The sequence below is a fragment of the Nelumbo nucifera genome, chromosome 8 (genome assembly GCF_055504915.1).
Source record: "Nelumbo nucifera cultivar China Antique chromosome 8, China Antique-T2T, whole genome shotgun sequence".
NCBI classification, from domain to species: domain Eukaryota; kingdom Viridiplantae; phylum Streptophyta; class Magnoliopsida; order Proteales; family Nelumbonaceae; genus Nelumbo; species Nelumbo nucifera.
In genome coordinates this window covers 6,944,111-7,232,468 of record NC_142656.1, presented here as the reverse complement: position 1 = coordinate 7,232,468, position 288,358 = coordinate 6,944,111, and the positions used below count along the sequence as shown (strand labels likewise).

The 288,358-nt window shown below is 38.8% G+C and overlaps 13 protein-coding genes, 3 long non-coding RNA genes and 3 pseudogenes across 27 annotated transcripts; 10 read left to right on the top strand and 9 right to left on the bottom strand.

The window, feature by feature from the left end:
• LOC104588260 (aminopeptidase M1-like) overlaps nt 1-1,583 on the top strand; it is a 16,882-nt pseudogene extending 15,299 nt beyond the window's left edge.
• Nucleotides 1,584-44,279: 42,696 nt separating this feature from the next.
• LOC104588244 (uncharacterized) lies at nt 44,280-45,291 on the bottom strand. Its single transcript, XR_733758.3, has 2 exons — nt 45,211-45,291; nt 44,280-45,033 (listed from the first exon to the last, which is right to left on the bottom strand). It is a non-coding gene; the product is annotated as an uncharacterized LOC104588244 (long non-coding RNA).
• An 84-nt stretch (nt 45,292-45,375) lies between these two features.
• LOC104588245 (SNARE-like superfamily protein) lies at nt 45,376-66,457 on the top strand. 4 transcript variants are annotated; one of them, XM_010246096.2, is made up of 5 exons: nt 45,376-45,639; nt 46,142-46,228; nt 62,670-62,738; nt 62,890-63,035; nt 63,164-66,457. In XM_010246096.2, exons 1-4 carry the CDS (start codon nt 45,499-45,501, stop codon nt 63,022-63,024), a joined length of 432 nt encoding a protein of 143 aa, XP_010244398.1. In that variant the 5' UTR covers nt 45,376-45,498; the 3' UTR covers nt 63,025-63,035; nt 63,164-66,457. The 4 variants fall into 4 exon arrangements, 3 of the variants coding, with proteins under 3 accessions (XP_010244398.1, XP_010244397.1, XP_088748971.1); XM_010246095.2 differs by having other exon boundaries at nt 45,377-45,639; nt 62,890-63,045; XR_016079378.1 differs by having other exon boundaries at nt 45,379-45,639; nt 62,890-66,195; nt 66,373-66,457.
• LOC104588243 (oleosin Ara h 15.0101) lies at nt 65,757-66,457 on the top strand. Its single transcript, XM_088892848.1, has 2 exons — nt 65,757-66,195; nt 66,373-66,457. Exon 1 carries the CDS (start codon nt 65,757-65,759, stop codon nt 66,186-66,188), a length of 432 nt encoding a protein of 143 aa, XP_088748974.1. The 3' UTR covers nt 66,189-66,195; nt 66,373-66,457.
• Nucleotides 66,458-67,099: 642 nt separating this feature from the next.
• Nucleotides 67,100-71,900, bottom strand: GGT4 (gamma-glutamyl transpeptidase 4). The gene is made up of 7 exons (XM_010246091.3): nt 71,674-71,900; nt 70,104-70,438; nt 68,768-69,286; nt 68,387-68,622; nt 67,980-68,244; nt 67,709-67,846; nt 67,100-67,586 (listed from the first exon to the last, which is right to left on the bottom strand). The coding sequence occupies exons 1-7, from the start codon at nt 71,780-71,782 to the stop codon at nt 67,308-67,310; spliced, it is 1,881 nt and encodes a 626-aa protein (XP_010244393.1). The 5' UTR covers nt 71,783-71,900; the 3' UTR covers nt 67,100-67,307.
• An 18,829-nt stretch (nt 71,901-90,729) lies between these two features.
• Nucleotides 90,730-106,274, top strand: LOC104588240 (Tetratricopeptide repeat (TPR)-like superfamily protein). The gene is made up of 19 exons (XM_010246090.3): nt 90,730-90,991; nt 91,133-91,207; nt 92,416-92,535; nt 92,625-92,665; nt 94,166-94,377; nt 96,747-98,833; nt 99,376-99,591; nt 99,686-100,360; nt 100,487-100,722; nt 100,864-101,074; nt 101,223-101,378; nt 101,526-101,683; nt 101,777-101,969; nt 103,715-104,109; nt 104,253-104,433; nt 104,549-104,781; nt 104,864-105,527; nt 105,672-105,750; nt 105,843-106,274. Exons 1-19 carry the CDS (start codon nt 90,989-90,991, stop codon nt 106,085-106,087), a joined length of 6,180 nt encoding a protein of 2,059 aa, XP_010244392.1. The 5' UTR covers nt 90,730-90,988; the 3' UTR covers nt 106,088-106,274.
• A 1,224-nt stretch (nt 106,275-107,498) lies between these two features.
• Nucleotides 107,499-113,908, top strand: LOC104588239 (glutamyl-tRNA(Gln) amidotransferase subunit C, chloroplastic/mitochondrial-like). 2 transcript variants are annotated; one of them, XM_010246089.3, is made up of 6 exons: nt 107,513-107,731; nt 107,801-107,841; nt 110,855-110,910; nt 111,886-111,937; nt 112,048-112,133; nt 113,586-113,908. In XM_010246089.3, the coding sequence occupies exons 1-5, from the start codon at nt 107,564-107,566 to the stop codon at nt 112,121-112,123; spliced, it is 393 nt and encodes a 130-aa protein (XP_010244391.1). In that variant the 5' UTR covers nt 107,513-107,563; the 3' UTR covers nt 112,124-112,133; nt 113,586-113,908. The 2 variants fall into 2 exon arrangements, with proteins under 2 accessions (XP_088748970.1, XP_010244391.1); XM_088892844.1 differs by lacking the exons at nt 110,855-110,910; nt 113,586-113,908 and having other exon boundaries at nt 107,499-107,731; nt 107,801-107,884; nt 112,048-112,134.
• Nucleotides 113,909-119,596: 5,688 nt separating this feature from the next.
• On the top strand, nt 119,597-123,859 carry LOC104588238 (protein CHUP1, chloroplastic-like). 4 transcript variants are annotated; one of them, XM_010246085.2, is made up of 5 exons: nt 119,857-120,328; nt 120,476-120,704; nt 120,817-120,929; nt 121,501-122,265; nt 122,357-123,859. In XM_010246085.2, exons 2-5 carry the CDS (start codon nt 120,560-120,562, stop codon nt 123,311-123,313), a joined length of 1,980 nt encoding a protein of 659 aa, XP_010244387.1. In that variant the 5' UTR covers nt 119,857-120,328; nt 120,476-120,559; the 3' UTR covers nt 123,314-123,859. The 4 variants fall into 4 exon arrangements, with proteins under 4 accessions (XP_010244389.1, XP_010244390.1, XP_010244387.1 ...); XM_010246086.2 differs by having other exon boundaries at nt 119,888-119,906; XM_010246087.2 differs by lacking the exon at nt 120,476-120,704 and having other exon boundaries at nt 119,597-119,906.
• Nucleotides 123,860-125,844: 1,985 nt separating this feature from the next.
• Nucleotides 125,845-131,813, top strand: LOC104588237 (polyadenylate-binding protein 7-like). 2 transcript variants are annotated; one of them, XM_088892507.1, is made up of 8 exons: nt 125,845-126,011; nt 129,141-129,450; nt 129,641-129,897; nt 130,013-130,309; nt 130,404-130,678; nt 130,791-130,916; nt 131,063-131,242; nt 131,544-131,813. In XM_088892507.1, the coding sequence occupies exons 2-8, from the start codon at nt 129,191-129,193 to the stop codon at nt 131,637-131,639; spliced, it is 1,491 nt and encodes a 496-aa protein (XP_088748633.1). In that variant the 5' UTR covers nt 125,845-126,011; nt 129,141-129,190; the 3' UTR covers nt 131,640-131,813. The 2 variants fall into 2 exon arrangements, with proteins under 2 accessions (XP_088748633.1, XP_010244386.1); XM_010246084.3 differs by lacking the exon at nt 125,845-126,011 and adding an exon at nt 128,459-128,762.
• Nucleotides 131,814-131,944: 131 nt separating this feature from the next.
• LOC104588236 (GDSL esterase/lipase APG-like) lies at nt 131,945-134,645 on the bottom strand. Its single transcript, XM_010246083.3, has 5 exons — nt 134,156-134,645; nt 133,723-133,853; nt 133,371-133,604; nt 132,931-133,186; nt 131,945-132,303 (listed from the first exon to the last, which is right to left on the bottom strand). Exons 1-5 carry the CDS (start codon nt 134,412-134,414, stop codon nt 132,107-132,109), a joined length of 1,077 nt encoding a protein of 358 aa, XP_010244385.1. The 5' UTR covers nt 134,415-134,645; the 3' UTR covers nt 131,945-132,106.
• A 5,985-nt stretch (nt 134,646-140,630) lies between these two features.
• On the bottom strand, nt 140,631-189,363 carry LOC104588235 (uncharacterized). The gene is made up of 22 exons (XM_088892945.1): nt 188,169-189,363; nt 186,024-186,139; nt 183,203-183,411; nt 179,977-180,096; nt 178,440-178,568; nt 178,230-178,355; nt 171,684-171,739; nt 171,495-171,594; nt 171,227-171,344; nt 170,830-171,039; nt 167,192-167,528; nt 160,743-160,836; nt 144,928-145,036; nt 144,467-144,738; nt 144,215-144,342; nt 143,775-144,009; nt 142,501-142,689; nt 142,042-142,331; nt 141,766-141,949; nt 141,403-141,645; nt 141,146-141,237; nt 140,631-141,023 (listed from the first exon to the last, which is right to left on the bottom strand). The coding sequence occupies exons 1-22, from the start codon at nt 189,005-189,007 to the stop codon at nt 140,876-140,878; spliced, it is 4,344 nt and encodes a 1,447-aa protein (XP_088749071.1). The 5' UTR covers nt 189,008-189,363; the 3' UTR covers nt 140,631-140,875.
• LOC148789591 (small ribosomal subunit protein RACK1 pseudogene) lies at nt 189,112-197,665 on the bottom strand (annotated as a pseudogene).
• Nucleotides 197,666-202,501: 4,836 nt separating this feature from the next.
• Nucleotides 202,502-203,295, bottom strand: LOC104588234 (uncharacterized). The gene is made up of 2 exons (XR_733757.2): nt 203,043-203,295; nt 202,502-202,925 (listed from the first exon to the last, which is right to left on the bottom strand). It is a non-coding gene; the product is annotated as an uncharacterized LOC104588234 (long non-coding RNA).
• Nucleotides 203,296-218,360: 15,065 nt separating this feature from the next.
• Nucleotides 218,361-221,040, bottom strand: LOC104588231 (putative inositol oxygenase). The gene is made up of 11 exons (XM_010246078.3): nt 220,869-221,040; nt 220,635-220,746; nt 220,250-220,331; nt 219,951-220,155; nt 219,669-219,728; nt 219,538-219,590; nt 219,309-219,431; nt 219,024-219,093; nt 218,833-218,911; nt 218,665-218,746; nt 218,361-218,571 (listed from the first exon to the last, which is right to left on the bottom strand). The coding sequence occupies exons 1-11, from the start codon at nt 220,900-220,902 to the stop codon at nt 218,545-218,547; spliced, it is 927 nt and encodes a 308-aa protein (XP_010244380.1). The 5' UTR covers nt 220,903-221,040; the 3' UTR covers nt 218,361-218,544.
• Nucleotides 221,041-223,828: 2,788 nt separating this feature from the next.
• Nucleotides 223,829-224,861, bottom strand: LOC148789590 (uncharacterized). Its single transcript, XR_016079136.1, has 3 exons — nt 224,732-224,861; nt 224,570-224,632; nt 223,829-224,404 (listed from the first exon to the last, which is right to left on the bottom strand). It is a non-coding gene; the product is annotated as an uncharacterized LOC148789590 (long non-coding RNA).
• A 6,183-nt stretch (nt 224,862-231,044) lies between these two features.
• On the bottom strand, nt 231,045-237,196 carry SIGC (RNApolymerase sigma-subunit C). Of its 3 annotated transcripts, XM_088893937.1 has the most exons (8): nt 237,090-237,196; nt 236,897-237,021; nt 235,747-235,907; nt 235,032-235,640; nt 234,717-234,947; nt 234,229-234,369; nt 233,919-234,119; nt 231,045-231,671 (listed from the first exon to the last, which is right to left on the bottom strand). In XM_088893937.1, the coding sequence occupies exons 2-8, from the start codon at nt 236,982-236,984 to the stop codon at nt 231,390-231,392; spliced, it is 1,713 nt and encodes a 570-aa protein (XP_088750063.1). In that variant the 5' UTR covers nt 236,985-237,021; nt 237,090-237,196; the 3' UTR covers nt 231,045-231,389. The 3 variants fall into 3 exon arrangements, with proteins under 3 accessions (XP_088750063.1, XP_010244378.1, XP_088750062.1); XM_010246076.3 differs by having other exon boundaries at nt 235,032-235,604; nt 236,897-237,146; XM_088893936.1 differs by having other exon boundaries at nt 236,897-237,127.
• A 111-nt stretch (nt 237,197-237,307) lies between these two features.
• On the top strand, nt 237,308-239,092 carry LOC148789589 (pentatricopeptide repeat-containing protein At4g32430, mitochondrial pseudogene; annotated as a pseudogene).
• Nucleotides 239,093-248,737: 9,645 nt separating this feature from the next.
• On the top strand, nt 248,738-254,826 carry LOC104588229 (putative inositol oxygenase). Of its 2 annotated transcripts, none has more exons than XM_010246075.3 (12): nt 248,738-249,061; nt 249,149-249,248; nt 250,079-250,220; nt 250,311-250,392; nt 252,590-252,794; nt 252,895-252,954; nt 253,064-253,116; nt 253,266-253,388; nt 253,474-253,543; nt 253,632-253,710; nt 254,302-254,383; nt 254,487-254,826. In XM_010246075.3, exons 1-12 carry the CDS (start codon nt 248,858-248,860, stop codon nt 254,511-254,513), a joined length of 1,227 nt encoding a protein of 408 aa, XP_010244377.1. In that variant the 5' UTR covers nt 248,738-248,857; the 3' UTR covers nt 254,514-254,826. The 2 variants fall into 2 exon arrangements, with proteins under 2 accessions (XP_010244377.1, XP_010244376.1); XM_010246074.3 differs by having other exon boundaries at nt 249,143-249,248.
• Nucleotides 254,827-262,215: 7,389 nt separating this feature from the next.
• On the top strand, nt 262,216-263,891 carry LOC104588228 (zinc finger CCCH domain-containing protein 20). Its single transcript, XM_010246073.3, has one exon. It carries the CDS (start codon nt 262,265-262,267, stop codon nt 263,438-263,440), a length of 1,176 nt encoding a protein of 391 aa, XP_010244375.1. The 5' UTR covers nt 262,216-262,264; the 3' UTR covers nt 263,441-263,891.
• Nucleotides 263,892-288,358: the final 24,467 nt, after the last annotated feature.

The following is a 288,358-nucleotide window of genomic DNA, read 5'->3' as shown; positions in this document are numbered from 1 at the left end:
CTCTAATCTTCTCTTGTTTGTTCTTTCTGGTTTTCTTGCACAGTCTCATACTTCTAGGGCTGTTTTTCATCTCGGTATCAGAGCAGGCCTGAGCTTGGCATGACTCTCATGTGGTTATAGTCCAGTCGACTGCATGAGGGTGTTCTAGGGCTGGAAGTTTAGACTCATTTGCCTGATTCTTGGAGGCCATTGGAGAGTGCCCAAGACTCTATTCGCTTGGAGAATAGTTTGGTGACCAGGAAGAATCAGAGAGAAGGATTGTTCGGTCTGATTTGAAGCTCAAATCAGAGATTCATTCAACTACAAGTTGCTTCAGTTATTACTGGGTTATTTTTTCTGATTTGGGGAGTTGTTAAAGTACTCGAAACCCCACTATATCAGCTCTGTTGTTCGGTTGTTGCTGGCCTGATTTAACTCAGAGATTTTTGGGTTAATTTCTTATCTTGTTGGACTGCCAAGTGGCCGAAACTTGTTTAGACTTAGTGGTATGAGTCTCTACTTCAGTTCAGTTACTTTTTGGACCTATATGGAGTGCTGTTGAAGTGATTCCTACTAGTTAACAGTGGGGTGTTGACTGCTGCATACGTAGTGTTTGTAAAAAGGCCTCTTAAGTACTGTGGACTGTATTTTGCTCTCTTTGGGGCAATTATTGTTGGAAACCTAGAATCCCTAACTAGAAAGGAACTCCAATCGGATACATAGTGTTTGGAGGTCTGTTGGTTGTCTCTTGAAGGCTAAATCAATCATTCTTCTTCTTGAAAGAGCTGCCACCGAACTTGGTTCTCACGGCTGTCAGGTCTGAACTGAGTTTGTGAGTTGCTGTATTTGTTGCCGATTCAACTCAATCTGTGTTCATCAATAATCAGTACACTAGTGGAGACTTATCGAAACCTTAATTAAAGCTTTTACATGATGGACTTCTAGATATTGAGAGCAAGAGTACTGCTGAATATGGACATACTTTGGGGACCCCAACTGATTCTTTGTTGGTTGTAACCACAGTTAAACTGGATGGAACCAACTATTTGGCATGGCCACAATCTGTGAAAATTCATATTTGTAGTAGAGGAAAATGGGGGTTTATCTCTAGAAGCAAGAAAGCTCCCCTAGAGGATGATCCCACTTATGAGAAATGGGTGCAAGAGAATTACACTGTGATTGGGTGGCTCGTGAATTCAATGCAGCCACAGATTAGTCAACATTATCTCTGGATGAACTCAGCTAAGGAAATCTGAGATAGTGTTGCAGAAACCTACTCCCAGAAACTGAATGTAGCCAGATCCTATAAACTAAGGAGTGATGTGAAGAATTTAAGACAGGGGAAGAAATCCCTTGCGACATATTTCTCAACCTTGAAATCTCTATGGCAAGAAATTGATCTGATAGAGGCTGTGACATGGGATACTCCTAATGGTGCAGAAACCTATGGGAAATTAGTTGAAAGGAATAGGGTTTTTGAGTTCCTAACTGGGCTAAACCCTGAATATGACATCACAAAACAAAATATTCTGTCCAAGGAAAGTGTCTCATTATCACAAGCATATGCTTTAGTCAGCAGTGAAGAAATCAAAAGACAGGTATAGGTTCAAGGAGTTGCCACTAATGCATTTGCAAATATGGGGTTTAAACCCAAAGGAGTTATAGGGGCTCCCAGTGGCACTGGAAAGAAGGAGGTTGTCTGTGAATATTGCAAGAAGCCGAAGCACACCAAGGACAAGTGCTGGAAATTACATCCCGGGCTTGTTCCTGTTCGATTCCAGAAGAAAAATGATAGTAGGAAGACAGGGAGTGCAAATGCAGCCACAGGTACAGATGTTGAAGTTGAGTCTGCCTGTGCACAGTTGGCAGCCATGAAAGTTGAGTATGAAAAGTTTGGAAAGATGATTAGTCATCTTGAAGGAGTGACTTCATCATCCAACCCTTCAAGAAGTTCAGCCACCACTGCATTTGCTCACTCAGGTATAAGAGCTTCTGCTAACCATGCAACCACCTCAAGTAATCCTAAGACCCCTTGGATCATAGACTCAGGTGCTTCTGATCACATGACCAACATTTCCACTTTGTTTGTTTCATATGATTTGCTTCCTGGTCGTGACAAAATCACCTTAGCAGATGGCTCTCTTGCCTCTATTTATGGCAAGGGAACTGTCAAGGCTATGGACTCCTTACTCCTATCTTCCACCTTTCATGTACCTAGATTAAATACCAATTTGTTATCTGTAAGTAGCTTAACCAAGTCATTGAATTGTTGTGTAACATTTTTCCTTCTCACTATGTTTTTCAAAATCTGGAGTCTCGGAAGGTGATTGGGAGTGGCCATGAAGCGAATGGAATATACTTGCTTGGCACTCCTAGATAATGCCTTGATCATCCTAAGAATACTGCCTTTGGTTCTACCTCTTCAGAGTCTGTCAGTCGAATCATGTTGAGTCATTGTCGTTTAGGTCATTTGCCTTTTTTCTGCTTTAAGTCATCTATTTCCTGAACTGTTTAAGGGAATCAAATTGTCCAGTCTTAATTGTGAGTCGTGTCAGTTATCAAAGCATTGTAGAAACAATTACCCTTTGAGCATTAAAAGATCCTCTTTTCTTTTTAATATTGTGCACTCTGATGTGTGGGGGCCTTACCACTTATCTTCTAGGGGGGGCTACAGATATTTCATCCTATTTATTGATGATTTTTCTAGATTCACTTGGATACCTAATGAAATCTCGTGATGAAGTTCCAAGACTTGTGAGGCAATTTCAGGAATTTATTTTAATTCAGTTTGATATCAGAATTAAGATTTTCATATCTGACAATGCAAAAGAGTATTTTGAGAAGAGTTTATCATTGTATCTCTCTGACATGGGAGTTATTCATCAAAGTTCTTGTGTTAGAACCCCTGAACATAATGGAGTTGTTGAAAGAAAAAATAGGCATATTGTTGAAGTTGCAAGGAGCCTTTTGTTTGCCTCACATGTTCCCACAAGATTTTGGGATGATGCTGTTCTCACTGCTACCTATCTCATAAACCGTATGCCATCCAGGGTTTTAGGGTTTAAATCCCCTTTCAGTCTTCTTCATCCAGATAAGGATCTCTTCCCTATTCCTCTTCGTGTGTTTGGTTGCACCTGTTATGTTCACATTCCAAGTGCCCAAAGACATAAGTTTGAACCAAAACCCCACAAATGCATCTTCCTTGGTTATTCCCCCACACAAAAGGGTTACTGTTGTTTTGATCCAAAGACTGGCACTTGGTATGTCTCAATGGATGTTACCTTTGATGAACTTTCTCCTTTTTATGGGTCCTCTTAGGAAGGACATTGTCAACAAGGGGAAAGTTTGTCACAAGTGTTTGCTCTTCCTCTCCCTGTCCAAGTTGAGTCTCTTGATGAGCCTGTGTCCTCACCAAATGAATCAAGGGAGGATCAGTCACTTCATTCTCCTTGTCCTAGTGCTCCTATCTCTTTACCTCATCATCCTACCCACAATCCCAAGGTGTATCAAAGGAAAAAATCCAGGAATGAGCAGGTTGTTTCCCTTACAACGGATGAGCCTCATACACTTCCAGTCACAGATGAGACAACAGATGCTGTTTCAACCTCTTTGGAACCATCTTTCCCGGACCTTGATGTTCACATTGCTGTTAGGAAAGGAAAACGGAAGTGCACTGCACACAACATTTCCAAACACCTTTCTTATGATCTACTTTATCCTTCATACTTTGCCTATCTCTCTTCAGTTGCTTCTAACCCTATTCCTAGGTCTGTGTCAGAAGCTCTTGAGATTCCAGAATGGAGAGATGCCATGGAATCTGAAATGGTTGCCCTACACAAAAATGATACTTGGGAAGTAGTGGATTTGCCTGAAGGGAAGGATCCGATTGGTTGCAAGTGGGTCTTTACCATTAAATACCGGGCTAATGGGACTACTGAGAGGTACAAGGCCAGACTGGTTGCCAAAGGGTACACATAGACGTATGGGATTGATTACCTGGAGACCTTTGCTCCTGTTGCTAAGATGACATCTGTGAGGGTTCTCTTATCTCTGGTAACTCACTTTGATTGGCCCCTTTATCGGTTGGATGTAAAGAATGCGTTTCTGAATGGTGACTTACATGAGGAGGTCTATATGACTCTCCCTCCAGGAATGTATGGAAGTGATATGCAAGGAAATGTATGCAAATTGAAGAAATATCTTTATGGCCTCAAATAGTCTCCTAGAGCATGGTTTGAGAAATTTAGAACAACACTTGTTAAATTCGGCTATACTCAGACACAGTCAGATCATACTCTTTTTGTGAAGAGAAGTGAATCTCTGGCAGTATATCTCATTGTGTATGTTGATGACATTGTTGTGACTGGTAATGATGCCTTAGGAATTCGTGCTCTTAAGTCTTTCCTTTGTACAAAATTTGAGATTAAGGATCTGGGGGAGTTGAGATACTTCCTTGGCATAGAAGTTGCTAGATCCAAGGATGAGATTCTTATCTCCCAAAGGAAGTATGTCCTTGACTTGCTCTCTGAAACTGGGAAGATGGGTGCTAGACTAGCTGCAACTCCTATTGATATGAGTCACAAACTTTCTGCTTCAGATGGAACATTGTTGGAAGAGGTCTTTCAGAGACTTCTTGGGAAGCTCCTGTACCTGTGCATGACTCGGCCAGATATTGCATATGTTGTCAGTTGTATTAGCCAGTTCATGCATGCTCCTCGAGATACTCATATGGCAACTACAGAACGAATTTTGTGTTATTTGAAAGGCTTTCTAGGAAAAGGGATTATGTTTACCAAGCATGGACATCTGAAACTTGAAGCCTATACTAATGCTGACTGGGCTGGAAATATTGATGACAGAAGATCTACTTTAGGTTATTGTAGTCTGGTGGCTGGTAATGTTGTTTCTTGGAGGAGCAAGAAACAATCAGTTGTGGCCCGATCCTCAACAGAAGCAGAATATAGGGCCATGGCACATGGAGTCTCTGAACTGTTGTGGTTAAGGTCATTGATGGAAGAACTTGGGATTGATTATGACAAGCCAATGATGTTGTACTGTGATAATTAGGCTGCCATCAACATTGCCCACAACCCCGTACAACATGATAGAACTAAACATATTGAGGTTGATAGACACTTTATTCGAGAAAGAGTCTCTTCGGGTGAAGTGTGTCTTCCATTCATTACTTCTGAAGGACAATTGGAAGATTTTCTCACCAAGGGTATTCCCAAGGCATGGCTTCAACATGACACTAGCAAGCTGTGCATGATTAACATCTATGCTCAGCTTGAGGGGGAGTGTAGAGAAGATGGGCCGAATGGCCCATAGGCTGTTATTCTATGTTATATTTATGTTCTTCTCTGTAATGGGCCTTATTCTGGGCCCATACTCTTCTATGCTCTATTTTTGTAATTTCTTGTCCAACCAAGGGCCTCTCTTGTAACTACTCAAAGATTAACTTAATAAACGTGTATTAGAGTGTTAGAGGGAGGTTTAGTTTGAACCTCTCATCCTCTAACCCTCCTTGTTGCAGCTCTCTCTCTCTCTTAGCTTCTCTAATCTTCTCTTGTTTGTTTTTTCTAGTTTTCTTGCACAATCCCATACTTCTATGGTTGTTTTTCATCTGTACTGTTGCTATGATCCAGTTTCTGGGAGCCGGTATGTTACCATGGATGTCACCTTTTTTGAATCCACATATTTCTTCTCAAAGAATCCTTCTCAGGGGGAGTGTTTTGGGGAAGTGAGTTGAAAGCTGAAATGTTGTAGTCGAAGTAGTAAAGGAGAGAAGGAGACCAAGAGGTGCTAAGAATGTCAAACTGAATAACCCAGTCGACAGTACTATTATTTATATTATGTTATAGTACAATATTACAGAAAATGTCTAGAATGCCCTTGATTAGTGATGGGACACCCATACTACTTAAAACAACAAATAAACTTAGGCCCATTAACACAGGCCTAGTACATAACAACTTAAACACAAATATAGACTAATAAGAACACTTATCAGCCGAACCATCAATACATAAAACCCCTCAACCTAACACTCCCCCTCAAGCTAAGTATGGATGTCAATCATGTTTAGCTTGCCAAGAAGGTCCATGAATTTTGCTGCAGCCAACCCTTTAGTCAGTACATCTGCAATTTGCATCTCAGATGAAGTATAAGGAATGCAGAGTTCTCCCGAGACTATTATCTCTCTAACAAAATGTCGATCAATCTCAATATGTTTTGTCCTGTCATGTTGCACAGGGTTATTTGCAATGTTGATGGCCGCCTTGTTGTCACAATACAGTCTGAGAGGACCCTCAGCTTTAATGCCAAGCTCATTTAGAAGAGTCCGGAGCCATTGGAGTTCAGCAACCCCGTGAGCCATAGCTCGATATTCAGCTTCCGCACTTGATCTAGCAACAACATTCTGCTTTTTACTGCGCCATGTAACTAGGTTCCCTCCCACAAATGTACAATAACTTGAAGTTGATTTTCTGTCCCCAACAGAACCGACCCAATCTGCATCAGTATAAGCTTCAATTTCAATTTTATTGTTTTTTTCTGAATAGATATCCCTTTCCTGGGCAAGTCTTCAAGTACCTGAGAATCCTTTCAACTGCTTTCATATGAGGGATCCTTGGAGAGTGCATGAATTGACTGACAACATGCACCGCATAAGCAATATCTGGTCGAGTGAGAGATAAATATATTAGCTTCGCTACCAATTTTTGGTATCTCTCTCTATCACAGTAGTCCTCCCCAACTGATTCCTGTAGGCCATGATTATGTTCTATTGGAGTATCTGTGGGTCTACACCCTATCATGCCTGTCTCCTCTAGGAGGTCAAGAACATACTTCTGCTGACATATGTAGATCCCCTCTCTTGACCTAGCAACTTCAATCCCGAGAAAATATCTCAAATGGCCCAAGTCTTTGATCTCAAATTCAGAGGCTAAAAACTTCTTCAGTCTTTTAACTTCTTCAGTCTTTTGATCTCTTCCAAATCATTCCCAGTAATCACCTTATCATCCACATAAACAATAAGTGCTGTAAATTTGCTATCCTGTCTCCTTTTGAATAAGGTATGGTCTGCACTACTCTGAGTGTACCCAACTTTCTTCATGGCCCCGCAAAGCCTCTCAAACCATGCACGAGGAGACTACTTTAAACCATATAATGCTTTCCTCATTTTATACACCTTTCTATCAAAGATATAGCCTGGTGGAGGTTCCATAAATACCTCTTCATGAAGGTCACCATTAAGGAAGGCATTCTTCACATCCAGTTGATGAAGTTCCCATGAAAAATTTGCTGCTAATGACAATAGAACCCGAATTGTGTTGAGCTTTGCTACTGAGGCAAAGGTTTCTTTGTAATCAATCCCTTCTTTTTGAGTAAACCCCTTTGCCACAAACATGGCCTTGTACCTTCCAATGGACCCGTCCTCCCTATGCTTTACAGTAAACACCCACTTGCACCCAACAATGCTCTTCCCCTCTGGCAGATCCACTAATTCCCAAGTTCTTGCTTTCATTAGGGCTTTCATTTCTTCATTCATAGCTTCTTTCCACCTTGGATCAGACACGACCTCTGAGTACCTAGAAGGAACATGAACAGAGGAAAGAGTAGACACAAAGGAGTGATATGCTGGAGATAAATGTGAGTAAGAAACAAAATCAGCAATGGAATGCAGAGTGGTACAAGAACGGATAGGCTTACGGAGAGCAATAGGAAGATCCAAATCAGAAGTATGAGTGTTGGAATTACCTTGGATTGCAAAGACAGATTGATCCAAGTCCAATTGGTTACTGTCATGAGTTTGAGGGCCCTTTTTCTATCTGTTGTAGGTGATTCATATCTCTTTTTGTTGCCTACTGGAGCCTTCACAGACATCTGCAATATCAGGAGAGGTAACCGGCACAATGAGAGCCTCACTAGGTTGACCTGGGATGCCATAACTAGGAGTAAAAGAAGAGGATGGAAGGCCCGAGGCAGATAGGGGAACAAAAAAACAGGGAGAATGAGAATCCTCTTCTATCCCACTAGTCTCTCCTGAAGAGGATTCTGAGACGACTGAAAATAGGGTTGAGACTCAAAAAAGGCCACATCTCTGGTGACATACTTTCTCTTGGAGACATGATCATAACACTTGTAACCCTTTTTCGTAGGAGAATACCCCAAAAATATTCCTTTCGTAGCCCGATGATCCAACTTGGTCTTCTTTGGATCCTTCACATGTATGAAACATATACAGCCGAAGACCTGTGGAGGAAGAGGAAAGTCTGGAAGAGTAGGACACAGAACAGAGAAAGGGGTTTTCATACCCAACACCTTAGATGGCATCTGATTTATCAGATATGATGCAGTAAGTACAGCTTGAGACCAGTATTGCTTGGGAACCTTGTGCTAGAATAGTAAGGCTTGAGCTGTCTCCAATAGATGTCTATTCTTGCGCTCAGCAACCCCATTCTACTGAGGGGTATAAGCACAGGATGATTGATGTAACATTCCAACATCTTCCATGAATAAGTTCAAGGATTTTTCAAAATATTTAGCAGCATTATCTGACCGGAATTGCTTAATCTTCTTATCTAATTGTGTTTCAATCATTTTGCAAAATGCCATAGTTATCCGTGGCACTTCATCTTGTCCTTTTAACAGGTAGATCCATGTTCATCGAGAGTAGTGGTCAATAAAACTGATAAAGTAACGAAAGCAATCAATAGAAACAATAGGTGAAGGGCCCCAAACATCCGAATGAACCAAATCAAAAGGAGCTCGAATTTCATTTCTGGAAATTGGATAAACAGTTCTACATTGTTTTGACATTTGACATACTTCATAGACTAAACCCTGACTTGAAATGCCCTTAAACAATTCAGGAAACAACATTTTTAGTGAAGAGAAAGGTAAATGACCTAGCCTAGCATGTCACAGATGCAACCTAGCTTTTGACTCCACACTCTCCAGACTACTAGTAGTAAAGGCTTGTAAGGCTGAACGGATGTCTGCATCAAAATAGTAGAGGCCTCCATACTCATGACCACTCCCAATCGTTCTCCTTGTCAATCTGTCCTAAAAGACACAATGAGTAGGAAAAAATGTTATACTACAGTTCAAATTTTTGGTAAGTTTTGAAACAGACAAAAGATTACATGCCTCATAACCATAGAGTTATTGGAACGATCCATCGGGAACAAGATTCATGCCCACTGTACGAATAGCTCGGTGATGGGAAAGCTGGTCTGCTCATCGTCACAGAGACCAAGAAATGAGTGGAAAGAAGCATAACTAGTATAGTTTCTCATCTTGTTTTTTGCTTATTCCGTCGTTTTCAGTTTGCAGGTAACGAAAACCTTAACCGTAGCTTTGGATTTGAATTTTTGTGAACAGAGGACGAGAACCTTCTGCCACGGTGAAATAGGAGAAGAGGTTCAGTTTTGTTGGCGGTCTCGTATTACTGGTTTTGGGGATTGCAGAAATAAGACGTAGTTGAGCCCTAACATCAGAGAGTTTCTTATGACTCTTAGTAGAGAGGACTCCCTCTAAGTACAAGAAAGGTAAGTCTTTATTCGGTTCTTTTTTTTTCCTGAGTCGTGATTTATGTTTTCATGGAGATTCAAAGGGATTTGAAGTAACCCTAGTTGCGCCTCTATTACCTTCTTTTATAGGAAACAGGTTGGCGCTACTTAGTATAAGAAAAATCGTGAGTTCTTGTTGCAGTGTGTTTGGGATTCTGATTGCTTTTGTTATTTGTGAGGTGTTATTTGGCATAAGGGGAAAGCTGAGAATTACAAGCTGTCCGTCGTCTAATTTATTCATCAGTTTCTTTGGACGAATTATTGCAGTTTTGAACATTTCTAGATTCAGTAACCTTTAATGGCGGATAATAGGAATTGAAATGTCAAGGCTCCTGATGGTAAAGCTCTGGTTCTCTCATTCTCTCTATTTTGAAAATTTTTCTCCTCTGCCGATGAAAGCGGGGGTTTTAATCATTGGCAATTTCCTTTCTCCCTCCTTCCTCTTCTTTTTCTTTTTCTTTCTCCCCTATTCCGCCACCGCCGCTGCAACTCGAACTAGCGGTGATAGCAACTTTCTCACTGGATGACAACCGGATTTGAGTATCTACATCAAAATGGTGGATGAGACATACTCAGATCTGGGTTCCTTCTAGGATCCGGGCTTGCCAAACATTATTTCTGCTTTGCTTCTTAGACCCTTTTGGACTCAAGGGAAGTTGAGCTCAAATGAGCTTCTGCCGACAATTTACAGACGACGACGGTGGTGGCGATGGCGGCAGAGAAACAGGGAGTGGAACGGTTGCAGAGTGGTTCACTGTAGCTGTCATCGGGGAGAGGGATGATGAAGAAGAAGGGAGAGGGACAAAGGGCAAAATTGGGTTTTGAAAAAATTCATACATCACATGGTGTCTTCTGTGTCTGAATTTCGACGGAACATTAATGAATACTAACGACAGGGGTAGAGCTAGTCAATTGTCAAAAAACTTAAGGGTACAGCAAGACAATAGCTAAATAGTAGGGGTACCGCGTGTCATTAGGCTAAATAGTAGGGGTAGTTTAAGAGATTTACCCTAACCTTTTTGGGAAGGGGGATAGCCAAGGAAAACACAAACAATGGCTTTGGGATCTAGCTTACCTAGATCATGGACAAAACACTTACACCCAAAGACACACAAAGGGATGGGAAACAATGGAACTGTAGGGAAGATGAGCTGATGAGGGGACTTGTACTCCAAGAAACGAGATGGCATCCGATTGATAAGATAAGCCGCAGTCATAACAACATCCACCCAGAACATTTTTGGAACATTCATGTGTATCAACAACCCTCGAGCAACCTCTAATAGATGATGATTCTCTCTCTACAACCCCATTCTGTTGAGGGGTTCAAGCACAAGGACTACGATGAATAGAGCCACAAGTTTCAAAAAATTATGTGAGGTTACCATGAAAGTACTCTTTGGCATTGTCTGATTGGAAAGTTTGAATCTCCATTTGAAATTGTGAGTATACCATACTTTGGAAGGCTTTCACAAGTTTAGGAACTTCGTCTCAAGAGTGCATAGGGTACATCCACGTATATCAAGAGAAGTAATCAATGAAAGATATGAAGTATCTGTAGCCATTCTCCGTTGGAATATTTACAGGTCCCCAAACATCAGAATACACAATGGAAAAAGAAACATCTGATTTTTTATTACGTAAAGAAATGAAGTTCTATAATGCTTGCTTAGCTGACACACTTGGCATTGAAAATTATTAATAGACACAAACTTAAACAATTCTGGAAACAAATACTTTAAAGACTTAAAAGACAGATGACCCAAACGATTGTGCCACAAAGTAACCTAACTCTTATTTGACTGACTCAAAGACTCTAAGGCCGCAAGACCTACTTTATTCTCCAACACATAGAGGCCATTCACCATGTTCCCTTTACCAATTATCCTCCCGGAGGCCAAATCCTGAAAGACACAAGATTGAGGAAGAAAGGTTACTGAGCAGTTCAAAGAGTGTGTAATGCTGCCAATAGATAGTAAATTAATAGGTAGTTTTGGAATATATAAAACATCTGATAGAGGTAAGCCAAATGGCAAAGATATAAATCCTCGACTAATAATGGAGGAGAAGGATCCATCAATTAACCTCACTTTATCTTTGCTAGAAAGAAGGGTGTATGATTGGAAAAAGGTTGACTTACCTGTCATGTGATTGGAAGCACCAAAATCAATAATCCATGGGAATTCAAAGGTATTGGTAGACACATGGAATGCAGAACCTAAATTACTTGAGGAAGAGGCAAAAGAGGTTGAAGGAGTTGGTCCAGAATCAGTTTGTGTGTGGGCCCTACCATATTGCTCCAGGAGGTCATGAAAGGCAGTGATCATATTTTCCTTAAGATCAGACCTAGGGGGGCAATCCTGAGAGTTCATAGTAGTTCCTCCACTCTACAACTCATGAGAGGCCAAGTTAGCCGAGGTGGACCTTTTCTGATTTGGTTTCTTGTTCTATTCTTGTGCTGATTTCTTATTTAGGTCTTGTGCCCACTTCGGCTTGCCATGCAATTCCCAACATGTCTCCCGTGTGTGTTGGGATTTCTGACAATGAGAGCACCATGGTTTATCCTTATCATCAGCCCTTTTTTGACCATCTCCCTTTCTTGCTGAATTGATATTACCTCTTGCGGCTAAGGCAATGGCCTCCCCCTCGGGAGGATTCATGGCAGATTTCCTACTTTCCTCGAATTGAATTAGTGCATACACCTCTTGGACAGAGGGAAGATCCTTGCTGCCCAAAATTTGAACTCGAATGGGTTCATATATGGGATTAAGTCCTAACTGAAAAGCAAATACCCGCTGCTGTGACACTAACTGTTTGTAGGTTTTGGCATCCTTCACTCTCCCAGTCAATATTCTGATAGTAGTCTAACTCTTTCCAAATAGATGTGAGGGCAGAATAGTAGGTGGATAAGCTTCTTTCCCCTTGTTTACACGTTGCATACTTGGCTTGCAATTAGAAGAAAAACAACCTTTTTAGAAGAAAGGACTGTTTAGAAAGATGCAAAAATCAAAAGAAAGTAGCAAAAATCAGAGTTCAAGAGGAGAGAAGATAAAGAAGAAGGTGGCGACAACTTGGGTTCAGAGAGAGATTTTCGAACATAATCTCTTCTCTTACACCCTTAATTCTATTTTATTAAATCAAACTTTGGTAATTTACAGAGAAACCCTTAGTTGGGCAAAAAATTAAAAAGACATAACATAAGAAAGAATAAGCCCGGATTAAGGCCCATTACAACAAAGAATAAACAACCTATGGGCCATTCAACCCATCTTTTCTACACTCCCCCTCAAGCTGAGCATAGATGTCAATCATGCCAAGCTTGACAGTATCATGCTGAAGTTTAGCCTTGGGAATGCCCTTGGTGAGGAAATCTGCTAACTGTCCTTCAGAGGTGATGAAGGGTAGACGCACTTCTCCAGAAACCACTCTTTCTCGAATGAAGTGTTTGTCAACTTCAATATGCTTAGTTTTGTCATGTTGCACTGGGTTGTGAGCAATGTTAATGGCGGTCTGATTATCATAATATAACATCATTGGCTTATCATGCTCAATACCTAGTTCCTCCATCAAGGATTTAAGCCACAATAGTTCGGAAACTCCATGAGCCATGGCTCTGTATTCTGCTTCGGCTGAAGATCGAGCAACAACTGATTGTTTCTTGCTTCTACAAGAGACAATATTACCTACCACCAAGCTATAATACCCAAAGGTAGATCTTCTATCATCAATGTTTCTAGCCCAGTCAACATCTATGTAGGCTCAAGTTTCATATGGCCATGCTTGGCAAATAGAGTTCCCTTTCCAGGGGAACCCTTCAAATAACATAGAATCTGCTCTGTTGCTGCCATATGAGTATCCCTGGGAGCATGCATGAATTGACTGATGCAACTGACAGCGTATGCAAGGTCTGGCCGATTCATGCATAGATAAAGAAGTTTTCCAAGTAGTCTCTAGAAGACTCCCTTATCTTCTAACAATATTCCATCTGAAGCAGAGAGTTTATGGCTCATATCGTTAGGAGTAGCAACTGGTCTAGCACCCATCTTCCCTGTTTTAGAGAGCAAATCAAGAACATACTTCTTCTGAGAGATAAGGATCCCATCCTTGGATCTAGCAACTTCTATGCCAAGAAAGTATTTCAATTCCCCTAGATCTTTGATCTCAAACTCTGTATGAAGAAAATATTTGAAATCATTGATTCTTGAGACATCATTACCAATCACAACAATATCATCAACATACACAATCAGGTAAACGACCAATGATCCTCTCCTCTTCACAAAGAGGGTATGTTCAGACTGTGTCTATACATAGCCAAAGCTAATAAGGGCAGCCCTAAACCTTTCAAACCATGCTCTAGGGGACTGTTTGAGTCCATAAAGAGATTTTTCAGCCTGTAGACCTTTCCTTTCATATCTGTTTCATACATCCCTAGAGGAAGAGACATATAGACCTCCTCATGTAATTCTCCATTCAGAAATACATTCTTTACATCCAGTTGATAAAGTGGCCAGTCTGAGTGTGCAGCCAAAAATAGCAGAATTCTCACAGAAGTCATCTTGGCAACAGGGGCAAATGTTTCTAGATAATCAATCCCATATGTCTGTGTATAGCCTTTTGCAACCAACCTAGCCTTGTACCTTTCAATGGTGCCATTGGCATGATATTTGATAGTAAAGACCCACTTACAGCCTACTGGATCCTTCCCTTCAGGCAAATCAACCACTTCCCAAGTGTCACTCTTGTGCAGGGCATCAATTTCTGTTCTCATAGCATTCCTCCATTCTGGAATATTAAGAGCTTCTGACATAGACCTAGGAATTGGGTTAAAAGCAACAGAAGAAAGATAGGCAAAATATGAAGGAGAGAGCAAACTATAAGAAAGGTGTTTGGACATGCAATGTGCAGTACACTTCCTTTTTTTTCTTTCCTAATAGCAATGGGGATATCAAGGTTTGGGAAGGATGGCTCCAAAGGGGCTGTAACAGTACCTGTTGTCTCATCTGTAACTGAAAGTGCATGAGGTTCATGTGTTGTAGGGGAAACAACCTGCTCATTTCTGGTTCTTTGTCGTTGATACAACCTGGGATTAAAAAAAGGGCGAGGAGGTAAAGGAGGAGGAATAGGAACACTGGAATGAGAGTGAAGTGACTGATCCTCCCTCGATTCATTTGAAGGAGGAAGAGACTCAGCAAAAGACTCAACTGGGACAGGAAGAGGAAGAGCAAACACCTGTGACAAATCCTCCCCCTTTGGACAATGTCTCTCCAGAGAAGAACCGTAAAAGGAAGAAAGCTCATCAAAGGTGACATCCATTGAAACATACCGAGTGCCAGCCTTCGGGTCAAAACAACAGTAACCCTTTTGTGTGGGGGAATAACCAAGGAAGATACACTTGTGGGCGTTTGGTTCAAATTTATGTCTTTGGACACTTGGGATATGTACATAACAGGTGCAGCCAAAGACACGAAGAGGAATAGGAAAAAGATCCTTGTCCGGATGAAGAAGACTAAAGAGAGACTTAAACCCTAAAACCCTGGATGGCATACGATTTATAAGGTAGGTAGCAGTGAGAACAGCATCACCCCAAAACTTTGTAGGGACATGTGAGGCAAATAGAATACTTCTTGCAACTTCAACAATATGTCTATTTTTTCTTTTAGCAACTCCATTCTGTTTTGGGGTCCTAACACAGAAGCTTTGATGAATAACCTCCAAATCAATGAGATAGCAAGTCAATTTTTTCTCAAAATATTCTTTTGCATTGTCAGATCTAAAAGTTTTAATCCTGGTATCAAACTGGGTTAGGACAAATTCATGGAATTGCCTCACAAGTCAGGGAACTTCATAAAAAATATCCAAGTTGTTGGTTCAATTGGTTTAGTGTTTATGTTAGTCTTATTTATGTTTTAAGTTCTTAGTTATTGGGCCTAAACTTGTTTTATTCTTTTTATGTCTAGGTGTCCCATCACTAATAAGGGGCATTCTAGTCCATTCTCATAACATTACTTTGTAAACATCTATATAAGATTATAGGGCCGGCTGAAGTGACTAAGCTGCCATTCTCAGATCTCCTTCTTTTCTTCTTCTTCTTCTTTGGCTGCTGTTTTCCAGCAAACATGGTATCAGAGCACTAATCGGTCTGACTGGTTACAACCGCCTCTTTTCTCCACTTTTCTATTCTTTTTTTTTCTCACTCCTATCTCGGCCACTGTGAAGAAACCCTAGGGCTGACCGTAGAACACAACAAGGTCTGTATCTAGGGTTTCCCTTGGTTGTAGGGCCCAAGGGGAGTTTGTTCCAGAAGCCGATGCCCTACTAGAAACCCTGCAGTAGGTAGTAGCCATTCGGCTGCTAAGAGAGCTCTATGTGAAATAGATCTAGGTGGAAGGACTGAGTTGGACAGTCCTAGTACAGATCATAAGGGTGGTCATAGTCTAGATTCGACCACCGGAGGTGCCAAAGAGGTATTGCTCTCGGCTACAGCTACGACAACTGAAGTCAAAGCCCAGTGTAGAAGTGTTTAGCACAGTACAGGGGTGGATTGTTCTTGGTTATAGACCTGTTACAGGGGGGGTTCTCAGACTTGTAACAACTTCGGTAAGTCTGAAATCATGTTCTTTGTACTGAGATTTCAATTGTGATCACTATAAGAGGAAGGAGATGTCTTCAATATTGGGAGAAGTGTCTTCTAGGGATAATAGAACTGGTGTGAGGTCTTCTAATATGGAAAACCCAAATCAGCACAACTTGCAGATAGTAGACGATCAAGGCAACAATCAGCCTTGAACCCTAATAGATTTGAGATTAAGAAAAGTAGAAGAAAAGTAAGAGGAAAAAAGAAAAGAGAGGAGAAGAACTGGAGAACACAAAGGTTTGAAAGAAAGGATAGATTATAATGATCTGCCGCCGCCACTCTCTTAGTATTTATAGGTTATGTTCAGTACATAGGGGAAAGGACAGATCTGCCCTCAGTACTTACATGACAAATAAAGCAAATAAAAAACTGAAATAACAAACTGACCACCAACTAACACTACCATGACTGAAACAAATAATTACACATACTGTCCTACGAACACAGTGGGGACCACAGTTATGGGGCCCACATTAGTGTTCTCTACACTCCCCCTCAAGTTGGGAATAGATATTTATCATTCCCAACTTGGATAGGTCTGCCTCTAACTTCTTCCTTGGTACAGCCTTGGTGAGGATATCTGCGAGCTGCATGGTGGATGTGATATACGGGAGAAACACTTCTCGTGAGGAGACCCTCTCTCGCACAAAATGTCGATCAACTTCAATATGCTTAGTTCGGTCATGCTGCACCGAATTGTGGGCTATATTAATAGTCGTCTGGTTATCACAATACAACATCAAGGGATTCTCATAATCAATACCCAACTCTTCAAGTAGTGATCTCAGCCATAGGATTTCAGCCACTCCATTAGTCATTGACCTGTATTCAGCTTCAGTACTAGAGCAGAAAACAACACTTCGCTTCTTACTCCTCCAAGAGACAAGGTTACCTCCCACAAGGGCACAATATTCAGAGGTAGACCTCCTATCATCAGCACTCTCAGCCCAATCGGCATTTGTATAGACCTCCACCCTCATGTGATTATTGTTCTTGAATAGTATACCTCTACCCGGACATCTCTTCAAGTATGCTAATATTCTCTCTGCCGCAAGAAGGTGAGTAGTTCTAGGGGAATGCATGTGCTGGCTGACAACACTAACTGCATAAATGGTATCTGGTCGAGTGAGGCAGAGATATAAGAGCTTTCCAACCAACCATTGGAACATAACTTTGTCTTCAAGAGGCTCCCCGCCCTTTGCACTAATCTTGTGATTCTGTTCAATGGGTGTATCAGCAGGCTTAACACCTAACTTTCCAGTTTCCGCCAACAGATCCAGAACATATTTTCTCTGAGAGATAAAGATCCCTTGTTTAGATCTAGCAACCTCAATACCCAAAAAGTACCATAGTGTACCAAGATCTTTCACCTCAAACTCTTGATGAAGGAGCTATTTGAGGGACTCAATCTCACTACTATTATTTCCTGTCACTACAATATCATCCACATATACAGCAAACAGGGTCAAAGAGGAGTCCACCCTCTTAACGAACAGTGTATGATCTGATTGGGCCTGTACATAACCGAATTTTCCAAGGGCTAGTCTGAATCTATCAAACTAGGCTCTAGGTGACTGCTTCAAAACATACAATGCCTTGTTCAATCGGCAAACCTTCTTACCTATCTCTGTATCATAGAATCTAGGAGGCAATTGCATGTAGACCTCTTCCTCTAAGTCTCCATTCAGAAAAGCATTTTTAACATCCTTTCAATGGAGATAACAGAACTCGGATGGTGGTCATCTTGGCTACTAGGGCAAAGGTCTCCAAGTAGTGTATACCATAAGTCGGGTGAACCCCTTTGCAACCAACCGGGCTTTGTACCTTTCAATGGAACCATCAACATTATGCTTCACGTAAATACTCATCTACATCCAACGGGTTTCTTTCCTTTGGGTAGATCAACTAGCGCCCAAGTATTATTTTTCAACAGGGCATTCATTTCAACTTGCATTGCATCTTTCCACTCTGGAACTGATAAGGCTTCTTGCACTATTCTTGGAATAGGGACATTGGCAATGAAAGTGAGATAGGACCGGTAAGAGGGAGATAGGCGATCATATGATAAAAACTAGGAAATGCAGTGAGTTGTAGATGTGGTGCAATGCCGTTTCCCTTTACGGACGACAATAGGGAGGTCAAGGTCATCCGCAGGAGGGGAAGTGGCAACAGTGGAAGGTGTCTCAGTGGGCTCTGGGACTGTAATACCTGGATCTGGAGTCGCAGAAGGAACTGGAGTGGGCCTGGACTGCCGATGACTGGGATCTACCTACCTGCATCACCTATGATAGACTCTCAACTTCTGATCCCTCTAACCACCCTCACCATTACAACCTTTATCACCCAATGGAATAGGTAAAGGAACGACCCCACTCCTCCTGCGCTCCCCCTGAGGAAAGAGACCCAAATCCTCACTCTCACTGCTCTCCCCCTGAGGAGAAACCCTAGGATAATAGGGTGTCTCCTCAAAGAAGGTGACATCAATGGAGACAAACTGCTTCCCTGAAACAGGACCATAGCAGCAATAACCCTTTTGAGTTTGTGCATAACCAAGGAAAATGCATTTAGAGGCCTTAGGTTCAAACTTGGAATGATGGGGCCCGGGAAGCTGAACAAAATAGGTACAACCAAAGGTTTTAAGGGGAACTGTAAATAACTCCTTGTCTGGGTAGAGAAGGGAGAAAGGGGTTCTCATATCAAGAACTCGGGAAGGAACCCGATTAATGAGATATACGGCCGTGAGGATAGCATCACCCCAGAAGCGAATAGGTACATTGAAGGTAAACATAATGCTTTAGCCACCTCCAAGATGTGCTTATTCTTCCTTTCGGCAACCTCATTCTGTTGTGGTGTATGAGGGCAAGTGCTCTGGTGAATAACTCCATGATTAAGGAGGTAAGAGGTTAATGGCTTAGCAAAGTATTCCTTTGCATTATCAGATCTAAGAACTTTGATTTTGGCCCCAAACTGGGTGAGAATCATCTGATGAAAGTTTTGGGTCAGAGCGGGAACCTCATCTCGAGAACACATAAGATAGACCCAAGAAAAATGGGTATGGTCATCAATAAACAACATAAAATATCTGTACCCACCCATAGAAGGGATGTGATATGGCCCCCAAACATCAGTATGCACAATATCAAAAGAATAATTACTCATTTTATTACTCAAAGAATAAGATGTTCTACAATGTTTGGCAAACTCACAACTCTCACATCTCAACTTGGACAACTCAACAGACTCAAATAAACCAGGAAACAGATTATTCAAGGACCGGAAAGATAAATAACCTAATCGATTATGCTAAAGCATAACCAGACTCAAACTGAGAAACAAAGGACTTCTTATCCACTGGCTCTTCCCAATGAGAACTCTCTCCGAGCAGATAGATCCCATTCGTCTCATGACCAGTTCCAATCACCTTCCTCGTCTCCAAGTCCTGAAAAACACATCGGTCTGGGAAAAAGGTTACTGAACAGTTCATATGTTTGGTAATACTACTGACTGAAAGCAGGTTAGTATCAAGCTTAGGAACATGCAAGATAGAAGATAAAGTGATAGTATTCGATAACTTGATGTCACCCTTGCCAGAAATGGGAACAAGAGAGCCATCAGCAATGGATACTTTATCTCTACCGAAGGACAAGTGACAAATAGTGAACAATGACGGAAAACTAGTCATATGGTCGGGTGCACCTGAATCTATTACCCAACAGTGTTCAGTATTACCTGGAGCTGAAGCATGGTAGGCTGAGGCTCGAGTACCTGAATGTGCAAATGCAGATGTGGCAGGGGCTGATGGTGACTGAGATGGCTGAGCTGAACTCCCAACTTCCTTTTCCAACTGTATTAGGGCAGCCCGAACTGCGACTAAGGTCTCTAGGGGTGTGCCTTTTGTGTTTGACGAGGATGCTGAATTAGTATTCATAGCCACATGAGCATTACTCTTCTTATTTCTCAGTTTTGCTGGGACCAAATGAGGATGTAGCTTTCAACAAGTATCTTTTGTGTGTTTGGGTTTCTTGCAATGTTCACATACCAGGTCCGGTTTATCTTCCTTCTTCCTGTCCCTTTCTGGATCACTCCCTGACTTAGGTTTAACAGCTGCCAGGGCTGGGGAAAGAGGCTGAGGTTGCATCATGACTTTCCTCCTGGTCTCTTCACTATGCACCAGGGAGTATGCTTGAGAGAGGGTCACATTATCTCTAGTCAGTATCTATTGCCTCACAATGTCATACTATGAATTCAGGCCAGCCAGAAATTCAAACACCCTATTTGTCTCGACTTGCTTTCTGTGAGCCTGTGCATCTTTGGGACTCTCCCACTCAAGAGTCTCTAGATGATCAATCTCATGCCACAGGGATTTCAAGGTAGAGAAATAGACAAGAATTGGTTTCTCTCCTTGTTTAAAACTATTCACTTCACACTTCAGTTCATAGGCTCTGGCAACATTAAGGGGTTGGGAATAGGTTTCTTTCATAACATCCCATATCTCTTTGGCTGCCTTTGCCCACAAGTAATTTCGGCTGATATGTGGCTGCATAGAATTACACAGTCATGCCATAACCAAGTAGTTCTCTTAAACCCACTTGGTATACATTGGGTCCTCCTTGTAAGGTTCTTTCACATCTCCCCAGAGGTAGCCTAGTTTTCCCCTTCCCCCAAAAGCCATCATGGCTGATTAGGCCCATTCCAAGTAGTTAGACCTGTCAAATCTCACAGTTGTAATCTAAAACCCAGTTTCAGGTATACTACCATAATTATTGTTCCCAAAACTACATTCTCCCTGATTTTTAAACTCCATCTTTGGTCAAGAATTAGTAGTAATGAATTGTTAGGATCACATCAACAGAAAACAGCACTTGGATAGTTGATCACATTCAGAAATCAGTATGGAATCAATGCAGGTCTGATCTGAAACCAATATGTAATCACGATATATGCATGAAAGTAGTGCAGGCCTGATCTGAAACCAATCGGCAATCACAGTACCAAGCAGTCCGTACAAGTTTTTCACCCCCTAAAAGTGCTCGAAACCAAAAGATAGGTCTAAAACCAGCTTAGAGAGCAATCTGAGATGCTGGAACAGAATTAGGGTTTCAATCGTAGGTCTGAAATAAGTGCTCAGCCGCACTTTCCAAGCAGTTCGTACAGTTAGGTCTTGTCGTAGGGTCAATGTGAAACCCTAAAACTGATTACCTCAGAGAGAAAACCCTAAAACAAGCACTTTCCAAGAAGATAAAAAAGTTCGGCCCAACAGTTAGGTTTGCCGCAAGGTTAATGTCAAACCCTAGAATAGAGAGAAAACCCTAAAACAGTTCGGCCGCTCCTTCTAGATAGGTCCAACCTATCTTGACTGATAGAAATCTCTAAAAACAAATAAGACTTACCCAGAGAATGTTGTTCGCTACCTTCCAAGGTTTCCTGAACCCTAGCCTTCTCTGATTCTTCCTGATTACCAACACTTTGCAAGCCGTGGCAAGTTTTCAACAGCTGCTAAACTCTTCTGGTAACCTCCAAGAATCAGCCAACAAACACTTCTTCATAAACTTCCAGCCCTAGATAGTTCTCATGTGGTCGGCTGAACTAGACTCACATGAAAAACCCTAGATAGGCTCTGATACCAAGTAGACGATCAAGGCAACAATCAACCTTGAACCCTAATAGATTTTAGATTAAGAAAAGTAGAAGAAAAGTATGGGGAAGAAAGAAAAGAGAGGAGAAGAACTGGAGAACACAAAGGTTTGAAAAAAAGGACAGATTCTAATGATCTGCCGCCGCCACTCTTTAGTATTTATAGGTTATGTTCAGTACATAGGGGAAAGGACAGATATGCCCTCAGTACTTACATGACAAATAAAGCAAATAAAAAAACTGAAATAAATAACAACTGAAATAACAAACTGACCACCAACTGACACTACCATGACTAAAACAAATAATTACACATACTGTCCTACGAACACAATGGGGACCACAATTGTGGGGCTCACATCAATGTTCTCTACACAGATCACCAGTGTATTGTTGGATGAATATAACTTCAGAGAATAGTCTATTTCAACCATGCTCTTCATTACTTCCTGGGAACTTACGGGTTATTTAGATGGACAGAAGTAGGAACCTGAAGTGGGTGGTGTGGAGTATGCAATATGGCGTAAGGAAAATGCTACTGTTATGTCCTCGCTGCTTGTTTCGATGACTCCAAGAGTGGCCAGGACTATTCAACACTTTCCCACTGCTGCTAAGATTTGGGAGAAAGTGTCTAAAACTTATGGACAGAGAAAGAACAATGCAAGAATCTATAGGCTAAACCAAGACATTGTTGCATTGAGACAAGGAGATACGACAGTTGCAACTTATTTTGCAACCCTAGAAGGACTATGGGAAGAACTTGATCATCATCTTAATCTTGGTTAGGGGAAATATAAGAGACAAGGAGAGGCATGATAAACAAATTGGAGAAGGTAGAGCCTTTAAGTTCTTGGCTGGCTTAGACCCAATGTATGAGAGCATAAGGTCTCAAATTTCAAGAAGGGATGAAATGCCAGATTTGCACCATGTCTATTATCTAGTAAGGAATGAAGAGGTTAGGAGGAAAGAGATCCAAGTTGACACTCAAATACAACTTGTTGAACATTCAACATTGATTTCTTCAAACCAAAAGGGAGCAAGCACTCGGACAAAAGGCATCTTAAGTGCACTCATTGTAGAGGTGAAAGGCATGTAAAAGAAACTTGTTGGGTTCTTTATCCTCATCTGAAACCAGCTCCGTTAAGGAAAGACAAGAAGCCTCAAAGGAATCAAATAGCAAGTGGGAACCTTGTTACTAGTCACAGTGGTGATAGCTCGAAGAACATATCTACAGTTACACCTCCTCCCATGGGACATTCTGCTAATGGGTCTTAATCTGAGCTTATTCTTTCTTATGTTATGTCTTTTTAATTTTCTGCCCAACTATGGGCTTCTCTGTAAATTACCGAAGTTTTACTTAATAAAATAGAATTAAGGGTGTAAGAGAGGAGATTATGTTCGAAAATCTCTCTCTGAACCCAAGTTGTCACCACCTTCTTCTTCATCTTCACTCCTCTTGAACTCTGATTTCTGCTACTTTTGATTTTTGCATCTTTCTAAATAGTCCTTTCTTCTCAAAAGGCTATTTTTCTTCTTGGTATCAGAGCAGGCTCATTTTTTCCCTTTTTTCACCTTTTTTTCCCATACACAATGTGTATGGAGAACTGAATCGTATGAATAGTTAAAGACACCTTTTTCAGCCCAGTTGTTAGTGGTTTCTGGAGAGAAGAGGACTAGCTTTGTCGCCCCCTTGACAGATTCAAGTGTGTTTTTCGAAACCCTAATTTTCTGGAGAAATCTGATTGCAGGCCCTACAGGGAGTTTGACCTGGGTGCTCAGTGACTGAAGGCTTTCTCATTCTCCTTCTTGAAAATCGAATCAAGTGGATTGGTGTTCTGTAAAGTCTACAAGGAGCGGCTGAATTTTCTCCGTTTCTCCCAACTTCCGGGTGTGACGCAGATTACTGGTTTTGTTCTGTCTTCATTTGGTGTTTTTTGAAGTTGTTTGAAATCATTTTTGAAGTGTTTAAGAAGATGGACTCCTCAAACTTTGAAAACAAGCATGTTGCTGAATCCGGACAGGTTTCGGGAGCCTCTATAGACTCTCTACTGGCTGTGACCACCGTCAAGCTGGATGGAACTAATTATCTGACTCGGTCACAATCAGTAAAGATTCATATTTATAGTAGAGGCAAGTGGGGTTTTATCTCCAGGAGAAAAAAGGCTCCTCCGGAAGATGATCCATCATATGAAAAGTGGATGCAAGAAAATTATATTGTTATTGGGTGGCTTGTGAACTCAATGCAACCACAGATTAGTCAACACTATTTGTGGATGAATTCAGCAAAAGAAATTTGGGATAGTGTTGCTGAAACCTATTCCCAAAAATTAAATGTGGCCAGAGTTTACAAGTTGAGAAGTGATGTGAAGAATTTGAGACAGAGGGAGAAACCATTAGTTGTATACTTCTCAACACTGAAGTATTTATGGCAAAAATAGATTTGATAAAAGATGTAACCTGGGACACCACTAATGATGCTGAGACCTACAAAAAACTGGTTGAGAGAAACAAGGTGTTTGAGTTTTGACAGGACTAAATCCAGAGTATGATATAACAAAACAAAATATTTTATCCAAGGATAGTGTCTCACTGTCTCAGGCATATGCCTTGGTAAGTAGTGAAGAAAGCAGAATACTTGTCCAGGTTCAAGGGGCTGGTCTAAATGATCACTTTGCTAATATGAGAGTGAAACCCAAGGGGGTTGCATGGACTCCATGTAGCTTAGGGAACAAAGAGATTTTCTGTGAGTACTGTAAACAACCAAAACACACTAAAGACAAGTGTTGGAAATTGCATCCTGAGCTCTTACCACTTCGATTTCTGAAAAGCCTGATAATAAAAGGGTAGGGAGTGCTAATGTTGTTGCTGGTCCAGATAGTGACAGATACCAAACTGAAGAGATGACGGCTAGTGTGCAGTTAGCAGATATGAAGGCAAAATATGAGAAGTTTGGGAGGATGATCAGTCACCTAGAGGGTGTGACATCTTCTTCTGCATTTGCTCATTCAGGTATACGGGCTTCTGCCAATCATTCAACCATTTCAGATAAACGTAGGATCCCTTGGATTATTGATTCTAATGCTTCTGATCATATGACCAGCCTTTCTACTTTGTTTGTTTCATATGATTTACTTCCTGGATGTGACAAAATCACCCTAGCTGATGGCTCTCTTGCCCCTATCTCTGGTAAGGGAACCATCAAGGCTACAGACTCCTTGGTTCTTCCTTATTCTCTTCATGTACCTAAACTAAATACAAACTTGTTATCTGTAAGTAGCCTAACTAAATCATTAAACTATTGTGTAACCTTCTTCCCTTCCTACTATATTTTTCAGGATCTGGAGTCTCCGAAGGTGATTGGGAGTCGCCGTGGGGCGAATGGAATATACTGCTAGATACTCCTGGACAATGCCATGAACAACCTGGAAAAGCTGCTTTTGGGTCTACATCTACAGAGTCCATCAGTCAAGTCATGTTATGTCATTTTCGTTTGGGTCATCTTTCTTTTTCTACATTAAGTCATTTATTCCTAGAACTGTTTAAGGGAATTAATTTGTCCAGTCTTCATTGTGAGTCATGTGAACTATAAAAACATTGTAGAAACAATTATCCTTTGAGTAATAAAAGATCTACTTCTCCTTTAAATATTGTGCACATTGATGTGTGGGGGCCTTACCACTTACCCTCTATGGGTGGCTACAAATATTTTATCTTGTTCATTGATAACTTTTCTCGGTTGACTTGTGTTTTCTAGAAAATAGCAGCCAAAGAAAAAGAAGAAGAAGAAGAAGAAGAAGAAGGAGATCTGAGAATGGCGGCTTAGTCACTTCAGCCAACCCTATAATCGTATATTGATGTTTACAAAGTAATGTTACAAGAATGGACTAGAATGCCCCTGATTAGTGATGGGACACCTAGACAAATAAGAAATTAAACAAGTTTAGGCCCAATAACTAAGAACTTAAGACACAAATATGACTAACATAAACACTAAACCAGCCGAACCAACACTCCCCCTCAAGCTAAGCAAGGATGTCGGTCATGTTTAGCTTGCCAAGTAAGTCTAAGAATTTCGTTGAAGCTAGTCCTTTTGTTAGCACATCTGCAATCTGCATCTCGGAAGGAGTATAAGGAATGCAGAGTTCCCCTGAGACTATCCTTTCTCTAACAAAGTGTCGGTCAATCTCAATATGCTTCGTCCTATCATGTTGCACTGGGTTATTTGCAATGTTGATGGCAGCCTTGTTGTCACAGTACAACCTGAAAGGACACTCGACCTTTATCCCGAGCTCACCAAGAACGGTCCTAAGCCACAATAGTTCAGCAACACCATGAGCCATAGCTCGATATTCAGCCTCTGCACTTGATCTAGCAACCACATTCTGCTTTTTACTTCGCCATGTAACCAAATTCCCTCCAACGAACGTGCAATACCCAGAAGTAGACTTCTTGTCTCCAACAGAACCAGCCCAATCTACATCAGTATACGCTTCAATTTCAATTTTATTGTGCTTTTTGAACATAACTCCTTTTCCTAGGCAAGTCTTCAAGTACCTAAGAATCATTTCCGCTACTCTCATATGAGGAATCTTTGGAGAGTGCATGAACTGGCTGACAACATTTACGGCATAAGCAATATCTAGTTGAGTGAGACACAGATATATCAACTTCCCTACCAGTTTTTGGTATCTCTCTTTATCAAGGTAGTCATCTCCTACTGATTCCTGTAGACCATGGTTTTGTTTGATTGGAGCATCTGCTAGTCTACTCCCCATCATACATGTCTCCTCTAGAAGATCAAGGACATACTTCCGTTGACATATATAGATGCCCTCTTGTGACTTAGCAACTTCAATTCCAAGGAAGTATCTCAGATGACCCAAGTCTTTGATCTCAAACTCAGAAGCCAAGAACTCCTTCAATCTTTTTATCTCTTCTAGATCATTCCCTATAATCACCATATCATCCACATAGACGATGAGTGTCGTAAGTCTGCTATTCTGTTTCCTTATGAACAATGTATGATCTGCACCACTTTGAGTGTATCCCACTCTCTTCATGGCCCCACAGAGCTTCTCAAACCAAGCCCAAAGAAACTGCTTAAGACCATATAATGCTTTCCTCAGTTTACACACTTCCCCATCAAAGCCATAACCTGGTGGAGGATCCATGAATATCTCTTCATGTAGATTGCCATTTAGGAAAGCGTTCTTCACATCCAACTGATGTAGCTCCCATGAGAAGTTTGCAGGTAATGACAATAGAACCCGGATTGTGTTGAGATTCGCGACTGGAGCAAAGGTCTCTTTGTAGTCAATCCCTTCATTTTGAGTAAATCCCTTTGCCACAAGGCTTTCATTTCTGGTAGATCCACTAATTCCCAAATCTTTTCTTTCATTAAGGCTTTCATTTCTTCATTCATAGCCTCTCTCCATCTTGGGTCAGACACTGCCTCTGAGTACCTAGTAGGGACATGCACGAAAGAGAGAGCAGACACAAAGGAATAATAACGAGGAGATAAACGTGAGTAAGAAACAAATTCAGCAATGGGGAGTCGGATAGTACAAGAATGGGTAGACTTACGAAGAGCAATAGGGGGATCCAAATCAGAAGTATGAGTGATAAGATTACCTGGACTTGCTTAGACAGATTGATCTGAGTCCGATTGGTTGCTGCCATGAGTTGAAGGGTCATTTTTCCGTCTGTTGTAGGTGATTCTTATATTTTTTTATTGCCTACTAGTGTCCTCAGTTACATCTGCAGCATCAAGAGTGGTAACAGGTTCAATGGGAGCCTCACTAGATTCACCTGGGATGCTACAACTAGGAGGATCAGGAGGAGAAGATGGAAGGCCCGAGGCTAAAAGAGGCACAAAAAATGAAGGGGAAGAAGAATCGTCTTCCATCCCACTAGTCTCCCCATGAAGAAGATTCTAGGAAGAATGAAAATAGGATTGAGACTCAAAAAATACCACATCTTTTGTGATGTATTTCTTGTTGGTAACGGGATCATAACACTTGTAACCCTTCTGTGTAGGAGAGTACCCTAGAAAGATTCCTTTCGTAGCCCTAGGATCCAACTTGGTCTTCTTTGGATCCTTTACATGTATAAAACATACACAACCAAAGACTCTAGGTGGAAGAGGAAAGTCTGGAAGATTAGGACAAAGGACAGAAAGGAGTTTTCATACCCAAAACCTTGGATGGCATCCAATTTATCAGATATGATGCGGAAAGGACTGCTTGAGACCAATAGTGCTTGGGAACCTTGTGCTAAAATAGTAAAGCTCGAATGGACTCCAATAATTGTCTATTTTTGCGCTCAGCAACCCCCCTCTGTTGAGGGGTACTAGCACAAGATGACTGGTGTAGCATGCCTGCATCCTCCATGAACAGGTTCAAAGATCTTTCAAAATATTCAGCAGCATTGTTTAAACAAAATTGCTTAATCTTCTTGTCAAATTGAGTTTCAATCATTTTACAAAATGCCATGGTTATCCGTGGCACTTCATCACGTCCTTTTAACAAGTAGATCCATGTGCATCGTGATTAGTGATCAATAAAACTGATAAAGTAACGAAAGCTATCTAAAGAAACAAGAGGTGAAGGGCCCCAAACATCTGAATGGACCAAATCAAAAGGAGCTTGAATTTCATTACTATAAATTGGATAAAGAGTTCTACATTGTTTTGACAACTGACACACTTCACAAACTAAACTTTGACTTGAAATACCCTTGAATAATTCAAGAAACAACCCTTGCAATGATGAAAAAGGTAAATGACCTACCCTTGCATGCCACAAGTGTAACCTAGCTATTGACTCCTCATTATTCTGACTACTGGCAGTAGATGATTGTAAGGCCAAACTGATGTCTGCATCAAAATAGTAGAGACCTCCACAATCTTGACCGCTCCCAATCGTTCTCTTCGTTAGTTAGTCTTGAAAGACACGATGAGTAGGGAAGAAAGTTTTTCTACAGTTTAACTTCTTGGTAAGCTTCCAAACAGATAAGGGATTGGAAGTAAGATTGGGAACATATAGAATAGATTTAAGAGAGAGGTCCTTGCTTAGGTCAACCCCCCCTTCCCAGAGATGGTGGAGAGAGAACCGTCAGCAACTCTCATCTTATCTTGGCCAGACATCAAATGGTAAGAAGAAAATAAAGAGGACATGTGTGTCATGTGGTCAGTTGCATTGGAATCAATAATCCAAGAAGTAGAGTCTATAGAACTAGTTGCACTATAAGCAAATACAATACCTGATCTTCCAAGAGAGGTGGAAGTAAGGGAATTAGTCCTTAGACGGGTTAAGGCCCAGCTAAGGACCTCTACCTCATCAGCAATGAACCCCAAGGACCCGGATGTGGGGGAATTAGTAGTATGTCCCATGGGAGGAGGTGTAACTGTAGATATGTTCTTCGAGCTATCATCACTGTGACTAGTAACAAGGTTCCCACTTGTTGTTTGATTCCTCTAGGGCTTCTTGTCTTTCCTTAACGTAGCTGGTTTCAGATGAGGATAAAAAACCCAACAAGTCTCTTTTACATGCCTTTCACCTCCACAATGAGTGCACTTAAGATGCCTCTTGTTTGAATGCTTGCTACCTTTTTGGTTTGAAGAAAATCAGGGCTAAATGTTCAACAGGCTGTATTTGAGTGTCAACTTGCATCTCTTTCCTCCTAACCTTTTCATTCCTTACTAGATAATAGACATGGTGTAAATCTGGAATTTCATCCCTTCCCAAAATTTGAGACCTTATGCTCTCATACATTGGGTCTAAACCAGCCAAGAACTTAAAGGCTCTACCCGGTTCAATTTGTTTATCATGCCTCTCCTTGTCTTTTACATTCTCCCAACCAAGAATAAGATGATGATCAAGTTCTTCTCATAGTTCTTTTAGGGTTGCAAAATACGTTGCAACTGTTATATCTCCTTGTCTCAATACAACAATGTCTTGGTTTAGCCTATAAATTCTTGCATTGTTCTTTCTCTGTCCATAAGTTTTAGACACTTTCTCTCAAATCTTAGCAGTAGTGGGAAAGTGTTGAACAGTCCTAGCCACTCTTGGAGTCATCGAAGCAAGCAACTAGGACATAACAGTAGCATTTTCCTTACGCCATATTGCGTACTCCACACTACCCACTTCAGGTTCCTTCTTCTGTCCATCTAAATAACCTGTAAGTTCCCGGGAAGTAATGAAGAGCATGGCTGAAATAGACCATTCTCTGAAGTTATATTCATCCAACAATACACTGGTGATCTGCAAACTGTGCAGATTTGGGTTTTCCATATTAAAAGACCTCCCACCAGTTCTATTATCCCTAGAAGACACTTCTCCCGATATTGAAGACATCTCCTTCCTCTTATAGTGATCACAAATGAAAACTCAGTACAAAGAACACGATTTTAGACTTACCGAAGCTATTACAAGTCTGAGAACCCCTCGTAACCGGTCTGAAACCAAGAACAATCCACCTTTGTACTGTGTTGAACTCTTCTGGACTAGGCTGGGCTTTGACTTCTGCTGTCGTAGACTATGACGACCCTTACGATCTGTACTAGGACTGTCTAATTCAATCCTTCCACTTATATCTATTTCACACAGATCTCTATTAGGAGCCGAATGGCTACTACCTGTTGCAGGGTGTCTAGTAGGGCATCATCTTCTGGAACAAACTCCCCTTAGGCCCTACAACCAAGGGAAACCCTAGATATAGACCTTGTTGTGTTCTACGGTCAGCCCTAGGGTTTCTTCATAGCGGCCAAGATAGGAGAGAGAGAGAAAAAAAAGGAATAGAGAAGAGGCGGCTGTAACCAGACCGATAGATTAGTGCTCTAATACCATGTTTGCTGGAAAACAGCAGCCGAAGAAGAAGAAGAAGAAGAAGAAGAAGAAGAAGAAGAGAAGAAGAAGATTTGAGAATGGTGGCTTACACACTTTAGTCGGCCCTACAATATTATATAGAGGTTTACAAAGTAATGTTACATGAATGAACTAGATTGCCCCTAATTAGTGATGGGACACCTAGACAAATAAGAAATTAAACAAGTTTAGGCCCAATAACTAAGAACTTAAGACACAAATATGACTAACATAAACACTAAACCAGCCGAACCAACAAGAATATGCTGGCCTAGAAGTCTTTCCCCCATCAGCTTGCTTACGAGCTGCATACTCCCCGGTTTGTGATACAAATTGCCTTTTATTTGTTTGCTTTAAACTATTCTCAATTTTGACAGCAACTTGGTAGGCATCCTCCAAATCAAAGACTCGAGCAATTGCCATCTCTTTCTTGATTTCAGCTCATAGTCCATTCTTGAATCGATCCAACTTTTGCCTCTCACTTTCAGTAGTATCACATCTAATAGATAATTCATCAAATTTACGCATGTATTCAACTACAGATAGCATACCTTGCTTGAGGTTAGTCAATTTCTCATATAACTCATCTTGGAAGTCCATTGGGAGGTACTTGTCTCTCAAATGTTTTTTCATTTCTGACTACGTAGAAATAGGACCATCACCTCTATTCTCCAACCATTGCCTCATGCTTCTCCACCATACTTTAGCATGACCACCAAGCTCTTCATACGTGCAAATCTGATCCTCTGATCATCAGTCATGTCATACCAATCAAAATATTCCTCTAAAGCAGCCAACCAATCTAAAAAAGATTGAGGGTCTAAATCTCCATTGAAATCAGAAACATCCACCTTTACCTTCTTGGTTATACCATTTGCATAACCACCATTTTCAGCTTGTTCCATCATTGCATCAAATAGATTTGTGAGTGATGCTTCTTGATCAATCCCTTGATGGGTATTTCGGGTTCGATTAGCTTGTGCAGGTGGTACCCTTGTGTAGTTTGCAGCTCTTTGTCATCCTCTAAGATTAACAAATCCTTCATTTTCACCATTATCATCTTCATGGACAGCTCCCTTGTTTCGTCCTCCATCCCTTTCATTGATTAGAGGTGCTTCTTGTTGGATTTCTTCTTCTTTTACTTGTGCTTCAAGGGTTTCAATTCTCTTGCAAAGGGTAGAAATCAATGAATCTCTTTGTGTATCAGTTAGCCGACCCCTGTACTGCTTGCCACTGTTGTGAGGATTATTTAATTGTTATTTTATAGTTGCTGTTAGTGGGTTGTCAGCTTAAGATGTCAGTCAATTAGTTTCTTTTTTTCTTATTAGTTTGTTTCTAGGGAGTGCCACCAGGGACATACTTGTAATCTCCCATTCCTTTTATATTAAGTTAATATAAATAACTAAATTGGCGGCAGCCAGAAGTAGATGGTTTTTTTGGCTCCCAATCGTATCTTCCTCTTCTTCTCTTTCTCTCTCTCGTCTCTCTCTCTCCATGAATGATTACAGCCTCATTAACTTTTGAGTTAGACCTAACAAATCTTCTAAGATTGGGGTTACAACAAATTGGAATTTGCAAATAGATACAAAAATCAAGAAACCTCCTTGCAATTTTACTTGCATTAGAACCAACAAGGTCCCTTTACATTGCCGAAATCATCTGGACTGTGTTTTTCCTTGCTTCTTCTTTATAATTTCATCAATGTATATTAGGCCCTTTGTTTTGTAAACTTTAGGAGGTTGGCAATATTCAATGTTAGGTTCCTTGTTTTGTAAAATTTTGAATGGCAAAAGAAATTGCCTCATTTAGGATTAGAATTTTGAATCTATATTTATATATTGGATAGAAGATTGTAGATTGTTTGTCCAATAAACAATAAAACAAAAATGAAAATAAAAATAAAAATAAAAAAGAAAATAAAACAATCATGATAAGAAATAATTATTTCTCTCTAACCAGGGGCCTCTAACCACGTGACCAGTAAGCCGAACTTGTTTCAGACTTATAGTCTTTTGTCAAGAAGGGATAAAGTAAGGCTTGCAGATGGATCATTCTCCTCCATTGCAGGCCAAGGATCAATATCTCTTCCCTATGGCCTTAACCTGAATTGTGCATTGCATGTCCCTCAACTTCCTATAAATTTGTTTTCAATTAGTAGTATCACAAGCTCTTTAAACTATAGTGTAACCTTTTTTCCTGGTTCATGTGTTTTTCAGGATCTAACTTCTGGGAGGACAATTGGTAGAGGGAGCCTAGTGGATGGTCTCTACATTCTCGACAACAAAGCTGGTCTCTTGGTGTCATCCTTAGAGTAACATAGTCAGTCAAATAAGAGTCAAATTTTTTTGTGGCATAGTCAGTTAGGTATGTTTCTTTTGAAATAGTAAAGTCTTTGTTTCTGGTTTTATTTAAGTCATGTTCAATGTCAGAGTTCCAGTGTCAAACGTGTCAGTTGAGCAAACAATGTAGAACAACTTTTCATTCAAATAATAAAAGATCATTCTCCTCCTTTTCATGTTGTGTATTATGATGTATGGAGGCCTACTACTATAATCTCCGAGGGCGGATATAAGTACTTTATCACATTGATCGATGACTACTCTCGCTATACATGGGTATTCCCTATGCGTAGTAGAAACGAAGTTCCAAAGATTGTGAAAGACTTCTAGAGGATGGTATTTACGCAATTCCATGTTGAAATACAGATCTTCCAATCCGACAATGCAAAAGAATATTTCCATGGTGAGCTCAATGAGTTCTTTGCCTCCCACGGGTCTATTCATAGGAGCTCATGCACAAGAACACCACAACAAAATGGTGTTGTAGAAAGAAAAAACAGACACCTCTTTGAGGTAGCTCGTGGGATGATGTTACACATGAATGTTCCAAAAAGGTTTTGGATGAATGCTATACTTGCAGCTGCTTATGTCATCAACCGCATGCCCTCCAGAGTGCTGAACTACATGACCCATCATCAGTTGTTGTTCCCTCAATCCCCTTTATTTTCCATTCCCATGAGAGTTTTTGGTTGTCGTGCCTTTGTCCATGATTTGTCTCCATCTCGAGGTAAGTTAGACCCTTGGTCCATTCCTTGTATCTTTTTGGGGTATCCCTCATCTCAAAAAGGGTATTGGTGCTTTGATCCCGTTAGTCATAAGTTTTTTGTGTCTATGGATGTGTCATTCTTTGAGTCTAAACCATTCTTCCCTGCTTCTCCTCAGGGGGAGAGTAGTAGTGTGGAAGAGGAGAAGCAGATTCAGGTCCGCCAAGTCTCTCTTCCTTCTATTCCAGACCTTGCTCCCTTTCGTGTCTTCCAACATACACACCATAGAGATCAACAATGTGATAGAGATGTGGAGCAGCCAAACATTGAGCAACCGACACTGTTAGACTCTCAGGAGGTAAGTCAAATCCCTGTTGCACCTACTGATACCCCTACTCCTATTGTGGATGACCTCGACATTCCTATTGCTCAAAGAAAGGGAGTCAGGTCATGCACTACCAAACACCCCATTTCCCAATATGTCTCCTATGATCACATTTCCCCCCCTCATACCGAGCCTTTCTATCCGCAGTTGATTGCATCCCTGTTCCCAGAAATGTTGCAGAAGCCTTAAAATGCCCCAAATGGACAAATGCCATGAAGGAGGAGATTAGTGCTCTTCATAAAAATCAAACTTGGGAATTGGTGGATCTTCCAAGGGGGAAAGACCTCGTGGGATGTAAGTGGGTGTTTACAGTTAAACACAAGGCAAACGGGACAGTTGAAAGGTACAAAGCAAGATTAGTAGCCAAAGGGTACACTCAAGTGTACGGGGTTGACTATGATGAGACTTTTGCTCCAATAGCTAAAATGAACTCAATTAGGGTTCTCCTGTCATTAGCTGCTAACCTTGATTGGGAATTGCATCAACTGGACATAAAGATTGCTTTTTTAAATGGTGCCCTAGAGGATGAAGTATACATGGTTCAACCCCCTGGATTCTGTGCCAAGGGAAGTGAAAATAAGGTGTGCAAACTGAGAAAGTCTCTTTATGGTTTAAAACAATCTCCCAGAGTTTGGTTCAGTAAGTTTCACATGGCAGTTCAGCAGGTAGACTTCAAACAATGTCAGTCTGATCATACACTCTTTGTATTCAGCAGGTAGGCTTCAAACAATGTCAGTCTGATCATACACTCTTTGTGAAGAGATGTCAGGAACATGTTGTTGTATTGGTAGTGTATGTGGATGATATCATCATTACAAGAAATTGGAGTTCATAAATACAAAAATTGAAACAATTCCTTGCATCTAAATTTGAAGTGAAAGATTTAGGTCCCCTGAAGTATTTCCTTGGAATTGAAGTCGCCCGCTCAGAAAGGGGTATCTTCATTTCTCAAAGGAAATACACCATTGATCTATTACAAGACACAGGCAAATTAGGTGCAAGGCCAGCAGATACTCCCATGGATGTTGATCACAAGTTGGGTGACCGTGATGGTGAACCTCTGAAAGATGTGAAACAGTTCCAAAGGTTAGTGGAAAAGCTGATTTATTTGTCCATAACCCATCCAGACATTGCCTATTCAGTTGGAGTTCTAAGCCAATTCATGCACTCTCCTAAGAAACCACACATGGAGGCAGCAGAGAGAGTTCTTAGATACTTAAAAAAGTATCCCGGAACAGGTTTACTATTCAGTAAACATAATCACCTAAAGGTGGAAGTCTTTACAAATGTTGATTGGGTAGGTATTGTGGATGATAGAAAGTCCACAAGTGGGTATTGCACATTTGTGGGAGGAAACCAGGTGACCTGGAAAAACAAGAAACAAAGTGTGGTAGCAAGGTCAAGTGCTGAAGCTGAATATAGAGCTATGGCACATGGGGTGGCTGAAGTCCTTTGGCTAAAAAAATCTTCTAGGGGAGCTTGGAGTTGTTCATAATCCTATGTCTCTTTACTGTGACAACAAGGCAGACATAAACATCGCCAGCAACCCTGTCCTACATGAGAGGACCAAGCACATTGAGGTGGACAAACACTTCATAAGGGAAAAATTGGAAAAAAGGGAAATTTGCATCCCTTATGTCAACTCCAAGGAACAACTCGCTGATGTCCTCACAAAAGGGCATCCATACTCGCGGCACAATGAGTTATGTGACAAGTTGGGCATGATAGACATATTCAGCCCAACTTGAGGAAGAGTGTTGTGAGGATTATTTAATTGTTATTTTATAGTTGCTGTTAGTGGGTTGTCAGTTTAAGATGCTGTCAGTCAGTTAGTTTCTTTCTTTCTTATTAGTTTGTTTCTAGGGAGTGCCACCAGGGGCATACTTATAATCTCACATTCCTTTTATATTAAGTTAATATAAATAACTAAACTGGCGGCAGCCAGAAGTAGTTGGTTTTTTTTGTCTTTCAATCATATCTTCCTCTTCTTCTCTTTCTCTCTCCTCTCTATCTCTCCATGAATGATTACAACCACTACATGTAGCCATGATGATAACAGCCTATAACCTTGGTGTAGTTACATGTTAATCACCACAACTGTAATAGCATCGAAGGTGCTAAACCAATGCCACAAAGATACCCATGACGAGTTTAGGACTCGGTACATAGCCGCGATGAGTTTGAGCCTGCACAAGCTTGTGGTGAACTCAAAGCCTAAAACAAGCTTGCGATGAGCTCAAGGCCACCACAGGTCTGCAACAAACCCAAAGCCATAATACCAAAGACAGCCCCAAAGCCATTACGAGGCTGTGATGAGCTTGGATCCATTGCATATGCGCGATGAGCACGAGGCCATCGCGAAGCTGCAATGAGATTAGAGCCATCGCAAGTCTGTGATGAGCTTAGAGCCATCGCAAACCTGCAATAAGATGAGCAAAGAAGTGCGTGCTTCACCGACACTGCGCGTGACATAATGCTCAGTAAGATTAGAAAACATACATGAGATTAGTATCGATGTCATCCATGCCATGTCAGTCTAGGAGATTCACAAAAGGAAGTAGCATACGTGTATTATGAGAATCCTCAGACTAAAGGAAACCTCATCCTCGAGATATCTCATAAGACACGTGGCGAAACCCTAGTGTTGCTTCCTAACAACTGACACCGAATAAAAGATTCCCTTTCCTAATGAGAACAAAGCACTTTTAGCTCATTCCTTTCAAGACCTCGAGATGTCTCCCTATAAATAGAGGTCCAACTCATAACGAGAATATCATTCTGTCGTTCTACCATTCTGTCACTCAAAGCCTTTAGCCCCTACCATTTGCCCTCATCCTTCCTTCGTCCTTCAAGGAGACCTTATACGTAACCTTACCACACCACTCACACTTGGCTCTGATACCAACTAATGTAGGACCAGCTCAGTTCAAGGAGACCTTATACGTAACCTTACCACACCACTCACATTTGCCCTCATCCTTCCTTCTTCTTGATTAGAGTTTTATGGCTGTCAATGGTTGTAATGGCTTCTTAAAGGAATAAGAGAAAAAATAGGGAGAGAAAGAAGAGAGAAAATACCTGGAATCACTCACAAGGTGCGTAGAATCACTCTAGGGCATGGGAATCACTCACCATAGCTAGCATAAGCTGAAGTCTGAAGAAAACCCAATAAACTTCATTGCATTTATGTAAAACATCCATACATATTTATAGACTTAATAATTCTAGTATGACTCAAACTAAGCTGCCATATTCTATTTCAATTCAAAGAAGACTCAATAACTCTAGTCCTACTTATGCAATGACTCTTAAATTTTAAGCATAAACAAACTATAACTAGATAAATTAAACCCTATCACTGAACCCCGCAAAAATTGCAAAATGACAAAAATACCTATGGTGTTCAATTCAGTCCAAATCCCAAGTACCATCACTATGCCATATCAAGACCTGTTGTCTAGAATAAGTCTTCAAGGGTGCTGAACGATTCCTATCACTTACTCAAGCTGACATATCCAAAGTACCTCCATCTATGAAAAGGACCCTAGTTTACTTCAGCAGGCTAAAGTTGTTTCTAGCACTGTTGTGTGTTGAGTGTCAATGTTTGTACTTGAAATTCCACATAAGTGTCATGTAGGCATTTGACTAAATGGTACCACATAAGTGTCATGTAGGATAACTGGGACCATATCTCAACAATCTGGGGTTCTGGATTTCTTATAACCCATTTCATAAGTGCCATTGTTTCACCGGTCTGTCATTAAACTCCACTTTATGGTTTATTCTCGTGTCATTTTTAATTGTTGAAGACTTGAAGTGAATATAACAACTATTCAGATTAGATTCTGTTTGGTTGCACATAAAACGAAGGAAAATGGATAATTTCCTCAAAGTAGCTACTTTATGGTGTTTGATTGGAGATCGGCTTTTATCAGGGCAAATCTGTGCCCATACCGTTCTAACAACCTTTTTTAACCTTGCATTTGAGAATATCTCCCCATGAAATAAAACACACAAGTACGAAAATATTCTCAATGCAAGGCAGAAAAAGCTGCCTGACTGGGCCTTGCCCTGACTGAAGCCGAACTCGTTTGGGTTACGAATAAAATAGCTGCAGAAAATGGACAATTTTCAGAAAGTGACTACTAATTATAGGGAAATGACATTCCTTTTGGTTTTCCATGTCATTTTCCTCAGAAAGAGGTTGATCCTCTCAATTTATATCCTAAAGCATTCGTAAAATTCTCAACTATTCATGTTTGTTTTTCAAACCAAGCCAACTGGCTAGGAAAATTAAGAATATGATTTTATTTTCCTATTGAATATCATTTTCCAGGGAAATAATTCATTTTCCTTCATTTTATGTGCAACCAAATACAGCCTTGCTAAAGAATTGTATCAACACAATCAGTAATTTTTCCTGTTTCAGTTTTCTTTATCCGAGAAGGCAGAAGAAGTAGAGAAGTTCTTTGTCAGTCGTATGAAGTCTTCAATTGCAAGGATTTTGAAGCAAAGCCTTGAATGGATTCACATCAATGCGAATTGGGTTCGAAGCATTAGGAATGAGAACTCCCTAGCAGAGATTGTTAAGCAATTGGCATATAAATAGTACTAGAGGCGTTTTTGTTTGCATCCCTTTATCATTGTTCAGTAAACTCTGATTAATCTGAGCTCTTCCATTGGCCATGGGAAAGACCGAAAGAGGACAGCGGAAATGATACCCCTCTTTACTTTTTCAAGTTTCAAGTTTAAAATTGGATGAAATCAGATGGTTTTTAACCATACTCGTTGCGAAATGATTTTAGATTTACCAGTTGATCCACTGCTATGATTCATCCGAGGTGGATCGTCCGTCATCAAGACTGCAATACGCGTTTAGATATTGGAATTAAAGTCAGCCACCAATATAACTACTATCAAAACATGTTCAAAGCCTCAAACTAAACAGCTACTGAAAGTTCCAAGACAATTTATCGGTTTGGCAAGTCTTTCTAGAAAAATCTTCCAACAGTTTATATGGCCAAAAGATATATTGAGATTGTTTGGCAAGTGGCTTGGCTACCAGGTTTTTAAACTTGATTTTAGAGACTGTTTATCAAGTGGAGAGATTGGGAACCTTCATTTGAAGTTTTTAAAAGTTTGGTGTTTTTGGTTTTTTTCGGGTCTTTCTCTATACATGCCTTTTGGTCTTATCAGCTTTTGGTTACTAAGGCTACAAATACAAATATGTAGAGTGTAAAATGTATTTACACTGTACATATTTGTATTTATACTTTTTTCCAAACTGAGCCAAAATAAAAAACAATTGATTTTTGATCTTCTGAGTTAGGCACCACTTTTGCTATTTTAGTTTCAACCTACCCACAAGAATAGGGCTGCAAATGGTATCCGATTATCTAATTTCAAATTCGAATTTGATCCTATTAAGTCTGATTCAAATTTGATCCATTTATAATTGAATCAAATCTGGATTTACCCCTATCCGATCTGATATAATCTGGTTCGATTCAATTTAAATATATATGTTCATATATATCTGTACAAGAACTTTACTCACGTCTCACTACAGCTGTACATTGGGAACATAAACCAACGTGAGTAGGGTTCTTGTACAGGTATATATGAGCATATATATTTAAATTGAATATATATGTACAGCTATAGTGTCATGTGGGTAGGAGATCTGAATTCATACCTTTTATTCCATTTGGTCTGGTTGGAGTTAGCTTCAAGGATTAAAACTTAATAAAAAGAGAAGTTGAATCAGATCTAACGGTCACTTGGGAGTAATGAAACTAATCCGAAGGCTGGAGCTTCATTCCATTCGAGGATCAAACTATTCACAACAAATTTAAGATAGGGTGGGATGATCGGGAAAGATGGATACATTAGGGAAATTTGTATAAATCCTGGAATAAAAATTAAATAAACCAACGATGATACTAATCCAAAGGCTGAAATAATCATGAACAAGATATAAAATACATAAAAACATGTATTTTGATAGTTTATGAGAAGTGTGAATTATTGGCATGTACTTTAAAAAAGCCGGGAAGTGGTGAAGGAATTAATAAATCTGTTTTTTTTAGGTAATTGAAAGTCCATTAGACATTAGATTTTAACATCAAATCAAATCAATAATCAACATTTGGTGGGCTCATTGATTTTAAAATGGCTTAAAACCAAAATAATCTCAACATGCATAGTTGTGAAGGTAATAACCAGAAAAACACTGTTCTTCTTCTCTGACCTCAGTATGCACGAACAGAGCGACGACGGACTTCCAAAGTCCTCCCTCTCTCTCTTCCCCTTCCCCTTTCTCTCCTCCCGTTTCTTCTTATTTATTTCCACTATTTTCCGTTCCTTGAAAATGAAGAGAGAGAGTAAACTAATAATATGTGGAGACAGATGCAAACAATAATGGGGCCATGACATCACTTTCTGTGTTTAATTACTGTGGGCTAATTCTCAATTAAATCTGAGACTTTGGATACAGGGCAGTTAGCCAGTTGGGAGATATGTCGACCTGATTCACAGTCGTCGGAGTATGGGAGATATGTCGTGCTGTAGCTTGGTGTGAGATGCCACAAGGGAGATCTAAGTCGGATTTCGCTTGAAACCGGATGCTGCAACAAGAGGATGTCGACAGAGCATTTTTCTTTAGACTGATTGCTTTCACACAGGAATGGACATCATGGTTGATAATGTAGAGACTAGTAAAGCGAGTTGCGTTTCAGGTATAGTATCTTTAAACAATGGTGGATTTTCCGATCATAGATCTAGTAATCCACCCAGTTCGGACGACAGAACTCACAGGAGGTAGGGGTTGGAGATTAAAACGGTAGAGAAGTAGTAGGGAAGAAATGAGATCGGAAGAAGCTAGGTTTCTGCCAGAATCAAGTGGGGAATGAGAGGGTTTGCTTTGCTACAAACACTTGGGGGAAAACTTAAAACAGCCGCCGCTCTGGTTCTCCGTTGTGCGTCGAAGGGAGGAAGAGAGTGAACAGTTCATTCGTTCGGTGATGATGGAGGAGCCAAAAAAAATAAAGGAGAAGAAGAGAGAGAGAGAGAGAGGTAGAGGAGGGATGTTGCTGAGAGAGGGGCGGAAGCGTGGCTGCTGCTAACTAATTCAAAATCACTGCTGCAGGGCCCTCCCGTCGAATGAAGTTAGCCAGTTTATCCATACCTACCTTGAAGTTTGGCAGTGAGGGAATCCATTGGTCATACCAAACATTGATAAAATTTCCATTAGGCGATCTTTTCGGTGATGTGGGCAGCCATCTTTGACAAATGGGTTTCCTCCGTCCTTTCATTTTTAGAGAGTTGGGAGAGAGAAAGAATGAGAGACGATGGTGAGGGAGGAAAAACAATAGGTTAAATAGGTTTTAAGAAAAAAAGGGCAAAAAAAGAAAATAGAAATAGTGGGGAATTTTGGTAATTTAATGCATTCCGTTACTATTTGTGAGGGGGGGTCTTTGTCTCACGATCATAATACAGGGGTCTTTGTAATTTACCCTTGTTTTAATATAAACATAAACCAGTGTAAACTCCACATCCAATTCGTATTTTCACGTGTTTAAATTGATGTAAATCATTTAATTGACTAACTTTTCCATCGATAATCAATTTATGGCATAAAAAACTCCAACGTTCTATTAAAATTTTGGGTAAATTTCTTAAACTACTCTTATGGTTTGGCTAATTAACTAACTCTACCCTTACTGTTTGAAAATTGACTAAGCTTACCCTTATTGTTTTTAACAATTGACTAAGTATACCCCTAACCGTTAACCATGGACAAAAAAAGCTAAAAATGCCTGTTATACCCCTATACAAAATTACATTTTTATTTGTGTTTTTTAATTAACTCGATCCCTCTCAGATACTCAACCTATTTGTCGAAGGGAAGAGAAGATAGGAGTGTCATCTCGATGGCTTGCCATCACCATCTCCACCGACGACGATCGCTGCAAATAATGAACGATGGAGGTTCGATGGAAATCCGACGGAGGTTGGCGATGGGTTTTTTATCTCTGTTCTTAACACCCCTTTTTGTTTAAACCCTAAACAAAACGGAGATGGGTTTTTTTGTTTTTTACTGAAGGAATCCGTAGTGTCTGACTAGAATACAATGTTATTTTTTTGCTTTTGCAGTGAGTTCTACAGATGAATATTGAGGGGGGAGGGAAGGAGGAAGAATAGGAGGAAGGAGGGCAATCTAGAGCGACATCAGACCTCTTGTGCAAAGAGGTAAATAGAGGGAGGCGGAAGGTTCAGGAGGGAGAAAAGGAGGAAGGAGGGCGATCTGGTTAGATTTCTTGGGTTGGAAAGGAGAAAGGAGGACGATAGAGCTATTTTGGGAAGTAGGAAGAAAGGAGGAAGTGGACTTGCAGATGTTCGACGAAATGCCAGAGCGATCCTAGCGTAGCTACGCCAACGCACACCCACGCATGTGCCCAGCCTGATTCAACTTGCACTCCCCCGCTCACCCGAACACCCCTCTGATACCACAAAGGTTTTTTGCCCATGTGGTGGTGGGGAGTGTGTACTTGTCGTGGCGCAAAATGGGAAGGCTGAGAATGTTGGGCGGGAGTTCTATGGTTGTCACTACTACATAGGTTATACAAAACCTTAGTTTGTGCTATAGTTTGATAACGTTTCATGTAACGCAAATTCTTGGTTATTGTTGTAGTTTGATGGTGATAGAAAATGTAATTTCTTTTGTTGGAAGGATGAGATAAGGTGTTGTCCATGTGGAAATGGGGTTTGCAGGGTCTTCACATCTAAACGGCCTGATACACAAGGGAGACGATTTTGGGTTTGCGCAAAGCCCCAAGTAAGATTATTCAATCTTAGTTATTTGTCTGTGCAAAGCTTGTTAAATATTAAATCACTTAAAGCACACTATTTTTTGTAGGATGCAGGTGGGTGTAAGTTCTTTGCATGGATACCAAGGAGACCACAAGTCCAACAGAGTGTAACCATCAAAGGAGATGTGGAAGGACCTTTTAAAGACCCACTAGATGAGGTTGAAGTAGTTGTCTAGTTAGAGAAGGATAACTTCGATAGAATGTCTGAATTTTGTGATAAATTATTGGGTCGTATAAAAAATTTGAGAATCAAAAATGTATAATCTGATGCACTAGTGTGTTGGTACTCAAGCTACAACTTGATTTGTAACAGGCTACAACATTTTTCCTTCATGTTTTTCATATCTTTTCTTTTTTTTTTTCTTTCTGTTTTTTCTAGGATTTAGGCTTTGTTTTAGACAAATGAAATTTTGTGATAATTTGTGCCTTTTTTTCCTTCTTAATTGATCAAAGAAATATTTCTTTCTCATTTCGAAAAAAGTAACTAGCTCCACAATTCTGTTTGAGATTTTATGCAAATTTAGGGTTTAACAATGATATCGAAAATACATGATCGATACCTTAAAAATTTGTGATGAATCATTTGGCATCCTAAAGGTGGTAACCGATCACATTTATGAAAATTCTGAGGGAGGATTGATCAAAGCTCTTCCATTGATAAAAGTGGTAACCGATCACGGATTCGTCATCTGATATTGCATGGTTTATAAATGTTGGTGTTTTGGGCAATACAATTGTAAGTAAAATAACAACATAAGTCTAGCATTATGTTGTTTTACTTTTACTTTTCCTTTTTAATGGTGCAATGCGGGATTTTGACAAAGACTAGAAGTCTAGTATCTCCATTGTCCAGCATGTTGTCCACTACTTTTAAAACTGATGTTTCCAAACCGCCAGTCCATACTCTTGATTTATCACCTGGAGTAAAAACCATCTGTTCACCTTAGACAGTTAGACCTGCTAAATATATCCGGTTGTAAACATTGCATCTTCTTTTTTACTTGTAATTCCTTGAAAATCTAAAATCCTTAAAAATACAGGATAGAGAGAGAGAGGATCATTTATGATTTGACCAGGCCCAAATCCGCATCAAATCTGTATACAAATAACCCTAAATTCATGATTTTAGTTGTTACTAAAATGGAGCATTAGCTAGCCTTTGTGTGAGAGAGGGCAGCTGAAAATTAGACTGTAAATGAATTCCATGCATTTAACTTTCTGCAGACTAATCTTTATCGTGACACAATAAAGTGAGAAGACATCACCTTCCTTTAGCATAAATGTCGCATTTGAAGAGAAATTAAAAGACAGCATAGAACTTATATTTTCAAAATATGTCCTTTCTTGGAATCAGAAAATCTTAACAAACCCAAGTAATATAAAAAAGGGAGGGACATGATGCAGCACCTAAATAAAATGCCTGATTCCAAGCCAAATATAACATCCTCAACAACTTCCGAATGCATCTATAACGAATAGATAGCATGTTACAAAATGAAAAGTAGAACTGGCGTGTGCTAGCATGAGCGGGCGTGCATTGGCATAGTTATGCTAGGATCGCTCTGACATTTCGTCGAACATCTACAAGTTCACTTCCTCCTTTCTTTCTACTTCCCAAAATAGTTCTATCGTCCTCCTTCCTCTTTCCAACCGAAGAAATTTGATCAGATCGCCCTCCTTCCTCCTTTTCTCCCTCCTGAACCTTTCGCCTCCCTTTGTTTATCTTTTTGCACAAGAGGTCTGATGTTGCTCCAGATCGCCCTCCTTCTTCTTATTTTGCAAAAGCAAAATAACACTGTATTCTAATCATACACTACAGATTCCTTCAGTAAAAAACAAAAAAAAAATCCATCCCCATTTTGTTTAGGGTTTAAACAAAAAGATGTGTTAACAACAGGGATAAAAAAACCCACCGCCGACTTCTGTCGGATTTCTGCCAGACCTCCGCCGTTCGTTATTTGCAGCAATCGCTGTCAGTGAAGATGGCGATGGCGAGCCGTCGGGATGGCGCTCCTGTCTTCTCTTCCCTTCGACAGATAAGGCGAGTATCTGAGAGGGATCAAGTTAATTAAAAAACAAGGATAAACATGTAATTTTATATAAGGGTATAATGAGCATTTTAAGCTTTTGTGTCTTACTCAATTGTCAGAAAAAGGATATACTTAATCAATTTTCAAATAATAAGGATAGAGTTAATTAACTAAACCATAAGGGTAAGAAATTTACCCTAAAATTTTAAACCGATCACTGACTTCATCGGCTGTCGATGATTTTTCCACCGAGATAAAAAAATGGCCTACCAGTTACCAATGACCCCCACTGTAGTTTGATTAATACCGCCGTGTATTTAAGTGTCTGGCTAGAATAAACGAAGCTGTGGTCCGATCATTTAGACCAGACGGCGCCACATGATGAGCCGGCATATATTTACGCGACTCCCGGGCTCGAAGACTCTGTTTTCTGGGTGGGAGAGGAGAGAGGACTGAGGACGGAGAGGAAGGAAAGGAAGGAGAAATGGGGATCCGATTCATATTGTTGGTGAACAAGCAGGGCCAAACCCGCCTTGCCCAGTACTATGAATACCTCACCCTCGAACAGCGAAGAGCTCTCGAAGGTGAAATTGTTCGCAAATGTCTTGCCCGCACCGAGCAACAGGTCTCTCCCTCTTCATTTTCCAATTTTCATGCCTTCATTTGTTTTTGTTTTTTTTTTTTTTTTTTTGCAGTTTTTGTCAGTTTCTTTGGATGATTGCGAACCTGATCTTATTGAATGCATCGAGTTACACATCGCAAATGCTTTTTGATTGTATAATTTACTAAACTTTCGACAAAGAGTTGCATTTTTGGAAAATCGCGCATATTTTTGTCTTTGATCCATACACGATCAGGTTGTTTGAGCATGAATTGATACTTTCTACTAATGGACTCTTCAGTGATTGTCATGTCCTACAGACAATTTTATTTTCTTCCCTTTCTTCGTACCTTATCCTTTTACCCCTTTCTTTCATGTTTAGCATATTCAGATATTTAATTCTAGCAAAATCTTTAATTTTGTTGGAGCTGCAAGCGATATTAGTTATGTGACGAGTCTGTGCTATTTGATACTGTAGCCTTTTCTTTCTTCTGTTACTGATACCGACCGTTTCCTTTGTGGTCAGTGTTCGTTCGTGGAGCATCGGAACTACAAAGTTGTATACAGGCGCTACGCGTCATTGTTTTTCTTGGTTGGGGTCGACAATGATGAGGTCAATCTTTAGCATCGCCTTGTTGTGTCATATTTTCTACATTTTCGAATCATTGGTTTTTTTTCAGAAGATCGACCAAATAGATTATGGTTCAACGTTTTCATCCATGACATGCTAGTCAGGGCGTGAATTTGGTAGCACTGGAACTATCTGTCTGAATTCTGAAGAAAAACCAGAACAAAGAGGTAGCTCCAAGATTATGAACCAACCAACTGGATTATCCTGTTACTTTTTTGTTGATGATTTGATTATCCAGTGGTCGTGGGCTATAAAAAGTGTAGAATTGTAGAGGACATAATTGCAACTCTGCACTCTATGTGAAAGCCAAAGTTCCCAACCAAATTTGCAGCATTAGAAAGACACTATTGTTGTGTTTTTCCTTGCATAATCACATTGTTTTTAAGGCGCCGTGGTGAGGCTCCATGATGGGGTTGGGGGGGGGTGCGCCTTGTCGCCTAGACGACGGGAATTTTTTGAATAAAAAGCATTATTCCTAGGGTAATTTTCTAGGTTCCATGGCAAGCATCAATCATCTTTCATTATTAATTGTATGTAATCTTCATAACAAAATGCATGCACTTCATTTAAAACATAAAAAGTCAATATATTTATGTAAAAAATGGAAGAAAGCAAAGAATTTTCAGAAAATAGAGGGGCTAAGCCTCTTTTTTTTTCTTAGGAAAAGAAGAAAAAAGGATGAAAAAAGAAAATCAGTATGTATCGATTGAATAAAATTTTGAGTTCTTCCATGCTTATTACTTCAGGTTTTAAAGTTTTTGAGAGTTCAAGACAGTAAGCATCTTGATTGAACCCTAACAAATAAGAAAATAATAAAAATAAACTAGTATTTTAACTCAAAGTGAATAATTTAGTTTAATAATGTCCGTTTTATTATTATAATCTCAGAAAGTTAAGAATATAAAAGTATCCATCTTGGGAATTGAAGTTACCTTGGTATTACCTAATTGTCCTAGTTAAATAGCATATCATAGAGGTAGTTTCTATTTTATATGATTGTAAGTTGTTCTTATATCATTTAGTATAGCAATAGCAGACATGCCTTCATTGGGTTATTTGGTTTTCATTTGATTGATGGAAGCGTGTTTGTGTTTTATTGGATGGTCGCAAGAAATTATCATGATTGTGTGAATTGTGAACTCATAAAAACCAAATCAACTAGGCATGTATTCAATGGGTGATTTGGTTTATCCTTTGACTTTTAACATGTTTGGTTTTTTTAAGAGGCCACAAAAAGTGTTATGATTATCATGTGATAGTGGGTAGTTCATATGAACTCATTGCTCCACATGTTAGTCTACCTTTGTATTTCTTGATATTCCTTGTAAGGTAGTAGATTCTAGAGGAGGTCTCCATTTTATCATATGATAGCGGGTAGCTCATGTATCACTTGGGGTAGCAATTACAAGCATTTACTCATGAGGTAATTTCGTCTTTTCATTTGATTGATTCTATGTTTTATTGGAGGATTGCAAAAAAGTATTGTGACCATGTTGACTAATTGAAACCAAATCACCTAGGTATGCAGGCATTTCTGTCCTTTATGAATATTTGTATTTGGGTGCCTATTCAAGGGCACTTTTGTAATTTTGCTTGTGAAGAAAAATGGAGTCTCTTGGTGTGAATAGTAACACACCAAGCATTCTCGACACTTGGTGTGAATAGTAACACACCAAGCATTCTTCTTCCAACTTGCTATCAAAGCGTCACATGGTCAAGGAAACTATCTGTTACTGGTCATGACTCACAGACAGACCTACTGACATCAGCATGTCGTTGGTTGACGTCAACAGTCCGTATAGTCGACAGCATCCTCATGGGTTTTTGATGGTTGCTGATTCGCCTTGATTTTAGGGGAATTTCGGTATAAGTTTCATGGTGGTTTGAAGCTGTTTGGATTTTTCTTGGATTTTTTTGATGAAAATTGGCGAAAAATCCAGATCTGGAGTTTAGGGCTTGCATGCTTGTATGGTGGGTTGGTTGTTGCTGAAACCTCTTGTTTTTGAGTCGTGGTAAACCCCTGGGACTGCAGGAAGTAATCCTGAATATTTTGGAGCCCTAAATTTTTTTGGGAAATTTCTTTCTTCCCACGTTTTGCCACCAGTACCTATTTTTCCTAGTTTTTTAGTTGTAACTCGTGTCTAACCTTGTGGGAAAGGTGTTTGGGAGTTCAGTTGGTGTTGGAATATTGTGGTGCTGGTGAGAAATATTTTTTTTGAGGGTTGTGATTGATGAATTCACACAAGGACGTCCGCATACCCTTATGTTCTCCTGGGAAGCAATGACAATGCCGGAGGGCAAATTATATTGTAAAACTTGATGGAACAAATTTTGTTGAATGGTCTCAATCAGCCAAGCTTACAATCGGTGGAAGAGGTAAGCTCAGATTTATTACCGATAAGGAAGCTAAGTCGAAGCCTGGAGATCTGAACTATTCCAAATGGGAGCAGGATAATCTGCCGGTTATGTCATGGCCTATATACTCTATGTAGGCATGCATTGCTCGTAATTATATATTCCTTCCAACAACTAAAGATATTTGGGATAGACTAACTGCAACTTATTCTCAAGCAAAAAACACTACTAGAATCTATTAGTTGCAAAGAGAAGTATGTAATATGCGATAGGGGGAGGAATCAGTGGCCATGTATTTCTCCTCCTTACCATCAATTTGGGAAGAAATTGATCACCTTGAGGCTTTGGAGTGGAAGGATCCTGTTGATGTTGAACAGTACAGGAAGTACATTGAAAAAACCGAGTTTTTTATTTTCTTGTTGGGTTAAATGCTGATTATGACTTCACTAGGCAACACATCCTTAGTGCTGATATTTTGTCACTCTCCACAGCATACAACATATTCTTTTGTGCAGAATGAAGAAAGTAGGAGGAATGCTATGATGCAGGTGTCTGTAGGTGAGCACATTGCTCTTGTGTCCACAAAGCCTAAGTAGAGTTTTGGTAAACATGAAGAGGTATTTTGTGAATACTATAAGAAGCTAAAGCATACCAAGGAGAGATGCTGGAAACTAAATCCCCACCTAAAACCTGAGAAGTTTAAAGCTGGAAAGAAAGTAAATGCTCATGTTGCTATTGCAAGTCATGATTCTTAGACTCATGCTTGAGGGAAATCCTCCTGCTTCGACATCTGCTCATGACACCTCTAATGTGATGGAAAAATTGAGAGTTATCTTACTCCATCTTGAAAAGAGTGGGTTGCCTACATCTACTAGTTAAAATGCTTCTTCTAGTGCCTTTGCAAAATCAGGTACTGCACTTGTGTGTCATGCCCCTCCATCTAGCTCTTGGATAATTGACATGGGAGCTAGTGATCATATGATTGATATGCCTTCTTACTTTACCACTTATAGACTTTTTTCAAGGAAAGGTAAGATTACCGTTGCCGATGGATCCTAGACCCCAATGTCGGGTTTGGGTGAAGTTAAATATACCAATAACCTTTCTTTGAATTATGTACTCCATGTTCCACAATTGCATAGAAATCTTTTATCTGTTAGTTCTTTTACAAAGTCTTATAATTGCTCTGTAACCTTCTTTCCATCTCATAGTGTCTTTCAGGACCTGAGTACAGGGAAGACAATTGGCAATGGACATGAAGCCGATGGAGTTTATCTTCTTGATTAGTCTCCAATGTTAGGGTTGATGTGTTAGTTTGAGTCTTGTCATGATGACTTGATGAGAAATAAACATGTTCATGGGTTGGGCCAAGCTTTGTATATGTATCAATAGAATACACTCAGGCCCAAGCCCGAGCTCAGCCAGAAATTTGAAAACTGATTTTTTTTCTTTTTTTTATTCAATAAAAAAGTGTTCTATTTATATTAAAAACTTTTAAAACTCAAAAATAATAAACATCTCATTATTACTTAGAAAAAAGAGAAGAAGAACAAAGAAAATATATTGTATATATATTTTTTGTTAAATAAAATATATTTTTATTATTTTATATATAATATCAAGTCAGGCTCGGGCTTGGGCCAGGCTTTTTGAGAAAGCTCGAGCCTAGCTCGAAAAAAGTCAGGACCGGTGCTTTAGGCCCGAGCCCGAGCCTACAGGCCTAAAATTATGACCAAGACTGACTTAATAACGGGTCGAGCCGGGCTAGCCTGTCAAGCTACTCGGCCCATGAGCAGGTCTAATGAGAAACTAAGTCAATTGAAATTGTGGCATCACTGTCTTGGGCATGTGTCTTTTGGTTCCTTGAAGTTTTTGTTTCCTAGTTTGTTTGAGTCCTTGTCTAGTTCTGGTCTACAATGTGAAGTCTGTCAACTATCAAAGCAATGCAACAAAAGTAATGTTGCTTTTCATTTAATGCATACTGATGTTTGGGGACCTTATTGTATTCCATGTATGGGTGGCTATAAATATTTTATTCTCTTTGTTGATGATATTATTCATGGTATATTTGGTTGTATTTGATGAAGAGCCAAGATGAAGTTCCTTCCATTGTGAAAGGCTTCTTCAGTATGGTGGAAACACAGTTTGAGAAGATCAAGATTATTAGATTTGACAACGCCAAGGAGTACTTTGAGAAGCACTTACAATCCTTCTTTGAAGAAAAAAGGAGTGATTCACCAGAGTTCCTGCACTCATACGCCCCAACAAAATAGGGTGTCGGAGAAGAAAAGCAGACATGTGATTGAAGTTGCCAAAGGCTTGTTATTCCAGATGCACGTTCCAACTCGGTTTTGGGGTGATGTTGCTTAAACAGTTATATATCTTATTAATAGACTTCCCTCGCGGACCCTTCACCTCTAGTCTCCTCATCAATTGCTTTTTCTTGATGAGGATACATTCCATCTTCCTCCCAAGGTTTGTGGGTGTGTCTGCTTAGTCCATGACATGAGTCATTCTAGATTGAAATTTAATCCAAAGTCTATCAAGTGTGTCTTCTTGGGGTATTCTTCAGTCCAAAAGGAGTGTCGTTGTTATCACCCTTATTTTGAAAACGGCATGTGTCCAAAGATGTCACATTATTTGAGTCTACTCCCTTCTTCGTCTCTCGTCATTCTCTTTAGGGGGAGAATGTTAGTGAAGATTGGAATCCTTTTTGTATGTCAATTCCTACAACTTATGTTGTCAATCCTTCTTCTCCTCCACCTCCTTGTGGTGGTAGTAGTCCTCCTCTTATAACTCCAGAGATTGAATGTCCATTACAATCTGACCTTTTGGACCCAGGTAATTTGGATTCTGAACCTCTTCCTAATTTCGATGCCTGTGTTGAATTTGTTGTTGAGTCTCCTCTTGTAGATTCTGATCTTAATCTTCCTATTGCAATTCGTAAAGCAAGACATATATGTGCTAAGTATCTTATTTCAAATTATGTCTCTTATGATACTTTATCACCTTCTTATTATGCCTATATCTCTTCTATTGCTTTTGTTTTTATCCCTCAATGTTACTGAGGCAGTGCAATTCCCTCATTGGAAGGATGCTATGAACCAAGAAATAGAGACACTCGAAAAAAAACCAACATGGGAAATTGTTTCTCTTCTAGAAGGCAAAGTTCCTTTTGGATGTAATGGGTTTACACAGTGAAGCATAAAGCTAATGGCTCAATTGAAATGTATAAAGCTCAACTTGTGGCAAAAGGGTACACTCAGTCTTACGGCATTGATTACCAAGAAACGTTTGCTCCAATAGCCAAGATGAATTCAATCCGAGTTATCATGTCTCTTGCTGCCCACTATTCTTGGCCCTTGTATCAAATGGATGTTAAGAACACCTTCCTTAATGGATACCTTCAGGAAGAAGTTTACATGGAACTTCCTCTAGGAGTGAACATCCGTGGGAGTGAAGGAAATGTTTGCCATTTAAAGAAATCCCTTTATGGCCTTAAACAGTCCCCTAGAGCTTGGTTTGACAGATTCAGAAAAGCTGTCTTAAAAATTGGCTTTTCACAATCACAAGTTAACCATACCCTGTTTGTTAGGAGAGCAAATGGAAAAATAACTATGTTGATAGTATATGTCAATGATATTGTTATCATAGGGGATGATATCTCTGTGATTCCTGAAGTGAAGTCTTTCCTTGCTACTGAATTCGAAATTAAGGATCTCAGAAATCTTTGATATTTCCTAGGGATTGAGATCGCAAGGTCAAAGAGGGGCATTTATATTTCTCAGAGGAAATGTGGCCTTGATTTGCTTCAGGAGGTAGGAAAATAAACCGGTTGAAACTCCAATTGATCCCAATCATAAGTTGGGAGTTGATGATGGAGATATCCTTCCTGACAAAGATGTGTATCAATGACTTGTCGGTTGCCTTCTCTACTTGTGTCTGACTAGACCTGATATATCATATGTTGTAAGTGTGGTCAGTCAATACATGCACAAGCCTAGATTATCTCATATGCAAGCAGTGAATAGAATACTTGCATATTTGAAGGGATGTCCAAGAAAGGGGATGTTGTAATCTAATCATGGACATCTGAAGGTAGAGGCCTATTTTGATGTTGACTGGGCAGGTTCTATTGATGATAGGTGGTCTACTTTTGGCTATTGTACCTTGGTGGGTGGCAATGTCATACCTTGGAGAAGCAAGAAGCAATCGGTTGTGACTCCATCTAGTGTAGAGGCAGAGTACAGAGCTATGGCACATGGTGTCTCAGAATTGTTGTGGCTGAAGAACTTGTTGATAGAAATGGGAGTGTAGATTGATACTCCAATCCATATTATATTGTGACAATCAAGCTGCCATAAACATAGCTCACAATCTTGTACAACATGATCTTACAAAACATATAGAGGTTGATCGACATTTCATTAGAGAAAGAGTTGCCAGTTGAGAGATTTGTCTACTTTATGTGAGGTTTGAAAACCTATTGGTTGATTGTCTTACTAAAGGTGTTTCCAAATCAAAGTTCAACAACAATTTGAATAAGCTGGGCATGATAAATATCTATGCTCAGCTTGAGGGGGAGTGTTAAGAGTATGAGGGAATTTCTGTCCTTTATGAATATTTGTAGTTGGGTGCCTATTCAAGGGCACCTTTGTAATTTTGCTTGTGAAGAAAAATGAAAAGTCTCTTGGTGTGAACAGACACACCAAGCATTCTCGACACCACTTCTTCTTCCTTCTCTTTCAACATCACTAAACCTTCCAACTGTTTTATTGGAGGGTCAATAGAAAGTGTGGTGACCATGTGAACTCATTGCTCCACATGCTAAGCTATCTTTGTATTTCTTGATTGTCAAAGTAGGTGAAGCTAGGCAATAGGGGTGTCTTATTGCCTAGTCGCCTAGGCAATGGCTTTTTTTTTCTTCTTCTTCTTCTTTTTGAATAAGAACCATGAATCCTAGGACAATTCAATCTTTAAGAAATATATACTATTTATGCTATCTACATGCAAACATGATTCCACTTTAGATGTTCTTAATTAAACCTTTTAGTTATATTCTCTCCCCAATTATGTTATGGATGCATGAACCGGTGGGTTATAAGTTTGTCTTTCATGTTAACATCCAAGCTAAAATGATCTCATCTTCTTCTCAAAAAGCAAGTAATTTGATAGTAAGGAAAAGAGAAAAAAAGGAATGGTCAAATGCATTTCAAACAAGCTTTAGTTTTGGCTATTGAATTTTCACAGTTTTGAACTGAAAAATGTTTTAGTGATAAAAAAGAGCATAAGAATTTGATTTGGACTAGAATATTAGTTTAATCTTTTTTGATAATTAATATTAGTTTAACTTTTTACTGTTTTTTTTTCATATTCAAAGAAAATGAAATTAAACTAAGGCAAAACCAAATGATACTTGGGATACAAGATCTGTCCAGTATCAGCATATAAATGCTTTGCAAGACCCCTGGGAGGGTGAAAATGAAAAGCAGGTAGCCAGGTATATGACCAAAAGCACAATTTGGCATGTCATCTGCTTTCTAATGGATATAGACTTTCATATTTAGGAAGGATAAGAATAGAGTAGAATGAGGAACATGAAGGACACAAGTTCTCTTTATCCTTGACCCTCTAATTAATTTTGTTTCTCCCTTTAGAAAGTGTTTTTTTTTGGGTTGCTAGTAAGTTCCCTTCAGAAAGCCTGTTGTTTGATTGGATATGATTTTTTACTTCTAGGTCACACATTTAGAACAAGGAAATTCATTCGCTGTATGATGAATATAGATGAGTGCTTAGAGAGTCAGGAACTCCAGATATAATAGATCTTGATAACCTAAAAGAAGTATGCCTTGATCATGGGGGGAGAGATGAAAGAATCTGGACCAGGTTCACTTGTGCATCCTTCTTCAAAACCCTATACCAAGCAAATCTGTCACTCTAGTAGAAGATCAAGACTGTAATCAGTCTTGAATCCTAATAGGTTTTAGGTTTACAAAATAGAAGAAAAGTGAGAGAAAGAAGAGAGAATAGAAGAGGAACAGGAGAACACAAGTGGTTGAAAGGAGGAACAGATTCTGACAGATCTGCCGCCACCACTTTCTTATTATTTATAGGTTATGTTTAGTACACAATGGAAATGACACATCTGTCCTTAGTACTTACATAATAAATAATGTAAATAAAGCTGAAATAAATAACAACTGAATTAACAAACTGACTCAAACTGACACTACTATAACTGAAACAAATAACTACACATGCTGTCCTACGAACACAGTGGGGACCACTGCAGTGGGGCCCACATCAGTGTTCTCTACACTCCCCCTCAAGTTGGGAGTAGATATCTATCATTCCCAACTTGGATAGGTCTGTCTCTAACTTCTTCCTTGGTACAGCCTTGGTGAGGATATCCGCGAGCTGCATATTAGATGTGATGTACGGAAGACACACTTCTTGTGATGTGACCCTTTCTCACACAAAATGTCGATCAACTTCAATGTGTTTAGTTCTGTCATGCTGCACTGGGTTGTGGGCTATATTAATAGCTGCCTGATTATCACAATACAACATTAAGGGCTTTTCATAGTCAATACCCAACTCTTCAAGTAGTGACCTCAGCCATAAGATTTCAGCCACTCCATTAGCCATTGACCTGTATTCCACTTCAACACTGGAGCGGGAAACAACACTCTGCTTCTTACTCCTCCAAGAGACAAGGTTACCTCCCACAAGGGCACAATATCCAGAGGTAGACCTTCTGTCATCAACATTCCCAGCCCAATCGGCATCTGTATAGACTTCCACCCTCATGTGATTATTGTTCTTGAGCAGTATACCTCTACCCGGGCATCTCTTCAAGTATGCTAATATTCTCTCTGCCGCAAGAAGATGAGAAGTTCTAGGGGAGTACATGTACTGGCTAACAACACTAACTGCATAGCTGATATTCGACCGAGTGAGGCAGAGATATAGGAGCTTTCCAACCAACCGTTGGAACATAACTTTGTCTTCAAGAGGCTCCCCGCCCTCTGCACTAATCTTGTGATTTTGTTCGATGGGTGTATCAGCCGGCTTAACCCTCAACTTTCCAGTTTCCGCCAACAGATCTAGAACATATTTTCTCTGAGAGATAAAAATCCCCTGCTTGGATCTAGCAACCTCAATACCCAAAAAGTACCGTAGTGCACCAAGATCTTTCACCTCAAACTCTTGATGAAGGAGCTATTTGAGGGACTCAATCTCATGATTGTCATTTCCTGTCACCACAATATCATCAACATATGCTGCAAGTAGTGTCAGAGAGGACTCCACCCTCTTGATGAATAGTTTATGAGCTGATTGAGCCTGTACATAACCAAACTTTCCAAGGGCTAATCTGAACCTATCAAACCAGGCTCTAGGTGACTGCTTCAAACCATACAATGCCTTGTTTAGTCGGCAAACCTTCTTACCTATCTCAGTATCATAGAATCCAGGAGGCAATTGCATGTAAACCTCTTCCTGTAAGTCTCCATTCAGAAAGGCATTTTTAACATCCATCTGAAACAAGGGCCAAGAATGATTTGCTGCAAGGGATAACAAAACTCGGATGGTGGTCATCTTGGCTACTGGGGCAAAGGTCTCCAAGTAGTCTATACCATAAGTCTGAGTGAACCCCTTTGCAACCAGCCGGGCTTTGTACCTTTCAATAGAGCCATCAGCATTATGCTTCATAGTGAACACCCATCTGCATCCCATCGGTTTCTTTCCTTTTGGTGGGTCAACTAGTGCCCAAGTATTATTCTTCAACAGGGCATCCATTTCAACTTGCATTGCATCTTTCCATTCTGGAACTGATAAGGCTTCTTGCACTGTTCTTGGAATAGGGACATCGGCAATGGAAGTAAGATAGGACCGGTAAGATGGAGACAGATGATCATAGGATAAGAACTGTGAGATGCTGTGAGCTGTAGAAGTGGTGCAATGTCGTTTCCCTTTGCGAATGGCAATAGGGAGATCAAGGTCATCCACAAGAGAGGAGGTGGCAACAGTAAGGGGTATCTCAGTAGGCTCTGGATCTGGAGCCGCAGAAGGAACTGGAGCTGGCCGGAACTGCTGATGACTGGGATCAACCTACCTGCATCGCCTGTGATAGACTCTCAACTCCGGCTCCCTCTGACCACCCTCACCACTACAACCTTCATCATCCAGTGGAATAGGTAAAGGCACAACCCCACTCAAAACAGCCCCACTTCTACTCTCACTGCTCTCCCCCTGAGGAAAGAAACTCAAAACAGCCCCACTTCCACTCTCACTGCTCTCCCCCTGAGGAGAAACCCTAGGATAATAGGGTGTCTCCTCAAAGAATGTGACATCCATGGAGACAAACCGTTTCCCTGAAACCGGATCATAGCAGCAATAACCCTTTTGAGTTTGTGCATAACCAAGGAAAATGCATTTGGAGGCCTTAGGTTCAAACTTGGAATGATGAGGCCCGAGAATCTGAATGAAACAGGTACAACCAAAGGTTTTAAGGGGAACAATGAACAACTCCTCGTCTGGGTATAGAAGGGAAAAGGGGGTTCTCATATCAAGAACCCGGGAAGGAACTCGATTAATGAGATAAACTGTCGTGAGGATAGCATCACCCCAGAAGCGAATAGGTACATTGGGAGTAAACATAATGCTTCTAGCCACCTCCAAGATATGCCTATTCTTCCTTTCAGCAACGCCGTTCTGCTGTGGTGTATAAGGGCAAGTGCTCTGGTGAATAACTCCATGGCTAAGAAGGTAGGAGGTCAATGGCTGAGCAAAGTATTCCTTTGCATTATCAGATCTAAGGACTTTGATTTTGGTCCCAAACTGAGTGAGAACCATCTGATGGAAGTTTTGGGTCAGAGCAGGAACCTCATCCCGAAAGCGCATAAGATAGACCCAAGAAAACCGGGTATGGTCATCAACAAACAGTAGAAAATATCTGTACCCACCCATCGAAGAGATATGATATGGTCCCCAAACATCAGTATGCACAATATCAAAAGAGGAATTACTCCTTTTATTACTTAAAGAATAAGAGGTTCTACAATGTTTGGCAAACTCACAACTCTCACACCTCAACTTTAATAACTCAACAGACTCAAATAAAGCAGGAAACAGACTTTTCAAAGACTTAAAAGACAAATGACCTAATCAGTTATGCCAAAGCATAACCGAACTCACAGACTGGGAAACAAAAGACTTCTTATCCACTGACTCCTCCCGACGAGAACTCTCTCCAAGCAAATAGATCCCGTTCGTCTCACGGCCAGTCCCAATCACCTTTCTCGTCTCCAAATCCTGAAAAACACATCGGTCAGGGAAAAAGGTTACTGAACAGTTCATGTGTTTGGTAATACTACTAACTGAAAGCAGGTTAGTATCAAGTTTAGGAACATGCAAGACAGAAGATAAAGAGATAGTATCCGACAACTTGATGTCCCCCTTGCCCGAAATGGGAACAAGAGAGCCATCAGCAATGGACACTCTATCTCGGCCAGAGGACAAGTGATAAGAAGTGAAGCATGGTAAGCTGAGGCTCGAGTACCTGAATGTGCAAATGCAGATGTGGCAGGAGCTGATGGTGACTGAGATGGCTGAGCTGAACTCCCAACTTCCTTTTCCAACTGTATGAGGGCAGCCCGAACAGTAGCTAAAGTCTCTAGAGATGTGCTTGATGAGGATGCTGAATCAGTGTTCACGGCCAAATGAGCATTACCCTTCTTATTTCTTAGTTTTGCTGGGACCAAGTGAGGATGTAGCTTCCAACAAGTATCTTTTGTGTGCTTGGGTTTCTTGCAATGTTCACATACCAGATCCCGTTTATCTTCCCTTCTTCCGGTCCCTTTCTAAGTCACCCCTGGCTTAGGTTTAATAGCTGTCAAGGCTGGGAAAGAGGGCTGAGGCTGCATCATGACTTTCCTCCTGGTCTCTTCACTATGCACCAGGGAGTATGCTTGAGAAAGGGTCACACTATCTCTTGTCAATATCTGTTGTTGCACAATGTCATAATCTGAATTCAAACCAGCCAGAAACTCAAATACCCTATTCGTCTCGACTTGCTTTCTGTGAGTTTGTGCATCTTTGGGACTCTCCCACTCAAGGGTCTCTAGATGGTCAGTCTCATGCCACAAGGATTTCAAGGTAGAGAAGTAGACAGAAACTGGCTTCTTTCCTTGTTTAAGGCTGTTCACCTCACACTTCAGTTCATAGGCTCTGGCAACATTAAGGGGTTGGGAATAGGTTTCTTTCACAACATCCCATATCTCTTTGGCTGTCTTTGCCCACAAGAAATTTTGGCTGATATGTGGCTGCATAGAATTACACAGCCATGCCATAACCAAATAGTTCTCTTGAACCCACTTGGTGTATGTTGGGTCCTCCTTGTAAGGTTCTTTCACATCTCCCAAGAGGTACCCCAGTTTTCCCCTTCCTCCAATAGCCATCATGGCTGATTGAGCCCACTCCAAGTAATTTGACCCATCAAATCTCATAGTTGTAATCTGAAACCTGGTTTCAGATACACCACCAAAACTGTTGTTTCCAAAACTACTTTCTCCCTGACCCTTAAACTCCATCTTTGATCAAGAATCAGTGGCTACAAACTGTTAGAGCCACTACTGCTGTACCAGGAAACAGAGTAAAACAAGCAGGTCTGAAATCTGATTTGAAACCAACACAAAACTGATCTGAAATCTGATCTGATCTGATCTGAAATCTGATTTGAAAATAATCGCCTATCACAGTATATGCAAGAAATCAACTCAAATCTAATCTGAAATCAATCGGCATGCACAGTACCAAGCAGCCTGTCAATCTGAGATGCTATTTTCTGAAATCACTACTGTGGGGCCCACTGCTGCGAGAGCAAAATTAGGGTTTCAACTGTAGGTCTGAAATAAGTGCACAGCTGCACTCTCCAAACAGTCCGCACAAGTGGGACTTATCGTAGGGCAATATGAAACCCTAAAACTAATCACCTCTGAGAGGGGGGGGGGGGGTCGGCCCAACAGTCAAACCCTAGAAACGAACTTAAACACAGTTCGGCAAATCAAACCCTAGAAACAAACTGGAACACAGTTCGGCCCCTCCTTCTAGACAGGTTTAACCTATCTCGACTGATTGCAGTCTCTGAAACTCAATAAAAAAACTTATGTACTTTCGGTTTACTGTCTTCTAGGGTTACCTGAACCCTAACCTTCGCTGCTTCTTCCTGATTACCAACTCTCTACAAGCCGCGGCAAGTCTTCTACTGCTGCGAACCTCTTCTGGTAATCTCCAAGATTCAGCCACCGAATACTTCTTCAAAGCTTCCAGCCCTAGCTAGTTCTCATGTGGTCGGCTGAACTAGACACACATGAGAAGCCCTAGATAGGCTCTGATACCAAGTAGAAGATCAAGACTGTAATCAGTCTTGAATCCTAATAGGTTTACAAAATAGAAGAAAAGTGAGAGAAAGAAGAGAGAATAGAAGAGGAACAGGAGAACACAAGTGGTTGAAAGGAGGAACAGATTCTGACAGATCTGCCGCCGCCACTTTCTTATTATTTATAGGTTATGTTTAGTACACAATGGAAAGGACACATCTGCCCTTAGTACTTACATAATAAATAAAGTAAATAAAGCTGAAATAAATAACAACTGAATTAACAAACTGACACTACTATAACTGAAACAAATAACTACACATGCTGTCCTACGAACAGTGGGGACCACTGCAGTGGGGCCCACATCAGTGTTCTCTACAACTCTATTTCCCAGCCAAGGCTCTTTCAATTGGTCTGGCCCCTCCAAAGGTAAAATTTTTCCGTCCGGGAGCTACTTTGCAGGCCATCAACACAAAGGAGAAGCTTCAGTGGAAACGAAAGAATTGGTGCCGCTCTCCTCATGCATGCTTTCTTTGTTTTAAGAGTGTAGTCAGCAGTAACCATCTCCTTCTATTCTCTCAGTTTGTTTCCCAGGTATGAAGCCATTTCCTTTCTCTCCTTGGTAGCATGGACAGCACCATCCAATGTTTTAGACCTCTTCCCTACCAACATGCTGTATGTCACAGAGAAAGAAAAAAAAAACTATGGAATTGTACACTAGTGAAAATAGTTTATTACTTTTTTGTTATATTAGTAAGAGGAATAAGAACTACATACATGTCTAGGTGATAATAGGTCCACCTTTTCTAAGAAAAACAAAGTTCCTGGTTTTACAATGATAGTGACATAAATTCAGTTGGCATTGAATGTTCATTAGCTATATAACCTTTTTAAAAGGAGGGTGTTAAGTAAAGTATCAATACTTCTTTTGTGGGGTGGAGGGGCCATAGGTGATTATGGATGAAAAATAAGGATGGATAAATAAGTAGGCATTCTTCTGTCCACCAAAGATTGGACAAAGGATTAGAAAGAGAGAAGAATTCTTTCTATTATAGCAAAAAACAAAAAGATAGATTACTTAGAAGAAGAAATAACTAACGGAGAAATAAAAGGAGAAAAAATTCCTCATGACAACCAAACACACTTATTTCATCAAATCATTCCTTTCTAAATTGCAATTACAATGACTTTATTATAAACTCAGATATTCCTTTACAGACTCCAATTTGAATTAGGAAACTGACCCAAATCAACTTCTAATTGCTTTGGAACTAAGACAAATCTCTATATAGGTAATTCATAAGGATACTTAAACAGGGACTCTAATTTCTAAATAAACTTAATTGACACCTTACTAATCCTACTAAAACTAAATGTAAGGATGCCAGTAATTATGGGATAGTAAGTCCAAAAGTTACCATAAATAGTAATTTCAAAACAACAGTAAATATTCTGAAATTTGTGTAGGCAGTGTGAATTGGAAAACTGATATACTTCCCCATGGTTCATTGCTTCTGTATCTGCATCATGTCTTCCCCATCATCATGAGGAATTCCCCGTTTTCATCGTAAGCCAACAAACTTACCCTGTGTGCTATTAGCTCTTAATGCTCGTCATATTGGTCTCATTGCTGACTTTCAAACATCAACTGTTCCATCCTCTGAATCTTCCCTAACTCTAGGATTGCAGCTTCCAATAATAAATACTCCAACTGCCACATGGGATCAAGCGTAATTACTGTCATTGCTAATCCCAATAGGGAGATCATCAACCAGCTCAACACGGTTGAGCTGGGTGAGAAAGATCTCATTAGAATCCAGATGTCATGTCAAATTTTGCTTTCAGTCATAGATCTGCTTTTGACTTTCATACTGCCCCTTCTCAGGGATCTTCAAAGGCATTTATATGCTGGTGCTGGAGGGTTCTCATATCCCAGATATATTTTTGTTATAAACAAATAGAGCATGTAAATGGTTAAAGTAATACACTCTTTTCCATATTTTTCCTACCATAACAATGTTTTATTATGCATTTAAAAATTGTGACTATTCAATTTCTAAGTGCGTACCTGAAAGTTGAAACTCATTTGACTATTCTCTGTTATCTAAATTAGAATCCTGCTAGTTTTAGGATTTGTTTTGATTGGATTTCTTTTGACAAGTGATTTCATAGGTTGAGTTAAAAAGGTGAAGATCTTATTAGGATTTTAGCATCTATTAAGTCCTTCCCCAGACACTGTATTGGTTGGAGCCTCATACACTAGGCTGCCCTTTTAAGTCTTTACATATACAGGCATTTTGGAGTCTCAATAAAGTTCTAAACTAGAAAAGAAGTTTATAAGTTCCACTATATGACTGTAAAAGCAAAGTGCAAACTTCGATATGAGATTTTTTTCCTTGACATTTCTCTTCTCTTTTATTTGTGCGCGACTTAACATAACCTGGATTTCAGAAGTATTCAAATGAAACCTTTTTTTTTCTTTTTCAGGTAGTAGCATTGCACAAGTCTGTTAGCAAGTAGTTAAGCTAATTATTGCTTGTTTAAGTAGTGATTTATTAATTTCATCTTTTTCATTAGATTTCTTTAATCGGTCTGTCTTAAATAATTTAGTAGCTGTGCCACTGCATTAATATGCCATTGCAAGTAGAATTCATGTTCCTTCCAATTCCATATCTTTTATTTTGCAGAATGAACTGGCTATTCTGGAATTCATACATCTTTTAGTTGAAACCATGGATCGCCATTTTGGGAATGTGGTAAGCCCCAATAACTGGAATCATGTCAGGGTTAACCATCTTGTAATCATGTTGTTACTAAAAGTAGACCTATTTTCTGCTTTCTCTTGTTAAATAATTTACTAGAACACGCAATTAATTTAATTTCTTTTATTCCTGTTAAAATTTTCAGTGTGAACTAGATATCATGTTTCACCTAGAGAAGGCACATTTCATGTTGGAAGAAATGGTCATGAATGGATGTATTGTTGAGACAAGCAAACAGAACATTCTGACACCAATCCAACTCATGGACAAAGCTTCATAGCTGTTTCAATTGTATGTGAGGGTGAGGAGTTTGTTCCTTCTGTCTTCTTCAGAGGTCATTTACTTTGAGATGTTATTTATCATGGTATATGCCATCTCTGATTTGGCATAATCTGAATTATTGATGTCAACACTTTTAGGTGCTAAGCCATGCCGGAGGCATTTGCTTGGGTTGTGTTCCCCGGGGGATCCATACAACATACTTGTATTGAGTAAAAATTGGTCAGTCACTTGCCCAGAAAAAAAAAAAAACATTAGTCAATTGCATTTCAGAACATCCGACCAGCTTCTATTCCTGTTATATTGGAATTACTTAACGATGGTTTGGCAACAGATTAATTTAGGTGCTTCTTATTTAGAAAAATCTCTTCACATTAAATATACGGTTTTTCATGAAAACCAATGTTGATTATACCTACCGAAAAAATAATTTTCTCTAAAACATTTTTTAAGCTTGAAAAGTTTGTCTCGTTAGCAAGTGAGAAGGACCTATTAGGCAGTTTAGTTTAGAAACGAATGTTTTATCTGATATATAAAGTACGTAGACCTCCTTCATTGTTCTGTGGTACGTAGACCTCTTCATTATTCTGTCAACACAATCGAAGGATAGTTACAAGCGAAAGCGAACTGATGCAAATAATTTGTAAACATTACTATAGTCTAGTTAGTACTATGCTGATCACTGGGAGCTTTGATTAATAATCATTGCTTTTGCTTTTGCCTCTTTTTGGGTAAAGATATTGCTTTTGATAATTACTGCTTTTGCTTTTCCTGGTTGAGATTGTTATGGAACACAATAGTTCATTAGGTGGGGTAAGTGCTTCTGAGTTCTGACAGCCCATTGTTTTTCCGCTTCTTGGGTTGCCACCTGCGATTCTTTTAACAGATTTGCATACCTCTTAAGTCTTATTTACGCAGACAGCCAGAGACGGATTTTAGGGTTCGTGTCCTTTTTCATTCAGGCTGAAGTTATAACAGATAAGTTTGTATTATATGGTTATTTCTTATTGAATTACCAAACTAATATACAGCCTCAGCCTCTATTATCTCTTTTAGCAAAGCAAAGTCAAACACCCTGACGATTTGTCTTAAGGTCGGCTGCAATAGATTAGGAGTTTGGAGTGGACCTAGAGCAAATCCAATCAACGCTTGCATTACTAACAAGAAAAGCCTCCAAGAGTCCAAGGTTTAGAAATCTCAACAAATGCTAAATGGTAAAATGATCCTCGCTGCTCTATCGAACTTGTTACCAATATTTCTCTAAGGCTTCTGAATGTCTTATTCTGTATGTTTTATGATTTCATTATTTGATGCTGAATTTGGAAGTAATAAATATCACATGGTTCAGTGCATGATCCTTTACCGTTGTTTGTTATATACTCTTCATTGACATCAACCACAGACACTCAACTTTTTCTCTTCCCTTGTTGCTCAGTTCACGATTTTCCTCTTATTACTGTAAGACCCATGGAAACATATTTTATTTCTACCCAAATATGAAATCTAATCGTCGGGGAAAAAGTTTGGACCATGCTGTCCATTTGACGTCTTGATTGATTAATAAAAGGGAAAATTCTCTATTAATACTTTGTATTTTGTGTTTATTGTTATTTTGGTCTTTGAACTTTAAAATACGACAATTCAATACCTGAACTTTCAAAATATGACAATTTAGTACTTGTCATTAATCATCAGTTAACCTGCCGTTATGTGATATTTGAAAAGGATACAAATGCCCTTCGAGTGTTATTTAATTTTCTTTATCAACTATTTAAATGTTGATAAAAATTTAACAATCCCAAATCCTTGCTTTTTTTATTCAATAAAATCGGGTTTATGTTTGAGTGGGCATTATAGTAATCTTAACTTTCTTGAATAGAAAAGGCAAGAATTTAGGACTATTAATTTTTTTGTCAATGTTTAGATAATTGATAAAAATAACTCTTGAAGAGCATTTGTCTTTTTAAAATGTTACTTAACAGCTAATTAACAGTAATACTGGGTTATCGCATTTTGAAAGTTTAGATACTGAATTATCATATTTTAAAATTTGGAGACTAGAGGTATTAATTGGAATTTTCTCTTAAAACCTCTGTACGGACGGGTTAACTTTGGCTGTTGGGGCCCAGGTGTTGAAACAGTTTCTAGGCTAGGCACGTCCTGAACAGGTCACCCATTTACTTCCATGCTTTTGTTTTTAGTTAAAATAAATTAAAAGGTAATTACTAATTTACCCATTCTCATCGTAACGTGGCATTCTCATAAAATCTCACAACAGCATAGGGCCAACAGTTTAAGTTTTACCCCGTACTGACGGCCACCTAACGGCGGCAAATTAGAAAAAGAAAAAAAAAGTGTCCTTCAACAAGAACCGTTGAGCCTTTACTAACTACAAACCTGAACGGCTGAACCAAGCACCACCGGGCATGCCTTAAGATTTACAACGTTTAAGCCCACTGTTCCAGACCCAGCTGCTCTGCCGCCACGAGTCATTCTCGTAGCCACTCCAGACATGCAGAGCTGCCAATTACATCTACGCGCCACCACTTCGACACAGCCAGAGCCTGAACCTTTACTTATCACGAGGTCATGGCCATCTGAGCTCACAGCCACGTTGCTTAAATCCAAGACGTTTAATCCCTTTTATGTATAACTTCTCCCTATCCTTCCTTTCACTTGCTTCTCGGTGCTCTATTATACTAATCTTACTTTCTCCTTAGTCGTTGATCGATCATGGCTGAGCAAATTAAGTCAGTGACCCAGAGAATATCGGAATCGGCTCCAAATTCACGCCAGACGGTTAAATTCCTAACAGCAGCTACAATTGGGACTACACTGTTGGTTTTGTCGGGGCTGATCCTAACCGGAACAGTTATATCCCTGGTTATTGCAACTCCTTTGCTGGTGCTGTTTAGTCCCATACTAATACCTGCGGCGATAGTTGTATTCCTGGTGGCTACAGGGTTTCTGTTCTCAGGTGGATGCGCTGTAGCAGCGCTATCGGTTATGTCGTGGACCTACAACTACATGTCAGGGAAGCACCCGCTGGGTTCGGACCAACTTGACTATGCACGAACGACGCTTGCAAACAAGGCTAAGGAATATGGGCAGTATGTGCAGCAGAAGGCACAGGAAGTTACCCAGGGACAGGGCCAGGGGTATTGATCATCGAGTGAGTGGCTTAGATTTAGCTCTGCTTAATTAGCTTTCCTTTTAACTCTCTTGTTGCTAGTTGCTACTCTCTGTAATTTCTGCTTAATTTCGTCTCTCTTTTTTAGTTCTCAGATCTATGCGCATGTGTATCATGATGCACTTGGTTTGTGCATGTTGTTCTGAATCTTTCTTGTAGGTGTAGCTGGCGAGCATGTAGCCTATCTATATCTTCATCTTCATGTTGGTCATCTAAAGGGGTTTCGTTCCTTCTTACTAATTAATTACATGCGTACATACCTTTGGTGTAGATAGTGAAATCACTGTAAGCAATGCCTAGCTAGGTCTTTAATTGGATTTTATGGTTCTTTACTTTGAGCCGGGCCACCCAAATTTTGGTAGATGAATCTTACCTAACCCTCCAACTCCATAGAGTAGAGGATTGCTGCCTTTCAGAAGTCAACTAGCCTGACTGACAAGAAAAAAATAACAGAAATGGTTAGCCTGAGAAGGGGCGTTATGGTTAATTGATCATAGAACTTGGAACCCTTCCATTTCTCACCCCGTGTGAGTCTGTGACTGTGAATGCTGAGTTTGTTTGTGTTTTGCATGTATTGAGTTTGAGTCTAGTAGGAACTTCCACTTGGAACGAGGGTATGGGCCCCAGGAGCTCTGGCGCATTGGTCCACAACTCCACATATACTCTCATCCCGTGAGGCCGTGAGGAAGGGAAACAACTTGGCTACTTCGGTCTTGGACAGTTGGGAAGCATGCAATCCAATTGCAATGGCGGGTCCCACTTTTCTTATGGTCCGCCCAACCTTCCCGAAAAGTCAAACGAAGCATATCAGGTCCGCACAGACCACGTTTTGGTGGCCTGAGACTCTGAAGTGCTGATTAATTAACTACTAATAATATTTCTTGCATTTGAAACAAGGAGAAAAAATATATCAAATTAGCTTCCGTAGGATTATTATGTACAAATCGGACCTAAGCGAGTCATGTAGTTCATCAGTATTACACAGGTGATAGAACTGCAGGGATATATCTTCTTTTTTCCACGATTGAGATATGAGAGCCCAATCTAATCGATGAGACAAACGTATTGGGAACGAAAACCTGGCACTATGCAGATCAAACGGCCGCTGGTCTCCCATCTTTCCTGGGGTCACTCACAGCGATGAGGACTCCATGGAAGACCTGCGCATTATCCGGCCTTCCTCCCAGTTTCCTTCCCGAGTTAACCGGTAGCCTGGAGAGATCCTGCACAATAAGCTGGCAGATAGCACCAGTTGCTTGCGCCTTCAGTACATGACCCCTCTCTTCCAAGAAAATCTTATTTTCCTGTGACAGTTCAATGTGGTTGCCGTCGATCACTGTCCAGTTCTCGTATAAGACTACGTTTGGGATTACCTGCAAGGTATGTCAAGAGCAAGGGATGACCCTCTCAATCTCGGTTCTCAAGAACTATACAGAAATAGAGAAAATAAACAGGTAATACTCCTTAGCCATTGAAAAAAAAGCCTGAAGAATACCCTGTGATAGACCCTTGGGTACTGCACCGCCGCAAGAGGCTCCATTCCCAGGATAAAATGGTTGATAAAGACCTGAACCACCGCCGGGATGATCATCATACCGCCACTTCCTCCTATGACACCGGTTAACTGATTGTCCTGCACAAATGGGTCGAGTGGGTTTACTCCATCCTGATCAGGGGTTATCCCTTCATCCGAGTATATTCTGCTTAAGAAAAACTGAACCCAATTGACATTGTCCTAGAACCAAAGAAGAGTAGCATCGCTGTACCTTTAGAATGATAAGAGGAGTCATGGAAGAAAGAGGCCTCTTCTTTGGTTCTATGAAATTAGCAGGGTCTGGAGGAAGTTTGTCGACAGTTGTCTCTGTGGGCGTGGAGAAGTCATCCATCTCGTTGTTGATTACAATGCCAGTAGAAGGTGAAAGAACTCCCGATCCGAAGGGATAGTTAACAGTTGTTGTCAGGGATACTGTATTTCTATCCGCGTCTACGACACAGAAATGGCTAGTTCCATGGTCTCTTAGTTGGCTGTATCTGAAAATTTTCAAGGATACTCGAGCTTTCAGTGAAAATGAAACAACAAGGAACATTGGCGGCAGCAGCAGTTAGGAAAGAAATATTAAATAAAGTATAAAAACCAGAAGCTTCAGGAATTATATGTTCAGTTAATTTATACCTGTACATGTAGTAATCAGCAGGAAATGTGGTATTGTCGAATATTTTCTGCTGGAGCTCCTTAGCATAAGATGGTGAAAGCATGTCAGTTACATATTTAGTTACATCAACAAAATCAGGGTCGCCAAGGTTCATTCGAATGGCAAACATGTGCTTTAGCGATTCGATTAGGCGATGAAGACCCAGAGGACCCCTAGCTGCATCTGACGTGCCATAGCTATCTAAAATGTTTAAGATCTGTTCAACAACATTATCAAGCAGAAAAAATAAGCCCCATGACTGTAATTCATACACGCTAGATACATGCAAAGGGTAGCCTAAGTCCTGTGTATCAACAAGCAAAAATAAGAATTAATAAACCGACCAGTTAAAAGACACCCACCAGGGACAGTCCAAGAGTCCCGCTTGAAGGAAGTGGCATTCCTAGTATTCTGTATCCCATGACATCTACGACCATTGCATCCTCCACTTCCACTCTGTAATTTCTCATGTCCTCCATTGTCAAAATTCCACCATTCTCTCTCACATCCTTTACAAGATTCTGGGCAATGGCTCCATTATAGAATGCATGCGGTCCATGTTCAGCAACTGCCTCTAAGCTATGGCCAAGTTCCACATTGTAGCAGGTATCCCCAGCTTCTAACAATTTCCCATTTGGAGCGAACACTCGACGTAATCCTGGGTCAGCAACGATCAGCTTCTCACGGTTCTTGATGACTGCACTCAAATAAGAAGTGATCACGAACCCATTTTTGGCTAGCCGTATGGCGGGTTGGAACAGAGACTTCCAAGCCAGGCGTCCATGTTTCAGCCATGCTTCATGAAGACCTGCTATCTCGCCTGGAACACCCATTGAGAGTGCTCCCATATACTTGGTTTGAGGATTCTTTTCGTACATGTTCTGTTTGTTGAAATTCAGTTTCAGGACCATCATAATATGAACAGAAATTATCAATATACTTCATATAAAAACATAGTACGCATTGTATCTAATAATCTATTGAATCAACAATCATGATCCAGAATCTGATTGTATCCCAAGGAGACCGTTTTGGATTTCAGACTGAGATACAGGCCCTGCAGATTCAAGATCTATTGATTGGTCTGATTTTCGGGTTATACTCCACCAACTGGTAGTAGTTCACTTGATTAAAGAATCATGTGGTTACAGGCATGGCTGTAGCTAATATTAAGAATTGTATCAGTCAGCAAGCGCTTGTTTAGGAGCATTTTATTTGGGTTCAACCTGACCCAGACCCCCCAGTCTGACGATGTAAGAGTGTTTATATGAAGATGCATTCACACTATTGCACATGGGACAAGTCAGAAAGCTTGCTAGTCCAGTGATAGAAATTCTGTACTGAATTGGAGATTGAGTTGAAAATCCCAAAATCTCTCAATTGAAGCAGAACCTCAACAAATCCCACTGTTTTTTTTTTTGGGTAACACCCACTGGATTGAGAAGCTATTGGGTTAAACTTGGCAAGTCGAAGTTGAACTCTAAGCAACTTGGGTACCGGTCTCAGTAAAACTCCATCCTTAGATTCTAGATATCTTTTTTGAATTCAAAGGAAGTTTAATGCCTTAAAATTTATCCATGGATAACAAGTCATCACTAAATTAAGACATGTCATGTATCTTTAAAAGCCTACTAAAACTGCTAGCTAATTTATCCCAGCAAATGAATTGAATATGAAGAGAGACAATTGGGATGATACCTTTGAAGCAGCTAAGGGAGCAGTCTCTCGAAAGTCAATAGCTAGGGCTTTTGAGGTTGACGCAGACCAAACGACCATGAAACCGCCGCCTCCAATCCCGCTTGACGCTGGGTTGACAACACCAAGACACAATGCCACTGCCACTGCAGCATCAACTGCATGGCCCCCACTTCTGAGGATTGAAGCCCCGATTTCAGAACAACGGCCATCGTCAGCGGCGACAACGCCATGTTCAGACTCAACCACGTCACTAGTCTCTCCCCTCGCTTCCAATTTCTTGGGCTCTTTCCTCACTCTCCAACGACCCAAACTGCTGTCCGCTACAAGGCCTACCACTATAGTTCACCACCAACAAATAATGCTTTACGTTTTCGTAGTCATTTTCGGTTAAAAAAATAAATAAACAGAGCCGCAATAGCTAAAACAAAAAGTGTTGCAAAAGCGGATATGTATGAAAACAATTTTTTCGTTGAAGAGCAATAGAGCATCCAAAAATAATCACATCTCTAAAATATCTTCAAATTCCAATAATTTTATATCTAAAATTTGATGTATTTTTAAGTATTTCTTTGGGATGGGAAAAATTTGAGAATTCCTCTTCCCCATCGGCTATCACCGAAATTGGAATAGTGGATTTTGACAACAGGGACGGGGAGGGTTGCCATTCTTACTCCTCAAGCACATTTCACACCAATCTCACAAAAATCAAAGTACATTACATCCGTGATTTGGGAACGTCTTCCCATAAATGATAATATTAAATACGAGTGTGAGGCGCGCGAGGATTGAGAGGAGCAAATCTGGATTCTCCCTCGTGAGAACGGTGCCATGTGGCCAGAATAGTAGCCTTCTCATCACTCATTCCGGATCTCCAACGAACTCTAACGTGTGACCCGCGTACACATGCACGTTCAGGCGTGATTGGTTTGTCGAATTCAGTCGCGTGAGAATAACTTGAGGAATTTTATTAAACTTTTTAAAATTTTCAGACTTTATACGGGCCACACTGATGAGAGGTGATTGGTGAACAGTACAGGACGAAGAGCACAACAGGGCAGGGACCACTCGCTCCGCGTCATCACCACCCAGTAGTAAAATATACGTTTAGATAAGGGCTATTAACAAGTTGCTCCAGCATTTGGGAGCGCGAGGAGAGGACAGATCTGAGCAACAAGTTTGAGTGATCTACGTTCTGCTATCTGCTTAATCAATACAGGCCCGCGCTCTCAAAATCAATTTTGATTAGGATCGGTTTTCCGAAGTAAAGCTTAAAAAAAATAACTATCTAAAAGTGTCAATTCTGGACAAGAGGGAAATCCGTAAATCTTGGATTAATACAAAGACTGCAAAACTATTAAAATCTTAGGAACAAAGAAATTCGATTATATTACCAAAGGAAAGAAAGAGGTTCAATTGTAAAACCAAACAAGGATTATTCTCATAACAATCGATACTCAGAAGCTCTTACTATATCAAGGAATTCAACAACGATGAAACGTGTATCACAAAATGAAAGATGCAAATCGACAGTACAATTGCGACATCAAGAACATATGACGGTAAAACTGACCTATAATCGTTAAGACCGCAAACGAAACCCTTATCGCTCTGCTCCGACCCTTCTTATTGACCTGCTCGGGATATCCCAACAGCGGAGTTTGAAGCCTCTGCTGAGCCATTGGAGAGAGAGAGACAGAGAGATAGAGAGATTGTGTGTTGGAGTTCTCGAACGGAAATAAAAGAGGCCTTACGTAACCCCACAGGTACGAAATTGTTTCCAGCGAATAGTTGAAAAGACAGATGACATTTGTGTCCGGCGTCCCACAAACGCCCCATTTATTGAGAATATCTCCCGAAGTATCAGTTCGAGATATTTCTAATACACGGTTGAGATGTACTGTAGGGCGCGAGACACCAATAGCTACTAATCGACTCGATTTTTTTTGGCAACAATCGATTCGGATTGAGTGTCACGACGAAAGAGGTACTTGGTGGAAAGCAACGAAAAGATCCTACGGAGAAAACCCTTCGATTGGAATAAATACTGTCCATCGCACGGGTACGAAAGCAATTAAGAGTAATGAAAAAAGATTCTACTCAAACAATTTTCTGGACGGAGGGTGGTTGAGTTGTCAACTATTACTGGTAAGGTTGACAATTTTCATGGTGACGTAAATGATTCATCCAAAAAGGCAAAAATGAATTAATAGGTCACATCACATATTTGTGCTGCTTACAAAACGTCCGTTAACGTGAAGAATGGCGATTGGAATTGGAAGGGATGCACAGTGATTTTCTTCGTTTGGGTTGATTTTAAAAAATAAATTTCAATTGGTAAGGTGAGAGTACAGATAATCATGAACACTTTAAATTGGAAATGATGGAAGTTAAAATTTTTGGAAAAGTACGGACAGGTTAAATGTAAATCTTTGAATTCTAATGCAGAGCTATAAACATTTAAAATGTCAAAAACCCCATTATATACACCAATGTCCACCCCATTCTGACCCTGGGCTTGCAACGAAGGAATTTAAATGTTTTACCAATAAAATACGTTACATCTCACCATGAGATTGATTTACACCATAAAAGTGAAGTCTGTTATGTATGAAATGTGTGGTGTAAAATCATGTGGTAGAGGGTTGAAACTTATTTTATTGGCAGGGGTACAGACTCCAATTGAAAGGAGATGGGCATTGGATCATTGGAGGTACGTACTAAGCCTTGAAATTATTTTTTTCTCCTTTTTTTTCTTTTTTTAGTCTCTTTTTCTCAATTTGTATACAAATGCAGTAAAATGAACAAAATAGTTAATTATCTTTTTTTATTTTTTTGGTTTTTTCAATTCATTAATAAAAGTATTAACTTTTATATTTGAGAAATATAATGCTGAAAAGACATGATATTGGCTAGGTTTGACCAATCAAAATCCCCTTCATAAATTTTTATAAAAACCCCGCTTATCACTTTTTATGATATCGGTTGATTGATTATAATTTTTTAGTTTTTTATTATCATGTCTTTTCACCATCATAGTGGAACTCTTTTAAATATCATAAAATATGAACAAAAAGGAATTTAAGTGGAGCCCTTAATTAAAAAGATTATTTTGCTTATCATTCTTCTTTAAATTTTCAAAATGAAAATTTTGACACCTGCCTCAGATTGTCGAGGTTTATGTCCACCGCCGTCGTAGCGGATGAAATTTCAATTCCATCTATGCCCCCCTCTCTCACTCTCTCTTCTTTCTCCCTCGTCTCTCCCATGAATAGAGGAATCGATGAACCAAGTCCAAAACCCAAAATGTTGATTGTGGGTTTGAACAGAGGTTGACTTCAACATTTTAGGACCAGTAGTAGGTTGCCAACGAAGGAAAAAATGATGCTGATTACATGAAAGACAGTGTTGCCGATAAAGAACCAGTTGCAGGTGACGACAATTGTTGCACGATTAACAGTGCTGGTTCAATGTTTGGGTGAGGTGGAGAACCTCACCACCTCTGGTTCAATATTGTAATGGAGATCATTAACAGCGTATCAGGCAAGAGGTTGGGGACGATGGATGAACAGTGTTCGATGAACTATGCCAAAATCTGATTGCGAGGAGGTAGAAAATCTCATAATGAACTGAGTATCAGATTTACGGGACATTGGGGACGATGGATGAATAGTGTTCGATGATGAACAATGCTGAAATCAAAATTACGAAATAGTACACAGCCATGGTGAGGCTTCGTTGTCACTGCCGCAAGGTTGAACCAGGAAGGAGAGAGAGATGGGAGAGCAGAACAAGGTTCGCCGCCAGCTCTGTTCGGTGTTGCGACCTTGAAGAAGCTAAGTAGGGTCGATGTACAGTACCGTAATACACCACATCTTTACCCTTCTTATAACTTCGGCATCGGCATCTGCATTCTTCCTAAACCCTACCTCCGGTCTCTCTCTTATTTTTCTCTTTCTTCTTCTCTTTTTCTCTTCTTCTCACAGTTTTTATCCCCTGTCACCGACTTCAGCCGGCAAAATAACTCATTTGCTTAAATGCTTTGGTCCTTCAACATCGACAGTTTAGCAATCCAACTATCGAAACCAACCTAATCCAAACCTCGGCAAAAAAGAGACCCGCCTTTCAAATTCAATCCTGAGTTCTTGACCCGAAACTCGAAAGCTGTATAAAAAGCTAGAATTCTCACCAGAAGAAACGGTTGGCCAAGAATGAAAGAGCTGGCTATCATTGGCTCTTCCATGCTTCTCCCTCCAAGTCCAAGCCCAACTCTTCCCCTCCATTCCACCAAGCAAAAGCACTCGTTACTGAGTCCCACCAGACCTTCTCCCGCCAAATTATCATGCTCATCCGTTGACTCCACTACTGCCCCTCGTCCACCTCTGCTCACGAATGTCCGTCAGGATCTGACGCCATGCCATCAGAACCGCTTGAAATACTATACCGACCTCGCCTCGAAGCTCGACGAGGATGGCAAGCTCGAAGATTTCTTGATGATCGCCGAGACCGTTTTGGTTTCCGGAACACCACATTGGTAGTTTATTGCTTCACTGGGTGTGAAACTTGTATTTGCGTGGGTTTCAGGTTTTCTTCGTATGGCAAGAGACAGACTATCATTGATTTTTTCTAGGGTCGGTAAGATGGGGCTTCGCCCATTGGCTCTGATCGACGGTTCGGCAAGGCAGCTTCTTGCACGAGAATGTCGTCGGCTCGTAGATGATGGCGATTCGAATGGTTATAAGAAGGGTAAATTGGGTATTTTTGAAAGTTATAAGAGTCATGTGATGCATATTTAAATGGTTTATGACGGAATGGTAAGGGAAGTATTAGTCAATTGTCAAAAAAAGAATGGGTAAGTTAGTTAATTTTCAAACAATAAGAGTATACATAGTGAATTAGCTAAACCATAAGGATAGTTTAAGAAATTTTTTTACTTGTAATGAAGGAATTGAGATGTTTTCTTAGGCTCTTTTTCTCAATTTGTATAAAAATGCAGTAAAATGAAAAAAGTAGTTAGTTATATTTTTTTATTTTTTTGGTTTTTTCAATTCATTAATAAAAATATTAAATTGACTTTTATATTTGAGAAATATAATGTTGAAAAGACATGATATTGGCGAGGTTTGACCAATCAAAATCCCTTATGAAAACTCTCATTATCACTTTTTATGATAATTTGGTTGATTGGTTATAAGTTTTTATTTTTTCCTTATCATGTCTTTCCAGCATCATAGTGGAACTCTTTTAAATATCACAAAATATGAACAAAAAAGAATTTAAGTGGAAATAAACAAAAAATGGACACAGCACCCAAGAAAATAGACTCGCGAAATAGGATCTTATAGATAAGCTGATCGACTCCATATAATTGAGACAAGGCTTAATGATTGTAAGATAGGCATTTTAGGATGGTATGGGCCTTATTAATATTTGAAATTATAAAAATGCCCTAACTCTTATTATCTATAGTTTCCGTGACCTTAAATATTCATACAATACATATAATACAATACAATATGTATCAATACTTTGAACCTTGATTTTAATCAATGAATATTAACTAAATTCTTATGTAATCTAAACATCATCTAGATGGTAGGTCTTTTATTTATACTAAAAGACCTCTTAAAAAAAATAATGAAAGATCTCATTATTACTTGAAAAAAGAGAAGAAAAATACTATATATATATATGTTTTTTTATTATATAAAATATACTTTTTATTATATAATACATTATCAAGTCAAGCTTGGGCTCGAACTAGGATTTTTTGAGAAAGCCTGAGCTTGACCCAAAGAAAGGTCGGGCCCGATATTTTAGGCTTGACCCGAGCCCGTAGGTTTGAAATCCTATCCAAGCCTAACTTAGATCGAGCCAGGCTGGGCCAGACCTATTGGGCTACCCGACCCATGAACAGGTCTAATAATAATTGACATTTAAGACTTAAGAGTTGATTTTAGCAGGTGGAGGTCAAGGTTCAAAGTATCGACATAGGCCGGTAGGGCATATCGGCCTATATCGGTACTTTTTTTAAGTTTTATTTATTTTTTTCAAAATTGATTCAGAGGGATCGATTTAAGGCCTGGCTACCCTCTAAACCATGGTCTAACCCGATACAACCCTTGGAGGGGCATATCGGAAAGCCATCATCATGATACGTGTTGATACTTTGAACCTTGGTGGGCCAGCCCAATATTGGATTCCACCCAATAATTTTTCTTTTGAGATCCAATTCAACGGTTACAACATCACTGATGATTTCTATTTTATCTATACATATACTAAAAGGGAATGTGCCAATTTGGCACTTTTATGTTTTGTGGTTTATTCTCAAAGTTATTTATCTTTTTTTTATTTTAAAATTGAGTAAAATAATTCAAGTGATCAATCACCTTTAAAAATTTTAATACTCCTCATTAATACATCATTAACTCTCTCCCTCCCTCCCCTCTCTCTCTCTCTCTCTTCTTTTCCATTAACTCTTTTAATAATATCTCCTCATTAATTATGCGGTTAACTCTCTCCTTCAATAACTCATGCCACTAATATTCATTTCAGTTACATACAATACATTAATTATATTTGCATTATATATATATATATATATATATATATATATATATATATATATATATCATTAGTTATATTTACATTAAACTACAATTATTAGTAAAGATTAATTATATTGAAATTGAAATATTCAATGATATATTATTACACTAAATAATCTACTTCCATTCAAAATTATAATCCATTTATATTCCATTTGAAAATAATAAAAATTAATCAATCATAATAAAAATAATCTAGTAAGTTACTTAAATAAAATAAAAATAATTAGTAATTATTGTTATTGATAAAAATATTTTTATTAATATAATAAAAATTAATTAATTAATAAAAGGAATAAGATAAATAAAAAACTAATATCAATTTAAAATTAATATAAAACTAATACAAAATTATCAAGAAATTATTAGTTTTATAATTAAATTTTATTAATTTAAAACCAACTTAAGTTCCACCAAAAATAAAAATTTATATAAATTTCGTAAGGAATTAAAATTTAATAAAAAATTAATATACTTAAAAATTCAATTTACTAATTTTAAAAATTAATAAAAATATTAATTTTAAATATAGTTTAACTATTTTAAAATCAATTTTAATTCCATTTAAAAATAAGAAAAATTATAAAAACCTCTTTGGGTTTTCTAACTTTCCTATGAAGCTCCCCAGTGTTTTGACCTTAACAAAACCTTCCCTATTGTTTTGAAAAAAAAATGCAAATGCCTTCCTTTCGCTAGCATTCAAAATAAAAAATGTTGATGTAATGCACTAATTCTACTTCACTTCAGCCTTTTTTACCTTATTTTGTCCAAGAAGAGTAAGGAGAATTATTCTTTGAAAGTTATCTGGAAAAATAAATTAGTAAAGGGTAAGGTTGAAACTTTAAATTATATATGATAATGCATTAATAATGATAAGACTTCAATGTATTTGCACTTTTCTTCTCAAAACTATAGGAGAGGCCTTTGTTAGGGTCAAAACACAAGGGTGGTTTATAGAATTGTTTTAAGCTGATGTTAGTTTTTTTTTTATAATTTTACCTAGAAATAATAATAAACCAATAAAAATTAATAATTTTTTTTTTCAAATTTATTTAGAGAATAGGAAATTGACCATTCTCACTAAAGTACACATTAAATTGTGAATGGATAAACTAGACATAACCACAAAATATAATACTTGAATTGAATTTAGATAAACACCACATAATTGGAAATGTCATAGAGCTCCATTTTCAATTTTGTTTATAAATAAAGTCCATACATCACACGGGTACTAGTATACATTCCTAAAATTAAATAATTAGGAGAAAACAAAGAAAAGGTATAACTCTCTGATTAGATGAATGAATGGATCAGGCTGCTGTTAATGGTATTATCTTAGCCGAAGGTATTGCTTGGAACCTGAGCCCACCTTGTGAGCCCAATATGACTTCGTCCCAACTCTCAAATGATTTGCATCGACACAATTGATCAAACCGATCTTTTCATTTGTCCCAATAAGATCCTTCAGTGGTACTGAGGCACTTTTTCCTAAATTTGCACCTTCATATCCGTTGGATTTCTTAATATTGTTTGGTTTTCTTCACTAGTTTGTTGTTGAGTTATTTGATTTTCTTTTTCCTTTTCAACATCCAAAATCGCAAATTCAATAGTAAATTCATCGACAAATTTTCTTCCTGGGTTCACTAATTCATAGTTCATCCGTTAGATCAAATGGGTCAATTCATAATACCGTAAATTAAATTGAAAATAAAATAAAAGAAATAGAAAAAAATACAGAAAATTTACAAAATCATAAACGTGTTTAAATATTAATAAATGAGAATTATTATTGTTAATGGTAGTTAGAGATGACTAAAAATTAATAAAAATCAAGGAGAGCTAATGTCAAGTGTATAACTGGGTCAAAAAATTTGGCAACCAGTTTCAACTAACCAGCTAACGGATTGATCGGTTCAATCAACCATTTTCAACTGTACTGCTGGTTAAAACATTGCTTCCAACTACCCAATTTAACCTCTCATGAGGTGACTTCGCTTGAGTCATTGGTTTGCTTAAGACTCTATACACAAATGCAACCGAGATAGATGGTTCGATGCTAATTAAGCAATCTCCAATTACACATTTAGGCTCTATTTGGTTTGTGAAAAGATTTGAGTGGGATGAGATGGAAAAGTGTAAAAGATTATCTTTCTATTGCTTGGTTTTATATATGGGAAAATAATAGGAAAACACTGTTACAAGAAAGAAGAGAGAAGAGAGAAGAGAAAGATGGAGGGAGAGAGAGAACTTCATGACTGAATTGAAGTTCCGATCTGTGTCTGCGAACCCAGATCTAAGTTCTACCATGGCAGAAAACCTCTGATCTGTGTTTGCGTCGATCTAGATTCTACTATGGCGGAAACATCTTCAACGGTGCTTATTAGCAGCGGCGGTGGTTACCAGCAGCAATGGTGGTGCAGCAGTGCGGGGCAGAGGATGAAGATGAAAAAATTCAAATTTTCTCAAGTTTTTCCACTGGGGTCGTACAATTTTGATGCGACTCCGATTTCATAATTTTGGGATCTCGCATCCCACTTTTTTCTCATCCCATCCCCCTATTTTCCTGAAACAAGTGAGAGAAAAAAGACCCATCCCACAAATCAAATGGAGCCTTAGATCTCCTATGCGACTTCACCAAGATTTGGCAGATATATATAGTTAGACAATTTGCTTTCCATTGTTTTCACTTTTCAATAATCGTCACCTCTGATACCGTCAATATATAGCAATGGTTTTACAGAGGTAATGGACATTACTTCTACCTCAGCTGCAGAACACGGGGGATAGAGTTTGGACTTTCAGAGGTAATGGGAGCCCTCGTGGTTTCTCTTTGACAATCTCTGCTCGGAAAAAATTCTCTCTTATTGCACCGTCAATATTTATTTTATAAGCTCCCATTTTTGGGTTGGCCCACCGTCCACCTTCTTTCTGTAGTTGTTTCATTATAGACAACATAATGCCTGGAATCTTCATCACTCTCGATCATCCAATACTTGATGACCTCATTATTTGCGCCTGAACCATGATGTTGGTACTTATTAAGTTAATTCATTTTTGCTCAAACACTTCCATGGGATTCCCTTTGCAAAGAGTGCAAATATTTGCACTTTTGAATATATGTATTTTGGTTTAGTTTTATTAGTGTTTGACAAGAATCCATCTGTGTATTAACAATGATAGTAAAGTTTGTATCCAAAAACAGATGTAAACTTTGCACTAAGGCTGCATTTTTTTTGTGATACAAATGCAAAATTGGGGTATTTATTCACCCTGGTTCAGATTTGTGAGTGTTTGTTTGAAATACAAAAGTGCAACGATTAAGAGAGGAAAAATGTTGATCCGACATTTTATAGCATGAAGAGAGTGCATTATTGTACCTATTTTTTAGGTATAAATTTGTATTTTTGAATCTCGGGTTGATCGAAAGGGAGAGAGACCACTGTACAACCTTTTTTGCGTCGATTTAAAACAAACATGAAGAGAACAAAAGCAAGTTAGAATTGAGAACCCACTTTGCATCCTTTAACCGAAAAAAAGGGTATTTATGCAAAGTAAATATTTATGTTTGCATTGCAAACAAACACAACCCAAAGTTGATCAATATTAAAAGGATGTATTCTAGTATTGGGATTTGTATTGGCACCGATCACAACTAAACATCATTTAGCAATAATGGTTGTGTTTGGTTGCAATGCAAACACAAATATGTACTTTGCATAAATAACTTCTTTTCTCGTTCAATATGCAAAGTGGGTTCACATTGTAACATGTTTTTTTTTGCATTCTTCTTGTTTGTTTGAAATTGATGCAAAGTGTGGGGCCCATCATTAAATGCCTTAAACTGTTGGTCAAATGTACCAATTATTAGAAGAATACAAAAATGTATCCCAAAAATGAGTATAGTAATGCGCTCTCTTCACGACACAAAGCTATTAGAAAACACATTTTTGACATTTTACTCATTGCATTTCTGCATGTCAAACAAACGCTCACAAATCCAAACCGAGATACATAACTATCACAATTCAGCGTTTGTATCACAAATAAACAAAGCCAAAATAAATTTATCAATGCAAAACAAACCAACTTTGCATTTGCATGGACCAAAATGCACTCTATATTTGTATTTTGCATTCTTATTGAATGGAGCAAATATTCCATGTGAGAATGACTCTATATACCAACAAAGATTTTTCTACTATCACCATGATTGTCAACCTCCACTCAACCAGCCATTCTTACAATGACTTGTTTTTGATACTCAAATGGGACCCAACTCACACCAAGTAAATTATTTCACATTCAAACAATGTTTTGCACTCATTCTTCCTCCATGGAACGAACTGGGCATACATTGTTCATTTGAGGAGCTTCCAAATTTCTTCTAATGGTGTTGTCTCTTAAGCTCATAATGACTTTTCAAAACTTTAAGTCTAGGGAGTCATGAGTTTTATTATTCAAAACTCACCTTATGGTACATTTCAATTAAATCACCACTAATGATTGATAATGGTTGTCCATGTAAAAATTTAAGGCCTCGTTCGCTTTTTGGTAAATTATTTACCAAACAAGACAAAGGCCATTTTAGCCATAATAATCCATTATTAAAAGGGGCATTTTTTGTCTCATTCAAGTGTTGATAATTTTTCTCCAAGGTGGAAAAGTTATTTATCCACCTAGGAGATGGGTATTGATGGTGCGCAATCCGATCGGTCCTAGCTGTCAACGACCTTGCCTCTGAGAGGATGAGGAATCTCCGGGGAGGAACCCGGTGAGATTGCTCCGAAGCTCAAGTTAGTATTCTCTCGAAGGCAAGATAAAACCAGATAGCGCAAAGTTCACATATCTTGTTCTTGGGGGGTAGGGAGCCTTTTATAACCACCTCGCGCACTCACTCCTAAGCTTCTGTCAGGTCGGGTATGATTATCTCTGCGCTCCTGCCAGTTCGGGTGTCATCACCTCTACTGGGATAGAACCGCCACTGCTCTCTTTGTCGGAGCCGTCTCTGCAACTGGAGATGGCGGTGGCAGGTGGCCGTTGAAGTGCGGCTGTCAAGCGTCAGATCCCAAGTCAGTCAGGTGCGTCGCCCCTGGGTACGAACTTCCTCGGTGTCAGGCGTGGTACGGTTGTTCAGTTTTGCGTCCTGGAGTTGAAGTGCTGGAGTGGTGAGCGAGGTGAAGTCTTGAGTTCGGATAGAGGTGTGTCCCGAACTGCTATGGGGCAGACCAGTTCGGGTTGCTGCCCTTTGTGCTTGTAAGGCTCGAGGCTCAAGGGAGAGCTCGGGCTCCTTACGGGGAGTTCGGGTTCCTTGTAGGGAGTTCGGACCGCTGGTTCCTTCTTTCGGAGCTCGCGCCTTGGGCGTGCTGTTGTGCCAAGCTGTTGCCTTTGCCACGTGTTGAGTGATTACGAGGTCGGGCCAAATCTTCCTTCATCAATTGCCCCCCACTCCTCGTGTTTAAGGGACTTGCCTTGGCGCGAGGAGTTCGCGAGGTGGTGGGTGGATTTGTCTCGTACTTCGAACTGGTTTTGACTGATAGCGCGAGGTGTTCGTCAGGATTTCTCCGGGTTTCTCGAGCGCCAAAGAGACGGGAAACGCACCAATCTGTCTAAAAATGCTGACAGACGTGGCGGTGCGCGCTTATTTCAAAATTCAAAAAAGTGTGCCGCTGGGAGACGTGACAGCGGGTCTTTTCAAATTTGAAAAAACGCGCCGCTGTCGCCTTTTTAATGCGAGGAGACGTGCGCTGGTGTTCTGTCAGTTTCAGAAAGACGTGCGCCGGCGTTCTATCAGTTTTAGAAAGACGTGCGGCCAATCACGTCTCGGTCTCAAGAGACGTGCGGTCAGCTACGTTTCGGTCTTTGGAGACGTGCGGTCAGCGCGACTACGGGCCGTTGGATTGGCTTTGATATGAGTCGTTGGTTCTCGGTTACTGTGGGTATAAATAGTGGGGGACCCCAGTCGCTGTCATTATCCTGTGTTTTGCTTCTTGAGCTCGCGTTCACATTCCCGTAGTCTGTTTGCTTCTTTCCGGGTGAGTACTTTCCTGCAATCCTTATTCTCCTTCTAATGTCTAGCTCGGATAGCTCAGACAGTTCTTCAAGGGGGTCGGATGTGGGTTCTACAAACCGAGCTGCATCCCCCAACGACCCTAGTGAACCTGAGGTAGAACTCGAGGAAGAGTTCGAACCCGTAGCCTGAGTTGCTTCGGGTAGTTTGCCGTCCTCCTCTCGTCGAGGTCAGATGTTGGACAAGTTTGAGCCTTCGACCATGACGCTTGAGGGGCTTCATTCCCTTATTACCCAGTTCAACTTGCCTAGGAAGTACACCAATTTCATACCTTCGGGCAGTTTCCATTGGGAACACGGTCCTGATGAGATCGTGATATTCCGGGAGCAGCTCGCTGCCGGGTTGTGCCTTCCTTTCCACCCCCTCATTGTCGAGGTAATGAACCACTTCGGTGTTACAGTCAGCCAACTTCACCCAAACTCCATTCATAACTTGGTGGGGACAATCTCCCTATTTTGCAATCAGGTTTTGCCTTTAGACTTGGAGATCTTCTCCTCTATTTTAATGCTTAAGAAGCAAGCGGGTCCCCATCCCGGGCGTAGGCGGGCGTATTACCTGTCTCCTCGCTTGGGTTTTAAGCTTCTACACGAACTTCCCAACAAGGTCCCGGCGTAGAAACGGGACTACTTCGGGGTGCGAAGTGAGTTGGGGTGGCCGTTCCAAACCGGGTGGGGGACGGCTGCCCCTGATGCCAGTGTTACGCTTGATAAGGAGACGGCGAAGGGCCTCCGGCAATGGGCACGGCTTGGGCTAAAATGCCATCATTACTTGACGGAGGCCAAACTCGTTGCGGCCGGTCTGAGTTTGGGTAGGTTCCCTACTCAGAGGTTTTTTTTTTATGTCGAGCTCTTTTCGCAGGTGTGATGGACTCAGAAGGGACTTGTGGCGGGCGCCTGTTTCACGGCATGAAGAGGAGGAAGCGAGTCGCCAAACGATCTCGTGCCGAGCTGTCCCGAGATGCGGAGCCGGATGTACCAGACTACCCGTCAGAGGATCCACTCAGGGAGCCCGAGACGGCTCCTCCAATGCAAGAAGCAGCAGGGGCCCCTTATGCCGAGACTACTTACACGGGGGCTCCCGCTTACTCTAGGTCTGCTTATACGCGAGTTAGGCCTTCAGGCTCGGGAGCCCAAGGGGAATTCAGGAGCGTGTTGTCGTCGAACCACGCTCTTCAGAAGAGTAGGGAGGCCACTTACCCCGAGGAGGTCGCGGCGTGGACCGATCTTCCTTTGAGCCAGGTGGCTTGTCGTGTTGTCACTCATGCCATGGTGGTAAGTCAGATTTCTTGTCGGGCTCTTTGCTTTTATCCCTCTTGCTATCGTTTTTTTGATCATTTGTTCTTTCCTTTTAATAGGTGAATTCTTCTATCCATGCCTTGACGGCCCAGGTGGAAAGGAGCTCGAGGTAGGCGCGAGCTGCCGAAGAGGCTTTCCGTGCTGCAGAGGTGACTTCCCGAGCTACTGAGGCGGCTGCTCGCGCTGCACAGACCAAGCAGGCGAGGTCTCAGAGAGATGCCGAGGCCATGGGAGTCATAGTGAAGCACATGGCGGACTTGAGGCTGGATTTGCAGCATCAGGTCGAGTACCTTCAGGAGGACATTAGGGAGAGGACGCAGATATTTTCTCAAGGCATTGAAGATGCCAAGAAGAAGGCCGTCGATGAGTACATCGCCTCACCGAGCTTTGACGACCTAATGGTGGACTCGTACAGAAGGGGTTTTAAACTAAGCCGGTGGATGATCCAGAATACGTACCCCGAGCTCGATATTAGTGTCATATCCACTTCGCGCATTACTCAGGAGATGGCCAACGCCGCTGATGGTGAGCTGGATTCCGAGGGCGAGGCAGGACCTTCGGGTATCGTTGAAGTGCCTTCTCACCGCACAAGGCCATGTGCCGACTTCCATAGGTACTATTATTTTACCAAGGGGCCTGACTTCTTCTCCGCTGAAGCCCACCAGAGGAGTGTTCGCGGGCTTCAACTCGCTTCTCTGCAACTGAAGCTGGTCAAATGCCGACTTGAAGAGGATGTCTGTCGAGCTACCTGAATCCACAAGTACGCGCTTGACTTCGAAGTCGCCGATCCTTAGTTTTATGACAAGTGCGTCGTCGTGGGGGTAGTGGACACCTCGCGCGTCGTCTTCCGTGAAGAAGATTGGTTCTTCCGTCTTCGGCCTCTTTGGAGGGTTCTGCTCTTCTCGTGTTGCCTCGCGAACTGACGTCTGGGCCGCCGCCGAAGTACAACCTGCTACCACCGAACCTCGCACTATTACGTGGATGCTTCCCTGAACTGGCCTCTCTTCCGGAGGCTGTCTTTGCGATGGTTCAGCTGGTCTGTTGCTGGATTCGGGAGCATCCTTACTGTGCTCCCCTTGCCGGCCTGTCTTATTATTATTATTATTATTATTATTATTATTATTATTATGCTGTACAAAATTTCTCAAGTACCCGCAACGGATGAGTCCCTCTATCTCGTCCTGGAGATTATTACACTATTCGGTACTATGACCGTGATCTCTATGGAAACTACAGTACAAATTTTTGTTTCTCTCGTTTGGGTTCCCCTTTAAGCGAGGTGGCCACTTTATGTATGGGGTGTCTTTGATCGTCATCAAGATCTCAGTCCGCCTTGTGTTTAAGGGTGTGTAGTCCGTCCGAGCTGCTAAGGGAGCTCGGGACGGCTGGCTTGGCTTCGCCTCCTGGGTCGGGTTTTTTCTGTCACCTGGGTTGGAGGGCTCGCCTTATCTTTTCCTTTTATCGACCCCACCTTCGGTCCTTTGGTTGATCTCTTCCTCTGTTCTCATGAACTTGTCTGCGAGCTTGAGGAATTCGGCCACGGTCGCGGGCTGGCTGGCTACCATGTGCCATTTGAACTCCTTGTGTGTTACTCCTCTCTTGGCCGCCGTGAGCTGTACCGCGGAGTCCAGTCGCAGTATCTACAAACACGCGTTATTGAACCGCTTGATGTAGCCCCGGATGGGCTCTCCTTCCCTCTGAACCACTCCGAAGATGCTTTCCTCGGTTCTGGGGCACCACTTGCTGGTAACGAAGTGTGCGGTGAAGACCTGCACGAACTGGGTCCAGCTTCTTATTGACTCGAGGGCCAGGTTCCTGTACCAGGTGCGGGCTACCCCCCTGAAAGTGGTGGTGAAGGCCACGCACATGCATGACTCACTGGCCCTTGCTAGGTGCATTTGGGATTGGAAGGCATCGACGTGGTCGCTGGGGTCGAAGGACCCATCATACTTGTCTAAAGGGGAGAGTTTGAAGTCTCTGGGCATGGGGACTGCAAGGAGTTCTGATGAGAGGGGGGAAGGAACTGAGAGAATAGGGGGCAGCTTTTACCTCGTCCGAGCTTGTCTCTTCTTTACCTCTGAGCTCGGGTAGGACATGGGTGGCAGTTCGGCGACTTCACCAGTGCCTTCGTTGTTGAGTGGGCCTGGTACTGGCACTGTTGGCCTCTGTGTTGCCGAGCTCAATGGGCCCGGAATGTTGGTAGTCCGCTGCTAGGGCGCTAAATCGGTTCTCTGAGAGCGGGAACTCAGGCTTGGAGCGCCGAGGTGCTGACTTTGCGGGCGAGGTTCCCAACCCGCCTGCGAGCTGCGAGGCGGGGGTGATTTTTCTTTCCCTTCGACCCGGGGATGAGGCCTAGCTGTTAGGGGGGTTCTGAAGTTGGGAGGCTTCTCCTCGGTGATGGCGTCCACTCTGGGGGGAAGCCTTGACTGGCTTTGGAAACGGATGCCGCGGTGGAAGTTGCGGCTGGTTGATAGGCAGTTGGGGGAACTGCTGCTGATAGTGATATTGAGAGAGGTGGTGCAGTACTTGGTGCTGCTGGAGCTGATGCTGGTGGAACTGCTGCATTTGGGCTTACATTGCCCGCATGCACTGCATCAAGTCGTCAATCTGGCTCTGGCTAGTCGCTAGGGGGATAGCAGTTGGTTCAGTAAAGGTTGTTTCGATAGAGAGTGGAAAGGGGACATTCATGGCGGCAAGGTTTACGGGCACCACTGTTCGTGGCGCACTCAAGCTGGGGATCCCATCCACCGGAAGGGGGATGGTGAACTGCGCAATGCACACCATGGGGACTTGAAGTTGTTCCCCGGTGGTGTTCATCTCCGTGCCACGTCCGGCATTGCTGGAAGAGGCCATGAGTGTTGGGGTTTTTTGGAGAAAAAAGAGGTTATGAGAGTTTTAGAGAGAGGCTTTTGGAAGCGTTCCCACAGACGGCGCCAATTGATGGTGCGCAATCCGGCCGGTCCAAGCTGTCAACGACCTTGCCTCTGACTGGAGCAACAGGGAGCTTGAAACGGAGAGGATGAGGAATCTCCGGGGAGGAACCCGATGAGATTGCTCCGAAGCTCAAGTTAGTATTCTCTCGAAGGCAAGATAAAACCAGATAGCGCAAAGTTCACATACCTTGTTCTTGGGGGGTAGGGAGCCTTTTATAACCACCTTGCGCACTCACTCCTAAGCTTCTGTCAGGTCGGGTATGATTATCTCTGCGCTCCTACCAGTTTGGGTGTCATCACCTCTGCTGGGACAGAACCGCCACTGAATTGATGGTGCGCAATCCAGTCGGTCCTACCTGTCAACGACCTTGCCTCTGACTGGAGCAACAGGGAGCCTGAAATGGAGAGGATGAGGAATCTCCAGGGAGGAACCCGGTGAGATTGCTCTGAAGCTCAAGTTAGTTTTCTCTCGAAGGCAAGATAAAACCAGATAGAGCAAAGTTCACATATCTTGTTCTTGGGGGGTAGGGAGCCTTTTATAACCACCTCGCGCACTCACTCCTAAGCTTTTGTAAGGTCGGGTATGATTATCTCTGCGCTCCTGCCAGTTCGGGTGTCATCACCTCTACTGGGACAGAACCGCCACTGCTCTCTTTGTCGGAGCCGTCTCTGCAATTGGAGATGGCGGTGGCAGGTGGCCGTTGAAGTGCGGCTGTCAAGTGTCAGATCCCAAGTCAGTCAGGTGCGCCACCCCTGGGTACGGACTTCCTCGGTGTCAGACGTGGTACGGTTGTTCAGTTTGGCATCCTGGAGTCGAAGTGCTGGAGTGGTGAACGAGGTGAAGTCTTGAGTTCGGATAGAGGTGTGTCCCGAACTGCCATGGGGTAGGCCAGTTCGGGTCGCTGCCCTTTGTGCTTGTAAGGCTTGGGGCTCAAAGGAGAGCTCGGGCTCCTTACGGGGAGTTCGGGTTCCTTGTAGGGAGTTCGGACCGCTGGTTCCTCCTTTCGGAGCTCGCGCCTTGGGTGTGCTGTTGTGCCGAGCTGTTGCCTTTGCCACGTGTTGAGTGATTACGAGGTCAGGCCAAATCTTCCTTCATCAGGTACCATTTACCTGGGTAAGTGATACCCAGGAAAATAAACTTTCCCTGGTCCCTACATAAATCTAAAAAAAGAATATGGGATTTTTGGTAAATGGGAATAAAAATCCCATTGACCAACTTTCCCCCTCTCGAAATCTAGAAAAAGAACACCCCCTAAGTATTTTACATAACCAATCATCGTTATTAGATATTTATAATAATGTTAAATATTTTTTATGACATTTAAGTATTTTATAGAATTTAGGTTTGAATCCACACAACCCTGTGATTTATGGATCCATTAGGCATCAATGGAACCTCCATTCCCCATTGACCAAAAGATGTTACAATATTTATTTTATATTATTTAATAATAATAATAATAATATTATTATTATTATTATTAAATAATTAATAATACTTAATGGTAGTATTTTTTATTATTTTTGATATAATCAAATAGTCTATTTTTAAGGGTAAAATAATGAGTTTTGTAATTTCAGATGTTGGAGAATTGTTCTAATTCGAATTATCTTTATCTTTTCAGAGCCTAAAAAAAATTATTGGATAAATTTCTTAAACCACCCGTATGATTTAGCAAATTGACTAAATATACCCTACTGTTTGAAAATTGTCTAAGGGTACTCTACTGTTTTTCACAATTAACTAATACTTTCCTTATTGTTAACATTTCGTCATAAACTATTCACATGTACCATCACGTGACTATTATAACCTTTATATTCAAAATGCCCTTTTCATTTGGGAGAGACGATTCTGCCTAAGTACCCTTTTATGATTCTTTGTGATCAACTCGAGAGGGAGGGAGCGGGCTCAATTTGGTTATCTCCGGCATCGACACTGGCATCTACATACCAGACACAACGAAACTACTATGGCCATGGCGATCTCTACCATGCTCTGTTCTCTCTCCCCGAATCCCTCATCTTCAATCCAAAAAACCCAAATGATCGATTGATACAAAAACCCAGTGGATGATGAATATTGATCCAAGAAACCCAATTGTGTGTGTGCTTTTTGTAGTTCGCAATTTCTTCTCTTCTTCTTCTTCTCCCACTGTTTTCTTTGCCCTCCAACCACTGAAGTAACAACACCACCAAACTCAGACTCTCTCTTCTCTCTCTACTCTTTCTCAAACTCTGTTTGGGCAAGTGAGAAGAACAACGAAACTACCAATTGAACGAGACAGCCATGGTGATCTCCACCACGCTCTGTTGGTTTCCCAAAGCTCAATCACCACCGTTCATCCTATGGTTCTCCTTTCACCACCCTTGCATTGCCGCCACTGCCACCAACGCAACCGTCTCCAGCTTCCCGTTCACATGGCAGGTGAAACATAGTCGAGAGCCTATGGTTTTAGTTTTCTCAGGGCAGAAATGGTGGCAATGGTGGAAATGGTGGGAACTACAACCGTGGTGCATGGAGGAGGTGGTGGTCATGGTGGAGAAGGAGGAGAGTCTGGCGACAAGAACAAGACGGAGGCAATTTTGGCACTAACAGAGATCGGGAGGTCTTTGGATAGTATTCTGTTGGATCTGGCTTCAGCGGTTGAGGTTGGAAGAATTACTGGAGAGATCGTTTTCCATTACTTTGATCCGGAGAAGTCATTGGTATTTCGGCGGTTGCTTCAGTTTTGGTGGTTTTCCATTACTTTGATATGGAGAAGTCACTGTATTTCGACGGTTGCTTCAGTTTTGGTGGCTGGCTTAATGATTTCTTCTTGGTTAAGGTCACCGTGACCTTAAATAAAAGAATGTATAAAAAACTTTTTATCACCAAAACTCCGTTGTTCGGAAATTGCAGTGACGACGATGGTGCTCGGTCTCTACTTTTTGGACGTTCTATTGAACCTGCACATATGCCTTAAAACAAGGGACAAAAAAGATAAATTTAATTTTTGTTCTTAAATTTGAATCAAAGGGTAAAATGGACATTTCAACCATTCTGTTCATATTTAACCATACTAGTAAGATTTAGGGCTTGTTTGTTTGCTCTTAAGTCTGACATCTGAAAGTGCGGTAATTACATTAAAAAGTATATTGGTATTGGTGAATTTTTCTTTTGCAGAGAATGTTGTTCTGAACTATAAATTCTGAAAATTATCAAATATCTATTTTGACCCCATATATGAGAGTTCCTGTTTGTCTTTTTGGGGATATTATTAGAAAACAAAAAGTTGTATGATTGCACTTTAAGAGATAAGAGATAAGAGAAAACAAACAACCATTTTTCTTTTAAAGTTGAATGATTTCTCTTAAGAGATAAGAGTTAAGAGAAAACAAACACACCCTTAAACAATTTTTAAACAATAAGAATATACTTAATCAATTTATTAAATCATAAGAGTAGTTTAAAAAATTTATTCAAAATTATTTTAGTTTCAAAGTAACAAGAGACAGAGAGGGGTCAGCTTGTATAATTTATGTGAAATATGAACTGTGGTTTTTGAGAAGTCAAAGTTCAGGAAAGGTTGCACACCAAAAAAAGGGTTCAAGGGAGCAATTGTCGAAAACTATTATGACAGGTTAATTTTATTAAAAAATAGGGATTTTTGGGGACCGACCGCTCCGGTCTGATCGTTCCAATTTTTCACGTTCCTTACAATACGCGCCTCATACCGATCACCGCACATCGAAAACATTTTTCGTATTTATATTTATTATTCATGGGAAAAGTTTCAGGTGGGGGTGGGATGTGAGATGTTGCTTTGAGGTCGGTGTGAGGCGCGCTCTATAAGAAGCATATCCCGGTGAGGAAAGGAGGGAAAGCTCAGCGATGACTCGATGAGTTGAAAATTCCCTCGCCTAAAATCCGAAGCGAACGAAACATGGGCCTGCAACTCTAACTGAAAGACGCATAGTTACACACATACAATTTGCAATGGTGAACATGATACTCCACTCCTCTCTCTCTCTCTATTTTTCTTCTTTGTAAAATTTTCGCTATTTTTCCTTTTCCGTTTGCATGTTCTCTGATTGTTAATGTTAGATCTTCAATCGATTGGTTTGGTTCTCTCTGTTTCAGTTTTCCATTGCTGCCATCAATGACACTGATTCCAGGGGTCAGTGGGAACCTTTGGCCCCCACCAAGGAAGCTCAGGTGTGTGCTTTTTCCGTTTTCCGTTTTTCTCATACTATTTTGCTTTAGCGTCTCATAGTTAAGCTCGCTATGCTCATAGTTAATACCTAATACTCTAATTGCTTACGTTTTGCGTTTAAATTCCTTCATACCCGTTTTTGTCTAGAATATTGTATTAATCTTTGAATCGTACTGGTTCAATTTATCGGAAGCTAGGTAAAACCCAGAAGACTTGTGGTGAATTATGTAAAATTTTGTACAAAATTCACTCATTGTGACTTTGAACTTGATGTCCGATCAGTACTTCCTGTAAATATGACTCAGAACATTTTGTTCCCACCATTTGCAAGGTTGAATATGGGATTCACTAGTTTTTTCTCTTTTCTTTCCATTTTTTCGGGTAAGAAGTTCAGTGGTATAATAGGTGACTGGTTGAGCACTAATTTGAACGAAGTGGCATTTGGTGCTAAATGGATGTTTAGTGCTACCGTGAAGAATTGTTGGGAGTGTCACACTCGCTGTATGTTATGGATGGAGTTGAGTGACGAAGCCAAAAGCTATTGCACTGTGTTTTATTGTTACAAAAATGTATTAGAGTACCGTATTTTTAATATTTGGTGTTTATTAAAGTTTAGAGAAGCATCATTTGTCCTATATCAGAGAACAAGAGGTCGTGCCTTTATTGGGATTCTTTTTATTATTGCCTCAACTGTTTTATCTTAGGGTTCTATAAGGGAATGGCATGCTAGATACCGATACTCTTTTGATTGAGAAACGTATTATATGAACAAAAGCATGAAAAATTTGAGAATTAATTTAGAAATTCAAGGACAATATGTCATAGCTGGAATTTCCATGCTGCTATAAATGTAGGATGGTTAAGGCTCTTGGCATGGTTATACGTTACTTGGTTTATGTGTTGACAACATATGACATGCTTTGCTTGATGGTAATGATAAAAAGCTGCAATTTGATCCATGGAGTTGACCTGATACTTCAGTGTATTATTTTCTTTTTATTTGATATACTTTAAACATATAAATGTACATGGTTAAAAGAAATTATTTGCATTACTTGGTTGACAGTGCTGAAAAAACTTCTTGTGGTATGCTTTCTTGATTCTTTTTCTTTCTTTCTTTGTTTCTTTTTCTTGCTTCATTTTCATTCCTTATGTTTTCCGTTTTACATTGTATTCCTCAAAGATGTCTTTTGTTTTTTGAATGTTCCAGGAATTTCATCTTTCACAAACTTACCACGAAGGACTCCTTAAGTTACAATCCAAAGAATATGCAAAAGCTCGTGAACTTTTAGAAGCTGTTCTTAAAGATCCTCTGATATCGAGTGCTCAGGTTCTACTAATTTCAATTAAACTTTAGACAAGTGTATGATCATTTTCAAAAATAGTTTCTTACTGACATTTTGTTTTTGTTTCTTTTAGGTGGATGACAGTGCTAGTGATGGTCATATGTTACAGCTGAGGTTTGGAATTTGAAGCATTACTTTGCTATTTTGACCTTTTTTTGCACTATTATCGTAAAAACTACTTTCTTATTCTATTATTTCTTTGAACACTTTTGTAGGTTTTCTTGTTTTGCATTAGAATCAATATCACTAGTATTTTTTCTTCTTTTTGAATATTAATTAAAATATTTTAGCAAGTACATGTATTAGGATAAAAAATGCCAAAAGAATTCAACGGGTTCCAGGATTGGCTAAAAATTGGGCTTATAGCTTGGCTAAACAAGGGGTGCATAGAAGTCAACTGTTTTGAGCATAATTGTAATGTTGATTGGGGAGTGATAACAATGCTGTGCTCTCAATTGTGTAAAAAAATGTATAGTTCCTGTTTATATTAATAAAATTGTCTTTTCTTTGTTGCTGATAAAAAGGAATGATAAAAAATGGCATGCCAAAAGCCAAAAGCTGCTTTATAATGCACTGCACTTTATACACAAAAGTATCCCAGTTAAATATAAAATCTCTCCTCTTGAAGGATCTGTAGATGAGTCCACTCCATAAGAAGGCTACTGGTTTCTGCACAAAGATGAGCTAGAGGCTTCTTATTTACTCCAAAAATTTTATGGTTTCTTTCTTTACAAATACTCTGACAGATGACAGTGGGAACCATGGTCTATACAGAAGCATCCCTAGGACCCTTGTGATGGAAGGGTGTGGAAGAAACATGACTGGTGTTCTATTGGATGATTTTTTTTTTTTTTTTTTATGATCTAATTATTAATATCTTCCACAAAAATTAGTTACTTAAGATGTATTGATTATTCAGAGCCTTGTTTGTGGCACGTATGCTAATCAGTTGGTCTTGATCAATTTATATCAAAAAAAAAAAAAAAACTTTGTTCTACTTGCTTTCTATTATACCATATGTTATTTGGCTTGCTTTTTCCCTGTAAGGTGTATTTTGGTTTTTGGTCTTGTCTTTCTTCCCCCAAGAAAGAAGCCTTTGTGTGTCTACTATTAGAAAGTATTTTGGTCCATAATAGACTTAAACCAAACACTGAGAACTTTGTAAAGACTGTCCTACAAGTCAAAAGTAAGGAAGGTGCTGGCTACCTCTGGGTCATAGTCATATTGCTGATACTTGATACGAGGTACCAGGGTTTGCTTTACTTGAATTTCCTTTAGGCTATTAATGTGATAGAAAATTAAGAAAAAATAATGGATTTTAGAATAATTAGTCTCCCACCCCCCAAAAAAAAGTATTTAAAAATCTGCTATACTAATGAAAATCTTGTCAGAAAAGCATACTGCTCTCTGGATTCCAATGCTCTACTTTTGAAGTAAAGCTATAGAACACAAAAATTAGTGCATCTGCTTTTTTTTTTTTTTCTTCTTGTGTCTGGTGTCTAGCCACATCCTTGGAGATGATTATGTGGGCATAAATTCAAATATTTGTTTTTTTATTGTAATATTCCCTCCCATCTATTTTCCTCTTCTTTTCTATTCATAAGTTCTTTACAGGTTTTTGGCACTGAAGAATCTTGCCACTGTTTTTGTTCAACAAGGCTCTCTGCATTATGAGAGTGCCCTTCATTGCTATCTTCAAGCAGTAGAGATTGATACCAAAGACTCTGTTGTCTGGAATCAGCTTGGAACATTATCATGTTCTATGGGTTTATTGAGTATTTCACGTTGGGCATTTGAGCAGGGGCTTTCTTGCAGCCCCAACAATTGTAAGGATTCATTTAGTTCCTTTGCCTCTATGATTTGATGAATCTATGAACTGCTTTCTATTTCCATTGCTAATGTTTGATAGTGCCTTCCTGATGATAATATATTCTTTTTTTTCCTGAGAAAATCTTTTTTTTTTTAGATAAAAAGCATTTGCATTAATAAAACAGGGAATAACCCCAATATACAACAAAATACTGTACAAAATGCAAGAGCTTCTAAAAATAGGAAAGGAGCCCAGTCTCAATCAGCCCAACCAACACTCTTTGGACAGATAAGAGCAATCCTACAAATCAAACATGTAGTGGGCTGAATGGAGAAGCAATGGAATTTGTAGATTATAGAGGTAAATACGCTATTGGGTGTTTGGGAATTAATTTAGGATGGTAATATCATGTGTTGAAAAAAAGTTGTGTTTTAAAGGTTTTTAGGTAGGGGAGCAAAACCAGTTGCAGCTGCAACCATTAGTAGCACAAGATGGGAGAATCATGTGGTGCTTGTGCTCAAAACATACGAGCTGAGATTAGGGGTATCATAATTCATAAGGAATAGCAGGACACAATTTCTATTCAAATCACATCCATTTCATCTCTTAATTAAAGACATATAATAGATTTATAAAGCTCTGAGGTAAGCTGAACAGAATGAAATACTTGATGACTAAAAAAAGGATTGATCAACACTCAAGAACTTCTAAGCTCACACGAATTTTTAAACCAAGAACACTTTTCTGACCTAATATCATAGGCACGAGAAATTACTAAAAATAACAAACTGTGAGTTTACTATAAATAGTAGTTATGGCCTTATGGTAACTAATATATATGGTAACTGTAAATTGTAAGTCTGAAGATTGCAATAAATAGTATGATTATTTTTACTAAAATAGTATATTTCTAGAATGAATTATGACCAACTATCACCTCCTAACACCATGATGACAACTGCTGATTTCCCATGAATTCCTTGAATTGCCGATAGCCAGTAGTCTTCTTTTTACTCTTTTTTTGAGAGAAGGTAAAGTATGAATATATTAATGAGAAAACCAAAACATGTACAACAAGATGACGCACACAAGTTGATCAAAAAAAGATGATGCACAGGACTGATCAGAAAACTGTCCTGGCAGCACTATATGCTTGTTGGTGTGAAAATTTTAATAAATTATCATGCAACATAATTCACTCAATCAAGTGATTGAGTTTTTATTATTTTGGGTAAGCCCATTCAGGGAATCATACGGATTGTTCCCCTTAGTTACATCTCCACAAGAAAGTAGAAAATACCTTAACTTAGAGAAATGACTACATAGAACAAAAGAAATGAACAATAGAGTACTTCTTAAAAAAAGAACTTTTCATTTACATTTCTTTTACATCAAGTGTACAAGAATGAGAAGAAAAAAGAAAACACAATCGAGAAACTCTACAACAATACATTTCTTTCTTTCTTTTCTTTTTGATGCAAAGAAGATTTCCTTCTCACTTCTTCTTTCACAATAAGCTGTAGTCAATCAGATGAAATTCTGAGACAGCCTTAATCCTCTGGATTTTGTATACAAGAAGGGAACCGTAGTCAATCAAGTTGAATATTTAATAGTAGACGGTTTTTATCCCTTTGTGCTTCATTTTCATTTGAAGGGAACCATAATCAGCCCTTAGGAATTAGACTGTAGATGGTTCAATCCCTAACTTGTCTTGATAAAGGGACCATAATCAACTAAGTAAAAGCACCTGGTTGTAGATGGTTTATTTTCCTATATTTCCTTTCTTAAAAGTAAAAACAAAAGAGAGAGGAAGAATGATACATAGAAGAAGACATATATGGGAAGTATTCACAGAGAGGACTTTCTTTTCCTACTTGTATTAGTGAGACTTCTTTTCCTTCCCTGTTTTTCCTTGAAAACTTCTCTTTTCTTCTCTCTTTATCTTGGCCTTTCTTAAGAATAACTTGAGAGACAGTTTTCTCCGAAGAGAAGAGACTCTAACTTTCCCCTCAAGGTGCTTAAATAGGGAGTGGGGTAGTTATGCAACTACTTCCTCCCCCTAGGTGAAGGACACCTGTCCCTCCCACTTAAAGAGAGGGAACTCCCATACGGGACATCTGTTTTTAGTTTTGATGATTTAGCTAGCAGACTAGCCAACCCGCTTATTTGGGTTATAAATTATTTAAATATTATTTGGATTAAAAAAAAATCCTTCAACAACCTCCCACCCTGTTTTACAAAAAAAATTCCCATGTATCATTGCCCTTTTTTTCTTAGATAACTACCATATTTATTTATTGTTGAATAAATTTGCAAGTAGCTCTATTATTAGCTCATCATTATCGTTTTTCTTAAATAACTGTCATATTTGGATGCTGGGTGCAGGGAACTGCATGGAGAAGCTGTTAGAAGTCCTGATTGCTATTGGTGATGAGGTTTCTTGTCTTTCTGTGGCGGAGTTGATTTTGAGGCATTGGCCATCACATTCTCGTGCTTTGCATGTCAAAAATACCATTGAGGAGTCAGAACCAGTTCCCTTTGCACCAAGAGGTATAGATAAATTGGAACCAAAGCATGTCAGGCTGAAGTTTCCTGAGAAGAGAAAAGCAATGGATGAGGATATAAGTGAAGGGGTTGCATCGAAAAGGTGTAGTCAGAATATAGAATTGCATTTAACAGAAGCATCCTGGGCAGCTCTTGCAGATGCTATTTTGGGAGCCTTACTCCCAGTAAATAGGCATGGCTCTGAGCCAGAGGCTGGGCATAATCAAGATGATCAAGTAAATGACAAGCTCATCTCAAAACGTGCTAAGGTTCCTGTGCCCAATTTAGATGCAAGTGGAAGTAGTTTGGAGATTCATGAAGCATCAGAAAGCAACAGTGGGGGGAAGTTGTATCGAAGTGGAGATATCAGATTAAGCATACACTTGCATCCTTCAGATGTTGTTATGGGATCTACAGAAGGAAAAGGACCGAGTGTCATCCCAGCTGGTGAAAATGTGCATCCGAGTGATTATAACACTGACAAATCTACTACTGTGAAAGAAAAAGAAGGTGGTGTATATGAAGAACATCCTCATGAAAGGCGGAGTTCTCGTCTTGAAAGGCTTAGAAGTCGTAAACCAGGGAAAGAAGAGCTGGACTTTGCCACCAGCAAGGATATGGCAAAAGTTGTTATTCAATTTCTAGAACCTTTTGTTGTTGGCAAATCAGTAACCAAAAATTCTGATCATGCTGCAAGATGTGTTCCTTGTCCTGATAATCTGGACAATACCTTATTTACCGAACATAATGACATCGGAAGGTTTGTCATGGAAACCAAAAAAAATTATGGTGCATACCATATGGGCCACTTGCTCTTGGAAGATATAGCACATAGACTCCCTCCATACCAGGAAGCCTTCATCAAACTTCTGGAGTTGGAGAAGTTGACACGGCACTGGGGACAGGACAGGACTCCTGAATGTAGTCTTTTTCTTGCTGAACTATATTATGATCTTGGATCATGTTCTGCCAATGAGTCCAGGCGTTCAGAGTTCATATGTGAAGCACCTTATCATCTTTGTAAGGTTGTTGAGATGGTAGCAGTAGATTATCCAGTATACTCGAGTTTTGCACTTAATGTTGACAGTGATATGGGCACTAGCATAAGTGATCTTAACAAAAGTGTAGTGCAGTCAGAGCATTTATCTTGGAATGAAAATGATAGTTATCATGACATTGGCAGGTTATTGGCAAATAGTTCTGTTCATAAGGAGACACATTTGCATGGTTCTATCTTAAGCGGTAAAAGTTCCTTTTGGGTCCGTTTTTTCTGGCTAAGTGGTCGCTTATCCGTTTTGTCTGGTGAAAAGGAAAAAGCTCATGAAGAATTTTGTATTTCATTGTCACTTCTGAGCAATAATACAAGTACACATAATCCTCCAGGTTCTGTGGTCCTCCCACATTGCAAGCTTGTCAGAGAGTTATCCCCTGAAAGAATTCTTCATGAAATTCACCTATTGAAAGTTGATTCCTTATTGAAGAAGACTATTGGTGAGATGATTGATAAAGAAATGTATTTGGAATGTGTAAGTTTGCTTTCTCCACTTCTCCTCTCTACTAAAGATGTTTACCTTGACTTATTACCTATTGCCTATAAAGAAAACGAGGGAGTAGCATCGATTGAATTATTGGCATTAGATGTTTTAATCTCAGCATGTGAAAAGGCAAAACCAATGGCTATTGAAGCATATTTGAATTGTCACGAGCGGAAACTTCAAGTTCTTACTGTTGCTGCTGGTATGGCAGAATATCCTGCTTCGTGTAAAGCCTTCAACAAGAAGTCGATGTCAAAAACAGTTCTTACTTCTGAATTAGAATCAGTAGAATCCACAGGCAAGTACTGGTATAACTTGGTTGTAGAGGAAGTTAAGGCAATATCCCAAAGTGTGTCACAAGTGAAGAATTTCATTGATCAATCAGGCACTTCTGTAAGTTTACTGTTTTCCTAATAATTATGATTTTAGTCTGTAGTTGTGGTCTTTTCTCTGAATAGGGTCAGAATTTAATTGTAGATGGTGAAACAAATAAAAAGCACCTTATATAGATGTGAAATGAGGTGATTACAAATGCTACCATACTTGCACTACTAGTGCTTAGCCCAAATCTTAGGCATCAAAGTGTTCCCTTTTAGGTGTTATTAGGTTGTTGAACATTGATTTATATTGAGTGGGGCCAAACATTGGGAGTTCTTATGCCATGCTATGTCTTCAATCCACCTCTCTTTCTTTCACCATCCATGTATCATTAGTTGAGAATTCATTCAAATAGTTTCTTGCCTATGTTTCTTAGTATATACACTATATTTGTTCCCAGAGCAACTTCTTGAAGATCTCCCTAGGGGATATGGAGCATGAAGTTTCGTTATTTGGTTTAGTTAGAATAGGCATCACTTCAAATCATGAGTTCTAACTATTTTCTGACTTCTTTAGTATATAGGGTCTGTTGAATGATAATCACTCTCTGCTTGCAGGAAGGTTTTTGTGTTCCTGTTGGTAGTATTGGCAATATTCAATCCTTGCTCTTGACAGTAATGTGCAACATTGTGAGCATACTCCTGTGTAAGAAATCCTCTGGGTTAGGAACTGTGGATCAAACTGAACAACAGGAAAGCCGTTGTTTTGTAGATGCAGCCATTGCATTTTGCAAACTTCAACACCTTGACCAAACTGTACCTGTTAAAAGTCAGGTAAGCCTTATCCTGTTTTAGATATGACTTCCCATTTAGGTTAGTCTTTTGAATTATCCTTTTAATCAGCTTTTGTTTTGATTTATTATCCTAGGTTGAACTAATCGTGGCGATCCATGACTTGCTAGCTGAATATGGACTCTGTTGTGCTGGTAAAGATAGTGAGGGGGAGGAAGGAACGTTTCTTAAGCTTGCTATAAAGCATCTCTTAGCATTGGATATGAAGCTCAAGTCTGGTTTCCATTCAAATAAGGGATTGGATGGAACTCAATGTGATGAGTTGCTTTCCCATAGTAATCATGTAACGATATCACAAAATGAATTACCGTTGAGTGCTCCTCTAGGTGTGGAAGCAGTACTTATTGGAAAACATGAAACTGGTGGAGCTGAGAAGGATGTTCTGGAAGAAATGACTTCAGAAGGTGTCTTGGCTCATGATAGTCTAGAGAAGGAAAATGCAGGAAGAGAATGTGGAAAGCATGACAATGATGACAAATTTCAACATCTTAAAGGAGAACAAGTGAGAGATCCAATTACTGAATGTGGAAACCATCTTGTCGATGTTGAGAGGAAGAAGATTGAATTGGGAATAGATAATGCTTTAGACCAGAGCTTTTTCTGTCTATATGGTCTGAACCTCAGATCTCCAGATTCATCCAATGAAGATGACCTAGCCATACACAAAAATACTAGTCGTGGAGACTATCAGACCAAGGAACAGTGTGCTGATGTTTTTCAGTATATATTACCTTATGCAAAGGCTTCATCTGTAAGTAGTTCTCTGTGTTTTAATTTTCTTTACTGAACAAGGACATAAAAAGTTTCTTGTGGACGCCATAACCCAATTTTCCTTCCCTTTAATTTTCTGAGCAACAATTTCATTTCTCTGCCTCAGAGAGCAGGCTTGGTGAAACTTCGAAGAGTATTAAGAGCTATACGTAAACACTTTCCGCAACCACCACTAGACATTTTGGCTGAAAATTCAATTGATAACTTTTTAGATAATCCTGATTTATGTGAAGATAAGCTCTCAGAAGAGGCTGGGTCTGATGGATTTCTTGAGTCTGTAATGAGTATAATGTTTCCTAAAGGAAGAACCCTCAAACAGTGCAAGTCATTATCTGTATGGAGGTATACCTGCATGTGTAGCTTTGTTTCTCTATGTTTTGTGCAATTCATGTATTTTTCTCATCTCATCTATGACCACTCACTTCTCCAATTATTATGCTTGATACTTCATCTTATTGATGTGTTAATATTATCTCATTGCAGCTCTGAGCCATATTCGGAAGTTTATGGTAACTTGTATTATTTCCTTGCTCAAGCTGAGGAAATGAGTGCAACTGATAAATGGCCTGGTTTTGTACTCACCAAGGAAGGTGAAGAATTTGTAGAGCAAAATACGAACCTCTTCAAATATGATTTACTGTACAATCCTTTACGCTTTGAGAGCTGGCAACGACTTGCAAACATCTATGATGAAGTAAGATATATTGTTACAAGTAGTTTGCATTACTCTGTAAAAAGTGCACTTTATTTAAACCCCACTTTGGTGTAGCTGGCAATTTCGAGCTACAGTGCTCCTTGTTTTTTTTTTCAGAAAAAAAAACTCCTTTGTTTCTTTGAAACAGGAGGTGGACTTGTTGCTGAATGATGGCAGTAAACACATAAATGTTGTGGGATGGAGGAAAAATTCTACTCTGCCTCAAAGGGTTGAGACAAGTCGAAGAAGGAGCAGGCGATGTTTATTAATGAGTTTGGCTTTGGCAAGGACTCCAGTTCAGCAGGTCATTCTCTGTCCATGTTGCTGCAATGATATTCTTGGCAATTTATGCCTGCCAGTGGTCATGCCCCCTTTTTACATTAAAATACTAATATTATAGGGTACTGTTACTCACCATTCTGATGAAATTTGTTTGGTTCCACTGTTCCAGAGTGAGATACATGAGTTATTGGCATTAGTTTACTATGATGGCATTCAGAATGTTGTACCATTCTATGATCAGCGATCTGTTACACCTACAAGAGACACAGAATGGATGATGTTCTGTCAGAATGCAATGAAACACTTTGAGAAGGCTTTTGCACAGAAGTACTTCAGCTTGTCCTCAACTATTTTCTTGTTTTGACTCTTCAAGTTATTAAATATTTTGACAAGAATATTTGATATTCTTTCTGAATGTAGGCAAGAATGGTCATATGCATTCTACTTGGGGAAGCTTTGTGAAAAGCTAGGATATTCACATGAGAAATCTTTTTCATATTATGACAAGGCTATCACTTTGAATTTGTCGGCAGTAGATCCTGTGTATAGGATGCACGCATCACGTCTCAAGTTACTTTGTTCATGCGGTAAACAGGATCTAGAAGCCCTCCAGGTTACTGCTCTGAGCATGTCTTTTCTTCTATCTTTATTTCTTATCCTTTTCCCCTCTTTTTTATTGGTAATTATATCTTGCCTTTGTCTAATCCATTTTGCATTTTGTTGTTTTCTTGAAAGTTTTTTTCCCCACAAATTGAGTTTTTTCTTGATATTTTCAGTGAATAAACAAAAAAAAAAAATACTAAGCATATGTGGATTGTGGAGGGATATGCAAAACAAAGGGAAGAAAAAAGAAAAAAAAAGGTCCCTGAAATGCTTTAAATGTACCACCTCTATTCCCCAAAAAGAACACCAGGTAAAAACAAAGTCCCTTCTCTTTTCTTTCTTTTCTTTTTTTTTTTTTTTTTTTTTTTAAGTCAGAGACAAACCAAAGCCCAATCCATGAGAAAGCTGCAAGCATATGCACATATATGAGTAAAGGACCTTTCAACAAAGTCCTTTCTGTTTCTGTCCTTTTCAGATGGGACAACAAGTAAGGATGCTCCCCTATTAGTACAACCCTTGTCATTGTTTGTCCTGTTTCCTGGACAATTCACTGGGAATGTCACAAAGTCAACATATTTATGTCATAAATTAAGGTTAAATTTTGACTGGTGCTGCTTGGTAAAATCCAGGAGTGTTGGGCATGGGTGTATTCAACGATCTTGATGGAAAACTTTTCAGTACCTTAGGATCAGTTGCAGATGGTTATCTAGTCAGAGCAGAATTTTTGGCATTTCTGCAAGGTTTGAAATATCCTCTTGTAACCAAGTGGGTAAATCTATTAGCAGAAAGGAATTGTCAACTGGCTTAAAACTGGATGCTATGAAGAGAAGTACTATGGCGATTAAGATTTCTGGTAAGAGAAGCAAGATCATTGGCAACATACTTGAACTTCTTCAGGTGGATTCCAATAACTGCAAACAGTCCTAGAGGACACTAGTGACAATAGGAGTCCCAAGGGATAACCTTAGATGGGGTGTACTGGGGCCTGGAGAAAATTTGTAAATACTTGGTCTTAAAATATTTATCTTCTGTTGACAAAAGTGTCGGGCTTGGAGCTTTTTCTGCTTGCTTCTTAATAAAGTTATTTATCCTCTGTTGCTTATAAAAATATTTATATCATCAATGTCAGAAGAGAAACATTTGCTAGATGAGTTGTTTAGGCAATCCAAAAGAATCCAGAAACATTTGAATGGCAACAGTGTTGGGGACCCAAAAGGACTTTATCTACCTTTTTATTTTTATGTTCTTGGGGCTACACAATGGGGGTAGCCTGTCCCCCTACTCATAACCCCCAACTCTGGTGACAGTGGGATTTGATCCCAAGTCTCTGGCTCTCTGCTATAAGCCTACAACTAGCCAGAGATCTTACCAACTGAGCCAGTTGGAACCGTCATATACCTCCTTTTACATCTATTTACAGCTCAAAATCTCTTTCCATGGTATCCAAAATAAAACACCATTTTGAGTAAATTTTTGCATTACTTGGAAGTCTGGATGCCCAATATCACCATTGAAAACTCCAAAACAAAGTGGGCTCTAGGGATAATGTAGTGCATAGTTGCGAAGATTTGGCCAATCCAATACTGGAGGATGTATAAATTGGCTACAACATCGCCATTTTTGTAGTGGAGAAGCCTAATTGGCCTGATTAAGAAACCTTTTCTCAGACTAAATTATTAAAATATAAGCAAATATTTAGTTATCTGATCAATCACTGATTACATAATTGATTAGTGTTTTCTTTGTTCATTTCAGGTTGTTGCAAAGTATTGCTTTAGTCAATCAACAAAGGAGACTGTAATGAATATCTTAGGTGGAACTGCTGTTGACATTCCGCAGTTGCCGATGGATGATAAGGATGAAAGCAAACAAATTGCTTTGGAGGAGAGAAAGCATGTGGAATCTCCTGATAAGGACAAAGTATGGCACATTCTATATAACGATTGCCTTTCTGCCCTTGACATCTGTATAGAAGGGGATCTCAAGCATTTCCATAAGGCAAGATATATGCTTGCCCAAGGATTTTATAGAAGGGGGGAGAGTGGGGATTTGGAGAGGGCAAGGGAGGAACTTTCATTTTGCTTCAAATCATCTCGCTCCTCCTTTACGATTAATATGTGGGAGATTGATGGCATGGTAAAAAAGGGAAGGTATAGAGGTTTCCTTCATTTCTATTTTCTAAATTGAAGTCAAACTAAATGTTTCATATTTTCTCAGAAGTGTTGGTAGAAATGGCTTTTTGAGTATCATATGCAATCAATGTACCTAACTTTAATTTCTTTTTGGCTATAAGGCGAAAAACACCAGGCCTTACTGGAAGCAAAAGGGCACTGGAAGTTAACTTACCAGAAAGTTCTCGGAAATTTATTACCTGCATTCGGAAGTACACATTGCTCTATTTGAAATTGTTGGAAGAGACTGAAGACTTGTGTACCCTTGACCGCGCTTACGTATCTCTTCGGTCAGATAAGAGGGTAAGGGATGAATTACTTCTATTCAAGTATGTTTTACTGCAGAAGGTTTTGTAGGAAGGTTCAACGGCAACTCAGTTTAGAGAATTTCACCAAGCAGTTTCATGTTTGAATGCAGTTTTCATTGTGTCTTGAAGATATTGTTCCAGTTGCCCTTGGAAGATATATTCAAGCACAAATTGCAGCTATTCGTCAAGCTGAGAACCTTGGATCTTGTGCTGTCAATAGCTCTGTTGAGCATCTGATGGAGAGGATGTTCAACTTATTCATGGACCAGGGAAACTTGTGTACAGATATAAGCAGTTTACCTGAAATCAAGAGTTCAGAGTTATTTGAGAATAGTTTCTATGGGTAAGTGACATGAATGCTATGCATTCCTCTATGGTTCAATTTGGTGTATATGCTTTTTGACAGGGCTGTTTCCTCATGGCAGTTACCTCCATCAGTATATCAAGTCATTAGAGAGGGATGTCAAATTGGATATTCTTGAAGGAATAAATGAGAAGATCCGGAAGCGTTTTAAGAACCCTAAACTTTCAAATAGTAATTGTGCTAAAGTATGCAGGCATGCTTCTGCAGCTTGGTGTCGATCTATTGTGGTGAGCTTGGTCCTGATCACTCCATTGCGTGCTGAAGGCTCAAATGGAGCTCAGGTTTCTGATCCAGCAGCTGGTGGCTCAGAAAATAATGTACACCTTTGTGTTGATCTTCAAGAGAATGAGCTATGGCATTCATCATTTGAAGACCCAGCTACTTTAAAGGACCTTGAAACAAAATGGAACCATGTCTTGTCCAAAATCAAGAGCATCATAATAAAGAAAGCATCCGAGGAAAATATGGATACTGCTAATGCTTTATTAAGATGTTCATACAATTTCTATCGGGAGAGTTCCTGTGGTATTCTTCCATCAGGCATTAACCTGTATACAGTGCCATCTCGGTTGACAGTAGAAGGCCCATTTCAACCAGGCATGGATGGGGTTGACATTGTTGATCTCAGCATCCCTAGGAAGCTTCTTCTATGGGCATATACGCTGGTGCATGGTCGTTACTCAAACATATTGGCTGTTGTAAAGCATTGCGAAGAAAATGCAAAGGTTTGTGACTTAATATCTTAAGTTTAATAAAATACTCTAATGCTTCTTTGAGTTATACAGTGACATCTTCCACAAGTTTGATAGAAGAATTTAAAACTTGTCATCTAAGTTATAATTATTCTGGCTTTGGTGGCAATAACACAGTCAAGGATGAAAAGGGGAATTGGGGCATCATCTGCGTCCTCACATACAACGGTTCCATCTTCTGCTGCTGCTAATACAGGTATCCCTAGTATGCTAAATTAATTTCGTCAGTCCCTTTATGCGTTGATTTACACTTAAAAGCATGTTGGCATCTATACAAATTGCATACAGGTGGTGGTAAAGAGAGAGTTAGTCATGAGGAATGTGTTGAAGCTGAGGATAACCAGTCAACTAAAGTGGTTTCTGCTACTTTGCCTGAGGTTGAGGGTGATCGAGACTCAAAGCCCTCTTGTTCCAGCGGGTCCCATAAAACTTCGTTGGTTGCTCCACAACTCCAACAATGTAGCAACACCATCAGTGAAAGGAACACTTCCAACTTGCAAGAGGGAGGAGACAATGACAGCTTAAAACAGTGACTGCCAAACGCCGTCAGGTTACTGATTCGTTTGGATGGCGCCATAATGGTGGGGCTCTCGTGCAGTATGCACGTCAAAAAGTTCTATGGACGGTTCAGTCTCATTGTATGTACAGATAAGCAACAAAACATTGTAACAAGCGGCCTAATTCAGAGAAAAGCAAAATCAATATCGGTCGATATGCCCCTACAGAGTATCGGTTTAATCCAAGGTTCAAAGTATCGGTCGATACATATCATTTCGGGAGCTTCCTGATATGCCCCTACAGAGTGTGTATCAGGGTTGACTGGTTCAGGGGGTGGAGCCTTAAACCGCCCCCATGAACTGGTTTTGAAAAAATAAAAAAGTAAAAAAAAACACTATCGATATCGCCTGATACGCCGACGTATCGATATTTATAACTTGGTTTAATCATGGATTTGTACCCCATACGAATCAAGCAAAAGGTATACATCCCAAACATTTTGTTGGTTTAGGTCGGCTCCCAATCAGCAAAGGCCTCTCTGCCTTTGGCCTCAATTTGTCGAGGCACAAGCCTCATTTTATTAGTCAAATAAAATGGAAAAAAAAGACATTTAAAATATATCAATGTATGTTTTTCTCAGGAAACTAAATATAAGAAAGCTCTATACTTGGCTGTTTGGTTATGTGATCTTTAACTATAGATTAATACCAATAAAATCAGATAACACACCCAAAAATCTCTCCTATATTTGTCTCAACCCAAAAGAATCTCCCATTTCTTATGGTTTCCTCCAAAATCAATAAAATTTGAATACAATTAACGTTAAAATTATTGGAAGTGTAAAAAAAAGGGAGTATTAGAAAGACAATTTTAAGAGATGTAGGTTAAAAAATTAAGATACACATGTCAAGTTAATTCTTGTAAATCCTAAAATTCCTAAGAATCACATTTTCATGTAGATACCTTGTAATGTCATTACTAATAATGCATCAAATAATGTTTTAGTTCCTAATCAACTATAAATTTGAAGGGTTCAACTATAATACTGAAAAGATATGATATCAGAAAAGTTATGGTCAATCAGCTGGTATCAAAAAGAGATGATCAATCAGGTGGTATTAATCAAAATTCATGAGAGTCCTTTGATTGGTTAAAGCTTTTCTAGTACCACGTCTTTCTAGTATCATAGATTTTCCCTTCATCCCTAATGTTTTTAAGACATTTAATTTTTTATAATGTAATGATAGTTACGACTCGTCAGAAATTTCGTTTAGACGTTTTTTTATTTTTCTTTTTAATTTTTGAATGCAAAGTTATATTAGTATAAAAAACCGAAAACCGTAATGTGGGTTACCGGTACATCGGTTTGGTTTTTGAAAAAAAACCGAACTGGTCGGTTCGGTTAAAAAAAAAACTTAACCGAACCGTGAGCACTTATGCTTTGTTTCGGATAATAGCCTGCGTTTAGTAACTGTAGTTGGGCCTTGGACGAGCGAGTCATTCACCCAACAATGAGCACCAGAGCATCATTTGTAATGGGAGTATCATCTCTTCTACAAAGCAGATGCCTTTGGTCATCCCAGTGGAGAGCTCGGAACTACTCTGTTCCCTCCGCTCTTCTTCCCCCTGACTTGCCTCTTTTAGCAGAGACCGCTCGCATCTCTCTCATTCCCAAAGAGGTAATAGCTTCAAACTAAACTCTTCCCACTCGCTTAAATTTAACCATGAACTCTTCCATGAAACTGCAGGCGGAGGAATTCGCCCCCAAGATTCGACAAGTTATAGATTGGTACTTCTCTTATGTGGTTCATCTCTCATCATTAGCTATATATGTATGATACTTCTTATTTTCTTTGATAGCTATGAATTGCCTTTAAATACTATTTGATTACAATAGTCTATATAGAATCACATACTTCAGTAGCTTCGGAAATATATGTCATAAAACATCGTACTATCAGCTCCATGGCAAGATGATAGAAACTGGTTCGTGGTAATTATAATGGACGGTTCCACTAATTAAGAATCGGGTTGGAGGGATTTTGTTTTTCCTATTATGATACACAAATCCCATCAATCTGTATTTGATTAATTGAGCGTATTAGAAGTCCATCTCAGTTCTACGCAATGTGATCCGAGTTAATACCTACACTTTTTATACACTTAGGTCTTAGGGGGTGTTTTCCAATATGTATGATTTTGTTTTTCATGTTTTTGCTGATGTTGCAGTTACTATTGTTTGAAAAAACAAAATCCATACACATTGACGAATACCCTCTTAGTGAATATGTTTACTGAGGGCATTAGACTAGGATGAACTTTGTGATTCTGCATGGTTTAGGCTCTTAACTATTTACATTAATATGTGGCCAGTTATGTCAGTCTACATGATTGTAAATTGTATTCAGTGTTTTAAGAATATGTAACTTTTGATATATAATTTTACACCTTTAAATTGCAGTCGACAAAGTCATCTCAAAGACTTAAATTCTCCTTCAGTTTCTTCAAACTGATTGTGTTAATGAGAACTTATATTTCTGCCTTTTCCCTTTTGTCTATATGTTTAATATTGGTCATGCTCCAAATCCTACCTAAATTTCATCAGGTTGTTTTTGGAATATAGTGCAAACCGCAAAGTGTATTGGTTCTTTTCTCATCCATGATTGGGAAAATTATATATAACTTGTGTCTTGATTCTTGGGCTGACAAGCATGAGAATATGGGTCAAGTCTGAGAACTTCCAATTAATGTAAGACAATGCTGAGGTGAGGTTGTACCCACTCCATCGGTCCATCCCTCCCAACACCCTGAATAGCATGTACCATCACTGGTATTGGCAATTCTTCCCTCCAAGGCTATGCTAGGTTCCCATTGGGTACTCATATTAAAATAAAATTTCAATGGCTTCATTGAAAAATTCAAAGGAAAGCTTGTTGCCCAGAAGTATGTCCAACAAATGGGTTTCTGTTTTGGAGGAGCTTCAGTCTCAATCAAGTTGTCTACCTCCACCACCAGATCTATTCTCTTCATTGCATCCACTGTTGGTCTGTAAATTGCATTTGACATGGCTATTTGAGATACTCTACATGCACAACTCCTAGGTTTTGTTGATCCACAGTACACCAACTCAATGGTCAAGGAATCTCTATCGTGCAATTTACACATTTTAGTTCTTTCTTGTTTGAACATGGATTGACTCATGACCATGTTGATTCATCAATTTTGGTACTCTATACTTCTCAGGACATACTTGCTTTGTGAGTATACACCATAGTAATCAAGGGTAAAATTGAAGAATATGATAATATGAGAAGAGGTATATGCCTTGTACCTTTTGCCTCAGGTTGCAGGACACAGATGCCTCAATGGATGGCCCTGTAAAACAAAACTGATGGTTAGATTATATATGTAAAGGTGAAAATGTAATTTTCATTTGATTACAAGAAGGAAACTGGATTACTGATAAACTGGAGATCTCTTGTTTGACCAAGAGTTTGGGAATTTGAGACTTTGAGATTTGAGTGGAAACCCAGAGTTTTCATGTTCTTCTTCAAATAAGAAAAAACAGGGAGGTGCTGCCCCTTTTATGTTCTCCTTTTAGAACAAGAATCTGGGGGAAGGGTCTACACCCCTTACTTCATCTTGCTCTTATTAGACAAAAATAGGGGTTGGCAATGTAAAGATTGGCTTTATTGTTAATTTGCTTAGTACTTAATTATTTTTTGCTTCCTTTAACCTACACAAAATCTTCTTGGTGGGGTTTCGAAAAATAGCTTGTGCAACCCCCTGCAAGGAGACATATTTACAGCATTTAAGTGGCAGATACTCTGTCAAGATTTTGAACTTTTCTAATGTGTTGGGGTACTTTTAGCTACTAAAAACTGCAAGTTATTATTTGATATAAACTCTCTTGATTGCACTTCCTGTAAGTGCTGTTCTCCAATGGGGACGGGGGAGGATAGGACTGGATGGCCCAAAAAAAGCCTTTTCTGTGGCAAGAAGGATAGGACTTTGGACCACTTCTTTATTAGATGCAAATTCCTGGGCAGGTCCAATTGAGCTAGGATTATATCCTAAGCGGTTAAAACTTCAAATTTAAATATCAAGATTCAAAATTTATGGAAATAAAAATTCCAAATTTTGCTGTATATAAAGTTCTTTGTGGGGGAAAATGGGGCCAGGAGTGGAGCATTCCAAATTTTGTTCATGCTTTCCAAGCAGTTAAAACTTCTCAAATTCAAATGTCAAGATTTGAAACTTATGGAAACAAAAATTCAAAATTTTGCTGCATATGAAGTTCTTTGTGGGGGAAATGGGGACAGGAGAAGGGGCGGAACCAGGAATTTTTCATGAGGGGAGCCAAAACCTAAAGTGGATTGTGGGAGGCAGGGGGATAAATATGGATGTGCCCATGGGTGGGTGCAACCATTGGGATGGGGAGTGGGGGGAGGGTACATGAATGACTATTAAAAGTGGACATTTCTGTGGACGTGGGGGGGGGGGGGGGGGCATGGCTCCCCTGGCCAGGAGTGGGGCACTCCAAACTTTGTTCACGCTTATTTATGCTTTGACACTCTGAGCCCAACTGCTTCACTTTGGCCTCTTGCCTTTTAAAACCTTGGTAAAATACATAAAATAATTAAAAGAACTAATTGCATTAAAAAATGAAAATGGGAACTTGTTGAGGGGAGAACTTATGGTCATTACTAATTATTTTAAACCTTTGCCACAGTTATAAAGAATTTTGGCTCATTCTTACAATTGTGATGGTTATTATCACTGATTTTTGCTTCTTATGACAGGTTTGGACAACTCCAAGCTGTTGATCTTCAAAGTATTGAGCCTGCACTTAGAGCAGGTTTTTTGATAATCAACTCTGCTCATATATTACGTATGCACAAGTTGATTAGGAACTCAGTTTTAGTTGACAAGGGTGTCTGCCTCCTGTTGGTAACAAATTCTGTTAACTACATACCAATGTCAGAATTGGACTGGATGTGAAACTGTTTTGATCACTGGATCATGGTATCAAACTGTCCAATTGTCATGTTCAACCATTCAACTTGCTCAAATAAAAAATGCAAAAAAAGGAAAAAAAAGAAAATAATTCCAGATTATCTTTTAAAGTTATTTTATATCAAAATAAGCTTCAAAAAAAGGAAAAATAGCAAATAATTCCAGCTTATAATAGGTATTAACCAACCTATATGAGGTAGGTTTGATAGCCAACCCCATATAGTGGGGATAAGGCATGGATGGTGATGATGAGGTAGGTTTGATCAAGATTTCTAAAAACCAGCCAGCCTAAAATCTGTTTTAGCTGCTGGTTCCCAGTTCTGGTCCATCTGTCTGGTTTTGTCTGTCTTGACAACTTAGTTAAACCATGGATTTCTTTTGAAGGGAATATGGTATTGGATAATTTGCACTAACTTTTGTCAATTGATTTTTCAAGAAGTAATTGGTGCCCATTGTCATTTTTGAACAAGGAATGCCTTCTTCATTATGATACTAACAGAGATAATATAATCTTGTGATTCATTTAACTTTAGCTAATGGCTCATATCTCATTTGTCTCCATAGTTTAGACTTCAGACACAAATCAGATACCATGTGCCCTTCATGTGAAGCATCCCCATTTTTTGTCATTGTCTTCTCCATGTTCATTTGGTCAGATTACACCAGGTTATGTTCTATTATGTATCTGATGCCACCCTGCCAAAGTTTGTTTTGTGTTTATGCATTCATGAAAATTAATGCCTTAGGTGACTTATGTACAAGCAATTTGATGTGGCTCTGGTCCCTCATGCTAAGCTTCTATATTCTTTGTTTACAGATACTGAAGGTGACAATCTGCGGAATGATGTGCCTGAAACATTTGAGAATAGGTGGTGAAGATTTTAATCTTATTTCTTGAGCACTTTAACACGTTACCAGCAGAATTTGATGAGCATTATGCCTTAATCAAGCTCAATGTAACTTCGCTTTTCGGAAACAGGGAGGCCATGTTAGCTGCAGTTCCAAGCTTTGAGGAGCCATATATCAAAGTTCCCAAGGTCTTGAACAAAGAATAGTGCTGTTTAGGTAACTGTTCATTTTTCCCTTGGATTCCATTCCGTAATCAACAAATTTTCTGCTCTAGCTCTTACATTATGTCCTTGAAATTTGAAATAAATACTGGAGAATTAATGACCCGAATTGTGAGAAGAGATTTAGATTGAAATATAGAGAAAGAAAAGAAAGATGCACCTTTAGGAGAGGGAGGGAGGGAGGGAGACTGATCTAAAACCAATTCCAACTGCTTAGGTAATCCAATAGATAACCCATAGGGAAACTCAAATAAGGACTCCAACACCTAAAATAAATTCAATAGCACTTCACTAATCCTACCGCAATTAGCTTATTTTATAGAAATCAGAAATTAAAAGGCCATTACCCAATGTTGGTCCTAGGAATCACTAAAAATAATAAATTACAATTTTACTATTAGTAGTAATCATGGGAATGACAATCAATGGTAAATTACCATAAGTTGCGATTTTAATTTTTCCCAAGAATAGAAAATTTCAAGGACTTAAAGCCTTGTTCTCGAGACACAAAAAATAGAAAATAAATTAAAAACTAAAGAAACCTTAAATTCAAAACATCCTAAAATTACAAAGTTGCCATTGGATGGGTAATTGGGAAAACTGGTTTCTCTCTCCATTGGTTCTTTTCCAATGACCCAGTAGGTGAGATGGCCAGTTAGTATCCCTCTAAAATAGGAGGTGTGGGATCAAACCCGCAGAACTGCAAACTCTTTGTGGTATGGCCAGTGGGCTTCACGTGCACTTTGTTCTATCCTGACACTTGGTTCCCCTCTAATGTGTACTATATAGTACCTAAAAAAACTCTACATTGGTTCTTCCTTGTGTCTAGGGGTGGATTCGAGCTGAGCTGAGCTGAATTTGGCTATTCGAGCTCGGCTCATAAAAAAACTGAGGTTTGGCTCGATTTGAGCTAGAGACTTGAGCTCAAAATCTCAAATGTTCGAGCTTGACTGTGAGTCAAGTCAAGTTTTTTACGAGCCGAGTTCGAATAGCTCGTGAAAAGCTTGATTCATGTCCACCCCTACTTGTGTCAATGCCTGCATTAGTAATACTATGGCCTAGAAATTGGAATTCTTAACACATTTGAATGGTATCTGGGAGTTATCACTGTATCACATTTGTGATTCTTTGTGGAAAAGGACTTAGGTTCTACTTGATTTATTTGTGTCATCTTTCCAAATTCTCTGTCTCCAGAATAGTCTATGTTCGTTATAACATATGAGGAATTACTAAAGCGTGTCTTGTATTTAAACATTTATAATGTTCTGGATATTGAAATTCACATATTTTGATCATTAAGACAATTTAATTTGGAAAATAGTGATGTACGGTTTTTTTAACTTCTTTGTTGTGAAGCTTCCACTGTCATTGTTTTTTATTCTTTTCTTGTCTTTGAGGATGAACTAATTTCTCTTAAATCATTTTGTATCATGTGAACACTTGTCAGGTCTTCATCCAGAAGACACAACTACTGGGTCACAACAAAAACATTTATGGAGATGAAGGTTGCAATCTCTTGATCTACCGCAACCTAGCACTTGGTTCTATTTGATTTACGTGGTTCACAATTTGCCTCATTCTTCAATTTCCTTTTCCGTGAAATTAATGCTGAAAAATCTTGACATTTTGATCTGTTCAATTGTTTGAGTCACCCAGAATTAACGTACAGGTTCTTTAGAATTTGAATTTTTTTGTTTAGTAATCGAATTTATGTATGCTTTGCAAGCACAATTGAATATGACTAATGGACCATTGGATTTAGGCTTCTTACTTTATTGGTTCTATCCATTAGGGTTTAAAATATACCTACCGCTATGCTTTGTTCTATCCATTGGATTTAGGCTTCTTACTTTGCAAGCACAATTGCTTAAACATGGGTTTGTTGAAGTATCTGTCTGGGATGCTTCAATTGCCCTTGTGTTGGGGTTAGATTTGATGGGTCTTCCGGTCCCAGCATTAGATTTAGATGAAAAGTTTGGTTGGTATTGTTTGTCAATCTAAGCAAAACACCGTCTTCATTTATCATTCTAGGAAAATGAAGGGTGCTTTGTAAGGCTTGGACCCAACTATCCTCATTTAAGTTGCTCCTGCGTGACTAGAAAATGGCTACCGAGGGGCGAGGAGCTGCCACGTTCTGGAGAGATGGGATTTCATCCTCACAGAAATGGTGTTCTCATCATCCTCCTCACAACATTTTGCAGCTGTGCATTGGAAACATCTCCGCACTTGCATGTTTTCATTCATGGGAAGATATTAGACTATTATCAATGCACAACTGTGAAGTGTTGTGAGAACATTTTTGTGAGGACGAAATCTGGATTTTACTCTTGACAAACCCCAATGATCCTGACGTTATACAATCACTCGGCTAATTAGGCAGCACAATCTGGCCGACAACATTTCTGCCTTCTCCACTGCAAACGTGAAGAAACCTGGATCACAAGAGTTCTTGGAAAGGCGATGGACAATTATGGTTGATGAGAAGAAGCTCATAAATGAAGTAGTTGGAGCCACAGAATTTGGTATAAATTTCAACTTTGGTCTGTAACATCAACAATTTAAATGCAAGGCCCGTGACGCAAGTTAGCCCATTTTGTGTTCTACTATGTCTATCCTGAAGCAAAACAGTAGTAAATGCTGGAAGAAATACAACGAATGTTGCCTCTTGAGATATCTCTGGAATGTGATATTTCTCTATTTCCTTCAACTGTCTGATATAGTGATATTCCGCTCCACCATCTCTATTGTGTTGGTGTACTCTATAGGCCATGCTTAATAGCTAGATCCTCTGATCACTGATCAATAGCTCAGCTATGCCACCACTCTCATTTGAAATAAAAAACCTAACTGATCTGATATATTGAATTTATTTCAGACCAGGGCATGTTCCATTTTCACTGAGGGTTGGAGCTGAATTGTTCTGTGTGATCTAGGTAATGTGAGCTCCAGCAACGTATTCAACATTGATACCGTTACAAGGTCAAGGAGAGTGAACTACGGTGTAGGGAAAGCTCTGTCGGCTGTTGAATTTAGACAGCTTTTTTTTTTTTTTTTCCTTTCTCCGTTGGATTTTACAAGGAGACGCAAGCTGTGACCAGTTAGTAGGCCCTATATATGATTGAACCTAATCAAATCTATACATTTCGCTTTCCAAATAAGAGGGAGTGGTAGCCAAGAAAAATTTGGCTGTCCAAGTTTGACAGCCTGACTGTCCACAGGACTCCCCCTTAAGACATAGTATATGTTTGGTTTTACATTTATTGATGGTGCCACATAGGTGCCTCGCCAGCAAATGCCTCATTAATTGCATTTGTGTGTATTGAAGTTTGTAAAAGCAAACTTTGGTTTCTGTGCGCCTCTCCCATTTCAATAAGTTTCATTTTGAAGTTTCCTGAAACAGGTTGGTGTTTATTGGCATTTTGCTGATATGGTGCCTAATGGCGCCTATGTGTCATAAACGCCCTCATTAAATGTGATTTTCGGTTTTGCAGTCACACAAGTACAAAATGTTTACTGAAAAAACGTTAACGGAACCAAACACCCTCATATTAGTTCATGTAAACTCAGTATAACAATATTCATGACAAGCTTACAAAAAAAAAAAAAGAAAAAACAATATTCATGACGAATGCATAACTGGGCAAACTACTAGCATGTCAATATAGGGAGAGCCCTGTACATAGCCAAAACTGTTGAACATACACTGCCAAAGATTAGTTTTCTTGTGATAGCTAAAGTTATATGTTGTTACTTAATAAGTATGCATTTCTTATGTATTTATACCTTATTTACAATTGATCGTGTTGTAGAATTTGAGTAAAAGATTTATATTTATATGAATTATTTTTATCATTTCTGATGAAGGGAAATTTGGCCCAACCTCGCGATCGCCCGACACGTGGCAAAGGCAAGCAGCTCGGGACAGTAGAGCACCCAAAGCGAACATCGGAAGCAAGTCCAAACTCACTACCGAGCCCGAACTCCAGACCGCTGTACTTAGTCCGAGCTCCCTGATTAAGAGCGAGCTCCCTGTCAAAGGTCCGAGCTCCCTAAAAACCCGAGCTCCCTAAGTCCGAGCTCGGTACTAGGAGCCCGAGCTCCTTGATTAAGAGCGAGCTCCCTAAAACCTGAGCTCCCCAAGTCCGAGCTCGGTACTAGGAGCCCGAGCTCCCTAAGAACCCGAGCTCCCTAAATCCGAGCTCCCTACTAGGAGCCCGAGCTCCCTGTTAAGGGTCCGAGCTCCCCAAGTAAGAACCCGAGCTCCCTATTAAGAACAAACTCCCTACTGGGAGTCCGAGCTCGCTATTAGAGCGAGCTCACTACTGAGAACCCGAGCTCCCTGCAAAGAGCACGAACTATACTGGGCCCCAAGCCTCACAACCCGTGGCAGCTCGGAACACTCCAAACCGAACTCAAGGCACCTCGCTCGCCACTCCAACACTTCACTTCCAAAGCACCAGGCCAGCCAAACGTACCCGACACCAAGGACGTCTTTACCCAAGGGCGACGTACCTGATTGATTTGGGATCTGACGCCTGACAGCCGCATTTCAAATGGCTTCCTGCCACCGCCACCTACAACCGTCGTCAGTAGCCGCAGAGACGGTTCCGACAAAAGGAACAGTGACGGTTCTGTCCGACCAGAGGAAATGACACCTGAACTGGCAAGAGTTCAGAAGTAATCATGCCCGACCTGACGGAGGCCTGGAAGTGAGTGCGCGAGGTGGTTATAAAAGGCTTCTACCCCCCAGGGACGAGGTATGCTAACTTTCGCGCTATCTGGTTATTCTTTCCTTTGAAGGATTCTAACTTGAGCTTCGGAGCCCTTACGCCGGGTTCTCCCCGGAGCTTCTCTTCTCCTTCCGTTTCAGGTCCCCGTTACTCAGTTCAGAGGCAAGATCATCGACAGCTAAGACCGGCCAGATTATGCATCATCATGTTCCAAAGCTTATTCAGATATTTAGACTAAATAAAGTGAATGCTTGCCTCAATTTTGGTGCAGACCATAAAATGTTAAATTCCATTATATAACATTAACTTATTCACTTTCGCATGTATAATGTTTGACTGTAATAAGTTAAATCCAAATACCATATATCATATATGCTTAGTCCTTAAGTCCCATTTGGTTTTTCAGTAAAAGAAGGGGAGTGGAAGTTGGTCAATGAATTGTGGTTTCCCTTGACCAACAATCCTTGTGTATTTTTTGGTTTCCTTTGCAGTTACCCTATGGAATCCATGGTAAGTTTCTTTTCCCTATCTTAGGTGGATATAGGGGCGGAGCCAGGGGGACCCAGGGGAGCCATGGCCCCCCTTATGGTTCCAAAAATCCCCACTTGCAATACACTGTTCTATGTACATTTTCCCCTCCCCCACTCCCCACCCCAATGGGTTGGCCCCCCTATGACCACCCATATTTATTTTTCCCTCCAATTCACCGTAGGTTTTGATTCCCAAAATTTTCTTAGCTCCGCCCTTGGGTGGATAAGACAATATTACCCCCTTCTAATAATGACATTTTACAGTTCTCCATGTAAAATGTAAAATGACTTCTTAAAACCAATAAGACGATAATTAGATACATACATATCACATTCTCTTACACTAGTCTCTTATAATTACTTTGAACCTGGTGATGGCATGTTGCGCTGTCGTGAGCATTCAATTTGAGGTAGGTCAAGCAAGTTTCATTTTAAGGGTGTTAACAACTTGAGGGATTGGAAACACTGGCGTGGAGGGTAAGTAGGTGGCCTACACGTGAAACTATATAATCCTTCTGTCCACTTCATTTATTTATTTATTAAATTCCATTAACAATAAATGTTGACAACTGTTAATATTTAACAAGTTAGTATTAATCCATGAAGTGGGTTTCTTTTGCTTAAATATTAACATTTAGGGTAAATCCTAAAACCCTAATTGGAGTTTTATATATAGAATTAGATTTTTATCTGGGTCCGTCTGATGCCATGGATGAGCTCAATGTGTCCTACTCGTGCAACCGACTGGTCAAAGTAAAGTGTCAACCATCAGAAGATCACAACCATTTGGTGCAAAGAAAAAAAGTCGAAGGAAATATATAAATATGATCTATGGGCCGGAAGCATACAGTATTGCAGTGATCCGCTATTTATTCTGGTTAATTTGACTTTTGACCAAAGAAGCTTACAAAGCATGATGATGCATCAACAAATTAAACGCGTGCTCGGTGTCCTAACCATACGATACGATACAATATATAACGTAATATTAGGGTTTTTAATAACCAAGGAATATGCTATTACTTTTCCTTCCTCCTTCCTGGAATGAGAGGAGCCCAAATCTCCTATAACTAATCAACTTATTTATATACACTAAATTCATGGAGAGAGGTCAGAGGTATTTTCAAATCGCTTCTGAAACCAATTTTATGTAGCCAGCCTCATTCATATCAGGCTTTGGCCGTGAAGAAATCTGATATGACTGTAGTTGCATGCAAACACCATGGGTATACAAATTTGAGGCATCACATTCATAGGTTTTTCATTGGGTAAATTGTGTCAATGAGAAATGTCCCTCGAATTTTTATTTGCGATAATGACCTCTCCCTTCCCGAACGTTAAATCAAATTATGGAATGTGTTAAAGTTATCAAAATGTCCATTTAAACTTTTTTTTTCTTGTCCTTTTCTTTTAAACTTTCATTAAGCAAAAGTATCTCCATTTCTCTAAAATCATTTTTACTGTTTTTTTTTTTTAATTCTTGATTCATTTCACTGAATCAAGAAAAACCAAATGAAACCATAAATTTATACCTATAAAAAAGAAACCTCATTTGAATATTGAATTTCACCAAAAATCTATAAGAATCTATTGGAGCAACCAAGATGATTTCAATGTTATATTTAAAAAATAAACCAATTGAATAATAAATCATTTAAATAAATAAAAAAAAGATAATTTATGAATTTAAAAAAAATAAACAGCTGAATAAAAATCTCTATGAAAGTTAATTGATGGAACTATAATGGAAGAAGGTATTTATGATGAAGGAAAAGTTCAGGAGTTTTTATTGCAAATGAAAATTCAGGGATACCTGTCACTACGCGCCATAGACCATAGTACGGTGTAATTTACGCTTTTTTAATTTTAAACGCGGGCGTTTGCGCCATTCACCAGGAGCCGCGTGCGACCGACTACGGTCGCAGCAGCAGCAGATTATGTCTCACTCAAAAATTTGCGTTCTTTATGCTTTTATTTTATCCCTTTGCTTCACAGTTCGCACCTAGAATATCTCTCTCTCTCGTGCCCTAACCGTCTTTCCTTTTGTCTTTTTTTAGTAAAGCTAATACAACAAACGTCAGGGGAGAGGATGATGATAACTTTACATTATTGCAGTTTCGGTTTGATTGGGAAGTGACAACTCTAGAAAAGAAGTAGAGAAGAGAATTAATCCCAGAATCCAGATTCCAGAGTGCTTTAGGGACACTGGAGTTGAGTTGATACAGTTTGGTCAAAACTCCAGGGATAGACAAAATTTTCATCCATAGCTGATGGCCTGATGCTGAGCTCATCATACATTTTAAAGTTGCATATAGTTGGCTGTGGCTGTCTCTTGCCTCGCCTGGTTGTTTATTTTTTCTTTTTTTTAATTTTGTTTGTTGGATGTAGGTCGGATCTGATGGACCCGTGCATGTCTCCATATAAACTTTATTAGAGTGGAGGAAGGAATGGAGAGCTCGGTGCAGCCATGTAGGTTGGCGTCCCCTTCCCCGCGTTTGAAAGTTAGAAGTAAGAACCAACCCCAAACGGTTCCCCCTTTACTAAAATTAGGAGAGAGAAAGACAGAAGAGCTGGAAGTTGATTGCCATCTTTGTTTAGATGCTGTTGAGTGTTGACAACTCAGAACAGATCTGATCCACCTTGAAGAAACTCTTTTCATTCACGTTTTACATCCAATACTGTTGTTGTTGTTATTGTTTCTTTTTTGATCTGGTTCTCCTATTTTGGGACTTTCTAGTTCCTACCCAACTGTTGCCTCCAAGTTACCAAATTATAAAAAGGGAGACAGGAAGGGACGACGATCATATTGTAAAGACAAGAGAATCCATACCCAAGTGATCGTGATCGACCCCAGACTCAGAGGCCTCTCTTCCTGCTTTTTTTTTGCTCTTACTGTACATCTCCATTTAATTTAGCTAGTGTGTAAAAAGGTGAATATTCTTTCTTCTTATTCTCTTCTTCTCTTCTCTACTCTGTAGTACAGAATCAACGGGGGAATATAATTCTCTTTTTTTTCTCCGCTAGTTTTGGTTTAATTTAGAATAGGTTATAAGAAATTTCTACTCCTGCGTATGTAGATGGGCGACGAGGGTATATGATATCTGGTTTTTATATGGTAACAATTAACTATAACCGGAGATTGCTGTCGTGATGATTATGCGATGATGAATAATAAGAGGGGCATAAGTCCTCTGCTTTTGAAATTCGGAGTGGCTTTAGCTCTCTCCTTTGCTGGGCTTCTCTATTCCCATCTCAGAACCAAAAGGATCCGTCCCTCTTCCTTTCCTCCCTCCTCTCCATCTTCAGGTTCCTTATTTTTATGTTTATCCTTTGATATCTATTTATGTCTTTGCTTTTTAGTTTTTTTTTTTGGCCCATTACTGATGAATGATCCCATAATTTTTTTTTTTTCGTTCAGTTGACGGGAAAAAAGTTAATTCAAGTGGAAAAGCCGGTATGGAGGATGATACTTGTTGCGCTCAAACAACGCTCAGTTCCTGTGATGTTGCTGTTGTTGCATCCCAAAACCATGTAAGGTTCCTTTTCTTTTTACCACCCCTTCGAAATCAACGGCAACACACTCAATTACGTTATTGTTCTTGGAGCAATTAGCTGCTGTGAATGGATATAGATTCAATTGTGTTTCTAGATTGTTTCCAATTATGGGTGGTTCTGGTTGCCATACGAGTTTACAGGGAATTTTCTGTGTTCAGCAAGGAATTACTCAATTACATTGAAACGTTATAGGGTGACTTTTACCGGACTTTTGATTATCAACCTTGGTTTTTAGCACAGACCATCTTTAGTAATTTCTCTAAAATAAACCTGAATTATTGGCTGAGACTGTGAATTAAAGTAAGAGATTTAGGTTTCTCTTTTTTCCTTTTTTTTTCTTGTCCTTCTACTCAATTTCCAAAATAACAAGAATCTTGGCCTGATTAAAACAAAGTAATAAAGTTATATTTTCTTTGAACTGATAAAAAAGTTGTGTTTCTTCTTCCTTTTCGTTTCTCTGGTTAATACCACCTGGACAGTAGTGAATTGTGATTGCATATATAACGGGTTGATGCAAATCAACTACTAACCATCAGCCCTGTTACAGGAGGCCCAATCTCATCAGAAGATAATATTTGATAATTACACTGTTGGCCTCTCTCCAAGCAGTAGACATTCTGGAGATGAAGAGGGACTACTTTTGCCAGGGTTTAACGAGCTTGTGCTCAAGGCGTTTGAGTTACCTGCCACCAATTCTGGTATTTCTCCAAGGAATGATGAAGAGACAGCTATAACATTTAAAAAAGCAGAAAACAAGGAGGAAACTGAGCATGAGATCATCAACCTGAGGAATACGGTCAGAGTCCTAAGGGAGAGAGAGAAGAACCTTGAGATTCAATTATTGGAGTACCATGGCCTTAAGGAACAAGATGCTATTGTGACGGAGCTCCAGAATCGGTTAAGGATTAGCAACACAGAGTCCAAGCTTCTCACTCTCAAGATCGAGTCCTTGCAAGCCGATAACAAGAGCCTGGAGGTACAAGTGGCTGATTATGCAAGAGTGATATCTGAGCTTGAATCTGCAAGAGCACAATTAAAGTTGCTGAAAAGGGAGATAAGGTCTGATGCAGAGCAATATAGGGAACAGCTTTACACTCTTAAGCAGAGGGTTGCCAATTTACAAGACCAGGAACAAAATGCCACCCAGATTGATGTTGATATCCAAAAGAAGCTGCAGAGGTTAGAGGATTTAGAGGATGAATTAACAAAGCTCAAGGAAGATAACTCAAGACTATGGTGCGAAAATTCTGAGTTGGCTAGGAAGTTGGAGTCCACTCAAATACTTGCCTCTTCTGTTCTAGAGGATCCAGAGGCAATTAACTCATTCATTATTTGATCTTTGTTGTCAGTTTTCTTGTTTTTTTATTAGTCTTGTATTGATTGAGCTGATTTTTTCATTACAGGTTGAAGCATTGCATGAAGATAACCACCGCTTGAGACAGGAAAATGAAGATTTAAAAAATGAGCTTGAGAGACTCCAAACAGGTCGCTATGCAGATGTTGAGGAGTTGGTCTATCTCAGGTGGGTGAATGCTTGCCTGCGATATGAGTTAAGAAATTATCAGCCTCATGGTAAAACAGTAGCAAGGGACCTAAGCAAGACTTTGAGTCCTAAGTCAGAGGAAAAGGTTAAGCAGCTTGTACTTGAATATGCAAATTCGGAGGGGATTCGTGAAAAGAGCATCCCTGTAGACTTTGATGCTGAGTATTGGTCATCATCCCAGGCCTCCAATAACACAGAATGTGGTGATTTTGATGATTCTTCCTGTGACATTTCATCTGCCACGAAGACCAACAGTTCATCCAAAAGGAAATTCTTTAGGAAGCTTAAGAATTTAGTACTGGGAAACAGCATGAATAACAGTGAGCAGACTTCATCGATGGACAGAAATCCTGTAAGTTTTACTGCATCAGGAAGGAGGGAATCTGTCTCCACCACTACATTTGAGGATATGATGGGGACTTATTCTTGTGACACCCTTTCTCCTCACCACGTCTCAAGTATTGTGGCAACCCCTCTTAGAGCAACTGAAACAAGAAATTATGGACAGAGGAATAGAATCCTTCATTCTCAGGGTTCATCAAGGAATTCTTTGGATATTCAAAGGTCAAGGAATTTGCCCCTGGAAGATGCAAGTGAAGTAGAATGTCTACGGAGCAACAGTGATTTAGGATCCTCATGGGGGAACAAGGTTGCTCTGGGTAATGGAAGTGCTTTTGTCTTGGCTCAAGAAGATCAGTTTGTTCATGACCAAGATACGATTGAGAAGTTAGAGTTTATGAAACTTGCTGAAATTTTGAATAGTTCTCATGGGACTCAAACCTCACACCGAAAGGCAGCATCATTCAGTTGTCATTGATGTGCAGTACAGGCTTCAACCTTTCTCCATCTCTATAGCAGAAGATTGCCTTGAATTTTTTCCCCTTCTCCATTGCCACTGTATTTATTTTAATAGCATTGGATAGTTGGGGAATCCTGGGAGTTACAAAATACACTCACTCAAATCTTCTAGTGTAATGAATCGGTAGTACTGAAAGATCACTTCATTGTTCAAATTTACCTAAAACAACCTGGTTTGCAATAAAAGCCAGTCTATCCACCCGACCATGACTGTAGCTCTAAGTTATAGCATTTTCCATTGTAAACTTATGTGATAGAAATCATTCTTATTTAACATTGTTAAGGAACATAACGATGCTACTGAATTCCTTGATCTACATTGTCAGAAAAATTGCACCAACTGATGGTGGCTCAGTTGGTAGGAATGTAGGATCTCTGACTTGTATCAAAGATCTAGGATCAAATCGTGCTGCCACCAGGGTTTGGGGTTAAGGAGATGGGGGATGGGCTACCCCCTGTTGTGTAGCCCCATGAAATCTGCCAAAAAAAGCAATGTTTCTACAAATACATTGGTTGCTATGGTAATAATCAGACATAAACATTACCGTCCTGGAATTGTTCTAGCAGTACAGAACTATAGATAACAGTATTAATCCGTTTCCTTCGCAGCCCAAGTTGCTTAATCCTCCTTAGAAACCTTGATTCTTACTAAAATTGCAATTGCAAAGGAGCAAAAAGAGCGGCTTCATTAGCTTAATTTAACAGTAAGCTTTTTGAATTTTTTCAAGCCTCTATTAATATGCGGTCCATAAGCTCACCACAGCTAAGGTAGCTTTGTTAGCGACGAGATGGAGCTTAGTTAAATGTCGTTGAACGTATTTCCATGTCTAGCTTTTCATAGGAAATGAAGAAGAGAAAATCATCATCTAAATTACCAGCTCTTTCAGTTCAGCCCATAGGAGTCATGATTCGTGAGTATGATTCACCGTTCTAAAAGAAAATGAGAATATCCTCTTTTGGGGACGAATAAGCATTGCTAACAAGCGCTTAAGACATCTTCTTGTTATTAGTGAGTAGCAAGTGATCCGTGAAGTTGAATAGGAATTTGATAAGAGGCTTTAGATATGCGCATTTGGACTGATAAAAAAATTGTCTGAGCAGTGGGGAGCTAGGAATTTTCTCTTTGAAGTATTGTCTATCTCAAATCCAGTCCAAAAAATTTGGTTTAAAGTTTTTTTTTTTTTTTATTATTTCACGTTAATATTAAAAAACATAAATATGATCCCTATTTCGGGCTGGTTAAGATTGAGGTATCGTCCAATCCTCCAAAATAAAGTAAATAAGTCGTTCCAATTGAACCCCAACCTGAAAATCTAATCCAAATAAATTGAATTGACTCAGAAAAAACAATGAATTAGGTTAAAGTTGGAATTGATGTTTCAACAAGTCGAACTGGGTCAGGGGGGGGGGGATATATCTTTCTTATTCGAAAAAAAAAAAGTTTGGGGGACCAAGGTCTAAAGACCCCCCTTCCACCCAATAACTTTTGTGTCAGAGGACCATGAAAGAATTTAAGAAAAAAGTCATGAAATATCGTTTAACAATTGTTTTATGGTGTTTAAGTAAATATGAGATATAAGAAATGAAACAAATGATGATATATAACTAATATCGACAGTAATTAGTATAATAAAAACTGAAAGAAAGGAAAAACATTCTTACTCATAAATAGTTTTAATTTACTTTAACAATTAATAGTGAAAGATATGTATATATGTAAATATAAAAAAAAAAGCATCTATTTTTGTTTTTAGGGTCTTCCTTGCAAAAATCCCCCTTGTTTCTGCTATGTGTAGAGGGATGTTGTGGCCAATCCAAATCGTAATCAAACATTAGGTTTGCGAGGTTCAAAATATTCTAACACTAGGTCAGTATAAGGCCTGGATACCCCTTGAAACTGGTCATACCCCAAAACTTCTCATATTTTATGTATTAGTGGAACTGACCCAGCGATACAATATATATTAACCTGTACATTGCGAAATTTTGATCCTTGGATTTGCCACATGTTCAACCCCACAATCCATATTGGGTATATGGCCCATTTCACAATGTTGTTTTCACAAAACTAATATTAAACAATTAAGGTTTTAATTTTTAATATAAAAATAGGCTTATTTTGTATTGATGAAGGGTAAAATGACCCTCCAATCATGAACTGTCATGTGGTGACCAAGAATCGTCTTACGACACCTCGACATTATACGCCACACGACATCACTCGAACATCCTCAACAGATCAGCTCATGCAGCTTGAACAAGACCTGACCTGGCTGGGAGGTAGACTAATATAACGGGTCTATGTGACCAGACACGTACGTCCACTAATTGCCACGAGTGTCGAACTACCTCTCTGACCTGGACAACCCACAACCTAGGGGATCATGCCTCAGGACCATTCTGACCTATGTGGCATGTTCTCCCTTATCTGTTCGCACTACTTAACGCCTCCAAAAAGCATGCGGACACGATGCCCTTCTAGTAGCGATAAGCCCAATTTCCTTTCCTTCATGGGGAACCGAATAAGGGCAACCATGGCGCCATGTGAGAGTTCTCCATAAACAACGAGCGGATAAGTCTTATCATCTCCAAACTTGTTGGGCCTGCTACACCAGGCCTCAAAGGTCTATATAAGGGCGACCCCTTACCCTCATAAGGTACACTCTTTTCTTTACAAACTTACTAGATCTGTTTTGATTTTCTTTCACCTAATTCTTTCTACCTTGTCAATTTCTAACTAACTTGACCGTCGGAGTCCCCTCGCATGATTCATCTCCCGGGCTCTCTGATATATACAAAACTAATTTTCTAGAATGGGCAGTTTTCAAATGTGGAAATGTGGTTTGTACCTAAAGGCCTGAGGAGAGGGACTCAGAGACTCCATTTGAGTTCATACTTCATAAAGTGAAAAAAGTGAATTTATTGATATTTCTAATTTATTCGTACAAAATAGTACAACAAAGACAGTTAGGTCATGTTTGGGAGTGTTTAAGTTAAAAATAAGTGCGTATTCGAATAATCACTTATTTGTATTTGGCACCTAACATAGTGTTTACTTTTTAAAACAAGCACTCATTTTATATTGGGCATTCGGTAGTCTTTTTTTCTAATAAGCACTTAAATAAGAATTTGTAATTATTTTGTTCTTCATTTTCTTTCAAATTTTCAAAATTTACCCTTTGAAAGCACTTTTATTAAATTACTTTTATAAAAACACTTTTATGAAAGAACTTTTATGAAAACACTTTTACAAAAGCACTTTTATTACTTTCATAAAAGTATTTTTATAAAATTCAACTATGGATAATTTTATAAGTGGTATTTTAAAATCCAAGTAGGGATAATGACGCAGCGTGGAAACAATGGAAACCGGAGCTGGCTATGCAAGCATCGGGTGATCGCTAGCTTCTAGCGAAGAACACCGATTTCTCTAAGAGAGAGAAAAGGTGGCGAGAACTCAAAGAAGAGAACTAGAAGAAACTTAGAAAATCTGAAGTATGAAATTGATTAATAATTCTGGGAAATAGCAGTATTTATAATACATTGAGAAATTGTAAAATAATTAGGAAAGAACATGGATCTTGATCTTGATCTTGATCTTGATCTTGATCCTCTTGAGCTGTCTTGATAAGGTCGAACCCTCTTAGAATTCTTGGGCTTGATCTTCCACCGTCCGATCTCCCTAGCTCTCCTTATGCATGAATCTGGGAGTCTTGGATTTCTTGATGCTTCTTGGAGTCTTTGTTGGATCTTGATTGGAGTCTTGAATTCCTGCTAATCTTGGAAGTCTTGCCTTATCATTCTTGGACCTTATCTTGACTTGCCCTTATCCTAGGAGCTGCCGCCCCTAGGATGCGATGGGCCTTGTGATGGGCCTCCATCAGATAATTTTGAAAGAAAAAAATGAATGTGCTTTATACGATAAGCACTTAAAATAAGATGGAAATTTGGGCTTAAAAAATAAGCCCTTATTTTTAAAATAATCGCTTATTTCAGGCTTATTTCCCAAATGCCAATAAGTGGTTAATGGCCCAAATAAGCACTTATTTTGAATAAGCATTCCCAAACATGGCCTTACTCCTTAGTTGAATATATTTTCTCAAGGACAGTTTTGCCCTTCTAATTGAGTAGTATCTTCAGAGTTCAAATCAGCTACCAACACACAATGCCAACCATGTTCCAACCGACCATTGTATTCGTATAAATAAATTGAAAAGTTGTGTGGGAAGGGATTTCAATAACTATCTTCTGGTCTTTTACTTTTTTTTTGGGTAAAAGCATGGTTTTTAAAATCGACCCGGAGACCGAACTAGTTAGGGGTTTGGTTATCGGGTTGAATGGTCCAATCATTCGAACCAAACAGTTGGCCCACTTTAACAAAAAAATAAAAAAAGAAAAACTGGTTTTTCCGGTCCAACCATTTGGTCCGATTTAGTTTTAAAAATCATGGATAAAAGACTTAAAAATACCTTGAGTTTTCATTAATTGAGTTAAATATACCTTGTGGGCTGATCTCGTTGTAATTAAACATAGCTTCCATCAATAAAACATCACATGAATTCATTTAAAATTTCTAAAATCCTATTGTGCCCTTTTAGAGAGGAAACAAGAGAAGTGATGTAGAAAAAGAACATGGAGAAAAAAGAAAAGAGAGAGGGGATTGTTTCAACTTTCAAATTGGGTACTCCTTGCCCCAAGAAATGCGTTTTACTCTCTCTCTCTCTCTCTCCCCCCTCTAAGACAGAGTAACCCATAGAAATGAACAAAATTTCATTTGTTAGCTTTTGGTGTTTTTTATCCATATGCCCATTACTCACATGAATTTGAAAATTTCAGGGAGTATTTTAAAATTTTGAAAGAAAAAAACAGATAAAAGAGTCATAAGATATATATTTAACTCAATTTATGAAAATTGAGGGTATGTTTTAGTCTTTTACCTTTTTTTTCACAATATTTTCTTACATTAATTTCTGAAAAACCAAACGCGGCCTAAATTATTTATTTGTTTAATAGTGGCAAATTCGTAATTTACAAAGTAACTGCTTCCCCTCGTGACAGTTATATATGCATCGGCTCTCTCTCTCTCTCTCTCTCTCTCAAATAAGCAAAAAGAGTCTAATTTGGCGCTCAAAAAACTTGTCTCGGCATCTCTCTCTCTCTACAAACATTAGAGTTTCATACAAGAACAAGAGTAGCAAATATGGCGGCCGCGGAAGCTCATCCGCCTCCTACTCCTCTGCAGGTTACTTCGCTTTATGTCGGAGATCTTGACCCCCGAGTGTCTGAAAGGGAGCTCTACGAGGCCTTCACTAGCCTCTCCGGTTCTATTACCTCTATTCACCTTTGCAGGGATTCCTCCGGGAGATCCCTTAGATACGCCTATGTCAACTTCATTTCCCATGATAAGGGTAATCTCGAATTCTTTATTCTCCATCTCTTTCTTGGATGGTCTATCGTTAACATGGTGTTGTTTCTTCTGTTACATTGAGCTCTCGAGCTCTTGTTATTATTTTTTTTCGGTCTCTTTGGTTTTGTACGTCTTTGTGGCGAACTGTGCATTATTTATTCTCTCTTTAGATTGCTTCACTCAATCATTCTTCGGGTCTCGTTTTCGTTTCTGCTCCTTTTATGGTGAATTCGGTCTTATTATCATGTTTTGTTAATTTTGTAATGCTCGGCATTTTTAAAAGAAAATCTTGCTGTTGTTTATTAAACTTTCTTTTTTTTTTTTTTTTTCTCTCTATCTTCTATCGCGTTAATGGTGATTTCCCTTCTCTTTTAATCAGCTTCAAAGGCCTTAGATTCTCTAAATCACACATACTTGATTGGGAAACCAATGCGGATCATGTGGTCGCAGAAAGACCCTCTACCAAGAAAAAGTGGAGTCGCAAATCTCTTCGTTAAGAACCTCGACCACTCTGTAGACAGTGCTGGCTTGCAGGAGATCTTCAGCAAATTCGGTAATATTCTTTCTTGCAAGGTGGCTGAGGAAAATGGGCAAAGTAAGGGTTTTGGGTTTGTTCAATTTGATTCAGAGGAATCTGCCCTAGCTGCTATCAAGGCTCTTCATGATACTCTACTTCATGGGAAGAAACTGTACGATTTCTTTTCTCCTTTTGTCTCCATGTATAAATATCTTAGTTTCCATTATTTCTTGGTTATTAATTATTTGAACAACAATGTAGGCTAAGAATTCTCGTTTTCTTTTTCTCTGTTATGTTTACGTTATTCCATTATTTATTTTCTCTGTTATTGTTTTGAGCCTTTTGTTCAACTTCCCTCCCAGATACGTATCTAAATTTATCAAGAAGAGCGACAGGCAAAACACATGCGAACTCAAATATACAAATCTATATGTGAAGAATCTGGATCACGATTTGACTGAAGATCTTCTTCTTGACAAGTTCTCTGACTTTGGGAAGGTCTGCAATGTTGTGATCATGAAAGATAATCAAGGGAAATCAAAGGGCTTTGGGTTCATAAATTTTGAATCAGCAGAAGATGCTAAAAAGGCTGTGGAGGCCATGAATGGTGCAAAACTAGGTAATGCTACATTTCTTTTAATATTTTTTATTCACTTATAATTATTTGGATTGTTGATTCATAATAGACTGATTTTTGTATGATCGTTTTAATGCCATTTCCTTATGTGAATTAGGATCAAAAACCCTTTATGTAGGAAGGGCTCAAAAGAAGGCTGAACGGGAGAAGATTCTAAAGCATACGTATGAGGAGTTGCAAAATAAACAGACTGACAACATGAAGAATTCAAACGTATATGTCAAGAATCTTGATGTGTCTGTTGATGATAGCAAGCTTCAAGAACTTTTCAGTAGCTGTGGTAAAATAACTTCAGCAAGAGTGATGCACTATGACGATGGGAGGAGCAAGGGGTTTGGCTTTGTAAGCTTCTCCACTCCTAAGGAAGCAAAGAAAGCTTTGAATACACTTAATGGTAAGCTTAAATTTCTTTGTTTCTCTTGCTGATAATATAAATACAACCATTTCTTAGTTGTTAAGTCTGAATCTTTAATTCTTTATCTGTGCAGGAAAAATGTTTGAAGGGAGGTCACTCTATGTTACCATGGTTCAATGCAAGGAAAACCATCGTACTGCATCTGCATCGCACCTTCAATTTGCCCAACATCCTTCTGGATTTTTGCCCTCTTCTGTCTCTAATTTTGCTCCTGAATTACTTCCAACCCTTCATGGTGTCTCCTACAAAATGTCACATCAGCCGATTATGTATCAACAAATTGGTATGAATATGGCTGCTCTGTTTACCCCTAAAGAACAGTACTACGGAACAATGCTTCCCACGTCGGTAAGGATTATCTAATTGGTATATTTCCAAACAATTACTAACAATTACTTTGTATTTAACAATCTGTTTTTCTTTCAATCGTTTACATGAACCAATTAAATGCATTTCTCAGTTTCAGTGCAAGCAAACACAGCAGAGGCAAACCATGGGCCCATCAATTCTTCATGCTCCATATGATCCTTATTTGCTTTCTGGCATTCAACCCATTACTACACTGCAAGGGATTCAGAAACAACCTGTAACTTAATTTCTCTTCTTCAATTTTATTGTCAACCTGTCTTGTACCCATGTTCTGCAAATGCCATCTGTTGCTGCATTCCATTGTTTACATTCTGATGCACTTCTTAATTATCACTGTACCTTTTCCTTTTGCGAACGGTGAAGGCTCCTGCAACTACAAATATCCCTTATGAAGAGCTGAAACATGGGGCTTCTGAGAATCAGAAACCGCACTTGTCTGAGAAAGTGAGGAAGAAAAGCAACTTCCGTGTAGAAACAGTATTCGAAGAAAAAAGGAAGATAAAAAGTCTGGTTGATGCTACTGATCCTTGGAACCACAAACAGGTTATTGGGAATTCTGTTCGCCCTCATGTTTAAAACACTTGTGCACTTCACAAATATAGTATTTTTTTAGAACGGAATCCTTCACTTAAGAATTCCGCCTTCACAGCAAATTAACTGAAGAGAGGGTTCTCTCTCTCTCTCTCTCTCTGTGTACAAAAAGCAGTGTCGGGCAATTAGTTGGCCTGATTTCTCAAGGCCAAAAGTTAATAGTTGGCACCAGGAAGGAGGAAAGCACTAACAGTACTGGACTTAATTAATTTGATCTTGTTAAATTACTGGACTCGATGGAATTTCTGTGCAGGCTGATAAAGGAGTTCGAATGCTGAAGCAGGGAAATGCTCGGGTTGGTTTGGGCTGTAGTGGAGCTTTGCAAGATACCACCTCATCACGGTGCTGACCTAAGGTCAGAAGTGACATACCGAATTCCACCCTCTACTGTTGTATTCCGATTGTCAGCGACTTCTGGCGACTTTGCTGTTTCCATTTTGACTCGTTCGTTTTGGTTTATTGTTTTGTCTAAAGGGGACGGATACCATTGTTCAGTTACGTTACAGTATCAAATGTATCATCATATCCCAAGTAGAATTCTTTTTTCATCTTTAATTCCACTGTTATTACGATATTTCCACATCTTTAATTCCAGAAAGACGATAACAGACAATAACAGATTTTCATCTTTAATTCCAAAAAGACAATAACAGATTTTCATAAAAAAAAAAGAAAAGAGACAAACAGATTTATTATAAAGATATTTCCACATCTTCCTTCATACAAATTAAAGACATTCACACCCAGATAGCAGACTAGTAAAAAGAAAAGGAAAGCAGTACACTAAGAAAAAATATAATCATTTTAGGACTTGGGTTATCCGATAAGTGAGATGCCTTGGAGAACCAACGCATCTGCGAGAACCTGATTGGCAGCCTGAGATGGGTGGACGCTGTCCCAGAACACGTACTGGGTGGCATTGGGGCATGTCCCCGGTGACTTGGGATTGCACAAAAACGATGTCGTCTCTATGATTCCTGTTCCACAGCAACCCTTCCTTGTCTCGAAAAATCCTGTTCATACACCCCCAACACAAGGATCAACAGAAGCGGATCATCATGACCCGCCATTATTTATTGAGTCCCACCTAATTAACACATAATGCTACCAACCATCGAATTCAATTCATTTATATATTTATTGCATTTCTAGTAGGTGGTGCACAAGAAAAATAACAAGGGTTGGCATATGTAATGGTTGTATGTATGATATAATAATGGACATTAATTATAGTCACCATCAAGCTATTCATATTTCATACATAGGGGAGGTCAAGCTTAGTTAATGCACATGTACGTTATCTAACTTAGAGCTCAGTCTAATTTCCTGGGTGAATCAACATAAACATAGTTTAAGTGGTGATTTGTTTACAGATAGGTGAAGAGTAGTTGAAATGTGTGTTTTTCTAAATTAAATTCCCTAGCTGCATTTCAGAAAAGGTCTGAACGGAAATGGTGAATGTCCGGCTCCCCCCCTGCCAGAGTGGTGGTTCAGATCAGTTATGCGTACTATCGGAACGATGACCAGACTGTTTAGAGTAGAACTGATATCAAATTTACATAACCTGTTTAATTAAATTAGTAACAGATAATTAAGACCAGAGGCAGGCAGCAGTTAGACATAGAAGCATTAATTAGTACCATATTTAGAAGGAGATCGAATGACATCATATAAAGGCTTGTAAATGTCGAAGACGGCAATTTTGAGGTCAGAGTGTTCCTTCTTAAGCTGTGTCATGGCTGCATTAATCTTCTTATTGAAGCCAAGGGCATTCGTATTGATCTTCGTGACACATCCATTGTTTCCAAACCCAAACAAAGTGATTGCGGCCGGAAGGCAGCCCAACGGAGGGAGTGAAGTCACGCCAATTCTTCTAGCTCCCAACCCATACAAGTTCTGTTTGTCACACAAAAACAACCCAATAACACATCCATCTATTAATTCAAAATATTACAGTATGTCAATATGCATGTCAAGTCAGAAGCAACCCATAAGGCCATAACTCTCTCTCTCTCTCTCTCTCAAATGTCAAATACACACACACACACAGTTATCACCAATTGAAAGAGAAAACAAAAACCTTTATGAAGCTGGAGAAGATGCCGACAAGGTACGATGCGTACTCATCGGGAGTATAAACTTTGTTAACGTAGGGATTGACGTAGTAGTTCTGAAGAAAGTCACTGGGACCGGCGCTCACTAGGTACAGTGCGTCCTTGGTTATGGACGCCGCTTTTCTGATACCAGCCACCTTGGTTAGCTTTCTCCGGTATTCCTTGAAATACTCCAATTGTTGTGACAATGGGATCACGTGCTGCTCGCCACAATCATAATCATTAACAGCTTAACCAACCAACGAAAAAACGAAAACAGGACCCAAAAAAAACCGGTTTTTGTCGTGTAGATTGGAGCAGAATGGGCATGAATCTTACACTTAACAAAGCGGTTTTGTCATCGTAGCCGGATCCAGCGGAGGCAAAGTTTGCTCCAATTAGAAGGTTCTTCCCGGACGCTTGGGGGCTAAGATAGGCTGGAGGGTACGTGGTGAAGCCCAGAGTCTCAGCTGCAGCAATCAAAAGTAAGAAAAGAAAAGGATAACTTAGCTTCTTAGAGAGATATATAGCAGGATATCTATGAATTATGAAACATCGATCATAGAGGTTGATAATGAACACAGTCCCAATGCATATTATTACCACATTGACTCTTCAATCAACAACAAAATCTGTTTGTTGCATAATAGAGGACGATGGGTTGGTATGATTTTTGAGATACAAATACAACCCACCATTTATGAGATGATCCACTGATTGAAGAGCCTGGAGAGAGAGAGAGAGGGGGGGGGGGGTTCGCATAATTAATCACCAGTGATGTCAGTGGCTAGTTTTCCATTGCAGAACCTTCCAGTAGGTTTACGGTTGATGAAATCTCTGCCATAGGGAGGGTAATTAGCTTTGAAGAAGGTTGTAACATAGTCATTGTTGCCCACATCCACTGACGAATCACCGAACGTGATGATAGCCGGAACAAGTGTGGTGGATCCTTGTCCATACACACCGATGATGAGTACCGATGATAAGATCAACAAGACTGGAACCTGGGTTCCACCACGGTAGAGACCCATCTTCTCTTGAAGCGGGTGCTGCGGCTGAAATTCACACCGTAGAGAAGAATACTTCTTCCGCTTGAACAAAGAATTTATAATAACGAGAGAACTCACAATGGAATTGTGTTGTCAAGCATCATTCAAAGCATACAGAGAAATATATATGTATATAGATAAGTTTGGATGATTCTATTTTCAGTCTATAGTCCAGTTAGTTCAGACTCCGCGGACTTATCTATAGACTAACATATAATGTGAGCTTTCTCCCACTCTAACCATAAAAGCGGAACAGTATTTCGCACGGGCGTGGCTTTACCGTGGTAGTTGGGAAGTTGTGGATGGTGAGAACCACGAGAAACTGCAAGTGCATATTAATTGAAGTCATGGTGCATAATTGTTTTTTATCAGTTTCCTATTTCAGTGTCTTAAGGAAGTCTCTCCTAACCACAACACATTCATCCATCCACATATATGAAACATCGGTTGTGCAGTGTTCACTGATCTTAACGCGCGGCTGGATGAGGATGGCTGTGGTCAGCAGATCTGAATTCGTCTCATCCGAGAATTCGTCTCATCCGGTGATCATCATTCACGACTATTCATATTGGACGAAGATAAGGTGACTGATTGTTTTGCATTAATTCATTGTGACTTATTGGATGCTTATAGAGTACCTGCATCTTGTGGTGCGGTATATTTTCTGACAATTGTTGATGATTATTTTCCAGCGGTTTGGATTTATTTGCTGGCCGTAAAAAGTGAAGTTGGTAGAACACTTAAAAATTTTTGTGTCATGATTGAACGATAATTTAATAAGAAGGTTAAGGTGGTAAGAATTGATAATGGAACAGAGTTTAAATCCTTGAAGTCATACTTTGACGAACAAGGAATTTTATTTCAAACTTCCTGCGTTGGGACACCACAACAAAATGGTCGTGTGGAGAGAAAGCATCGTCATATTTTGAATGTGGTCAAAGCGCTCAGGTTTCAAGAACATCTTCCGATCAATTTCTAGGGTGAGTGTGTTTTGACCGCAGGGTACTTGATAAACCGTACACCTTCGACCATTCTTGGTGGTAAAACACCTTACGAGATGCTATTTGGACAAAGTCCTTATAAACATCTCAGAGTTTTTGGTTGCTTATGTTTCTCACATACTCGGGACCGTGACAAGTTTGCCGCTAGGCGTAGGAAATGTGTCTTTATTAGGTACCCTTTTGAGAAAAAGGGGTGGAAATTGTTCGATCTTGAGTCTGGTGATTACTTCGTTTCACGAGACGTGGTGTTTAGTAAGGCCAAGTTTCCCTTTGCCACTTCGGAACATCAACCCTCTGTAACCAGTCCTCCCGTAGCCAAAGAAAATATTGGATTGTCTTGGGCCACTCCTCCTGACATGGTATCTGAGTCACCTCATATAGAAGTCAGAGGGAGCGACACGATCAATGAAGGACATCCGAACACGGGTAATGATGAGGAGGCAGTTCCTCTTGATGAGACAATAAGCCATACAGATTATAGAGATAATGAAACTCCAGCTGCTTCTCAGCCCACCACGGAGGTACTAGGCCGCGGATATCGAGAAAAGCAGACCCCCAGCTATTTATAGGATTTTGTCACACACTCAGCTCAATGCGTAGACCCCTCCGTTGTTTCTCCTGCATCATCTCAGTCCTCAGGTACTCCTTATCCCATAACTCATTATGGCGTATGATAATTTTTCTATGAAACACAAACGTTTCTTGGCAGCTGTTATTGCAGACCGAGAACCTACTCGTTTCTCTGAAGCAATGACTGATGCTCGGTGGCGCGAGGATATGCGCCAAGAGATACAGGCTTTGGAAGACAATGGGACATGGACCTTGGAAGACCTCCCACTTGGAAAAAAGGCAATCGGGTGTAAATGGGTCTACAGAATCAAGTACAACTCTGATGGATCCATTGAAATATTTAAAGCACGGTTGGTAGTCCTGGGCAACACTCAAGTTGAAGGTCTTGATTACAACGAGACTTTCGCCCCTGTGGCTAAAATGGTCACAGTTCGAACCTTCTTAGCAATTGCTGCGGCCCAACATTGGGAATTGCATCAAATGGATGTCCACAATACTTTTCTACACGGTGATCTCCATGAGGAAGTCTATATGAAACCTCCTCCAGGTTTTTCGGCCTCCGGGACTGGAAAGGTATGCAAACTCTAGAAATCTTTGTATGGTTTGTGGCAAGCCCCCCGGAACTGGTTCTCCAAGTTAGGTGCTGCCTTGAAAACTTTTGGGTTTGAACAGTCCTATTTCGATTATTCCTTATTTACATATCGCAAGAATGGGGTTGTCTTGCATGTCCTGGTTTATGTTGATGACTTAATTGTTGGTGGGAATAACTCGGAGTTCATACACAAATTTAAACAGTATATGAACCGGTATTTTCGCATGAAAGACTTGGGTGTTCTTAAATATTTTTTGGGCATCGAAGTGACTCGCGAATCATCGGGGATATTTCTTTGCTAGAGAAAATATGCACTTTATATTATTACAGAAGCTGGTTTATTGGGATCCAAACCTGCTCACTTACCTATTACTCAGAATCGTAAACTTGCCCTTGCTGACAGAGCACTCCAGGATGACCCTGAACTATATCGACGTCTTGTGGGTTGTTTGATTTATTTAACCATTACACAGTCGGAGCTCAGTTATTGCATCCATGTCCTGGCTCAATTTATGCAGTGTCCTCGTGTTGATCATTGAGAGGCGGCATTACGTGTGGTTCGTTATCTGAAAGGACGTCCTGATCAATGAATATTTTTGTGCTCTGATAGTGATCTGCAATTGTATGCCTATTGTGATTCCGACTGGGTGAGTTGTCCTCTGATTCGTCGCTCTTTTACTGGGTATTTTGTCATGTTTGGACATTCCCCCATCTCCTGGAAGACTAAGAAACAACACACTGTCTCTCGTTCCTCTGCCGAGGCTGAATACCGGTCAATGGCTATTGCCAGTTGTGAGTTGAAGTGGCTAAAAAGGTCTGTTGTCGTCCTTTGGTATATCTCATCCTCAACCTATACGCTTGTTTTGTGACAATCAAGCTGCTCTACACATTGCTGCAAACCCTGTCTTCCATGAGCGAACCAAACATATTGAAGTTGATTGTCATTTCATTCGCAATGAGCTCCAAGCCGGCACCATTGCGCCTTCCTATGTTCGTACCAGTGAACAAGTTGCCGACATTTTCACAAAAGCTCTCGGACAAAAACAGTTTGATTTTTTCCTTCCCAAGCTGGGCATTCACAATCCTCTTGCACCACCTTGAGGGGGAGTATTGGACGAAGATAAGGCTCATCCCGGATTTGAAGGCTCATCCTCATCCCGGATTTGTATATTCCTTATACAATTAGGATTTAGAAGTTTTAGGAGTTTTGTATTTTCTTTTGGATTAGGAGTTAGTTTTTATAAAGTTTTGAGGAGCAAGAACTTCGATTGAATTTGTATATATATCATAAGATATCAATGGAAAGGGACTATCTTGGGGGCTTCCGAAAGTTTTCAACTCAAATGGTCAATATGGTAGAAAACTTAAAGATATCATATTAGTATCATCATCAGCTTCTCAATCAGACAATCATGGCCATCTAGTCAAGTCGAGAGTCCATATGCCCCCCCAACACATCTCAACTCCCACAGAAGTGAATGAACACGATGTCAAGAACTAGTTACAATGATTCAAAAGAGATGATTGTAGTTTCCTTGTCCTTATTGAAAAGTTATGAGGGCAATACAAATATAAATATGTACGGTGCAAATACATACAAAATCTATATTAGTGAATAATCTTATTTTCTGGATTTTTCATTACACATTTTTACCCCTTATCTAAGCAACATACAATGGGCATAAAAAACGGCATATATGTCCTTTACTTTCACTCCAAAAACTGCTCACTTATAAAAGTTAAAAAATTGTCCACTTATATATAACTGTTCAAAACTGTTCATGAATTGTAAATAGTTTTGTCTTAAAGATACTGTCACGTGGAAATGCACGTACATATTCACTAGTAATATAATTACAATGTTTTGCACTCTATATTCGTATTTGTACTCCTTCCAAACTGAGCCTAAAGGGAAAACCCTTAATGGTCATGGTGAATTATTCAAATATTACCTGTATTAAAAGACGGCAACATACCAAACATTGACTGTTATACAAGAGTTGGGGTCTCCTCCCAAGAACTGTCCCAATGCACTTCCAAGTTTCAACATGATCTGTATCCTCGCATCTCACCATAAGACTGAGAGACATGGTTTTTAAAACCGGACAGGACCAGACGATTGAATCGAAAAAACCGAAAACTGGTCCGATGACCCGTTTTGACCATTTTTTATTTTTTTGAATTTTTTTCTTTTTTATGTCAAAACGGGCTAAGCGTTCAGTAAGAACAGTCGGACCGTTCGACCCGATAACCAGACCCCTAACTGGTTCGGTCACCAAGTCAGTTTTAAAAACCATGCTGAGAGGAGATTAGGACAGGCTATATGGTAACCACTAACCAACAATCATATTCATTGCCTTGAATTTTGACGAAGGGTACATCCAGTTTATCATTCATCAAAAACAAGGCCGGTTTATCAAAACCCATTTCTTTTTCTACCACTCCCAACCATATGGGCGCATTAGCAAGTTCAAACCACACATTAGTTCTCAATATCATATATAAGCCAATTTTAAAAAAAAATGTATCACACTTTAGATACATCACACTCATGAGTATGGTTGAAAAACTAAGCATATGTTTTGGCATTGATGTCATTGCTCTAGAAAATGGTAACACATCAGCGTCACGCTAAAAAAAATAGTGCTCTAAAAAACGTCAATATGTTTGAAATCGTTTTTCCATAAAAAATGGTACTCTAAGCCACGCCTTGGAAATCGAGAAGGCATAATTTGGAGAAACGCCAAATTTGATGTTTTCTCATGTTGGAGCTCGTTGCTGCCAACAAGAACATGATGTGAACTTACTATAATGGGTATCAATGCTAAAAACAGATATGGAGCACTACTACCAAACAAAAAGTGTTGTTGCTCCAGGAAACGTCCTACCTGGCAACAACGTTTCCAAACCAATAAAAGGAACCATTTGTGCTTTCAACCCACACATAAGCAGCATTGTTTTCTCTTCAACATCAATGTCAAACATGTACTAAAGCAATTTTTGACAAGTCTTTCCACATGGTCTTCTGAGCTTCGACAAATTCAAAAGACAACAAATCTGTCATTTTCCGTTTAGTGACAAAAAGATGAAAAGGCATGCACAAAAAGATCTGAAAACACTAAAAATGCTGAATTTTGAAAAGTTTCAAATTAAGCTTTTTGATCTTTCTGAGTGATAGACCTGTTCATGGATCTCGGGCTTGACTTTTGCCAAACTTTGAATAGGGCCCAGCCTGAATCCCAAGCATGATGCAGTGTAAATCAAGCCCAAAGCCCAAGCCCATAAACAGGCCTAGTGATATATCCTTTAAATGCATTTTTAAAAACTCGATAGACCGAGCCACTTACAAAACAGTCTGTCTTTAAAGACAAGACCCTAAAAGCTCAACTTCTTTTGACCATTTGAACTGATGGATTTTTTTTAAAAAGACTTGTCAAACAACACCTAAGATACTCAAACGCTACGCCAAGAAAACTCTAAAACTCCCAAGTCTGAGATTACAATAATAGGGTACATAAAGTTGTAAACATGAGAAACGCACACTTTTGTAGTTCTATCGGAACACACTTGGGAAATGTTACAAAGATATAGAACTAAAAATGTGCATCTTAATTCTTAGGAAAATGGAAAATGTTCTTGTTAATATTCATAAATATATAAACATCGAAAAAATCAATAATCAATTAATTATTTTTAGTCTTTTGATAGATCAGGTATAAAAAGAAAAAATGCCTAGAAGTTAAAATTCCATACCCATACAATTATGACATAAAAGTTCAGAGAGAGAGAGAGAGCAATGACTTTTAACCTTCTTTTGGTCAAAAGAATAGAGAACTCTAATCGTGAATTGTCTATCCTTCAAATTGTTTGTTAGGAGCGGTGGCTGACTCTGAAAACCCTATTTTTTTATAAGAAAAAACTCTTGCTATTCCGTGAGTATACTGAAGGAATTGGCAACAAATATCGGGATTTGCATCAAGGCAAAATGCAAGAACAAAAGGGGACTCGAAATAAGATTGCCAACAGAAAAAGGACTACGACAAAGAATGGGCAGAACCCAGTTTATATTTACATAGAAGAGAACTATTACTGCACATAATCACAAGGTATTACATAAATGAATGCCTTTCACTCTCTATTTCTCTCTTTTCCTCTATGTGCCATTCACCTACTTTCTCAGAATATAAAAAAAAAGGAAGTAAAGGGGAAAAATGCAACAAAATAATAATAATAAAAAAAAAACCTTGCATGAAACGATACCTGGTTAATTAGTATCATCATCATGACTGCCAAAACAGGTCCGGGTTGTTACTATACAACGAACGGTCATGTATCTCTAGATTAGCGACATGCCAATCGATGAGTCGTGCCTGGACACATTTACACAGCACCAGTCCAGTAGGAAGCATCCACCATCCACTTTCATCCCTGCATCGGCACAAAAAACGCACATACCAAGGCATGTAAATCAGTGTCAAGAGATTTTGCCGAACTAATTATTCTACCAGGGAGTCTGAAAATCAAAATCATTTAGGAGATAATATCCTCACATGCTAAAATTCCAGGGCTGAAAGTTTGGATGTCTTCTACTTGACGACGATTGGGTCTTATAATGGACAAATCCACAAATGAAGGCAACCACCTATTACAACATGTATTTGCAACACATGAGAATCTTGAAGTTTACATATAGTACATAATACTACATGAAAACCTAACAAAATTACATGTATTTGTACATGCATATATATACGAGTGAGGGAGAGGATGCGAACTAGCTGACATGGAGTTAATCAAGAAAACTTACAACATTAATCAAGGATGTAATATTCCACAAAGCATATACACGTGCAAGACCTGCTGACCGCCTAGGACCATGACTGAATAAAGCATTGATACCAGCAGGAAATGGAAATAGAATCCCAAGAGGAAGAACAAACAACACTAAAAGGAAGTCCACCAGTGAAATAGAGTACAATTGGAGCAGAGTAAGCAACACTAAGCTAAAATCTCCTAAAAGAAGTATTGATATGATCAAACCAACAAGGTCCTGCAATGATATAAAGTGATGTAAGAAAATATAAACTTAGAGAAAAAACAAAATTGCATCCTACTGAAAGGGAAGAAAAAAAAAAAAAAAAAACTCTTACTTAAAAGCATCAAAGTCTACCTGGTGGCCAACAGGTTTTGTATTATGCACTATAAAAGAGAAGGGGTAAAAAATATCTTTCTTCTCTTCAAGCATTCTAATGCTACAAGTACTCAAAATCCCTCCACATAACCTTTTGTGTATCATAATATTTTCATTGCTTCTCATACGTCTTGGCAGACAGTCTCCATGAACACCATGTGCACTGCAACAAACAGCTAAATATTTTAAGGCAAAAGTAATATGAAAGGGACCAAAACAACTCATGTTAGAAGTAGCATTGCAAGAAACTTTTACCATGATTGTTGCTGAGTTCTCACTGCTCCATCTACAAGTTCAGCAGGCACCATCTCAGGTTCTTCTTCAACAGCATATACCACAAGTCCAAACTGGAAATAACCACAAGTTGTAGCCTGAAACCATGCAAGGTCAATCCGAATACCATGGATGCTCAAAGCAGGATTTGCATGTGTTTCAAGCCAGCTGAGGACAGGTAAAAATGTTGTCCTCAGGCGTCCACGGCGAACTAAGCGCAGATGAGCATTTAAACCAGCCACCAACCGATACCAAATTGTAGGTGGGACAGCCTGCAAAGCAAATCAGAAACACAACAATCAAATACCTTTTCTCAAATGGTAGTACTTGAAAAAAGCAAACAGAAACAAAGGGCAATCACTTGACCTTATGAAGGAAATTCCTTAAAACAGTGCCAGGAAAAAGTAAAAGAAACAAAAGAGAAAAAACAAATAAACCTACTTGACTCATAAGACTAGTCAGAACGTTATCACTTTGAAGTGAGAAAGGAGCCATGTAACTTCCATCACCCCCAAAAACAATGGACATTGGAAATCTTTGATGAAGACGAGGAGGAAGATCAGTTCTCTTTTCATCTCCACCAAGAAAAAAGTCCACGTATGCAAGCATTAAATCAGAAGTTGCAGCAACCTGTAGGACATCAATTCCAGCACAAAAGGCTGTTGAATACTATTGGGCAAAACAGGAAAAACATCATATAAGGCAACAAATATATAGGTCAGAGCAAATATCACTATGCAAACGAATGAGACTGAGAAGTTGGAGTACAAATGGGGAAACAGCATGGAGTGTGTTGCCTCCTTCTGTGTTCTGGTGCATTTGGAGTGAGGAATAAACAAATTTTAAAAAATAAAATGTGTTCGGAGGAACTGGTACAAAGAAAATGACAGGCTTTATACATTCATGGTTGGCAGTCTACAAGGTATTTAAGAGAGCTCTGTATAATTCCCTTTTTGTATACATGCGTTCTAATGTACACTGATTTTTCTATCAATACAGTATCTTACGCCATTCAGAAAACAAAAATTAATGCAAATGAATGATACAAACAAGGTAGGCTATTTTTACAGCTAAAGGAGCTCTTTTCTTGCTGAAATAATTTTATCAACTGAAACGGTGATTGCAGAGATCTATTTTTGCCATTTTTGATTGCTTGATATTGTTGGAAGTATGAAATGTCGATGGGCTCAACTTAAGAGGTGTCTAATTCTTTTGTTTTCATCTTTATGTATATGTTTATGTCAAACTTCATGTCTTTTTTGTACTCTAAATACATTATGAATCAAGATATTAGAAAATTGTTCCTGAGGTTATTTTTTAATAGTTTGACTTATTATAACTTTTTCATTACAATAACCCAAAAATAAATATATGCCCCCACCCCCCCAAGAGAAAATTCTTTGCTCTGCCACTCGGTGTATGTATCTAATAGAGAAGGGTTGAAGCAAAAGGTTAACTAATTCTCTACTAATTGGTGATATAGAGAAACTGCCCAACAATTTCCTGTGAGAATTGAAATTGTTGGTGAATGCATGGATATGGTTATGAAGGGCCCATGAAAGATGTGGAAGAAACTTAATACTAAATAAAGATGTAACTTAGTTGGAGAAGGTATCAATTATGCACCATAAGTTACTGTACATGCAAAAAGAACATCACGATATCAATATCCACAACTTAATAGATACAAATACACCAGTTTCTTGGAAATGAACCTTAAGCCCTTCATAGAGAGCACGTGAACGGCAAGAACGTAAACAAGCATGGTCATATTCTGATCGGACAAATTCACGCAACCGTTGTAGTTTCTTTTTACGACGCCATTGCTGCCATGACCATGCAAGAGGATATACAAGAAGAGATAAAATGCTATAGACAGCTCCTTCCCACCACTGGTAAGCAGCCAAGGCATTAATATCATCAACAAATCTGTTGAATGCATCCTCGTATCTGTCATGCCAAATAAGTAGAAAAGCCCTCAGCTGTTTAAATTAATATATATATATATATCATTGCTTAAGTATGAATAAGGAAACAAAATCACTGTAACTGTGGGGCTCCTAGTTGAACAGGAGAGAAAACTGTTTAGAATTGAAAAATAATATCGGCATCAAACATCTAACTTATATGATTATTATTGTCCAAAGAAACTTACACAATCTCCATTACTTGTTCTGGAGGAGAGTGAGGAAGATGCCACGGTTCACTAAAAGTATTGGGTCCCATAAAATACATTCTATGGACATGAGATTGAGACTCTTCAGCTCTATTAGTTTCCAGAACCTGAAAGGAAAGAGGAATTCTATCAACTTCCAAACGAAAAAAAAGCAGAACTAAGCAAAATGAAATTACAGGAGTCCTAATGATGAAGTATTGACAGTGCAAGGATGTTAATTGGAGGGAACACCTCATTCAGTGACTCCAGGAAAGGGAAGGAGTGATCAATTTGAGAGCCCAGCTGAGTGGGAGCTGGACCTGGCAATTCATCAGTACCAACAAACTTCATCCGTGCAACACTAAGCACCAGAGCTAACAAGATAAGGAGACCCAAGAGAAGAAGGCCAAATAACCATGGCCCACCAAAGGTGTATATCAACTCTTCAAGAGCTGTGTAACAGCGAGGCATGTGATATCTGTCAGAAATGCATTTGTAAGGGCATGGAGTTTCAGCAACGCCACCTGTTAAAGAAAACAGCCGAGCTTAGGAGCAAATTTACTAAAAGAAAATAGTTGCCTCTGAAAGAATTAAATGAAAGGAGAAAGGGAAATTTACAGAACCAGGTCAACTACTTGGCCATCCACATTATTCAGTAAAAAGCGTGACAGTTCAGCAAGAAAACACAAACAAACATAAATTTTCACAGATACCTCGAACATTTATGTAGATGGCACGATGTGGAAGCTCATAAGGTGGGCATTGATGACAAAGGGCTTTATCAGAACCACTAACATTCTTGAAAGTGCCAGCTGGACATTCCTGCAGGAATACAGTTCACTCGTGCTAAAGAAATTTCAACAATAAAAGATATCTGAACTACAAGCAGCTATCTAATAGAAATGCCTCAAGCAAAAAAATAATTGCTAACACTGCCAACTCAAAGCTTTAAAAAACTGAATATCAGAAAGATCTCAATGACTAATGAATTATAGGCTTACAGTGGAGTCTTGGATTACTAAACAACCTAAACCATTTTCCTGATTAAAGGTTCTTGTATAGTAACAACTGTATTTCCCTCTCTTTCTTTTAATGAAATCTGTTACCTTCTCAAAAAAAGAAAAGAAAAAAAAACTGTATTTCCATATTTTGATTTTTTTTAGAGCAAAGGTAAAGTATATTTGTATTGATGTAAAAGGTCCTTTGTACAATGAGAAGCTGTACACACCAAAACAGAAGGAAAATCTTGAAAGAGAATTTCCAGTATTTCAACTGGATAACATGCAGAGTCAATCCTGGAGTTCTAAGGTGGTTTATAGCAGGAGCTAGACTAAATAGAAAGGTTTTTTTTTTGTTTTTTTGATCAATAACTCAACCTTTTATTAATTAATATAATGGAAGATGGAATACATTAAATACAGTCGGCTGTGAGAGATAAAATCCCTTATCTCTCCCCCTACAAACAGGTCCCTTACAGTTGTTCCCAGAGAAGTAAATCTCTCTCCACCCCTTGTTTAGCTAAGGCATTTGCTACAGAATTAGCAGATCTTTTAACCCACCCAACCACTATTTCCATATCTCTGGTTAGGCACCTGATCTTCTTCCTTTCATTGTCGAAAACCAACAGTTCTGATCCCCCACTTTGTAACTAGCAAATCACCAGTTTGGAATCTCCTTCCACAAATAGCTTTTGGATGCTCAATTGTTTTGCCTTCTGAATGCCTTCCACTACTGCCAAAACTTCTGCTCTCAGGGAGTCTCCACCAACTGGCCCTGAGAAAATAGCGATGAATAATCCTCATCTCTAAAAATACCTCAAATACCTGATGGTCCAGGATTCCCCAAGCTGCTACCATCAAAGTTAAGCTTGATAAAACCTCTGTTTGGAGGTGACCAAGTATGATTTATAATTGTCTTATGGGCTGTAGAGTTTGCTACTTCCTTCCGGCTTCTCATTAGATCATTTGTTGACATATGAGAGAAGGCTGTCAACGATTTCAGCCAATGCACCACTTTAACTTTGATTGTTTCCAAGATATCACTTTTATTTCTTTCTTTATCTGTAAAGGCTCTTCCATTTCTTTCTTCCCAAACAATCCAAAGAACAGCATCTCTAATGCAGTTCCACATTAACCTCCCTCTCTTTGTTCGCCATCCAAAGGTAGTTGTGTCAAATAGACGTTGAACATCCGCCGGAGGACTCCACCTGCACCCAAGAAGAGAAAAGCACCAATCCCAAATAGAGGTAATGAAAGAACGAGAGAGAAAGTGGTGGAGGCAACTCTCACCATCAGCCTTACACAATACACACCAATGAGGGGATAAACACCAACTTGGCTGCTTTCTTTGGAGTAGATCAAGAGTATTAATCTTTCCATGAACCACTTCCCAACAAAATGCAGCAACTCTAGGTGGAACAGCTTTGCACCACACCTCCTTCGCCGTAAAAGGAGGCAGACCACTATAGGATGATTCTAGTAGAGTTTTAAAGGAGGCACATGAGAAGGACCCTGATGGGGTACAAGTCCAAACTTGGCTATAAGGTCTTGAAGGTTTCAATGAAAACTCCTTCCAGTAAATGTAAGAGGCTAAGAAGACACTGAAGTTCTGAGTCTCGGATACCCCTCCGGAAACCCAAGTCCCAATTAACCCCATTGAGTGAAGCTAGAGATTGGACAAGGAACTTAGAAACTAGCTCATTTTTTAAGCTTGAGAGGGCAAAGAGAGAGGGAAATTGGTCCTTTAAAGGGGAGTCTCCTAGCCAAGTATGTTCGCAAAATTTAACATTGTTACCATTACAAAGGTTGTATCTCATGGAAGGAAGGAAGAGAAGTAGGACTGCACTAATGGCTTTCCAAGGTGAGGATGGATTTCATTTGCCATAGGCAACACACCAGCATCCCATCCATTATCCAAGAGGCCATGAATACTTACTATCACCTTTGTCCACAATTTGTCCCTATCTTGAGGCAATCTCCAGAGCCACTTACCTAACAACGCCATGTTCCTTTTTTCTATATTTCCTAATCCCAAGACCCCTGCACACTATTTCCCAGCTTATTCTATGATCTCTCTTTTCCTCCCCTGGCTCCCACAAGAAATCCCTCATTGCCACCTCCAATTTCTTGCTCACACTCACTGGAATTTTGAAGACTGACAAATAGTAGACAGGTAAGTTAGCTAGTGTTGATTCTATCAGCATTATTCTACCACCTAGAGACAAATCTCCTTTCTTCCAACTAGCTAACTTCCTAGAGAAATTTTCTATCATTGGATTCCAGAATCCAACTTCTTTTGGATTTGCTCCAAGGGATAAACCCAAATAGGTTAGGGGCCAAGACACAACATTACAGCTAGAATGCTTGCATACTTTGCCATCTCCCCATCATGCATGTTTATTCCAGCTATGCAACTTTTTTTTTAAATTTATCCTTAAGTTTGACAATCTTTCAAACAGTTGCACCGAGAGTTTCAAATTCCTTATCCAATCCAAGTTCTCTCCTTCGCAAAAGAGAAGAGTGTCATCTACAAATTGCAGATGTGTAATTGGTACCTCTTCTCTTCCCACTCTCCAGCCTCTCACTAGCCCTATTAAGTCTGCCCTCAACAGAATTCTACTCAAAACATCCACCATCAGTGTGAAGAGAAAAGGGGAGAGAGGATCTCACTGAAAAGCAAACTACAACTATGCCATTTACTAATACTGAATATTGGCAAGTCCTTAAACATCCCAGAATCCAATTGCACCACCTCTCTCCAAACCCACAATGTCTCATGATCTCAATTAGGAAAGACCAATCAACTAGATCATAGGCTTTCTCTAAGTCCAGCTTGCAAATTATGCCTTTCTTCCTGGATCTCCTCATATCCTCAACACACTCATTAGCGATTAGGATTTGATTCGTGATTTGCCTCTTCTGAATAAAGGCCCCTTGGTTGCAAGTCACTAAAGAGGGGAGAGCTTCCCAAATTCTTAAAGATAAGACATTTGTTAGGATTTTATACAAACTATTCACTAGGTTGATGGGTCTGAAGTCTTTGGGATGGTTAGCTCCCACCTTTTTAGGGATCAAGGCATTGAAAGTTAAATTCAACCTTGGATTTATTATACCCCTTTCAAAGAACTCCCTATAAACCTCAAGTAAATCTTCTTTTAGCACATCCCAACAATCCTGATAGAATGCCATAGTAAACCCATCTAGCCCTGCAGGTTGGAGCTTTAGCTTTGTCCATGGAAAACACTGCTCTCCTGATCTCCTCCTCCTCAAAGGGTCTTTCCAACCACACTTTCTGCTCAATTGATGCGATTGACCAATCTAAACCCTCAATCCACAAAGTTGCATCTAAAGGCCTCCTGTAAATTGATTTGAAATGATTCACAAAGGTCTGTGCTATCTCATGCTAATCAGTAATAACTTCATCTCCTATCTCCAGTCTGGAAATGACGTTTTTCCTTCTCCTTGCATTGGCCATTGCAGGAAAGAACTTTGTGTTTCTATCACCCTCTTGAAGTCATTTTACCCTTGATTTTTGCCTCCAGTTAATCTCCTCTTTTAGTAAAATGTCTTCCAGTTGTCTCTTTAAAGCCTTTCTTAGTTCTCTATCCCTTTCCTCTAGTGTTCCTTGAGATTCTTTGGAATCCACCCCTTCAATTTGATCCACTACTTCCTTTTTTTTGCTTCAAGTCTTTGGAATCCACCCCTTCCTATGGAAAAAACATTCCTTTCCAAATTCACCCTTGGCCTTTCTCCTTCCCACCATCCCTTCACTTTTTGGTGGAAACCTGGATGGGTTAACATGTTTTCAAACCTGAACAGGGCAGGACCTAAACCTCTTAGCTCCTCTTGAAGTAGGGAAATTGGCCAATGATATGAGGTTACCCTAGGTAAGGTTTAGAGGATAGCCCACCCCAATCCACCTGAAAGAGAAACCGATCATGTCTTGAGCACAACGGGGTGGTTTGGAGATTAGACCAAGCGAAATTGTGGTGGAGAAGAGACAAATCTTTGAGCTCAAAGGAGTTGATGAAATTGTTAAACCTCCTCATGCTTGTAGTGATTCTTTGCCTCAGATTATTTGTCTCCTTAGTGAACCGAACTACATTGAAGTCTCCACCAATACACCATGGTCCCTCCCATAATCCTCTAATGTCACTAAGTTCATCCCATAGATCATTCCTTTCTCTATATCCATTAGGTCCATAAATATTGGTTAGCACCCATGCATACCCATCCTCTACCTATCGAAACTTCGTAGAAACAATGTATTTACCAAGTAGCTCTTCCACTCCCTCTTGCCTTCCACAAACTTTTGACCCATTTATAGTCAAATTTAGCCAACTTTGATTCTTGCAACACAACTATGTCAGAATTTTCTTAATCAAATCTTTTATCACCACTCTCTTTCTTGCACTCCCCAAACCTCTCACATTCCAGCTTAATATTTTCATTGGCAATCAATAAGTTGCCCTTTTTCTTCCCCTTCAACTCCCTGCCTCTTCTTCTCTCCCCTTTTCCACTAAATTCCTTGTCACCTAGAATATCCAACCTCAATCTCTCTACCTCGGTTAATTTTTTCTTTTTAGTCTTCCTTCCATCTTCAGGCTTCATCAAAGACAACTTCAACTCATTGAGATCCTTAAACTTACAGTCTAGTTTCCCTACAAAGGCTGCTATTGAATCTTCCTCTTCCACTCCTAAAACTCCTTTATCCCTCTCCCCCATTTCTTCTAAACACCAATTATCTATGGCTCTAATCTCTTCCCTTTGAACCTCTCCTCCTATTGAATTTTGTTCTTTCTCTAACTCACTCTTTTTTAATTCCTCAAGCAACTCACTGATAAGTTCCTAAATTCTCTCCCCTTCCTTCTCCCCTCTCTCCTCTCAGACCTAAGGTCCACCCCACCTCACCAACTCCTATTTCTGGCTCTTGGCTCTTGGCTTAACAAATAAGGACGCTAGAAGACCTGCTTCAGGCAAAGGACAGTTATTAGTATCAAAAACTGAAAACACCACAATACCCGGGTTTGATTCACTCCAGCTTCTTTTGTTTACCCCTTTCCAATGTGCATCTGTTCAACCTTTGGCAATCATTGATTCATTGTTTATACCTTTAATTATCTCTTGCCCCTTGTTGCGAACATGGAACTTGGTTTCTCCTCCCTTGACCGTTAGTTTCACCCTCCACAAGTGTTCTCGGCTTCATGGTATCACCACTACCTATGCTTGCATGTTTGGGGTTGTTAATATTGAATTCTTCCCAGGCTTCTGTCTAACTGAAGAGTAACTCAATGTCTAAGTCTTCCAAGTCCGCCCCTTTCTCCCTTACCTCTCCCTCAATGCTCCCAAGAATAGAGTCTTCCTTCGACAAAGAATTTTCACTATCCGAGTCAGCGAGATTTATCCAGTCTTCATCGTCACCTTCAGAGTTCACTGATTTCTCCCTAGAGTATCTAGGATAAGGACGATCCACCTCTAATGATTGAGAGACCTGTCGTAGTTGCCATATCCAGGAGTTTTTCCTCGGAGTAGAACGTGGAATAGCTGATGCAGCAATGTTTGTTTTCAATTTGGAAGAAGATAGACCCAAACGATGGTCTAACACACCTTCAACCCCTTTAGAAGTCACATGCTCACAACTTGTGTGATTTTAATTCTTTGTCTCTTTTGGGTCCACCCATTATGGATCTGGTTTGATGAGGCAGCCAATACTATTTCAGTTTAAGCTTGCCCTTTCTTCTCTGCGTGACTTGTCAACAGGATTTTCTGCTTCCAAAATCTTGCTGTCCCTCTTGTGCTTTAAATGTTGACCACCTGTACAAGCAACCATCTGTAAATAGCTTTTAAGATCAACATCCTGTGGGCATAAACCTTTTTAGATTTAGCCATCTGAGCCCCTTGTTTCTTCGTTTCAGACCTCTGCATTTCCTTTTTTGTGTAACATAGGTTACCCATCTGTTCATCATCTCACAACCTGCCACGTGCACTATCATCTTCCTGCACAGAGACAGCTTCCCCACCGGAAGCTCCTTCCTTCCACCATCGGGCTTCAACGGAGGAGGCAATCCACACTTTGAAGGCAATCCCATCAGAGAAGACTTCTATCATTCTTGGTACCAGTTCTGGCTTTGCCCCCACCAGCAGAGGGACAGGTTCCCTTTGAGAGATCTTCTCTGTCAAATCCATATACAGGCAGTTGACTAACAATGAAAATCCAGCTTTCCCCCACAAGGAAGTTTGGTTATCCCATACCTCTAAAGTGGCTTTCCTACTGTGGTCTGTGGTGCTTGATAGGTTCCTCACCAGGGATAATTTGGTGAACAGAAACTTGTGTACACTGTGGGAGAGACAAGAAACTTTCAATCATCTATTCCTGCAATGTACAGTGGCGAATCAGATTTACTCCTATTTCTGTAGCTTGTTTAACCTTTCTTGGTGCTTGCCAGAAAGGATCTCAGACCACATATGCTCCTGGAAACTGAAAGGGCTAAATGAGAAAGAAGGAAAGAAAACAATGGAACACCAGTCCTGCTGCAGTGTCATGCTGCATTTGGAAGGAAAGAAATCAGAGGAAACCTCAGAATTGAAGCTGTGGATGAATTAATCAAAAAGATAATAGGTTCCATTTATTCCTGGCTGGCTGCAAGCCTGCAACTGATCGATTTAGTAATATTTCCCATCAAAACTATTCTGGCCCTGCCACACTGTTTTTTGTAATTCAGGCAGGACAGGTGCAGAATGAATGTACTTTGCATAGTGGCTTACCATACAATGGTCATACTTGCACATATTTACTTATGAATATGATACTTTAACCTTTATCTCCAGAAAGAAAAATTAAATAAATAAAGGGATCATTTTTTTGGAGATCAATCTAAAAGGGTTTTCTTTGCACTAGCTACCGCTGGTAGCTGGCTTTAACATCAGTTGTACATAGCATTTTTTCATAATTAATAAAAGTTTCTTGTTTTCTTTTTTGGACTAGTGAAAAATGATTTTATTAGATCCAAAGCATCTGGTCCAGATGGCTTTACAATGGCTTTCTATAAGGATTGTTGGGATGTGGTCAAAGAAGACCTTGTTGGGGTGTTTCAGGAATTTGCAGATAAAAAAACGGCGAGCCCTGGAGTCAATGCAACTTTCCTAGCCCTAATCCCAAAGAAGGCAGATGCAAAGAACCCTTAGGACTATAAGCCAATCAGTCTAGTGACAAGCATCTTAAAATCCTAGCTAAAGTGTTGTCATTGAAAATCCGAGTAGTACTGCTATCGTACAGGGAAGGCAAATAACGGATCAGATCCTAATAGCAAATGAGTGCATGGAGGACATGAGAAAGTCAAGAACCCAAGGTTTCGTTTGTAAACTAGATTTGGTGAAGGCTTATGATCTTGTGGATTGGAGTTTTTTACAAGAGGTCCTAGGGTGCTGTGGGTTTGGAGCTAGATGGTGCAATTGGGTAAAGGGCTGCATTAGTTCCTGCCATTACTCCATTTGGGTTAATGGGGTGGTGAAAGACTTTTTCCCAGCTTGTAGAGGCCTCAGACAAGGCAACCCTCTCTCCCCTTTTCTTTTCACCCTAGTTGCAAATGTCCTCAGTAGATTAATCTCTAAAGCAGATAGGGAAGAGGAAGTTAGAGGCTAGAGGATTGGAAGGAACAATGTCCAGGTAACCCACCTGCAGTTTGCCAATGATATCATAATTTTTTGTGAAGAGGGTGACAGGCAGGAAGTGAGGAATCTCAAAGCATTGTTACAACACTTTGAGAATGTCTCCAATTTGAAGATAAACCTGGATAAGAGTTGTGTGGTAGGGGTTAATCTGAATGAGAGGACTTCGCAGTCTGTGGCGGATTGTTTAGGTTGTCACATTTCTTCTTGGCCCTTGCAATATCTAGATCTCCCTCTAGGGGCTAACCCAAAGGAGAGTAGATTTTGGACCCCAATTCAGGAAAAGTTTGAGAAAAGATTAGCTTCTTGGAAAAAGAACTACATTTCCATAGGGGGTTGAGTGACTTTATTGAGAGCTACCCTAGCAAATTTACCGGTCTATTTTCTCTCTATCTTTAGGATTCCTATTAGGGAAGCTAAGAAGTTGGAGAGGATAATGAGATCTTTTATGTGGGAGCCTGGGGAGGAAAAGAAAGATCATCTAATTAATTGAGAAATAGTTTGTAGGACTAAAGAGGAGGGTGGACTAGGAGTAGGAAGGTTAGCTCTAAGGAATAAAGCTCTCTTAGGGAAGTGGTTGTGGAAGTGGCCTAGAGAAAGGGAGAGATTGTGGCATGAAGTGATAGATAGTATACATGGCAAACAGGAAAATGGTTGGGATGCGGGTGTATCACGTCAAGCTACGTTGGCATCTCCTTGGAAAGCAATTCAGAGTGTCCTCCCTCAGTTTCTCAACTTGGTCAGGTATGATGTTAACTCTGGTGACTATTTTATTTTGGGAAGATACTTGGGTGGGTACTGTTGCCCTTAAGGACAAATTCCTGGCTCTCTATTCCCTTTCCTTTTACAAAGAAAAAACTATTTCTCATTTTCTTCCTTCTATTACTTCACCCTCTTCCTTAAGTCGGGACTTTGGTTTTAGGCAAGGTTTGAGGAATGTTGAACTTAGTAGTGCTTCAGAATTGTTGTCGCTTCTTGGCAGTGTCTTTCTGGACCCTCTTCGATCGGATGTGAGACTATGGTCCCCTCATCCAAAAGGATTTTTCACTTGTGCTTCCTTTTTTAAGTCCCTTTGGCCCTCCATGGGACAGTTGGGTTTCCCTTCTAAGGAGATTTGGTTCAGACCTGTTCCTCCTAAAATTATAATTTTCTGATGGGAGGTGTTTTATAGAAAGATCAATACTCTGGATTGCTTGCAGAAGAAAAGGCCTTTCATGTGCTTGTCCCCTAACAGGTGTGTACTTTGCAGGGCTAGTGGTGAGGATTGCTCCCACCTATTTGTATCTTGTTCCTTTTCTAGTGCTATTTGGAGTTGGATCTTTTCTTTGTTTGGATGCAAGTGGAATCAGTCCTTAGAATTACGTCAGTTGTTCGATCCTTCTTTTTTTGTGTGGCCTACAAAAAAAAGGAAAAACGATGTGGAGATGTATTAGACAGCAGCCCTGTGGACAATTTGGGAAGAAAGGAATGCTAGGGTGTTCAAAGAAAAGGAAAGAAGCATACACACTGTTGAGGAGTGAATACTAACTAGAGCCATTCATTGGCTAAGAACTTTGGACTTCTTTCATACGTTTTCTTTGATGACATTTGTTGTAATTGGAAGGCGGTAGCCACTAGTCATACGAGGAGGGACAAGGCAGCTGCAGTGTGGAAGCCTCTGCCTGAAAATTGGGCAAAGCTGAATTTTGATGGTAGTAGTCAAGGAAACCCAGGCCCTTCGAGGATAGGAGGGGTGCTGAGAGATAGAGAGAGCAACATTTTAGCTTTGTTTTCAAGCCCTGTGGGAAAAGGAGACTCAAATAGAGCAGAGATCTTAGCGGCTGTACAAGGCATCCAGATTGTTGAACGGTTAGGAGTTCAACACTTGATAGTTGAAGGAGACTCTAAAATTGTTGTGGGATGGCTGACAAAGCCAGCTTCAGCTATGCAGCGATATAGAGATTTATTGAGGAAAGTCAATTGGCTCACAAGAAATATGACAGTTACCCCTCTTTGGGTAGAAAGATCAGCAAATTCCTTAGCGGATGGACTAGCTAAGCAAGGAGTTTCAAGGGATCATCTGTTTTGGGCTGCTATGTAATTTTGTTTTATCCGGTTCTTAATTGATGTAATACTTTGTTAGAAGAGGTAACAGCTTGTGCCTCTTCATGGGTTTCCTGTATTGCCTAATTTTCTGAATTAATAAATTATTTTCATTCATAAAAAATGATTTTATTAATAAGAAAGGGAGTATACATTCACCCAAAGAGGAAGCACAAGATGTTATCCCCTTAGAGGTGAGAGCAAAAAACAAAGTAACAAACTTAACAGAATACAATCATAGTGGCAGAAAATACTCAACCCAAAGACCCCTTTTTTGCCAAAGAATCTGCCATGGCATTTGCTGATCAGCTCACCCACTGATAGGTGACTCTTTGTGAGCTAATTAACTTTCTTAAGAAGATCCTTGTAGGCCCATAGAGAACTGTTTCTAGACTCGACAACCAACCTACTACCACCTTCGAATCTCCCTCAACTATCAGATTTTCAACTCCTAAATGGTTTGCAACATGTATTCCTTGCGCCGCAGCCAGTATCTCAGCCCTTGTTGAATCTCCAACTCCCATTGGTCCCGAGAATAGGGATAGAATGTTTCTATCCTTATCTTTTAAGATCCCTCCTATGCCCGAAGGCCCTGGATTGCCTAGACTGCTGCTATCAAAGTTCCGCTTTACCACACCCTCTGTAGGAGGTTTCCACTCTATCTGTAGTCTATTATTTTTGGGGGCTGTGGAGGTCACCTCTGCCCAACTTTTCCATAGATCATCAAAAGAATAGCCTCTGAACAGATCTAAAGTTTTTAACCAATGAATTGTTCTTGTCATAATGCACTTCTTTGCTTCATCAATGCTTCTTTCCTTTTCTAGGAATATTCTAAAATTCCTTTCCTCTCAGATAGTCCACAAAATGGCTGCTCTGATACACTTCCACATTAGTTTCCCTCTCTTAGTTGGCTGGCCAAAAGTAGACGGGTCAAAAAGCAAGTTTACTTTAGAGAGCAAGGTCCACCTGCACCCAAACAACATAAAGACCCAATTCCAAATATTAGTAACAAAAGCACAAGATAACAAGTGGCAGTGATCCTCGTTATGCATTTTACACAAAATACACCAGTTTGGGGATATACAAAGGAAAGGTCTCTTCTTTTGCAGGTTATCCATAGTATTGGTCTTATCGTAAAAAGCTTCCCAACAGAAAACAGCTACTTTAGGGGGAATGGGCCTTGATCAAATTTCTTTGACAAGGAACTCCAAAAAGAGAGGGGCAGAACAAGGGGACTCAAGATAAGAAGCACAAGTAAAGGAGCCACAAGGAGTTAGGGTCCAAATTCTTCTATCGGGTTTAGAGAGGTCCAAACAAACGAAGTCCAAAAGAAGCAAGATCTCAGAGACAAAAGCAGATTCCTCATCACTTAAACCTCTACGAAACCCAAAATTCCAATTCAAAGACAAGGGGCGAACTAGGGGTGAAAGAAATTTTGAAACGAGCTCCTTTTTAAAGACGGAGGTAGCGTAAAGGGAAGGAAAGCGATCTTTTAGAGGTTGAGAGCCCACTCAAATATCTTCCCACAAAAGAACAGAATTACCAGAGTAGACGTCATATCTTACATACCTGGGGAAATTAGGGAGGTTGACTGAAATAGCCTTCCAAGGGGTTGTGAGTGAAGCCCGTCGAGATACCCCCGCATCCCAACCAGTCGCAAAACAACCATGAATGCTAGCCACCACCTCATGCCATAACCTCTCTCTTTCCAAGGGCCACCTCCAAAGCCACTTACCTAGAAGAGCTCCATTCTTCCTAGCTATCTGTCTTAGCCCTAGCCCCCCTTCTTTTTTGATTTGGCTCACTACTTCCCAGCTGACCAAATAATCCTTTTTTCCCTTCCATTGGCTCCCATAGGAAGTCCCTAATCTATTTTTCAATCCTCTTTGCTTCCCTATTAGGTATCCTAAAGACTAACAGAAAATAAATTGGCAGACTAGCCAGTGTAGCTTTTATTAAGGTCACTCTAACCCCTAAAGAAATGTAGTTCCTCCTCCAAGTCGCCAATCTTTTTTCAAACTTTTCCACCACAGGGTTCCAAAACCGACTTTCCTTTGGGTTGGCTCCTAGGAACTCCTAAATAGGTCAAAGGCCACTTGGAATAGGAGCAATCTAAGCAGGCAGCGATAGACTCCAAAACCCCTTCATCCAAGTTCAATCCAACCACACAACTCTTTTCAAAATTGATTTCCAAATTAGAGGCATTCTCAAATAGGATAATTAGATTCAAGCTTCTCACTTCCATCAAATCACAACCCTCACAAAAGATGATAATGTTGTTTGCAAACTGAAGGTGGGTTACCAGAATTCTATCTCTACCTATTCTCCAACCTCTCAATAACCCAGCCCTATCTGCATCTGATAAAAGTCAATTAAAAGCATCAACAACCAAAGTAAATAAGAAGGGGAATAGTGGATCACCTTGTCTCAAGCCCCTATAGGTTGGGAAAAAATCATTAACTAACCCATTGGCTAGAACAGAAAAATGACAGGAAGAAAGGCATCCCTTCATCCATTTACACCATTTATTCCCAAACCCGCACTTCTTGAACACCTCTAACAAGAAGCTCCAATCCACTAGATCATAGGCCTTTTCAAGATCCAATTTACAAACAAAGCCTTCATTATCCGATCTTCGCATCTCCTCCACACAATCATTTGCTATTAAAATTTGATCAATTATTTGTCTCCCCTAAACAAAAGCACCATGAGATTGACTGATGATTGAGGGGAGCACTTTTTTTATCCTCAATGGCAAGACCTTGGCTAGAATCTTGTAAATGCTAGTCACCAAACTGATAGGTCTAAAGTCTTTTGGATGAATAACCTCTTTCTTCTTTGGAATCAGGGCTAGAAAAGTAGCATTAACTCCTGGGCTTATTATTGAGCTTTCCTCAAACTCTCTAATGACCTCGAGCAAATCTTCCTTAATGGCATTCCAACAATCTTGAAAGAAAGCCGTAGTAAAACCATCCAGCCATAGGGCTTTAGACCTATCCATAGAAAGGATAGCATGTCTAACTTCATCCTTCTCAAAGTGCCTTTCCAACCATCCTTTATTTTCCTCAGAAAGTCTTGGCCAAGTAACACCTTCCAACTCCACCCCATTACCTAGAGGCCTCCTTAGAATAGATTTGAAGTGGGCAACGAAACAATTGGATATGTCCTCTTGAGACTCATAAGTAACTCCATCCACTTCAATCTTAGTCACCAAATTTTTCTTCCTCCTCCCATTGGCCATCTCATGGAAGAATTTAGTATTTCCATCACCTTCCTTAATCCATTTGCATCTAGATTTTTGCCTCCAGGAAATTTCTTCACTTAGTAGTACCTCTTCTAGATCCCTCTTCAACTTCATCTCATTTCTCCCTCTTGCATGTTCATGGTTCTTTGGGACTCCTTCCCATCTAACTCCTCTATCTGGGTTAGCAAAGATGATTTTGATCTCTCTAATCTCCCAAAATGGTCTTTATTCCAATCCTTTGATCTCAAACTTCTTAATTTTTTGTGGAATCTCACCCCTTTCAACCTCACCCCACTTATATCTTCCCTCCACATCAATCTTCTTCACAAAGTCAAAGTGTGTCAGCCACATGTTTTCAAATCTGAAGGGTCGAGGACCAAGCCTAAAAGGTTCTTGTCCTAACTCAATGGGACAATGGTCAGAAGTAACTCTAGGTAAAGCTCTAGCTACTAAATCCCTCCAATGACTTTCCCAACTTTCATTAAAAAGAAATATGTCTAGCTTTGAGCAGGTTGGGGTTTCTTAGTAATTAGACCATGTAAAGTGAGCTTGTAATAGAGGAAGTTCCTTTAACTCGCAACAATTGATGAACTCATTGATCTTCCTAATACTAGTTGTTATAGCCTGATGGGGGTTGTTTGATTCATTAGTGAAGCGGATTACATTATAATCCCCCCCAACACCAAAGACCATCCCATAAACCCTGAATCCCTGATAATTCTTCCTAGAATTCATTCCTTTCTCTATAGTTACATGGTCCATACACATTGGTTAGTACCCAGATGAAACTATCCTCCACACTTCTAAACTTAAAGGATACTGAGAAACACCCTATTAATTCCTCCACAATCTCCACAACATCCTCTCTCCAAAAGGTGACAATACCCCTGAAGCCCCCAAAGATGGTGCTGAAACCCAACTAATTCCTCTAGATTTCCAAACACTTCTAGCCCATCTTCTGTCAAGTACAACTAACTTGGTCTCCTATATCATTACAATATCCGGCCTTTCCCTTCTAAGGAAGTCCTTTATTGCTCTTCTTTTCCTTGCACTGCCTAAGCCCCTCACATTCCAACTGATAATTTCATAGGAAAACAAAGAATTTGATACCCTCCTCAATTTACATGTCCCCTACTTAGGGATCTTCCTTCTATGTCAGAAATTAGTCTCTCCAACTCTGATCTTTTCTTTTTTTGATGGCTGTTTGCTTGTCCAGATTTGCAAGATAACACCTTTGATGCCTTTAGGGGATCCAATTTTCTGGGATTTTCCTCAGAAGATTCTTCTATAAGTTTATATTCCTCAAGAAGTACACAAACTTGTCCCCAAATCCTCTCCAATTCCTCCTGTAATTTTTCTAATTCGGGTTTTCGTGCCATAGTTACACAATCCTCAATCACACTATCAGAAGCTTCCTCTTGAGCTTTAATGTATTCTGTATTTCTTTCCAACCAGTCCTCCCTTTGCTTATATTCCTCAAAATAAAAACATATCTGATCCCAAATCTTCTCTAGCTCCTCCTCTTGTTTCCTTTTTCTCCTCAGTTCTTCCTCTTTCTCTTTGCCCTCAAATTCGACACCCAACAGCTCCCCTTCCCTGGTCATTCCTTGTGGTTGGGGTGCAGAGGTACCTGTTTCAGGGACAATACCCATATCAGTACCCAAAAACAAATTGACAGACGTACCTGGACTTGTGGAGGAAACAAAGAAGCTGGAGTCCCAGAATGGGGAAGTGGTTCAAGGATGGATCCTTCCCTAAGGTGCAACTGTGGGATCAAGTTTGGTTCAACCGAAGCTATGTTAGTCATAGCAGCCGAAGTGACCTTTCCAAGTTGTTCCCCAAATGATGAATTTACATTCAACGGCATAGGAGAGTTCTGTTCCACTACACCGCTAACCGGCTTGTGCTGCTCTGCTGAAATGGGATTATTTTTTGGTTTAGGCATACCTAACTCTGAACCCAATGTATCTTCACTGCCATACTCCTCCTCCTCCATTCAATTCTTTTAATCTCATTTCTGTAAACCCACATAACTTCTCCATTCTTAATCAACTAATCTCTTAACATTAATACACTGAACTTACGAGACAACTTTGACAGTCCAGATCCTTGGGTTAATTTGGTTCAGCATTTTTTTCGATATATTTTTCGAATTTGGGTACATTTTGTTGAATTACCACTTCCATAGTTTAGGTTAATAAAACCATTGAACATCACTTGGATTTTCAAGATTTGTTGACTGATCTTGAGGTATGAATGGCTTATCAAAAAAAACATCTTGAGATATGAATTGAATGGTCAAGATCTTTAGTTAGATAATCATGACTAGAAATCTCTATTATAAATATCAAATGGTATGCCTATCAAAAAAATGGTATAAATGGATAAAGAGCAAAAGTTGTCATCTAAAGTAAGACAAGGGCATTTTAAGATTTTAGAAATGTCTAACAGAGCACATTACATATGAGTGAGTATACAAGGGGTGCCTGTTATCTACCCAAAAATAAATTTGAAATAGCAAAGTTGCAAAAGCTACCTCACAAAAGATCCCATAAAGCCCTTTCGGGCAAGCTTTACCAGTAACAGTTCCACTTTCTCCAGTCTGGCCTTTATCCCTTCCTAATCCTCCCCTGTAACAAAAACAGATCAGTCAAAATCCAAATATTAAGGCAGAATCCCACTCAAAGGAAATGTGGAAAATATATTCGGTAAGGGTGCGTAATTGCGTTGAGACTTTAACTATCTTTAAAACTTTCTCTATAGGCATGTTCTTTCTCTATAGGCATATTCTTTCCCCGGTTACTGGGTAACTCATACCCATCTCCCAGGGGGTAGGTAACTTTCCCATCTGGGGGGAAAGTTGCTAACACTTGGATGGGACAAAATTGCCCCTTTTAATAATGGATTTTTATGGTTAAAACAGTCGTTTTCTTATTTACTTGGAAAATAAAAGAACATGGATAAGTAACTTCCCGAAAAGCGAACGGGGCCTATATGGCATTGTACAAAGATGGCCAAATGTAACCAACTCTTCTGGCACAAGGACAGCCTCACTCTTCACTTGGATGACTCCCTTTTTTTTGATAAGCAAGACAACACCCAATGTTAATCAAGTAAAGCTCAATTTTGATGGGAGTATCATGGGAAAACCAGAGAGGTCGGGCATTAGCGGTGTATTTAGAGATTCATCATGGGCTGAACTTTTGGCTGTACATGTCAAAACTGCTGGAATAGACCAACAGAAGGCAGTTAATCAGTTTTACAAGAGGAGGCCACGTCAGCACAACTAACCATCCACTTGTAACAACTGCCTTGTAACAGTCAAGATTGTAAAACTATAAGTAGTAGAGCAGAAAAGGGAATAGGACATTGATTCTTTCAGCATTAAACTCTCTCTCCCTCTCTCTCTCTCTCTTCTTCCAAGAATTCAGGAGGTTGGCCCCTCGAAGAGCCCTGAGTTAGGCAGGTTCCTAACAATTTGGTATCAGAGACAGCATGACCAACACAAGAAACACGTCAGTAGACACCCGAGTGGATTAGATGGAGGTAGAGATCCATTAAATGTCTTCAAAACTCAAAGAAATGAAGGAACGCTTCACTGCTCTCCTCCTTCGACTGGAGCAGGGGGCAACGAAGATGGACAGAGGAAGCCAAGAAGAGCACAGCAATGAAAACAGCCGCAGAACAGGGGCGGCAACAAGAAAAGCCAAAATCGACTTCCCCATCTTCTTAGGCGGCGACCCAACTCCCTGGATTCTTAGAGCCGAAAGGTATTTCGATTACCATGAAACACCGGGGCAAGATAGGGTAGCTATGGCTTCTGCGCATCTTGAAGGGGAAGCTATCCTCTGGTTTCAATGGTACCGAAGGGGGCACCCTCGTCAAACCTGGGCAGACTTCACGGACGCCATGACTGTCCGTTTTGGATCATCTGGGTTCAAAGATCTTGATGAAAATTTGGCAAAGCTGCAGCAGGTGGGATCAATAAAAGAATACCAGATGGAGTTCGAAAGGCTGGCCATGAGAGTCCAAGGGTGGACGGAGAAGGCGTTGGTGGGAAGCTTCGTCTGCAGCCTAAAAGAAGAACTACGACTGGAAGTGAAAGCGATGCAGCCCACTTCGGTCATCAATGTGGCAGCACTAGCCAGATTGTATGAGGACAAGTTCAGTCGAGCAAGAAAGGTGCAGCGACCATGGGGTCCCGGAGCAAGAAGGGAGCAAGAAAGGACGACAGCACTAGACAAGGAGGAAGGAGTACTAGGCCCAGGCCCACTGGTTCCTTTCAAACGGCTGACCTGGGCAGAGATGCAAGCCCGTAGAGACAAAGGTCTCTATTACAACTACGAAGAGAAATTTGGGTCGGGCCATCGCTGCAAAAAACAACAAGCGTTTCTCCTCCAAACAGATGTTGAAGAGGAAGACAACATCACCAGTTGCGGAGAATCTAACCCGGGGTGGGAAATACAATCCGATGGCACGCCTGAAATATCCTTACAAGCCCTTACGGGACTTGCGTCCCCTCAGACAATGAGAGTTGCAGGTCTAATCCTAGGACGCCAAGTGTCAATCCTCATAGACAGTGGCAACTCCCTTAACTTCATAACTCAAGTCTTGGTGGATAAAATGGGGCTTCCGGTTCAACCAACAACGGCCTTTACGGTTCTTGTGGCCAACGGTAACAGCCTATCTTGCAATAGCATTTGCATGGGCCTACCACTAAAGATTCAAGGTCATCAGTTTGCGATGGACCTATATCCTCTCCATCTCAGTGGAGTGGACGTGGTGCTAGGCATTCAATGGTTAGGACAGCTAGGACCCGTGGTCTGTGATTGGGCCTGTCTCACCATGGACTTCACATCAGAAAACTCTACAGTCCATCTACAAGGGCAAACATGCAAGGGCCCAAGGCCCATCAGTCTTGCAACACTGACAAAGCAAAGAGCAGATCCAGATCAGCCCATATTCATGCACATGGACTCGAATTGGACCCGGCCATCCTTAGCTAACAACAGCCCAGATGGGCCTAGAGACTTCCAAAGCCACCTACAACAACTCCTTCAGCACTATGGCAACGTGTTCAAAGAACCCCAAGGACTGCCACCACGCCAGGAGCATGACCACCGCATCCCCCTCATGTCGGGATCAGCCCGACCAATGTAAGACCCTACCGATACCCTTACTTTCAGAAATCTGAAATCGAGAAGCGAGTTCAAGATATGCTTAAGCAAGGGATAATACAGCCGAGTCACAGCCCATTCTCGTCACTGGTACTATTAGTCAAGAAAAAGGATGGGACGTGGTGGTTTTGTATTGAATACAAAGCCCTTAACAGCATCACCATTAAAGACCGATTCCCGATACCGGTCATTGATGAGCTGCTTGATGAACTCAGTCAAGCCACCATATTCTCAAAACTGGATTTACGAGCTGGGTATCATCAAATAAGGGTACATAGGGAGGATGTTCACAAAACAGCTTTCAGGACACATGATGGCCACTATGAGTTACGGGTCATGCCATTTGGGCTGACCATATTTATGTACGTTCATCCGTGTTATATTTGATGACATATTGGTCTACAACCCCAATTGGGAGGAACATCTGAACCATCTACAGGTCACCCTTGCAACACTTGAGGCCCACCAGTTGTTCGCTAAAGAGTCCAAGTGCTCCTTTGGACAAAACCAAGTTCACTACTTAGGACATGTTGTAGAAAAGGGGACTGTAGCGGCTGACCCAGATAAAATCTCCAGTATACTGGGCTGGCCGCTTCATCAAAAACTACGGCCTAATAGATACCCCATTGACCCAATTGCTGAAACATGACGCTTTTAACTAGTCAAACCAGGCCCAACAAGCTTTTGAGCAATTGAAACAGGCGGTTGCGAGCCCTCCAACATTAGCACTGCCCGATTTCACAAAAGATTTCATCATTGAGTGTGATGCCTCCAGTCAAGGCATTGGGGCTGTTCTCATGCAAGAGGGGCAACCACTAGCCTTTTTCAACAAGGCCTTAACATCACAAAAGTGGGCCAAATCAGTTTATGAGCGAGAATTAATAGCAATAGTCTTAGCAGTCCAACGTTGGCGATCCTACTTGATTGGTACACGGTTCATAATTCGGACCAACCATCAAAGTCTGAAGTTCTTATTGGATCAATCAGTTCTATCCCCGGAACAGCAACGTTGGATATCCAAGCTACTGGGATACGACTACAGAATTGAATACAAAGCAGGGGCTGCTAACCGAGTGGCGGACGCCCTCTCACGGCACCAACAGTCATTTCAGTTACTAGTATCTTCCCCAACTTCTCCACTCCTGGATATACTGCGAAAAGAATCCCAATCCCATAAAGAGTTACAGCAGTTGAAGGCCCAAGTATTGGCAAATCCCTCACTGCACCCCGGATACACAATTAAGAATGATGTACTCTTCTTCAAAGGACGCCTGGAAATCCCGGCAACCTCTGCCCATCTCAGGAAGCTCTTGGAATTATTCCATGCCTCACCCACGGGTGGCCACTCCGGCATCCTACGAACACAAAAGCGCATCGCCACACAATTTCATTGGAAAGGCATGCATACATCTATCCAGAACTTCATAGTCGGGTGTGCAATATTCCAACAAAACAAGTCAGCCACTACAACACCAGCAGGCCTCTTGCAACCACTCCCAATACCAACCCACGTCTGGGATGATATATCAATGGATTTCATCACAGGATTGCCCGTTTCTGCTAGCAAAACAGTTATCCTTGTGGTAGTAGATAGACTAACAAAATACAGTCATTTCCTACCTCTATCACACCCATTTACAGCAGCCACAGTTGCTGAATTATTCCTCCGAGAGATTGTGTGCCTACATGGGCTCCCCAGCTCAATTGTATTAGACAGGGCCCTATCTGATGGACAGACAGAGGTTAAACTATTCAAGTCAACTAGCTACCACCCCCAATCTGATGGACAGACAGAGGCGGTTAACAAGGGTCTCGAAACATATCTGAGATGCTTCGCGGGAGATCGACCAAGACAATGGGTGAAGTGGATCCACTGGGCTGAATGGTGGTACAACACCACTTTCCATAGCGCCGCGGAGATGACACCATTCAGATCTTTATGTGGTCGGGACCCTCCCCCTATACTTCCTTATGAAAAAGGAACCACCACAGTAGCGGCCGTTGAAGAACAGCTAACGCAACGGGATGAGGTGCTAAGGGAACTGAGACATCATCTCTTACAAGCACAGCAATGGATGAAGCACACCTATGATAAACACCACAAGAATGTCCAAATGAAGTAGGTAATTGGGTGTTTCTCAAATTACAACCCTTCAGGAAGATTTCAGTTGCAAGCCGACAGTGGAACAAACTCAGCCCGCGCTATTTTGGCCCATTTAAAATCCTGGAGAGAATAGGATCAGTGGGATACAAACTGGACCTTCCGGCAACATCCAAACTGCACCCTGTATTCCATATTTCCTTACTGAAGAAGGGGCCGAAGTCAGAAGTCATTACAAGTGCAACCCTTCCCATATTTTCAAAAGGACAGGTGCAGACTGAGCCAGCCCGCATCATTGATTTCAGATGGGTGCGTCGGGGAGGCAGAGTCATACCAGAGGCATTAGTTGTTTGGTCTAACCTTCCGGAAGGACAAGTGCAGACTGAGCCAACCTGGGAATCCTACTTAGATCTGCAATCAAATTTTCCTACATTAGACCTTGAGGGCCAGGTCGCTCTAAAGGAAGGGGGATTGTCAAGACTGCTGGAACAGACCAACAGAAGGCAGTTAATCAATTTTACAAGAGGAGGCCACGTCAGCCAACTAACCATCCACTTGTAACAACTGCCATCCACCTATAACAATTGCCTTGTAACAACTGCAACAATCAAGATTGTAAAACTATAAGTAGTAGAGCAGTAAAGGGAATAGGACATTGATTCTTTCAGCATTAAACTCTCTCTCTCTTCTTCCAAGAATTCAGGAGATTGGCCCCTCGAAGAGCCCTGAGTTAGGCAGGTTCCTAACAGTACACCAAGGAATAAAACTTGGATAAGCTCTAAACTATTGAAACCTGATTGTGAAAGGCAATTCCAAAGTTGTTGTAAACTCTTTCGTAAAACAACCCAAGACCATGGCAATACCAACATGTAGTAAGAGAAATAAGGGAGCTGGCACAAGATCTAAGAGTTCAATTCTTATGGACAAGAAGAAAAGCAAACAATTTGGAAGATGTCTTAGCCAAACAAGGGGTGAACAGGGCACAATTGTATTGGGGAAGGACAGCTCAGTATTAAAACATCTAACCTTATAGATGGACAAGAATGTTTTAAGGGCAACAGTAGGGTGCTCAGCACTTGTATTTTACATTGACATTTTCCACTTAATTAAATGGATATTTACAAACCTCTTTTTAAGAGTGAGGCAGCACTTTGCACCTCTCCAGGATGCTTGTATCAGATCTATCGTTTGATTAATGAAATCATCTTTCTATTATCAAGAAAAGTGGATATTTACAAATCAAAAAAAAAAAAATCAAATGTTTCCAAAGGACCACTAGATGGAAAAAGAAAAAAAAAGGAAAAAAAAAAAAAACTAAAAGGCTAACATTAAAAACATATACCAGACACCAATTTGCAGAGATACAGAAGCATAAGGAGGTTCTTTTATTCTCTATGTGAGAATGTCACAAGGATTCAGCATCTGCATCAGAATCACCTTCATACAAGTATTGCTAGGCATAAGTTACAATTTTTTTTGTGAACAAATGCACAGATTTTCAATGGTTAGAAAGTCTTACCAAGAATCTGGCAAAAATTTTAAAAAAGCCAAGATTTCCAAAACATGAAAAACATATATCAGTTGTTTTCACAAGCTTTGATAAGAAATCTTGATGCTTGTCCTATTTAGTATTCACAGAAACAACACACAAAAAGTGCAAAATAAGAGTCTTTCTAAACATATAATGAAATAAGCAGTTAAATGCACCTTCTGTATATGCTTCCTTTAACGCTTGCTATAGGTTGATATTCATCACCTGTAGGAATGTCAGACCAATCAAAGTGAATCCTACCACCACCACCACCACCACTACCACTGTGACTACCATGTCCTCCAACACTTGAAATAATAGCAGTCTCTCCAAGGGTCAGCGTACGCAAAAACAAAAGAATAGTTCCTCCAGATCCACCTCCAGGGCCTCCATTTAAACTATCCAAAATCCCATAACCATGCTTTCTAATGCTCTGCCCAAAACTTTCTCCATCTGCTCTAAGTGAACCATAAATGGATAAACTTGACAAAGAATGCTCTAACGAACCCATCACTGTTCAAGGGACAATGAAAATGCAAAAACGAAGCAAAAATAATCAGTAAAGAAAAAGTAACTACAAGACCAAATATATGAAAAGCCTAAAATATTTGTTACCAGGTTCCCATGCACATAACTCAAATGGCAGGCTAGCATGTTTTACTCAAATCAGAGACTTAATAGAAATGAATGAAATTTGCCTTGTATCTGATAGTTGAAATTAAATGGAAGGAAGAAATATTATCTATGAACTAGGCCATAATTCCCTCCATCAATATCAACTGTTATCAACAGGGAAACAACATAAAGATTATTGTGAGTACATGCAGATCATGAAGGCTGAATATAACTACCAAGATAAGGATGCTTGAAAGATGCATACATATCAAAATTGGACATAAAAATAAAATGGAATAAAACAAAAGGAAATAACAGCAGTTTGCTCCAGAGTCCAGACTCCCTTGAGATAATTAAAGAGGGAACTCTGAGAAGCAAACTAAAAGATGTAGACTTCAAAGAGGAGTCTAAAGAAAAAGAACTCGGTGGGTTTTATTTATGGACACAGATATGGGAGCCACGTGTTCCTTCAGAGGTAGCTGTTATGTGTAAAAACAACTTCATTAGAGAAATGTTTGACAAAGGGTCATTTAACATCCAAGGGAATGGCTATCACAGATCTGACTTGCCCACTCGTTATGGAGGTTCATCAATCAGGAAGCCACTTATTCTTTCATTGCAGAATAAGCTTTGCTTTTGGGGCCAATTCCCTAGAAATCTTTGGTCTAAGTGGTGCTTCCTGAGGTCACTAAAGGAGTACTCTGGTTGATGTTACATAATGAAGTTGAGCAAATAAGGGAATCCATTCTGGGACATTGTTCCATTGGTTACATGAACTATTTGGGAGGAGAGAGAAAAGGACATTCAACAACATACACTCCCAGCTGATGCTATCTTGAGATAATCGATAGGCACAGTACAATCTCAGATAGTGGCCTACAAGGAATTAAGGGAACTTCATCATTCCCTTTTTTTTTATTTCTGGTGAAGGGCAACACAACTGGGGGGGGGATAGTCCATCCCCCAACCCAGGTGCACGCGGGATTTGATCCCAAGTCTCTGCTATGACCAGCAGGGAACTTCATCATTCTCAATATTTTAAAAATGGGTGCTGTATATGCATTATTCTTTTCGCTATAACAACAGAAATCTAATTTCTCCTTTAAAAAAAAAGAAAAAAGACTTTGGTATTTTGTGACAAGTGGGTGATGGCATTTTCCCCAGAAGGTTTATGGTTTTCAATTATTAGGAGCAAGTATGGACTAAAGTCCAAACTCAAACAGGTGGCACCATAAGACTCTTTTTGTGAGGAGTGGTTGTTGACATTTTCACCAGGAGGTTAATGGTTTTCAATTATTAGGAGAAAGTATGGACTAAAGTCTAAACTCAAACAGGTGGCACCATAAGATTTTCTTTTTAGATCTTTACCTTTTTGTCATCAGTGAAATTCATCTTAATTCCTTCATCAACCATTATGATATTTTGATAACATGCCTTCTGTGGGAAATTAGAACCCCGCAAACTCTTATCTGGTAATCTTGTTCCTACTTCCTAGTGTAGTCATGCTATTAATTTTCAAGTATTTTATATGAATAAAGATACTAATAATAGAATAATTATTTTAGTACTTAATATTTATAAATTTGAACATGATATGTATCTTAAAATTTTATAAATTATTAATTAATATTTTAATTTGAACTAAATAAAAGTATATATATTATTTATAAAAATAAAAATATTATTTACAAAAAACCTCAAGAATATAATATAAATTGAATTTGTCAATTCCAATAATCTATATTCATATCAAAAATGATTTTTTATCTCAAAACTTATGGAAATAAAAATATTAAGAATGAATTTGCATATGATGTGTATCTTAGAAATTTTAATATATTTGATATATTTTAAGTTAATATTATTTTATAAATTTTTTAATTTATATTTTAATTACATTTTAAAATAACGTATTTATTGCTTACAAAAATAAAAATATTGTTAACTAAACATTTGAGAATTAATTTTTAGTTGACTTTCGGTTAATATTAAAAATTAAAAATAGTAAAATAGAAAATAATCAATATAATAATTCACATATAATAGTTGCATATGTTTTGTGCCTTGAAATTCAGTAGAAAATAACATAATAATAGCTTTATGCATGTACTAATTTGTAAAAAAATATATAATATGTTCCAGGATTCTTGATTGATACATTATCAATAAAAGTTTATGATTCTTATGCATCCCGCTATAAAATAATCAATATAGTAATTCACATATAATAGTTGCATATGTTTCGTGCCTTGAAGTTCAATAGAAAATAACATAATAATAGCTTTGTGCATGTATTAATTTGTAAAAAATATATATAATGTGTTCTGGGATTCTTGATTGGTACAATATCAATAAAATTTTATGATTTCTATGCATCCCACTATACTAATTGTAGTATATTTCTTCACATATACCTTTAGAATATACATTTTCTATGTATCTATATATTAATTATGGCTATTTTGATCTTAAAAATAATGATATTAATTAATTCATGGAATTTATATGCATTTTTCAGCGTATCCATATTTTTTCATCTGTATCCATGTGTTTCCAAAGCGTATCCTTATCTGTATCCATATCCAAGTGGTCCGATACGATACCCGATACCGATACTTTAATCCTTGCCTAGAAGAGAATAGATGGGTACAATAACAAATAAATTCTCTAGGTAGCACCACTCCTCAAGAAAATCAAAGGCATCTTCAAGTCAGATTCCAAGCATCCAACATTTGTAACAGGGGTCATGGATTGTAGGCACTAGAACCTAAAGGCACTATTTTCAAATAATGAAAGATTTCATTAATGATTAAAAAGGAAAGCATAAAGAAAGGGCACCCATCCCTAAAGTGCCAGGGGCCCCAGCCCAAATGTAACAGAGACACCTAGTAGCATGTTGACATCCAAACCTTTCTGTCAAGCCATTGTCAAAATATGAATAATCAATCACCTTGTCTGAGAAATTGTGGGTACCTCATGTTACTCCCAAAATGAGAGAGCATAGCAGTCACTTTTCATATTTGAAGCTACATGACACTAACAAAGCAGAAATATTAAAGTAGTCAAGGGTGATCCAACCACCACATTGAGTTGGAAACAAGGGCATGTGTTAGAAACAGAGCAGCTTTGCAATAACAATAAAAACAACAACAATACTAACGGATAATGCTTATTAAGTTGATTATGTCCATAGGCTTACCTATGATACCACCACCAGCAGTTGAACCACCTGTGTCATCATTTCCACTTCCACTACCAAGTTCACAAGGCAAATCAGCATTTCCATATGCAACACCACCATCAATAAAACTTCCATTGTAATATCCATCCCCACCTTTACCACCATGCCCACCACCACTGCCAACTCCATCACTAAAAGCCATACCTCTACCTACACCACCTGTACATCCTGCACACTCAGAATTAAAATTCCATGGAAAAGTTAAGTTCAATCCCCCACAAAATGGATAGTTTGTATTTTCTCAGATAAGCAAGATAGGTAAATTTTCAATATACAAAAGATGTAAACAGATAAAAAAAAGTATTGAAGGATCAATCTTTGAATTAAAAGAATAGAGAGGATTTAGAAATCATACCCAATCCAGATGTGGTTATTATACCAGATGATTGAACAACTACAGTTCTTGCCCTGTGGAAATGAACAACAGAACCTTTTATGAGGCCTTCAACAGTAATATCTTCAACTCGGCAGATCTGCATGGGCAGGGTAACAAAACCATTAAACAAATGAAAACACAATCTCTAACACTGCATAATGAGCATCTTATACTATTTTTAACTAGATAGTTAATTGTTAATCAAAAGGATGACTCTTCTTAGTGATTGATCAAACAAAAGCCACACCTGAAGAGTAAAGGACAATGAAGAGTTCACATTGCAATCTTCAGGTGGATGAAGCAGTTCTGCTGGGCAATCCTGGAATTCACAGTAGAGCTTTGGTGTCCTACCATATATCAGAAGAAAGAAATTCAATTAAGCAAACAAAAAGTAGGAAACACTTTATGTTGAGGGATCATATAAATAAAAACTTACACAGCATCAGAGGTTGCATTTTCCAAAGGACCCTGAAGAACAGATCCAGGCCCAACCTACATGTGAAACAGAAGAATCATTCCATGAGCATGCATATAAGATACTGCAAATGCCAATTCTGCATATTACATAATTCCTTTTATAAGATTCTGCATATTACACCTCTATCCCAAGTGAATTAGTGTGGAAGGAGATTGCTCCTTCCAAAGTGAACTTTTTTTTCTCAGGTTGCTGCCAAAGAAAAAAAGCCTCTCTAGGGATATGCTTATTAGAAAAGGCAATAGCCTTCCAGACTGTTTATGTGTTTTATGTAACAAGGAGGTGGAAACTTCCAATCACTTGTTTATCCTTTGTGAGTTCTCTATTGGTATTTGGTATCACTTCTTCAAGGTAATCTCCTATCAGAGCTGCATGCCTAATCACTCAAATCTCTTCTCAAAAGTTGGATAGTTGGAAAAATGTGCAAGAAAGAGAGGATACTCTGGTCGGCATTACCTCTGGCTGTTCTGTGGGCCATTTGGGTGAATGAAATAGGAGGGTTTTTGAACAGAAATTCTTTCAAGAAGAGCAGCTGATTAACATAATAGTGGAGACTCTTAGGAGATGGTTAAGTGTCAATCCTCTATTTGTGCAGGATGTTTACTCTTCTTTGTTAGCTGTTGATTTTTTTGGGGGGCGTGAAAGGAAGGTGTTCATATGTACAGAATTTTCTTGTACAGTGAACAGTCACACTTGTATTCTTTTTTTTTTTTGTTAAGACAAATTAAGTAATGAAGCAAGGAACATATTGTCCTCATCAAATTAAGTAATAAGAAAAGTGACCTCATAATCTTTTTAGATATCAAAACCCTTACCATTAACGATTGATTAAAAAATACAAGTGACCAATATATCTCTATTTCTTGTGAATAAAGCTCAAATGTTTTGGGAACAAATGTAAAATTGCCCCTTGCATCCCAACAGAAAGAATGGGAAAGGTAGAAATAGTTAGAAATATCTTCAGGCACTTGGCACTTATTGTACATCAAATATAAAACCAATGGAAGCATTTGGCTATCCTAATTCCTATACCAACCGCTAAGCTTATTGGGGTGCTTGGCACTTATTAGGTTACCAACGAATGGAAGCATTTGGTAACAAAACCTTGCACTATAAAATTGATTACTCATGATACTATGATAATCATCCTCCAAGTCCCATTGGAGAGAAAACAGAACATGAGATAGCTTTAGAAGAATCCATTAAACCACTAACTTTCCTTTAGAAGGAGAAAAGAAATCCTTGAGACTCTTTGCATTCGTTTTATGATGTCTACGTCATATTACCCATCAGTTTGAGATGCCATCAGTTCTTGGAAAGCATTTCTATGAAATGTAGGAGTTACCCTCTGTGGAAAATGATGCCTTTAATTGTCTATTGGAGCATGTGGAAAGAAACGAAAGGTCTTGCAAATGCCTGGATGCTGATGATAGTAGCTATCTCATGGATTGGCAATTCACTTACCTAGATTTTGTGGGTGTAATACTAAATAAAATGAACTTTGTACAAGGAAATACACTGTAAAGTCTTTTCAGAGTGAGTTGCCCTTTTTTATCAATAATGGCAGAAATTATTAAGAATAATAAACTTTAATTACAAGAGAGGGGGAGGTAAACTTTCTTAACTCCCCCATTTTAGCAAAACAAAAAATACAAGATTAGAAATGAGCCCAAAAGAAAGATCCCCTATTCACCCCTTGCTTGGCTAACCCATCAGCAAATGAGTTAACAGCTCTCTTTACCCAACTGTATTTCACCTTAATGTCCCTAGGCAGCCATTTTTTTCTTTTCATTGCTGTAGTTCCAGATACCAGCGTTATCTTCCTTTAGCCATCTCACCATCAGAAAGTGAATTTCCTTTTTTCTACTACTCCATAATCATATGTAATCCAATCCCTCCAAGAGTTGAAGCTTTTGCATGGTTGTAGAAATTGACAACATACAAACATGGATCAGTTGAAGACGAGGATTTGACAAGACAAATATGTGCGTAATGTGCAGAAGGGAAGAGGGAAGTGTCCACTTCTTTTGTAAGTACAGCTGGAGGAGTTCTTTTGGAAGTTCTTTATAACTTTCAAGAAGCAAAGATCCAACTCAACCAAATGAAATTTTCTAATTTGGCTTAAGAGGTTATAAGAGATTAAAGATTTTATGAGCCACAATTCCCATAGTTGTGTGTTGGGGTGTTTGAAAAGAAAGAAACAGACAAGTCATTTTAAGACAAATATAGACCAAGAAGAAAATTGGTGCTAGATAATTGCTCGACAGTGGCTGAATGGATTCTTTGTTATCCTGATGTGAACAAAAGGGAACTTCAGTCAGATTTATGGGTTATAACAGTGTTAATTAAGAAATGAGTCAAATGTAAATTGTATTTTGGGTTTCTTGTTTAGGGTCAATATTTTGGTTGTATTTGTTGAAATCTGTTCACAGGCATCGTAATCTCATTTCTCCTTCTAATGAAATTTCTTTCTTTACCATCAAAAGTATATGCATAAAGGATTTTTTTGCCTGTCAAAACAGTGAATACAACATTTTCACTTCCACAGAAAGAGACAAATGCAGCCTTGTTGGAGCACTGCTTTCCCCCAATGAGAATTTTTTTTTTGACAAGTAAAGAGAAATTTTATTAATTCATAAGTTCAAATTGATACAAGCATCACTTGGAGAGGCACGAGCTGTGACCGCTCCTAACAAAGTACAAAGTATAAGTTTACACCTGAGCCCAAAACAAATGTTCCCTATTTGCCCCTTGCTTGGCTAGACAATCAGCCAATGCTTTGATGATCTCCCCACCCATTATATTCTTTTTTTTTTTTTGAAAAAAGGTAAGGTAATTTTATTAAATCAGGAAAAATCATACAAGAGGATCCCCACCCATTGTATTCTTGTAGACATATTACGTGTTAGTCACCTAAATTTCTTGACTTCGTTCTTGTAAGTACCACACAACAATTTCTGGGTCTTCAACCAGCTCACTACCACCTTGGAATCCCCTTCAATCAAAAGCTGCTCCACACCTAGTTGATTTGCAAACTGCACTCCTTGTACCGCATCTAGTAATTCTGCCCTAACAGAGCCACCAATTCCCAAGGGACCCAAGTAGAAAAGCACAATTTCTCCAATTCTTGCAACCCCTCCCATACCAGAGGGACCTGGGTTGCCTTGACTGCTACCATCAAAATTCAGCTTCAAAGAGCCTTCAGGAGGGAGTGCCCAGCTTGCTACCACCCTATTCTTTGTGGAAGAACACCTTGCTACTGCTGCCCAATTCCTCCATGTAACATTAAAGGAGTAGCAAAATGTTTCATGGTTTTTCCTCTCAATCCTTAAACGTTGCATCTTCCCCAAAAAGTAACTTTTGTTAACACACATATTTCCTTGATTAAGGCTTGCAGAAATGAAAGCATATGATAAATATCATTTTCTACTTCGATGTTATAGAAGGATCAATGATACAGGATCAGGAAGGATAGGGCATGGAGAAGGTGTCTGAAAAGGAACTACATCAAATTTGAATTTTAAGCATCTATTGACACAGAAACAATTTTGAAAGTGTACATGTAACAAAGTGAGGATAAAGCATCCCAGCCACTGAGAAATAATAACATATGGCTCTAAATTACCTGCAGTGGAGTGCTTTTTCTATTTTCTGAAAAAAGGTAAAGTATAATTGTATTACTGAAATAGGAGTGAAAAGCTCCCAAATTACCTGCAGTGGAGTGCTTATGGAACAACTTTTTAGGCATTTGATGACCACAGGACAATGAGTACTCCATTACTTTAATTGATCAAAAATGCTATTATTTAACCTACAGATGCTTCCAAGATATGAAATGCACAAAACTTACATGTGTAAAGAGAATTCTGGAAATTCAAGGAACAGGTGCAGAAAATACACATCCATTAAGACATTTATCTTTAATCAATAATAGAAATTTTAATAATACCAAAGAGTGCACAGTGCACTATAGAAGGAACTGCAATGCAGTAATCAGCAGCTTATGGCATAGGACTGTGTACATCAATTTACAAAGTTAATACATATGACTATATTGATTATGGATAATTACATGTTCACCAAAGACACCAACACTGAATCTTGTTTTATAATGTAACATGGCTTTGATGGCCATTTTCAACCAGACATTAAAGAATTTCATATTGGAGTGCACTTCCACCAAAAAGAGGATTTACATCTATATGTTTTTTTTTTTTTGATGAATAAGGATAGTTTTATTACTTCAAAAGAGAAAGAAGATCTCATACAGCAGCCTGTGGAGAGGGGCACAAGCTGCAGCTTCTCTCAACTGATTACATAGAAACTTAAAAGGAAAAGGATGAACATTGCAGCTGAGCCCAAAACAAAACTTCCTTTTTTGTTCCTTGCTTAGCTAAGCCATCAGCCAAAGCATTTTCTGATCTCCCCACTCATTGTGTACTAACAGATATATTCCCTGTCAGCCACTTAAATTTTTTGAATTCATTTCTATAGCACCATATACTTTCCTCAGGATTCTGTAACCACCCCACCACCACCTTGGAGTCCCCTTCTATAACAAGCTGTCCTACTCTTAACTGATTTGCGAGCTGCACTCCTTGTATGGCTGCTAATAGTTCTGCTCTGACTGAATCTCCAAATCCCAAAGGACCTGAATAAAGCAGTAAAAAATCTCCAGCCTCATTTCCCAAGACCCCTCCCATTCCAGAGCACCCTGGATTGCCCTGACTACTACCATCAAAATTCAGTTTCATTGAAACTTCAGGCGGTGGTGTCCATTGTGTAGATGCCTTAGTATTCCCAGAAGAGCACCTTGCCACTGCTAGCCAATTTCTCCACAAGTCTGAAAAGGAAAAGTGATGGAAAAGTTCCATAGTCTTCAGCCAGTGGATTGCCCTATTCATCACACACTCCTTCAAATCTTGACTGCTCTCCTTGTCTTGAAAGATTCTAGCATTCCTTTCTTCCCAAATTGTCCATAGCAAGGCTGCTCTAGCACATCTCCACATAAGTCTCCCTCTTTTTTTGGGCCAGCTGAAGGTAGAAGGGTTAAAGATCAAGCACACTTCTGCTGGCATGTTCCCCCTACACCCAAACAACGAAAAAAGCCAATCCCATAATTCTACGGAGAAAGGACAGGACATTAGTAGGTGATAACTATCCTCCCTGTGAGCTCTACAGAGAGGACACCAGTTGGGTGAAATACAAAGGAAAGGTCTTCTCTTTTGTAAAAGATCTGAAGTGTTCACTTCCCATGGTACATTTCCCAACAAAAAGCCATTATCTTTGGGGGAACCGGCCTACACCAAATTTACTTTGAAGGGAAAACCTGTTGAGAGGGAGACTGACAAAGGGACTTAAAAAAAGAAGCACAAGAAAAGGTCCCTTTGGGCTGAGGAACCCAAATCTTATTGTCTGGCTTAGACGGTTCCAAACAAACTTGATTCAAGAGACAGAACAGATTAGATAAGGAATTAATTTCCCCATCCCTTAACCCCCTACGAAAACCAAAGTCCCAATTTGGAGCCAAAGGTGTACCCTCAATTGTGATACAGTTTGAAATGACCTCATTTTTATATAGACACAGAGAAAAGTGAAGGGAAAAAGTCCTTTAAAGGAAGATTACTGACCCAAATATCCTCTCAAAACCGGACACTGTTCCCAGAGCAAACATCACACCTGACAAACCTGAGAAACTGAGGAAGAACACTGTGAATGGCTTTCCAAGGTGTTGTCAAAGTAGCCTGCCCTGATACACCAGCATCCCACCCATTCTCTATATGTTCTTGGCCACAGGAGATCACTAGTCTTTCTACTGTGTTCTAGTCCCATTTGCTAAGTTAGCCCAGACCAAATTAGACAAGGAGCAACAATTTGGAGACAGATTCCCATCATACTTAGATTTACTAAATTATCAGCTTTCTGTCATCCAACATTCTAAATTTGAAATAACTGCTAACAGTAGCAAACCATTCCTTGATAGAACAGCTAGCAACATGTCCATTCCAAAAATAAATAAATAAATAAACCATAGACCTGGAAACGTAGAAACCTGAACAGCTCTAGTTGATTCTTTTTCATTGCTCCAGTGAAGCTTTTACTAGCAATATCCACTTGATTAAACATATTAACAAAAAATTGTGCAAAACCTTCTACAATAAAAGGAGCTTTTTGACTCCTCAGAATCATGTCTTACATTGTAAAATGATATATTTAATTACATCAGTTGTCTGGATCATCAAGACTAGACATGAAAATTACACTGCATTTTACTGCTACATTAAGGTTGAGATACTAATTAAAGAAACTTTTCTGGAGCAAAACAAATAAACTGTCCAGTATCACAATAACTAAAAAAAATTGACCCAACTTAAAGTTTGCAAACTAGTTCTTTTGGTATTAAAAAGATAAAAAATCAGAGGTACTGCAAAAACTCATTGATATATCAAAAGACTGAACCATGTAAAGAAACTCTTAAACAAAGACATGACAAAATATTCAACTTACATGGATACTGTAAAATAATGAGAGAATCAGACGTTGTGCTTCAATCTGATTTCCGGGCCCAGACAAATTTAGTAAACCTTGTCCATGAACTCCCAGATTTGCATTAGAGTGTATGACAGATGATTCCTGTCATGGTTAAGCATGTAACATGTGAGTGCATTATCAAACAACCTTCTGGAGAAAACGGCAAACATAGAATGACTAGAATACCTTGAGAACAATCAAATTGCTAGATTCAAGCAAAGACGTGGCAACCATTGCATCCCCACCACCATCTATGACCATCTTGGAATTCCACATCAATAGCATTTTTACGGACATACGCAAAGCCCCATATACCTAAACTTAATTGAAAGTAGTAAAAAAACACGTCATTAACTAATTATAACACTAACAGAAGGGAAAATAGGATAAACTGAAGATCAAATAAACAAACTGTAGGCAAAACAGTGTTGAAAATTAATTACAAGAATCATATGAAACAAATTAACAATGACAATATATATGAAGGTCTAAAGCCTTTTCTAATAAAAAGATATATCATCCAGTATTTTAGATGATATAACATCATTGACTAAGAAGAATGCTTCAATAGCAAAATCAAGAAGAAATTTTAACAAAACTAAAAAAATAACAGAATCAGTAAACAATAATTATACTGACATCAAACAAGAGATAAAGAAATAATAATTTTTAATCGGTAAAAAGAATCTAAAATGAGTAAAATAGTAAGTTAGAAACATAAATTAATAATAACCAAAGAGAATTATGTTAAAAGAAAATGAATATGCAAATAAAAAATTTGAAGGTCCACGATAACCCAAGAGAATTATCGGTTTCTATTTTTCCATTGTTAACAAATAACCAGTGCATTTTACAAAGAAAGCGGTGCACAAAGCAGAAAGGAAATGCTTCTGATAAAAATAAATAACAAAAAGCAAGAAAGAGTTTTGCACAATATTATTATTAACATCTCCAAAAACAAGTGTCAATCTTTCCCATAAGATGCCCTATCTGCATTTTTCTGAAATCTTTCTAATTAGAAAGCCAACCAAAATTATAGAACCAACATCATGATAACCCCAAAAGGGCAAAAGAAAGTCTGAAAAGATCCTCCTATAAACCCCATTTCAAGCAAATGAACTGCACCCCAAAGAATATGAATCCTGAGGGGGGAAAAGAGCCATGAGATACAAACCTCATATTCTTAAGGAAACGTTACCTTAGAATGGCAACAACAACAATCAGTTAAAATGAATTTTTTATTCCATCCATGTTCCTTATTATGAAAATGAGCCAGCATCCTGGATATGCTGTTAGAAGATATTAATTTCATAGTTCCATATGCCCTAGAAGTATACTTCTGATAACGTGACCAAGTTTTGCTGACTTCACTGGTGATAATAGTAAACATATTTTTTTGTTAAAATATGTTTTTTTCTTCCTCAAAAGGGTCATTACCCAATGATGGCCATCCAAGGTCTTTTTCTCCTATTAATAACAATGAAAAAATATCATTTAAATAACAGAGAGGAGGAAAGCAAGGAGATGAAAAAGCAAATGTGGAACAAATGGACTCTCCTGGCATTGACACTGAATCCTAGAAATATAGAATTACTTGACCCCATGATCAATTAAAATGATAATGCAGCTTATTAGGAGTGCGACTCAATTTATAATGCCAATTATCATTTAACTGCACAAAAAAGTTAACCACTTATGTGAAAAACAAACACTCACAGATTACCTTGATTACCGAATCACTCATTAAAAGCTCTTCTGCCATAAGTTCAAACTCTGATGAAGGATAGTGTGCTAGCCCAAAGCTCAAAACTCCACCACACAATAGACTAAGTTGCCCCTGGACCTATATATTGCACAGCAAATGAAGAAGCTTAAACCCCATTGAAACAATTGGTTTTATTCTCAAAATTGTTGTTCTCATAAACCACAAGAAATACATATTGCAGTCAAACAGATTTCAAGGATGCAGCTGATTAAAAAAAACGGATTTCAAGGATGCTTGATATAATAATTGGAAGGAGTTACTCCTTAATTGCAACTAAAATTATGATTCCTTGTTATGAATAAAACCTAAGCAAAACAGCCATACTTTTTCTTTTTTTTGAAAAGGTAAGGTAATATTACTTCTGAAGAAACACATACAAATGAAGGAGCAAACAAGACTGCCTCCACCACACAAACAGCATCAGATGTCCCATAAACTAACTGAATTTAGAATCAGGAACATGTTCTGATTTCTAAACTCAGGAACAACTGATAACCAAGAAGCTAGTTTAGCCATAATACAATTGATCAACTCATCAGAACTTTTACAAAGAGCACTAAAAACTCTGTTATTCCTCTCAGACCAAATAGTGCTGATCACTGCTGCGGGAATGGTCCTCCAAATGATTTTTCCTCTTTTAGAAAGACCTGGAATATACCAGCTGTGTAGAAGTTCCTGAATCGATCCTGGCATCACCCAGTAAATGCCCACCGCATGAAAGAAGTGATCAGCAACACAAGCACCAATGCACCATAAACCATACATACGACTTCTAAGCTGTACATCAATACAAGTTTTTCCTTATTTATCAAAAGAAGAAGAAAACGAAAAGAAAGGTAGGAAGAAAGAATTGTGATTTGTGAAACTATATACTCCATCAGAAATAACAGTTCTGAGGTGTTCCCTACACAAAACAGTTGTTTCTATTTATTTTCAGATAGAAGATTTGACACATAAATCAATATCACCAAATTTTCTTATATATATTATGTGTTTCCATGCTTTAAACAACTCCTTCATGTGCTCCCTTCCCCTAATCCAAAAAAAAAAACTCATTTGACCCCTGCAGTCTGCCCAACCCTCATCCCTTTCTGGGGTATGTTTTAGTTGAAGTTGAGACTTCAGAGTACATATTAACCATTTAAAATTGAACTAAACATAAACACAACTTCCAGTTCTAGTTGTTACAAAAGTTACATAAATGAGGGTATTCAAGGATTCCAAGGAATAAACTCCTTTTCATTGTTTTTCTTCAACTCAACTCAACTAAGCCTTGTCACAACTATATATGAATCCTGTTCCATCATTCCACTTTATTTATCGACATATCCGGTCTTTAATTATGGACCCTCAAATCATTTCTAACTGCTTCAACCCATGTCCATTTTGGTCCCCAACTCTTCTAAACCCTTCAATTTGCATCAGATCACTTCTTTTTACTGGTATTGTAGATGGCCTTCTCTACATGTGACCAAACCATCCTGGTCTACTTTTTTTCTTTTGAAAAGCAACAAAGGGAAAATATTCATTAAACACCAGGCTGCACACAAAAAATACAGCCAAAAAAGCATACATTGCTGGGCCTCCCAAGAGACCAGCCACAACTGACAACAGAGCAAAAATAAAATACAACAAAGCGAAAAACAGTACTGATTATTATCACCATCTTTTGTAGGTTTCCCACTTGTCCATCTCAACATTTGCATTTTTGCTACACTAATTTCTCAGACATGTTGTTTCCTGACTGCCCAAAACTCTGATCCACGCAACATTGCTGGCCTTATAACCATTTTATAATTTTTTTCTTCTAGCCTAAGAAGTATTCTCCAATCACATAGGATTCCAGATGCAACCCTCCATTTTGCCCATCTCACTCTAGTTCCACAAGTGACATCCTCCTCAACCTATTCCAGTCGCCCTTGTTATGGATTATCAAACCTAGATAATGAAAAAGATCATATTGAGATATCTCCTGGTCTCCTATTTTCATTTTTTTCTTACCTACCAACTTTGCATGTATTAAATTCTGAGTTCAGATGCCAATGACAACTGGAATAAGATTATTTTATTTCATTCCAACTCCATAAACCAATTTTAGAATTTTCAGTCTTGACTCACAAAGTTAATTCAAATAAATGATTTCCAAATAAATGGCTCAACCTTTTTTACTTTTTTATCATCAACAAATCAAAGAAATTTTATATATCTATTTTTGAACAGTAACAATATAAAACAAAAACAATTTTATTTATTTATTTATTGCTCTCAAAAAAGTAACAATATAACTTTATTACTGTCTAAAAAATAATTATATTGCATTACAGGTGCCTTGCACCCCTTTACAAAATGTTAGCCTTGGCCTACCCCTAACATTTCCTCAACTTGGTATTGAACCCCAATACATGCTGTTTCTATAAACCACAGATTTTGCTAAGCTGTCAGCCTAATGAATAGCTAACCTTGGAGTCCATCTCAATTGAGCTTCAGTTTCTATAGATAATTTTAGATTTAGAATCTCCATCAATATATTCCAGTACTTCCAAGGTCCCACTTCCATGTTCTTTAACCAAGCAATTACAGCTTTGGAGTCTCCATCAACCTTTAGTCCATTGTATCCAAGTGACTTTGGCAACCTAAAACCATGTAGCACTGCCCATAATTCTGCTGTAACTGAATCTCCACTCCCTATTGGTCCTGAAAGGATTGCTTGAATGTATTCCTCCCAATTCCTAAAAGCTCTCCCAATTCCAGATGGCCCTGGATTTTATTTATATAATATAAAAGTATAAGTAACCCCCTCCTATAAGAGCAATGAAAGAGGGGATAATACAAAAAAGTGCCCAGCACTGACTAAATCAAAATCCCATCTTTTAATCTCAGATCATATGCCCAAAACTAAAGATCATGATAAGGATGGTGCAAATTTAATGAACAGCAAAGGCATAACTATGCAAGTTATCTTGCAAAGCAGTCCTCTGACTCAACCAAAAGTGAAAGGAAAAGGTTCAAATAAAGAGATGTACAAATAAAGAGATGTACCTTTCTAAAGTACACTCAGTACATTCTGTATAAAAGCATGGTTGCTTTCTTATTATTAATAAAATATCTTTGATAGTTACTGATCAAAAACAAGTTCAAATAAAGATATCTAAAGGGCTCATGTAAGGGTTATATCTTTACTGACCTGCACACGACTCCAGAGCAGAGGAACAGCAGCTTTAGCATTATTTCGGACATAAACATTTGTCCATAGGGGCTGATTAGGAAACTCTAAAAGAAGTGTATCAGTGTTTGTTGACATGTTGTGATTGCTAACAATAAGGCTTCGAGGAACAGCATCATAAAAAGTCCCAGCAGCACCAGAGTTTTCTGGACAGCCAAAGCTTCTTCCTCCTGCAAACAAGGAAATTTTTGAAGAAGAATAAGAGTAAATTAAAAGGGCAGAAGCACAATATTATACAGGAAAAACCAAATTTTTTGGGAAACTCTTTGATCAAATGATCAGCATCCAGCATTTAAAACCCCATAGAATAATGGTGATAATGACAACAATGAAAATGACAAAATTATGGTTTCATTGTGTTCACAAGTTTTAGAGGATTTTAAAGGCATTTTCTTGGTGAGTTCATTGTATGACTCCTTTCATTAGAATTATGGTGGAACAGTATTATCACATAATGTTGTTAATTAATTCAACTATTCCTCCATGAGACAAGGCTTTTGCATGATGGTGTTGAGGGTTGTCTCTTGATGGTGGATCTTGAGAGCCAGGTGCTCTAATTTGGTAATAGGCGCATCATGCCCTAATGCAATGGAGAATGTCTAAACCATTTTCTTTATAGTGGTTCTCTACTGGTAACTATCAAGAACATCCTAATGCAATGGAGAGTGCCTAAACCATAATGCCCTATGACTCCTTTCAGTTGCCTTGGGGAACCAAGGCCCAGATAAAAACCCACATAAGAAAGAGATGATCAGACACTCCTCAGCATACCTTCAACAGCCTAAGAAGCAGCATCCAAGAACCACAACCAAAGCAACTTTAAAATAATTGTGAAGAAAAAAAAAAGTAAATTCAGTCCCCCAAATAAAAGCAGCAAGATAACTATCAAAAAGAACAAGCAGCAAGATGTCGACCATGATTTCACTAGGCTTCAAAGACCACAAGAAGAAACAATCTTTTGTTGAACAAGGATTTTTAATCAGTACTATAATTGGACAAGTTAAGCCCCCCCCCTTCTCCTTTCTTCCACTTTAATCCCCCACATCAAATTTCATAAAATTATAACTGGTGTTAAGACCAGATGTTAGTTTCCTCAAGAACCTCAACTGCCTCTTTGGATCCAACATATTTATTTCTAAACTCTTTAGACAGTTCATTGGCCTTTTAGAAAATAAGACCCCTTCCTGCAGACCACAGGCTTTCCTTGAAATACCATAACCTTTGCTAAAGCCTTGCATTTTCAAGAATGCAATGTTCATAAATCATCAAAATGATTGAGATGTTAGAAATTTTGGGGAAAAACCATGAAAGTGCAAGCTAGCGTGCTGATAAGGTCTTTCGATGTTTTTCCTGAAAAATTGGGGATTGAATCACACCTGAGACCAAATTATACTGGCAAAATTTGTCAGTTTTTGTCCAAAGTTTAAAACCACATTGAGGCCACTTCTGAATTCCCATGATTAATTCTTTCATTCCTAGTCTTGCCACTCATCTAGCTTTACATTCTAATCTCTGCTACATTTATCTTATGGGCATGCTGCTCCTAGATTTCCCAACACTACTGACATTATAGCTTGTATTACAAAAATTCCTGCTTAGTCCGATTGATATGAGTCAATCACAGAATAACACAAACACCAATTCACCCATACTGCTCAAAAAGTTAATGAGGGACATCCTTTTTAACCATGGTCTATGGGCTATAGAACCAAGGTATATTAGAGAGGGTTCTTTGTTTCCTGACCAATAACCTTATAAATATGCATTTTGCTCTATGTATTGTGTTTAATCCTACTAATCTTAAGACCTGCTGGATATAAAGCATTTTATTCTATGTGTTCTGTTTAAAAACAATTTAGACTTCTTAATTGGTACCACGTTGTAGGCAAATAAAATACAATAAGGAACCTCCTCAATAGGCACCAGTGAGTCTCTGAAATCTGAAATTACGGCAGTTGTGGAAGGGGTAAGTAGAGCAAGGGAGCTGAATGTGAAAATACTAAATGTCAAAGGTGATCCACAAGTGGTGATTAACTGGTTGCTAAACAAGGGAAATGAGTTGTCGGTATACAAAACTGAACTAAAAAGGTTTAAATGGATAACCAGATTCATGGACATTAAAATTCAATGGGTGCACAGGAATGCTCACAGCATGGCTTATTCTTTGGCAAAACAGGGGGTTGAGAGGAAGCAAATGTTTTGAGATCAGTTGTAATGCTTTTGGCTTGGAGATAAGATGTTTTATCTCCAGTTGCCTTATGTACAGTTGTACACACTGTAACTCTCTTAATATTTAAATGGAATTTACAGTTGTAGATCAAAGAAAAAAAACAAGGAACCTCCTCAAGCAAATGCTTATTCATCTCATCAGTCACCGATGCAAAAGTCTGGAATACAGGCTAGGGCTGCAAGTCAGGTTGCCCGAACTGAAGAATTTCAACTACATCAGGCTCGAGTAAGGGTGGCCCATTGAGAATTTGACAAATTCCCAACCCAACCTTACCCAGGTTGCACCCCTAACACAGGTTGACCCTATTTAGACCATTTTTAACTGGAAACTCTCTTGGAAGTTGGATCATCCCAAATGTTCTAAATTAGTTGTTGCAACATCATACATACCCTTAATTAGGTCTCAAAACACTTCTTTTGAAGATAAAATAAGAAACTTAAATGGCATTATCTCTCGATTGATTTTTGTTCAAAAGGTTACTCAAATGAAAATCATCCAATAAATTATTTTCTTCCTTTTTTTGGTTTTGAGAGAGAGAGAGAGAGAGATTACCATGAACAAATATCTTTGGGTCATCATGCCTACTGTAGATGTCAATAGAAACTCTTCCACCACCACCTCCACCAAAGCCATTGCCACCAGAGGCACTTATCCTTCCATTTCCATTCCTGCCCACCAGAAAAAAAACAAAAAAAAAGCATTAATTATATTTCCTATATAGGAGATGCCTAAGAAGACTTTTGAATACAATCATACACATGTACACCTATTTGTATATGGTTATATAAAATAGGCATATGCTCTTTTATCAGTTCTACAAGAAGATCGTTGCATAGTGTACAACATTTTATATATGTTGTATCAAGGAACTGTTCAACCTAAAAGCTTAAGCTGTTAGGTGAGGTCCCTGGATAGGTTTTTATTCTCTAACATGCCCCCTCACGTGAAAGCCCATCGGACTTCAAGAGTGGACAAGCACAAGTCCACCCATACCTTGTGCTGAAACTTAATTAATTATAATGGGGATTGGGGGCTACAAAGATCGAACACTAGACCACTTGGTAAAACAGGCTCTAATACCATCTCAAGAAACCATTCAACCTAAAAACTTAAGCTATTAGGTGAGGTCCCTGGATAGGTTTCATTCTCTAACACGCTGAAATAGAAGGTAAAACTCATATGAGGATAGTAGTCCTCAAAGAGTTTCAACCAGTGTTTCAAAAGGTTACCCTAAGCTCATAGAAGAGGCTCGTTTTATAGGGTTCGCTTCACATGGCTTATTACCATGTTTGGGTGAAATAACGATGAGTTTTTTTCTCTCAAAAAAAATTGTTGTTAAACAGGTAATTTACTATGCATTTGGTTGTACTTGTACTTACAATGTTTAGAGTCCAAACAATTTAGTGTATGTTGGGCTTGAATGTAGAAAGCTACAACCTTCAAAAATGGTCTCACTTTGTTCAATATGTTCTTTAGTTGCACATCTGGATTTTAAAACACTGGTTTGGTAAGGACGTTATAGTATTAGGAATAGGCTGGATACTTCAAATTCACAATGCCATGGAATGCACTTAAAATGTCAGAGACATGTAGGGAATTTATACTTCCATCCAGTTGTCTCCTCTGGCATGAAAATCATGATATATAGTAGCTTCATGTAAAAGGAAGATAATCATAAAACCAGGCCTTAAAATACTAACATATCATTTCCATAAATCTTATTAAACAGTGTATGCTCAGCTACGTTGTCCATCCCCCTATCCTACTTAAAGTATCAAAACACAAGCTCAAAAGTGTGCATTGTGGTCATTCAACAGACCACTCTTATAGTAATCAAATCAATAACTGTCATGGTCAAATTACTCCATTATTAAAGATGTAGACGTTTCTATTTTCCAAAAGGTCACCAAGGGAAACTCCACATGATTCTTGCAATGTTACCCAAGGGGATGGTATGTCATGTCATCTCCAAAGAAAGTACAATAAGTCACCACAAATGGAATAATGAATATCAAATCTAACCAAGAAGAGCAGTGAATATATCAAAAAAGGGCAAGGTTCCATGGACCTATGAAAAAAAATGACCACTAAACTCCATAGACTAACCCTATGATCATCCTCCTTGGGGAATAAAATACCTCTTAAGATACCCCAGTATGAAATTAGAAATTCAAGCAATGGTGGAAGATAAAGTATTGACACATCTAGTGAAGGATAAGGATCTATTCTCATTAATCAATTAAAGTCATCGTTTAAGCTTCCAGTGGAGTCGAATTATTTCCACTGAATGTTTTCATTTATGTGGAAATCAAAGTAAAACCCTTCATTCAAAATTTCAGCAGCGATGAGTGGTAACAGAGGCACTGACATAGTTTGGTATCCAATGATTGTGTACCATACTAAAGTGGTTGACTTATTCATACAAACAATGATAGAGGTTAAACCAAAATATCATAATCTCAGCTACTTACACCATTACGTAGTATCTGGCTTTATTCAATGAACAATATCAGTGCAACATCCAGGTATAAGAGAGACAGAAGGCACAACGAAATTTTTTTTCATTAATTCCTTCAATCAAACAGCAGGCAAATAAGCATTATCAGAGAAATAGAAATTAAGGGTAGAGGGTGGAAGGCAAATAGCTGTATATGCATTAATAAGTTACTGTAATAAAGTAATGAGGGAAGAGATTACATCTTATGAGCCTTGATGCAGATGCTGCCACCAGAACCTCCTCCACCTTTGAGACCGGCATCGCCTCCATCAGCTAAAACAGTTCCATTGATGTCAAGAGAATTAATTATCTCGAGCTTAATCCGCCCACCACCAGCACCACCATAGTCCTCCGCTTTGCTAGTCGTGCCACCCTTACTACCATAACTCCACGGAGTTGTGAGTGATGACCAAGAGTAAGCATCGCCACCCCACACATCATCTGGAAGCTTTGACTTATCCGTTAAGCAGCAAGCACCTCTGCCCCCATGCCCTCCACCAGCCCCATCAATACCCTGCGGAGTGCCACTTGTCTGAGCAGGGGGAGCACCAGCCAAAGCTGTAGTATTGATTGTGGAACCGCTAAGCAGGCTCGCGTTGTTTGCTTTCAAAATAAATGTTCCCGACACAATAGACGCATTCTCGCCCAAAGTAAAATCTCCGCTAATGTTGATGGTAATTGAACATCCAGCAACCGGGCAACTGAAGGATACGCCGGGAAGGATTTTTAAACTGCCATTCCCTTCTATGTACACATCATCCTCGAGCTGCAAGTCGGTAACGAACTGACAAGAAGTATTCAGCGAACCCACTCCCTTGAGATCTTCCTCACAAGATACCGATGGAGGATGCGGCGGAGGAGGAGGAGGTGAGGGAGGGGAGTAATCATGACCGAACAAATCGAAGTCGGAATCAACGATAGAGAAATCGTCTGTTGAAGCATAAATAAAACCAATTTGGGACAAAAAGATAGGGCTGGTAGAAATGATGAATCCGTGAAAGACGAACAAATGAACGACCCACAGAAAATCTATCGCCATCCACAGGGATAGGAATTCATCACAGCAAAAAGACTAATAAATCTGAAATGAACTGCATCTGAACTGCCGGAAGTAACAATGGCACCAGAACCAAGACGAAAACCCTAGAAATCCCACAAAAGGGGTGCCTGCAAAAAACCACGGAAACTAGGAAACCTGTCTGTTAAATCTAACTGTTGGCCCCGAATTGATATTGTTAATTAACAAATCTAAGGAACCTAAATCCCACCTCCAAACCAGAGAAACAGTAGTAAAAATGGTTGAAAATTGTAAATCTATACCACCTTTTTCAGATGATATTTCTTTCTTAATAGTATTGTTAAAAGGAATGTGTAATAACAAAAGGGGAACCAAAGACGGATAAAGAGAACAAAAGGAATTCTTTTTTATGTTGTTGAAAAGCTTTTTATTTTTAATTTTCCTTTTTTGGTTTTAATCGCACTATCGTCGTTACGGTAATAACCATACCACCCTAAGGCTGTAATGGTGATTTCTGAATGGTGATAAGGGGTGGGGCCCCGTTCCCTGATTGGCTTAGGCTGAGCAGAGCTGTCAATCAAGTCAAGTGTTTCTGTTCCGCTCCCTTCTTAAATCTCTCAACTAAACCGGAAGTCCCGAACCGAACCGAGTGGCGGCTGGGGAATGCCTTAGCTTAGCTACCAAGCAAACCCAGATCCAGATGTTTGTTTTGGGGACGGGCCTTACAGGACGAGTCCTACTGCAGAAGAATTTCGATGGCCCAGAGCAAGGTGGCAGCCCAAACTCTCAACGTGGTCGCACTCACGCGGTCACGCTCTTGTCCAGGTGAAAAGTTTCGGCCATGGCAGCTCCACGTGGTAAAATTGAGCCCTCTTTTTAGGGGCCAGAGTAGTCTGAGATGTAGACGGGAGGAGGACCACGTAGTCCTTAAATTTCTGGGCAAGGCGGAATGGTCATTTTCCTGTTCATTAAAATTTTGAAAAATCCAGCAGCTTGATATAACCGAGGAAAACAAAGACTCCAATCTCCAACGACCTTTAAATGTGGAGTAAATGCCCATAAAAGCCTAGACCTAGAGTCACGTAAGCTATCATGGACGGTACTGATTAGCCATGTCATCCCTGGATTCGATAATATCCCTGATTATTAACTTTTACTCTATATTCTAGAATGGCATTTGCCCTAACGTCAAGGGTTGGATGGCTGTGGGGCACATATATTCGATGAGTGACGTGGGGCGTTATTATTGGTTATACAACTACTAAGAAGGCCATTAGGGAGTTTACATCTCCAACCCACAACGTCCCACAGCACATCTTTGCCGTGTATTGGGAACATTTTCCAATGATGACACCATTGATTCTAGTACTATCATCAAAAGATATTCCTAATACATGATGGGGATGTGATATGGAACGTTATGGGGAGAATTTGTTCTTCACAAAGGGTGCCTCACACGCACATCCTACTATGCATTGGGAATATATTCTATATTTTTAAGTTATTATTCACAGGAGATGTTCCCAATACACGGTGGATGTGGATGTAAGGCACCCCAAGTGTAAGGAACTGATCGGGGGCTGAGATTGTAAACTCGCTATCACATTCATTTACTCTTAGATTATTCATATATGATAGGTGCAAGAAAATATTACAGGAGATGGAGATCATATGGTGGTTAAGTATTTACCTAATAGTAATCTTTTTAAATAACCATACAGGGCAACATAGAACAATGATAGTAAGTTCCCAAAAATCAAAACAGCATATAACAATTAAATCCCTATAAGTGAAATTATTATGGACTTCATTAGAATGCACATGATTAGCAAGACAATCTGCAACCACCTAATAGTGATTATGACATTATATCCTCGTAATTTCGAATTTTATTTTTGAAGAAAGGTAGGGGTGAGTATGGATCCTGAATTGAATCTGGGTTAATTTTAAAAATTTTGAATTAAAACCTATTATTGTAAAAAAATAAGTTTCTAAGGCCATCTCTATTATTGATGGTTTCAAGGTAGATTCCAAAGTCTACCCATGGAATCTGTTTTTATAAAAATAGTGGTAATAGAATCACAATCATAAAATGTTTAAACTTGATTTTTAATTATGATAATATATAAATTCAAAATTTATATTATCTTTGTTTGTTAAATTGAGTAATTTAATCTTTAGATTATTATTATGTTAATATATAGTTTAAAATTTATCATTTATGATCTAAGTGTAAATATTAACTTCTCCATTACTTATTGTAAGCATTCAAATATTAAATAGAAGCAAAAGTATAATGGTGAAGTGAGACCATAATCTTTACATCCTCAAAGGTTCCAAACTCAATTACACCAAAGCTAGTTCTTCAAGTTGATTTGGGTAGATCCATCCCTAGACCCTAAAAATAGCAGCCAAGCTTAATTCCAAGAATTAGATACTGAACCCTATCCAATAAAATATTGCGCAAGGTTAGTTCAAGGCTAATTTGAGATCAATTACGTTTGGTTCCGGGGTAGAACCTACCAATTTAATCACCCATAATAAATAGTAAGTCTCTTATTAATACTATATCTACTGGTGCCTGTTTTTTTTTTATGACAAATGGTTAAATTTTGTAGGTAAATTATTTAAAGTACCCCTAAGATTTTTTTTTTTTTAATAATTGAAGTATCCATAAGGGTGCAGCCTTTCAAAACCTTTGTTGTAAGTCATGCCATTAAATTGAACAATTTGACTTTTTTACCCCTAACTATTCTTCGAATTTTTAAAACATTCCACTTTTTTCGCATTTCTGCCACTCAAACTTCGGCCAACGAAATGACAACACGGTTCGATCACCCCGATTTGAATGCTATTGCAAGTATGACTGTAGAGAGAGAGACTTCAACCATCAACCCCATCTCTTGCAATCGTATCGATCAAACGCTTCCGCAGTCCATCATTGCAGCTTTAACATTCAATAATCCACCGCTGATCGCATACTCCATTCAAACTTGATCAAAGCAAAACTAACCCAGCCGGATGCGTCTCAATCAATTGATCCGTACGTATCAACTAACTTCATCAGTTGAATCCATCTGAGTTTTATAGCAATAGCGCGGTTGGCCCTCCATTGCTAAACGAGTTAATTTCTTGGGCTAAATAAAGGGTAAAATTGGGTTTTTAAAGTATGTCACGCCGGTGCTACATACAAATGAATTGTGGCTTTTTTTGCTTTATAGGGTTATACAATCGGGGTAGTTAATCCCCTCCCTTGACGTAGTATTTGTCACATTATGTAATAGTACAAAGTAGGTTTTAAGAGGCTCCATTTGATTTGTGGGATGGGATGAGAAAAAGGAAATATTTCAAAAATATTATTTTTTCTATTATTTGTTTCGAGGGAAATAGAGGGATGGGGTGAGAAAAACATGTGATGAAGGATCCCAAAATCATGTAATCGGGATCACACCAAAACATTGTGACCCCGGTGGAAAAATTCGAAAAAAGTCAAGAGCGGCAACGAACCAGCGATGGTTCATTCTCTCTCTCTCTCTCTCTCTCTCTCCTTCATTTTCGTTTTTCTCCCCTGTTACCATCGAACCAAACATTGTTCATTGCCTTCCCCTTTCAAATAGAGGAGGCGGTGGTGGCAAGAGAACTAATGCGTAAAGACGATTTGCTACCATCGAACAGAGGAGGTGGCAGTCTGTTACCATTGAACCGGACCCTGTTCTCTGTCTCTCCCTCCATCTTCCTCTTCTCTCTTATCCTCACCTTCTTCTTCTTCCTATTCTTCTCGTCTTCCTCCCCTTTTAATTTCTTTCTCTTGCTTTCTCAACACTCCTCTCTCTCTCTATTGGTGTGTTTTTTGTTTCATCGTTAGGCCATTGCAACTCCTCTTTTTGTCAAAGATAATAGGGGAGTTGCAGTCATGGAGCTCTCTTCTTCATCTTACATGAATCCAACGAAGAACCAGGTCGTGATAGTACTTTTTCTATTATTTTCCCATATATAAAATCAAACAATGGAAAGTTAAATTTTTACACCTTCCCATCCCATCCCATCCCACCCAAATCTTCTCACAAACCAAACGGAGCCTAAAGGGTCCTTAAAGTATTTTCAGAAACCTCATAAGTATCTTAAGTAATTATTTTAATTAATTTAGATTTGATGTCAAAGATATGTTAAACCGAAAAAAGGAACGTTTAAATTTTGGATTTTCTTTTATAATCAAGTTTTGGACTTTGCTGAGCTGCTTTGAAGAAGCCACTAAAAGAGGCTTCAATGAACAACCTTCTTTTCTTTTTCTTTTCTTGTTTTTTTTTCTTGACAGAGGCTGAAGGATAATATATTTGGGCTTCGGGCTTCACAGTTCTTCCGAATCCAAAAGGCTACATGGATACCAAACACCATCTAATTGATTAGGATGCCTAAAAGGTCAATGAACCACTGGTTCAAACATCCACTCTGGTCCAAGTCTAACAACACTGCTCTAGTCACTCATAGCATATGAGAAGATCTAATATGAAATAAGATTATGGGGTGCAATTGCAGAGATCACATTAGTGTCCCACACGGCGTACTCCACATGCACATCTCAGTATGCATTGGAAATATCTCTGGTACTTGTCATTGGGAGGTGTTTTCAATATACTTATACACTACTGGGATGTGCTATGGGGTGCCGATGTGAACTCGTAGTTGCATGGAATGCCTAAACATTGTAAGGGATGCCTAATGAAATACATTATAAAGGGGTAATTGAATGGTGCAAGCGGAAGAGTGAAATAGTAAACCTTAGGTATAAGTAGAGGAATTGGGCCGGATTTGTTCTTCACACTGATCTCACAGCCACATCCCATCATGCATTGGGAACACCTCTCATGAATAATAATTTACAAGCACAGGAGATGTTTCCAATGTGTGTTGGGACATTTTATGAGGTCTGTGTGAGGAGCGCTCAGTGAGAAGCAGATCCGAACTCTAAGTAAAGAGTGGTTGATCACATGTAATGCAATGCAATGGATGTAATTCCTAGAAAAATATGATATTATACATTAAGAAGGTGTTTGGGTATAGTGGCATTGCATTGTCAACTTGTCCTTGCATTTTGAGTTGATTAATACAAATTAAAGAGATATATTTTTATTTGAGATGTTTTGAATTGATCAGCATAAATTGCTATTCCTACCTAAAATGTTAAATTTGATGGTTCTCACAAGTTGCAACCCATAAATATGTATTTTTATTTAATTAAAATGGCATCGATATATGATATAACAACACAAATCTCTCACAAATTTGTATTGGTCAACTCAAAATGCAATGATAATAAGCACCATGAACTAATATAATTATTTATTAGTTCTCATGATTTTCCTGAGTTCAAATCAGACACCTACAAGATCGCCCCCCACAACATCCCACAACACATTCTCGCCGTGTATTGGGAACATCTCCCGATGATGACATCATCGTTTCTTGTATTATCATCGGGAGATGTTCCCAGTGCAAGGCGGGGATGTGTTGTGGGGGGCTGATTTGATCTCGATTTCCCCCTTTGCTTTCTCATGATTCCCCCCTCTCTTTGAAATCCCCCCCTCTGCTTTCTCATGATTTCCCATGAACTAATATAACTACTTGATAAGACAAAATACTGTATTTGATCAAAATTTTACACGTGATTTTAGATGAAGGGAATGCTATTTAAATGACCACTAGTGGTTGTTTGATATCACTTATTTTAAATACTTATTTGAATAAATACTTAAAATAAGTGGTGGGACCACTCACTAAGTGGCAAATAATTATTTATTCATGTTTAACAAAAAGTCGGGAATAAGAACTTATTTTGAATGTAAGTGCATCAAAAATAAGTTAGCCAAAGGCCCTGTTTGATGATTAATAAATACTTGTTATGTTTATTTTAACATAAACCATTTAAATTAGAAGTACTTATTTTAACAATCATTTAAGGTTGTTTGGTAATCCATTTTCCAAATCACTTATTATGTTTTTAAACACTTATTGGGGTGGGGATGTTTGGTAAGCTACTTTTCTCATAAGTGCTTATATTGATACAAATGATAATTTTGGCTATCACTTCACTTAGATATATATATATATATACAATGGTTTTCACATGTTATACTATACATTTCAACTAGGAATCCACATGGACCCAAACAACAACAACAACAACAACAACAAGAATAATAATAATAATAATAATAATAATAATAATAATAATAATAATAATAATAAAACAATTAAATCTTAACAAATTCATATATAAAACAAGTAACACAAATCAATAATAAATAAACGACAAAAAACATAAAACATACCTGATTCTTCCCTTGGGTTGCCTTGGGCTTCAAGTCCTAGACAATGCTATTGCTCTCTAGATCCCAAATCTTAACATTCTCATGCATCGTTGCACACAACCAGTACCTGTTCAGGCTGAAGCACAAAGCATGAATGATAGCACCAACATCAAGCGAGTAAAGCCTCTTTCCTTTTGCCAAATCCCATAGCGGTGTGACACCGTCCTTCACCCAATTAGCGTGGCTATCGACATCCTAGATATAGTACTTGCATTCCCCAAGGGTGTTCCATAGCTTGATGGTGCGATCACGAGACACAGAGACAATCTGACGGTTGTCGATCGAGAATGCCATAGAGAGAACATCCTTGCTGTGGCCGACGAAGCGGCGAGTGGTGGTTTCGGTATTAAGGTCCCATAGACGAAGCTCGTTGTCCCAGGAGATGGAGAGAGCAAACTGACCATCAGACGAGAGGACAACGTCCTGTATGAAGTGAGAATGGCCAGTGAGATGATGGCGTGGGACACTGTATATGCCCTCTTCCTTGGTGAGGTGCCAAACAAGGACCGACCAGTGAGACGCCGGTGGACCTGCAATTGGTGCGTTGCTACCTGGTAAAGATGTTCGAATGAATGGAGAATGAGGTATAACCCTCACGTGGGGGTATTTTAGGTATTACAAGAAAAGATTAGGGACTGGTTTGTCTCATTTTTTGGAGAAGTACTTTTTCAAGAAGTGTTGAAAAAAAAAACCAACTTAAAGTCACTTTTTTAAAGAAGCACTTCTTTAAAAAAAGTACTTCCCCACTTTTTTACTAAACACACAAAACCACTTAATGTGTGGTCCCAGTTCTTAAAAGAAATACTTATTAAAAGAAGTACTTATAAGTGTTCTCAAACATAGGCTAAGACTGTTTATTTTAAGTGCTTATTTAATTTCAATGAGACAAATTTGTCTCCAAAAAAAATTTAAAATGACCAACACTACCCTAAAAATGGAGAAGATGACCCAAACCCTATTATCTTTTCCAGTTGCGCAAGAAACTTGTAATGATGGCGGTAGGAAGACCAAGTGGACAATTGGTGATTCTCCAAGTCTTGGTATGGTGATTCCCCATGCGAATTTCTCCATTCCTCTATCGTTTTCTTGAGATTTCTCTGATTTTTTGGGTCTTAAACCCATTCTTGTGCCACTTGCATAGTAGATCTAAGCTTGGGACGATAACCACCCATCTAGCCAGCAACGATTCCAGTTATGGTGACTTCTGAGCATTTATTAACTTTCTTAGAAAAATACAATTTTTTTTTTTAGTTTTTTACAAATTACTATGAATCAACATGACATTACCCAAATATATATATATATATATATATATATATATATATATATATATATATATATTGCTTATAATATTGATTGCATTATCTTCATTGATTATATATCAAAACTACAAAAATATTATATGTTAATGGAATATTATTTTGGATTTATTTGGTGCTTGACTTGTTTCTTTCTGTTTCCTTTTGTTATGATATTATAATTTTGTTTATGGTTATGAGATAAAAATAGTGATGTAATGTTTTTGGTTATTTTCCTAAGGTCATGTTGATTCTCTAGTTATTTTTACGTCAATTATCCAACTCAACCACTGTTTTTTAAATAATTTTTTTTAAAGTACTTGTAAAAATACTTTTTGAAAGTAATTTTGTGTAAGTACTTATTGAAAGTTTTTTTTTGTAAAAAAATGCTTCTGTTAAAGTATTTTTTTGAAAGTACTTCTGTGAATATTTTGGAAGTACTTTTTGATAGTAATTTTGTAAAAGTAATTCTTGAAACTAATTTTGTAAAATCACTTTTAAAAGTAATTATGTCAAAATATATTTTTTTAAAGTAATGATTATAATTAGTAAAAACTATAATACACTCCACCTCAAAATTTGAAATTCAACTGTAGAGCTACAACAATTCAAAATTTCAAATACCCCCACCTATTGTACTAATACCCGCCTGTGTATGGCATCAATTTTGAACTAGCACCTACCCCAACTGTACGGTGGAGTTAAGATTTGTTGGGGTGGACTAAACAATAAAAACCCCTTATAATCATTATTATTAGCACCATTCTTCTTCTTCAAAAAAAAAAAACAATTTATATGCATTTATTAAGTTGGGTTAAAACTGTCACTCCTCCAAAAATAAACAATTATTGGTTAAGTGGCTCACCAATTATAGTCTATCCCCAATAAGTACTTAAAATAAGTGCAAGTGGTTTGAGAAAGGATCTACCTTTTAGGACTTTTACACGGATTCCTCACTTCATTTTACTCACATTCCTAACTTTTCCTCATACTTACAGACTTGCAAAGGCCATCACGGCCTATACCCCATTAAATGGCAATTATTTTTAAACATTTTGGTTGGCTAATAACATCTCAATGACATGTCATGCCACTTGCAAAGCAAGTACCGAGTAAGCCTTAATTTCTCACTCTATTTTGTTAGTGAAAGGAACCATGGTAGAAGATTGCCTTCCATGTACTAGGCTGATCTCATTCATTCCACCATCTTTAAGCAAACGTTTGAGAAGGAATAGCCTGAAATCAATTTTTTTTTTCTTTGGCAAATCAGATTAGGTACAAGTTTAGGCATCCACAGAAACCCACAAGTTGATGTGAATCTATCTCAATTTTGCCTGTGTATGGAGAATAATTTCCTAATTGGATCAAGTAGGCACCTTTCCTTAGGCAATCGGCTTATGCCAGATGGTGTGGTAGATCAAAATCATCCACGATGTGGACCTTTGGATTGGGCATGTGTTACAATCTTCTAGTCCTAACCCTATGATCCACCTTGCATTTTCTTTTTTTAAAAGGCCCTAGGCAATATGTTAAGAGGAATTATTCATTAATGTGTTTGGTTAAAACATCAAGATTTACAATGTTACTAAAAAAAACAAGGGGTGGAATGCAAGGTTTTAAAAATCAACTTGGAACAATAACTATTCTAGACACTAGTTTCTAGGTTGATGGTTCGACTATTTGGTTTGAATTGGTGGTCCATTCTAGAGAAAAGGAGAATGGCCACCAAGAAAATCTTCGATCTTTGATACCGTATGTTAGATTTGAGGGTTTAATCTTGCGAGCATGGATGTATCAGCTTCTTCTTCTTCTTTAGCCTCTTCTTCTTCTGTGTATGACATCATTCTCACCAGAGACTTGCTCGATACTCTGACAGCCAAATAAAAACTCGAGTCGTTATTAACTAATGTCCACAAACAAGGTTGTTCCAGTCTGAAATAGAGGCAACTAGATAGGGCATTGTGTTGCAGCGGCAGTAATGATGAGAAAGAGTGAGAGAGGTTGAGATAAAGGTTCGGTTGGAAGAAAGTGCAATTGAGTAAGTGAGGTTTTGTTCACTGTCGTGGGAAAAGAACAAAAAGGTGGGGTTTCTGAGAGAGAGAGAGAGAGAGATTTAAATTAGGGGTTTTTATGGTTAAGTCCACCCCTAGGTGGAACTAGGATTTTTTAGGGGTGGACTGAACCCTGCCCGTGGATTGATGCCAAATTCACGTTTTTGGCATCAATCGAAGTAGTTGAAGAGAGATGTGATTGCAATCCTGGTGAAGCTGTTTTGTCTTTTTCATGTTTCCATGTATCTCAATTCTCCCTACTAATGGAAATTGACCATCAGAGTTTTGGAGTGTGGTGCCACGTGTTTATAGCTTAGAGTTAGGTGAATTTAAAGTTGAACTTTTAATCTTGTTGATTTTCTCTGTTCTTTGTACATATAATTCTTTTTGTTTTTTGTAAATGTTTTCTTTTACAATCCGAAATAGAATTGTTTGCTGACCTGGGTAGTTTATCAAAAGCCTCCTCCATGGTTGAAAGATTGAAATTTGGAGACAAATCGAAGTTGGAGTAGCCCAAGGAAAGGAACAGAGAAAAAGAAAGGTGTTGCAACTCCTCTATTCTCGTTGTAGAAGACGATGAACATAGGCCTTATGGCGGGACAGGAAGATAGAAGGGAAGAGGAAAGGAAAATTTTTTCATCAGCTAGGTTTTATTTTGAAAATTTGAAGAATAGTGGAGGGAAAATTCAACATTTTATTTCTTTCCGTTAGCACTTATCAATTATGTCAATTGTCAGAAACAGTAGGAGTACTTTAAGACAATATGTAAATAGTAAGGGTAGAGTTAGTCAATTAACTAAATCATAAGGGTAGTTTAAGAAATTTGCCATTAAATTATTTATTTAAGTCTCGTTTTCTTTTCAGTAAGTTACTTAACCGAGTAAATGCATGCAGTTACCTAGTTAAGTTTTTCTTAGGAAACACTTACAAAGGTAAGTGTATTTATCCATGTTCTTTTATTTCCCAAGTAAAAAAAGAAAATGTCCATTTTAGCCATAAAAGTCCATTATTAAATGAGGCATTTTTGTCCCGCTCAAGTGTTAGAATCTTTCCCCCTAGTTGGGAAAGTTATTTACCTACCTAGGAGAGGTAAGTAATACCTAAGAAAATAAATTTTTCTTGGTCCCCACATCAATCTGAAAAAAAAGAACATGAGATTCTTGCTCAATGGGAACCAAAATCCCATTGACCAACTTTCCCCTCTCTCAAAATCCAAAAAAAGAACGCCCCCTTAGGCTATGTTTGGTTTAAAGGAAAATGTAGGGAAAGATAGGGGAACCTATATAAGGTTTGTAAAGGTTTTTCTACCGTTCTCTTCATTTCCTTGCATTTTCCTTCAAACCAAACATAGCCTTAGTGAAAAATCCAGAGAGCCCATATCAAATTGGATGGACTCAGTTTGAAGAATAGTTAAAATTTCAATGGGTCCATCTAAAAGCCTAGGTCTAATGTAGTGTAAATTCTTTAATTCGGATACCTGACTTGCACCCCCACTAAGGCTGCATTTGGCATTGCTTACTTTAAGGACTTATCTCGTTTTGATTGTTAAAATGCCATATCAACACTGAATTTTTAACAGCAAAAAGGAGATGAATCCTTAAAATAAGAAATGCCAAATGCAGCATAAACGAGCATCAGTACTCGAAGAATTTAAACTGTACTTTTTATTTAATCTAGGAAATGGGACTCAATTTTATTTAACGCATAATTACCTAATTCACTTGCAGGGAATATATGACAATATGACTTCAACTTGGTACGTTATATAAGTAGCTGGCAAATCAGTTCATGATAATTAGGAAAAATAACCAATGTGCCAAAGGACCATATTAAACACAATAGTTCTAAGTTAGATATGAAACCACACCATGCCAACTAAATACGTAAATCTTGTTACTTTTAGGAGGTACTGATCTATGCATAAGGTGATATATGGATTTGTTTTCTAAAACAAATACAACTGCCACATCATTATTTTTGCTGTTGTGGAATTACTTTTTTGTTTTAGAAAACAACACCATACACAACGGCAAACACTCCTTTAACGGGATAACTTAGAGGACTAGAATTAGATAGGTGTATCTATAAATTGATTAGCATCAGAATCCTGTTTTCTAAGGTGAAGTATGAATTGCAAACCCGAACTTGAACTCAAATGTACTAAGTACTAACCGATTAAATATAGCTATGGTGTAACATCTTCAAAGCCTTTATGTTGGATTTATTTATATATTTTTTAAATTTAGTCTAAGAAACTAAAATTAGATTTGATTTGTTATTGATGGATATGACCCAACTTTCCAACTTGAATCAGAAGACAGCACAGTTTTGGGAAATTACCCCTTCTTTTTAAATTTGAAGGAGATGGAAGCCCTCTCGCTTAAGAATAAAAATAAAAGAAATATCAAGATAAGAGGTAGGGGCTTTCAGAAAAATACAAGGGGCTAGGTTTTGGGGTGGGGAAAAGAATAGGAGAAACAGGAGAGAATTTTGAAGAATTAAAAGAGTTTTAGGAATTGGTGGTTGAAAGTTCTACTTCATCGATCCATTTTGAAAGCTCTGAAAACGATTCATACATGAATCAGATGCAACATCCAAACCATCAAGCCTCTTTTTACTTCACCATCTTTTCAGAATAGTTTTTTGGGAAAAATCTTTGAGGACTATTTGGGACCATTTGATTGAATTGGTTGCCTTGTACATTTGGCATGTCGGTGTTCACTCAAGAGATTATTCAATACTGTATTTCAAAAATGATAAAATAAATAAGAAATAAAAGAAAAACAAAGAATACTTTTCTCTTGCCAAATTCCCTCGCAGGCTCGAGATCTAATCATTTAAGCTTTTCATCCCTTTTCCTTCAAATCAAGCATAGCCAGACAGCCTTAAGAAAATCTTTTTGTATTAGGCTCATTGGAACTCAGATACCGAACCCGCTCATAATTTGATACTCATGACATGGGTAACTAGAATTGGCAATCGGGTCAGCCCAAGGCAATTTCGGGTCAGATGAGGTTGGGTCAACAAAAATATTCGGGTTGGTTCAACCATCCGAGTCAGTTGGTCTTTGACCAAGCCAACGTTTTTTTTTTTTTTTTTTTTTATAAAAAATACGGGCTAGCTGTGAAGTTTGAATAGACAACCATGGGGCAACAATGGTTTATAAATGAATTCTTTTCGAGTCGGGCCGGGTTGAGTCTGTCTTCTAGTTTGGGTTGCTAGATAGGGGATCTTGACCCGGTTCATGGCCATTGCTTATCTAGGTTTTAATTATCGTAGGAGTGTTGATTTGGTGAAGACGGTGAACTATTTTTCCATAAAAGCCAATACATACAGCACAATGTAGCAAATGTGAAAAAGATGAAGTTAAATAAAAATGTGGAAGCCCATCAGTAGAAGCAAACTGGTTCGTGTGTTCTAACTTGTATTGCAAGGGATAGTGAGGGCAAAATTAGGCTGTCTGGGAGGCCCATAACCTGGTGTTTTAACTTTGAAGTTTTTTTTTTTTTTCTTTATTGTAATTGAAGGAAACTATAAACCAGTCATTGATTGCCTAACGAAGAAGACAAAGAGAAATTAAGCCCCCATAGATATTGAAGATCATTATTGAAGAGTGCGCAACTGTGAGCCAATTTTTTGATTGTGGTATTTCATTTCTAAGCCTAGTCATTCAGCCGTGAGCTTTTGCGTCCTAGAAAACAACAAAAATAAAGAAAACGAATAGCCGTTGGTGGGTGGTGGCGAATGGCGATTGGCGATTGGCGTCTTATCATAAATATTCTTTCTTTCATTTCTGAATAAGAAACAGAAAATTTAAATTACTATATATATAAGGAAACCAGTACAAAGGAACACACAATAGCCTTCAAGAGAGGCTATGATTATGAAGATCAGACGAGCGAATATTCAAGGCAAATAGAAACAGAAGAACCATAAATATTCATGGACCTAATAAATCTTGCTACAGAACAGGTGTAATGCTCTCTGCGGCATTATTATTTCATTAAACATTGATCTTCCGATCGATCTTATTAAACTGGATGACACCACCAATTCTATCCATCCTCCCGAGTGAAAGCGACGATGCTTCTTCATGGAGTCCGAGCTTCAGTTTCGATGGGAGAAGCACAACATTCGCAACATTCGCCGGGTGGAGCAGGGGTGCAACATACACACGCTGGGCAAATGATTTCCTCTTGTAATAATGTTCGTCCAAAGAGCTCTGCTTTTTGTCAAATCAGTAGGTGGACGTGGAATTATCAATAATATGATCAAAATCTCAGCAACCAACAACGAAATTAAACAATAATGGAGTTTTACAGTTTCGCTTGCTGCTTACCATTATTAGTGAAGCGAGCTGCCTCAGTTGGCAACACCGGAGAGAGTACCAGAGCCAAGATGAGAAGAGTGGCCATCATCGATATGCCGGACTTAGCTGCCATTTCTTCACGAGACAAGGATCAAACTAGGATGTATGGAATGCAAGGGAGAGATGGGGTGAAAAGCCTATTTATAGTTGTTGTTCGTCCGTTTGCGTTTCGATATATATGTTCTGAGTGCCGCTTTTTTTGAATAGGAATTTGATTGTTTGGTTTTCGTTGCATTGCTGGTTCTTTCAGAATTCGGATGCCATTCATTTTGTATTTGTCAACGTTCAACAGTCAAAGCTTCAGGCTTTCTCCTTTACCACACCTAGCTCATTGGGAAGCTAGCTAGCAATTAAGTTGATAAGATTGTTGCTCTTTCCCAACCTTCTCTAATCTATTTGCATGCATGCATGGTGTATTTTGAGGTTTCTATCAAACTCCGAAGCATTTATTACGAAGATATATAAAAGATCATTTTTGTTGCCACTGCAGATTCAAAATTTCTATTCCCTACATTTTCTTTGAAACCAAACACAGCCTAAGTGATCTTAATTGGCTTTCTTAATTAGCTTATTTCCAGTTTTAATTGTTCTTTCTTTTTGAATTAAAACAAAATCAATCAATGTAGGGGCAAGCAATGAGCAAATTCTAGAACCCTATCATGAACAAAGCAGGTTCATGTAAGAAGGTGAACTATGAATTGCAAATGCGAGCTTAAAGTGTACCAACCAACCAAGTAACTATGATGTAACATCTTGAAAGCCTTTATATGTGTTGGATTTTTTTAATAATAGTTTAATCTAAGAAACTTATATTAGATTTGATTAATTATTATTAATATTGAATATGAGCTTTCTTTCCTGCTATTTGAACACAATTTGGGAAAAAAATTCAATAAGAGAGGTTGGGGCCTTGAGAACGAAAAATGGAGTAGAAAAAGTAGGAGTTTGGGAATTGGAAGCAAGTTTTGAGAGAATGGCCTGTAGTGATTGGTGTTTGCTGAAAAAAGGGAATACATAACATAGTCATACCTTCATACCTAATCTCACGTGTGGATTAAATTTTACAATATAATCTTCTCAGAAAAGTGGTACTAATTTATAGATTATTATTAAACCATATATAATTGTCTCCATGATGCTGTAATAATATAGCAAGGCCTGTAAATGGGTCACCGGTTATATTGGTTTTGGTATTGTGATTTTGTGCCACTTCTGGCTCTTCTGAATAGATTAAGACCTGAACCAATTATTGTATTAATAATATATAAATGTTTTCTAATAATTTTTATTATATTTTATGTCTAAAGAACAAATTTAATAGACAATATATAAGATAATTTGGTTAAAAAAATACTTGATTTTATTACTGTCACTTTTATTAAGGTTATATTATGAAAAATAAATTAGTTTTTATAATTATAGATGTTTTTCTAATGGGTCAGACCTGCTTATCCCAATTAATAATCAGTTCGAAATTGTACACTCTGTCCTGAACCAGATCCAATCCATATGAGGAAACACCTTTTTGTAAAAGGACAAAAAAAAAAAAAAAATCATACAGACACTTTGAATGCGATATATACATTGCAAACATGTGGGAAGTGGGAACGCCTACATTGACATCCAAGTTGAACAATTTCGATAGTTCAAACACTGGTTGAATTGAACAAGGGTTCAGTATTCAGCATATTGGTTTAAGATTGACATATTTAAAACACTGGTAGAGGATTGGAAGATGTTTTGTTGGCAAAAGAACTCAATTCTTCCAAGGCTCCCTGGTGGTTAGATAATAAATTTGCTATGACCTGGAAGAGCCTCCGGACAACATCGATTGGATTGGATTTGGTCTTTGAGAGTTCAACACTCCAAAAAGACGAGCAAAGTTGTGCTTGGTCAGCTTAGATCAGCTCCATCTCACCAAACACCCATCTCATGGGCATACACTTCATCCCACGTACGGTTTTTCTCTTTAGTCTTTCCATCTAGCATCGATCTACAGACAAATTTGAAGATGGGCCCAAGCTTGCTGCCCGATAAGATTTCATGCATTCTCATTTGACAACATTCAATACAAGAACGTGATGATCAAACATTCAAACCTCTTAGGTGGGACCAATTTACTGCAAACCCTCCTTTTTGTTACTGAGATGACAACAAATCAATATTTGCAGGAGGCTGAAAAGAGGATTCTTCCAATTTCAATATATGTTCCATTTATAGAAAAAACTCCGTGCAAACAGCATCTAACCTCACATGTCATGCATATTAATCCGTGGGAGATGTTTCCAAGCTAGATGTCTACACCTATGCCTTCAATGTGTAAGCAAAGTTTTTTTTTTTTATCAAGAATTCCCATCACCCCTGAAGGGGGTGAAAAACATCAAATCTATTTTTACTACATGATGTTCATTTGTAGTACAATTTTTTATGGTAAAATCTTGAGGACTGTGTGCATCCAATTGATTGAAGGGTTCAGTACCATAGGGTTTGTGGCAAAAATAAAGTACCCCTCTAATTTAATAAATGAACTAGCGGAGGGGTCCATGCTTCCTAGGGGCTGGAATGAAATTGAATATTGTTATTTGCTATATTAAAAAAAAAACAAATGGTTTTTTAATAAGAGACTTGTTATTATAAGTATTCAAGTCTTGAAATTCATATAAAGACTTAAAAGAAATCATTATGTGCTCGTTTTTTAAATATTATTTCAACAAAGCATCTCATATAAAAGAATACAATCATATAGTGATAGTTCTGAGTTCTAGTTCATATCTATCATTTGTTTTACATCGAGAACTCCCAATTGACCCAGACAGTAGCATTGTTCGGCTCAAGAATAGTCCAAGAAACCGGTACTGTTTTACTCCAAACCCGGTCCTTGGCAAAAAATCGTTGAATCAGTCAACGACCCATTGACCTGAACAATCAAACCATCGACCCGTTGACCCGTTCAATGGTTTTTGTCAATTTTTTTTTTATTTTTAATTTATTTTTAATTTTTTGTTGTCAGAATAGGCCATCCATTCGAATTGGACGATTGAACCATCGACCTAGAAACCGGTGGCTAGAACAGTTCCATTTCTAGGTCATTTTTTCTAGATGTCAATAATTAGACGAAATAACTTTGTAATCATAGTCATGGGAATGGTGGACATTGCAAGGGATTCCAAAACCTTGAAAGATAAAACCAAAGTGACCTTAAACATAGAAAAAAAAATTGGTGGTAAATCCACCAAACTAGAAAAGCCAAGAAAAAAAAGCAAAAAATCGAGTCCAAAGTTTCGCTTTGAGACGAAGTTAAACATACATGCAATCAAAGAAAGAGGCAAAGCATATAATCTTGTAAGAAAAAAAAATCAACAAGAAAACCCAGAGAAAAAACAAAAGGGAATAAATAAAATGGTGGTAAACCTTAGACCGTACACGCTCGAATAAAGCCAACAGTAGAAGAAATCTTTGAATAATGAAAATCCAAAATCATACAAAACCATGGTTTTTGAACTGCCGTTGATCTAGGCAAACAGACATTTTGGCCCAAGAACTGTCCAGGCAACCAGTTCCGTTTTACCCCAATCTCGGTCCCTAGCCAAAAACTGTTGAATCGATCAACAACCCATTGACCCGGGTGGTCAATTGTCGACTCGTTGACCCGTTCAATGGTTTTGATAGTTTTTTTTTTTATTTTTTAATCATGAACTGTCTAGGAAATTGGTTACGTTTTATCCCAATCCCGGTCCCTGGCCAAAAACCATTGAATCGGTCAACGACCCATTGACCCAAGTGGTCGAACTGTCGACCCATTGACCAATTCAATGGTTTTTGGCTGTTAGGATGGTTAAACTACCATTTTTTTTAATTGGGAAACATATAGGCAACCGGTTCCGTTTTACCTCAATCCCAGTCCCTAGCTAAAAAACCGTTGAATCGATCAGCGACCCACTGACCCTAGTGGTCAAATCGTCGACCCGTTAACCCGTTCAATGGTTTTTGGCTGTGTTTTTTTTTTTTTTTGTTAGAAAGGGGCCTTCCATTCAAATTGGATGGTCGAACCGTTGACCCAAAAACCGGTGGCTAGAATGGTTCCATTTTCGGGTTGTATGAGTCATGCACTCGAATGACATAACACGTATGATACTGCTTAATGGACCTCACACACTCAAAATTTTCCATATAATTTTTGTTGTCAGGACGGGTTATCCGTTCTAACCAAACAGTTGAATCAGTCAACTGGTTCTATTTTACCCCAAACCTGGTCCCTAACAAAAAATCGTTGAATCAATCAATAACCCATTGACCCAGGCTATCGACCCGTCGACCCGTTCAATGGTTTTGGCCATTTTTTATTTTTAATTATTTTTAATTTTTGTTGTTAGAATGGGCCATCCATTCTAGAAATCGATGGCTAGAATGGTTCCGCTTATGGGTCATTTTTTCTAGATGCCAATAATTATACGAAATAACTTTGTAGCCGTAGTCATGTGAATGGTGGATTTTGCAAGGGATTTCAAAACCTTGAAAGATAACTCCAAAGTGACCTTAAACACGAAAAAAAATGGCGGTAAATCCATCAAACTAGAAAAACCAAGGAAAAAAAACAAAAAAAATTGAGTCCAAAGTTTTGCTTTGAGACGGAGCTAAACATACATGCAATCAAAGAAAGAGACAAAGCAAATCGTCTTGTAAGGAAAAAAAAAAGATTGCACAAGAAAACCCAAAGAAAAAGCAAAAGGGAAGAAATAAAATGGTGGTGTTTTGGAGGATCTTGAAGAAGAAGACCAAATTAAAAAGGAAAAAGAAAACAAACAAACAAAAGCAAAAGATGAATAAAAGGAACATACTGCACACACTCGAATAAAGCCAACAATAGAAGAAACCTTTGAATAGTGAAAATCCAAAAGCATAAAAAATCACGGTTTTCGAACTGTCGTTGACCCGAACGGACGGGCATTTCAGCCTAGGAACCATCCAGGCAATCGGTTTCGTTTTACCCCAATCCTAGTCCTTGGACAGAAACCGTTGAATCGACCAATGACCCATTGACCCAGGCCTGCTGCAGTGTCATGCTGCATTTGAAAGGAAAGAAATCAGAGGAAATCTCATAATTGAAGTTGTGGATGAATTAATCAAAAAGATAATAGGTTCCATTTATTCCTGGCTGGCTGCAAGCCTGCAACTGATCGATTTAGTAATATTTCCCATCAAAACTATTCTGGCCCTACCACACTGTTTTTTGTAATTCAGGTAGGACAGGTGCAGAATGAATGTACTTTGCATACTGGCTTACCATACAATGGTCATACTTGTACATATTTACTTATGAATATGATACTTTAACCTTTATCTCCAGAAAGAAAAATTAAATAAATAAAGGGATCATTTTTTTGGAGATCAATCTAAAAGGGTTTTCTTTGCACTAGCTACCGCTGGTAGCTGGCTTTAACATCAGTTGTACATAGCATTTTTTCATAATTAATAAAAGTTTCTTGTTTTCTTTTTTGGACAAGTGAAAAATGATTTTATTAGATCCAAAGCATCTGGTCCAGATGGCTTTACAATGGCTTTCTATCAGGATTGTTGGGATGTGGTCAAAGAAGACCTTGTTGGGGTGTTTCAGGAATATGCAGATAAAAAAACGGCGAGCCCTGGAGTCAATGCTACTTTCCAAGCCCTAATCCCAAAGAAGGCAGATGCAAAGAACCCTTAGGACTATAATCCAATCAGTCTAGTGACAAGCATCTTAAAATCCTAGCTAAAGTGTTGTCATTGAAAATCCGAGCAGTACTGCTTTCATACAGGGAAGGCAAATAACGGATCAGATCCTAATAGCAAATGAGTGCATGGAGGACATGAGAAAGTCAAGAACCCAAGGTTTCGTTTGTAAACTAGATTTGGTGAAGGCTTATGATCTTGTGGATTGGAGTTTTTTACAAGAGGTCCTAGGGTGCTGTGGGTTTGGAGCTAGATGGTGCAATTGGGTAAAGGGCTGCATTAGTTCCTGCCATTACTCCGTTTGGGTTAATGGGGTGGTGAAAGACTTTTTCCCAGCTTGTAGAGGCCTTAGACAAGGCAACCCTCTCTCCCCTTTTCTTTTCACCCTAGTTGCAAATGTCCTCAGTAGATTAATCTCTAAAGCAGATAGGGAAGAGGAAGTTAGAGGCTAGAGGATTGGAAGGAACAATGTCCAGGTAACCCACCTGCAGTTTGCCAATGATATCATAATTTTTTGTGAAGGGGTGACAGGCGGGAAGTGAGGAATCTCAAAGCATTGTTACAACACTCTGAGAATGTCTCCAATTTGAAGAATCTCAAAGCATTGTTACAATCATAGTGGCAGAAAATACTCAACCCTGAGACCCCTTTTTTGCCAAAGAATCTGCCATGGCATTTGCTGATCTGCTGACCCACTGATAGGTGACTCTTTGTGAGCTAATTAACTTTCTTAAGAAGATCCTTGTAGGCCCATAGAGAACTGTTTCTGGACTCGACAACCAACCTACTACCACCTTCGAATCTCCCTCAACTATCAGATTTTCAACTCCTAAATGGTTTGCAACATGTATTCCTTGCACCGCAGCCAGTATCTCAGCCCTTGTTGAATCTCCAACTCCCATTGGTCCCGAGAATAGGGATAGAATGTTTCTATCCTTATCTTTTAAGATCCCTCCTATGCCCGAAGGCCCTGGATTGCCTAGACTGCTGCTATCAAAGTTCCGCTTTACCACACCCTCTGTAGGAGGTTTCCACTCTATCTGTAGTCTATTTTTTTGGGGGGCTGTGGAGGTCACCTCTGCCCTACTTTTCCATAGATCATCAAAAGAATAGCCTCTGAACAGATCTAAAGTTTTTAACCAATGAATTGTTCTTGTCATAATGCACTTCTTTGCTTCATCAATGCTTCTTTCCTTTTATAGGAATATTCTAAAATTCCTTTCCTCTCAGATAATCCACAAAATGGCTGCTCTAATACACTTCCACATTAGTTTCCCTCTCTTAGTTGGCTGGCCAAAAGTAGACGGGTCAAAAAGCAAGTTTACTTCAGAGAGCAAGGTCCACCTGCACCCAAACAACATAAAGACCCAATTCCAAATATTAGCAACAAAAGCACAAGATAACAAGTGGCAGTGATCCTCGTTATGCATTTTACACAAAATACACCAGTTTGGGGATATACAAAGGAAAGCTCTCTTCTTTTGCAGGTTATCCATAGTATTGGTCTTATCGTAAAAAGCTTCCCAACAGAAAACAGCTACTTTAGGGGGAATGGGCCTTGACCAAATTTCTTTGACAAGGAACTCCAAAAAGAGAGGGGCAGAACAAAGGGACTCAAGATAAGAAGCACAAGTAAAGGAGCCACAAGGAGTTAGGGCCCAAATTCTTCTATCGGGTTTAGAGAGGTCCAAACAAACGAAGTCCAAAAGAAGCAAGATCTCAGAGACAAAAGCAGATTCCTCATCACTTAAACCTCTACGAAACCCAAAATTCCAATTCAAAGACAAGGGGCGAACTAGGGGTGAAAGAAAATTTGAAACAAGCTCCTTTTTAAAGACGGAGGTAGCGTAAAGGGAAGGAAAGCGATCTTTTAGAGGTTGAGAGCCCACTCAAATATCTTCCCGGAAAAGAACAGAATTACCAGAGCAGACGTCATATCTTACATACCTGGGGAAATTAGGGAGGTTGACTGAAATAGCCTTCCAAGGGGTTGTGAGTGAAGCCCGTCGAGATACCCCCGCATCCCAACCAGTCGTAAAACAACCATGAATGCTAACCACCACCTCATGCCATAACCTCTCTCTTTCCAAGGGCCACCTCCAAAGCCACTTACCTAGAAGCGCTCCATTCTTCCTAGCTATCTGTCCTAGCCCTAGCCCCCTTACTTTTTTGATTTGGCTCACTACTTCCCAACTGACCAAATAATCCTTTTTTTCCCTTCCATTGGCTCCCATAGGAAGTCCCTAATCTATTTTTCAATCCTCTTTGCTTCCCTATTAGGTATCCTAAAGATTAATAGAAAAAAAATTGGCAGACTAGCCAGTGTAGCTTTTATTAAGATCACTATAACCCCTAAAGAAATGTAGTTCCTCCTCCAAGTCGCCAATCTTTTTTCAAACTTTTCCACCACAGGGTTCCAAAACCGACTTTCCTTTGGGTTGGCTCCTAGGAACTCCTAAATAGGTCAAAGGCCACTTGGAATAGGAGCAATCTAAGCAGGCAGCGATAGACTCCAAAACCCCTTCATCCAAGTTCAATCCAACCACACAACTCTTTTCAAAATTGATTTACAAATTAGAGGCATTCTCAAATAGGATAATTAGATTCAAGCTTCTCAGTTCCATCAAATCACAACCCTCACAAAAGATGATAATGTTGTTTGCAAACTGAAGGTGGGTTACCAGAATTCTATCTCTACCTATTCTCCAACCTCTCAATAACCCAGCCCTATCTGCATCTAATAAAAGTCAATTAAAAGCATCAGCAACCAATGTAAATAAGAAGGGGAATAGTGGATCAGCTTGTCTCAGGCCCCTATAGGTTGGGAAAAAATCATTAACTGCCCCATTGGCTAGAACAGAAAAATGACAGGAAGAAAGGTCCCTTCATCCATTTACACCATTTATTCCCAAACCCGCACTTCTTGAACACCTCTAACAAGAAGCTCCAATCCACTAGATCATAGGCCTTTTCAAGATCCAATTTACAAACAAAGTCTTCATTATCCGATCTTCGCATCTCCTCCACACAATCATTTGATATTAAAATTTGATCAATTATTTGTCTCCCCTAAACAAAAGCACCATGACATTGACTGATGATTGAGGGGAGCACTTTTTTGATCCTCAATGGCAAGACCTTGGCTAGAATCTTGTAAATGCTAGTCACCAAACTGATAGGTCTAAAGTCTTTTAGATGAATAACCTCTTTCTTCTTTGGAATCAGGGCTAGAAAAGTAGCATTAACTCCTGGGCTTATTATTGAGCTTTCCTCAAACTCTCTAATGACCTCGAGCAAATCTTCCTTAATGGCATTCCAACAATTTTGAAAGAAAGCCGTAGTAAAACCATCCAGCCATAGGGCTTTAGACTTATCCATAGAAATGATAGCATGTCTAACTTCATCCTTCTCAAAGTGCCTTTCCAATCATCCTTTATTTTCCTCAGAAAGTCTTGGCCAAGTAACACCTTCCAATTCCACCCCATTACCTAGAGGCCTCCTTAGAATAGATTTGAAGTGGGCAACGAAACAATTGGATATGTCCTCTTGAGACTCATAAGTAACTCCATCCACTTCAATCTTAGTCACCAAATTTTTCTTCCTCCTCCCATTGGCCATCTCATGGAAGAATTTAGTATTTCCATCACCTTCTTAATCCATTTGCATCTAGATTTTTCCCTCCAAGAATTTTCTTCACTTAGTAGTACCTCTTCTAGATCCCTCTTCAACTTCATCTCATTTCTCCCTCTTGCATGTTCATGGTTCTTTGGGACTCCTTCCCATCTAACTCCTCTATCTGGGTTAGCAAAGATGATTTTGATCTCTCTAATCTCCCAAAATGGTCTTTATTCCAATCCTTTGATCTCAAACTTCTTAATTTTTTGTGGAATCTCACCCCTTTCAACCTCACCCCACTTATATCTTCCCTCCACATCAATCTTCTTCACAAAGTCAAGGTGTGTCAGCCACATGTTTTCAAATCTGAAGGGTCGAGGGCCAAGCCTAAAAGGTTCTTGTCCTAACTCAATGGGACAATGGTCAGAAGTAACTCTAGGTAAAGCTCTAGCTACTAAATCCCTCCAATGACTTTCCCAACTTTCATTAAAAAGAAATATGTCTAGTTTTGAGCAGGTTGGGGTTTCTTAATAATTAGACCATGTAAAGTGAGCTTGTAATAGAGGAAGTTCCTTTAACTCGCAACAATTGATGAACTCATTGATCTTCCTAATACTAGTTGTTATAGTCTGATGGGGGTTGTTTGATTTATTAGTGAAGCGGATTACATTATAATCCCCCCCAACACCAAAGACCATCCCATAAACCCTGAATCCATGATAATTCTTCCTAGAATTCATTCATTTTCTCTATAATTACATGGTCCATACACATTGGTTAGTACCCAGATCAAACTGGAAAACCAAGGAAAAAAAATCAAAAAATTGAGTCCAAAGTTTCATTTTGAGGCGGAGTTAAACATAAATGCAATCAAAGAAAGAGACAAAGCAAATTGTCTTGTAAGAAAAAAAAAGATTGCACAAGAAATCCCAAAGAAAAAGCAAAAGGGAAGAAATAAAATGGTGGTGTTTTGGAGGATCTTGAAGAAGAAGACCAAATTAAAAAGAAAAAAGAAAACAAACAAACAAAAGCAAAAAATGAATAAAAGGAACATACTGCACACACTCGAATAAAGCCAACAGTAGAAGAAACTTTTGAATAGTGAAAATCCAAAAGCATAAAAAATCACGGTTTTTGAATTGTCGTTGACCCGAACGGACGGGCATTTCAGCCTAGGAACCATCCAGGCAATCGGTTCCGTTTTACCCCAATCCTAGTCCTTGGACAGAAACTGTTGAATCGACCAATGACCCATTGACCCAGGAGGTCGATCTGTTGACTCGTTGACCTATTCAATGGTTTTTTATTTTTTAATTGGAAACTGTCTAGGCAACCGGTTCCGTTTTATCCCAATCCCGATCCCTGGCCAAAAATCATTGAATCAGTCAATGATCCATTGACTCGAGCGGTCGAATCGTCGACCGTTGACCCATTCAATCATTTTTGGTCATTTTTTATTTTTTTATTTTTTGTTGTCAGAATGGGCCGTTTGTTCGAACTAGGTGGAACAGTTCCGTTTTCGAGTCATATGAGTCACACACACGAATGACATAACACATATGATACTACTTATTGGACCTCACACACTCAATTTTTTGTTGTCAGAACGGGTTATTCGTTCTGGTCCCTAGCCATCCAGGCAACCGGTTCCATTTTTCCCCAATCTTGGTCCCTAGCCAAAAACCGTTGAATCGGTCAATGACCCATTGACCTAAGCGGTCAAATTGTCGACCCAAAAACCAGTGGCCAGAACGGTTCCCTTTTTTGGTCGTATGAGTCACATACTTGAATGACATAACACATATGGTACTGCTTAATGAACCTCAGAAACTCATTTTTTTCGTTGTAATTTTTGTTGTCAAAACGCATCGTCCGCTTGAATCAAACAATCAAACCATCGACCCGAAATAGGTGGCTAGAATGACTCCATAATTTTTACTTGTAATTTTTGTTGTCAGAATAAGCCATTTGTTTGAACCGGCCAGTCGAACCATCAACCCGAAACCGAAGGCACAGATATATATATATTAAAGGGTTGCCATTTGGTGAAAGGGGAGACCACCCCTATTTAAATCGAACTATGACAGATTATGTGGGATCGGATAGAGGTGAATTCATATTTGACTCAATCATAAGTGGATCAATTCTCAATATTAATATATATTTGACTTATATATATATATATATATATAAGAATTAGAGTTCCCTTGGTTTTTGACAATAGGATTTTGGTACTAGTATTTGTCAATGAAGAAAAAAGTCAATTTTACCTTTTCCCTTTCTTTCTCTTCCCCCAATTATATCATCTACTTAGATTTAAAGCCTGAAGTTTGGGCCCATCATTGCAACTAGAGCTGTTCATATACCGGACTTGGGCTTGGTTTTTGCCAACACCCGGCTCATAAATAGAATGTAATTGCAACTTCCAATAAAACGGTATCAATGAAAGGATTTCCATGATAGTAGAGACTACTCGGATAGAAATGGAGATATACAGCTTGAATTCATTGAGAAATTCAATGCAAAGAGACTAGAATTTTAACAACTCGGATTTCTTTTCATTGATTGGACTTGTAGTTTGGTTTTATCTTAGCCTGCCAAAGCAAGCACTTTTCTTATACTTAGACCAAGAGTGAGAGCAAGTGGATAGTTTACATCTCACCAGGTGTTGAAAGATGTCAATTGTGATGTATCAGTTTATTACTGGTGTACGATTTTTGTTTTACGATAAAATTCAAATTCATGCATTATATATTTTACCCGTTATCGAGGGGTAACCCAGCTGGTGTGCTGAATAAATTAGCCCAGCAATGACGATCCTAACGACGCATATGGGAGTGTTAGGCGGTGATTAATATTAAAAATATATATTTACCCATTGGGCTATGCTTGGTGTTAAAGAAAAGGTAGGGAAACTGGTAATTAACTCTTTGATTTTGCATTGATGGTCCTATACATTTGCATGCTGCTTTACAATCAAGAGATTCAAGACTACTTTCCACATTATTGGGCTTTTTTACTTGATGGGAGTCCAGGTATGACTACTATGGCTTGCTTTTTTTAGCCTAATTCCGTCTCAGGCTCAAAATCTCATCATTTAAGTAAATCTTTTGATCTTGGGCCCATTGAAACCCAGATATAGAGTCCGTTCATTTATTTAACCGTATAGCCTTTGTCTTTGGCCAATTCAAATTTAAATTGTTCTTAAGGGATAGCAACCAAAACGAAGTTCAATATAGTGATTTTAAATGATTATCTACCCATAGGAATATAAAATCTACTAAACTGTGAAATTGAAGATTTCAACTTTAAATTACACCATTTCTAAATTCTGCTAGGCTACAAGAAAACAAACCCAAATGACCAATACTTATTTCTAAACATGAATTTTGCATGGAGTATGGACTATTAAATCCTGATACAGAAGTGGAAAAGACACAGGACCAATGCTCTTATTTTAATGCATTTTATTTAATCGAACATGGATCTTCCGATCTTATTACTGGATGACACTCCCGATTCAATCCTTCGGAGTCAAGAGCGAGGAAGCTTCAAGGAGTCCGAGCTTCGGTTTGGATGGGCGAAGCACAACATCGGCAACATGAGCCGGGTGGAGCAGGGGTGCAACATACACACGCTGGGCAAATGGGTTGTCGTTGTTTTCGTCCAAGGAGCTCTGCTTTTTGTCAAAACAGTAGGTGGAATTATCAATATCATCAAAATCTCAGCAACCAATTACGAAACAATAGGAAATTGTTTTACAGTTTTAGTTGCTTACCATTATTAGTGAAGCGAGCTGCCTCAGCTGGGAATACCGGACAGAGTACCAGCGCTAAGATGAGAAGAGTGGCCATCATCGATATGCCGGACTTAGCTGCCATTTCTTCACAAGACAAGGATCAAGCTAGGATATGTATGGAATATTTCGTATGCAAGGGAGAGATGGGGTGAGAAGTCTATTTAGAATTCTTCGTTTGCGTTTCGATATGTTCTGAATGCCGCTTTTTTTGAATAGGAAATTGATTTGGTTTTTGGTTGCATTGTTGATTGATTCTTTCGAATCCCATTTATTTTTGTTAATGTTATCTCAACGTTCAATAGTCAAGCTTCATTGAAGCACACAAAAGAAGAAAAAAGAAAAGTCAAGCTTCAACCTTTCTCCATTTCCACACCTAGTGAAGCAAGTTGATAAAATTTCTGATCGTCTTGCTTGATCTCACGATCTTAATTTCTGGGTAAAAAGTTTCCTAGGAGTTACCGCTAGATTGAAGGCAGCTTCTCAAATTGAAAGATGGCATGCAAAATTAGTTGGTACCTTGCAGAATTGCGTTCGGTTCAAGTCTTGTGGTGCATTGTTCTGTTTCACGGTTCATCACTTCAAATTTGTTCCGTAAAAAATTTAGGTGATGTTTGGCATTGATCGTCCAAGCCAAGCCACATGGGATAAAGAATTGGTGATTTTCAGCCTGTTTGGTTGGTCTATTTTCGTCATCTTTGGGAAGTCGGCAGAAAAAACAACTCCTGAAATCGGCCCATCTTGAGGGATCACCATTTTCAGTGATTCCCCGATTTTTAAGTGATTCCTATTTTTGGAGTATGACATGGCATCCATTATATCTCCAAGAAAAGGATGATTCAAAAGAAAAACAATCACCCTTGAACATCAGTACCAAACATGTTGCTTACATGACATAAATGATATCAAACAACAGTATCTGATCATTTTTCAAAAAACACCAATTCCAGAAATCAGTCATTTTTGGGTAATCGTCATGGAGGAATCGTCGTTGATGCCAAACATCACCTTAACCTTATTTAACCACCCCTAATCCCTCCTTTCTAGGGGTGGATTCGAGTCGAACCAAGCCGAATAGTACGACACTCAAGCTCGACTTGCCAAAGTAGTACAAGGCTCGAGTTTGGTTCGAATTAGAACCTTGAGCTCGAGTTTGGCTCGAGTCAAGAATTCCTAAGCTCGAGCTTGATTTGAGAAAAACAATATTTTATATAAATAAAAAATTAAATATAAAAAATATTTTTATTTAATATTTAAAAAATTAAAAATTATAATATTTTTATTATTATATATTATTTTCTATAAGTTTATATATATATATATATCTATATATATATATTTAAACTCGACTTACGAGCCTCATGAACCAAGCTCTATTAGGCTCAAGCTCCGCTTGTTTATTAATTAAATCTATAAATTGGGCTCAAAAAACTTGATTGAAACTGAGTCGAGCTCTTACTCAAACTTGTCTAGTGGCCACCCCTACTCCGATGATGATGAATTGACTAACAGCATTGTCCTAATCAAGTTAATTGAGTCGATAAAATTGGTTTAATATTTTAACATGATCAAATGTTATAGATTGTAGAATTCAACCAAATAGGCTCATAAATTTAGAACAAAAATTTCAGTTCCCATGGAATTGAGGAGTTCGATGAATTAAGCTATGCTCTTGAGTGCTTATTGGATAAATGAATATGAGTGTTCCGTAAAAAAACGCTTCTTTCAAACGAGGGTAGTATAGGTATGTGGTGGGCCAAGACTGGCCAGAATTGCAATGATCACTAATTGAAAAAGTGCTAAAAAATAAGCACTTATTTTTGGCTTCTTCAAAAGGGTTTTTTGTTTTTTTTTTTTTTGGAATAAAAACTTATTTGGCCTTTTCCCCCAAAGGCACATAAGTGCTCATTGGTGTGATCCCTACCTAAATAAGTTCTTAAAAATAAGCACTCCCAAACAGAGTGTTTCCACATGTTACTAGGGACATTACTCTGTTTTATGGTAAGTGGTGTTTCTCACCTCTCTTGGCTTTGTGAGTTAACACATGTATCTCAGTTAGATATTGGATTTTCACTGTGCACATATAGCTCTTTTCAACCTTCTATTTAATTTGCATGAAGATTTGCACAGCGAAACCTAATTACTCTAGAGGTTTTAGCATTTTGAGGTTTCTATGAAAGTCTGAACACTTACTTTTTATTGGAACTCCAGGTACAAAATTATTTCACATCATATTTTCACTACATAAAGAAAAGGGCATCACTAAAATTGGGTATTTTATTCATCAATAAACCACTGGAAAGTAGTCGCTCTAATGCTTTTGTCTACCATCCTGATCCAAAGCTTGAAGTTTCACCATCTTAGTTTTGCCGGGAAGTACTGTAACAACAATTCAGACAGACGGTAAGGAAGCCGAGAGAAGAAGAAGAAGAAGAAGAAGAAGAAGAAGAAGAAGATATCAGCTTATAATACCTTTTCAATTAGAGACAGATAATATGGCTTTACTTTTTCAACATCAATTCGAACTTTGCTTTTACTGTAGAGGTCATACTTGCTGCAAGTATTGTGGAAGTGTAAAATTGATATTACTATTTCTCTATAAAAGCAGTGATTTTAAGCAAATCAGGGGTTGTGTTTTACTTGAAAATGTGAAGCCACTTGAGATTCTCAACATCCTCCTCATTCATCAGGTGCCTGTATGCTCCACACCTATGTAAAGCTGCAAGATGACAGATTGCAAAAGCTTTTTATTATGATAGATCAATTGCAAAAATATCTCTACCTATGATTAGAAAACAATTAGGAAAAAAGAAAGGACTCATCCCACTTACGGTAGAAGGAATGGTATCTGATAATGAAAAGTGCAGCTGGTGGTAGAGTTGTCTTATTCTCCTTGGCCACCTAAAAGGAGAAGGTACTATTAGATTCTACTGTTACATGGGTTAAAATACATATCTAAAATGAAATTAAAGCTCAGTTTGGAAGGAGAACAAATACAAATATGTACTGCAAAACCTAGTATTTTGTATTTGTACTCTTTCCAAACTGAGCCTGAGGAAAGAAAAAAACAGAGTCTATGAATGATGGAAAGGTTTAGAATAGCATGAAGAGAATACCAAGTACATATAGTCATCATGCCCCCATGACATCATTACATTGTCAAGCCCACATCCCTTTGAGTAAATTCCGTATTTGGTATTGTAAGATGGGTTATTGTAGTCTGGATTGTCCTTGAAATACTGTAATTCCACAAAAAAAATTCAAACAAATGAGTGTCAGTTTGTTGGTTATAACACAATAAAATCTCTAACTAGTTTTGTAGACAGTGGTTTTAAGAACAAATACCTTGTGATGAACGTTTGATTCATCGAAAGAGCACCCAACAGGGAATGTGTCACCTGTAACAACATCTCATCGAGTAGTTTGAAGCAGGAAAGGAAAAACAGAGATTACTCTGATGGAAGTGTGATTCTCACCTACAACAGCCCATTGAGGAAGTTCACCAAAGCTAGGATGAAGTAGAACCTTCCCTAGATCTAGAGCCCATGAAGTAAAGAATCAATTTCTCCTTGTATAGATGTTGATAAAAACAAGAGAAGAAAAAAACAACCCAATAAAAAATGTTTAGGCTTCTTGGAAGTAAGTAAAATTTTATTCCAAATCTTAATTTATTTTTTTTTTAGTTTTTTATTTGATACTTGATAGGTCCTGCCAAACAAACTTCATTCCAGTGAGAAATTGGGGTGGGATGTATATACCATGAATAAGGCCTGTCAAGTGCAACCAATCTTCATCAGGATAGTCCTTTCTGATGGCTTCAGCTGTTTGCAACAGGTGTTCACTCTGAGGTTCATCAAGGTCTGGATCACTCTCATCCACATATTCATTTAGAAGTTCACAGCATTCCCATATGCTCATTTCTGCTCTGTTTAATTTACCATATTCTTCCCTCATTCTCTTTACCTACAATGGCAAAAGTTGGTGCGTGGAATCAAGATCATGATTTGAGGTTCTTATGATACCATATATAGGAGAAATTTCATCAAGGGTTGCTTACAAAGTCATAGGATTGGTTAATGTGATTCATCCGGTAGAATTCCTCAACAGTGTTTTTCCTCTCACTTTCTGCATTATAATCCCTGTTCAAGCATTTTCAGTCAATTTATAGTCTTGGCAAGCTTTAGGCTTTTCCCCTCCCCTATGTAATAAAGAGTTGCTTCAATCAGGCCATTAATGGGTGGGCTGCCAAACATTAGGACTGGTTCTTACAAGCCCACTTTTTGTGTATATCTAGTAGTGGGCCAAGTTTGGGTGCCCATATGCAGCCCACCCCACTTAGGTTCTTGTCATTAGCACAAAATAAGACTTCAAAATGAGATCTGAATTTACGGTTGAAAATTGAAATCACTGGAATAGAAAGTGATGATAAATAAGAAACAGACCTAAATGTGTGACCGAAAGAATTGGTCTCGGGTACCACAAATTCGCCATCTAAAACCAATTCATGGACATCATCATCACTAAGGGGGGCCTGCTTATCCTCTTCTTGATATCCTGAGCAAACAAAAATAACTTGGTTTGGCTTTCATGGTCACAGTCTAAGAACCAGAATTGAGAAAAAGGGGGAAAAGCGAGAAGAGAGCAAGTCAGCAAAAAAGAACGAACAAGAAAGATACCAAGAAGCTCAGGTTGCTGAATGATCACCGTCATTTTCTCCCTCAAAAGAAAGAAAGAAAAAAAAAAAGAAAGCAATGCAGAAAGTGGAAAAAAATAAAAAAAAAGGCTAAAACAGAGAGAAAGAGAGAGATTTGGGCAACAAAGGGATAGATGATAGATGTGGGATGAAGAGGTAGATTGGAAGGAAGGTATTTATAAGAGCAATAATGTCCTCGTTTGACAATTGAAAGGGTTTGAGTCCTCGTTTGACATTCTTTGTTTCCTTAGCTTTTCCGTTACAAAAGGACATTTGACATCTGGAAGTCTTGGAGCTTTGAATCCAGTAATGAGCGACGAACGGAACGCAATACGTGGCCAGAAGATTTTTCATCCTTGTTTTCCTCCCTAAAAAATGAAAAAAAAGCGTTTCCGATATTTTCGGTGGGAATGACTCAGCTTTGCGTGGAGGGAGGCGTTTCAGGAATTGATTGCAGCAAGAATACAGCGGAGGATGGGGCCCACTGACGTGGTATCCAGTCAAGACGATGGCTTCCTTCCAAAAACCAAGGGTACTGTGGTACTGTATTGGAGTTGTTTTATCTTTATATGTGCCACGTCGGAGCAAGTTGGGAACAAGATCTGTCTACGAGCCCTTGAAAGTAACATGCATCAAACAATATTTCGCGATGAGTACCTCCGGATCAACTGACGGTTTAAGATGTGCCACGTCACATGTTCCGTATAGATGCTCTATACGATTTAGTTTTTCAATCAGCTGATTCCCCCACAACGTAGTGACGTACCACGATACATTCCCGCCGTGTATTGAAAATATCTCCCGACGATAATATCATCTTTTCTGGTATGATCATGAGTAGATGTTATCGATACATGATGTGGATGTGAGGGGTTGATTTTAACTCTTTTTTAATGGATAAATTACAAAGACCTCCTTTATTATGGGGTCAGTGACAAGATCCCCCTTGTACTTTTTTTTGGATAAAATCCCTTTGAATTTTAGCTGCTAGACAATGACCCTCTTGGTCGTTAAGTCAAATGATAGAAAACGTTAAATTATCAAAATATCCTATTAAACTTTTTCTATTTTTTTTTCTTACATTTTTTCTCTTAAAACCTATTTAACCTAGGAAATGAATATCTGATCCTCCAGATCCCCCATCCGACACCCCAAGAGTAAAGAGAAACGCGACTGGTTGGGGGCTTGAGGAGGACACCCCCAAGGACACGAGAGAAAGAAAAGAGGAGTGGTCAAGAGCACGGCGAACATGTCAGGAAGATGAAATAGATACTGTATTCCTTTTTCTACTACCGTAGACCTTATCTTATTTTATTCTATGTTATCAAGGTGGAACCAGAATTACAACAGAGAATTATTTCTATCTTCTAGAATTTTGATATTTTCCTTCTTATTGTATCTTCTATGTTAAACATATGCAATGTGACAAGCTAAAGGATGTTACAGTTCTAAATATGACAACCTTAGGCTGCATTTGTTTCTGGTGTAAATGTACTTTACATTGATGGAGTTGAGACACGATGGTTCAATGAGAGTGTAAAATACGGACTGGCCATTGTGTCCATTTATACTCATCCTGTTTGGTTACATCAACGTAAATGGAGGTTACCTTATTTTTTGGTTTGTTGCAGCGGGAGATTTATTAGAGAGAGAGAGAGAGAGAGATGGTGTCTATTTTTTAGTCCTAAACTAACTTTCAACTGGTTGCAGTGGTTTGGATTTGGGTCCTTTTTGGCTCTCCCTTCGAAGGGCGAGGTTGGGGTACTACTTGAGGACGATTTCTATTATGGGTCCTCTCCAGCTCTCCCTTCGGAGGACGAGGTTGGGGTACTGCTCGAGGACGATCTCTGTTTTGGGTCCTCTCCAGCTCTCCCTTCGGGCAATGATGGAAAGAGAAAAAAAGGGGGGAAGAAGAAGAAGAGAGAGAGGGAGAGAGAGAGAGAGAGAGAGAGTTTGTTTTCTAGTCCTCAACCAACTTTCAACTGGTTGTAGTGGTTCAGATCTAGGTCCTCTGTGGCTCTCCCTTTCGGAGGACGAGGTTGGAGTATTGCTCGAGGATGATCTCTGCTATGGGTCCTCTTCGGTTCTCCCTTCAGAGATGGGTTCAGATCTGCCGTTGCAGAAGAGAGAGAGGAAGAAAGAGCGATTACCTTTTACATCGATAATTTCGATGTATTTATTACATCGATTATTGATGTAAATAAAATTCAAAATGTAATTTTACACCAATTTTCAGTATAAAATTACATGTTTATCAAATGCCACTAAAATCAAACTGGGGTGTAAAATTTATTCCGTTTCGATTTTCCACCCCAAACAAACGTAGCCTTAGGAAAAGTCAAGGGGTTGGAGTAGAAGAACCAACCTTTGAGCTATCAAGGTGATAAATAAGCAACACTAGTTTACTTTCTGATGAAAGTTATCACAAACATTTGACAACTCCCATGCTGTGAGATTGAAATCAAAGCGCAAAATAATGGTTAAGAGTGAAGAGGCGCATTCTCATAATGAAGCACACTATTTTGAATACTTTTTCCTTATAAAATTTAGCATCATTTCAACTATTTTAAAGTTCTACTCTTGCCGGTACTAGATGAACATCTAAGTGCTTAAAGTCCTCTTTGTCTCAAGGTATGTTTAGTTGCTCAGGCCTGTTGAACTGGTTCAATAGGGTTTGGTTTAATTTACCAGAACACAATCAGGTCCAAGTTTGTCATGGTGGACTTTGGTTTGGTTTAGGCTGTTAGTTGTGAATTTTTGCATGCCAGGCATTTATTTTAGTCAGGTGTCATTTGGGTTACTGGCTTACTGTCTGCGTGTAGGCTATATATCCAAAGTGCCCATCCTCTCTGCATGTGAGCTATGGGTTTTCAATCGCTAGACTAGAATCTTCCTACCTTTCTTTTAGTCTTCACGTGAGCTATTCCAACCTGAGGAATTTGTAGTTAGCATTTCGGGGCTACAATCTACAATCTTAAATACTCCAAGCAAGATGCTCTAAATTTTATGATACATGGGAAGATTTTTCTACACCAATGCAACAAAAAAGAAAAAAAAAAGTAAAGAAACCTAATATTTTGAATGACGGGAAGCTCTTAAGTCAGTAATTACAACAGAATTTGAACCAATTCAGTTTTTTGGCTCACAGTTAAGGAAAAAGAAAAGGTAAGTCTCATGCTCTAGCGTAAAACGAAGGAACAAAAACAGAGACTTACCAAAGGCGAATGAAAACAGACAACTCCTCGCGCTTGCAAAATTCTCTGCACTTCAAATTTTCCAAATTGGAGTGCTATAAAGAACAAAATTCAACCCAACCAATTTGCATTGAATTTGGAAATACCAAAGGAATAGAAAACAAGCTTGAGAGTCTTGGTGGTCGGGAAGAAAACCAGCTTGTCTTTTCTTCTTCTTCTGCATTTGCTGCAAATTTTCCTTCTGCGCTGGACGTTGATCGGATATCGCTTGAGAATCCTGGTGGTCGGGAAGAAAACCAGCTCGTCTTCATCGGCCAGAGCCCAGCTGTAATTATTTGTTTAACGATTAATGAGTTAATCTTTGAAAACACAGAAACAGAAACGCAGAAAAAATTCTTTTTTCTTTTCCTGGTGCATGTATAAATCATATCTGAAGTGGGTGACGAGGTGGTGGAGGAAGACTGAGATCTCGAGTCGAGCAAGCTCATACCCAGGACAAAACGAATGGCGTAAACAGATTCCCCGTCCATGTTGCTGCTCCCCCCGTATTACTCTGTTTCAATTATACTTTTTAAGTTACAACGTCTCTCTCATTATTTCATTGAAATAAATAAATGAATGAATTCAACAGAGAGGGAGAGAGGTGGGGGACCAGCTGCCATCTCCAGGGATTAAAGGTTCGAGCGTCTTTATAGTGGTTTTCGTCCAGATGCACAGCCCGAAGTGATGCAAAAACTTTTCAACCCTTTGGTATGGTATAGAGTGCTTGAGGTTCAATCGAGAAGACAATGAACAGTATAAAAAGAATAGTTTGGGCATTTAAAAATTTTAAACGTTCAAATGAGAATCTTTTTCAAAATTAACGAATAGAATACTAACGGAGGGGGTCTTCATCTAACGGTCAAAGTTCAGAGGGTCTTTATCGCAAAAAAAAAGTATAGGAGGAACTTTATCACTGACCGATAGTACGGGGGGTCTTTATAATTTACCCTTGTTTTAAATTTTATTACCGTCGGCTATCGTGAAATATTTGGTAGAAGGAAATCCGGTGTCTCGCGACCTACCGAATTAAATTAACTCGGATGCAAGAATGACGAAACGGAGCAACTTGTTTTTGAAACACTTTCCTTCTTCGCCATTTGGTTGGCGGGTCAGGCCGCTGAGAGTCTGAGACTACCAGATCTTTGTTAGTGAATTATAACGTATCATAACCAACGAGAGGACGAAAGTTTGATTTCACCAAGGGTAAAAAAAAGCAATACATGGCAGCGAACATGCAGTGCAATTACATATTTCGCCCATGGTAAAAGCTGGATTTTCTGGTTTGACCAAGTTTAAAGGGTTACTGGGACATGCTTTTTTTTTTTTTTTTCCTAAGAAAATAGTAAAATTTATGCTATTTTAGAAAATAGTTGTCCAATTCCTCGTATTGATTCTCAACTCCTTTAAAATTTTGTATTATTTGAGTTTTTAAAGAAAATAAAAAATAAATAAATTTGGGGTTATTTATAGTTGCCCACAATCAAATCAATTAAAAAATTGAATATAATTTGAGCATTTTTTAACACTAGCCCGTGCATGGCACAGGAATACTTACCATATTCTAAAATGCACGCTGTCTACATCAGACTCTTGGTATTGTTTCTCAACCATTTAAAAATTGAGAATTTTGTGATTTTTTGATTTTCTAAACTAAAAAAAGTTAAATATGAATCTGTTTGAGGTCACCCACATCAGCCCTTGCATCGCACGAATCCTTTCTAACAAAATAAATTGCTTTGTAATCGATAGGATATGATCTAGTAATAAATGCTATTGCCTTATTGCCCAACTAACCATATAAAAGGATGTAAATGTAAAAATCAACATTCATGGCACTACACGTTAACACATTTAATAAAAAGGAGGGCAATACTCTTTTACCCCATATATATATATATATAATAACGTGTCATGCCTAAATACATTTCCAACGGCATGAGTTTCTGGCCTATGATAAAACGGCATCTACAAGAAAGGGATAAGAATATAATAGCACGACAAATGAATACTAGAGCCATGTCGTGGTGGGTGGTGGCTCTATTGCCACCTGGGTTGAGGGGTAGCGCCCATTATATGCACCAATGGCGGAGCCAGAAATTTCCTTTTGGGAGCGTCAAGTGAATTTCGCTTTCGACCGTTGAGTATATATAGAAGCATTAGATAGTGATCCTTTAACATTTCAGTTCAAGTTTTGGAGGGGTTAAGGACTCACTTAGGGAGTGATGGGTGGTTCAGTTGGTAAATTAGTTGATTTATTCCAGAGGAGATGTGGATTTGAGAGTCGGATCTCATGCCCGCAAGGATTCTATCCACACCTACACACTGGATATTACAACTGTACATTAAGCGCATCTTCCATATTTACATATTATCCTGTGGGTATATGTGGATAAAATTCTTGTAAGTAGAAAATCTTGATTCTTTGAAAGAGAGTTATTATTAGTGTGATGATGTGGAGTTGGGATCACACCTGCCAACAAAACAAGTTCCAACATCCTATCAACTTGATTTGACATTGTACATCTTGCTATAAAACTGAAGCCCACCATAAAAGTGGGACCCGTTATATATGAGATGTGCGGTTTGTTGGCAAATGATTCGAACTCGATGCAATGCTACTTCTAGAAAAGGGAAAAAAAGGATTATGGCTCTGAGGAATTCAAGCATATAATTAAATGCCAAAAATATCTCATTATTTGTAATAATTTCAATATATTAGAATTTTTTTTTTATTTTAAATAGTGGCACAGGGGTTGGGGGACGGGCTCTCGTTGCATGGCCCCATAAGAAAAGGCCACTAGAAGTACAAGAGTATATGGACAAATCACCACTAAATGAGAGATAACTTTTGGGTTCATTTCATATTAGTGGTTTGTATGTATAGATGAACTAGTAAGTGTGCATGTGCTTTGTACGTGACAATTCTAGATGATGATAATGAAGGAATAATGTGTCCAAAATTTTCTATAAAATTCATATATTTTTATTTTTTGTTTTATTTTTTTTTATTTTTCACTATTAATTGGATGTAGATTGCAAAATATGAATTTGATTATGTAAGCACCTCATATTGGGCTGCAAAGTTTTGAGTATCATTGGCAGATCTACCTAGTTGGTTAGATTCTTCTTTTTGTAATGTTTTTATCTTATTATTATATATTTTTTTGTTCATTTATCAAAAAATGTAGGACTTAAAGAGAGGGAATTAAATGATATGAAAATTTTGTACTTCAAACTATATTTTAAACCTCACAATTAAATAGGATTAAATTCAAAAATGGGTATTTTAGTCACAAGAATGTTCCACGATCTTCTTCATATGGAGTTATATATGTGTTCATTTTTTTTTAAATTTCTGTGTGTAAAAATAATACTATTATGTACACTTATTTTTTGTTTAATATGACAAATATATGATATTATACATGTTCCCAAATGTTTTTTTTTTGTAAAATTTATGTATATTTTTTTATTTTTGTGTTTTTATGTTTTATTAATTTTTATTATTTAACTATGACATTAAAGGTTGATAGATTTAACCCCAAAAGTTGAACTATTGATTTTCGCTGAACAGGAAAATAATTTATTTTTTGGTTAGTTTTAGATTTTACATTTCATTTTCATCATCAATAAAAAAAATTCTTGTTTATTACACTTCTTTTTAATTTGATTAATAAAAAATCATAAATGTGTCTATTTTTTTATATTGCTGTAATTTTTTATATTTATTCCTATTTAAAAAAATTATTATCTAACTATGACTTCATGGATTGGCTAATTTGATTTGGATAGTTGAATTGCTTAGTCAACACTTGGATGATGAATGAATTTATTTTTTTATTAAGTTTTAAAATATATGGGTTTATATTGTTAAAAGTATTGGATATAAATCTAATTAGTAGCATTTATTAGTGAAAAATAATTAAATGTGAGATTTAATAAGAGAGAATGGGAGTTAATACCTTAAATACAAGACTTAATGAAAGATGATTAAATGAGGTGAAAAGCATTAATTGAAATTATGTTTTCAACCTTCATAATTAGAGATTAACAAAACATCAAATTGCCAAATTTAATAAAAAAAAATTCTATACCCTCATTCCTAGTATAGATATAGATTTGCCAATATTAATAGTTTTTAACGTTTTATTTTGCCAATGGAGCACAAAGTCATTAGCAAAATAACTACAGAATTAATGATGGTGAGAAATGATTGTAACATTGGCGTGACATGTCAATGCTTTGTGGCACATGAGACCCAATGGGACATATTGGGCCCATACTGGCCTGGGCCCAGGTTAGGCTGGGCCTATAACTTTTATGTATGAAGTATTAAACATATTATACTTTATATTGATATAATATGTGTATAAAATTTAGTTTGTATATGATACAATATTTAATTATACATATTGTAGGTGTCATATTATAATATTTATACATAAATATAATGTATAATATATAAATAACATATATGTAAAATGGGACTCCGGATCACCTGTCCACAAGAATTCTGCCCACGTCTACTACAACACACTACTCCCATGAATTGGAATCATCTTCCCCTGCATACTACCATCTAGGAGGATGAGATGTTCTTCATGCGTGACTGCAATGTTGTATGGGTAGACGCGAACAGAGCATAGAGTTTGTATGGGCAGGAGATCTGGATTCATAAATTGGGTGAACTGGACCTGAACACAAAACATAGGTCCAAGCCCAAAATTTCTGGGCTAAAATGGATCTGGCTTTCCAAGCCTCGCTAAAAATGATCACCCCTACCCCCGACCTTGTTGAAAGTGGGATTAATACCAAATCTCCCCACAACCAGCTGGAGACTTTACCAGCTGTAAGAGCACAGACCTCCCCACAAACCCGGTTTAAATCATCCCAAACCGAGAATAAGCCAACTTGGTCTGATCCAATGATCAAATTTGAATCACTAAGCAATGAGCCAAATCAGGGTATAAGTAGCCCTAAAACATTAGGGCACAATACGAGGAGGACAGATCCCCAACGGCCAACATTAGGGCACTGCATCTCCCTCTCCTCCTTCCCCAACTATAAATTTTGACAGCCTCATCCCTTTCCTGAAGATATGTAGTGCAGCCCCTTCAAGATTTTTGCCACTTCCCACCTTCTCCATTCATTTGGCTCAGACTTTGGAAGTAAACTACCACTGTCAAACCCTACCATGCGCACACTAATCAGAGACCAATTGAACTAGTTGGCAACTTGGCAACGTCAATAATTTAAACCTCGAGATGCGGCTAATTGTTAGGGACATTTCTGCGAACGACAAGAGACACTTTGTCCTGATGTGATCAATTATTGAAAAATGCATGGTTTTTTTTTTCTTATATAAAAATGTATAATATTATATGAACCGCATGGAATTTCAAAAAATAAAAAAACTCGAAAATCATCTATCTAAATTCCAGAATTTGTAAGCCAGTGTATGCTAATAGTTAATTGCTTCTCTTTAAATTCCCACGGACCAACGCTAACAGGAACCCAAGTTTATAAAGCAAGCTTATCTTCGGATTGATTTTCAAAGATAGGTGGTGGCCCTCTTATCTGCTATATATATATATATATATATATATATAAATTTGGATAGAGTCGTGATGGAGTTAACTTATCAGACAGGGACAGGGACGGTGTTGAATTGTCGGCACTCGGAATGAAACCGTGAACCAACCTTTCCTTTCACTTCAATTAAGGCCTCTGAATTGGAATCTTTTTTAGACTTTTCATTTCATCTTAGCATTTTAAAAACGCCATTGCCACTGGAGAGGAAGAAAAGCCGATAACTGTAAATAATTTAATTCCAATAACGACTACATTTGGGATATTATTTATTCGTACATCTATTCATGGGCCGGGCTTGGACTTAGTTTTTGTTAAAATTCTAATGGACCTGGACCGTAGCCCAAGCCTGAGACCCAGCCTAAGACAAAGAAATATCAGTCAATATGAATTTTAAAAACAATGAGTGGTTGTGATGGCATCCTCATCATGTGGCCAATCATAGGAAAATACAAGGTCCCACAACCGCGATCCATCATTGTAGTCACACGTGGAGAACATCTTTTCCTCTTACATAGTATTATACATGAGGAAATGTTTCCAATGCATGGGATAGTGTGTTGTGGGTAGATATAGGCAGAGTTATTATAGACAGAAAATCCAGAGTCCCTAGATTCATGATGTTCCCAATTTGATTTTTTTTTTTTTGCAGAGATGCCAACAACCCTTAAGCTAGTGTTCTTTTATAAAAAAATAAATACAAAGAAGATATAATCTCTTTTCCTCTTCTTCCTCCTCCCCCTCATTCTTCCCCACCCTCCTAGTGCTCGGGGGGCTTATGCCTCTTAAACCTCTACATACTAAATAGACAATCCATTAACTGAATTACGAAAAGCAGGTGCATGAAGCAGCCGAATCTCCACAATTTATGGAAATCAAGCAAAGTCAGATAACCTAAGTATAGAAATTAGTAGACATAGTCTAAATTCACAAATTTGTCAAGTTATTAGATTGGTTGGTTGACATAAAATAGAGGAACCAAGATGAACAGAAGCAAGGTCTTAAAGAAGCAAAAATCTAGAAATTCAAGTCGAAATAAATTGGACGAATATTTAAAGCCATAAAGAGAAATCACTTTAATCACTTGTTAATTTCATATAATATAAAGTGTGAACTCTTTCAAAGAAGCTGTAATTCAAATTTTTGTTTGGATGAAAATATCAACATGAATATTCTCATTAGCAATTAACAAAAAAGTAATGTTATATGACATTATCTCATTGGAAAAAAAAGTCCTCTCCACCAACAAAACGAAAAAGAAAATGTTGGATATATACTTTTTGGCCAAAATTAAACCCAGAACGGTAAAACAAACCAATATCAATATACAAATAGAAAAAGAATGAGGTAATGTATATTCGATCACATATTTGCAGGGGCAAATAATGGTGACATCCGTAGAGGTTGACGGGATATTTGACACAAGATGCACCCTGTCAAAGATTACACAGCCTCTGTCACCATGCATTTTGGGTCATGAGAGGTGCCACATTTGGTTTCAAACTCACCAAAACAAATTATTGAATGTCCGATGCAAGTATATTTTTCTTCTTCTTTTTTGTTTTAATTCGTCAACTGATAGAGTTCACTTTGAGTTGGAACTGACGCAGTTCAACTACCAAATAATCTACCAGCCAATTTCAAAGGTAAGCAAACAATGACCTTGAATTCCATCTAAACTACAAGTGCAAGTACTCGCTCAAGTTCCTCTGCACTTCCTCCGTCCTTACCTTTGTCATCGCTGCTTTCTCTATCTTTCTTATCCACTCCTTGGTCACATTGAAAAGCCTTCCAATCTCCTCAAGAGATCTGCATCGACCATCGCAAAGTCCATATCTCAGAACAAGAACCTTCCTCTCCCTTGGATGCAAGCCTTGAAGAAGTTTATGAATATCCTTCCTCATGTGTTGTCTCATGACAATATCTTCAGGAGTCTTTATTGAGGTGTCGGGCATAAATTCCTGCATCACAAATGCCAGCTCACTAGGAGTAGAGTACAAATGAAAATAACAAAACAATGAATATCATCACATGGAGTATGGTTAACAAGGGAAACCTTCAACATTTCTTAAGTGGGATCAGATAGATTTTTTATGGTAAAATAAAAATTTCATTGAAAGAAAAAAGAAGAGTACGAGGAAGGTAAAAGAAGTCACCACAGAGTAGACAAAACCAAAATCCAAAACACAATCACACACTACCACATTAAAATTCAACACTAAACAAATACCTTGCCAACAATTCCCAAGTAACCAAACAAAACCCTTGATACAAAATTATCTTTAAACAAAGCAAAAAAGAACCCACCCCAGAACAAAAACCACCTCTACCCAAATCTTTCTTCAACAGACTTTCCTCCCAAAACCATGAAAGATGAACACCGTAACCCCTACAACCTGAACATCATTTTTTATGGTAACACCACTAATCCTCAAACCTAGAAAAAGCCACCAGCACCTCGCACCAATTGAAACTAAACAAGTTAAACAGCTACTTCAGAGGCAAAATTCAGAGACTCGTTAAAACTCTTTTACACTTTCTTCATATTTTTGGTAGGCTCCCAACCCAAACACATCAACTTCCAACCTAGCAAACACTTTTAAAACCAGGATAACTTGTTGCTGTTTATGCCTTTTAAAACATTTCATCGCATTAATCATTGTCCCTCCAAGATCATAAATCCTCAGGCTGATAAGTGTGACACAGTGGGAATCTGAGAGCAGCCAGTAGTTCAAAATCTCGTCATGTATTGGCCCATATCGTCCGATACATGTAATATCAGTGGATCACCGATATGCAAAATAAGGGGAGTTTCGTGGTAAGACATGTTTCAGGGGGTAGCCAGGCCTTTAAATGACCCCCAGAACATGATTGAAAAAAAAAACTAAAAAAAGGTGAAAGCGTGTTGATACAAAGTCCAAAACGCCCAATTCGGCGTATCAGACTGTATCAATACTTTCAATAATAGCGGCCACTTTGTGCAAAAATTTTCAAAGCTTAAGTCTATACCCAGCCCACCTCTCCCAAGACCTTAGATTTATTTATTTATTTTTAGTTTCATGGGGCTACACAACAAGGGGTAACCCATCCCCCAAACCATGGTTTGAAATGTCCCTAAATTCCCTAGTATTTCCATTTCCATGGGCAATGACACAATTTTACCGGAATCAACATATTCCCCAATGAACACTACCAGCATTACGCAGAGTACAAGAGGTAGTTTCTATGACATATTTTCATTTCTACTTCCATGGGTAGCAACATGAAATTTTACTAGAATCGACATCATCCCCAGTGAACATTACCAAAACCATACAAAGTACAAGAAATAGTATTATAAAATAAGTTGGTGACAATATTGTAGATATGTAGATTGTAGAGTAACAATGTTCTTGCCCACCTAACTTACATGATTACCACTTTGAGCTATCTCAATATTCTTAGTTTTTTTCTTTTTTTGTGTGTGTAATATATTATTTGGTTGATCTATTACAACCATTTACATTTTCTACGAGTTTAAATTTTGCTCAAATTCATTCTATCATAAACTTTTGAATCTTAAGGTTTATATGGCAACTCCAAAACGTTTTTTTGTCTATAAGCTTAGTTTCTTGGCCTGGTTTAATGATTTGGAACAAGATAATAATTTAAAAAGGTGTGCTTATGCTTCTTTTATCATTTCGTAAAAGGTCATTCTATATTTTTGCATATTTTACAATGTTTCCACCATGTTTATATTTTTTACAATCTTTTCATATGACATAGCTAGAGATCTTATCAATTAATCCAAGACAATGGTGTAGACCAACATTGGATAATGGCCCTTTTTAGATTAATTAAAAAGTATCCAAAATACAAGCACACAAATAAGTTGTATAAAGATGTAGAAAAAAGAAGCATGAGTGTTTTGTGCAATTTTTCTCACTAGAGTCAGAAACAAACAGCTACGATGCAAGAAGATGTAAAAGTATTAGACAGACAGGCCAATACTCAAGCCGAGTTTTCAAAGTTTGTGCTCAGAACTACAATCTATCATTTTGATTTCCAGTTTCAAAGAACTAGGCAATCTTCTATTTAAGTCCAGACCTTAGACTCAACAATCTGAAGTGAAGGAACCATGACAATTTGTGTACTTACCTTATCAATTATCTTTTGATCCAATAAGTGGAACTAACAGAACAGAAATAAGGTGGAGGTTTTGTGCATACCATGAATTTTACAGTCAGGCTGTCTCCCATTTTCTGATCAATTGAACCCACAACTCGTAGGCACTTCCCAGCCAATCTAACTTTAGCTACTGATAGACCTGTGCATTTTGAAATTTCATCATCATCTGGATATCTTCCATGGGTGTTGAAGAAGGACTTCCGAGTTTTATGTATCTGGTTTATAGCTCTGCTCAATGTCAACTACGAAGATACACAGAAATCAAAAGGGTACGTAAGCACTAACTCTTGTTAACATGAAAATTAATTGAAGAAACTTGCTTCCTGAAACCAACAAAAAAAAAATACATACAGGTATATGGACCCCCCGTGAATGTTGTGCCACCAATGTTGACATGGATTTCCTAATCCAGTACTGAACATAGGTTGAGAACCTGTATCCCCTTGTATGATCAAACCTCTCTGCACCTTGAAGAACACCAAAATTCCCTGCCTGCAAAATACAGTCACATTTGGATATCCAGTCCAGGATGGGAAATAAATTTTGAGAGGAAAAACATAAGATTGATGAGATTCTATCTGCTGCATTATCACAGCACCAGTGGCCTGACAATTCATCAGAAAAACTACCCATCCAAAACACCAAACTAATTGGGTGCTCCTAATAATCTCAGGTATAAACCTTGCCCTTGTTCTTATGATGCCACATCAATCACTTTATAGTTAGGATTGATGAAATGGGGCCACATAAATGAAATGTAGGGCAAAGGTTCATGGAATAACCATGTCATCAACAACCAACAAAAAATACATATAAAAAAATTGGTGTCTTCGATCAACCTGAAGTAGGTCTTCAAAGGCTATTCCCAGTCCTCTGTAGTTTCTTGCAAGGTACACCACTAAGGAACGTGTACTTCTTAGAAGCTTATCTCTGCAATACCAACCAAAATGTAGGCGTTGCTGCAACTCCTTCTCATCAAGACCCACAGCTTCAGCCCAGCTGCTGAAACTGATAACTCGCCCAAGTTCCTCTTCCAAATTTGACCTTATTCTCTCTAAGCATGATACTTCCTATGATATGAGAAAATAAAGCAGTTAAACTTTTATTAAAATCTGTTAAAAGGGATGCATGGTATGACACATGTAAAAACCTACTTTGACGGCTCTTGACATTTCTGACTCATTTCTAGCAATCATAAGTCTTCTACTTTTTGCGCTTGCTGGTCTTTTAGCAATGGAAATGGTAGACTGTTGAGGCCCTCCAATACCACATTTTGGGGATGATTTCAAAGCTGGCTTCTTAGAGGCCCTTTTTGATTCTCTCTCCCTCCTTAATTTTCTTTCTTCTTTTCTCCTTGAGGGAACTGTTATATGATCTACATGATCACTCATTTCACCATCCATCAGATATTTCTTGGAACACTCTTTCAGTGCAGAGTGCAGATTAAGAGCACTGGATACTTTGACAGTCCTAGAGAGACATGCATGGAATAAATTTAGAGCTCCAAGCTTTTCTAATTGCACTAAAATGCCTTTTTCTAGCCTTATCAAGTCGGAACTAACAAATATATCTTCTATCTTCTCAACATTTTCCATTAACAGACTAAAACATGATATCTTTCTTGCTTGTAAGCTTGCAAGGAAGGCAGATGAATCCTCTGGAGTAGCAATGCTGATATCTTCAAATGTATCATACAATGAATTGTGAAACTCCTTACTGGTGTTCATCTGAAATATCAAAGGACACCATAATTTTATTTTTCCCTGACACAATAAGATTGTGTTATGCCTAAAACAAAAGGAAAAAAAATGAAAAACAATTGCTATGATATCAAAGAATCAGTTAGAAACTTTTAAAAGGCTGATTGACCTTCACTCCTATTGCGGCATAGCCATTGTTGACAGGTTGCAAAGTTCCAGATGAGCATGCATAAGCTTTCAAAGGATCTTTCTGCAGAGTCTCACTTTCCTCAGGAATAACAGATAGGAATGACATCCTTGCTGATTCAAAATAAGCCTCTCTGCTTCTAACTATATCATTTAAAACATGTGGTGAGTATTAGAAAATGATGCTAATTCTAGAAGAAATAAAAGAAACGGAAATACAATGAGATCATTTCCTTGAAAGGAGGAGAGGAGCCATCCAAAAATAAATAAATAAAGGAAAAGGACTAACAAGAAGCTCAGCTCTGATAAAAAGATCCACTCGTCAACCCCCCATGCCAAAACCAGTTGGTTGCAGTGTACCACCCTTTGATAGAGAATCTGCTTATCATTGGGTGACCTTGACATGCAAGGAACGAGATGCATTGCAGGGAATCTTAGTTGTTTCTCTCCACCCATAAACACTAGTAGATTACATAGACCAACAACACACCCAAGAAACTACAAACAGAGCTCGAAGGGTTCAGCTATATACCTCACTCCTGCACACACACCTCCCCTAGTCAAAGAATCAGCTAGTTTATTGACATATCTAGGTACCCGATTGAGCAGTTCTCCGTTTCCATCCTTGCAAAGAAAAGGTTTTCATGAAATGGGCATTTACTCTCCAATGCTTAGCCCGTTAGTTCTTTTAAATATAATTATATAATGTTCGACCATGTGTTTCTAACACAGGTTGCACTAAACATCTGTCTCTGAAATAATGGTTCAAATGCAAATTCTGAACACCGAATAGTTTCATAGACCTTGGCAAGTTTATGCATCAACTTTACAACTCAACTAGTCCTTGTTAAACTAATCGACGGACACCAAATAATTCATATAGGAAAAAAGTTAACTTGCGATACGAAAAAATCTGCTAAAGACTCATTAATGTTTTCTTTTTTCCTCGAATTTAACTTCTAATATATCCAAACTAAGCATCAGCTACCCAATATTTTCTGACAAAACCTATTAGAGATGCATAGAGAATTTTATAGTTGAGCGTCACAAGGGCGATAACAATTAAAAGAAGGCTACTGGGAAAAAGAGCGGTATAACAATATCTGAATGAATTATACAGATCATGAGCTCACCAAAAGAGGAGTGGTTCCTGGTTGAGGAATGGGATAGGAGATGAGATTGAACTGGGAAGACCCACTTCCAGTCGAGACCGAAACCCATCCCCGCTGCTTCTGTTTAGGCCCAGAAACAGAGCAACCTGCAACCATGTCCAAATCCCGATTAAGGAAGCAAACGGGGGTGACGAAATAACGTAAATGGATATACCACCGAAGGTGTCGACTCTCCACCACCAGTTTCCCATCTCCAAGGGTTGGACTCTTTTCTCCGTTTCTCCTCGTAAAAAAGGCTTTCTACATTTGTAATTTGGGGTAATACTTACGTACCCGAATGCAACACTAAGGCTATGTTTGGTTAGAGAAACGAAGGAAAAGGCGAGGAAATCTTTACAAACATAGCTTTAGGTATCCCTAACTTTCAGAAAAATCCACTTGTTAGTATTAGTCAGTTAAACATTTTATATTATCAAAATTACCCTTTTTTATGTATTTTTGGACCATTTTGCCTATAAAGATGAAATAAATTCACAAGACTTCAGCCACCAACTACAAGATCTATTTTAAGTTTGATGCAAAATAACTTGACCCAACAAAAATGGTTCAGTTTGATTCGTTTGCCACTGTGTCGAATTCTCTGATGAATATGTTCTGCAAATCTGGACAATTTGATCGAGCTTTTGAAATCTTCAAGAACTTAAGTAGCCCGGATATTGTTTCTTGGAACACAATTCTTTCAAGTTTCCATGAAAGTCAGGATGCGCTAAGATTCATTGTTCAAATGCATAAAACTGGGCTCTCCTTTGATTCTGTGACTTATACTACTGTTCTTAACTTTTGCTCAGATATTCAAGACTGTCTTTTGGGTTTTTAGTTTCATTCCCTTGTAATTAAATCTGGGTTTGACTCTGAAAGATTTGTTGGGAATGCACTTATAACAATGTACTCAAGGTGAGGCTATCTAGAAGAAGCAAAGAGATTATTTGATGGAATGCCCCGAAGGGATTTGGCTTCTTGGAATGCTCTACTTTCAGGCTATGTCCGGGAAGGAAATTATGGGATAGAAGCGGTTTATACCTTTGTTGAGTTGGTGAAGGAATGTATGGAACTTGATCATGTCTCTTTTTCTAGTGCTATTTCAACTTGTGGCCATGAAAAAAGCTTGGAACTTGGGAGACAAATACATGGCCTCGTTTCGAGATCTAGTTATGGGACTCGTGCATGTTTCAATTTGTAATGTTCTCATCTCAATGTATTCAAAGTGTGAGGTGGTTGAGGGTGCTAATATGGTGTTTGAGAGCATGACTGAACGAAATGTAATTTCATGGACGATCATGATTTCTATAAATGAAAAAGATGCTATTTCTCTCTTCATTGATATGAGAAAAGATGGAGTATCCGAATGAAGTGACATTTATTGGATTAATCCATCCTATATCAGTTGAGAATTTGGTAAAAGAAGGGCATACAATTCATGGATTTTGTATAAAAACTGGTTTTCTGTCTAAATTGAATGTTTCTAACAGTTTCATTACCATGTATTCTAGATTTGAGTCCATGAAGGAGTCAAAGAAGATCTTTGATGAGATTATTCATGTGCTTTAATTTCTGGGTATGCACAAAATGGGATGTGTCAAGAAGCTTTACAAATATTCTCCTTAGCAATACTAGAATCCTATCTAAATGAATTCACTTTTGGCAGTGTTTTAAGCTCAATTTGAAAGGAGTCCAAATACAAATATGTATAATACAAAACACAAGGTTTTATGTTCTACATATTTGTATCTGTACAATACCAACCCAGTTGTATCAGGTGCGCTCTTGGACAAGTATGCAAAGCGTGGGAGCATTGAAGAGTCACGGAAAATATTTTGTGAATCACCTCAAACAAGCCAAGTTTCTTAGACTGCAATTATCTATGCTTATGCAAGGCATGGAGACTATGAATCAGTAATGGGTCTGTTTGAGGAAATAAGAAGAAAAGCAGTCCCACTAGATTCAAATCACCTTTCTATCTATTCTGTCAGTGGCCGATGTGGGATGGTAGATATGGGTTGTCGAGTATTTGATTCAATGGTCAAAGATCATCTTACTGAACCATCACCAGAACATTATTCATGTGCTGTGGATATGTTGGGCATGGAACCCATAGAGTCAGGTTCTTATGTGTTGATATCTAGCATATATGCTGAGAAGGGAGATGGTTTCTTCTAGGGCGGCGGCAATGGTTTCTTATCCTCACGGTGGCAACGATTTCTTCTACCTGCAGTGGCAATAGTTTCTTCTCCCCACGATGAGCAACAGTGGTGCCCAGATCGAATAGAACCCAACTTTTAATCAGGGTTATTTTGGTCTTTTTAAAATTTATGATTTAAACAATTTAAAAAATATGGGCATTTCGGTAACTTTATAATAATCTGTAACGTGAGTTAACAGAAATGGACCTAAGTGTCTATTTCTGAAAGTTTGGGGTACCTAAGTGTTGCAGTCTAAAGTTTAAGGTACCCAAGTGTTACTACCCGTAAAATACAGGGTACTTATTTGTAATTTACCCCCAAAAAACATTAATTTGATGGATTGTAAATGGATCCAATCGAATTGGAATCCAAAATCCAAACTTGATTTCTTTTTTAAAATTCAAATTGGATTATACCCATCGGATTTATATCAGAATCGAATCGAATTTGCATTAATCCAGCTTGATGCTTAACCTTAGACCAATTTGCCTAAGTTGCGCCCCTACAACCTCTACACCCATAAGAAGTTTTTGGAGAAAAAATTGTTTTTATTTTAAAAAGGTCAACTTAGGATATAATTCAATGCAATGTTGTTTGGTTTATCAGCTGGTTAGACCATTTAAACCTTGAAAACCATTAATTAGGATGTAGAAAAGGCCATTAGCTTACCAGTTCAATCGTCTAGTCCGGTCCGAATTTGACAACATTGTTTTCCCCAAAGGCCCAGAGGCTAAACTCATTGATTAATCATCTCGCTTTGGATTAGATGATGGAGAAAAGGGGTGAAAGACCGTGTCTGAAATCTGAATACAAATATACAATTACAAGATAAAGCAAGTTTAGCTAATTTGTGAGCAATTCCATTTGCTTCTTCTTTTAATGGGAAAGATGAAGTGATGAGATGGAAGGCAAGTTTCTTCACAGCAATCAGCATGAATACGCCAAGGAGGTTATAGATGCCCCTCTAACAGAAGAGAACAAACACCTTTTGAATCACCGTTGTTGTATATTGTAGAAAAACCCATGTCAGCAGTAAATTTTAAGCCTTCCTACAGATACATGTATGGCTGTAGCTTTTGCTTCCAAAAGGATCGTGGATGGAAGGGGAATGGCCCAGGCAAAAAAAGAGACCCAAAATGGTTGTAGCTTCTGATCAGGAAATCGGCACCTGATGCATCTCCTTTGGTTTTGCATCAACATCCACGTTGCTTTGAGTATACGTGTGTGAATCAGCTCGCAGCTCCAGCTTCTGTCTCTCTATTTCATTATTTCTCGAGGACCTCACCTTTTGTCGGAGACACCAAATATGCTTTAGTTTCTCTATTAAATGCCTGTGAGTCAGGGACACACTCTATCCAAATCTGAAATTTATTTTAGCCCTAACATGCATCCAAAACTGACAAAAAAAATTGTCTAAAATCATGAGCATCGAGAATGTAGTTCACCCCACAACCTATCTTGGCCTCTCATCCTCCTTTGGAAAACCAAAGAAAGAAATCTTCAGATACCTTTGTGAAAGGATGGACTCTAGGGCAAACAGATGGAAATACACCTTTCTTTAATTTCTTCGGCCAGAAAAGAGGTGATGATCAAGTCCATTTTAACCTCCATGCTTGCATACACTATGTCATGCTTTCTAGTCCGAAAAGGGGTTAGTGCATAGTTGGCTAAAACCCAAAAAAAGTTAATGTGGGGAGATTCAAGTTCCCACAAAAAGGTTCATTGGGTTAACTGGCAAAAGGTTTGTAAGAGCAAATTCAGTGGGGGGTAGGGTTTTAGAGACCCTCGTGTCTTTAATCTTGCTTTGCTATTAAAGATAGCATGGAGATTCCTTACAAATAAGGAAAGCATGTGGGTCAAGGTGATTAAAGGGGGTCTGGATCTCCCGTCCACACAAACTCTGTCCACGTTTATTGCAGCCACATGGAGAACATCTCAACCTCTGCGTAGTATTATGCAACTCCGGATCTCCTACCCACGAGAACCCTGTCCACGCCTACCCACAATACACCACCCCTTGTGAATTGGGAACATCTCCCCCTGTATAATACTATGCAGAGGATGAGATATTCTCCATGTATAGCTGCGATAAATATGAACAGGGTTCTCGTGGGTAGGAGATCCGGGCTCGTATTATGCAGGGGGAGATGTTCCCAATTCACACGAGTAGTGTGTTGTGAGTAGACGTGGGCAGGAGATCCGGAGTCGATTAAAGGAAGGCATCCAAGAAGGAAAAATTTTTGATCCATTAAGGCTCCCTCCAATTGCTCTTGGGGCTTTAGAAGCCTGCTCTGCTCGCAGGTAGAGAAATATTGAAAGAAGGTGTTGTTTGGTGTGTAGCAAAAGGGGAGAATATTAGCATTTGGGACGACCCGTAGGAAAAATGGTTTCACTGGTTTTAAGCCTATGGGCCCGAGACTAAATTCATGCCATTTTAGAATGATAAGTGGTTTGATTGACCAACAAACACATGAATGGAATTCAAGGGTAATCCATGACAATTTTGACAGTATAACAGCCCAAAAAATACTGTCAATAGACCTTCCAAGAGTGAGTGGTGAAGACAAACTGTATTGGTCCCCAGACCTAAAAGGTAGATTTTCAGTTAAATCTGCGTACCAATTGGCAAATAATTAAGCTGAAATTGACCCCAGAAAATGAGAGAACCCATGGAACTTTAACCCAAGCACAATGGAATAAAATTTGGGCTCTTAAAGTCCCATCAAAGATATAGTGGTGCAAAAGACCTTAGCTGAGAGAGGTATGGGCTCAAATGAGATGTGCTCCTTGTGTGGTGGTTCCAACGAAAATATCATTCGTGCTTCTTTTAGATTGTAGTCATTCTAGAGCCTAGAGCTGCCTGGTTTGGTGGTGCACTCAACAGTACATTTACAAATTTAATTAAATTCGTTTTCATCCTTTGCAGAATGGTGGTGCTGGTGGACATCTCAATTAGATTCCCATTTGCCCTCTGTTACATATGCGTTGGATTACTCGACAATCATGCTTTGGTCGATTTGGAAAGGAAGGAATGATTTTGTTTTCAACTGTGTGAGCCCTAATGCTGTTTATACAATTTTGTGTGCCAACAGGTTGATGCAGTAAGTGCAGAAAGCTTCCAAACAAGAATTAGCAAGTTCTTTGCATCTTAATCCTCCTCAAGATCAAGCTACTGCATGCTCCCCACTTTTTTGGATCTTTTTGTAAAGCATTTACAGATGGAAGTTTTTCGAATCTGAGCTCGAGTGGTTTTGGCTATATATGTAGTTAGAGAAGCTTTTGGCTCTTTTTGTTTGCTGGTGGTGGGCCATGTAAAGAAAGCTAAATCTGCATCCTATGCAGAAGTGTGTGCTATCAGAGAATGTTGCTACTCTGCTACTAAAAGGGGTTTTCAAAACCTTTTGATCTACTGTGACTCAAAAACTTTAGTTAAATCTATTAATGAGAAGCCCTTTGAATGCCCTCCAGAGACTTGGCCGATTCAGCTGGTTGACATTTATAATATAGCAGATCTGAACTTTAAGCTTACTTGGATTAATAGAATGTTCAACAGGTCAGCTCATCTCATTGCAGCACAAGGAAAAGAAGGTGTGGCCTCTTTTTGGGACTCCCCCTGGACTGGTTAATCGGTCCTCTCACTGAAGACCTTGATGGCAGCTTATCTTGTTCTTAGTTTTAGTTAGTTTTCTTTCTGATTTCTTGTGTTCTGCTGTTTGTTGTCTCGGTTTTCTCTTTGTCGTGTTGCCTAATGTTTTTACCCCCCAAAAAAAATTCACACAGTGCTTTTTGGTCATTTTTTTATTTAAATGTCATAGGCTAATCAATCCAAAGCGTACAGTCGAATCATTGAACCCAAAACCCATGGCCAAAGCAGTTTCGATTATATTGGTTTTTAAAACATTGTAACCGCAAGGCAAGAAAGGATGATAAAATAAAAGGGTAAATTTTTTAAACTACTAATTGATTAAGTGTACCCTATTATTTTAAAATTGACTAACGCTATTCTTACTGTTTTGACAATTGATTAATATTTTTCTTATCATTAGCATTCATTAACAGAAAGACAAAAAGGACCACTTTACCTTTTATCCTTCTTCAAAATAAAACAGAGACACTGGTTCATAAAACCCTAACCTTTCAAACCCAGAAGCTCCACTCGGTGGTGAATCGAAAAGGATTACTATTTAATGGCTTAAGAATCCCTACCTTATCTCGGTGTTCAGAAAACCAAAGTCCCTCTCTGCACATCAAAGTCTCAGGAGATGCTTTCTTCGTCAATTTATTGAAAGATGAGAGAGATTTTTGTAACTGCAAGCCTATTTATTTTCCACTTACGGGGAGCACGCACTCCCTTCGATTTGAATCTCTCATCTTTAAATATGACTAAAGAGTCATTTCAGATCCGCCATTCCTGTTTCAAGCTTGGAGGCGGAGCTCTCAGGGCACGCACTCCCTTTGTGTTTTCCATTATATTTAGTCTTTTGATATTTAAGCCGAAGTTTGTTGAGCATAATTAAAGCTTCCTGCGTTTTGTATATATGGCTAAAGAGATTTCGTGTGGTTACGAGCGTGAATTTATTTGTTGGAATCGAGGTTGATAATGAGCTTTAATTTAAGGACTATTTATCTGGACATAGTTGGGTTGTTCTTAAGGTTTAGGTTGCAATCTTGCTTGATAATGGAGTCTTGTGCTTAAAGAGCTTCCCGACTAAAAATCTGGTGTTAGGATTCTTACGAAGGTTTTATTTCTGCTATTCAAAGATCGAAGTAGCAGAACATTGGTCAAAAGAATCACAAAGCTCAGATGCTTTAGGCGCCTTTAAAAAAAGAGAGACCTGCTTCTTTGTTCTATAAACTAGGACAAGAATGAAATGGTTTTGCTCAAAGCGTTGGCATGCTTCAGAAACCGGGAACTTTACTGAAAGAGGTTTTGTATAATCAGTTGCTGGCAAGTTCATCAACCAAGAATAGGAGGAGGTTTCAGAGGGAGAGAGAAGGAAAAAGAATAGGAATTACAGAATCGTATTTTGTGGAAGCTTTTTTAGATGGGTACACTTCGGGTATTTTTGGAAGTTATAACAGTCACATGATACATATTTGAATGGTTTATGACAGAACATTAATGATAAGGGAACTATTAATCAATTTTCAGAAACAAGGTATAAGTAAGGATACACTTAGTCAATTAATTAAACCATAAAGGTAGTTTAAGAAATTTAAATTAAAATAAAATAAAGTAAAAACTTAAAGCCAACCATCTAAGGGTGAACTCCTCTCTTTGAGTGCATGTCTGAAAAGTGTTCAATTCAGTGCTTACCCTATACTGTTATCATTTAGGGGGTGTTCTTTTTTCAGATTTTGAGAGAGGGGGAAAGTTGGTCAATTGGATTTTGGTTCCTATTGACCAAGAATCCCTTGTTCTTTTTTCAGATTTATGTATGGACCAAGGAAAATTTATTATCTTGGTATGCGGGTAAGTGATACCCATCTCCTTTCCCGCCGAGGGGGAAAGTTGCTAACACTTGAATGAGACAAAAATGCCATTTTTAATAATGGATTTTTATGACTAAAATGGTCATTGCATTATTTACATGAGAAATAAAAGAACATGAGTAAATGCACTTACCCGGGTAAGTGTTTCCTAGGAAAAACTTATGTAACTACATTTACCCGGGTAAATAACTTATCGAAAAACGAATGGGGCCTTAGTGGTTGTACCATATTGGTTGTTCGTCATCATTCGATTCGTCCAAGTTAGCTTTTTCTTGCTGTTTTATGTCTTTGATATGGTAAGGCATTCTATCTTTATAACTTTTTTTTTTTATATGCGTTTTATGTTGCTATCGAATTTGAGTATATCCCAATTATCCCTATTCCCCACTCAGAAAAAGATTTTCATTCTTTTTTTTTCAAAACTTTTATTCAAGGTTTTTAAAATCAGATCGGACAAAAAATCATTCTGGGTCCGGTTTTTGGTTCAAATGGTCCAATTGTTTGATTTGAAAGGATGATTCGATCTAACAAAAAAATTTAAAATTAAAAAAAACCTAAAAAAATGGCCAAAAATCATTTTTCAGGTTGAATAGTTTGATAATTTGACCACCTGAATCAATAGTTCATTCACCAAATCAACGGTTTTTTTTGGCCAAAAGCCGTTCTCCCTGTGATCTACACTATGTAATATGAAAGATAAAAAAAGTTGTAAACCTAAGATACTGGAATGACTTTATACCGGAAGAACTTTGATCAAACAAATCCTTTGAATACCAATCGATTGGTTATCACTTTTATGATAAGAGTTGATTGCTTATAATTTTTTTTTTCTAATATCACGTGTTTTTTGGTGTCATAATGGAATCCAAAAAGATATTAAAATAAGAAAAAATCTTGTGCTCTTTTCAAATGATAAGGTATAATTTCGTTTTATGGTAGATGACAAGTCATGCCTCTGTTTTTTGTGAAAAAAAAATTGGATGGTAAAGGAGCGAAAATACATCTAAAAATTCTCCACCTATTTGAAATCAGGAAATTAACTCTATTGCAAGGTTTTTAGAATTGATTCGGACAACGAATTGGTCAGGGGTTCAGTTTCTGGGTCAAATTATCCAACTGTTTGAACTGAACGGGCAGTCTATTCTAACAAAAAAATTTAAAATTTTTTAAAAAATAAAAACCGGCTAAACTATTGAATGGTTTAAACGGCTCAGCCGCCCAAATCAACGATTTACTGACCAAATTAATAGTTTTTGAATAACGGAATCGATCACCTAATTGATTCCCGATTTTTCCAAAACCATGCTCTATTGAAACTTGGCATACCAAAAGAGTAAGAACAAAGCGAGATCAGACTGAAATTAGGACATCTTTGGAGAGGGTGATGGTAAATTAATTATTGAAGGAGTGGGGATCTGTTTCAACAAAAAACTGCTCAGAACATGGGCTAACCCCGTTGTGTAGCCCTTTTGAAGAAAAAACAAAAACAAAAGGGCGAACCAGTGTGTCATGGAATATGTTGGGACAATTTTTGTTGTGAACAGATCCCATCCCACGAAAAAGTGGGAACCAGCTTGGAGAATAAATCTGTTATTTATTAAGATGTTGGTACATCTATGCGCAGGGGTGCCAATTCTGCAGTGTATTAATAGGAGTTTACTCAACAGACAAAAGCAGTACTTAGATAAGTGAATATTTTTTATTTTTTATTTTATATTTGTTTTGTTTTGGTAAAAGATAAGTGAATCAAGCATTACCAATCTGGGTCGTTAAAACGAGGCATTAGTCTCAATACATGACGGGGATATGCTGTGGGGCGTTATGGGGCGGAGATGTAAACTCTCTCTTTGTCACTGGACTGACATTTTATTTTTCATAGAATTCCAGAATTTAACCACAATTGAACTATTCATGAAATTCTTCAAAAAAAAGTTGAAAACTCGGATAACAATACAGGTATTCCCAAGAAATAGACCAAAGGTGCTAATCATGCCAATGCCATTTCTAATGGTTGGTGAGAATATCTACTGGTGTCAATGGTTGATGATAACAAGAAGGAAGAGGTCATTATTTCTAGGGACCACACATTGTAATGTCAATTAACGATGGACTTGACTACTTGAGTATATATTTTTCAAAGTTTAGTCCATATTTAATATTATTTATTTTAAGTACTTATTTGGTGGAATCACACAATAAGTTGTAAAAGCACTTATTTGATGAAAAAAGGAGTGAATAAATGCTTATTTTCAAAAGTAACCTAGAGGCTGCTTACTTTAAGCACTAATTCCAATTTTTTTGGGATAAAACTGTTTCCATCGTTTTTGTTTTTCTCAAAATCCCGTTGAGCATCTTCTCCATTTGAGTTCCAACATGAGCCAATGGCGGTGACAGGGGACTCTAGGTTGAGAAATTGTTTCAATTACATGAATTCTCTCTCTCTCTCTTCATTCTTTGCTCCGTTTTGCTCAATTCTTTATGGCTATAGTTGTCTTTTCTGTAAATAAATATAAGTACTTATTGATTAAGTACCTCACCAAACACTATAAATCAAATCTTTACAAAAAGAAAAAAAATACACTATAATTCAAATAAATACTTAAAATAAGTCTAAGAGGTTTAGGAACGAACCTCCCAAACACTAATAAATATTTGTGAAATGAATACTTATTTCTCAAACCACTTATTCATCAAACATAGCGTTTAGAACACTAAGATGTTAAATCTAAAAATTTTGACACTTGAATATGAACTTGAATTTGATTCTCAAAGAACATTCTTCACACTAACATGCATTGAAAACATTTCATATACTTAATATACTAGTGGAGGGGGCCCTGCGTTGTAGGGGTTTGCTCATAAATTATCAGGATCGAGCTCGAGCTCGAGCTCGACTCAAGTCAAAAGCTCAGAAGTTCGAGCTCGACTATCTTTGATTGCAGGTCTCTCAAGCAGTTGAGGTGCCGAGATAAGGTCTCCCTCAATTGTTGAGGTGCCAAACCGAGGTCTCCCTTAGCTGTTGAAATGTCGAGTTGAGGTTTCCCTAGCAAGTGAGGTGTTGAGCTAAGGTCTCCCTTAGTTGACAAGGTGCCAAGCTGAGGTCTCCCTTAGTTGACAAGGCGCCAAGCTGAGGTCTCCCTTAGTCGTTGAGGTGCCAAATTGAGGTCTCCCTTAGTTGTTGAAATGTCGAGCTGAGGTTTCCCTAGCAAGTGAGGTGTTGAGCTGAGGTCTCCCTTAGTTGACAAGGCGCCAAGCTGAGGTCTCCTTTAGTTGTCGAGGTGCTTAGCTGAGATCTCCCTCAGTGACCGAGGTGTCGAGCCGAGGTCTCCCTCAGCCGTCGAGGTGTCGTTTAGCTTAAGAATTAGAGACTTGAGTTTGAGCTCGAGCTCGGCTCAAACTCTATTACCTTTGATTACAGGTCCCCTAGTAGCCGATATGCTGAGCTGAGGTCTCCCTCAATTGGAGAGAGAGAGTGTCATTCTCGTAATTTATATGGAGAGAGAGAGATGGCATTCTTGTAATTTGTAAGAAAAAGAGTGAGAGAGAGATGGTAGGAGAGAAAGCGACATTATTGTAAATTGAAAGAAAAAAAGCAAGAGAGAGAGAGAGACTGGTATTCTTGTAATTTGAAAGAAAAAAAAAAAAAACAAAAGAGAGAAATGGTAGAGAGTGGCATTCTTGTAATTTCTATGAAAAAAAAAACAAAAAATATCGTTAGTTCCATTTCATCCGCCGGTTACTATACATTTCAGCTTATTGTATTTATATAGATATAGATTTTCATTGATGATGATGGATCCAATGCAGAACGACTGCTGTGTGGAGAACGAATTCAAATCTTCTACCAACAAAACACATTCCTGCCTTCTACCAACTTGATCTAACACTACATATCTCACCACGAGACTGGGACCTACCATAAAAGTGAGACCCGTCATAATTGAGATGTGCGGTGTGAGATCATGGTTGGTTGTTAGGAGCTAGGTTTGCAATTCAGCAAATCTGACAATTAATACAAGTAGTTGCAGCTCAATGTACTCGCACCAACCGGAGACAGTACATTGCATTGGGCCCATAGTACCCTACTAATTTGTTATATTAATCGTTCGTCGTGAGACAAGTCTGAGGTACCGCGCTGAACACTACATGCTACGTACGACAATATTAATTCCTCTACAGCAAACACGTTATTAGTATTTAGATTGCAACTTGCAAGTTATTGCGTGTAGTGGGGCGACTGAGAGTGAAAATGGGGTTTGCGGCCGTTAGAGTCCCAAGTGTCGGTTCTCCAACGGTCGGCACCGGTGTTACCCGGCAACGCAAGCCACATTTTCCGGTGAAGAATGTCCAATTCCCTGGAATTCGTCTCGTTTCCAAACCCAATTCATCGATCATTAACGGGGAGTTCCAATCCTTCCCACCAGCTGCCGGAGCCGCTGATCGATCTTATCAGGTGAGTTTTGACTGAGCAATACCTTCTCTCTCTCTCTCTCGAAATTTGGGTGAAATGGTGTAATTATATATGGTGGGTCAGGTGCAGTGGAGTGAAGGGGCGCCGGGCATTTCGACGGAGGACTTGGGATTGGGCAAGCAACAACCGTTGCTGGAGCTTGGATTCACCACTAACTTGGTTCAAATAGGTATTTCCTTTCTTTTTCTTTTCTTGTACATTACTTAAATTAGTAAATATTAGGAGGTAGCAATAGCGTAAATTAATGTGCGTTGTGAATCCAACATGTAAGGCGTATAGAAACTGCTGCTTTTCCCAACAAAATCCTCGTCTCTTACTTTCTCTCTTACATGTACATGGTCATATGACTGATATCCAGTTTTACAGTAGGGATTTGTTGCGGCCCAATTATATATAATGGGACAGCTAAACCATCAAATTTTCTTCTGCTCCACGTGGAGGTTGTAAATCACCGTTGAAGTGATAAGACGTTAACGGTCAAGTAAACAAAACAGTTAGAGTTGATCAGTTCAAATTGTTTATTTGCTTTTGCTGAAATATATTACTGGACATATATATATCCTGATCCTGTGAGGTAAGCCGTAAACAAGAGGGGTACTTGTTATCTTATTGATCAGAGATGGTTGTTAAGATTTAGAAACTCGCTTTATCAGTAGTAACCTGACCTAACTCTGGATTTTCTTTTCTATCTTATTTCCATCTGCCATCCTTAATTGTCCTCTCTCATCTCAACAACTAATTGAAATCGTTTAATGGTTTAAATTAATGTGGATGAACAAGTCATAATCTAGATGAAAGTGGAAACCCAATTGGTAATTAATCCATAAAAATGTTTTTTCGTTTTCCCTCCAAATTGCAAGCGGTGGGTGCAACAATATGATGGCAGTGATGGCCGATCCCATCAGTTAATTATTAGATTTAATTTCACACATATATATATATATATATTCTTAATGTAATGTATGTATAGTAACAGTCTTAATGATTAATTCTTAACAGAGCCTCTCATCTCAACCAATAAAGACAAAGACAAAGTCAGCAACCCTAAGACCCAGAATGCAAATAAGGAAGAAGGACATGATCATAGGGTGGAGGGAGGTTTCGTTGTTCCGGAGAGCAATACCTTTGGCCACTCGTTCAGGTCACGTCTTTCTTAGATTGTCATTTGAGTTAATACTTATTAGTTTCTTTTCTTTCAGAGCTGAAATTATTGTTGATGAATGGGTTTCAGGGACTATGAGAAGGAAAGTGAAAGAAAGGCGAGCGTGGAGGAATTCTACAAAAACAACCATATTTACCAGACCTATGAATTCGTAAGAAAATAATTAATCTATTTCCAAATATACATACCAGAGTCCAGAGGTACCAGAAATAGAGGTAGATGTGGGTGGTTATAACTTCTAAAATAAAATATTATTTTAACATTGGACATGTCTGTTCTCTGTACACAAGTCCCACATGGAGACTGGAGCCCATATGCCAGTGTTACGGAACACTGCAGCTATACACAGTAGTGGTACGATCAGCAGATGGGGGGGGGGGGGGGGGTATCGAGAACACATTTCCTGCAATGGGGTTGAACATGCCAGTGTTACACGATGTCAGATTAAAGCACTGGCGTCTGGCGGGCGTGTTCAAATTTCAAAATTCACTGGATCCTGAATCGGAGGTCGCAGGAAACGTGTTATCGGAGAGCTATCTCTATGTTACGTGTAATTAAACAGAGAGTTCAAGTCTCACACGCTCACTCCCAAGTGCCAAGTCCCACCCGTTACATGAAAAAAGGGTAAAAAAAAGCAATTGATTGTGATGTTTGGACTTTGGACCATGTTTGTTGTTTTATTGCACTCGAATCCCCTTTTAGAAAAAAGGGCATATACAATGGGCTACCTATCCCATTTAATAACGAATACGCCAGTGGGCTCCACATCTTCACTATTCACTCTGGGTTGGTTATACAAGGATCACTCACGTGTCGCTCTTCACTCGTAAAATAATAGCCGCTTGTATTGCTCTTAACTCTTAACTAGGGGCGCTCACGATTTGATTAATTGCGACTTTATTTTTAAACCGAACCGATATTATTACTTTTTCAAAATTAAACCCAAGTCAAGTCAATTGGTTGATCAGTTCATCGGTTTGAATTTTGATCAATTCAATTCTTTATTTTTTATATTTATAATATATTATAAATTTATATATAATATACAATATATTATATTATAAATAATAAATAAGATATTACATATTCTGAATATGTATTTATAATATATCATATTAGTTAACTAAACCTGAACCAATCAATACTGTTTTTTATGTGTTTTTTCCAAATTGGTTCAGAGGGGTCGGTTTAAGGCCGGTCTATCCTCTGAACCACTTATCAACCCGAAACACCCCCTGTAAAGGTGTATTAGGAAGCCTTTGATACGATATGTATTGGCTAATACGGGCTGATACGTGACAAAATTTTGATCCTTGGTTTTTGGGTTTTTAGTAAACATCTCTAATTTTCACTCCTCTTCCAATTTGAGAAGATGAAGATTGGATCAGATTCAGATCACCCTTAAATTTTAAAGAAAACAAGTTGAATTGGATCAGATTCAAATATTCAACTTACTAATAAGATTCAAATTCAAATTGAGACTTATCAGATTCAATCAGATTTTCAAATTTGATCAAATGTACCATGAATAATATCAGATTGGATTCGAATATACTGATCCTTTTGCATTCCTATATGAGCATATATATGATGGATGTGTGCAAAATCCACAAAAAAGAAAAGATTTTAGCTTGTTGTGACCCCACCTTGATGTCACTCTATAATTCAAGGTTGGGCCACAACAACACATCAAAGGCTGCAATTTCACGATTCCAGTCTTAGGTCTAAAACCATCTCATAGCTAAAGTGGTTTGTAATTGATTGCCTTGCTTTCATTCTTATACTAACCCCACTAATTAGATTTAATGTATTTATTGCACCTTTTCTTTGTGGGTCGAAGTTATATTATATTATATTAAATGAAAAATAATAATAATAATAATAATAATAATAATAATAATAATAATAATAATAATAATAATAATAATAATAATAAAAGCTGAAGAATTACTCAAATTAAATGAAAAATTATCATGTAAGCAACATTTATGTGGTTATTTCATGGTAAATTTACATGTTTTTTTTTTGTTTTATAATAAAAGGGCCTCATTTGTTTTTAGATAAATGGAGGGAGAAATTGATCAATGAAAACAATCCTATTTTCACTTTTCGATAATTGTGAGTTTCATGGTAAATTGATTTTCCTATTCAAGTAAATTATACTAGGAAAAGTTACCAAAATATTATAGGACAAAATTGTGCCTTCGGATAAAAAAAATTTATAGATAAAAATGATTAATTATTTGAATAAGTACATTTACCTGTAGAAATGATTTACATGAATGGATGATGTTAAAAATAGAAAAGAGAATCTATTAATATGTAAATAATATAATTATATTTATCAGGCAAAGAAGAAGAAGGAAGAGTATGGAAAGCTGGAGAAGACCAAGATGAGTATATGGGAATGTTGTGAGCTGCTGAATGAATTTGTGGATGAAAGTGATCCGGATCTGGACGAGCCCCAGATCGAACACCTTCTGCAGTCGGCTGAAGCCATACGGAAGGACTACCCTGACCACGATTGGCTTCATCTCACCGCGCTCATCCATGGTTTCCCCACCCGTCCCATTAATTAATTTCTCTAGTCTGGGTTGGGTTGTTATGTATCGACTTATCTCCTTAATCACTGTCCTCTCTGATCTGTGTGCAGACCTGGGGAAAGTTCTGCTGCACCCTTCATTCGGTGGAGAGCCTCAGTGGTGTGTTGTAGGTATGTCTGATCTGTCCAGGGCCTCTCCTCTGTACCATTCGTACCTAGGTCCAGAAATAATTGCAGCTATATGCATTATTCTAAAATGTTCTTCCTTGTGCGTACGTAGGCGATACATTTCCTCTTGGATGTGCATTTCATGAATGCATCGTCCATCATCAGGTAAAAATAAATGCACTCTGCATCTGCACCACAGATTATAGAATTAACGATATTCCATGAATGAAATCATCATGATTTCAGGACTAACGTTTAATTAACTTTATTAATTTACTTTTGGTTTGAACTTTGAAACGGGCCGGGGAGATCAGTACTTCAAGGGAAACCCGGACCACCAGAACCCTACCTTCCGTACAAAGTTGGGCATCTATTCGGAAAACTGTGGGCTCGATAAAGTCACCATGTCCTGGGGACATGACGAATACATGTACCTGGTAACTAAGCTAAATTATCTTCTCACAGCAACAGGGCTAGGTATCATTATTTTGTGGTATAACTAATTTGGGACTAAATTGCCAGGTGGCAAAGGGAAATAAGACCACTCTCCCTCCGGCTGCTCTCTTCATCATCAGATTTCATTCCTTCTATGGTAGGTCCTGGTACAATTAATGCTGCATTTACTTACTGGGTATGTGACTTGGACTTGTTATGACGGTGCTTGGTTTTGGAATGTCAAGCGTTGCACCGCTCGGGAGCTTATACATACCTAATGAATGATGATGACAAGGAAATGCTCAAGTGGCTCCAAGTGTTCAGGTACGTACGGATCTCGTTTATATTAGTTCACGTGGCTAGAATGCAATGCACAAATATAATTAGGGGTGTAAATGGATCTAATTCAAATTGGATCAGACAATATTTGAATTCGAATCTAATTAAAAAATTCAATATTCGAATTTGATTTGATATTCGATGGATATTGAAAATTAATATTTAAATTCGAATTTGATTAAATATTCGAATATTTGGTTAATTAATTATTTTAGATAATTAATAAATATATAAAATAAATATTTTATTAATATAAAATATATAAATATATACATTATTTATATAACTTAATTATTATATATAAATTATATAAAATATTTTATATATTATATATAAGAATTAAATAATCGGTCGAATTCAAATATTTATCAAATTGAATCAGGTCATATCTGAATTCGAATCCGATTAATTATTCGATATGAATAGAATATTCAAATTCAACTGATTAGATATTTGAATAATCCAAATTCAATTTTGATTATATCGAATATAATCAAAATTGTTGAATACCATTTACACCCCTAAATATAATGATTTGCATGGTTTCTCTAACGATCCGATGTTGGTGTGGGGCAGCAAGTATGATCTCTACAGCAAGAGCAATGTTAAGATTAACCAGGAAGAAGTGAAAGCCTACTACCTCTCACTCATCGAAAAGGTTACTTCTTGCTTTCAATGACCTCGCTGCCAACGGTCTTTTACACTTTGTTCAGTAAAAAATGGTTTCTAAGTTTCTCTCTGTCTACGAATTCTTTGTGCAGTATTTCCCTGCCAAGCTCAGATGGTGATGAAAAGACAATACAAGAGCATTACAAGTGGTGTGGTAGTGCCGACTGCCGGTGCCGGTGGTTAATTTGTATTGGGCCATATCCCCTTTTCCCATTCAGCCCCTTTTACACTTTGCCCTTTAATTTCTTTTCGCTAGTTTGATGGCTGAAACATGTGCGAGTGTGAATGTGATAGGAGACCAAAATAAGTGGTTGATATATTTCTGTTTATTGTGTGATTTATTTAAATAAGCATTGGTTATTTACATAGCTTTGTTGTAATGTATAAATGGTTTATTATATTAATTATAATAAAAAATGGTTTGTTAATTAATGGATCTTTATCTAATGTTCTGTTTTTTTTTGGTCAATCTGCTTGCACTCTTCCAGCCAACTTGACCAGCAAGTTCGCCATCTCTTCATAGAGAATTATTTGTTCACAAAATTCTATTACCCAAGTAGCTAGGTTAATAGCCTTTAGGTGGTAGGTAATATAAGCTCAAATCTGGTCTGTGCATCAACAGTGAAGAGTAGCTTTAGCTTTATCTGGTTGGATTTCTCGACTAACTTCTGTTGCTGGTTTTCACGGAAATAACAACCACTGTCTCATTAAGTCACTATTTCTTAAAATAGACAATGTTAGCTTCCATATTCAGTACTCACATCCTATTGCCGTGCGTGCATTGTAAATATCTTCCCATCCAAGTATGAAAATATTCTCAATAATCTACCCTTGCAGATATATACAGAAGGTATTTATAAGATTTGAACCCTGATCACCTAAATTGCAATGCAATGGCATGGAACAAGAACAACCCAACTGTTGCACCCAGGCCCACGGCCCACCCTCTATCCAATCTAATCCTCTCTCTTTTATCTGTAATTGGAATCATTTAATAAGTTTTCAAGTTTCATCAAAGTAGTAATTACAAGAAACATCGACAGCATTAATGTAAGCTTGCCCATAATAAGTTGGAAGTTGGAACTCTCCACACGGGCCAAATGGGCCAAAAAGGGGTACGGAAGTTGGAACTCTCCACTTGTACGTATGGCCAGAGCATTTAGGCGGTGATGCTCAAATTCTATTATGGTTTAATTATTAACACGGGCTTTAAACCTGGTTTGTCCAATTCTAACAGATGCAGATGGATGAGGTTTATGTATATTTTGTTTGTCCTGAATCAAAGTGGCCGCGCCCGGGCATGGCACTGCCAAATTAAATCTAACCCAGGTAGGTTCTGGTTTGGAACTTTCAAGCCTTAGATAACCTGATGATCCAAAATGTATATTTTGTTACTAACAGATGCAGATACATGTTAGTAAATAAATACTTCAGATTCATTTGCATTTTCCATGCCCAAATTCTACAATTTTGGCCTTCAAATGGGCGTTTTTCGAAAAGCTATCCATTCATATTAAGTTATGTATCTTAGTCATTTAGTTGGTTTTACCTAAAAAAAAACAAATCCATTAGAAAGAGAATTGAGACAAAAATTGAGTAGATAGTATTGTCTTGTGAAGAAAATTGGGAAAAATGACAAACTTAGGGTACTACATTTCTAGTCACCCAAAAGTAGTAAGATAAAAATCCACTTGATTTGTACAAGAATGAAACTAGGAAGTCTATTTGTTTTATTAGCTTTTCGTTTTAATCTTTTTTTTTTTTATTTTGCCCGTAATTACCAAAATGCTCTTCTCATATTATTTTAAACTTGAAAGACAAAATATAATAAACCTTTTTTTTTTTTTTTGCATTAAATAACTCAATTGTGGTGGGTTTTGAAGCTTAGAAAGAGACATGAGCCTCGAGCCTTGGGACAAAAACCTAAAGCCTTTTAAAACTATGATGGTAAGTTGATGGGTTGGTATTGAAGACACATCCATCCGAACGGTCACGCATTTGTCATCCCTAATCTCCTAAGCAATAGTTTGAAGCAGTATGAATCGGATCGATTAAATATTGAATGGAGAAAGGGTTTTGCAACAGTTATTCTTTACCGACCTTAAGATGTTGATTAGTGATTTTGAGGCTTGTAAGGTGCAAAGATGCAACCTAGAAAATTTTGATGGCCCAGATTATTGTGAAGACAATGATAGCAAGATTCTCTAATCTCTAATCAGAATGATTCATCATAAATTCTGTTTCTCGGTGAGGAATTTGACACAGAGAGTTCAGTCCACTATAATTAATGGTCCATCTGTCTCTAAGGCTCCATTTGGAAGAAATACAAATATAAATATGTTGAGTGCAAAATTTTATATTTCATATTATTTTGTTTGAATTTATACTATACATATTTGTATTTTTACTTTTTCCAAACTGAGTTCCGGACAGCCTGAATCCCTAACGAGTTTAAGACCTATTACTCACTCTTTGCGGCCTCTAGCGAGTTCCAGAAACATCATATACTGTGATGTCAAGGCATGATAAACACAAGAGAAACAGCCCCGGAACCGGAATTCATTGCACGAGGTGATTTGAACTTGACAAGGCTCCATTTGGAGAAGCTTTTGCTTTTGTGTTTTGCGAGACAAAATTGAGTCAAAAATGTGTTTTTGTGTGTTTGCTATGAATTGCTTTTAAAAACACAAGTACATAAACAGATAATTTGAAGCCCCATTTTTGAGCTTAAAAAGCACAAATACTCAAATTTATCCAAATGCAACATTAGTTAGCTGTGATCACTGGAGTTTATTTAAAAAAATCATCCCTATGTGTTGTGTTGTTCTCAGTTCTCTCTTCAGGCATAATAGTGCAACTTGGGTCAGGTTGGGTTCAATGGGCCGAATCCTAACCCAAAACCAATATAGTTGAAATTCTTCAAATCCGACAACCGTCCTTGCAGCTTAGGCGGAGACCGGACACGAAAATTTAAACTAATCATAGTAAACCAAAGCCATAACGTCTGTTTTCTCGGTTGAATCTCATTTTAGCCAGTTATATCCCGTTTCTGCTCACAGTAAAATCCACAATCTTATGATTCTATATGGTTTTAATTTGTCTTAATCTTAATCCAATTGTAATCATGAGAAGCACTGCTACATAAACTATTAATATCTCTCTCTCTCCCCCTCCAAACTTTGGTTGGTTTCCTTATCTCATATTGATTAAACTAATGTAATCAGTACCAAGTATCCAATATACTTATTTTTAAGTTGCTTGCGTTAATTCATTGCCAGTTGAAATAAAATAAGAATAAAGGCAAGAAAGACTCCTGACCTATATTGACTTAAGTTTTGTAATCTAGCTCTTTACTGGCTTAGTGCACAACTAAGAAAAGGCACGTTGTCAAATGCAGTGAGAAGAAGAAAAAACGAAGGAGGAAGAATTCAGCAACAAATGACCCAGAAAACCACCACCACCATTACTAGTGCTACTGTTATTATTATGCTTAGCTGCTATTGCTACTACAAGCAAAGATATTCCGGAAATCAATATATGAAAATTAATGGAAGAACCAGCTTCTCATAACATGGCTGTCAAATTCTTGTAGTTGCTATTATGGGACTCATAATTTGTCCTTGTACATTATAGAGGGAATCAGAAACCACCATTAATGTGCATCCACAGAAAAGTAAGAGTGAAATGATGATCCTTCTAGCCACGGCCACTCTCCAAGCTGAAATCTGCCAGTAAATATACGGTTTTACTATTTCTGTAGCCTCAACAAGCCAATCTTTTTCCCTGTGTCTACTTGTTGCTTATACTAACACGGTTTTGTTACCTAAAGGAAAACAACCTTGGACAATACTCCTTGTGAACTTCTGCTCTCCTTTCATTGTCAAAGAATAGATAAGACCTGAGAAGAACTGAAGTGGATGTTTGGGCCCATTTTCTGGTGTGATATGTTTCAACCTCTTGTCCAGGTGGAGCACGATAAGAGGTCATCACCTCGGGCTCATCTATCTAAGCCCATATCCTACTAAGTTGGCATGGGTTAGCACTATGGTTGCCATCATGCTAATTAACCTGAGTGGATCCATCTTTGCCGACTTGGGTTGGGCTGAATAACTTTGGGGAGGAATTAGGCTTATGATGGATTAACCTTGGGGATATATTGATGAGGTTTTCCTTGTTGGAACATGTAACCAGGTCTGCAGAATCCAATTGGCTATACTGAAAGCTAAATCTTACCACTGGGGTGGAGCGGCCCGCTTTAGCCAAATAAGCACAGCGAAAGGCTTTGAGCTTAGCTCACTAACCACAAAATTGAACTAGAGCCTGTCCGTTACCGTGAACCGAGCTAGTATCAGTCGTTTTCTTTTGTTTCTTGAAATGGAAAAACAAGATTAGAGTTTTGGGTTAAGTGACTTACAATTAGTTGGATTTTGGCAGATTACCTCTAGTAAGTTAGCCAGATTACATTTTTTTTTCTTTGTATTGTATATTTGGCAAATCTTTTCGCATTGTCTTTCGGGTTACAAAGTTCGAAGGACCAAAATTTGATTTTTTTTTTTTTTTTTCCCATTTGATAACAAAAGACGGATGAACCCCAAAAAACTGACGGTCACAGAAGCCTAAAATGGCTGAAAATTGGAAGCTTCAAAAGATTTCTATATATCATTATCAAATGTGCTTGGTCTTGAAAGTCAACCTCCAAAAAGCTTGATATGTCTTTTGGTTTGCTGGGCTGTGGAAAATCTACTTACAAAAGACTTGGCAAACAACCCCAAAATTTTTAATTCCAGGGCAAAACTGTCCAAATACATAGCAAATCTGGCTGACTTGTTTAATGGGCAAATTCCATTTCCATTAGTTGATAAAGTGTCGTGGCAACTAAAGTTCTGTTTGGTAGGCTGGAGTTACCTAATGGCCTCTCTCTCTCTCTCTCTCTATTGATCTAAATGATAGTTGTTTGGGCATAAATACTCTAAGCTACTTATTTTCTTTTAGTGCCTTTTCTACTTGAAGGTCGTATATGTCTTAAGCGAAAATTCCAACGATTGCCATCTAAGTGAAGCACAAAGCCACACATCGAAAGAGGCAACAAGCAAGGCCTTAATAAAATCATAGTACCAGACATTAACATAATATACTAAATTGGGTCTGAGAAGTTCCAAAAGCCCAGTAATAACCCGCATTCAATCATCAAAATAGCAATACTTGTATGGTTGTGTGGGCGGGCCTTGATGGGCTAATTCCACTACAACCGGCCAGAGATATTACCAACTGGGTCAGTTTCTCAGTTAGCATCGTCCTTTGGTGATTGAATTCCATCAATTAATGAGCGACCCTTGTATTATTGCACCCAGCAGGCACTCTCCCTCCCTGTCATGCATGTTAAACAACTAAACCTGTCTTATCTCATAGTTGGTGAAATTCTAACGGTGTTGGGGCAAGGAGACAACTTCTTTGATTGATTCCTTTTTGGCCCTCTCACTAAAATGAACCCCGGTTACCGGGATAGACCTCTTTTTCCGGACTCTTCACCTGGCCCGGTTGGTTAACTACTGTTTTTGCCCCATTTCATCACATCTCCATTGATCCCAATTCCCGACCGTCCAGAGAAAGTGGAAGAACATGACAACAAAATCAATCTCCACTTCACATTGAATCACTTTCTTTATGGGTTTCTCAAATGTTCCAAAAATAGGTTACAGGGAGAGTTCATTTAAACTGAACTAAATACTGTTTGTATGGATCTTTTCAGGGTGGGCCCATGAACCCATAACTTATTTTTATTCTTGCCACGCGTCATTTCTTTTATGGTCCTAGTACGTGGTTCAGTGACCATTGAGATGAGAATTACCCCTGTTCGATTCACCTTTTTTTTTTCCCTAACCCTCTTTCCTTTTTCTTAAAGTTTCAGTGGCATTCAATTTCATCCCCATGCTTTGTTGAGTTGCTCAGCCTTTCACTTTCCTAAGAACATGCCACTAGATTCCCGATATCCCGTTTATGTTGACACCTCACTCCCACTGAAACGTTGCTTTCGTCATAAAATCACTTCAACCGTCCCCTAATAAAAAACCCTAGACCCTCTTCGATGATCTCCAGACATCACTTAAAATGGGGCCAATTGTCCACCCAACGGTGATTTACGAAGCCACGTCACCCATATAATCATAAAAAAGCACGTGGCAGTTGAAGGAGCATTCCCTGTTCGGGATCTATTCTAACGAGAAGATAGGGTTTTTAGTTTTTATTCCCCTTGAATTCTGGTTCTTTGCGAGCCGAGTTTTGCACTTGTCCAAGCCTCCTTAGGATAACCAGAAGTCCAGAAAGGAACCGTCTCTCCTTGGTCCCATAGTTACCGTATTTTGGATAAGAGAAATAGAGAGGGGGGAAAGAAGAAAAAGCCAGGATAAAGCAGCGTCAAAATCACGCGAATCTCCATAGAAAAAGGCACGGACATTTCACGACACGCGTTCAAATCGCCGGGATGAATTCAGTCATGTAGGCCTGGCGTGTCACCTGAATCAAATCTACACTGGACACGTGTATCGATGAAAACTGAGATGGTCCGAAAACACGTGAAGGCGTGACACGTGGAAATAAATCGTACCGCCTTATCTACTGGATCTTCTCGTACGGCGGTCCCATTCTACACTCTGTTTTTTGTCCGAACCCCGAAGGACCGTATAAAAGCCCATGTGTCTCCCCTCCTTTCTTCTATGCCTCTCCTCTTCACCTTGCATTCACGTGACTTCGCCTTATCATCTGTTTGTTGCTTTGACAGGTTTACCCCTGAATGTTTGTTTCCAAAGTATCATATCATAATCCCCTGTTTAATTTAAAAATATATTGGCCTTCTAGAAAATTTTAAAATAAATTTATCGTTAACGAAAATATTTGAAATATTACGACATGGAATATAATGTGTGGGGTCCATCAAGGACCGTAAATCTGACACATTGATCTTAACCAAATTGACGGTGTAGTTATAAGAAATTATTACAATATTATCGACGGTAATAGAAGTTGAAGATGGGTCATTGGGCCCATAGGCCCATATCCACTTATGAGTTATGACGTGTCTAAATGGATTAAGATGTCTATCCGCTCCAGTTCCAGCCAGGCAGCCCCCACCAACACCAAGCAAGGAAACAGCAGTCTTCAAAAGCAAACTTGCGGGAATACAGAGGGCATTTATGTAATGCTGATTGCTTGCCGGTGGATTTCGGGCAGTTTCCGTACTATCATAATGCGTTCTAAATGCGGGCTATGGACTCAGTTGAAGTGTCACGTTACCTTACAAGCGTACGTTAGTTTTAAAAGGATCTGGCGTTCTAGGGTGCACTGTGACCGGCAGAACACCTTAGGACGCGAAGGAACCGACTCCCCACTCGAGATCGATGAGAAGCAGTGACGTGCAGCGCTTTTAATGGGCCGATGCTCCTACCGGTTCAGAACCGCCAGGTGTAATGCTGGATATTTCCAGCTTACGCCTTATGCGCACGGCTGCTTCCCTCTTTAACTTACACGTGTCCCACTAACTGTACCGTATCAATGTCTTTTTCGGAATTTTCCCACCATAAAAATATCGCGTTCCGATATCTCGTCGAATTATCCTGAATAAATATCTTTGGAGTACGAGATCTGCTCCCGACTTCTCGCGTGGCATCCACCGCCTCAAAGAGTAAATTATTGTTTTAACCGTAGTGGTAGTGGGAGACCGGGAGCAGAGTTCGTAGATTTTTTATCTAACCATGGTTAGATTAACTCAACCGTGGTTAAGGACCCGCCATCGACCAGTTTATAATCCACCACCGAGCATTTGTTGAAACGTATTAATGTCTGAACAACTCTGAAGACAAAGAAACTCAACACGATGATGATCGGAGAAGTAAACACACCAAATCCCACTGTCCATGTCCCTCCTTGGACCCTCTTCGATGATTCTGCAGCCGGGATGCAATTTCCCCTCCCTGTAAGCGGTGTCTCTATGAACGCTAGCGGCAATGCCAACGGGACCGTAGGTGGAGGGGGTGATTACTGCCCTTTCATTTTGGGCGACTCTCTGGCCTCTCTTCAACGTTATCTCCCATCGAATGACGTCGATGCTGACTCCGACATACCGGGCCGTGAGTCCGATATGCCGATTAACGCGCACACTTGTGACGAGTTCCGAATGTACGAGTTCAAGGTCCGCCGCTGTGCACGTGGCCGTTCTCACGACTGGACAGAGTGCCCATATGCTCATCCCGGCGAGAAAGCTCGCCGTCGTGACCCGCGTAAGTTCCACTACTCCGGCACTGCGTGCCCTGACTTCCGCAAGGGCAACTGCAAAAGGGGTGATTCGTGCGAGTTTGCTCATGGCGTATTCGAATGTTGGCTCCATCCGGCGCGTTATCGCACGCAGCCCTGTAAAGATGGGACGAGTTGCCGCCGTCGGGTGTGCTTCTTTGCGCACACGCCCGAGCAGCTTAGAGTGTTGCCCCAGCAAAGTCCTAGAGCACCGGTTTCGCCCGATTCATACGATGGATCACCGCTTCGTCAGGCTCTGGATTGTTACTTCCCCAAGGGTTCCCTGATATCTTCCCCAACTTCTACACTGATTTCTCCTCCCGTGTCACCACCATCGGAGTCTCCACCCATGTCGCCCAACAGCCCGTCATTCAGTCGGCTTTTGGGTTCCAACCCCATCAATGATGTGCTGACGTCCATGCGCCAGTTACAGCTCAGTAAAGTGAAGTCGGCACCCTCCTCCTGGGGTGTTCAGGTTGGTTCTGGATTTGGTTCGCCTCGGGGTTCTTCTCTGCGACCGGGGTTCTTTAGTTTGCCTTCAACTCCCACTCGTACCCCGACTCGTTGTGGACTCGGGTACTTCGATGCATGGGAGAGAGGTACAACCGTTGAGGAGGAGCCAGCCATGGAGAGGGTGGAGTCGGGGCGAGATCTGCGGGCGAAGATATACGAGAAACTTAGCAAGGAGAATTCGCTGGACCGAGTGGAATCGCCGTCACCGGCCCCCGATGTTGGGTGGGTGTCGGAGCTTGTGAAGTGAATGCGGTTTTGAGCTCGGCGGTCCATCTTACTTCTTTTGGTCAATGATTAATATTTTGCTTCAATCCATTTGGGTTCATTCGGTTGCCCTAATTTTTTAGATTGTGAATATCGAGAAGAATGTGGAGAAGATGAACGATGAAGTGAAGCAGCTGCTGCAGCAGTAACTGAAGATTCCTGTAAATATTTCAGAGGAAGCTCTGTCCTGGGTATTCTGAGAATGGTCAGAAAGAACTTTGAAGAAAAAAAAATCTCCAAGTTGTATAGAGAAGTATTTGTTAGGGCTGCCGGAGACGGGTAGCGTTTGATTATGAATCATCTCTTTTTTGCTATTTTTAATCCTTACTTGCGATTTCTTTTGGTTATTCCTCAATCCTGATTCAGATATCTGTAATCTGAAACTGTTATGTTCTTATGTTAAAGCCATTAATGTAATATAATATTTTTTGCCACTCGATGCTTAGAATTTCAGGGTTGAATGTGGAATTTCTGACATGTAAAAGGATTCTGGACTAGAAAAGGGGGGTATTTTTGGAAGTTGAGATTTGGGTAGTTGATTTGTCAAAGGGCATGGCTTCCCTGGGAAGACTTTTTTGATTTGGTGTCCCTCTTACTAGATCTCTTCTGACCCACACATGCGGTCGAGTCTATTTTGACCCTTTCTTGAATCAAAATCTATGTTCTGGTAACCCAGGGAAAAATAAAGAAATCCAGATGATCTGATTTGGTCTAATCCTTTCGGTCGAGAACCGGTCCCACCCACTGTATGGATGGATGGGATTCCCTTTAAAAATTTTAATAATGATATGGATATGGATGGATGGAGCTCTGGTATGGGGGAGGAAGCTGTGGAGAGAGAGAGAGAGAGAGAGGACGACCATAGTTTCTTCACTTCATCTATTGTGTATTTAATTAACCCTTCCAACACGCAAGAGTACAGGGGTAAGTGATGCCGATTAATAAAATTTAGTCCATGGAGCTTCTGCTTAATTTTTTCCTTTAGTATGGAGAAAACGTCTTTTCACGTGGTTAAAGCCAAAGACTCGGTTCGTCTTTGCTTGCTTTTTGGAGAGAGAAAATGCTTTTGTAAAGGGATAAGAAGACGTCGGGGGGCGTAGAGATGAAGAAGATCGCGAAGCATCTGTCATTTTGTTATCATTTTTTTTTTCGGTTAAATTTCTCTAGTTTATTCTATTTTTTTTGATGGTACGGTTTGGTGGGTGATATTTATCCATTTGTGCTTGCGTGTCAGTTGGGATGGGATATGACAAAAATGTCCTCGGTTCTCCATCCATCACTATCCCCTATCCCCATGTGTCCTACTCCAATCGATTGGCGTTTCACGTGATTCTGGTCGTTCGATGTGTAGACTTCTTTTTCTCTCTCGTCGTGATGTCCAAAATGGAGCCTGACTCCTGAGTGAAGAGAAGTTTGGATTGTAGCGGCCAAATCTCAAACAAAGCTCAGTTGTTTGGACACAAGATCCCAACCGTTGGTCCGTTTGTTGAATGGTTTTTATTGAAAACAGGGGGTCCTTTGGGTTATTTTCAATGGAGAATTTGTTGTACAAAGCCCAGAAAACCGGGGTCCCGGCCTCCGGGGAGAGGATAAACCGATGAATAGCCGGTACTTGAGAATTGAGATTGGATTGGAGAACCAAGCTTGGCCCAAGATGGATTCTCCGTTTCTCACTTGTCGTCACACCACCACATTCAGCTTTCATGACTGGATAGTGATATTGACATCCACTTTTGTTTCTCGACATCTTTTGCTCAAACGACGGATGAAACCTAGTGACTGCGATGTATGAATTTAGCTTCTTATCGATTGATTGATAGATGGTGATTTTTCAAGAACTGGAATGGAAACAGAGGAAAAGGACAAAAAAGAAAGTGGAAAAAAAAAAAACAAACAAATCTATTCTTCCCTTGCCACTATGAATATTTCTACTCTGCTCATCATCCATCATCTCCCTTGTTTGCATTTGCATTATCTATCTATTTTTTTTTTTCTTTTTCTATGGTAATATATTATTAGAACTTCTTCTGGTCTTCAAATTGGAATCTACTACTATATAAACATTCATACCCATTTTGTGTGTACCGATTTCCTCTTGTTAAATCAGGCCCTGTGATTTGCGATACAGATTAGAAAATGGGAAGAATTCCGTCGGACCAATGGAGCTGGTGAGCCTGAAATATAGTTTATTACTGCAGCCTGACCTGGACTGTTTGGTGATAGAAGATGCCTTGTCTGGGTGCGTTGAAATTTTTATTCCTGTGAAGTAAGGCTAATTAGTGAAAGTAACACACTAACACGTACGTTGATTGAGAACAACGTGTTTGGATGTGGGGCTCAACTAAACTAGGTGTAGGCGTGTAGACCTTGCATTTGTTTGCACGTGCTGCATGCAATATTGCATAGTCCCATTTGGAACTAATGACAATCGTTGGGCCCTACTAACACCAACACTAACAGAGTTCGAGATTAGATGATCGTACGAGTTTTGACAGCCTGATTTTGTAATGGAAATTTGGTTGTAAATATTGTATGTTGAAACATATGAGCCTCAGTGACTCTCCACCTATCCTCAAACAGGTTCGGCTAGCTCTGTAAATCTTTTGTGATAAAACAACAAAGAGATAGGAATTAATAAGGCTGCACTTGCGGTATAGAAGGTCTTCTAGCACGGGCTGGGTTGGGCCCGGACCACAGTCCTTGTCAACCCCCGTCCCCAGCCCAACCCCAAATAGGAAATCAGGTTGGTTGGATAGCCGAGGGTGGGATGTCGGCATAAGAACATTCAATCAAGTCGAATTCACATAACATATTTATGTTAATGTGGAGTTGGGTTGTATCTGCCCTTTTAGAATCAGCTGGAACTGGAAGCGGTGATTGAGAAGATGTTGTTTGGCTGAGAATGAACCCGTCTCTTTAATTTGGCAGGGATAGATATCCGTTGAAAATAACAAGGAATTGTATTCTTGCCATTAATTTTTTGTGGTTATTTTGGCTTCCTGTATCTCCTTCCTTTAGGCTCCGTTTGGTTGCAGTTCAAATCTTGACTGGGTGCAAAATATGTATTCGCTTCAAATTTTTTTGCTTTCGTATTATTTGTAATTATCAGTATTTTGCTTCCCTCCTTATGAAATTTGAAATTATGATTAACGGCAGACATGTTCCGTTAAAAAACCTTATGAAATTTTGCACAACCTTCCTCCTACTTCAATACTTTCTCACATCATCCTGTATCCTACCTCGCTTGCAATCCTTCTCTTACCTCCCTTTCCTTTCATTTAAAGTGAATGACAATTCATTTGCTTCCTATTTTATTTCTCACAAATAAACAATTAATTAATACAAATTTAATATGAAGCGAAAAAAACATAATTCACACAGCTTTTATTTTATTTTATTTTTCAATCTCAATCATTTACAGTAATGCAAATGAAATTTGTATATATTGCAAACAAACTGAACCTTAGGTCTGGTTATTAAAAAAAATGTCTTTTAACTTTGCAAAGCATGGCAACACACATAACTTCCGAGCCTCATGACCCATGCCTATCAATGACCTGGCCAATATACCACTCAGAAAACTAGGAAGAAGAAAAAGATGAAAAAAAAAACAAGAAAAAGAGAAGTATTTATTTATTATGACTAATAACAATATTCCATAAAATCTTATTATCTACAATTTATGATGTGCCTACTGCCTAGCATTGTTTGTTAATATCAGATTTAAGGATCCGTTTGGTTAACAGCTAGAATTGGAATCAAAATTCTTCAAAATTGGAAACGGAATGATCTATTTCCATAGTCTGTTTGGTTCATACAGGAATGAGAATGGGATTTCTCTAATATGAATATTTTTTATTTTCTTCTTTCTTAAAAAATGCAACATTGTCTGAAAATCAAAGATAACAGAAATACATGATACTAGAAGAGCTTTGATCAATCAAAACACCCTGTGGAATGCGTGATACCAGTCAGCTGATTGGTAAGGTCTCCTGTTAGTTGTAACATAGACTTGAGATTGAATACTGCCTGCACCTGGGTTGGGGCACAAGTTTGAAGGATGGGCTACCCCAATGTATAGCCCCTTAGGAGAAATTTCTATCAGAAAAAGCACCCCGCAAAGTGTTGTGAATACCAGATAATTGGTAACTGGTGTATGTTCTGCTCGTATCAAAGTGGAAACGTGCAATCGTTTATTATATGAATCATACAAACCAACATTTAAATGGACTTGGGTCCAAGATAAAAATAATAAAAAATAAGGTGAATCAATATATTGTGTACTTTATTGAATATATTATCAAATCTCCTCGGAAAATCAAGCTTTTAAGGGAGAAACTATGCTGCTGTAAAGACATGATAACGGAAATTGACCAACCAAAACTCCCCTGTTAATTTTGATAAATACCACTTAATTAGTTATCATTTTTATGATACCGGCAAAAATAATAAAGCACACAATATTTATCAAATGATATTAGTACTTCAAGGAATTGTAGAATTTTACTGGCCGGCATTCATCTGATGAGTAAAACGATAATCAAAGTGCTAAATATGATTTTTAGGAGGAGAATTATTTTATGACAAATATATGCAATCCAGACTTTAATGTATATCAAATGTGAAATTGGATTTATTCCATTCATTGGTAGATGTTCTTAATGCATGGTTGTACCCCATTTTAACCCCAATAATAGCGGAATTTGTTTCCAAGTCTTAGGTACAATATAAAATTTGTTTTTAATATATATATGATTGGACCAGAAATTAGGTTACAACTTGGACCAGAAACCTATAAAGCTCTAAAAATACATTTTAAATTATAAAAACTTTTACAATGTTAGCAGATGCTTATGTGGCTATTGTCAATATGAGACTCTTAATTCATATTAGATATAACAAAAAGTTGATGTTGAAATTATTCTTTAATGCTGGGTGATTTGAAAATTAAAAAGAAATGTTTTTTTTTTCTCTCCCGCTCCCTCCCTCTCTCTCTCCACTAAACAACTGTGTTGTTTGAGAGAGAGAGAGAGAGAGAGGTCTTAATTTGGTTGCAGACCGAAGTTGAGAGTGTTAGACAGTGTTCGCTTTTATCTCCAATTAAAATGATGTACATTATGACATTTAATGTAAATGAATAAAGTACATATTTGATTCATGTTATTATGGTGTGTTTTTGTGTAATACTCTTAAACTGGACACATATGAGACTCGTGTTAGTTTATAATTTTCACAGCCGTTGGATAGATCTAGGGAGATTTATCTTGCCAAGGCTGACACTGATGTGCCGCCAAGTTGGTTGGGGTGGCTTGTCTCAGCTGATAGGGTGAAACTTGATGTACATGCAGTGCGAGTTTTTTTTGAAACCCTGAACCGGACCAAAATTTCAGTATTGCCCTGGATCTTGGAGATAGATGGGCAAAAATGGAATGTTACACCTGACTCCTGGACTCGATTACGATACTGCACTAGGTGTCGGATTGGACTGTCTTTGATATGCCAATCAGTGAGATTCTTAGAGGGGGTCAAAACCTGGGTATGTTGGGACAGTCTGAGAATTCATCTGAGTGGGTGATCATAGTGACAGGATCAACTCCTTTGTCGGACAAAGTGAAGGATCAGGGATGCACTCTCTCTGATAGAAACAAAAAACTGCCGGCAGTCGATTTCAACCGTTGAAATTTGCTTTTGCAAAATATATTTATATAGAGATATACATATATTATGGTTTCAAAATGTTTGCAAAATCTTTTAATTCCCGGGATCCATGTGAGTAGAGAATGCAACACTGTTCCTTGCAGCCGAGGGAGAGGTCCTCTTTTGTTGGACATTGTTTGATCATTATGAGCTGATAGGTTAAGTGTAAGACCATTGAGGGTAATACCTAATAGGCTAATCTTGCATTTGCCCATAGTCCTTGGGTTTTATAAGATGGCATGACCCAAGGACCATTTAGTGTAAACGTTGGGCCCATTAAGAGCCCATGGTGATGGACTCAGGGGTTTACTGTCTCCTACAGTGAATTCGGCCAGGCCTTGTAATAGAGGCTGGGTTGCCCCATGTGGTTGATGTGTAAATCAATGTTTGAGTCCCACGCTATATAAGGATTGCGAACTCGGCAGTAGATTAAGAGGTTAAGTGAACACATAGACTTAATGGGCTTAAAGACCAATTCGAACTGGCTTAATAAGATTAATTAAATGGGGGCGGTTCTGGGATTTGGATCAACAGATAGGATAAGGGATTATCCCTATCCACATAAAGAGTCCAGATCCAAATAAAAATTTGCATCAGGAAACTCCTAATTTGATTAGGAGGCTGATCTTTATCTGCAGATAAGATAAGGGATTATCCTTATCTCTTATAGAGAGTTCATATCCAAATAAAAGATTTGGATTAGGAAACTCCTAATGGGATTAGGAGATCCTCTCTTTAAGGCTATAAATTGGAGACTAGAGCGGACCTCCAGACACACTTACGGTTTACTGAATTAAGAGAGAAGACAACACACAGTTCGACTGCTCCTGTCTTCTACTCTTTTCTTCTTGTTCTTGCTGCCCCTACCCAGTTCGATTTCCACCAGTGGGAGTGATCAAGAACGATTCTTGATATTGCCTTTTGCGAAAAGAGGCAATATGAAATCGTACTCACCAGCCCTCCATCATATTCTTGTTGAATAATTCAGTTCTTGCTGAAGAACCGTCCTATTGATTTTGCTTCACCCCCACCTTGTCATCTTCGGTGGAAGCAGTCTTTGGTCTTCTCCTTGGGTGTGAACACCTTCATTGGGGGTTTACTTTTACTCCGTATCAGGTATATCCCATATTCCCTTTTGGTATCAGATCTGGTCTGGTCTGGTTTGGTTTCAAGATTGATCATTGAAAATGCAGTTTTCTAAAACAAGAAATGCGATTCCCACATTGGAGAGAGAGAAATTTTTTGAAATTTCGCCCAACCTTTTTGCAGGGTTCGACCATCCATATGATGGATCTCTTATCCCTTCAGAGAGTGGAAGAGATAAAGGGAGCGGGAGATTGACAGGTGAATGTGAGAGTGAGAGAGTTGGAGGGAGATCGAGAGACAAAGGGAGTGGTAGAGAAATTGAAAACCTATTTTTAGTATATGCTTGAACCTAACCGGTAGTACCGGTTTTTGGAAAACCGGTAATTGGAACCGAATTGAAACCAATCGGTAACCGGTTGACCTATTCGGTTAACCGCCTATTCGGTTTGTTAGTTTTTTAGTTTTTACAATATATATAGATATACAATAAAAAATTATTAATATACATATATATATATAAAATATTAAATAATATATAATAATATTATAAATATATAATGCATATTTAATAATTTATAAAATATAAAAATATAAAATATTTATAATATACATAAATATATATAAAATATATAAAAATATATGTATACCGGTCGTTTCGGTTAACCACTGGTTTTTTAAAAACACCAAACCAACCGGTTCGATTAACTGATATTTTGGTTTGATTTTAATCGGTTTTTTCGGTCGATTCAGTTTTTCGATGTTTATTGCTCATCCCTAAGCCCTAAGCCTCTAATGACCTAGTAAAAGTTTTTATAATTTGAAATGTAAAGTTACCTGTCAAAATTTTGTTGATTTCTTATCCCATCCGCGATATAATTTTAAATGTACAGCTGGAAAAGATGATGTGGATCGAGATAAACGACCCAACAAAAACAACACTTTATTCAATCAAACATTCTATCCTGGCCACATCATATTATCCATCCATTGCAGGTGACTCTTTTTTGGGAAAACGAGAAACCATTTGTTTTTATCCTTTCCGCCTTGTGGGGTACAGACCAAATTCATCCTCTTATTTATGTATCTACCAGACTTCCACAGACAGTACCACTTTCCTGCTTTACGGTCGAATCTGATGCTGAATGGGAAGGGGGGCTGCACTGAATCCACCGTTGTGCGTTTCTTGTTTTATGTTTGGGTGTGCAAGGCAAATAGCTAGATGAGACCGACCAACTGAAACCACATGCATGTGCTCGTGACTTGATTTGGTTCCTTGCAATTTTGCAAGGCACGAAACAAAGGAAGCATTCCCACTATCACCTACTTATATATACCCTGACTCATCATCTAACCATATATTTGGTATCGATGCTGTAGATATAGCAGCATTGATATCTTTTTTTTAAACGTTATTGCTAGGTAGGATATTTTTTGGAACAACATCAATATTTTCTGTTTGATATACCAATGCACTGCAGGAAACGGTCACTGCCACCTCGTATTTTTATTCACAACAACAAGCTGCTGCAGCTTGAGGAAACGTCAAATTCAACATCGCTCCAAATCAAACCTTTAATTTTCAAAGCATGACTTACGGCAACTATTTTCTGAAACAACGACAACAATACCAAAACAAACAGACGCTAATTGGTCATGCATCCACAGGCCATGCTTGCTCCTCCTTTATTCACAGGAAATGAGAAAAAGTACGATGAAATGGATATTAACCTACTTTGTGGACTGCTACTTAGTTCTTTGGCTCCCATATTTTTGGTGCAGGTAACGATGCTTATGGTTGTGGGTGAGGACGATGCTTGTCGCATACACTGAACCTTGATGCTCCATGGTTTGGTGCAATGAACGTTGCAACCGCGCGTAGTCTGTCAAACCTAACTAACACACATTCTACACGCGCAGAAACAATATTATTACACTAGTTGTCATTAATTAAGGCCTTAATAGTTGTTAATGCAGACTTGTTTCAGTTTCAGATCAGCTCGGGGCTACGATGAAATTTGTGGATGGGTCATTGAGTTAAGTTGAATATACATCCTGAACCGATCTGCTTCTTATCTGAGGACCCCGGCTCGACATACATACGGTCATCAGATGGAAAAACAGAACCGCGTGTATATTAACGATTCCAAAACTTTGATTTGAAGGAATATATCCATTCTCACGGACTCTCTAAGTTCTGTTCTTCCCTGCCACTTGATAATTCATATGTACACCCTTTTATTTTTGGGACTGTATAAAATTCACGATGAGTTTTTAATATTTCGCTTAAACTCACAATAATTTTTCTATAAAGGGTAAAATGGTAAGTTTAAGACATTTTAAAATTCAAGTTAGTGATATGATAGTTTAAGACATTTTAAAAAGTTATGATGAGTTTAAAAGAAATGATGAAAATTCATGGTGAATTTTTGACTATTTTTTTTAAATCAATAAAAGTGATGATATCGGTATGGACTCTTGTACTCGATGTTGGTGGTACTACTTTTTGTCAAATAATGATTATTATAGCTGTTGGTTTTGTAAATTGTAAATTTCCGGCAACCTTTGAGCTTACTGTCAATTAAATCGGAATATGCTGTGATGTAACCATTTTTGGTCACGTACCATTTTTTGGGATGTGTAAAATTTTTTGGCCAAGTACCTTGTGTTTGACCTGGTGGTGACGTGCCTTGGTGATGAGCTACTTCGTGGCGAACTTCCCGGAGGAGAACTGCCTGGTGGCGAACTGCCTGGTGGCGCTACCTGATGGCGAATAGCCTGGTGACGAACTGCCTGGTGGCGAACTGCCTGATGGCAAACTACCTGGTGGCGAACTCGTCACTTGACTTGCTCCTAGGCGGTCTGCAACTCAGAGGATGGTGGTGCTCCCTAGTGCAGCGCTACCCGATTACCCCCTGCGTGAGCTGATTTTCTCTCCTTTGTAAACGACGGGAGCTGAGGGACCTGCGGGAACTGAATCAGAGGACCCGGGGGTATTTTCCCGGTGGGGACTCTCCGATGCCTAAGTTAGCATTCTGATTACAGAGGGCTTGGAGAGAAATGAGAGAGCTAGAGAGCGGGGGTTACCATACTCTTTTTCCTTCTCCTTTGGCTTTGGGGGTCGGAGTCCTTATATAGTGGTGCCCTCGCGGGTTAGGTGGGTAAAAAGCCTTCAAATGGTAAGACGTCATATCTCGTTAGAACCGGGGTACGGTGATGAACTCCTCGAGGTTGTCAGGTCGGCGCCTGTCAGTCGACGGGTCGGTGTCCGGGTCAGGTTGCCAGGCCGGCGCCTGTGTCAGGGTCAGGTCATCAGGTCGGTGCCTGTGTCCTGGTCATGTTGTCAGGTCGGCGCCTGTGTCCGGGTCAGATCACCAGGTCGGCGCCTGTGTCCGGGCCAGATCGCCAGGTCGACGCCTGTGTCAGTCGGCGGGTCGGTGTCCGGGCTAGGTTGCCAGGTCGGCGCCTGTGTCAGTCGGCGGGTCGGTGTCCGGCCAGGTTGCCAGGTCGGCGCCTGTGTCCGGGTCAGGTCATAGGTCGGCGCCTGTGTCCGGGTCAGATCGCCAGGTCGGTGCCTGCGTCCGGGCCAGATTGCTAGGTCGGCGCATGTGGTAGGCTGATTCGGCCAGTTCGCGCGCAGGCCGCGCAGGTCATGCCAGGTCGCGCGCAGGCCGCGCCAGGCTAGCCAGACCGGTGCCCGGGGGGGGGGACCAACTTGGTAAGTTGTTGCCTAGGGGCTTGCCTAGTTGTCACGAGGTGCCACGTGTCGCAACTTCACTGGATGGCCAAATCTGCCCTCATCAATTGCCCCCCACTCCCGAGCTGAGAGTAACTCAGCGAAGGGAGTAGATTTCTTTTAGCCCGTAAGTCGACGAGTTAGTAAGTTTTGATCCAATTCCTTAGGCTTTGGGAGCTCCCTGTATGTGGCGAGCTGCCAGTAAGACGAGGGGGTCTCCGCCGGTTTCAGTAATGTAGCCCTTAGGCTCTGGGGCAACTTATAGTTCACTTTTGCTGATTTTGTTCCTGCTGAGAAAGCGATTGGATATTTAGCAACAGTGTGGCCCGCAGGCTTTGGGAGTGACTCATAGTCTACTCTTTTTGATTTTCACCCGTGCCGGAGAGGCGACCGGGTCTTAAGCAGTAATGTGGCCCGTAGGCTTTTGGGAGTGACTCGTAGTCTACTCTTTTTTGACTTTTGCCCGTGCCGGAGGGGCGATCGGGTCTTAAGCAGTAATGTGGCCCGTAGGCTTTTGGGAGTGACTCGTGGTCTACTCTTTTTTGACTTTGCCCGTGCCGGAGAGGCGACCGGGTCTTAAGCAGTATTGTGGCCCGTAGGCTTTGCCTGTGAGGTGTCGAGCTATGATTGTGCTGCATCAGCTTCGTAATGCCGGTCACCCACTCCTACAAGAAGCTGCTAGGGGCTCGACCTTCGGGGGCAGCACTACTAACTTTAGGTTGCCAGCTCACACAGGAGCCTTGGAAGGCTCGACCGGTAAGGGCGCCTATGTAGTCTGTTGGCCGTCAACTACCGTGGAAGCCACGAAGAGCTCATCTTTGTAGGGGGACCTTGCGGAGAGGACTGATGAGGCATCATCTGAATCGAAAGTAAGGTTGGTAGAGCTACTTAGTTTGTTAGCCCCCTGCATAGTTTTTGAGTTCATAAAAAATGTAAACTATAAAGTGATATCTTCAAAAAAGTGAGGACTTAGCTTTGGTAGGATGAGAACTTAGCTTTTCGTAGCGTATTCCCACAGACGGCGCCAATTGATGCAACCGTTTTTGGTCACGTACCATTTTTTGGGATGTGTAAAGTTTTTTGGCTAAGTACCTCGTGTTTGACCTGGTGGTGACATGCCTTGGTGATGAGCTACTTGGTGGCGAACTTCCCGGGGGAGAACTGCCTGGTGGCGAACTGCTTGGTGATGCTCCCTGGTGGCAAATTGCCTAGTGGCGAACTGCCTAATGGCGAACTGCCCGGTGGCGAATTGCCTGGTGGCGAACTGCCTGATGGCGCATAGCCTGGTGGCGAACTGCCTGATGGCGAACTGCCTGGTGGTGCTACCTTATGGCGAACTGCATGGTGACGAACTGCCTGGTGGCGAACTGCCTGATGGCGAACTGCCTGGTGGTGAATTGCCTGGTGGCGAACTGCCTGATGGCGAACTGCCTGGTGGCGCTACCTGATGGCGAACTGCCTGGTGGCGAACTCGTCACTTGACTTGCTCCTAGGCGGTCTGCAACTCAGAGGATGGTGGAGCTCCCTGGTGCAGCGCTACCCGATTACCCCCTGCGTGAGGTGATTTTCTCTCCTTTGTAGACGATGGGAGCTGAGGGACTTGCGGGAACTGAATCAGAGGACCCGGGGGTATTTTCCCGGCGGGGACTCTCCGATGCCTAAGTTAGCATTCTGATTACAGAGGGCTTGGAGAGAAATGAGAGAGCTAGAGAGCGGGGGTTACCATACTCTTTTTCCTTCTCCTTTGGCTTTGGGGGTCGGAGTCCTTATATAGTGGTGCCCTCGCGGGTTAGGTGGGTAAAAAGCCTTCAAATGGTAAGACGTCATATCCCGTCAGAACCGGGGTATGGTGATGAACTCCTCGAGGTTGTCAGGTCGGCGCCTGTCAGTCGACGGGTCGGTGTCCGGGCCAGGTTGCCAGGCCGGCGCCTGTGTCAGGGTCAGGTCATCAGGTCGGCGCCTGTGTCCGTGTCATGTTGTCAGGTCGGCGCCTGTGTCCGGGCCAGATCGCCAGGTCGGCGCCTGTGTCAGTTGGCGGGTCGATGTCCGGGCTAGGTTGCCAGGTCGGCGCCTGTGTCAGTCGGCGGGTCGGTGTCCGGCCAGGTTGCCAGGTCGGCGCCTGTGTCCGGGTCAGGTCATTAGGTCATCGCCTGTGTCCGGGTCAGATCGCCAGGTCGGCGCCTACGTCCGGGCTAGATTGCCAGGTTGGCGCATGTGGCAGGCTGATCCGGCCAGGTCGCGTAGGTCGCGCGCAGGCCGTGCTAGGTCGCGCCAGGTCGCGCACAGGTCGCACCAAGCCAGTCAGACCGGTGCCCGGGGGGGACCAACTTGATAAGTTATTGCCTGGGGGCTTGCCTAGTTGTCACGAGGTGCCACGTGTTGCAATTTCACTGGAGGGCCAAATCTGCCCTCATCGTGTTGAAACAGCATCAATATGGAGAAAACTGAAAACCAATGCTTTACTGCATGTATCTCTCTCTTTCTCTCTCTCACACACACAAACAATGTGTCGTTATCAAGCGCTGCGCTGCTGGTTTTGGCATAGCGGTATCCAGATCCAGCAACCTGAAACCAGTAAAGATGTGGATGTGTAGGAATCTGAACATGGGCGATCAACTTAATGAGGGTGGTACTGACATATTCTACGCTATACTCTGAAAATTATTTTCAGTGAAGTACGACTGTGCTTCTTACGAGGAATACACTGTTCACATTAGCAGTGTAAATAAAGATGAGGAGGACTCCAAACTCTATAGTCTATACGGTTCGCCTCGCCAATTTTACTGCGACACTGAGAGCTGAAATGTTCCCTGGGTGCAGTTGGATTCATGAGTACTAGAGGTCAATGGACTGATTCATGAATAAAATTAAAAGTAATCAACCATTTCATCCATGGGGCCTAGCAAAAACGCGGAATCAACTGGTGAGAGTACGGACCATACAGCAAAACAGTGATGAGACAGACAGTACCCAAAGTCTAAGCTCTTTCCTGCTGGAAATGATTTTAATTAATTTCTAGTAATTGCTTTCCTTTAGAAAATTTAAATCACTAGAGTTGATGGTTTATCTTGAATTCATCTTGTGCATTTGCAAGTTGGGCTTGCGATTATAATAGTCTGTCGTTGATTGGCTTCAACAAACTATATATATAAAAGTCTGTCCATTTGATCTGGAACAAGTGAACAAGTCTAGGTTGAATGAATGAAATGAATATTAGACTGTATTTTCTGCTGGGATGAATTAAACAATTTAGATATCGTGAGCATGCAGCTTGTTTCCTTTTGGGGGTTGGTATGATCATCTTCAGATCTGTAGGGTTTTCTTTCTTTTTCTCTTTTGGCCTCTAGATTCATTGGATTAAATCATTCTCTTCGTTTTGTCTTGTTTCCCCACTTTATATAAAAGGATAGTGGATCGTTCTTTCCTTGTTGGAGAATTGAATTACAAGATACATCTCTAGTCCTAAAGACAATCTTGTGATGTATATCGGTATATCTAGCTACTGCACTATTATGACAAGGTTTTGATTGAGAAAATATATCATTGGTTTGTTTCTTGAATTAAAAAGCCAGAGCATTGTAAACCAAGATATCAATTGTTTCTTTTTCTTTCAATCTTTTCTATCACTTTGACTATAGAAAACTCTATATTTTGTCAAAATAAAGAATTCAAAATCGTCAAGAATGAAAGAACACGACATTGCCAGAAAATTAATTAACAACACAAGAAAATTTTCAATTGAGCAAGAAAAAAAAGCAAACTATGGATCAAGTCAAAGTTATAATTTATTATTCCACTGTCATATTCAAAAGTTCTGCAATTTTTTCAACGATATTCAAATCCATCATGAAGTTCTAGATAAATCTATCAAAGTTTTTTTTTTTTTTTTAAAAAAAGAGGTTGTAGATGAGGATGTCTTTGTATTTATGAACTTGGTGGGGATTTAGAGCATCATAACCCTAATTGGACTCCAAGGTCATGTCTTTTATTCAAGGATCTTTCCCTATGTCCTTTTCGAAATTTCAGCTTGCATTAAATCATCTCTGTTCGCAAGAATTTGCTTTCCAAACATTCAAAGGACGAAAAAGATGAACGTGTTGAATGTCAATTTTATTAATATTCAAAACATTAGATCTATGGACTGAATCCCTGGGGTTAAGGGATGAGAAAACCTTATCTTCAAAGGAATTTAATTTGAATGAAGGAATTTCAATCGAGGACCGGAATGCCTTGATATCGAACCTTTCCCTGTAAACTGTTTACTTGTGGATTATGACGTTAGATCAATGGAAAAATCACCCGGAAGGCAAATACATCTCATAAAATGCAAAAAAAAAATAATAATAAATAAATAAATAGAACATATAACGACTTTAATTGAAATTTTGGTTTAATATGCAACAACTGTTCATGAGTACTTTGACTTTATTATTTTTTCTTTTATCAAAACACAGTTTTGTACTTTATCCTTTTAGAAAAAACTATTGTTGATGTGGGTAGCCAGAATTAATCTCTAACAAAAGAGGAAATGGATTTACATTCCTAACATCCAGGCTTCATGCTTTACTTGCAAGATAATGACGAAAATACTTGAAGAGTTTGATGGTTAGATCTAGAACCTTTATTAATGAAGGGCTAGCTTGCTTTTGAGCCTTTAGACCAGTAGAACAATCTCTGGAGCTCCCTTATGTAAAGCTTCTATAGTTTTGAAAATTCATTATATTTTCTTGGTCCCTTAAATTATTTCTTGTGTTGATGAAGATCACTCAAGCTTCTACTGGTTGAGAACTCCGGTGAAGATTTCTGAAGCCTTTTCTTTTTCTCTTGCTTTCTTTTAAAACATTCCTACCTTGAAGCATTCTTTCAATAGTCCCTTTCTTCAAGTAAGGACATCGGGCGTAGGGTGATAGAAACCTAATGGAATATTACATGCTTTAATAATTTTATCTTACAACTTTGGCTAATCTTTTTGTTTTGTGGGACCCTCTATTTCAACGTATGTATCTTAGTGGGATCCACTCCCATAATTAGTCTAGTAATATGTGGTAACTTGATCTTATCGACTCTTATCAAATCAAGAAGTTATTTGTTCTCTTTCATAATTAAAGTGATGATTTTAATTCGCCCTTGTATGGGAAGTGTAACTTAAGGCCCAATCTATTGGTTACTAGTGCATCCCACTTGATTATTTAGTGGGCTTGGGTCTTTATTTGTAGGCCCACTTGATTTTATCTTAGATAAGATTGTGAGTTGGACCTTTACGTGAAGAATTGGGATGTGGCCATACGCCCATGTCAAATTGAAATGACACGAGACCTAAAAAAAATTTGGTACCTCAACATATATCTTCTAATGAATGGATTTTTATGATCATTTATCATGCATGTCGAAATGACTATTATTTATATTGCATTCTGATTTTGTGATGTCACCATCCCTTACAGTCATTATCAATTCATAGGTATAAAGATGATGTGTTTTGATTTTGATTATTAACAAAACAGCTGCTGGCTCTTCTATTTTTTGTTCTTTGATGTTAGGGTCTAAATTCATTTCATAACAAAGTAATGCTGAAGTGCATCTTTTCTTTTGTTTCGGGTACAATGCATCCAACTTATTCCTTTTTTAGAATGTATTTAGCATGTTGCATCTTAACTCAAATCACTTTGAAACCTATATATATATATATATATATATTCTGATGCGTTTATCTAATTTTAAAACTTTGTATGCATTAATCTCTTTATAATTTGACTACGATGCCGGTAAGACATGATATTGAAAAAGGGAAAATTTATGATGCTAGAAAAACATGATACGGGAAAGACTTTGACCAATCATAATCCCTTGTAAATTTTGATGAAAACCCATGTGATTGGTTACCACTTTTATAATGGCGGTTGATTGGTTGTAGGTTTTCCTCGTATCATGTCTTATGAGCATTATAGTCATATTGATTGGAAAAACCTATAACCCATGGTTTTTGATTTGGCCTTGACTCAGACAGTTGGACCATTTGGCTTGTGAATCATTCAGTTAATCGGTTCTGTTTTATCCCAAATCCAATCACTGGCCAAAAACCATTGAATTAGTTAATAACCCATTGACCTGGGCGGTCAAACCGTCGACCCGTTCAATGGCTTCCATAATTCTATTAATTGATCATAACTATGTAATATGGAGAGGGAAAGATTTATAATCTTGGGTTTGGGGGCAAGGCAGGTAAAGAAATCCCCTATTCTCGATGATATCATTTTGAACTATAGGTGGTTACCCTCTACCTGGAGTATAGTTTGAGGCTTGAAAAAAAAATCATAACTCTGTCATTGGAAATCTTCTTAGATATTGTTAGTTTTAAATTCATTGCTAGCTTAAGGTTTGGTTTAGTTTAGTTTTGTTGTATCAAAATTTTCACAATAATTGAACCAAAATATGCACATGTGACAACATAATGAAAGTAAAGACATCCCCTATTCTCGATGATATCATTTTGACTTCAGATTAATCTCAATTTTTCTACTGATTATTGTGATGATTATATGAGAATTATTTAATATATATAGCATTGTTTATTAAGCTTTCAAGATATATAATTTATTCATTGAAATTGCTAAATATTTAACTAAAATGGTTTTTTTAAAAGAAAAAGCTTTTTGTTGGAAGGAATATGGAAGAGACTTCAGTTATGTTTGGTTTGAAGGAAAATGAAAGGAAAGGAAGGGAAATATAAGAAAACCTATACAAGGTTTGTAAAGGTGTTCCTATGTTTTCCTTCCTTTTTCTACTTTTTCCTTCAAACCAAACATATCCTTTGTGACTTAGGGGGTGTTTTACAATATAACTTTGTTTTTGAAATAAAAACTGCCACATCATCAGAACTATATTGTTTGTACCGATGTAGCTGTTTTTTATGTTTGTTTTCAGAAACAAAACCAACCATGTTCTCAAACAAAACCAATGACAATCGTTTTTTGTTGCAATTCTGAATAATAAAACGAAATCAGTTGGTTTGAAAAACAAAAAACAAAACAAAAAAAGTTGGTTTAAAAACAAATTAGTTTTGAAGATAAAAACACAAAAAAACATGTTCTTGGTTACATATGTATTTTTTGTTTTTAGAATTGAAACAAAAAAACATGCTCTTGAGTTTCTAGTTGAAAGAATATGTTTTCATTTGATTATTTAATATAATGTTGCACAAATTATGTAATCTCTATAAAATTTGTTTTTGATTTTCAAAACAAAAAAAACACAGCTCAAGAATATACTTTACTTTTTAGCTGATGTGGAAATTAAAAAAAAAAACAAATGAAACAGAAACCTTAATGTTCGCCCCTTAATCTATGGTTGAATGTAACCTTATATAAATTCATGTTCAAATAACACAAAATAAAAAATGGAAGTAATTGCTTGGAAACAGATTTTCTGTAAGTGTAGGGATAAGGCTGTGTAAATCTGTTCTTCTCTAGACCCTGCATTGGTGGGGACCCCATGCACTGGGCTGTCCTTATTTCAAAGCAGTCATCGTTTTAAGTTTCTGTTTTTTTTTTTTTTTTCATAATTAAGGGAAGGGGTACACCATATAAATCTATTAAACATTGGGATAGCCTTGTTTACCTGTTTTGCCATTCCATTCTCTTTAATACCATATCTATTATTAAATTAAGAGCACCGGAGAGCGAGAGAGAGAGAGATGGGCCTAGACATTTTAAACTGTTTTGGGCTGGGCCGTTCAAATTTCGACAAAAGGTAAGCGTGAACATTGTCCCTAAATAGGTAGGTATAAGTCTAATTAATAATGCAAATTTACAGGGTATAACAACAATTATAGATTCTGTCTTATTACTATTTTGGTAAAAATAATGGGTGGCATGGGGATGAGCAGAGTATAACAACAATACACACAGAATGAGAATAGGATCCATTCACCCATTTCACAGCAAGGGTCAACAACTTACATAGACTGATCGGTGGATCACGGGCAGTACCGCTGTAGTAGTGTATTAGTCTTTGCCGCACAACTCATGTTAATTGTATTGAGTGGATAAAAATCTAAAATTTTGGTCGGTCGTCTTGCCGTGAGGCCAAGGGGAATCATTATCATTGATTCATTGTTCCGCTGAAGCATCAAGTTCAAGTATATATAATTCCTGATTCCTATTAAGTAATAATAGCCCTCTTCCCTCTGCCTCTTCGGCTTACCAGATAGACTGTAGAAATATATACACAAGAATGTGGGCAGCGATCCTAGAAATAGTAGAACAAACACACACTCTCTCTTTGACTTTGTGTGTACAAATCTTCTAAACAGTGTGAAGATGTCTGGCAACTGGCAAGCTTTGGAACGATGTTACGAAGCACTGTCCTTGTCAACCCCACCAACGACCCAACACAGACGAAGAGAGACAAGGCATCAAATTGAATTGGGGGGCACAATGATGTAGCCTGTGAAGGTTTGTAGGTTTTGGCCCACATCACATGTAGAAAAGTGCCAGACCATTCATTATAAAGGAAGTAACTACGTGCCTTTACATGGCTTGTAGCCTTTAAGCCTTGTATACCGCGTTACTCTACTCTAGAATCTAGAATCTAGAATCTAGGCTACAATTCGAGCCTAACCCAAAACTGGTTCAGGGCCTATTTCAGGCCCAGCCCAGGAATATGTCATACCCCAATATATAGACTTAGACCACCTGTTCCTCTTTATTGTTATGTTTCTCATCATTCTTTCGTACGTTTTTGTTGTTTGTTAGTTTTCTTTGTACCCTCTTAATTTATTATATCAATTTGGGAGAGAAGAAAATTCAAAGAACGTGCTGTGCATTACCAAGAGCCTTCCGCAGGTTCTCATCCCTTGATCCAAAATATTGGGAAAGTTTCATTTTAGTACCTGAACTTGAGCTTTGGGGATAGGTATCTAAACTTTTACAAAATGTCAAGTTGGTCCCTGAAATTAATCAACCATCATCTTTCAAAAGAAAACACTCTTCACTGTCTTTTACCTTGAGGACAAATGGACATAGGTGACTAGTAAAACATCTAGGACCCAAACCTATTTATGGCTCCTTGGTACATAAAAGAATGCAGACACTTCCAAAGCCAGCAATGAATGTTGTTGGTAACTTGATTTTGAAACGTTCAAAGTTCCCACGAAACACAATACAGAGTTGAACAAAAACGCTACAACCATTTCCACCGGGATTTCTTCTACTTAATCCATGGAAGAACCAATTCCAAACAAGACAAAAGATCCGTGAAAACCAGGAAACCAGAAACAAATTTCAAAGACCAGTATAAGAAAAACTTGCAGATCCAACGGAAACAAAGCAATCACTTCAAGGAATTAAGAAGATTCAGAAGGGTTTGAAAAGAAAACAGTAGTGGAAATCTGAAGAGACTTATGGAGATGATTCTGACATGATTGGATTGAAACAGTCTGAAGACGTCGATTTCAGAGAAGGAAACAAACAAACAATCACAGCTTTATCTGTATATATGTACTCTCTCTCTCTCTCTCTCTCACATTACCATCATCTATACTTGTATTTATTGTTGTGTTTGTGCTTTCAACAACAAAGCCATTCTTTCCCGTCTCTCTCGGGTTTGAGCCTCGAGAATTTGAAAAGAGCAAAGTATTCTTGAATCCACGTTCATACCCAACCACCTTGTTCGATTTTCCACAGTAGTTGGGAGCCAAGAATATGGATCGACAAAGAATTTGTACGTATCTTCAACTATCTGCTCATAAGTTTTAGGAGAAAAAAAAGTTTGTAATAGACACCTTGTTAAACGAAGCAGAAAGATGCGTAGTTAAATATTGGTGAGCACAACATATGAAAATAGATGATAGGTGAAGGGCACTTTTATCCTTTTACATGATATTTAACCTCCATTAACGGTTTTGGGCTAATTTGAAACTTTTTGAAAATTTAGATACTACAGTGACATGTTTTAAAGTTGGGATACTAAGTTGACACTATCCAAAAAATTTAGGGTAATAAAGTGAAAATTTCCCCAAACTATTTAATTTGTATTTCTGTTATTTCACTGCTTTCTAAATTTATTAGAAAAGTTGACCTTGTTTCTAAAACTAACAATTTTTTTCAAAAACCAAAAACAGTTTTTTTTTTTTTTTTTTACTTAGATTAGAGAGACTGATGTGGACTTTCATTTAGTGTGTGTAGAACACCCCCCTCCCCACAAAAAAAAAATGAAAACAATCACAAAATGGATTAGATGAACACAATAGCTGGTTAGAGGCTGTAGAATCAATGAATGATGCACCATAAGGCCGCCCCGGCCCTAAATTTTAAAGTCCTAACACCTTAAAATTGAACAACCAGGGGATCCAATATTTTATCACTGGGTAAGATCCAATATTTCCTCTCCCTCCAAAATAAGAACCATGGGATCCACTGTACTTGTTTGTTCAGTACTTGGTACTTGCTTTAAACTTGCATTTGTTTAGTGACAGATGTCCCATTAAAAATCTATAAATACCCATGCATACAAGAGCACGTGTAATGAAACACATGACATGGAGGAGATAACAAGAGAATGAACCAAGGAGTTTTGTTTGATGAGTTATATGTTAAAGTGATATTTCCTAATAAAGACTTTTGTTCTTAAGGTGAATGCAAAAAGAAAATTACTTTTTTTTTTTTTGAAAAAAAAAAATCTTACAATTCATCAATGGTTCAATTCCCCTACGCGAATCTATTATTGTAATTTTGTTTAAAAAATATATTAATTAAATGGAGGGGCATCATTGTAATCTTGCAAAGGATGACAAGTGTCTGAAAAGGTAGTTTTTGGAGGCATTGAAAAGTCAGAATAAGTTAAGAGATGGGTAGAAGAGTGAAGGAAAGTTTTAAATAATTACCCTTATTTTTTAAAGAAAGGTAAACTTCATATCCCCCACCCAACCGCCCTATTCTTATTTTTTCCATAGGCTCAATTTGGGAATTACACAAGTGCAAATGTAGATTTAAAACTGCAAATATTTGTATTTACACTCCTTCCAAACTAAGCCATGAGGGTGGGGTTATCACCCATCTCCCTCAACTTCGTTTTTTTTTTTGTGTGTGTCTCACATCCCCTTCCCCGCATTATTTGTAGTTGCAAATTATTTGGATTTTCAAGATCTCTTGATTCTTTTTGAGGCTTCATTTTAATGGTTTAGATTTTTTATTTAGAAGACCAAAATTAAAATATTTTTTAATAATATTAGTGGAAGTGGATAAAATAATCCTAAAAGTGAAAGAATAAGGGCATTTCGAGGATTTGACAAATGCATGAAGGGGAGGGGGAGAATCTGACACAAAAAAAAAGTTTACTTCTGGGAAAAGTATAAATACAAATATGTATATCGCAAATAGGGATGGCAACAGGAGCAGGTTTGGGGATGGTTTCGTAAATTCTAGATCCTACCCACCTCCCTAAACTCTCAACCTGTACCCGTCCTAAAACCCATAATGGATTGGATTTTGAGAATCCAAACCCTCCCCGTATTCAAGGGTAGGGGCGAATTGGGTTTAGAAGCCGCATCTAATCTAATTTCTTATTATTTCTTGTCATATATAAACAATAAATATGTAAGATAACACAAATAAACAACAGAATTTCTAATTATTTGATTAAAGCATGTAGAAAACACATAAACTATCAATTATCTATCACACAAAATTCAAAATATTATTAAATTCAGCACATAGTACATAAAATTTATTATGCTTTCCAATAATATGCAAGTCGGGGAGGGTCGGGTTTAGCTTAATATTATACCTTACCCATACCCATAGGGGTTGTAGAACCTGTCCCGTTGGGAAGGGTAAGGGCAGGTATCCACCTGATAGGTAGAAATTGCCATCCCTAACTGCAAATACAGATTTAGCAATACAAAATACAATGTTTTGCATGGTATATTTTTGTATTTGTACTCTTTCTAAACTGAGCTTAAGGTTGTGTTTGATTGCAATGCAAATAAATTTATATACAAAACTACGGTAGTACAAATGATTTGAGTGTAAATTCTGATCTATTTTTATTTTAAATTTGAATTTATTTTGCTTGATTACAGTACTAATGAAGTAAATTAAGACATGAAGCAGAGTAAAGTAAAACCAAAAACGAAATTAAATAAGAATTTTCATTTTTTCATTTGCACTCCCTATACATCTGTATTAGTGTAGATAAAATTGCATTGCAACCAAATGCAGTCTAAGGAGTTAAAGGCTCAATTTTGGAAAGACTATAAATACAAATATCTATAATAAAAATGCATACAAAATACGGGATTTTACACTCTATATATTTGTATTTATACTCCTTCCAAAATGAGCCTAATTGACAAATCCCCAATCTATAGAGTTGTATATGCAATTTATCCTTTAAAAATATTAATAATAGATTTTTAATCAAATTTATTGGAAGAAAATTTAAATAGGAAATTCAGACTAAATTAATAAATGATTGGACAAAAAAATTATTAAAACTCTTAAGAATTAAGCTACCGAATCATTACTGCATGGTTTTGCTTACGAACATGCCACGCGAAAACATAGTCACGATTGACTCCGCTCGCAAGAGTGACTGAGATGATATCTTTGAATGGCTCAGCTTCTTGGTTCCGAGGGCGTGCCAGGGAGGTCCCCTTCTTCTCTTCTCCCAACCAGTTCCGTAGCAGTGACGACGGCTTCTTGGGTGGCCGTTTACCAAAGTCTAATAACTGCAATTTTTTTCTGGATAAAATAGCTGCAATTAGTCAATTGTACCGACCAATTAGCATCGCAAATCATGATAGTCAGAGTATCGGTCATTATAAACAGAGTCACTCTTGATATAACACACCCATTATCACGTTATATTATTGCCGTATTTGTCTTTTTCTTATATATTTTACAAATATTTCGTTCATCCGATAGTATGGACTTCGCAGATTGATGTGAACTACTAACTTTGAAATTTCGATTTTCTTATGAGTTATGACGTTGATCTGTTTCTCTATTCCTAAACGAAATAATTCGTTTCCTTTCTCTTCCATACGAACCAAGTTTAAATGAAAATCTTTCTCCTGTTCAACCCCACGCAGAAGAAAATTTTAGCACCGGATGATACAAATTTGCACCAATGTTTTTATTACCACATTGGAAGCAACCTGGGGAATGATTCAATTTGAACCCCAAGTATTGAATAGAAAGGACAATTAATTTAATTGCGAGGCATCCCCTCAACTGTTGATTGATGGTGATCAATTTGAGAGTGTCAAGACCTGGAACTGGACCGACCTTATGTCGACGTCCATGTCCATTTTCCATCATACTTTTTATTTGTCTCGCATTTTGGTGGTATTCATATAGAGAATATCAATCTATTCAATTATCTCATTTAACAGTTTAAGCTTTTAAGTTAATGGTTCTTTGATATGGTATTAGAGCCACTTTGATCAAATGATTTAGTGTTCGATCATCATTATCCCAATATAATTAATTAAATCTCAGTACATGATATGAATGGGCCTGTACTTGTTCACACTTCAAGCCCAATGGGCTTTCGTGTAGGAAAGAATATCAATGATATTTGAATTTAAAATTTTCCTAAAATTCAGGGATGTTTTGCAATATGGCTGATTTTGTTTTCATTTGTCTTTAGAACTACCACATTAGCATAAAACAAAAACATGTTCTTGAATTATTTTTTGTTTTCAAAGGAAAAAAAAAATAAGTTGGTTTTGGTTAAAAAAACAATACATGTGTAAGTACATATTGTTTACTATGACTCCAAAGGCAATGAAAGTTCCAAACCAAAGCCATAGAAACATTCACGGCGAGACACAAGCCAGCGAACACTTGCAACAACTTTACAACTCAGTATGAACCTGTGATTAGCTCAAAGCCATCACGAACCTACGATGAATTCAAAACTAACAGGACATCTAATAGGATTAAGTAGGACATGTCAAATTAACCCTGATGCTACCCACGCCACATCAATATAGGAGACCCGCAAAAAGAAATAGCACACATATACTATGAAAATCCTCAAATGAAAGGAAGCCTTGTTCTGAAGAGATTTCATAAGACATGTGACAAACCTTTAACAGTGCCCCCCAATAATCTCGGGATCTCTTCCTATAAAAGGAGGCATGGATCATAACAAACACATGACTTTGTCAATAGAAGTTTGTAGCCTACCCTTGTTCCCAACCTTCTTCCTTCATCCTTCAAGGAGACCACCACACTCAACCTTACTATACCACTCACAACATGTTTTTGAAACAAACACTATACTGGATTATCAAAACAAAAAAAAAAAGTTTTCTAATATATAATTAAGGGAACACAATGTTACAAAATCATATGAAAACATGATATTGAAACCACATTC

Excerpts from the sequence above, each read along its gene's own strand:
- LOC104588245 (XM_010246096.2), top strand. The coding sequence starts at position 45,499 with ATGGGGATCCGATTCATATTGTTGGTGAACAAGCAGGGCCAAACCCGC. Across the intron at positions 45,640-46,141 it reads TTGCCCGCACCGAGCAACAG|TGTTCGTTCGTGGAGCATCG; the intron begins GTCTCTCCCTCT and ends CTTTGTGGTCAG. Across the intron at positions 62,739-62,889 it reads ATCGCCATTTTGGGAATGTG|TGTGAACTAGATATCATGTT; the intron begins GTAAGCCCCAAT and ends TAAAATTTTCAG.
- LOC104588243 (XM_088892848.1), top strand. The coding sequence starts at position 65,757 with ATGGCTGAGCAAATTAAGTCAGTGACCCAGAGAATATCGGAATCGGCT.
- GGT4 (XM_010246091.3), bottom strand. The coding sequence starts at position 71,782 with ATGGCTCAGCAGAGGCTTCAAACTCCGCTGTTGGGATATCCCGAGCAG. Across the intron at positions 68,623-68,767 it reads GGACTCTTGGACTGTCCCTG|ATCTTAAACATTTTAGATAG; the intron begins GTGGGTGTCTTT and ends GTTGTTGAACAG. Across the intron at positions 67,587-67,708 it reads ACCCAAGGGTCTATCACAGG|GTAATCCCAAACGTAGTCTT; the intron begins GTATTCTTCAGG and ends CATACCTTGCAG.
- LOC104588240 (XM_010246090.3), top strand. Across the intron at positions 92,536-92,624 it reads CTCTGATATCGAGTGCTCAG|GTGGATGACAGTGCTAGTGA; the intron begins GTTCTACTAATT and ends TGTTTCTTTTAG. Across the intron at positions 101,684-101,776 it reads GAGAAGGCTTTTGCACAGAA|GCAAGAATGGTCATATGCAT; the intron begins GTACTTCAGCTT and ends TTCTGAATGTAG.
- LOC104588239 (XM_010246089.3), top strand. The coding sequence starts at position 107,564 with ATGAGCACCAGAGCATCATTTGTAATGGGAGTATCATCTCTTCTACAA. Across the intron at positions 107,842-110,854 it reads ATTCGACAAGTTATAGATTG|GTTTGGACAACTCCAAGCTG; the intron begins GTACTTCTCTTA and ends TTCTTATGACAG. Across the intron at positions 111,938-112,047 it reads CCTGAAACATTTGAGAATAG|GGAGGCCATGTTAGCTGCAG; the intron begins GTGGTGAAGATT and ends TTTCGGAAACAG.
- LOC104588238 (XM_010246085.2), top strand. The coding sequence starts at position 120,560 with ATGATGAATAATAAGAGGGGCATAAGTCCTCTGCTTTTGAAATTCGGA. Across the intron at positions 120,930-121,500 it reads TTGTTGCATCCCAAAACCAT|GAGGCCCAATCTCATCAGAA; the intron begins GTAAGGTTCCTT and ends GCCCTGTTACAG. Across the intron at positions 122,266-122,356 it reads CTGTTCTAGAGGATCCAGAG|GTTGAAGCATTGCATGAAGA; the intron begins GCAATTAACTCA and ends TTTTCATTACAG.
- LOC104588237 (XM_010246084.3), top strand. The coding sequence starts at position 128,555 with ATGGCGGCCGCGGAAGCTCATCCGCCTCCTACTCCTCTGCAGGTTACT. Across the intron at positions 128,763-129,140 it reads CTTCATTTCCCATGATAAGG|CTTCAAAGGCCTTAGATTCT; the intron begins GTAATCTCGAAT and ends TCTTTTAATCAG. Across the intron at positions 131,243-131,543 it reads ATCCTTGGAACCACAAACAG|GCTGATAAAGGAGTTCGAAT; the intron begins GTTATTGGGAAT and ends ATTTCTGTGCAG.
- LOC104588236 (XM_010246083.3), bottom strand. The coding sequence starts at position 134,414 with ATGGGTCTCTACCGTGGTGGAACCCAGGTTCCAGTCTTGTTGATCTTA. Across the intron at positions 133,605-133,722 it reads ACAAAACCGCTTTGTTAAGT|CACGTGATCCCATTGTCACA; the intron begins GTAAGATTCATG and ends TGTGGCGAGCAG. Across the intron at positions 133,187-133,370 it reads TCTTCTCCAGCTTCATAAAG|AACTTGTATGGGTTGGGAGC; the intron begins GTTTTTGTTTTC and ends TGTGACAAACAG.
- LOC104588235 (XM_088892945.1), bottom strand. The coding sequence starts at position 189,007 with ATGGCGATAGATTTTCTGTGGGTCGTTCATTTGTTCGTCTTTCACGGA. Across the intron at positions 171,040-171,226 it reads AATAACCACATCTGGATTGG|GATGTACAGGTGGTGTAGGT; the intron begins GTATGATTTCTA and ends CTGAGTGTGCAG. Across the intron at positions 145,037-160,742 it reads TTTATGGGATCTTTTGTGAG|GAATGTCCAGCTGGCACTTT; the intron begins GTAGCTTTTGCA and ends GTATTCCTGCAG.
- LOC104588231 (XM_010246078.3), bottom strand. The coding sequence starts at position 220,902 with ATGACGGTGATCATTCAGCAACCTGAGCTTCTTG. Across the intron at positions 220,156-220,249 it reads TTAACCAATCCTATGACTTT|GTAAAGAGAATGAGGGAAGA; the intron begins GTAAGCAACCCT and ends TTGCCATTGTAG. Across the intron at positions 218,572-218,664 it reads ATCTGTCTCTAATTGAAAAG|TACTTCCCGGCAAAACTAAG; the intron begins GTATTATAAGCT and ends TTGTTGTTACAG.
- SIGC (XM_088893937.1), bottom strand. The coding sequence starts at position 236,984 with ATGGGTTTCGGTCTCGACTGGAAGTGGGTCTTCCCAGTTCAATCTCAT. Across the intron at positions 235,908-236,896 it reads CAGGAACCACTCCTCTTTTG|TTAGAAGCAGAGAGGCTTAT; the intron begins GTGAGCTCATGA and ends TAAATGATATAG. Across the intron at positions 234,948-235,031 it reads AAATGTCAAGAGCCGTCAAA|GAAGTATCATGCTTAGAGAG; the intron begins GTAGGTTTTTAC and ends CTCATATCATAG.
- LOC104588229 (XM_010246074.3), top strand. The coding sequence starts at position 248,858 with ATGGGGTTTGCGGCCGTTAGAGTCCCAAGTGTCGGTTCTCCAACGGTC. Across the intron at positions 250,221-250,310 it reads ACCTTTGGCCACTCGTTCAG|GGACTATGAGAAGGAAAGTG; the intron begins GTCACGTCTTTC and ends AATGGGTTTCAG. Across the intron at positions 254,384-254,486 it reads ACCTCTCACTCATCGAAAAG|TATTTCCCTGCCAAGCTCAG; the intron begins GTTACTTCTTGC and ends TTCTTTGTGCAG.
- LOC104588228 (XM_010246073.3), top strand. The coding sequence starts at position 262,265 with ATGATGATCGGAGAAGTAAACACACCAAATCCCACTGTCCATGTCCCT.